The sequence below is a fragment of the Bufo gargarizans genome, chromosome 4, assembly GCF_014858855.1.
Source record: "Bufo gargarizans isolate SCDJY-AF-19 chromosome 4, ASM1485885v1, whole genome shotgun sequence".
Lineage (NCBI taxonomy): Eukaryota > Metazoa > Chordata > Amphibia > Anura > Bufonidae > Bufo > Bufo gargarizans.
Genome location: NC_058083.1, coordinates 285,729,375 through 285,975,919, shown reverse-complemented (window position 1 = coordinate 285,975,919; position 246,545 = coordinate 285,729,375). Strand labels below are relative to the sequence as shown.

The window sequence follows — 246,545 nt, the reverse complement described above, 5'->3', positions numbered from 1 at the left end:
TGAGGGGGCAAAGATATCCCAACCCCTCCCTCAAGCTTTATTGTAGTGTAATTCGACAACAGGGGGATTGTAGAGGGAAGGGTGATATTTGAATATATATATATATATATATATATATATATATACTGTATATATATAAACATGTCTATTATATATATATAAATATGTCTATTATATATATATATAAATATATATATCAGCCTAGTTTTGTTATGACGTGGGCGTGTGTGATTGCATGATGCATCTTGGGGATGCTCTCATTTATACCTTGGGCAGGAAGTCTTTTGATTCCTTTGTCTGTACAGATCCTGAGCTAGCCTCAGGTGGCCAACTGGCAGTTCAAGCATTCAGTCACACCCCCATGATGATATCATCACCCTCCTGTTGAATATCCTGTCTATATCAGTGGTGCCCAACCGTTTTTCGTCTGAGGGCCGCACTAGACTTGGTATAAATTTCGTGGGCCGGAACCAGGTAGCTTTGCCAGAAAGAAATGCAAACGCTGTGAGGGGGCACATGTGAGCATTACTACTGTGAAGAGGGCACATATCTGGCATAACTACTGTGTTATCCACAGATATCCCACTCAGTGTCATCCACAGATATCCCCCTCAGTGTCATCCACAGATATCCCCCTCAGTGTCATCCACAGATATCCCCCTCAGTGTCATCCACAGATATCCCCCTCAGTGTCATCCACAGATATCCCCCTCAGTGTCATCCACAGATATCCCCCCTCAGTGTCATCCACAGATATCCCCCCTCAGTGTCATCCACAGATATCCCCCTCAGTGTCATCCACAGATATCCCCCTCAGTGTCATCCACAGATATCCCCCTCAGTGTCAGCCACAGATATCCCCCTCAGTGTCAGCCACAGATATCCCCCTCAGTGTCAGCCACAGATATCCCCCTTCAGTGTCATCAACAGATCTCCTCCCCACCCAGAGCTGCTTCCTAGCTAATTTATTCACTGCACTTGCCTCTGTATAATTTAAAAGAAGCTCCGTAATCTCGCACAGGCACACTGGCAGAGGCCAGGAAGACAGTGCATGCGCACTTCGATGCCTCTGCCAGTGCGCCTGTGCGAGATTACGGCGCTTCTCTTCAATTTCACAGAGGCAAGTGCAGTGAATAAATTAGCTAGGAGGGGGCGCTAGGTGGGGAGATTGCGGGCACAGGCAACATCGCTTTGCTGCCTGTGCCTTTCGCAGCACGCTATGCGCTGATAAAGTCCTGTTACTGCGCAGGCCGCATGACACGGCTTCGCGGACCGCATTTGGCCCGCGGGCCGTAGGTTGGGCATCACTGGTCTATATGTATATATATTTATATCTATTGATCTATAAATAGATATAGATATAGTGTATTATTGGAATTGTATAGTTGTATTGTGTAATAAAAACTTTATTGTTCATAATATAGCGTGTAGTGTTTTTAGTAGTCGCCGCCCTAGTATAGTGATAGTAAGTCACATGTAGTGTAGTTCAGTGTAGTGCATATTCAATCAGAGGTAGTTAGCTAGTTAATTAGCTAGGGAGTATAGCTAGGTATATATATCTTAGGCATAAATAGGCGGAGTCATCACTAGACGACTCACGCCTATTTATGAATATTAATTATTGGTATTATCCAAAATATTAAGTTAATATTTCCTTTAACATAGGTATTTATTTCTATTTTAGGAATAAATAGGCAGAGTCATCACTAGACGACTCACGCCTATTTATGAATATTAATTATTGGTATTATCCAAAATATCAATAGTTAATATTTCATTTAACAGGTATTTATTTCTATTTTAGGCATAAATAGGCAGAGTCATCACTAGATGACTCACTCATATTTATGAATATTAATTATTGAGATTTGCATAAATGTCAATCATGAATATTCCCTTTAACAGGTATATAGAGGGAGGAGTGGAGGAGGGTATATAATGTATATAGAGGAAGGACTGGAGGAGGGTATATAATGTATATAGAGAGAGGACAGGAGGAGGAAATATACTGTATATACAGGGAGGACTGGAGGAGGGTATATAGTGTGTACAGTACAGACCAAAAGTTTGGACACACCTTCTCATTCAAAGAGTTTTCTTTTTTTTCATGACTATGAAAATTGTAGATTCACACTGAAGGCATCAAAACTATGAATTAACACATGTGGAATTAAATTTATAATAAAAAAAAGTGTGAAACAACTGAAAATATGTAATATTCTAGGTTCTTCAAAGTAGCCACCTTTTGCTTTGATTACTGCTTTGCACACTCTTGTTGAGCTTCAAGAGGTAGTCACCTGAAATGGTTTTCACTTAACAGGTGTGCACTGTCAGGTTTAATAAGTGGGATTTCTTGCCTTATAAATGGGGTTGGGACCATCAGTTGCGTTGTGGAGAAGTCAGGTGGATACACAGGTGATGGTCCTACTGAATACACTGTTAAAATTTGTATTATGGCAAGAAAAAAGCAGCTAAGTAAAGAAAAACGGGTGGCCATCATTACTTTAAGAAATTAAGGTCAGTCAGTCCGAAAAATTGGGAAAACTTTGAAAGTGTCCCCAAGTGCAGTCACAAAAACCATCAAGCGCTACAAAGAAACTGGCTCACATGTGGACCTCCCCAGGAAAGGAAGACCAAGAGTCACCTCTGCTGCGGCGGATAAGAGTCACCAGCCTCAGAAATCGCAGGTTAACAGCAGCTCAGATTAGAGACCAGGTCAATGCCACACAGAGTTCTAGCAGCAGACACATCTCTAGAACTGTTAAGAGGAGACTGTGTGAATCAGGTCTTCATGGTAGAATATCTGCTAGGAAACGACTGCTAAGGACAGGCAACAAGCAGAAGAGACTTGTTTGGGCTAAAGAACACAAGGAATGGACATTAGACCAGTGGAAATCTGTGCTTTGGTCTGATGAGTCCAAATTTGAGATCTTTGGTTCCAACCACCGTGTCTTTGTGTGATGCAGAAAAGGTGAACTGATGGACTCTACATGCCTGGTTCCCACCGTGAAGCATGGAGGAGGAGGTGTGATGGTGTAGGGGATTTGCTGGTGACACTGTTGGGGATTTTTTCAAAATTGAAGGCATACTGAACCAGCATGGCTACCACAGCATCTTGCAGCAGCATGCTATTCCATCCGGTTTGCGTTTAGTTGGACCATCATTTATTTTTCAACAGGACAATGACCCCAAACACACCTCCAAGCTGTGTAAGGGCTATTTGACCATGAAGAAGAGTGATGGGGTGCTGCGCCAAATGACCTGGCCTCCACAGTTACCGGACCTGAACCCAATCGAGATGGTTTGGGGTGAGCTGGACCACAGAGTGAAGGCAAAAGGGCCAACAAGTGCTAAGCATCTCTGGGAACTGCTTCAAGACTGTTGGAAGACCATTTCAGGTGACTACCTCTTGAAGCTCATCAAGAGAATGCCAAGAGTGTGCAAAGCAGTAATCAATGCAAAAGGTGGCTACTTTGAAGAACCTAGAATATGATATATTTTCAGTTGTTTCACACTTTTTTGTTATGTATATAATTCCACATGTGTTAATTCATAGTTTTGATGCCTTCAGTGTGAATCTACAATTTTCATAGTCATGAAAATAAAGAAAACTCTTTGAATGAGAAGGTGTGTCCAAACTTTTGGTCTGTACTGTATATCTACTGAGAGGGGGCATTAACCCGTTAAGAATTAGCATAATTAGCTGTATATATGTATGCACAGGTCTTCTATTGTGTAATAAAAACATATAAGTCTAACCCCTGTCCACCTTATGAAGACTGTAAAATGATGTTTTATAACCTGTTAGAATTGCTAGTCTTTCTGCCCAAGGGGCGGCGTTTCAGCTTTACTTCTGCCCAGGCAGCCGCCCCCCAACCGCCGTTTTGAAGTGCCGCCCAGCTCATCAATATTCACTTCGCTGGGCGGCTTCTGCGCTGCTGAGAAAAGTGCCCGACGCAGGCGCAGAACGCAGAGGCTGAAGCGGCCTCAAAGAAGCAGAGGGGACACAGGCACGATGTGATCCCGGCCAGTGAGGGTGCCGGGCGCATGCACCGGATCTCGGAACGTCGGGGACAGCAGAAGCCGCCCAGCAAAGTGAATATTGATGAGCTGGGCGGCGCTTCAGAACGGCGGTTGGGGGAGGCTGCCTGGGCAGAAGTAAAGCTGAAACGCCGCCCCTTGGGCAGAAAGACTAGCAATTCTAACAGGTTATAAAACATCATTTTACAGTCTTCATAAGGTGGACAGGGGTTAGACTTATATGTTTTTATTACACAATAGAAGACCTGTGCATACATATATACAGCTAATTATGCTTATTCGGCCTGTCAGTGTCCCTTTAAGGACCAGGCCATTTTTAGCAAATCTGATATTTGTCGCTTTATGTGGTTATAACTTTAAAACACTTTTACTTATCCAGGACATTCTGAGATTGTTTTCTTGTCACATATTTTACTTCATGACAGTGGTAAAACAGAGTAAAAAAAAAATTCATTTTCATTTATAAAAAAATACAAAATTTACCAAACATTTTTTAAAAAATTTCACATTTTCAAGTTTCAATTTCTCTACTTTTATAATAGATAGTAATACCTCCAAAAATAGCTATTACTTTACATTTCCCATATGTCTACTTCATGTTTGGATCATTTTGTGAATGCCATTTTATTTTTTGCTTCAGAGTGGAAGGAGCACCATATGGCTTTTGTGTCAAATCTCTTTTTTATTGATTTTAAAGAGTAGAGAAAAGTACAGAACATATAAATGAGCTAAGGGTACTTTCACACTTGCGGCAGAGGATTCCGGCAAGCAGTTCTGTCGCCGAAACTGCCTGCCGGATCCGGCAATCTGGACGCAAACTAATGCAAATAAATTGCAATACCAGATCAGTCTTTCCGGTTGTCTTCTGGAAAAATGGATCCGGTATTTTTTTTTCCCACAGATTTAATGGCCTGAGCATGCGCGGACGGAAAGAACAGATCCGTTTTGCCGAAACACTTGAGGCCAGATCCGGCATTAATGCATTTCAATGGAATTCCGCCAAGTGTTCAGGATTTTTGGCCGGAGAGAAAACTGCAGCATGCTGCAGTATTTTCTCAGCCCAAAAAATGTAAGAGGGACTGAACTGATACATCCTGAACAGAATGCTCTCCATTCAGAATGCATTAGGATAAAACTGATCAGTTTTTTTCCAGTATTGAGCCCCTAAGACGGTACTCCATACCAGAAAACAAAACTAGTGTGAAAGTACTCAAAGCATGTCATGTAACATTGTAACATTGTTTGCGATTCAAAGTTGCTAAATATCTGCTGAAGCTTCCCTACCTTCGAGGGCGCTATTTATTCAATATGCTGAAATATACATCGCCATTGATCTTCTTAAGTTGCCCAATAGTGCTTATGGCTAGTGTGAAGCATGCATGGTTCGGATAAGAGTATGGGTAAACCAATATAAACATACTTCAACGAGAAGGTTGTCGCGAAGCCAGATAAACTTAGATAAGTGGAATGTGTGGGGACAGAGCACCTGAGATTGTGTTTACATGTGTTAGAAAACTCTACTATAATAGATTAACTTTTATTCCTGATTATCAATATATGGAAGTATTTCTGGGCCTTGCGCGAAGGACTTTCATTGAGCCCAGGTAAGCTTATATTTATTGTGTTGACCATTTGCATATGACCAAAGTTACTCCAACCTCCCAATTTGACCGATCTTGGTGATCCAATGGGATATTGGAGGCGTAATCGGTTGTTTCCAATACAAAGGAATCATGGCTTTAGCCAATAGTACTAATTGATTCCAGAGTAGCTTATTATAGTTTGTCACCAATGGTGGTATGAGGTTAAGAAAGATTAACTCAGGGATCAAAATTAGCGTTTGGGCAAATTTTTGAGAGGACTTCCACTACTCCAGTCCAGAAAAGTTTGATTATGGGACATTCCCATCATAGGTGGATGTATGAAACAACATTTTTGGCACATCTCCAACTGGCTGGAATTGTAGGATTCGTGCGATTTAGCGCCACCAGAGTCTTGTACCAACGACTGACTAGTTTGTATGCCATTTCTTGTAAAAGGACGCAACTAGATGGTCCCAGGAAAAATGTATATATCTGCTTGATATCAGCCTCTGTGAGGTCGATAGATAATTCTTTCTCCCATGCTGAGATGTATGGCAGTACATAGACTCTTGAGGAGTCTCAACGCAGTCCTGCATTAACTTTTGATATAACCCTCCGGAGCTATGGGCGGGAAGCTGCCAACTTCTCCAGCCATGTTAGTTCTCTGGTATTATTTCCCATTTTGGTCAGCTTTTTAAAATTTAAATATAGATGGTTATATGTGACGTCATCTATTGTGGTTCCCGTGACCGTTGACTGAAGAGTCACCAAATTTGGGAATAAACCCTCTTGTAATATGTCCCCTATCAGGTGGCATCTCAATTTATTTTGCAACGGAAGCCATTGTGAGGCGTATGGATCCTGGAGGCCCGGCAGGTCTCCCAGACTCGCTAGCGGTGAGGGGGTAGGTTAGAATGTTTGATTCTTAGAAAGTTTATTCCAAAGGTGCAAGGAAGCTTTTGTTAGTAGATTATGGTGTGGAATGGGGTGTTGTCACGAGTTGGAGGTCCCGCGACAGACCTCCGTGTCGTCAAGCAATAAACAAACGGAAATCAGGTACAGACACACAAGAGTTTATTGTACAAACAAAAACCAGGGAAGGCAGCACAGACAAAACATGAGCTCTATGTACCGTCAGCACAGTGGGAGCAAACCCCCACTGCGCCACTGTCTAGTAATACTCCAGAGGGGCGTGACTAAGCAACTCCTGGTATTCACTAGGGTCCCAGATGGTAGGCTTAGGCTTTGCAGCAGGAAGTTGCCAGGGTCCACTCTGGAGCGTGAACTAGACAGTGTCGCAGTGGGGGTTTACTCCCATTGTGCTGACGGTACATAGAGCTCATGTTTTGTCTGTGCTGCCTTCCCTGTTTTTTGTTTGTGCAACAAACTCTTGTGTGTCTGTACCTGATTTCCGTTTGTTTATTGCTTGACGACGCGGAGGTCTGTTGTGGGACGTCCAACTCGTGACAGAATGAACAAGTAGGGAAACCCACAGAGCACAGACAGACACAGATCCCATGGGTCAGCAGCATGGGAGAGTGGGTACAAACAAGGAGCAGGACAAGACAACACACACCAGGAGAGCTGACACTGAACTGATGAAACCTCAGCCTTATATACAGGTTCCATGGGTGCAGCAGAGAGGCCACAACCATGTAGCAGACAGAGTGGATTAACTCCTAATAGGAACACACGGGAGTTAACCCATACAGAACCACAAATAACACACAGAAACGAAACTTCCGCGAGGAGCGCTGAACGAGCAAGGACGGAAGGTCACAGCCAGAGATAGTGGCTGTGACAGGTGTGTCCAGGTTGCAGTTACGATCAAGGCTTGAGTTAGAGAGAAATTATTTGCTTCTTCTTCAATGGGGACATAAAGTTTTGGGCTAGGTCTTTTGTGCCAGTCAAGAATTCTTGTGAGTTGTATGGACTCATATGTTGACAACATATCTGGTAATCCAATCCCTTCATCTTTCGTTTGATCAGGGTGCTATAAGCTACTTTGTGATAAGATGAGCCCCAGACGTATTTCATGAATAGTCTGCAAAGTTTAAGAAAGAAGGAGGGAGGAAGATAGATAGACAGAGTCTGCATCAGGTATGATATTTTAGGGGCTATTATCATTTTGAGCAGGTTGGAGCGACCCATTCATAAGATAAACAGAATCTTCCAGGAGTTGAGAATAGTTTCAATCGTTTGCAATAAGGGCACATAATTTAGAGAGTACAAACTGTCAGGAGATAGGGATATATGTAGACCCAAATAGTTTATGGATGAAGAGGACCATGGGAATGAGGTGACCTGTTTGACTGCTGAGATTGTAGAGGGCAGGCAGGTGATGTTCAATGCCTCAGATTTGGGTTGATTTTAAAATTGGACAGATGGTGGTGTAACAGATCTCCTGGCACCCCGACTGGGTACCTCCGTTCCACCCACCCTGGGCCCAAGACCAGGGTCCAACTTCCAGTGGGTAGAACCGTGTTGTAATCCCAGGGGAGTATAATACTGATAGCAATACCCAGAGTAAATATAGCTGTTCCCCCACACATGAAATATTGAAGACCAACTCAGTATATATACAGTTCAAGAAGTCTAACAACATAAATTAATCAACCATGAACAAAATGCAAACAGACATCTTCACCACCTGCCTAATGAATGAATAGGGAGAGAGGAGACACATGTGATGGGATTATCTCCTGAGTGTATCATAGGGTGATCTACTCATCTACACTGGAGTCGGCTACTCCTAGAGTCAGCTATCTTAATCCGATCACTAACACAATTTCAATGCAGAGTTAACCCTTTTGTGTTGCTGGATTCACACCCTGCACCTTTAGTGGTCAATAGGAAATATGTAGCATATAAACTCCACACATAAATCAGGGTTCATAGTTCCTTGTAACCGCAAAAGGTCTGAGGGGGTCTCCATAGTTCTGGGTCCATAGTCCGTAGGAAGGAGGCTAGCCCTCAGGCCTCTCCAGCAACCCCAGTGACGATTCAGTCCGTCACAGGTGGAATTGGTCAAAGAGACGGGACAAGGCCGGAAAGGAGGATTCTGGGTTAGAGGTGATAACTAGTAAGTCATCTGCGTAGGCTGCAGTGAAATGTTCAGTACCTCCCGCCCTGAACCCCCTTAGTTCTGGGTCTTGCTAAATCGATTGGATGAGAGTTTCCATCGTAAGCACAAAACGGAGGGGGGAGAGGGGGCAATCCTGCTTAGTGCCGTTAGTTATTTGGAAAGGGGGGGACAGGGTGCCATTTAGCCTTACCATTGCTGAGGGTCAAGAATACAATGCTGAAACGAAGTTAAGGAAGGTTTCTGGTAGACCAAATTTGCGCAATGTGGCTTGCATATAGACCCAGTCGAGCCGGTCAAATGCTTTTTCAGCATCAGTAGATAGAAATCCCAATAGTGACTGTTTCTGCCTGGCCAACTGGATCAAATGCAAGATTCTGAGGGTGTTATATTTACCCTCCCTAGTCTTCATGAAACCCTCCTGTTCAGTGTTAACCAGTGAGGGGAGCAACCGATTGAGGACTTTGGCGAATATTTTAACATCCACAATGAGCAGGGAAATCGGACTGTAGCTACCACATAGGTCTTTCCCTTTTTTGGGTAGGATCGTAATATGGGCCTCTAGAGTTTGTTGAGGAAAGACATTCCCAACAATCAAAGAGTTGAAAGTTTAGAGCATGTGGGGAAGAAGGATATCTTGGAATGATTTAGAATACATGGCCGTTAATCCATCTGGACCCGGGCTTTTACCATTGGGGGATTCCTTTAGTAATGCAGAGAGTTATTGGCGTAGCTAATTGGGCGCTTTGAGAATCATCTAGGGAAGGCAGGGACAAGCCCTGTAGGAAATCATTTATATCTTTTTGTCTCAGATAAGATTCTTCATTAGATTCTCCTGATCTCAAATTGTATAAAGCTTCATAGAATAGTTTAAAGTGTTCTGCAATGTTTTTTGTGTTTGTGGTTTGCTGTCCGTTGGAAGCCTTAATGGATTTAATAAAGGTCTGCTCCCTAGCTCTTTTGGCCATAAGAGCTATAAGTCAAAAGCCCTTATTACCATGCATGTACATCTTATGCTTAGCGTAGAGCTATGCTTTAGATGCTTTTAAGTTGAGAAGTTCCATCAATTTCTCCCTTTGGACAGTTAATTCATTTTTGTGGCGATGGCTAATGTTCTTTTATGTTGTCTTTCTAGGGCTTCTATTCTTTTCAGGGTGTTTGCCATGTCTTTGTTCTTACATTTTTTTTTAGGTAGGAGCAAAGAGAGATCAGATCTCCTCGTACCACTGTTTTATGGGCTTCCCAGATCATTGTTTGGAAAGTATTTGCGGATGTATTTTGGGCAAAAAAGTTGTTTAGCAAGGTCACAATGCGGGCTTTGTGTGACGAATCTTGAAGTATCATCTCATTGATTCGCCATGTAAAAGAATGGGCGGGAAGGGACTTTATGACTATGGACAATGAAACCGGGGCATGGCCTGAGATGGAGATGTTGTGGATTGAGGATTTAACTATCTTTGGTAAGTGTTTGAAGGAGAGGAGGATGTAATCTATTCTTTGGTAAGAATTATGGGCTTCTGAGTGGTATGTATAATCGCCAAGTATCTATAAGTCTGCAGGATGATAGGGCTATCTTTAAGGTTTTAAGTTTATGATAGGAAACACTATGATTCTGATTGAAGGAATTGAGTAGAGGGTTTAGAGTGATGCTAAGATCTCCCCCTACAATGCAAATGCCCTCTTGGAAGGATTCAAGGCGTCTAAGTGTCTCTGTCAGCCAGGGCACTTGTTGTACGTTAGGAGTGTATATGCCAGCAAACGTAACTGGTGTATTAGCTATTTGGCCCTTCAAGAACAGATATCTACCCTCACTATCCACTAGGCTAGATCTCAGAGTAAAGTGAAGTGATTTTTTAATAGCAATGGTTACACCTATGGTTTTGGAGGCAGAGTAACAGGAATGGAACCATTGTGTGAAATAGGTTTTGTGTAGAGAAGGAAGCTTACCCCATTTAAAATGGGTCTCCTGGAGTATCGTGACCTCTGTATGAAGAGATCTAAATAGTTGGAATACTCTGGATCTCTTAGACTGTGAATTTAGTCCCCACACATTTCACAATACCACATTAACAGCAGACATTTAGCCTGCTTTCCTATTGATATGGTAACAAGATAAACAGTTTGGAACACATGTTGCAATAATACAATAAGAGCAGAACAGTGCAATGAAGGAGGAAAGAGAGGATGGGGAGTAGGGTTTTTACTCTTTTCCTGATCCCTATAGTACTTCAGGAAAATATCCCGAGCCTGGAGACAGGGAAAAAAGGTGAAGTAGAACAATAACCTGAAGGAGGGAAAAGTTAGTCAGGTCAATATACGGGGTATTAGTGCCAGAGTTACTGTAGATAGAGTTTTCAGTGGGCAGGGGAAAGGGAGGGGTGGGTAAGGGACAAGGGAAAAACAGGAAGAGGGGGAAAGAAGGGAAAATCAAGAAGATATGGGATGTTGGAGATAAGGGGTTAGAAAGGAGGGTAAAGGTGTAACAGCATGAGTAGGTGAAGAAGACCTGAAAGACCTTTGAGGACAGGGGATATTGCTGATTCAATGTTCTGCTGTAGAGTTTTTTGTGATGTTGAGATAATAGGGTCTCCCTCTCAACAGTCTTCAGCACCCGAGCTCTCATGAACCGACGTCTCTGCAGCAGCAGCCATGCTCCGACCCACTGATTGACTTAATGGTTGAGGATCTGTGGGCTTTTTGTGGATAAGCTTCTCCATTTCTGACTGTGACTACTTCACTGTCTTAGGACCCATTCCCTCTGGTTTTCCTACTTTCAACATAGTGAGCGGCAAGGTAAGGAGGGGGAAAGAATTATTTGAGATGAGGGTGCTAACAGAAACTCAGAGCGCACTACCCCTAGCTTCAACCACTACACATTTGGGTGAATTTTAGTGCTCTGTGTGTAGAAAATGTAGTGAGTCTAGGAGATCTGCCAGACCGCCCCACAGAGCAGTCTATAAAAATTAGAGCTGAGCTCTTCACCTTCAGGAGTGGGGAAAGGTGGCACTGGGGTGGGGTATGTGCCCTTAGTCGGAGAGGAAAAAATTACTGACCGCTGCAGCCCGAGTTTTCTTGTGATGCTCTTGTTCTCGTTCGCCTCCTGCCGATGCGCCTTGACTTCAGGTGGGGATGGCGCAGCTAGAAGTATTGCGGCGGCTGCCACGCTACAAAGAGTGAAGGCCCAAGTGGGCGACCGGCTTGTGTGGGAGGCTGGAAGAGGTCTCCGTCTGCTGCAGGACTCAGGTATGTGGGTGATGCCCCCGGTTGTTTCGTTAGGAAGGTAGGATATACTATCGTTAGCGAAGCAGAAGCGGAGCTCATTTAACTCGTGTCCTGTTCCTTCCAGTGCCAGGCCACACTCCCCTAATCAGGTTTTGACGCTTGGCCTAAAGGGCTGTATGCATTCAGTAGCCGATCCACAGGGTCTCGTCTGTCCTCCGCTGGTACGGAGGGTTCAGAGGCAGCTCCGGTTCGCCCGTCGCTTGAGGTTGCGGCTTCACACGCGGTGTAGGCCTCAGTCTCCCTGAAGGGATCCTGTAGTTCTTTAGAGGGTGCCTAGGCTCCGGCTCTAGCTGGAGAGGATTAATATAACAATATATGCCCTATAAAAGGGCAGACAAGTATAGATGGCAGAGGATTTAGTTTTTCTACGCAGGAGCTCAGAGCTTACACGTCCGCTCTCCTCCGCGTCTAGCTCCGCCCCCACCATATGGCTTTTGAAAAGCTGATTTAGCTGGAATGGTAATTGGGAGGTATGACACATATGAAGACACCCTCAGGTGGCCCTACAGTGGAAGTGTGTAGTGAGCACTTTGACCCATCAGGTGTTTAACAGAATTAGGAAACGCTTGGCTGTGAAAATTAAAAATTACAATATTTTTCCAGAAAAAGTTGCTTTACACCCACATTTTTCACTCGCATATGAAAACCCCCCTTAGGTACCCCTAGAGTGGAAGCCCCCCAAAAGTGACCCCATTCTTGAAACTACACCCCTCAAGGAATATTTCAAGATGTGTATTAAGAACTTTGTCCTCAAAGGTGGTTCATGGAATTGGTTGTGAAAATGAAAAAGTTTATTTTTTTCCAGAAAAAGTTGCATTACACCCACATTTTTCACTTTTACAAGGGGTAACAGGACAAAATGCATCCCACATTTTGTTCCCAATTTCCCCCAGAATACGCCAACACCCCATATGTGCTCAAAAACTGATGTATGTGCGCATGGCAGGGCTCTGGAGTCAAACAGCTAAATATGGATTTTGCTGACCTGAATTGGCAGACATGTATTTTAGGTGTCATGTCGCATTATTCCTGTCTCCAAATTCCCGAGGTCCACAGAAATGAAAAACCCCAACAAGTGACCCCATTTTGGAAATAGCACCCCCGTACGAACATTTTGAGTGGTAGAAAGTGTACTTTTCAGCAAACAGGTGTCTCACAGAAGTCAGAAATACTTGGAAAGCATTTCAAAGCACATACAGTCCTGATCAAAAGTTTAAGACCACTTGAAAAATGGCAACAAATCATATTTAGCATGGCTGGATCTTAACAAGGTTCCAAGTAGAGCTTCAACATGCAACAAGAAGAAATGGGAGTGAGACAAAACATTTTTTGAGCATTCAATTTAATGAAAACAACGATTTAGGGTACTTTCACACTTGCATTGTTTGATTCCGGCAGGCAGTTCCGTTGCCTGAACTGCCTGCCTGATCAGGCAAACTGTATGCAAACGCGTGTCATTTTTTCTGACTGATCAGGATCCTGATCAGTCGTAAAAATGCCTGATCAGTCAGAAAAATGCAATTGCAATACCGGATCAGTTTTTCTGGTGTCATCAGGCAAAACGGATCAGGTATTAATTTTTTTCTCATTTTTAAAGGTCTGCACATGCGCAGACCGGAAGGACGGATCCGGCATTCCGGTATTTTGAACGCACTAATACATTCCTATGGAGAAAAATGCCGGATCTGGCATTCAGGCAAGTCTTCAGTTTTTTTCGCCGGAGATAAAACCGTAGCATGCTACGGTTTTCTCTTTTGCCTGATCCGTCAAAATGACTGAACTGAAGACATCCTGAACGGATTACTCTCCATTCAGAATGCATGGGGATATGCCTGATCAGTTCTTTTCCGGTATAGAGCACCTGTGACGGAACTCTATGCCTGAAAAGAAAAACGCTAATGTGAAGGTAGCCTAAACTGAAACAGGCTGTTTTTCAGCTGATCAAAAGTTTAGGACCACATGCCTTTAAAAGGCCAAATCTGTGCAAAGATGTGGATTCATTGTCATTTTCTGTCAGGTAGTCACACGTTGTGATGGCAAAGGCAAAAAAACTCTCCCTTTTTGAACGTGGTCGGGGTGTCGAACTGCATAAGCAGGGTCTCTCACAGTGTGCCATCGCTGCTGAGGGTTATGGAACAATGATCCTGAGGGTTATGGAACAAAAAAGTCAAGTGGAAGACCCAAAAAAAATTCATCAGCACTGAGCCGGAGGATCCAATTGGCTGTCTGTCAAGACACTGGACGATCCTCGACACAAATTAAAGTCCTTACTGGTGCTGACTGCAGCCCCATAACCATCAGACGGCATCTGAGACTGAAGGGCTTCAAAAACAAAAAACGTCTTCAAAGACCTCGTCTCCTTAAACGCCACAGAACTGCTTGTTTGGAGTTTGCAAGAGAGCACCAAACATGGGACATTCAAAGGTGGAAGAAAGTTTTATTCTCTGATGAGAAAAAATTTAACCTTGATGGTCCTGATGGTTTCCAACGTTACTGGAATGACAAGCAGATCCCACCTGAGATGTTTTCTACGCGCCACAGTGGAGCGGGCGCCATAATGGTCTGGGGTGCTTTTTCCTTCAGTGGAACAATGGAGCTTCAGGAAGTGCAGGGGCGTCAAGCGGCCGCTGGCTATGTCCAGATGTTGCAGAGAGCATTCCTCATGACTGAGGGCCATCGTCTGTGTGGTAACAACTGGGTTTTTCAACAGGACAACGCTAAGGACAATGCTACAATACTCAATGCCCGCAGGACAAGGGACTTCTTCCAGGAGAATAACATCACTCTTTTGGCCCATCCTGCGTGTTCCCCTGATCTAAATCCAATTGAGAACCTTTGGGGATGGCAAGGGAAGTTTACAAAAATAGTTCCAGACAGTAGATGGCCTTCGTGCGGCCGTCTTCACCACTTGGAGAAATGTTCCCACTCACCTCATGGAAACGCTTGCATCAAGCATGCCGAAACGAATTTTTGAAGTGATAAACAATAACGGCGGAGCTACTCATTACTGAGTTCATGTTTGGAAGTTGGATTTCTGTTTTGGGGGGGTTTATATTTTTTTTGGAGGTGTGGTCCTAAACTTTTGATCAGCTGAAAAACAGCCTGTTTCAGTTTATTCGCTGTTTTCATTAAATTGAATGCTCAAAAAAATGTTTTGTCTCACTCCCATTTCTTCTAGTTGCATGTTGAAGCTCTACTTGGAACCTTGTTAAGATCCAGCCATGCTAAATATGATTTTTTGCCATTTTTCAAGTGGTCTTAAACTTTTGATCAGGACTGTATTTGTGAAAAAAAAATATAATTACTAGCAGTCGCCAATTTTTCCCCACAAGGGGTTAAAGGAGAAAATACACCCCAGGTTGTGTTCCACATTTTCTACCCATTCAGGAAACACCACATATATGCTTGTAGCCTGCTGTATGAGCGCACAGCAGGCAAATGGCAAAATATGAATTTTGCTGACAGGCCTGAATGGGCAGACATGGATTTTAGGTGCCAGGTCGCATTAAATAAATTCCTGAGGTCCCCAGAAATGAAAAACCCCAAGAAGTGACCCTATTTCGGAAAGCGCACCCCCGTACGAACATTTTAAGATGTGAAAAGGGTACTTTTCAGCAAACAGGTGTCTCACAGAGGAAAGAAACACTAGAGAAAGCATTTCAAAGCAGATATTTGTGAAAAAAATAATTAATAGCAGACCCCAATTTTTTTCCACAAGGGGTTAAAGGAGAAAATGCACCCCAGATTGTGTTTCCCGTTTTCTCCCCATTCAGGAAACACCCCATATGTGCTTGTAGCCTGTTGTATGGGTGCACAGCAGGCAAATGGCAAAATATGATTTTTGCTGACAGGCCTGAATTGACAGACATGGATTTTAGGTGCCATGTTGAATTAAATAAATTCCTGAGGTCCCCAGAATTAAGGTGACCCCATTTCAGAAAGATCACCCCCGTACAAACATTTTTTACCCCATTTCGGTTTCGGAGCGCCCCCGTACGAACATTTTAAGTGGTGGAAAGGGTACTTTTTAGCAAACAGGTGTCTCACAGAGGACAGAAACACTAGAGAAAGCATTTCAAAGCAGATATTTGTGAAAAAAAATCATTACTAGCAGACCCCAATTTTTTTTCCACAAGGGGTTAAAGGAGAAAATGCACCCCAGGTTAAGTTTCCCATTTATCCCAATTCAGGAAACACCCCATATGTGCTTGTAGCCTGCTGTATGGGCGCACAGCAGGCAAATGGCAAAATATGATTTTTGCTGACAGGTCTGAATTGGCAGACATGGATTTTAGGTGACATGTCAAATTAAATAAATTCCTGAGGTCCCCAGAATTAAGGTGACCCCATTTCAGAAAGATCACCCCCGTACGAACATTTTAAGTGGTAGAAATTGTACTTTTTCAGCAAACAGGTGTCTCACAGAAGACAGAAATACTAGAGAAAGCATTTCAAAGCACATATTTGTGGGGAAAAAATTACTAGCAGACCTCAATTTTTTTTTTCCACAAGGTTTTAAAGGAGAAAATGCACCCCAGTATATGTTCCCCACTTTCTCCCCTTTTTGCAAACACCCCATATGTGCGTGCTTGTAGCCTGTTGTATTGGCGCATAGCAGGCAAATGGCAAAATATGAATTTTGCTGACAGGCCTAAATTGGCACAACCCAAAAACAGAACCAATAACCCCAAAGAAAAGTGGGAGACACACATATAAAATATATGTCATTTATTGAGACATAATCACATACCAAACAATATATGAAACATAAGGCACAAGTGTAAAGGAGGGGGGGGAGACCTCATGTAAGGAGGTCAGATACAACCTCTCTCCCAAACACCCAACTGGCAGGGAAAAAGATGTCACAGCCCTAGGTATACATCAGCATGAAAACTGTGAGAACTGTAGGTTCACTCAAAGTAACATGTACTGGTATGTATGTTGCATGCACAGAAAGATAAATGAAAAAATGTACAAATAGCATAAGGCAAACTAGCCCACCCAAAAACCTGGGATGGCCGCAGTGGGATGTGTGTCTCCCACTTTTCTTTGGGGTTATTGGCTCTGTTTTTGGGTTGGCTCAGTATATTATACTAGACCCCAATGTTATCTACACATTGTATGTGAGTTTTTTCTTATAGGTTGGTCTAGGCCTAAATTGGCAGACATGGATTTTAGATGCCATGTCACATTAAATACATTTCCTGAAGTCCCCAGAAATGAAAAACCCCAAGAAGTGACCCCATTTCGGAAAGAGCACCCCAATACGAAAATTTTAAGTGGTGGAAAGGGTACTTTTGACCTAACAGTTGTCTCACAGAAAAAGATATGGCGTGGTTGTTGGAAAGTGGCTATGCATGCAAGGGAGGTGGACTAAATCAGAAATATACAGGGAGCATAAAGGAGGAAATTAAATGAATACTCCATGGATGTGTGGTAGATTCTGAAACACTCCTGCATGCACAGGCCAGGTTTTTCAGGGCAGGTTTCGCAGTGGTAAATTGTGTCTTTTGGCCGCATTCACACAACCAAACCGGCCTGGATTGGTTGCTCTGACGCCGTGCGCTCCCTGCTGCTGCCGCTGTACAGTGGTACACTGCTATAGATCATACCAGTGTATTACTGCACTGCGGCGGCAGCAGGGAGCGCACGGCGTCATAGCAACCAATGACGCCGTGCGCTCCTGCACTCAGAAGAAATCCAGGCCGGTATCACACGGACCGTGTTCCACGGACGTGTGAATGCAGCCTTTTTTATCCCCCTTTTGAAACACACCCTGCATCTTTCCCTTCCTGACTGTCCGGGGGACTTGACCTGAAAAAAAGTTGCCCTGGTTCGACACAGGCACCATAACTTCCTGAAGTACTGGGACCCAGTTTGAAAAATTAAGGCCTTGATTGCCACCTCTTGGAACTGAAGGAAAGTTCCTTCTGTGGCCTGAAGATTGAAATAGCACATACGCATTGCACATTGCCATCTGTACAATGTGTACGGCCAGCTTTTTGTACCACACTTTCGTTTTTCATATGGCACTGTAGGGCTTCATAAGTTGGTCTGCAAGATCCACCCCTCCCATGTGCCTATTGTAGTCCAGGATGCAAACTGGTTTGGAGGAGCTGGCATTAGTGTAAATGGTGGTCAGTACAAGGACGTCCCTCTTGTCCTTGTACTTAACCACCAGCACGTTCTCATTGCGGAGAGCCCTACTTTCACCCATTCTCAGTGGTTGCCCTACCAGGGATCTAGGGAGGTCTCTCTGATTTATGCGCACTGTGACACAAGCCTCAATACCTCTGGCAGTTAGGGACCTGAATAGGGGTATGCTGGTATAATAGTAATCCAATAGAGGTGGTAACCCTTATCCAGCAGTGGGTGCACTAAGTCCCAGACTATCTTCCCACTAACTCCTAGGATGGGGGGCATTCTGGGGGTTCTATCCTGGAATCCTTCTCTTCATAAACGCGGAACTTGTGGATGTACCCTGAGCTACTCTCACAGAGTTTGTATATTTTTATGCCATACCTTGCCCGTTTCTTAGGCAGGTACTGGCGGAATCTAATCCTCCCTTTGAACAGTAATAGGGACTCATCTACACTGACATTTTTCTCTGGGTTGTACACCTCAGCAAACTTGGTGCTGAAGTGGTCACTGACAGGCCTAACTTTGAACAGATGGTCAAATGTTGGGTCGTTTTGGGGTGGGAACCGTGCATTATCATTGTAGTGTAGGATTTTCCTAATTGACTCAAATCGCTTCCGCGTCATGGTCTCACTGTAAATTGGAGTCTGGTACAAAATGTCCGAACTCCAATATTGCCTAACGTTTTTTTTTTTTTACTATGCCCATATGCAGCATGAGTCTCCAAATCTTCATCATCCCTGCTGCATCTACTGGGGTCCAACCTAGGGTTCTAGCGTATGGTGAAGTAGGGTTCTGGGAAATAAATTGTTGGGTGTATAAATTGGCTTGGGACACCATTAAATTTACTAAATCTTCAGACAAAAAGATTTTGAAAAAATCTAGCTCAGTGAAGCCCGCACAATCTATCTTTGGGATGGATGGGCCATTTTTATTTTATTGGGATGTAAAGTGTGAAATGTGTAAAACTTTATTTAGTGTGGGGTGTGTATATAGTGTTTTCACACATAAAGGGGCTTGTAAAAAATTTTAAATATAGAGAAAAGGAGTAGAGAAAAAAAGTTTCCCAGGGTCTGTCCACCACCAGGCGCAGCTCCCCGCCTCTCCCATTGAAGTGAATGGGAGCACACCGCGCATGCGCGGACACCGCTCCCATTAATTTATATAGGGCCGACGGAAATAGCCGAGCCAGTGCTCGGCTTTTTTCGGCGGCTCCATAGAAATGAATGGAGGGCAGCTGCGGGTAGGGAAGAAAGACTATGGTCTGGCAGCGGCACTGAAGGGGCTAAACTGCCATGTGGGGGCACTAAAGAGGCAAAAACCCCATGTGGAGGTGGCACATATGAGGCAAAAGCACAGTGTGGAGGGGGCACAGAAAAGGCAAAAGCACCGTGTGGAGGGGTCACGGAAAAGTCAAAAGCACCGTGTGGAGGGGGCACGGAAAAGGCAAAAGCACTGTGTGGAGGTGGCACAGAGAAGGCAAAAGCGCCATGTGGAGGGGGGCACAGGAGGCAAAAGCACAGTGTGGAGGGGGCACAGAGACGGAAAAAGTGTTGTATGGAGGGGGCACAAAAGAGGCAAAAGCACTGTATGCAGGGGCCACAGAGGAGGCAAAACAGCCGTGTGCAAGGGGCACAGAGGAGGCAAAACCACTGCTTGGAGAGGGCACAGAGGAGGTAAAACCACTGTGTAGAAGGGGGGCACTAAGAAGTTAAAAATACGTTGTAAGGGGATATATGGTGAGCAGTGTAACTGTAGGTGACTTTATAGGAGCTTCCAGCAGCTCTCAGACCCCTTATGTCCTCCCCTACAAACTACATAAGAATTAGCCCCCAGACCACAATAGTGCCTGCACAGTGCTCTGGGCGCAGCAATGCTGCTATCTTTATCTTTACCGTTCTTGTGCTGCCTCTGGCACAGTCTGTAAGGGGCTGGAAGAAGCAGTCACATGGTCTCATGACATCATGCCATCAAAGCAGCCAATACATTCTAGGCTTTACCGGAAATCTCGAGTTGTTACTAATTCTCCAAGCGCATGCGCGGTGAGTACAGTTCTTGTGTGACAGAAGTCGGGTGCTGTGAGTGTTCGGGGTGGTCAGGGACTGTTTTCCTTGTCTGTAGTAGTTTCTGTAGGTTGTATTTACCTCGCAAGTAATAAAATGGACTGTTCATGTTGGCTTGTCACACTCTGCGGTATATCAAGGTAGTCTGTGCTTGGGGTGCCACATGTGAAGTGAAATAACCACTATATTTCGTCTTATTGGCGGCATCATTGTAGCTTGTCTGTACGAATAACATGGCGGATACAGCTGGCTTCTATCATGTGTATCTGTCACAAGTCAGCTGTGACCTTCATAAAGCCATAGTGTGTGTGACCCGTGTGCCTTCATGGCGCCCTGAAGTCCTGTGCACACAAGGCCCGCCACCTTGTACAGCTCACATGTGAAATGAGAGGGGGGGGGGAGTATCTGTCGGCGCTGCAGAGGTAGATGTGAATACTGGGGGCTGAGAGTTCTGGGGGGGGGGGCTGCTGTGTGGGATTGTATGCTGAGCAGCCCCCCCTCTCAACATACAATCCCACACAGCAGAGCAGCCCCCCCTCTCAGCATACAATCCCACACAGCAGAGCAGCCCCCCTCTCAGCATACAATCTCACACAGCACCCCCCCCCCCTCTCAGCATACAATCTCACACAGCACCCCCTCATCAGCATACAATCCCACACAGCAGAGCAGCCCCCCTCTCAGCATACAATCTCACACAGCATCCCCCCCCCTCTCAGCATACAATCTCACACAGCACCCCCCCCTCTCAGCATACAATCCCACACAGCAGAGCAGCCCCCCTCTCAGCATACAATCCCACACAGCAGAGCAGCCCCCCCTCTCAGCATACAATCCCACACAGCAGAGCAGCCCCCCTCTCAGCATACAATCTCACACAGCATCCCCCCCCCCTCTCAGCATACAATCTCACACAGCATCCCCCCCCCCTCTCAGCATACAATCTCACACAGCACCCCCCCCCCCTCTCAGCATACAATCTCACACAGCACCCCCTCCCCCCCTCAGCATACAATCCCACACAGCAGCCCCCCCCCCTCAGCATACAATCCCACACAGCAGCCCCCCCCTCAGCATACAATCCCACACAGCAGCCCCCCTCTCAGCATACAATCTCACACAGCACCCCCTCATCAGCATACAATCCCACACAGCAGAGCAGCCCCCCTCTCAGCATACAATCTCACACAGCATCCCCCCCCCTCTCAGCATACAATCACACACAGCAGAGCAGCCCCCCTCTCAGCATACAATCACACACAGCAGAGCAGCCCCCCCTCTCAGCATACAATCCCACACAGCAGAGCAGCCCCCCTCTCAGCATACAATCCCACACAGCAGCCCCCCCTCTCAGCATACAATCCCACACAGCAGCCCCCCTCTCAGCATACAATCCCACACAGCAGCCCCCCTCTCAGCATACAATCCCACACAGCAGCACCCCCTCTCAGCATACAATCCCACACAGCAGCCCCCCCTCTCAGCATACAATCCCACACAGCAGCCCCCCCCTCTCAGCATACAATCCCACACAGCAGCCCCCCCTCTCAGCATACAATCCCACACAGCAGCCCCCCCCTCTCAGCATACAATCCCACACAGCAGCCCCCCCCCTCTCAGCATACAATCCCACACAGCAGCCCCCCCCTCTCAGCATACAATCTCACACAGCAGCCCCCCCCTCTCAGCATACAATCCCACACAGCAGCCCCCCCCCCCCCCTCAGCATACAATCCCACACAGCAGCCCCCCCCTCAGCATACAATCCCACACAGCAGCCCCCCTTCTCAGCATACAATCCCACACAGCAACCCCCCCCTCTCAGCAAACAATCTCACACAGCATCCCCCCCCCAGCATACAATCCCACACAGCATCCCCCCCCCCCTCAGCATACAATCCCACACAGCACCCCCCCTCTCAGCATACAATCCCACACAGCATCCCCCCCCCTCAGCATACAATCCCACACAGCACCCCCCCTCTCAGCATACAATCTCACACAGCAGCCCCCCCCTCAGCATATCAGCATACAATCCCACACAGCAGCCCCCCCCCCCCCCCCTCGGCATACAATCCCACACAGGCGCCCCTCCCCTCAGCATACAATCTCACACAGCAGCCCCCCCTCTCAGCATACAATCCCACACAGCAGCCCCCCCCCCTCTCAGCATACAATTCCACACAGCAGCCCCCCCCTCTCAGCATACAATCCCACACAGCAGCCCCCCCCCTCAGCATACAATCCCACACAGCAGCCCCCCTTCTCAGCATACAATCCCACACAGCAACCCCCCCCTCTCAGCAAACAATCTCACACAGCATCCCCCCCCCTCAGCATACAATCCCACACAGCACCCCCCCTCTCAGCATACAATCTCACACAGCAGCCCCCCCCTCAGCATATCAGCATACAATCCCACACAGCAGCCCCCCCCCCCCGGCATACAATCCCACACAGGCGCCCCTCCCCTCAGCATACAATCTCACACAGCAGCCCCCCCTCTCAGCATACAATCCCACACAGCAGCCCTCCCCTATCAGCATACAATCCCACACAGCAGCCCCCCCCTCTCAGCATACAATCCCACACAGCAGCCCCCCCCCCCTCAGCATACAATCCCACACAGCAGCCCCCCTTCTCAGCATACAATCCCACACAGCAGCCCCCCCTCTCAGCATACAATCCCACACAGCAGCCCCCCCCTCTCAGCATACAATCCCACACAGCAACCCCCCCCCCTCTCAGCAAACAATCTCACACAGCATCCCCCCTCTCAGCATACAATCTCACACAGCAGCCCCCCCCCCTCAGCATACAATCCCACACAGCATCCCCCCCCCTCAGCATACAATCCCACACAGCACCCCCCCTCTCAGCATACAATCCCACACAGCATCCCCCCTCTCAGCATACAATCTCACACAGCAGCCCCCCCCCCCCCTCAGCATATCAGCATACAATCCCACACAGCAGCCCCCCCCCCCCCTCGGCATACAATCCCACACAGGCGCCCCTCCCCTCAGCATACAATCTCGCACAGCAGCCCCCCCTCTCAGCATACAATCCCACACAGCAGCCCCCCCCCCTCTCAGCATACAATCCCACACAGCAGCCCCCCCTCTCAGCATACAATCCCACACAGCAGCCCCCCCTCTCAGCATACAATCCCACACAGCAGCCCCCCTCTCAGCATACAATCCCACACAGCAGCCCCCCTCTCAGCATACAATCCCACACAGCAGCCCCCCCCCCCTCAGCATATCAGCATACAATCCCACACAGCAGCCCCCCCCCCCCCATCGGCATACAATCCCACACAGGCGCCCCTCCCCTCAGCATACAATCCCACACAGCAGCCCCCCCCCCCCTCAGCATACAATCCCACACAGTAGCCCCCCCCTCAGCATACAATCCCACACAGTAGCCCCCCCTCAGCATACAATCCCACACAGTAGCCCCCCCTCAGCATACAATCCCACACAGCAGCCCCCCTCTCAGCATACAATCCCACACAGCAGCCCCCCTCTCAGCATACAATCCCACACAGCAGCCCCCTCCCCTCTCAGCATACAATCTCACACAGCAACCCCCCCCCCTCTCAGCAAACAATCTCACACAGCATCCCCCCCCCCAGCATACAATCCCACACAGCATCCCCCCCCCCTCAGCATACAATCCCACACAGCACCCCCCCTCTCAGCATACAATCCCACACAGCATCCCCCCCCCTCAGCATACAATCCCACACAGCACCCCCCCTCTCAGCATACAATCTCACACAGCAGCCCCCCCCTCAGCATATCAGCATACAATCCCACACAGCAGCCCCCCCCCCCCTCGGCATACAATCCCACACAGGCGCCCCTCCCCTCAGCATACAATCTCACACAGCAGCCCCCCCTCTCAGCATACAATCCCACACAGCAGCCCTCCCCTATCAGCATACAATCCCACACAGCAGCCCCCCCCTCTCAGCATACAATCCCACACAGCAGCCCCCCCCCCCCTCAGCATACAATCCCACACAGCAGCCCCCCTTCTCAGCATACAATCCCACACAGCAGCCCCCCCCTCTCAGCATACAATCCCACACAGCAGCCCCCCCCTCTCAGCATACAATCCCACACAGCAGCCCCCCTTCTCAGCATACAATCCCACACAGCAACCCCCCCCCCTCTCAGCAAACAATCTCACACAGCATCCCCCCCCTCAGCATACAATCCCACACAGCATCCCCCCCCTCAGCATACAATCCCACACAGCACCCCCCCTCTCAGCATACAATCCCACACAGCATCCCCCCTCTCAGCATACAATCTCACACAGCAGCCCCCCCCCCTCAGCATATCAGCATACAATCCCACACAGCAGCCCCCCCCCCCCCCCCCCCCCCCCTCGGCATACAATCCCACACAGGCGCCCCTCCCCTCAGCATACAATCTCGCACAGCAGCCCCCCCTCTCAGCATACAATCCCACACAGCAGCCCCCCCCTCTCAGCATACAATCCCACACAGCAGCCCCCCCTCTCAGCATACAATCCCACACAGCAGCCCCCCCTCTCAGCATACAATCCCACACAGCAGCCCCCCTCTCAGCATACAATCCCACACAGCAGCCCCCCTCTCAGCATACAATCCCACACAGCAGCCCCCCCCCTCTCAGCATACAATCCCACACAGCAGCCCCCCCCCCCCCCTCAGCATATCAGCATACAATCCCACACAGCAGCCCCCCCCCCCCCCCCATCGGCATACAATCCCACACAGCAGCCCCCCCCCCCCCTCAGCATACAATCCCACACAGTAGCCCCCCCCTCAGCATACAATCCCACACAGCAGCCCCCCTCTCAGCATACAATCCCACACAGCAGCCCCCCTCTCAGCATACAATCCCACACAGCAGCCCCCCCCCTCTCAGCATACAATCCCACACAGCAGCCCCCCCTCTCAGCATACAATCTCACACAGCAGCCCCCCCCCCTCTCAGCATACAATCCCACACAGCAGCCCCCCCCCCTCAGCATACAATCCCACACAGCAGCCCCCCTCTCAGCAAACAATCTCACACAGCATCCCCCCCTCAGCATACAATCCCACACAGCAGCCCCCCCCTCAGCATACAATCCCACACAGCAGCCCCCCCCTCTCAGCATGCAATCCCACACAGCAGCCCCCCCCCCCCTCAGCATAAAACTGTGTGCATTGGCGCTCAACACCCTACTAACCCGGATCAATAAATTGGAAATCACACATAAACAGTATATTCTAACACAGAGGCGTTCCCATGGTGATGGGGACGCTTCAAGTTAGAATATACTAAGAACTGTGTACATAACTGCCCCCTGCTGCCTGGCAGTACCCGATCTCTTAAAGGGGGCTGTGATCCGCACAATTAACCCCAGTGCGGCCCTCCCTCCCCAGTATTAAATTCATTGGTGGCCAGTGCGGCCCCCCCTCCCTCCCCAGTTTTAAAATCATTGGTGGCCAGTGCGGCCTCCCTTCTACCCCCCCTAATTAAAATCACCCCCCCCAATGCGCCGCACAGACCTTTCACTTACCAGTAAGAGGAGCTACCGGCCAGCCACAGACAGCGCAGGTAAGTATAAGGCTTCATGCACACGACAGTATTTTCTCACGGTCCGTAAAACGGGGTTCCGTTGGTCCATGATCCGTGACCGTTTTTTCGTCCGTGGGTCTTCCTTGATTTTTGGAGGATCCACGTACATGAAAAAAATGTCGTTTTGGTGTCCGCCTGGCCGTGTGGAGCCAAACGGATCCGTCCTGAATTACAATGCAAGTCAATGGGGACGGATACGTTTGACGTTGACACAATATGGTGCAATTGCAAACGGATCCGTCCACCACTGTCTTTCAATGTAAAGTCAGGAGTCCCTTTTATACCATCGGATCTGAGTTTTCTCCAATCCGATGGTATATTTTAACTTGAAGCGTCCCCATCACCATGGGAACGCCTCTATGTTAGAATATACCATTGGATTTGAGTTACATCGTGAAAACTCATATCCGACAGTATATTCTAACACAGAGGCGTTCCCATGGTGATCGGGACGCTTCTAGTTAGAATATACTGCAAACTGTGTACATGACTGCCCCCTGCTGCCTGGCAGCACCTGATCTCTTACAGGGGGCTGTGATCAGCACAATTAACCCCTCAGGTAATTGTGCGTATCATATCCCCCTGTAAGAGATCAGGGGCTGCCAGGCAGCAGGGGGCAGACCCCCCTTCCTCCCCAGTTTGAATATCATTGGTGGCCAGTGTGCGGCCCCCCCTCCCTCCCTCTATTGTATTTATAACATAGGTGGCCAGTGTGCGGCCCCCCCTCCCTCTATTGTATTTATATCATTGGTGGCCAGTGTGCGGCCCCTCCCTCCCTCTATTGTATTTATATTATTGGTGGCCAGTGTGAGCTCCACTGTCAGAGGGAGGTAAATCCACACCACCTGGCAGTGCTAGCTGGTTTTTATGCCTGGCAAAACCCGGCCTGGAACATGGGGAGTAGTCACCCACCCAGCACTTTGACTACTCCCAGTAAGAGCCGTCCCGGATTAGCTATGACAGCCATTCTAAATCTCAAGGTATCAATTAGCATTAGCTGCTGCTGACATATAAAATATCGGCTCTTAATTCACCGAGGTCACATACCTTCTATCCACGATGATTCCAGGTACCTTTTTACAATACACACATTAAAATGAATGGTCACGTGTGCTGTCTGAGGAGAACACTGACGTGTGAATGAGGCTTTACACTGTCACGCACACAAACTATCTGTGCAAAAGAAAACTAACAAGTGACTGCACATTCTTTATTTAGTGTAGTGTCAGCTAAAATTGGCTTTTTCTTTTTTATTAATTTGAGCAAAACCTGCATTTTATACAGCAGATAATCATCACACACCATTTTGGTGTGTATTTCAGAAAACTTACATTTCAATATTGCATTTTCTAAGGCAATTAAATTTCTTGCATTACTCTGTGTACAATCGCCATTTATCTGTATATTTAAAATAATGTACACTGGAATATTGCATGTAGTACAGGACAAAAATTTCTTCCATCACAGACTGCGATTTGTTGTGTAGTCAAAAACAGAGGCATATTTGATTAGGATATGTCTGGCAACAGAAAATGAAAGAGGACGGGATAATGGAGGACAAACTACATAACTCACCACTAATGTCAGTGACTGTAGTGATGGCGTCACTTTTTAGACGGCACCAGCCCCCCAGTCAGTATTAACCAGTGACCCCACTAGCTGTTGGGCGACTGTTATTATCGATGTGGAAAGGACAACTGAGTCATCAACATCATCTGACAATGGGATGATGGGTTACCTCTGACAGTGACGTCACCCTCATTTTTGCCTCTTCCTACTATTCTGACTTCACTTCACTGACTTGACATCTCATTGCACTGCCCCGTCTACTAGTAATGTGTCAGCTACCATCCAGGATCTGCCCCTTCTAAAGGGATGCATTTTGAACGGCCATTTAAAGAAAAGCTGCTTCTTGATTTCTGAAAAACTTGAATAGATGGAAAAGGTCCTTTTGGGGTACGGAACATAGTCACTTCTATGTAAGTAAGCTAAATCCCCGAAAAGGACCTCAGCAGGAAAAGTACCTAGTACATAATGGATGGAAAAGGTCCTTTTGGGGTATGGGAAAAAGCCACTTCAGTGTGAGTTGACTAAATCCCATCCCTGAAAGGGGCCTCAGCAGTATGAATCCTAACTAGTACATAATAGATACAAAAGGTCCTTTTTGGGGACGGGAAATAGTAATTTCAGTGTGATTCGGCTAAATCCTATCCCTGAAACTGACCTCAGCAGGAAAAGAACCTAGTACATAATAGATGGAAAAAGTCCTTTTGGGGTACATGAAATAGTCACTTCAGTGTGAGTCGGCTTAATCCCATCCCTGATAAAAAGGACCTCAGCAGTATGAATCCTCCCTAGTACATAATGGATGGAAAATGTCCTTTTGAGGCATAACGTAGGATATTTCTAATTTTTTTTTTTAAACAAATAATGTTAAAGGGGTTATCTGATATCAGAATTATCCCCCTAAATGTCTGGGACCCTTGTATGGATTATACTTGCCTGCTCACTGGATGTTTTGATCCGAGCGACGGGGAGATGCAGCAGCGGCCATGCAGGAATCCGGAGCGATGCTGGTGCCGAGGAGCAGGTAAGTATAATCCATACAAGGGGCCTGGGCATTGAAGGGGATATTTTCGATATCGGATAACCCCTTTAACTTCTAGGAAAGTACAGAGATCACGTGACCAGATGTTTCTGCGGAGCGCTTTACTATGAATATCACAGGACCAGACATTTCTGCAGAGACAAGTTCTCAGAAGTTGCATGATATTTTTATTATTGTTTATTGTAAAGATTTTCCTGAAATAAAATTAAACATAAAAGAGGCTTATTCTACAATAGTCACCTATATAACTTTATTGTATACTATAACACTGCATCCATGTAGAAGTTCAGTTCAATAACCAGATCAATGAGGCAGAAGATGTCCCTACAAATGATGGGAAATAGCCAGCTCCCATAGAGTCGGCTATTTCCTATTACTGGTAAGGACCAGATCCTTATGGAGTAAAGGATTTAGCCAACTCTCTGTGATCCGGCTATATACTATATCAGTTCAGGGCCTGACCACTAGGGGGCAAAAAGGTCCGTACCAGTGATGGGAAATAGACAGCTCACACTGAGTCGGCTATTTCCTATCACTGGGTAGGACCAGGTCCTTACCGAGTATAGTATTTAGTCACAACCGAAATTAAAGGGATTAACCTAGAATGTGATAAATATTGACTGGTAGGGGTCTGACCTCTGTGACCCCCTAGTGATCCAGAGAACAAGGGATCCCTGAGTCCCCTTGGTGGAGCATCAGTGCGCGATCCACGCTCCATTCACTTCTGTGGAACTGATGGCTGGCTGTCAATATCAGTCCCATACAAATGAATGGAATTTCCATAGTTTAATATTTATTGCCTATTCTGTGGCTAGGTGGGATAACCCCTTTAATCTATAGAAAAAGCAGTATGTCCACATGGCCGTTCTGCAAAAATATAGAGCATGTCCGGAAAATACAGATTGCACACGGCCGGTATCTGTGTTTTGCAGGTCTGCAATTTGAGGACCGCAAAACAACAGCGGTCATCTGCATGAGCCCCAAGACTGGTTACACTAGTGTTTCTACAGTCATAACATTCATTATGTATAAATCCCATTGATTTACATACTGGGTCTGTTGGAATTCCACTTTTTTTTTTACCAGCCTGAAAAAAAGAATAGAAAATTGATTGTAAAGAAATCTGTCAGATAATCTGTTGGTGTAATACAGGCCTGCAAGTCACTGTATATACTCACTGAGATATTCCCTATAGGAAAATGTGTGACCAATAAATATTTTTTTGTTAATGAGTAGACAGACCATCACCCAGTTTTCTGCAATGCCATGATTTTACAGATTCACATGAGACCAGAAGTCACCCTGGGGCGAAGTCGCGTTGAATAACTTCGGTAGTTGATTTTTAAAGTGGAAAACCACTTTAAGGCTAGGTTCACACGGGCGAAATTTCCGCACGGGTGCAATGCGTGAGGTGAACGCATTTCACCCGCACTGAATCCGGACCCATTCACTTCTATGGGGCTGTGCACATGAGCGGTGATTTTCACGCATCACTTGTGCGTTACGTGAAAATAGCAGCATGCTCTATATTGTGCGTTTATGACGCAACACAGGCCCCATAGAAGTTAATGGGGCTGCGTGAAAATCGCAAGCATCTGAAAGCAAGTGTGGATGCGGTGCGATTTTCATTCATGGTTGCTAAGATGACAGTCTATTCACTCTATTATTTTCCCTTATAAAATGGTTATAAGCGAAAATAATAGCATTCTTTAATACAGAATGCTTAGTAGAAGGTCAATTGAGGGTTAAAAAATAAACTCACCTCCTCCTCTTGATCGCGTAGTTGCCGATCTCTTCATACTTCTTTAATCATGAGCTGCCGGCTAAAGGACCTGTGGTGACATCACATCACATGGTCCATCACTGTGGTGACAGACCATGTGATTGGACCATGTGATGAGCTCAGTGACGTCACCAGAGGTCCTTTGACAGGTCCTGAAGAAAGAACAGGAGACCGCCAGCTACGCAATCAATTGGAGGAGGTGAGTTAATTTTTTATTTTATTTTTTAACCCTCAATTGACCTTGTACTAAGCATTCTGTATTAAAGAATATAATTATATCTACACAACCTTGAACCCAAACCTGAACTAAAGTGAAGAAGTTTGGGTCTGGGTACCACATTCAGTTTTTAATCACGCGCGTGCAAAACGCATTGCACCCGCGCGATAAAAACTGAACAACGGAATGCAATCGCAGTCAAAACTGACTGCAATTGGGTACCTACTCGCACGGGTTTGCTGCAATGCACCCGGGACGCATCCTGAGCCAAAACGTGACGCCCATGTGAACCCAGCCTAACAGTTAGGCCTCTTTCACATGGGCGTTGCGGGAAAATGTGTGGGTGCGTTGCGGGAACACGCGCAATTTTTCAGCGCGAGTGCAAAACGTAATGCGCAAATTGTAATGCGTTTTGCACTCGCGTGAGAAAAATCGCGCATGTTTGGTACCCAAACCCGAACTTCTTCACAGAAGTTCGGACTTGGGATCGGTGTTCTGTAGATTGTATTATTTTCCCTTATAACATGGTTATAAGAGAAAATAATAGCATTCTGAATACAGAATGCATAGTAAAATAGTGCTGAAGGGGTTAAAAAATAAATAAAAATAATTTAACTCACCTTAATCCACTTGATCGCAAAGCCGGCATCTCCTTCTGTCTTCATCTTAGCTGTGTGGAGGAACAGGACCTGTGGTGACGTCACTCCGGTCATCACATGATCCATCACATGATCTTTTACCATGGTGATGGATCATGTGATGACCGGAGTGACGTCACCACAGGTCCTGTTCCTCCACACGGCACAGAAGACAGACAGAAGAGATGCCGGGCTGCGCGATCAAGTGGATTAAGGTGAGTTAAATTATTATTATTTTTTTAACCCCTTCAACTGTATTCAGAATGCTATTATTTTCCCTTATAACCATGTTATAAGAGAAAATAATAATGATCGGGTCTCCATCCCGATCATCTCCTAGCAACCGTGCGTGAAAATCGCAAGCATCCGCACTTGCTTGCGGATGCTTGCGATTTTCACGCAACCCCATTAATTTCTATGGGGCCTGCATTACGTGAAAAACGCACAAAATAGAGCATGCTGCGATTTTCACGCAACGCACAAGTGATGCGTGAAAATCACCGCTCATGTGAACAGCCCCATAGAAATGAATGGGTCGGGATTCAGTGCAGGTGCAATGCGTTCAACTCGCGCATCGCATCCGCGCGGAATACTCGCTCGTGTGAAAGGGGCCTTAAGACCGAATTCTGCTTCGGTTACGACTAGCACCTCGGAATCGAAGGCGAGTTCAGTTTCAAGTTTTAAAGTGGTTTTCCACTTTAAAAATCAACTACTAAGGTTATTCAACGAAGTCATGCGCGACTTCGCGAATAACTTATTGCAGCTCATAGAAGCCCATATATTCTAATGCTGTACGGAGACGAATTTCCGTACATTATTAGGGCTCCTGCACACAAACATTTTTTGCGTTCTGTATACGGGCCTTTTTTTGCGTTCCCTATATATGGTCCGACTCCGTATACGAAACCATTCATTTCAATGGTTCCGCAAAAAAAAAAAAAAACTGAAAAAGCCATACAGTCGTCTGCATGAGCCCTTAATCTGAAGCTTGCTTCACTCCACATTAGTCATGATCAATGGGGGTCCTACTGGGATAGGGGATAACTTGTCACAACTGGAATACCAAAGTCCCATGTGGACAAATCCTTAAAGTTCCATTTTCCTCAGTGTTAGGGCTCATTCAGACGGCCGTATTCTGTCCACAAAAATACTGAATGCTATTCGTTTTTTTTGCGGATCCGCAAAAAAACTGATAGCATTCAGTATTTTTGCTGACCCATAGACTTCAATAGGGCCATGTCCTGATTTTCACAGACAAGTATAGGACATGTTTCATTTGTTTTGTGGAACCGTGGAATAGAAAAGGGCCCCATAAAAGTGAATAGGTCAGCATCTAATCCGCAAAAAATTGGATCCGCATTTTTGCGGATAGCATACGGCCGTCTGAATGAGCCCTTATAGTCATGTTTAATATAGTTTTACTGGTTTAGTATTTGCACAGTGGCTTCTGTTGGGATTTGGTTTTTGGGAAGTGTCATTTACAGTAGACAATCACACTTAAGCCTCATGCACACGACCGTTGTTCTGGTCCGCATCAGAGCTACATTTTTTGCGGCTTGGATGCGGACCCATTTACTTCAATGGGGCCGCAAAAGGTGTGGACAGCACTCCGTGTGCTGTCTGCATCCGTTGCTCCATATCGCAGCCCTCCTCAAAAATTTGAACATGTCCTATTCTTGTCTGTTTTGCAGACAAGAATAGGCATTTCTATCGTAGGTCAGGACGCACATGGCTTCTATACATGTTTTGCGGATCTGCAATTTGTGTGTCTCTTGCTCCGCACCACATCGCGGACAGAAAAATGCTGCTTGCAGCATTATTCAGTCCACAGTGGGGACGCAACCAAACGGAACGGAATGCATTCTTGTGCATTCTGTTTTGCTCAGTTCAGTTTTGTCCCCATTGACAATGAATGGAGACAAAACTGAAGCGTTTTCTTCCGCTATTGAGATCCTATGACAGATCTCAATAGCGGAATTGAAAACGCAGATGTGAAAGTAGCCTGAGGCTACTTTCACACCTGCGTTAGGTGTGGATCCGTCTGGTATTTTATTTTATTTTTTCTCATGATAATGCAAACGGATCAGTTTTGACTTAAAGGGAACCTGTCACCCAAAAATCGCCTATTAAGCTGTTTACAGTACCTTATAGTGCTGTATAGTCGTTTCCTGATGCACTTTTTGTTAGTTTTGCAGCATGTATGCTCAGTCAGAAATCGATGTTATATTCAGCTGCTGCCCCGTGCTTCAAGTCAGGCTTGAAGTCACGGGGGCAGCGGCCTCGGCGTCTTACATGGCCCTCTCCCCGCCCCCTGCCTCTGTGACTGACAGCCGAAATCCGATTCCGGGACCGCGCTCAACGGCCGCATGCGCAGTAAAGGGCGGCAGGAGCGCGGTCCCGGCTGCCGCGCGTACTACGCGCCGTCTTACTTTCGCCGCACTGCGCATGCGCCCGACATCCTGTATCAAACGCGCCCGCGCCCAGATGCCGGGCGCGGGCGCGTTTGATACAGGATGTCGGGCGCATGCGCAGTGCGGCGAGAGTAAGACGGCGCGTAGTACGCGCGGCAGCCGGGACCGCGCTCCTGCCGCCCTTTACTGCGCATGCGGCCGTTGAGCGCGGTCCCGGAATCGGATTTCGGCTGTCAGTCACAGAGGCAGGGGGCGGGGAGAGGGCCATGTAAGACGCCGAGGCCGCTGCCCCCGTGACTTCAAGCCTGACTTGAAGCACGGGGCAGCAGCTGAATATAACATCGATTTCTGACTGAGCATACATGCTGCAAAACTAACAAAAAGTGCATCGGGAAACGACTATACAGCACTATAAGGTACTGTAAACAGCTTAATAGGCGATTTTTGGGTGACAGGTTCCCTTTAAACTGAAAGTCAATGGGAGGCGGATCCGTTTTCAATTGCACCATATTGTGTCAGTGAAAACGGATCCGTCCCCTATGACTTACATTGTAAGTCAGGACGGATCCATTTGGCTCCGCATCGCTAGGCGGACACCAAAACGCTGCAAGCAGCGTTTTGGTGTCCGCCTCCAGAGCGGAATGGAGGCGTAACAGAGCCAAACTGATGCATTCTGAGCGGATCCTTATCCATTCAGAATGCGTTGGGGCTAAACTGATCTGTTTTGGGCCGCTTGTGAGAGCCCTGAAACGGATCTCACAAGCGGACTCCAGAAACGCCAGTGTGAAAGTAGCCTTAGATGCAACCAGAGGTGTCTGACAGCAGCTTCCTCCTCTTTCCCTATTGAAAACACATACACGCTCAGCCAAACCAAACGCGTACGTCTATGGGGGAGTCAGGAGAGATAACTATTGACCGACAGCTATTGAATGTTCTGTAGTGGTCACTTTTCAGCAGTCAGCTAATTATTATGACAGGCAAGATTACAATGAAAGATATTACATAAATAGATAACATAAAGCACTGTAGGTGATGGCCACAGCTTAGGCTACTTTCACACCAGCGTTTTTGCTGGATCCATCATGGATCAGCAAAAAACGCTTCCATCACGATAATACAACTATCTGCATCCGTTATGAACGGATCCGGTTGTAAAACAGTTTTGTTTTGTGATCGAGAAAACAGATCCGTCCCCATTGACTTACATTGTGAGTCAGGACGGATCCGTCTTGCTCCGCACCACATCGCGGACAGAAAAACACTGCTTTAAGCGTTATTCCCGTTGCAATGGGGACGCCACCAAATGGAACGGAATGCATTTTGTTCCGTTCAGTTTTTTCCCCATGGACAAAACTGAAGTGGTTTGTTTTTTTTTTTTAATCTTATGTCGGATCTTAATAGTGGAAAGGGAAAAAGCTGGTGTGAAAGTAGCCTCACCTATTCCTTTCTTGTACAATGACCTCAATAACATGGAGCATGTCTAGAAAACTCCCACAGAAGTCAGTACTCGTCTCCTGTTCATTGTGGCCTATGTCCAATGGCACCTGGAACACACACTGCTTGCTCAGGTATGATGGCGGCCCTTGTCATCATGTGCAGAATATGTATCAGAGAATAAATACGGACCATGGTTAACTATCTGATTTTACTATTGATGGACTATACTCAGAATCTGATCAGTGGGGGTCTGACACCCCACACCCCTGCTGATCAGCTGTTCTGTAGGAGCTCCAATGCCCGAGCGCCATACATTGTGCAGTCAGTGTAGCTGTTACTACAGCGCTGCTCAGATTGAAGTGAATGGGGACAGTGCAGCAGTAACCAGAACTGTTCATCTCGGGCTGTGAGGACAGCATAAAGTCATGATGGAGATCCAGATTACAGCGCTCTGTTACTTGATTCTTGCTGTACTTTTCAAAAATCATGGTTTATTAGCCGCAGGGGGGAGCGAGGCTGGAGTCCTCTTCATGCTGTGCACACAGCTCCTGAATACTAGGACTGAGCTCTTGGCTCCTGCTGCACCTGAAAAACAGTAATTTTATGAAAAGTATGGCCAGAAAGATATAATTGACCAAGCATTGGAATCACTGACTTATCCTGCCTCCAACTGGGGCAGCATAAACCTGGTGACAGGTCCACTGGAACTTTTACATCTTAGTAAAACTACAAACCCTGAGCAAAGCATTTAAGTTCAAATTATAAAAACAACAGACGCTCCAGAGAAAAAGGATGGAGGCTGAGTATTAGGCCTCATGCACACAATCGTCCGTGTGCGTTCCGCAATTTGCGGAACGATGCGGACAGCCATTAATACCATATAGCTGCCTATTATTGTCCGCAAAACGGACAAGAATAGGCCAGGTTATATTTTTTGGGCGGACCACTGAACGGAGCAATGGGTAACTAACCCAGTTCTACTTTACACCAGTTTGCTAAATTATCCCAAAGGACCCTATAGTGTCTGCAGCATTTATAATGTCCCCCAGAGTGCCCCCAGTAATAACACCCTATATTGTGCTCCAGGTAATAATGCCTGTATAGTGTCCCCCTCAATGCTCCCCATCACGTTATTTCCCCCACACTGCTCCCCATCACGTTATTTCCCCCACACTGCTCCCCATCACGTTATTTCCCCCACACTGCTCCCCATCACGTTATTTCCCCCACACTGCTCCCCATCACGTTATTTCCCCCACACTGCCCCCATCACGTGATTTCCCCCACACTGCCCCCATCACGTGATTTCCCCCACACTGCCCCCATCACGTGATTTCCCCCACACTGCCCCCATCACGTGATTTCCCCCACACTGCCCCCATCACGTGATTTCCCCCACACTGCCCCCATCACGTGATTTCCCCCACACTGCCCCCATCACGTGATTTCCCCCACACTGCCCCCATCACGTGATTTCCCCCACACTGCCCCCATCACGTGATTTCCCCCACACTGCCCCCATCACGTGATTTCCCCCACACTGCCCCATCACGTGATTTCCCCCACACTGCCCCCATCACGTGATTTCCCCCACACTGCCCCCATCACGTGATTTCCCCCACACTGCCCCCATCACGTGATTTCCCCCACACTGCCCCCATCACGTGATTTCCCCCACACTGCCCCCATCACGTGATTTCCCCCACACTGCCCCCATCACTTGATTTCCCCCACACTGCCCCCATCACGTGATTTCCCCCACCCTGCCCCATCAAGTAATTTCCCCCACACTGCCCCCATTAAGTAATTTCCCCCACACTGCCCCCATTAAGTAATTTCCCCCACACTGCCTCTAATTAAGTAATTTACCCACATGGAAACATTTGCCCTCACTGTCCCTGTAGTAATATGTCCTCCTCTGCCCCCCAAAGTTGGCACACGCACAAAAAAAAACTAACAAAAAGGCTAATACTTACCTGTGTCCGGAATGGTGAGGCAGGTGCGCGTACATCAAAGCCCTGTGCGAGCCCCTATATGTGCGATTACGTCATCATGCACGCAGTGATGCGCTTCTATTACCACATAGACCTCAGGCCTACTAGGCTTGAAGCCTATGGCGGTGATAGACAGCGGGGCAGGGAACTATGTGTTCCCGTGCTTCGCCGTAGTTTGGGTCGGCGTTGGGGCCCCCCAGCGATGTCAGGCCCTGGGCTGCCGACCCAAACGCCCCAATTATAATCCGCCACTGTTTTGGACTCTTAATTTTGCCTTACTAATCCTGGTAAAAAATACTGACCAGAATACTGCCGTGTGAAAATGTGCTAAGGCTACTTTCACACTTGCGGCAGAGAGATCCGGCAAGCAGTTCCGTCGCCGGAACTACCTGCCGGATCAGGCAAAATGTATGCTAACTGATGGCATTAGTAAGACTGATCAGGATCCTAAACAGTCTTAAAAATGCCTGATCAGTCGAAAAAATGCATTGAAATGCCGGATCTGTCTTTCCGGTGTCATCCGGCAAAATGGATCCTGCATTTATTTTTTTAACCTTTTTTTCAGTCTGCGCATGCGCAGACCGGAAGGATGGATCCGGCATTCTGAATGCCGGATCCGGCACTAATACATTCCTATGGGAAAAAATTCAGGCAAGTCTTCAGTTTTTTTCGCCGGAGATAAAACCGTAGCATGCTGCGGTTTTCTCTTTTGCCTGATCAGTCAAAATGACTGAACTGAAGACATCCTGATGCAAACTGAACAGATTACTTTCCATTCAGAATGCATGGGGATAAAACTGATCAGTTCGTTTCCGGTATAGAGCCCCTGTGACGGAACTCTAGGCCGGAAAAGAAAAACGAAAGTGTGAAAGTACCCTTATACTGGCTGCATTCATCAGCACAGTCTTGACTCATAGTAACACTATGGAGAAGTGGTAGTGGGAAAATCATGATCACATCCATTGCTATGTCTACTGCCAAGATAGCTGAATATTGACGCTAAAGTCTATGCGCTGTAAAACGCTCAGGTGTGAACCCAGCCTTAGTGTTCTGTTACACATAGTGTTTTGCATTTAGGCAAAAAAGTTCAGCTTTGGTCTCACCTGACCATAGCACCTTCTTCCACATGTTTTCTGTGTCCCCTACATGGCTTGTGGCAAACTGAAAACAGGATTTTTTATGGCTTACTTTTAAAAATGGCTTTCTTCTTGCCACTCTTTTATAAAGGACAGATTTGTGGCGTACATGACTAATAGTTGTCCTGTGGACAGATTGAGCTGTGGATCTCTGCAACTCCTCCAGAATGACCAGGGCTTCTTGGCTGCTTATCTAATTAGAGATTTTCTTGCCTTGGCTGTAAGTTTAGATGGATGGCCATGTCTTGCAGTTGTGCCATACTCCTTTTAGTTTTCAGATGATGGATTGAACAGTGCTCTGTGATATGTTCAGAGCTTGGGATATTTTTTTTATAACCTAACCCTGCTCTACACTTCTCCACAACTTTATCCCTGACCTGTCTGGTGTGTTCCTTGGTTTTAATGATGCTGTTTAATTACTAATGTTCTCTAACAAACCTCTGAGGCCTTCAAAGAACAGCTGTCATTATACTGAAAATAAATTACACACAGCTGGACTCTATTTACTAATTCGGTGTCTTCTGAAGGCAGTTGGTCACACTGGATTTTATTCAGGGGTATCATAGTACAGGGGGCTGAATACAAATGGACCCTGTGACGAACTGCGACCGCCGCGGCCACAATACGTCACGAAACCGTCACAGCGCCCCTAGTGGTCAATCCGCAAACAGGCCTCCCAGCCACTTTCAGCTCACCGACAGTCTAACTTGAGTCCGTACAGTCGATAGGCTAAAAGCGCAGGGAGTGGACCGCCGACCGACCGCAAGTAAGCCTGTGACGAACTGCGACTGGAACCACACACACAGGGTAGTTTAACTGCCACCACCTTGCAATTTATGGGAGCAAGGAACCCACTATCTAGATAACAGAACCGAGTAGCTTTCTCTTCGGAGAGGCTAGGGTAAGTTTTTGCAGTGTTTGAAAACAGGCATATGGCTAGAGAAATGACTTGGAGGTCATTTATTATATATCTATATACAATACAAATTATCACGATGCACAGTAAGTATTAACACAATAATCAAGGAAAGTATAGTCCAATAAACAAAAGGGAGAAAAGAAAGAAAATACTTAGTTTCCGCAGAAGAGATGTCCGTTGGTGAAATAGTCAGTTGCAGGGATAAAGTCCAAGAAGCCTTTGTTCAGTGTAATATGCCTACAGCCCACGGGTTCTCTGGCTGAGGCCCTCTTCAGGTGTTGTTAAAAGTGGAGAACTCCTTTAGCAGATTCTAGGTCTTTGTTATAAAGGGTCCCAGAATCAAGGCGGGGAATTGAGAGTCCGCCTGCTGGGCAGGCTGTATTCCTGAGGTGAATGTCAGTTCTGAAATATGGCATGTGCCATATCGCGGGATGTCTCCGCTGTACACAAGTAACCAGCACATATTCACATTCCCCACAAAATATGGAGTTCAGGGATACCAAATATTACTATTATAACTGGTTCTATGATGGGGTAACACCATAACTTTACCTGGGCACATCTTAGAGTTATGTTTGTCTTATGTAAACGTCCAGTGAATTCTGAGTGACACGATGATGTAATTTTTACGTCCGTAAGATGCATGGTCTCTCTTAAAAAGGTAAAAATCATATCTCAGATTCATGTTGCAATCTGGGAAACCTTGGTGCCGGCCTGTCTGCAGCAAGCTATCTTACAAACCCCTTATGGCAGAAACACCAAATGGCTCCCCCCAGGTGCAGTCTTCACACCTAGCTGTGATATCTCTGCAGAAAGGGAAGTTCTTTTGTCAACCTGAGGAAGCCAGCTGTAATTGCGTTATCTGCTGGGCATCTATTGATTGACTTGAACAAAAGGGCTATTTTGTTCTCTGGGTACACAGAAGGAGACGCTCTGAGTAATCAAATTGTAGGTTCTGGGGCCTAGGGAAATAATTACTGTTTAATAGACCTACTGATCAATAAGGTAGAGTAATATTGATAATATTGGGAGGACAGTTCAATATTCTCGCGGATCATCCGTGACAGACCCCACACTTTCCAGATTTTTATTTATAAAATTTTTTGAAAACCATTTATCATTTTCTTTTCACTTCACACATACTTGCTACTTTATGTTGATCAATCACATAAAATCCCAATAAAATATATTTGTTTGTGGGTGTAATGTGGAAAAGTTATGAATACTTTTTTTAAGGTATATATAGGCAAATAAAAGGTGTCTGGACATCTAATTGTTTATACTGTGAAGGACACTGTTGCCCAGCTGGGGGGTGGGGGTTGAGGGAGAACGATACCATGCCACCCATTCACCAGTGTAGTGGAGAAAGGTTGGAGATGGATGCCGTTTCATCCAAGCTGCCCACTGTGTCCTGTGTCCTGCACTCAGCAGTGTAGTAAGTGCTGCTCCTGCTACACTAACCTGCTGCATTCAGTACACACATGGAAGAGCTGTAAAGGGTTGGGGGGGGGGGGGGTGCTCACTGGCTTCTGTGCAAAGCGGTTACTGCTGCATTTAGCTCCCACATAAAAGTGCTGTACAGGAATGTATACTGTGATGTTGGGGGTCCATGCTTACCAGTTCCTGTGCCAAGCTGTTCCTGCTGCCCAAGGGTGAGGGGTGGAGAACGCTCACCTCTCGGATCAGTAAAGCTCTACCAGTGTCTATAAAAGTAGGCCAGTGGGGCAACATGCAAAAGAACCTTCACATTGGTTTGTCCTGGGTACTTTGTGTATTTAAAATAACTGATAACTTTGTATTACAACTATTGTTCCTAATTCCACTAAGACATTTTTGTAAGCATGGAGATTTCTGTATATAGATTGCCGTCACCCTGGAACAACAACTCTGCCCTTAAGTGGATGCATTTTCTATTACTGTCACCAATATATATATATATATATATATATATATATATATATATAGTGTGTGTACATATATAGAGAGAGATTGAGATATATATATATATATATATTCATATATCAAACAAAAAATACACAGCAGCACTAGGCCAGTAGTACGGGTGCAAAATCCGTCCCCGCTGAGTGAGTTTTTATCTTTATTAACTATAGCTATTGCTAAGACTTATACACAGGTGATGTAACACTGTTTTAATGAGTACAATTTACACAGTTTATGGTATATGTTTGTACTAATTGTGACTATTATTGATTTGCACATTGGAACACATCATGTAAATCTTATTATTGATACATTGTTCACTATATAAAGATATTGTATGTATTTTTGCACTGGTTCTTATGATTATATTATTTATTAATTGATTGTCATTTGATTTGCTGCTATGTATTTTGGGTATATATTGCCCCTGTGAGACACCATGTTTTATGCTTGATAAAGACTGCATTGAGCGGTTGAAACGTTGCAGAGAGGAATAAAGGATCCATAATTTTTTCACTTTGTCTGGAGTGCTGCCTCATCTTTTGAACGTATATCTAACTATTAGCCGTTGAGCCTGCGGCTGGGAGGATTTTGCACCCGTACCATTGGACTAGTGCTGCTGTGTATTTTTTTTGTTTGCTATATATATATATTCACAATAGAGACTGTCAGCCTTATTTGGATCATCCTTTTTCTCACGGGTCCCAGAGGGAAGGCAGCAGACCTCCACTGATATCTATACATCAACATGATATTTGCTATTTGTTGATATACTCCCTATGTTCTTCTGTCTATAAATATATTTATTTCTATATATGTATTATATGTCTTTTTTTTGTTATAGGTTTGGTGGTACAATGTCTTTGATGAAGTGTGCGATGTGGCCACTGGGGATTTGTAGACCCAGCACCAGTGTTTTCTGCACAAGAAGGGCGATCAGCCTCTTTCCTGGCTCTCCTACAACTTCACAATGGAACAAAGTTGTTTCAGATGCAGAAAAAATTGTGGGTTATCCAACATCTTTTATGAGTCTCCGTTGTCTTCTGAGTGATGAACTAAGCAACATAGCAATGCAAGTGAGAAAATTGGTGGGAACTAAGCATCCTTTACTGAATACCGCCAGGTACAGTACTGTGCTCCTACACCATGTGGGAAATCTTTTCAGTATAATATCTGAGGTGTATTATTGTTTTATATTGTTGGGTTTTCCGTAATGATGTGAGTCCCTGATAAAGGGGTTGTCTCACTTCAGCACATGGCATTTATCATGTAGAGAATTTAATACAAGACACTTACTAATGTACTGTGATTGTCCGTATTATCTCTTTTCCTGGCTACACTTATTTTTTTATCACATTATGCACTTTTCGTTTCCATGGTTACGACCAGTGGCTGTGCTTGCACACTGTAGGAAGAAATGCGTGCCTATGTGCGCTTTTATGGGCCCAGCCACCAGAAAGGCTGACTATAGCGTGCAGGCGCGACCACAACTGTTGGATTGCAGAGTGGTAATGACCATCTAAACGAGCAGTGTAAAATGCAATAAAAAAATGAATCCAGCCAGCAAAGGAAGCAATATGGATGATCACAATACATTAATAAGTGTCTTATATTAACTTTCTCTGCATGATAAATGCTATTTGCTCAAGTGAGACAGCCCCTTTAATCCTTGTTCTAGGAGCAATCTAGACAACCAAGTGTCTGTTTTGCTGCTCAATACATAAACTGTTCAATAATGTAGTGCCCTTGGTGTGGCTGAACCTGTTCCATATTGTAGATTGGTGAAGATTGTAAATTGACGGCAGCTAAAAGCAGTTTAGCTTAGCAGTTTGCCGTGCAACTATTTACAATGACGCTGCTCTCTGTCAGAGCAAAAACTTTCTTGAACTACATGTTGCTGAGGTTTTGGTCACATCCCAGACACAACTCGGCTGCAGAACCATTCACTTCAATGGATCCGCAAAAATACGGAAGGTACTCAGTATTCCGTTTCCGTATTTCCGTTCCGCAAAAAAACGTATTATTGTCTGCAGATCACAGTGCGAGGCCCCATTCAAGTCAATGGGTATGCAAAAAATGCGGAACGCACATGGAACACATCTGTATGTCATTCATATTTCATCCGTATTTTGCGGATCCATACTGTAGAAATCCTATGCCCAGCCCATATTGCTCATAAGTTACTGTTTCCGATCCTCAAAAAAATACGGAAACCATACGGATATATTTTTGTGCAATAACGTAATGGAAGAGGACTGAAATCAGAGAAAAGAAACCTCAGATACGGAACAACGGATCTGTGAAAAAAGAACCGTAAAACAACAACGGTCGTGTGCATGAGCCCTAAGGGTGCCTTGACAAATCCACCCGTAAATATGCAGGTTCATGTTTTTACCAAGGTGCAAATTATAGTTTCTGATTTTATTGTGGATTTTTATGCGCAGATTTATGTGCAGATTGCATCCCCATTGAACTGAACGGAGACATTCAGCTTCAGAAAATCCGCAACACATCATTATTTACTTTGTGAAATGTTATTCTACAGTGGGAACACAGTGCAGGGATTGATACTTTTCAGCCCCATAGGTTAACATAGAGGAAGTCTTTATGTGGTATATTTTCTGGTGAAATTCGTATGAAGTCACCCTAAAGGTTGCTGGCACGTTTCGCAGCTGTGCTGCTCTTTTGGTGCTCAAACCCAGTGAAAACCGCACATAATCTGCATAAACTACACTGCTATATGCGTATACCCTAAAGTTCCTTTTACATACTGATTTAGCAGGCAGTTAAGGGTACTTTCACATTAGCGTTTTTCTTTTATGGCATAGAGTTCTGTCCTAGGGGCTCAATACCGGAAAATAACTGATCAGTTTTATCCCCATGCATTCTGAATGGAGAGCAATCCGTTCAGGAGGCATCAGGATGTCTACAGTTCAGTCTTTTTGACTGATCAGGAAAAAGATAAACCCTCAGCATGCTACGGTTTCATCTCCGGACAAAAAAACGGAAGACTTGACTGAATGCCGGATCCGGCATTTTTTACCATAGGAATGTCCTTCCGGTCTGCGCATGCAACGGAACTGCTTGCCGGATCACTCTGCCGCAAGTTTAAAAGTAGCCTTACCGAGAATAAGCAAAACATTCCCGAAAATGACCAGATTGTCAGCAGAGATGAGGGCTGTATTTACATAGAGCAATCGCCTCCGCTGTATGGAGACAAGCGATCGCAAATCGCGTGTGCCCACAGAAAATATTTATTCCCGGCAGCAGATCCCTGTTTACACTGCTTGATCTGCACAGGTGCCGGCCGGACCTTTAGTGCTTGTGTCAGATGCCAATGAAATCGGTAAGGCTTACATTTCTGTCTATGTGCATATGCAAAAGTTACAAAATAATGTGCACAGGCACCTATCTGCAATGGTGGGTGTATCATGGGACTGCAATGCCTGTATTTACATGTAGCACAACTACTTTGTGATCTGGAGAATGATATAGTATTTTGAAACCATGTTTTATTAGGGTGAATATATTTTACTTGTTTGAGTTTGATCTAAATGGATAAGACTCCAGCTATCGCCTTTAAAACAACAACTCTTTTTTATATCCAGTAGGGAGCAGTAAATGAAAAATAGGATTGAAAATCATTTTGCATAGCGTTCCTATTATTTCCAGCAACCATGCTGTTTTTTTAAATACATATTTTTGGACTGAAATGGGTGTAAATCCGTGACCCCCTTGCCTCTTCTTTTGTGTTTGGTAATGATTGGAATTGATATCCGACAACATGTTCATGTTGTCATGGTTACAGAAGCACAGAATGGATTTGCTGTGATGAATTTGATTATGCTGTGCGTAAGTTTGTAAATGAGCTTGAATAGTTAAGCTCACTTCAGAATTGTCTTGCGCATGTTGTCCACAGTTCTTGCATTTTGAGAAACTGTCTAAAAAATGGCTGCCATTTTCTCTTTAGTTTTGTCTAAACTGTTAGTCATTTCACACAACTTTCCATAAATCAGTAATTCAAGTGAATATAAGAAACTTTGTAATATATCTTATCAGCAAAACAAAATTCTTGTAGAGTTACCTGATGGCCTTCCTTGCCCCCTTTCCTAAACTAACATTTCCTTTGAATTCTGTGATAAATCCGTCTTGTAAGACCAAAACGGGCTGATTACTAAAGGGTCGTATTACATCATCCCATAGATGTCTATGGAGAGGATAGTGGGGAAGGAGCAGTCAGGAGAGGAAAACTAGCAAATCCTTAGGCCTCTTTCACACGGGTGCAATGCGTGAAAATCGCAGCATGCTCTATTTTGTGCGTTTTTCACACAACGCAGGCCTCATAGAAGTGAATGGGGCTGCGTGAAAATCGCAAGCATCCGCAAACAAGTGGGGATGCAGTGCGATTTTCATGCATGGTTGCTAGGAGATGATCAGGATGGGGACCTGATCATTATTATTTTCCCTTATAACATGGTTATAAGGGAAAATAAGAGCATTCTTAATACAGAATGCTTAGTAAAACAGGGCTGGAGGGGTTAAAATTTGTTTTAACTCACCTTAATCCACTTGTTCGCGCAGCTCGGTTTCTATTCTTTCTTCTTCTTTGCTGTCCAGGAGGAAAAGGACCTGTGGTGACGTCACTGCGCTCATCACATGGTCCGTCACATGATCCATCACCATGGTGATGGATCATGTGACATACCATGTGATGAGCGCATTGATGTCATCAAAGGTCTTTTACCTAGGTCCAGAAGTAAGAAGAGAAGCCGGGCCGTGCGAACAAGTGGATTAAAGTGAGTTATATATTTTATTTTATTTTTTTAACCCCTCCAGCCCTATTCTACTAAGCATTCTGTATTAAGAATGCTATTATTTTCCATTGTAACCATGTTATAAGGGCAAATAATACTATCTACACAACCCCTAACCCAAACATGCAGATTTTTCTCACGCGCGTGCAAAACGCATTAAAATGTTTTGTTCTCGTGTGGAAAATTCGCGCATTTTCCCGCGACGCACCCACATCTTATTTGACCCAAATCCATGAAGCCCCGTGTTAAAGAGGCCTTAGGAGACTTGTAAGTGTTATATCTCACACCAAGTGCTTTATTCACATCTATACTGTGCAATACTTCTCTGTAATATAATTCTGAGAGAGAGTGCTAGGGATCAGAATCTCCTGACTGTATGGGGTAGATTTATCAAAAGTAATATGTAGCTTCTTTGGAAAATGAAAGGCGGAATCTAATTGGTTGCTATGGGCAACTAAGCCAGTTTTCCTTCACACCAGTTTGATAAATCTATCCATATGTATATTCTGGGCAAAAAATAATTACAGCTAGTTTGCAGTCGCCAGCTCAGGGACAGTTGAGATTTTTAGATTCAGCTTGCAGAGAAGAAAACTGTTTCAGACATAAGTCTTATAATGGTCAATTGTAGTGCTGTCACTCCATATTGCAGCTTATTCTGAAAAGTTATCTGAAATGGCAGGTACTCATTAAATCTTTCATATACTTTTGAGATTAGTATCTGTTACATTGCCATCTTTTAGAAATTACATTTATTTTTTATTACTGCTGTGACTATTCAGAACTATTTCTGTAGTAAGGCTGGGTTCACACTACGTTTAGCCCTTAAAGTGTGAAGATGTAGTTTCTGATCATTTGGATTCCATTTTGTTTCTCGCCTATAAAGCTCCTGGTTGTTTTAAGAATCCATAGTTATTCTTCGTCTGCTCAGAGTTGTTTTGAGAATATTGATTTATTCCATATCCGGAAATTGGGCATTCCAGGGTCCGAAAAAATTATGTATGAACAGGATATATATATGTGACCCTGGTACTGCGCATGTATAGGCTTCGCTCCAGTAGGATAGTACTCTATTTAAATCTATATAAAAACCGTAGCCCTTGGGGGAGGGGGTGGGAGAGTTTGAAGCTCATCCTACGGGGATGCCTACGGGGATGCCTAGTGTAGGGACGCAATGTTTTCCCGTTCGAGACTCTGACTTCCCAGCTGATGTTTTGCTGTCAGATAATGTTAAAGGGGTTGTCCGGGTTCAGAGCTGAACCCGGACATACCTCCATTATCACCCCGGCAGCTCCCCTGACTTGAGCATCCGAGCATTTCATGCTCCGATGCTCTCCTTTGGGCAAAGGCATTTTTTGGAGATCCGGTGACGTGTATACCTTTTTGAATACCCTAAAACAGTTTTCACATTAGTTGGCGTAGTCGTCAGGATACTCAGAGAAACGTAGAACTGATTTTTTTTTTTATAAAATTAAGCGAAGATGCAGTTTCAGTTGAGAAATGGCAGTCTCTCTTTAACCCCTTAAAGGGCTTCTGTCACCCCACTAAAGTGATTTTTTTTTTTTGGGCTGGTGAAATTAGTTATATTGCGATATATCACAATATAATTGTGTTACTTACTTTGATCCAGCAGTTTCTTCAAAAAACGAAGTTTTAAAATATGTAAATTCGGTCTCTAACAGCAAGTAGGGCGGCTACTTGCTGCTAGCTGCTGCAGAAATCCGCCCCCTCGTCGTGTTGATTGACAGGGCCAGCCGGGATCTCCTCCTCCGGCCAGCCCTGTCGGCATTTCAAAAATCGCGCGCCTCTGTTGATTCGGCGCAGGCGCTCTGAGATGAGGAGGCTCGTCTCCTCAGCACTCCCTCAGTGCGCCTGCGCCGATGACATCACCGAAATAGAAGACGTCATCTGGCCATTCTGAGATTGTTTTCTCGTCACATATTGTACTTCATGACAGTAGTAAAATTGAGTAAAAAAAAAAAAAAATTCAAAATTTACCCAAAATTTTGAAAAATTTGCAAATTTCAAAATTTCAATTTCTCTACTTCTATAATACATAGTAATACCTCCAAAAATAGTTATTAATTTACATTCCCTATATGTCTACTTCATGTTTGGATCATTTTGTGAAAGTCATTTTATTTTTTGGGGACATTACAAGGCTTAGAAGTTTAGAAGCAAATCTTGAAATTTTTCTGAAAGTTTCTAAAACCAACTTTTTCAGGACCAGTTCAGATCTGAAGTCACTTTGTGAGGCTTACATAATAGAAACCACCCAAAAATGACCCCATTTTACAAACTAAACCCTTTAGGTGTTCCACAAGAATTGATGGAAAATAGAGATAACATTTCACTTTTCTGTCAGATTTTCCATTTGAATCCATTTTTCCCAGTAACGAAGCAAGGGTTAACAGCCAAAAAAAGCTCAATATTTATGGCCCTGATCCTGTAGTTTACAGAAACACCCCATATGTGGTTGTAAACTGCTGTACAGGCACACGGCAGGGCGCAGAAGGAAAGGAATGCCATACGGTTTTTGGAAGGCAGATTTTGCTGGACTGTTTTTTTGACACCATGTCCCATTTGAAGCCCCCTTGTTGCACCCCTAGAGTAGAAACTCTGACCACATTTTGTAACTATGGGATAAGGTGGCAGTTTTGTTGGTACTATTTCAGGGTACATATGAATTTTGATTGCTCTATATTACACTTTTTGTGAGGCAAGGTAACAAGAAATAGCTGTTTTGGCACCGTTTCTATTTTTTTGCTATTTACAACACTCATTTGACAGGTCAGATTATGTGGTATTTTTATAGAGCAGGTTGTCACAGACGCGACAATACCAAATATGGTTGTTTTTTTCAGTTTTACATATCAAAGCATTTTTGAAAAAAAAATAAAAAAAATTAGTGTCTCCACATTCTGAAAGCCGTAGTTTTTCTTTTTTTTTTTTTGGGCGACTGTCTTGTGTAGGGGCTAATATTTTTCGGGATGAGATGACTGGCACTATTTTGTGGTGCGTATGACTTTTTGATCGCTTGCTATTACACTTTTTGTGATGTAAGGTGACAAAAAAAGTTGTTTTTTTACACTTTTTTTGTTTTTGTTTACGGTATTAGGTCATGTGATATTTTTATAGAGAAGGTTCTTCTGGACGCGGCGATACCTAATATGTCTACTTTCTTTTATTTATGTAAGTTTTACACAATGATTTCATTTTTGAAACAAAAAAAAATGTTAGTGTCTCCATAGTCTGAGAGCCATAGTTTTTTTCAGTTTTTGGGCAATTATCTTAGGTAGGGTATGATTTTTGCGGGATGAGATGACGGTTTGATTGGCACTATTTTGGGGTGCGTATGACTTTTTGATCGCTTGCTATTACACTTTTTGTGATGTAAGGTAACAAAAAATGGCTTTTTTTACACCTTTTTTTTGTTTTGTTTTTACGGTATTCACCTGAAGGGTTAGGTCATGTGATGTATTTATAGAGCAGGTTCTTACGGACGCGGAGATACCTAATATGTATACTTTTTTTTGCTTAAGTTTTACACAATAGTCTTTTTTCTTTTTGGCCGATTGTCTTAGGTAGGGGCTCATTTTTTGCGGGATGAAATGACGGTTAGATTGGTTCTATTTTGGGGGCATACGCCTTTTTGATCACTTGGTGTTGCACTTTTTGTAATGTAAGGTGACAAAAATTGCTTCTTTTTTTTTACACCGTTTTTATATTTTTTTTTAATGGTATTTATCGGACAGGGTGGATCATGTGATATATTTATAGAGCCAGTCATTACGGGCGCGGCGATACCTAATGTGTGTGTTGTTTTTTTTTTTTTTGTTTTGTTTTTTTTACTTAATTTTATTAAAAACACTTTTAAAAGAAACCAGCAGCGCGGGGACTCGATGGGTTTACCGAAACACAAACCCCTTCTATGCCGTGGTCAGCGGCATAGAAGGGGTTAATCCGCAGCGATCGCCGATACGTGGAGGTCACAGGACCCCCCTTGGCATTGTCCCGGGGTGCCTGCTGATTGATTTCGGTGATCGGAAATATACAAGGCGTACAGGTAGGCCCTGTGTCCTTAAGTACCAGGACATCAGGCGTACATGTACGCCCTATGTCCCCAAGAGATTAAAGAGTATCCGAGCCTGAAGTTTTGCCCTTATCAGCAAAACAGCCCACTGCTGAGCTTTCTGTCAGGTGTATAACCTTTTGAATACCCTAAAACAGTTTTCAGGTGTAAATGAATTCCAAAGAATGCATCCTTTGACTCTTGTTTGACCTGCTTTCTGTTCACTTCCATATTTGTAGCTGGACAGAATACCGTAGTATGCCATGGTATTCTGTTCAGCAAAAAAAGAAGATCAAACAAAGTCCAAAGATAAATCCTCTGGAATCCATTTGCCACATTGAAGTGAATGGATCCGCCATGGTATACGTTTTGAATGTTGTTTTCAGTTATTTAAATGTATACCCCTGATGGAAAGCCCCACAGAGTGCTATACACAGTGAGAACCAAGCCTTTGATTTCCCTGCTTTGATACTTGACATCTCTACTCTCCAATGTACATGTTCATTTGATTAAAATTGGGAGAGATATTGCACAATGCCCATACAAACCAAAAAATACCCAAATAATACCATGTACTAAACAATGTACTAAAGTACTAAACATTGACTATACTCTGCTCACAGAGTCTAAAAGATTTTTGGGAGTGAATTGCTCTAAATTTCTAAAATTTTTAAGACGCACACCTTAAAGGGGTTCTCCGAGAATGAGTTTTTAGCAAGTGTCTGCAGCCTCCTTCTCTATATTCCATATTTCCATATCCATATTTATCTGCTCCCTGCCGCTCCAGGCCTTCATGCTGCCTCTGCTTTGTCCTTGTAATGGTCCCTGCATTGTTGACACTCATCACATCATGGGCATTGTTATGTGCTCCGCTGCAGCCAGTGACTGGCTTCAGCTGACTTGCTGCTTGTTTCCAAGTCATTGACTGCAGCGGAGCATGTAATCCTGCTCATTCTGCGCTGGGTGTCAGCAATGCATGGAATGGAACATGGATACAGTGGAGGCAGCGTGAAGGACTGGTGTTGCGGGGGAACAGGTAAGTATGAATTCTTTTTTATAGAGACAGGCTGGAGGCATTTGCCATAAATTCATTGGCAGAGATTGGGGGCATTTTATGCTGATCGTTATAATCTCCTGCGCTGCTGAACGACGTGACTAATTTATGACGAGGCGCAGACCACCTCATGAATTACAACGTCCTCAGGCTGTCTGTGCCGCAGAATAAAGTCTATGGCAGATTGGAACTGCCGTAGATTTCTGTCTTCATTTGCCCCGAAGCACAGAAACGCCACTTGCGACAAAGTTAGCATTTTTTTTGCATCTTTCTGCCAAAAAAAGAAGTACAGGGAGATGATCTCCCCCATTATTCCTAGAGAACGACATTTTAGACTGTCCTTAAGGACTCATTCAGACGACTGTATGTGTTTTGTGGTCCCCAAAACACAGATACCGGCCGTGTGCATTCTGCCCTATGATAGAAATACCTATTCTTGTCTACAATAGGGGACAAGAATAGGACATGCTCTATCTTTTTTAAAGGGGCTGCGGAACGAAAGTACATATTTTGTGGCCCCATGGTCCCATGAATGAGCCCTAATTCACAAAAAGACAGCTGTGTTTGCTATGAGCAGGTATACATTTGTGCCAGAATTTTCACTATGTCCTGGCTATAGTATTAATAAACGTAATACATTTTGAGGTTGGTTCACATGGGCAGTGCTGCATGGTGACTGTTGTGCTGTGTCAATGGGTTGGTGGGGCCCAGGGGCAAAGGGCAGTTTAACATGAGCATGACCATGTGTGAGCATGATCCTCCGTTCTGGACACAGCTCCTTGCAGGAGGGCACGGCATTATACTGATTTATAATGCTATGTGCCTCTGCATGACAGAAAGCGGTCAGTGTGATTCTGTAGCAATAAGGTCATGCAGAGGCACACAGCATTATAAATCAGTAGAACGCCATGCGCTCCTGCAAATAGAGCAGTGTCCAGAACAGGGAATCCTGCTCACACACGGTCACGCTCGTGTGAACTAGGCCTTAGTCTGACAGCAGTGGTGTTGAGCCATGTGGTACTGTGCCAAATTAGTCAGGGACCCACTCAAAAGAGGTCACCTTGATCTGGCAAGTGGCCTATGCGTTTTGTCCAAAACATATACAACGTACCTCATGTACAGTTTATAAATTATGCTGAGAAGGAATAAATCAAACAATGGCATGCTGATGTGATATCCATTTTTCTTTCTACAGTTTGGTGAATTAATATGTGTACAAGTTTTGGGTCAAAGCATGGGCTGTGTTTCAGCTTTTGCAGAGCACAGAGTAGAAAGTGAATTATTTTGCACAGTTTGTGGCTGATTGCAAAGGCAAAAGCAGCGGCAACGCAGTTTATTAAATCCCCCCATAAATGTTCTGTACTCTTTTCTGCAGTTTTTGTTGTGAGCCTTCAGGTAGGTCCGCATGCAACAGAAACGCCCGACACAAATCTGCCTTCAGATTTAGTTGCTAATCTGTGTCAAATCCTTAGCAAAATGTAAAATTTACTGTGGATTTCACCCTTTACATTGTGTGTGAAAATCTGCAGCATGTCATTTTAAAAATGTAAAATGTAAAATTTCTGCGGTGTGTGGGTAGGATTTCTACAGATCTCATCCACTTTGCTGCTGCTTTCATTCCACTATGGAGTTTCCATCCAGATGGAAAATCTACAGCATTTCCTTCCTATGTGGACCTACCTTTTATGTGATATCTGTCACCAGTATGGACACCTAAGCTAGCATGTACAGGCACCGTTTTTTTACACATTGGACATGGCATTGATTTGAGAGCCCCAGTTATGATGGTGGTTAGCGCTGGATCAATGATCAAGAAGTGTCTCCTATAGGGATGAGCGAGCTTGTGTTTTCAAGTTCGGAATACAAGGTTCGGGTTATCTAAGGGTACTTTCACACTAGCGTTTATTTTTTTCCGGCATAGAGTTCCGTCCTAGAGGCTCAATACTGGAAAATAACTGATCAGGCATATCCCCATGTATTCTGAATGGAGAGTAATCCGTTCAGGATGCATCAGGATGTCTTCAATTCAGTCTTTTTGACTGATTAGGACAGCGATAATACCGCAGTATGCTACGGTTTTATCTCCGGCCAAAAAAACGGAACACTTGCCTGAATGCCAAAGGAATGCGCAGACCGAAAAAAAATGTGAAAAAAATAAATGCCGGATCCGTTTTTTCGGATGACACCGGAAAGACGTATCCAACATTTCAATGCATTTGTAAGACGGCTCAGGATTCTGCCGCAAGTGTGAAAGTACCCTAAGAATTCTGTTATGGAAAACTTATGGTCCGTGGTAGCGGAATCCATAAAGGAACTCTTTGATCTCCCGAACCTTGTATCCCGCTCATCCCTAGTCTCCTACTTTTCCAGCATTTTGAAAGTTCCTTGTCTTTATCAGTTCCCTGTAGATATACAAGATCTTTTTACATTTGTGTTTGCCCGGTATGACTTTCCATAATTTTTTTCCTTTTGTTCGTAGCTCACTAAGGTAGCTTCTGCCTCTCTTATTTGTGCCAATAACTGCTGTCGCTATATGCTTAGAGCTAATAAACGGGATCCTTCAAAACATTAGCACCAATGTTATTGTAGACAGATTTTTTTGGGGGTGTTTTTTCAGAAGAAACATATGTCAGGTGTTTAGCTGTCAGTCTTTGGAGATTAAATGATTAGAGAACAGATGTTGTAGATATTTTTTATCTACTGTGACTAGCAGCTTTAGATATTGTAATATTTTAGCTTGTCCCTTATATAGCAACTTACATAGAAAAACTTAGTGGAAGTATTAAGTAAAGTAGAACTTTTTAAATAAAACTCTATGGAACATGTTGGCCAGTTCACTGACAAAATAAGTAAGGCACCAAGGAGTTGTTGGAATGGAATGCTGCTTTCTATGTGTGACTGTAATGATGATACATGTACGGGATTACAATATTAGAGGGAAAGGATACGTTTATTGGGGAGAACTGTACAACTGAAAGGAGGCTTTAGTAGCCCATTAGGTCGCCTCTCGCCTGGACACAAGATGAGATACAGTTGGGTATGGAGGCATACAGGTTCTGTATGGTATCCTGCGGCACATTTGCCCACAGATGTCACAGCTGGGCCTGTAGATCCTACACACTGATAGGTTGCTGAAGCTGGTGTCCCTGATGGTCCCATAAATTCTGGATTGGTGATAAATCTGGTGCCAGGGCAGGTCAAGGAAGTGTAGTAATCTGAAGGAGATATTCCTAGGAAACCCTTGCTGTCTGTGGATGAGAAATGCCAGTTCGCAGCCCTGCCATTGAAGGCAACACATGGCCGTAGGATGTCCTGCTCATATCACTGAGCTGTTAGTGTTCCTCTTATCTCTATCCAGAAGAGGATTTAAAAACTGGTGCAAAACACTACCGTTTTGTCCCCATTAATTGTCAGTGGAGACAAAACGGAACAAACCAGATCAGGATGCACTCTGTTCCGGATGCTGCAATCTTTTTTGTGTCTGGTCTTTAACCACCTCAGCCCCCCTAGCTGAAACGCCCTTAATGACCAGGCCACTTTTTACACTTCTGCACTACACTACTTTCACCGTTTATTGCTCGGTCATGCAATTTACCACCCAAATTAATTTTACCTCCTTTTCTTCTCGCTAATAGAGCTTTCATTTGGTGGTATTTCATTGCTGCTGACATTTTTACTTTTTTTGGTATTAATCGAAATTTAACGATTTATTTGAAAAAAAACGACATCCATATATACATTTTTCTCTAAATTTATTGTTCTACATGTCTTTGATAAAAAAAATGTTTGGGTAAAAAAAAATGGTTTTGGTAAAAGTTTTATAGCGTTTACAAACTATTGTACAAAAATTTGAATTTCCGCTCAATGACAGGGGGTGATCAGGGAGTGTATATGGGGTGATCACCCCCCCCTGTCATTGATCACCCCCCTGTAAGGCTCCATTCAGACGTCCGTATGTGTTTTGCGGATCCGATCCATGTATCCGTAAAAAACATACGGACGTCTGAATGGAGTCTAAATGGGGTGATCACCCCCCTGTAAGGCTCCATTCAGACGTCTGTATGTGTTTTGCGGATCCGATCCATGTATCCGTGGATCCGTAAAAAACATACGGACGTCTGAATGGAACCTTACAGGGGGGTGATCAATGACAGGGGGGTGATCAGGGAGTCTAAATGGGGTGATCACCCCCCTGTAAGGCTCCATTCAGACGTCTGTATGTGTTTTGCGGATCCGATCCATGTATCCGTGGATCCGTAAAAAACATACGGACGTCTGAATGGAGCCTTACAGGGGGGTGATCAATGACAGGGGGGTGATCAGGGAGTCTATATGGGGTGATCACCCCCCTGTCATTGATCACCCCCCTGTAAGGCTCCATTCAGACGTCCGTATGTGTTTTGCGGATCCGATCCGTAATAAACATACGGATGTCTGAATGGAGCCTTACAAGGGGGTGATCAATGACAGGGGGTTGATCAGGGAGTCCATATAGGGTGATCAGGGGGTTAATAAGGGGTTAATAAGTGACGGGGGGGGGTGGAGTGTAGTGTGGTGCTTGGTGCTACTTATTACTGAGCTGCCTGTGTCCTCTGGTGGTCGATCCAAGCAAAAGGGACCACCAGAGGACCAGGTAGTAGGTATATTTGACGCTGTTATCAAAACAGCGTCTAATATACCTGTTAGGGGTTAAAAAAATCGCATCTCCAGCCTGCCACTCGCTTACCTTCCGATCCTGTGAACGCGCGCGCCTGTGTGCGCGCGTTCACAGGAAATATCGCATCTCGCGAGATGACGCGTATATGCGTGACTGTGCCTGGAGCTGCCGCCTCCGGAACGCGATCCTGCGTTAGGCGGTCCGGAGGCGGTTAAAAATCAACAAACCGGATCAAACCGGATGAAAATCAATGTAAGTCAGTGGTGCCAGATCAGTTTTTTTCGGTAATGAAAAAAAAGGATCCGGCACCTTTTGACTTACAATGATTTTAATGTTGGATCCGGTTTGTTCAGTTTCTATTTAATACAACCAGATTCATATGAAATGGATGCATTAAATGAAACAGAATCGTTTTATGCAGGTTTTGAGATCCTGTGCCGGATCTCAAAACCTGAATAAAAACTGCTGATGTGAAAATGGACTTAGGCTGGCCATAAATACTATATATATTTACATGCCCTGTCTGACATCGTTACACTGTCAGCAGTAAGTGCTAACTATGTCCGTGCGATTTCTATGTCCAGGGCGCTCGCTAAGTAAGGGTACTTTCACACTTGTGTTGTTTGATTCCGGCAGGCATCTGAAAAATGCCTGATCAGTCAGAAAAATGCATTGAAATACCGGATCCGTTTTTCCGGTGTCATCAGGCAAAACGGATCTGGTATTATTTATTTTCTCATTTTAAAGGTCTGCACATGACGGATCCGGCATTCCGATACTAATACATTCCTATGGAAAAAAATGCCGAATTCAGGCATTCAGGAAAAGTCTTCAGTTTTTTTTGCCGGAGATAAAACTGTAGCATGCTACGGTTTTCTCTTTTGCCTGATCAGTCAAAATGACTGAACTGAAGACATCCTGATGCATCCTGAACGGATTACTCTCCATTCAGAATGCATGGGGATATGCCTGATCAGTTCTTTTCCGGTATAGAGCCCCTGTGACAGAACGCTATGCCAGAAAAGAAAAATGCTAATGTCAAAGTAGCCTAACTAACTGCTGGAAAATGCCGAAAATCACTGCCTGCTCTCTTGCATCTCCCGGCGGCTGGTTAGTTAGCGAGTGCCCTGGGCATACAGATCACAAGGATACTGTCAGCGCTCACTGCCGATAGTGTACCAATGTCAGACAGGGCAGTATATATATGTGTGTGTGTGTGTGTGTGTATATATATATATATATATATATATAAGACAAAATGGGAGGCGGCACCGATCAAGGTTTGAGATGGCCGGGTGCACGCTCAAGGGAATTAAGTTTACCCAAAATATAATGTGCAAAAAAGAGCAGCACTCCAACGCAGGATAAAAATAAATACAAAAAGTTTATTCACCCATGGTGTAGCAGCGACGTTTCGGCTCCACAATTGAGCCTTTCTCAAGCGCTTGAGAGGCTCAATTGTGGAGCCGAAATGTTGCTGCTACACCATGGGTGAATAAACTTTTTGTATTTTTTTTTTATCCTGCGTCGGAGTGCTGCTCTTTTTTGCACTAACTATATATGTATATATAATCTATCTATCTATCTCAGTGTCCGGGACCATTATTTTAATATTGGATAACCCCTTTAAAGCTATGTAGCTTATAGAGGGTTCGACTGTGGTGATCGTTACTCACTAAGCGCTAAAGCAAGGAAATCTGTTGCCTCTACGCAATTCTGCAGATGCCCAAGTATTTCAGCAAATTTCTATCTAATGAACCGACGTTGGAAGCATTGATATCAAGTTTCTGTGTTTTTTTACCCCCTACTGTGTAGGCTAATATACAGTATATAAAACTATGCAATTCTGGGCATCAAAAACATTGGAAACCAGACTAAACAGAAGTTATAGGGGTTGTCCAGGTGTTTAATACTGTTGTATCGGTAAGTCCTATGGTCGGTGGTAGCGGAATCCATTACAGAATTCTTGCATAACCCGAACCTTGTACGCTGAACTTAAAAAAAAAAAACACAAGTTCGCTCATCCCTAATCTCAGCCTTCCTCACCACAGCAGGCACTGGTTGCAATACTGATGTATCAGTAGGTCCTCATATTCATTGAGGTCTTGGCCTTCCTCACTATTGGTTGCAATAGGAAGAGAGCTGGCAGTCAGTGGCAGGGGGAAGTCAGAGCCTGAAGCTCATGAATATTAGGACTGTGTATTGAGTGGATTCCAGTTCATCAGTCGCCCTGTTCAATATGGATTTTTAGCAAAACTACCGGGTGAGGTCAAGTGAACCAGCATTTAGTTCAGAGTATCTGTCCCTAGTTTATGCTACATAAATCTTTTCATAGGCATTTGTTTGTAGAGCTGTTGAATTATGTAGTGCATTTTTGAGAAACTAATGCATTTAGTTTGGCGTTGTCGTCACTTCAAAATAGAGTTGTTGCGATACCAAATTTTTGATTCGATTTCGATACCATAAAAAAGTATTGCAATACTCTATACCATTCGATACCACACAAAAAAAAGAAAACGCCAAAAAAGCCACATGCATCCCGCATTTAAAAAAAATAGCGACTCGCACATTTTTTTTTTCATGTTATGGCGCTCACCGCATAGATTTTTTAAAAATATTTTAATAGTTTGGACTTTTTGGATGTGGCAATATGTGCTATGTTTATTTATTTTTTGTTTATATATTTCATATGTAAAATTGTGAAAAGGGGTGATTTAGACTTAGGGTGTTTTTTTTACAGTTTATTTCATAACTATTTCCCCCTTTAGGGGCTAGAAACCTGGGATCTTTTCATCCCTTGTCCTATTCACCCTGATAGATCTCTATTAGGGTTAATAGGACTTTACACTCTCCCTGTTTCCCTGTGCATAGTACACACAGCAGGAGGGTGCTGACTATGGCAGCCAGGGCTTCAGTAGTGTCCTGGCTGCCATGGTAACCAATCGGAGCCCCAGGATTACACTGCTGGGGCTCCAATCAGCTGCCACTGCCACCAGAGAGGGGAAGGGGAGGGGACCCTGTGGCCACTGACACCAATGATTTTAATACTGGGGGGGGGTGGTTGAGGGGGGCAGGCGCACTGCGTCACCAATGATAATTAACCTTTAATACAGGAAGCGGGTACTGGCAGCAGATCAGCGGCAGTTAACCCCTCAGGTGCCGCAAAGTATCGATTGGGTATCGAAATTTCAATATCCGCAACAACCCTACTTCAGAATATTGCAGTATTTTATTCTTCTGCATCCCTATTTATTATCAGTCAGAAGGCGAGAATTGGGTATTTTATTTACAAAAGGATTGTGTAATTTAGTTTCTTTAAAAAGAGTCAGTGAATTTAGAGAGACGCTTAATGGCAGCGTAAGTAGCGCCACATTGCTTTGATGGGTAGCCAGGACTGGCTTCAATGCATTGACAGCTGTGATAAGGGACTCTTATGTGATATCAGAAGAATGGAGCAGGCTGGCTGACAAAGCACAAACTGTGGGTTTGAATGAACTTTTGCACTCTTCTGATTTCATAGCACTCTGGATATTTAAAGGGGTTGTCCAGGTTCAGAGCTGAACCCTGACATACCCATATTTTCACCCAGATAGCTCTGAACCCGGACAACCCCTTTAAGTAGCTGATCTGTTTAGGATGTTTTTTTGCTACTATTCTAAAAACATTCTCTCATCTTGACTGGTTTATTTACATGATTATTCTCGTTTCAGCATTGGGATGAAACATACATTAAGGCAATGTTTACACTGGTGCTTAGATTTCATCTGACAATTCTTTTAGTCATGGATCCTTAAAAGTGTTTTCCGAAATTTAAATAATGATGACCTATCCAGAGGATAGGTCATCAGTATCTGATTGGCGGGGGTCCCCAACGATCAGCTTTTTGTGAAGGCACTACTGCTTCTGTGAGCGCCGCGGTCTTCTCTCAGCTCCCCAAGTACAGTGCTGTACATTGTATAGCGGCTGTGCTTGGTATCTCATCTCAGCCCCATTCACTTCTGTGGTGCTGAGCTGCACCTAAGCCATGTGACCGATAAATGTGTCGTCACTCGGCCTAGGGAGAGCAGCGAAAAGGGCGTGGTGCTACTGTGAGTGCCACGGCCTTCTTGAACAGCTGATTATCAGGGGTCCTGGGTGTCAGACGCCCACCGATCAGATACTGATGACCTATCCAGAGGACTATTCTTCATGAGCACACTGAAGAATCGCAGGTGATACTTCTTCACAGCACTGTAGCATTCACCAGTTTAAGCCAAGCCATATTGCGTATTGTGCAGTGTGGCTTACCTTAAATGGTGAATACTACAGTGCACCGGTAATCGCACCACAGAGGAAAGATTCTCAGACTGTGAGTACGTGGCGAAAGTGCTGCAGACACCACTTGAACACACAGAAGGTCATTTATGAATAAATAAAATCTGGGTCTTCTTCCCCATCCACATCACGTACAGCAGTTCTAAAAAAAAAAAAGGTGCGTGGCATTGCCTGTTTTAGGCATAGAAAATTATCTAAATCTACACCAGCAAAGGAGCTGTCATAAGTTATGTAGAGGTCGGTGCCTCTGCATAACGTTGAAGCACCAAGCACTAGCGCAAGGTTGGCGTCTAAAGCTCCGATCTTAATAAATTACACCACATTTTTTTATTATTATTCTAATAGTGCCCTTGCTGGTTTTTTTAATCAACAAGTGAACATAAACATTGTCATCTATTTTATCAGAGAAAAATATCTAGAGAGTGGCAGAGATGAGGGAGATTTTCAGTTACATTGAGCAATAAGGTAAGAGTGACTGCCCATAGAAGTCTATGGAGAGGACAGAGGAAGAGGAGAGAGGTGGCTGATGAGTATAGTAACTCATAAGTACACGCTAACTACTATACTTTATAATGTTCTCCATGGTGCTACTGCTTATGAGGGAGAGGGGAGCAGGATCTCCACTTCTATATATGTGCAATGTATGGGAGACATTATAGCAGCTAGTCTCTGTCCCAAGTCTTATAATGGGCAGGTATAGTTTTATTCCTCGTGTACACAAATAGCTCTTATTCTGGAAAGTCACTTGAACTGATGGGTGCACTTTTGGTAGTAGCATTGAATATGAGATGTGTCTTTGTTCACAAATTTTTGGAGACTTCCTCATATTTTAAATAAACATTAAATTTTATTTAGATTTAGCAGACAGAAGGGACGCAGATTTCAATAAAACATGCCGTAAGTATATTAAACTACTTAACTACAAAATCAAGGACTCTTAAAACGAATACATAATATATATATATATATATATTCATAACCTGATAATAAGGCTAGCTACAGTAGGTTCAAGATATAAGCAAAAAATGTTTTTTAATTTTTTGCTTATACGGGTATCTTGAATCTACTGTAGCTAGCCTTATTTTAAGGTTATGAATATTTTTTTTCTTTATCTATATACCAATAAAGTATTAGTTTTAAGGGTCCTTGATTGTGTAGTTAAGTAGTTTAATAATCTTTTGGGACACCACTTTATCAATTCTATATTACTATATACTCTTCAATTTAGGCCGTAAGTATAGTCTAACGCAGCAGTCATACTCTCATCCACCAGCCTGCTACTTATTGTAACGTTCTTCCAGTAGGCAAGCAAATAGTAAGGAAACGGATGGAAATACATATGACTGTGGATTCAGACTACACATTATTTTGTTTGTAGTCTGCAGTTGCCATGGAAATAAATAGGTCTGCAAAGAACCCACACACAAAACAATAGAATATTTTCTAAGTTTCATGTTCTTTTTATACCTATTAATATTCTGTTACTGTCAATGGCGTACATAGAGAAGGGCCCTATAGCAAGGATCAAACCAGGCCCCCTACACAGGACAGAAGGGTTTCCGCTTAAATCCTTTTCAATGATCCTTGGGCTATTTTTCCGCTGCTTAATTTGCTGAAAGTTGTTCCTTTAGAGGGTAGAGTCCTGACCAAGTTTTCTCCCCAGTAGAAGAGGGGATGATCCCAACTGGGCCCCCTCTTGTCCTGGGCCCCATAGCAGTCGCATGGTCTGCCGCTATGGTAGTTACACCCCTGGTTACTGTACAGCTCCTAATAGAAAATTATGTAGTTGCCTTTTCATTTATTTAACCTTGTAAAAAGTGAGAGGATTGAGTGACTTGTTCTAATGAATAAAAATTTAATCAGAATCTACATTTTTACCAATTAAGCAATCCTAGACACATCAACTGGAAAGATAACTTGGCTATTGTGTTAGGATGCAGCCATGCGGCCTTTTATATCTACAATTAAAATCTGTAAGACATCAAAACAGCTAAAGGAAACATGTTTTTATATGCACAAAGCTTATAATCAAATGTAAGCAAACTAATAGCCCCACTTATCTACCAAAAGAAATACTTTTTATGCAGACAGAAAGAATCCAAGTGATGTCTAAAGGGATTATGCCATCATTGAGGTCAAAAAATGAAAATCAGACATCATATAATATATGACCATCTCCCCTTCATTTATTTCAGGTTAGCAGCTCAGGGGGCGTGTCTACTCTTAGGTGAGGTGTCCTTTCTGCTGCAGCTCTATCCCTGTAACTGCTTCAGCTTCTAACAGAAGATATGGCTGATGGCACTGGAAGATTTAAGCATGTGCGACTACTTCCCTGAGGTGAACAGAGAACTAAAGATAAGAACAAACAGCAGGTGGAGCTATACTGATACGTTTTATTGAAAAACCCAGTGGCTATACAAAATTTTAATTACATGTAATTATAAAAGTACAGGTAGAGGCAAAAGTCTGGACAGACCCTTTTAATTGCTGTAATTTGTAGAAAATTGACTTCCAATATGTAAAAGTATTAATTGGGAGGGAGTTTACATTATTTGGTGGTGGAAACGTTTTCTGCCGCCACTTTCTAATTCTCCATATTGAATTCAGTCATGTGATATATCAATTAGGGATGAGCGAATTTCATGTTATGAAATTCGTTTGCGCTTCGTTTGGTGGTAAAAGCAGCATTGCGTTATAGATTTTGTTACTACGGACCATAACGCAGTTCTATGACGGAATGCCTAATGGAATGCCTTTAAAGGCATTCCGTTATTCATTCCTTCATAATAGAAGCCTAAGGCCTGCATAACGGGACAGATCTGTTATGCAGCCCATAGACTTCAATTATGACGGAATGCCTCTAAAGGCATTCCGTCATAGAATTGCGTTATGGCCCGTGGTAACGCAATCCTGCTTTTACCACCAAACGAATTTCAAAATATGAGATTGGCTCATCTCTAATATCAATCTTGTACAAAATTGCTGGTATTCCAGTATGTGCTCTAGCTAGAGTTGGCCGTCTGATTAGCCAACTGTAATGTAGCAGAGGTATAGAAATGTAAGCTGTCTGGCACTCTCATATTTATTATATAGTTAAAAGATGGTTAAAAATGCTAATTAATAAAGGCAATTAAAGGGGTTTAGCATTAAGAAAAACTATGTTCTGAATAATAATTCTTCTTGATATTGCCTGCGGGGCCCTCACAGTAGTACTGGATAAATATATTTAAAATATATAACATTTGTGGACAATGAGACAAATGAAGATAAAAAAAAGTCTGTATATGACATAATAAATCTCTTGAATGATTACCGTATGTATGGTATAACAATCCACTTAAATAAATATATGCGGTCTTCAGTAATGTCCTTCCATATCCACACTCTTGTTAATAAAGTGACAGGGACAATCATTGGTAGTTAAGGTAGTAACTGTAGCTGGTTCAAGCTACCACCGCTTCAATAATTTTGATATGGTTAGCACAAAGTAACATAAGTTTGTGGATTAGATGTTGCTTCCTCCTCTGTGTGTTCAGGTGGTGTCTGCAGCACTTTCGCCACGTACTCGCCATCTGAGAATCTTTCCTCCGTGGTGTGATCACTGGTGCACTGTAGGATTCACCATTTTAGGTAAGCCACACTGCACAGTACGCAATATGACTGGCCTGACCTGGTGAGTCCTACAGAGCCATCAAGAAGTATCACCTGCCATTCTTCAGTGTGCTCATGAAGAATAGATAAAATGTTAAACCATGTGCATCCAGCAGAATGGTGGACACATAGAAGATTTCATATATAGTGCTTTAGGAAACCATGACCTCACTTAACGCCTAAATAGGTAAAGTTAGGTCAAAACCGACACTTCCAGTCCAGTTTCTGAGTAAATTCTAGCCAAGATTGATATATCACATGACCACCTTCCATTGGAAAAACCTGAGCTGAATTCAATATGGCAATTTTCAAAATGGTGACCAAAAAGGTTTCCACCACCAATTAATGCAGCCTCACTTCCAATTAATACTTTCACATATTGCAAGTAAATTTTCTAAAGGTGTCGTGGGTGAAGGGAAAAATGACAATTCTTACCGGTAATTGGATTTTCCAGAACCCATGACAACACCCTTCCTTATTTCCTCCCTTTGTTTCTGGGCTGTTAGTGTTCTCTTCACTAGTGTAGCATGTAAAAACTATTTGGCAGTTTGATCTCATGCTCTTTAACCCGCACTGAGGTGGGAGAAGAGCGTCTGCCTTTTTATGCTTTATGCCGCCTGTAGGCAGGTCTTCTCTCTTTTGGTGCTTTTGTGAGTTCTTTAAAATCCAATTACCGATAACAGTAATTATCAGTTTTCATGGCACAACCCCTTTAAAAAGCAAAAAAGTAGTCTTGGCATCCTAGCCATATCTTCTTAATGTTCTGTTATGGGAAGGGGGGTTACGGAGGTGGTAAGAAGTGTCAGAGTATAGCAGTCATCATCATTGTCTGGCATCTATTGGACAATATAATAGACACCACTTTGTATTTTGATCCTATACACCGTGCACATCTCTGGTTTATGGACATTATGACGATCATATCTCTCTGCACAATACTTAGAATCCAACTACTTGGACTGCGTTATTTGAAATAACGCATTTTGTGTAAATGTGATTCAATATGAAAGGACCAAAATGGAGGACATATTGGTTTATATAATCTAGAATATCGTTGCCAGTTGGGAATATCTTTCTGCTTCGGATACTTGTTTACAGCTCTAGGAGGACAAATGTTTTTATATTTTAATTGTTTTATATTTCCATATGATTACATACAATCAAATTTGTATTTATTTTTTTGTGAGCCAGCCGTCATTTGTTCTTTGTGACACTTGTAGTGGTCCAGGAAGTTGAGCTAAATTAGTTTTCTTGCAGTGGTCCTCAGCACTAGGGAGATGTCAGATGCTCCCTGGTAGAACTGTTGTGAGGATGTCATTGAGTAGTGAGAGACATATGGTAAATTGTAGTCACTGTGATCACTCCTGTATTTTCAGACCTTTAGTGAAGTTATGGTTTCATTGCCGGAAAGATACGCAATAAATGATTGTAATACAAATTCCTTCAATATGGTCAAATGTTTGCCAGAAATTAGCTTATTCTATGAACCTAAAACCAGGTACAGCAGGAGTATTTTTTGTGGGATCTTCCACGCCCCTTTTATTTTTCCACTAAGACACTGTGAAAGTTTGTCCCATTGGAAATTCAATTGGCATTGGAAACAATTTACATAATCTTTAGGTAACATATTCCAAAGTGGATTTTGCCAAATGACAGTTTTCAAAGGGGTTGTCCAGCTTTGATGACCTATTCTCAGGATAGACGATCATTGGGGTCTGACTATCTGCATCCCGGCCGATCACCTTTTCTGTGTAGCTCCATCACTGGAAGTCAGCACTAGAACTACACAGCACGGTCAACATTGTAATAGACATTGCTCATAACTGCAGCACTGCTCCCACACAGGCCATACTTAAAAAAGGCTGGGAACCCCTTTTATTTAGATATTTTTAAGAAAATGTACTTTACTTAGAAATGAGTTACAGAAATTTCCTAGAAAATTTAGAAGACTGCTAAAGTACTGTATCTGGCTTATGCTCAGCACCGTTGAGATCATAGTCTTCTTTTGGGCACTTCTCTGACTTCTCTCCATTGCTGGCACAAGGTGTCCTTTCCTCAAACTGGCAGTGTAGTGAAGGGCAACACCTTGTGGAAATTGGCTCTAAGTGAAAAAGAAAAAAAATATTATGTAGAATTCTGGTGAATTTCTGTTCAAAAGAATCACAATATAGTTATAAAAAGAGCCCAGTTTGCTAAAGGGAATTAACAAGTGCAAAATCATCATTGCAGTAAAAAACATTTATACCATGTCTGTTACTGAGGGATACAATCAGAGTACCCCTGTTTAATGGGCTCCATAAAAAGCATTGTTAACTAACCACTTCAGCATTCATCGCCTAGCTGGTTGTGGTATGCCATCTCTGTGACCCTTACCATTTTATAGAATTAGAGGGTCCTGAGCCGCTCACGGTTGCGCAGCACGACCACCACTGCTGGATTGCAAAATGGTTGTAACCATGGAAACGAGGAATGTATAATGTGATAGAAAAATGAATCCAGACAGCAAAGGAGGCAATATGGGAAATGACAATACATTAGTAAGTGGCTTGTATTAACTTTCTCTACATGATAAATGCCATTTGCTGAAGTGAGACAAACCCATTAATATAGGTGATACATTTTGATTGTGTAAATACCCCTTTAAAGAGGCTGTACAACATTTGTCACATATTCAGTAAGATTCATGAACATAAGGGTATAGGAATCATGCAGCTATGCAAGCTGTGGCATTATTCAGCTTGTTAGAAAAGGATTGCTCATTAACCCTTTCTACCCCGGGCCACATTGTACTTCATGACAGTGGTAAACTTGAGTCAATATATTTTTTTCTTTATTTATTTAAAAAAATACCCAATTTACCAATAATTTGGAAGTATTCACAATTTTCTAAATTTGAATTTCTTTACTTTTAAGACAGATAGTAATCAGTCATCATTCCCCATATGTCTACTTTATGTTGGCATAATTTTGTAAATGTCATTTGATTTATTTTTTTAGGACAGGCTTAGAAGTTTAGAAACCATTTTTCAAATTTTCAAGAAAATTTCCAAAAACATATTTTTAAGCACCAATTCCGCTATAAAGTGATTTTGAGGGGCTTACTTAATAGAAACCACCCATAAATGACCAACTATACCCCTCAAATTATTCAAAATGGATGTTACAAACTTCGTTAACCCTTTAGGTGTTCCACAAGAATTAAAGGAAAATGGAGACGAAATTTAAAAATGTAATTTTTTTTCAGATTTTTCACTTTAATCAATTTTTTTCTTGCAACACAGCAAGGGTTAACAGCAAAATAAACCTCAATATACATTACTCTGATTCTGCAGTTTACAGACATACCCCATATGTGGTGGTAAACTGCTCTATGTGCACGTGGCAGTGGTCAGAAGGAAAGGAGCTCCATTTTGAAGGGAGATTTTGCTAGAATGTTTTTTTGGGCACCATTTTGTATTTGAAGAGACCCTGACGTACCCCTACAGTGGAAACCCTCAAAAAGTTACCTCATTTTGGAAACTACACCACTCAAAATTTATTAAGGGGTGTACTGAGCACTTTGACCTTATAAGCGTTTTACAGAATTTTGAAACACTTGGCTGTGAAAATGAAAAGTTTCATTTCTCCCAATAAAATGTTGCTTTAGCACCAAATTTTTCATTTTCACCAGGGGTTACAGGTGAAAAAGCACCCCATAATTCGTTCCCCTTTTTTCATTTGAATACGGCAACACCACATATGTGGTCGTAAACTGCTGTAGGGGCACATGGCTGGACTCAGAACGGAAGGTGTGCCATATGGCTTTTGCAGCTCAGATTTTGATAAATTGGTCTACGTGCGCCATTGGTTTCTTTTTTAAGTGTTTGCCATATGTCAGGGTTCATTTTTCACAGATTGAGGTGACATTTTCATTGGAACCATTTGGGGTACATTTTGATCACTCGATATTATGCATTTTGTAAGGCGAGGTGACAAAAAATGACTGTTGTGGCACATTTTTTAGTTATTTTTGCGGTGTTCACCTGGTCATGTGATATTTTTATAGGGCAGGTTGTTTTGGACGCGGCAATACCTACCATGCCTATTTTTTTTTTTATTTTCGTTAAGTTTTACACAGTAAAAGCATTTTTGACAAGAAAAATATATTTTTTTTTGTTGCCATTTTCTGAGAGCTATTATTTGTGGGATGAGATGACGGTTTCATTGGTACCATTTTGGGAGACATATGACTTTTTGATAATGTGATATTCCATTTTTTGTGAGGCAATGTGACAAAAAATGGGGGCATCTCATGTAATATTTTTATAAAGCAGGTTGTTACGGAGGCAGAGATGCCTAAAGTGTTTATTTATTTTTTTTGTTAAGTTTTACTCAGTAAAAGCATTTTTCAGTAAAAAAAAATATCATGTTTTTGTGTTGCTGTTTTTTGAGAGCCATATTTATTTATTTATTTATTTTTTAACGATTGTCTTATGTAGGGTCTCATTTTTGAGATGACTGTTTGGTACCATTTTGGGGTACAATATGACTTTTTGATCGCTTGGCATTACACTTTGGTACATTTTTTTTATTTTTTTACAGCTTTTACCTGACGGGGTGGATCATATGATATTTTTATAGTGCCGGTCGATACGGTGTCTACTTTTCTTTTATTTCCTATTTAAAAAAAAAAATAATTATTACTTAATTATGGGAAAAGAACCCTTTTTTTTTTAACTTGAAACTTTTATTTTTGCATTAAGCAAAACTTTATTTTAACTTTTTTTTGACTTTTTTTTTCTCTCCAACTTTTGGGGGGTCTGATCCCCTCTCCAATGCATTACAATACATCTGTATTGGCTGTAAGTGTATTACTTACTGTAACACTTAGTCCCCTGGATTTGACAGGCTAAGGCCTCTTTCACACGGGCATCTTATTTTTGGCCCGGATAAGAGGCGGGTGCGTTGCGGGAAAATGCGCGAGTGCAAAACATTGTAATGCGTTTTGCACTTGTGTGAGAAAAATCACACATGTTTGGTACCCAAACCCGAACTTCTTCACAGAAGTTCGGGCTTGGGATTGATGTTCTGAAGATTGTATTATTTTCCCTTATAACATGGTTATAAGGGAAAATAATAGCATTCTGAATACAGAATGCATAGTATAATAGTGCTGGAGGGGTTAAATTTTTTTAAAAAAAAAATTACCTCACCTTCTCCTCTTGATCTCGTAGTTCCCGGTCTCTTTACTTCTTGAATGATAAGCTGTGGGCTAAATGACCTGTGGTGACGTCAGATCACATGGTCCATCACTGTGGTGATGGAGCATGTGATCTGACGTCACCACAGGTACTTTAGCCCACAGCTCATCATTAATTTCAGAATGCTATTATTTTCCCTTATAACCATGTTATAAGGGAAAATAATACAGTGAATAGACTGTCACCTAGCAACCGTGCGTGAAAATCGCACCGCATCCGCACTTGCTTGCGGATGCTATGCGATTTTCACGCACCCTATTCACTTCTATGGGGCCTGCTTCGCGTGAAAATCGCACAATATGCTGCGATTTTCACTCAACGCACAAGTGATGTTTGAAAATCACCGCTCATGTGCACAGCCCCATAGAAATGAATGGGTCAGAATTAAGTGTGGGTGCAATACGTTCACCGAACGCATCGCACCCGCACGGAAAACTCGCCCGTGTGAAAGGGGCCTAACAGTGAAGGCAGCCACGATGCCTAAGGAAGGCATCGGGCTGCCATCCCAGCCATCAGGTCCCCATCACAGCAGCGCAGTGACCCGATGGGGATGGGGAGGTAGGGAGCTCCCTCCACACACCCCGCACTTGCCGTGGTCACCAGTGAGGGTTAATGCGCCGGTATTAGTGTTTTCACCGATGACGGTGCATGCAGCAGGGGTCCGGCTAACGGCAACAGGCGGACCCCTGCAGCTGATCGGGCGGGCGCAGCTCCTGCATCCGCTCGATCAGCACGCCGTAGTACTAGGGCGCTGGTTGGGAAGTCACTTCACGCAGCGTCTTACTGTTACGGCGCTGGTCGGGAAGGGGCTATTGGTGTAGACATTAACAAAGAACACTGAATAGCTGCATAAACAATCTACTTCTGACGAAGTCTTTTTCTCACATATCCACATCACCTTTCTACAAAGCCATAGTCTCTTGTTGTAAGAGGCGTAAAAAGTGTTTTAGGGGGTCATGTATCAAAGTGGTGTAAAGTAGAACTGATTTAGTTCCCCCTAGCAACCAATCAGATTCCACCTTTCATTTTTTACATCTCCTTTGGAAAATGAAAGGATAAATCTGATGGGTTGCTATGAGCAACTGAGCCAATTCAACTTTACACCACTTTGATAAATGACCCCATTAGGTTACATCAGAAAAACAAAAAATTGTAGTTTAAGGGTTTATTAACACGGCAGTTAATAATGGACGTCAAAATATTGAACACGCTCTATCATTTGTCGTTTTCACTGACTAACAGCTGCCATAAAAATAGCTTGGGACCGTTTTTTGCATCCGTTTCTCAGAAAGGCATCAATGAAAAAAGTCAGTTAAAGGCCGAATGCACACGTCCGTGGAACACGGACATGAGCGGTCCATGGTATCCCGGCCTGGCATCCTGCTGACAGCAGGAGCGCACGGCGTCATTGGTTGCTATGACGCCATGCGCTTCATGCCACCACTGCACTAGTGTTTTACAGCCGTGTGTATTCGGCCAAAAAACGCTTATCCATTTTAATGGCCTTTTTTTCATTCGTGTGAATGTAGCCTTAATAAATGTGGTGCAAGGGAAGCTTTTCTGTGTAAATTGTTCCTGAATTCTGGAACATTTCCAATGGTAAGGCTATATGCACACGACGTATGTGTTTTGCGGCCCACAAATTGCAGCTCTGCAAAAAAAAAAAAAAAAAACGGTAGACATCCGTATGCCATCCTTTTCTTTTTTTTTTTTTTTTGCGGATCCATTGTAACAATGCCTAAAACGGACAAGAATAGGACATGTTCTATTTTTTTTTTTCAGGCCTACAGAACGGACATACGGATGTGGATAGCACACGGTGTGCTGTCTGCATTTTTTGTGGACTTATTAAAATGAATGAGTCGACATCCTATCCACAAAAAAAAAAGGAACTGACACAGAAACAAAATACGTTAGTTTGCATGAGGCCTTAATCTGCTCCAATGATCCTATAGGTTTCGACTCTGGAGCCAAATGCAGCCCTGGACTGTAGTAGTGTCATATCTCAAGATTAATACAGGATAAATAAAACATACACTTTTTAGTATGTTCTATGTAAATTGTAAAAGTGTTCACAAATGGACAAATGCTTCAAGCCTTGTATGCTTTTTATGCAAACTAAAATGTAGAAGAGAAAAACCTAGGCAATACTGCAAGCTGTGACCAAATTCATTTGTACAAAATAATTTTTGTGACCTAGGAAAGCCCCTGCGCTATGACAGGTAATTTCCTCTGACTATCGGAGCAAGAGCCATGTTTCCAAGGTGCTCTTCTGTTATGTCAATTATAGTGGTCCTTCTCAAGTCCAGGTTTTGCTTTTGGATGGACATTATGCTTCCTTGTTACCTTGAACAATTTATACTCTTAATTTTGTTTCCAGTATTTTGACAAAGCTGTGCAGAATCATACAGGGAAAATGTAAGAGAAGTATCAAAATTGAGTAGAATTATAAATGTTTGAAGCCCTGGTGCCTTCTGCTTCTTCAGAAGGTTATATTCCAAAGAATCTTTGTGGCAATATATAGTCAACAATAGTTAAAGGGGTTTTCCGGGATGAGTCCATTGCCATCCAAACTACAACTTAGTCATTTACTTACTGCCAGTGGCGTATACAGAGAAGTAAGGTCTAATCAGGCCCCCCCACACAGGACAGAAGGGTTTCTGCCTAAACCCCTTTCAATGATCCTTGGGCCATTTTTCCGCCTCATTTGCTTAAAGTTGTTCCTTTTAGAGGGTAGAGTCCTGACCAAGTTTTCACCTCCAGTAGAAGAGAAGAGGATCCCAACTAAGGCTGGCCACCTCTTGTCCTGGTCCCCATAGCAGTCGCATGGTCTGCCATTATGGTAGTTACACCCCTGCTTACTGCCCTGAAATGATCACCTTTCTGTGCTCTCTGAATCAATCACTTGACCCATGCAGTGCTTGTACAGTCTGGCAGTGCATATGTCACGTGGACAGGTCACATGCTGTACAGCCTCCTTAGCACAGCCCTGTGGATGGAATATCCAGACCTGGACGTGACACCAGGGAGGTATTTGCTGATGTGTGGAGTGCTCATGTAGAGAAGAAAAGATGGCGGGGCGTCAGTCTCCTGACTGAGACAATAGACACTCCCCATCATGTGAGCATCGGGGATGAATACAAACGGCATACACCGTGGATGCAGTTACTGGCGGCACTTTCATTTTCCACAGCATATGATGTGTTCAATATGTACAGTACAGACCAAAAGTTTGGACACACCTTCTCATTCAAAGAGTTTTCTTTATTTTCATGACTATGAAAATTGTACATTCACACTAAAGGCATCAAAACTATGAATTAACACATGTGGAATTATATACATAACAAAAAAGTGTGAAACAACTGAAAATATGTCATATTCTAGGTTCTTCAAAGTAGCCACCTTTTGCTTTGATTACTGCTTTGCACACTCTTGGCATTCTCTTGATGAGCTTCAAGAGCTAGTCACCTGAAATGGTCTTCCAACAGTCTTGAAGGAGTTCCCAGAGATGCTTAGCACTTGTTGGCCCTTTTGCCTTCACTCTGCGGTCCAGCTCACCCCAAACCATCTCGATTGGGTTTAGGTCCAGTGACTGTGGAGGCCAGGTCATCTGCGCAGCACCCCATCAGTCTCCTTCATGGTCAAATAGCCCTTACACAGCCTGGAGGTGTGTTTGGGGTCATTCTCCTGTTGAAAAATAAATGATGGTCCAACTAAACCAGACCGGATGGAATAGCATGCCGCTGCAAGATGCTGTGGTAGCCATGCTGGTTCAGTATGCCTTCAATTTTGAATAAATCCCTAACAGTGTCACCAGCAAAGCACCCCCACACCATCACACCTCCTCCTCCATGCTTCATGGTGGGAACCAGGCATGTAGAGTCCATCCGTTCACCTTTTCAGCACAGAATTTAAGATTTTTTTTCCGTCCGTTTTTTAAAGCCTTTTTCCGCAGTTTTTGCACATTTTTTGTGCGCTTTTTTTCAAGTGTATTCTTTACAACTGCATTTCAGCTCACGGATCATGCCAAAAACCTAAACTATTTTTTCCACTTCCCATTCATTTCAAAGGGTGATTCAGCGCAGATTCCATGCCAGGATAGGACATGCTGCTATTCTTTTTCTGGTGCAGTATGAATTTATACTGTGCCAGGAAAAAAAGTATGCTTCTCATTGAAATAAATGGTAGGCTGTTTAGAAGTGTTTTTTGGTGTTGATTCCAACATGGAATTCACGCCAAAATCTGCTCCAAAAAAGTCTGTGTAAATGGAATGTAAAATCACCGAAAAAAACAAGTATATCATATATCATTGCAGGACAGGAAGGAAGTACCGTATGTTTCACCCTATAAGACGCACAGGCCCATAAGACGCACCTAGGTTTTTGGGGAGGAAAATAAGAAAAAAAATATTTTTTTTAGTGGTCTGTGGATGGCACTATTACTGGGGATCTGTGGATGGCACTATTACTGGGGATCTGTGGATGGCACTATTACTGGGGATCTGTGGATGGCACTATTACTGGGGATCTGTGGATGGCTCTATTATGGGGGATCCGTGAAGGACACTGTTATGGGGGGGATCTGGGGATGGCACTGTTATGGGGGTTCTGTGGATGATGCACTGTTATGGGGGGATCTGTGGATGATGCACTGTTATGGGGGGATCTGTGGATGACGCACTGTTATGGGGGGATCTGTGGATGACGCACTGTTATGGGGGGATCTGTGGATGACGCACTGTTATGGGGGGATCTGTGAAGGATACTGTTACAGGGGGCGATCTGTGGCTGACACTGTTATGGGGGATCTGTGGATGGCACTGTTATGGGGGATCTGTGGATGGCACTGTTATGGGGGATCTGTGGATGGCACTGTTATGGGGGATCTGTGGATAGCACTGTTATGGGGGATCTGTGGATAGCACTGTTATGGGGGATCTGTGGATAGCACTGTTATGGGGGATCTGTGGATGGCTCTGTTATGGGGGATCTGTGGATGGCTCTGTTATGGGGAATCTGTGGATGGCTCTGTTATGGGGAATCTGTGGATGGCTCTGTTATGGGGGATCTCTGGATGGCTCTGTTATGGGGGATCTCTGGATGGCTCTGTTATGGGGATCTCTGGATGGCTCTGTTATGGGGATCTCTGGATGGCACTGTTATGGGGGATCTGTGGATGGCACTGTTATATATGTGCCATCCACAGACCCCCCCCCCCAGCCCATAACAGTGCCATCCACAGACCCCCCAGCCCATAACAGTGCCATCCACAGACCCCCACCCCTTAACAGTGCCATCCACAGATGTCCCCCATAAAACTGTAATCCACAGATTCCCCCACCGCTCCAGTGCTGCAGTATACAAATACAAAATGTCTCATTCAATTAAAAGTGATTAAACATGCCCCCTCACTCCTAATATTACCGTACACCCTAACAGCTTCCGTACAACGCAGGCAGGCAGACCGGACGGCCGGCGCGTCACTCACTGATGTCATGTGCCTGCGCTGCCTGCTTCATTCATAAAGTAGGCGGCCCAGGCACGTGACATCAGGGAGTGGCATGTTTAATCACTTTAAATTGAATGAGACATTTTATATTTGTATAGTGCAGCACTGGAGCGGCAGGGCCGGAGTACAAGCCCCGCCGCAATCGCCGGCCCCCAGCTCCTTCTCCCAGTCCCTCCCCGCTCGCTCATACATCGCAGCCTGCGATGTAAGAATGTCAGCATTCGCCTCACAAGACGCAGGGGCATTTTCCCCCCATTTTTGGATGGGGGAAAAGTGCGTCTTATGGGGCCAAAAATACGGTAGTCACCAAACCAGACAGGCATTATGTGAAAAAAACAAGGACACGGAATGGCTGAAGGATATTCTTGTGTCTAGTAATATTGGCTTACCAGATCGACAAGTTGTTGCAAATGATTGGACTACACCAGTGTTTTTCTGAAAGACCATGGAATGATTTGATTATTTCTGTACTTTAGTGATAAATTGGCTAGGCTTCAGCTGACGGCTTCATGTAGTGTTCCATCATAGATCATGTATAAAGAGGACTGCCTGTCTTAGGACTAGTCATACTATAATTCACCATGAAGTAATTCTGGAGCGTGTTAAGTCTCTGCTCTGTTCTTCTTCCTTTGTCTTTATAAAGTGACAAATGGCTGTTACCATTCCTCTTGTCACACAGCACTGATTGGACAGTGGCAGACTGTGTAGGGATACAGAGGAGTGGAAACGCCCAGTATTACATTTATTCATAAATTCCTAGGTGGAATAACTGAGGAATGGACAGCACAGAATTCTAAGAAAAGATGCTTCAGAATTGTTATTTCATCAGGAATACAAGTATTTACTAAAGTTGACCCGTCGGGAGTGCTCCCATGCAAGCAGGAGGTGGGTTAGCTCATCCTCTCAGTGCTTTTCAATGACTATAGTTTTAATTTGGTTAGTATAAACCAGGGGTGCACAAACTTTTCTGGTTGGGGGCCACATTGTCAGACTGAATCAATTTCAAGGGCCGAAAATAAAACTTAAAGGGGTATAACCAACTGAAATACTGTATTTATGGCATATTGAACATACTGTATATGCCGTAAATGTCTAGTTACACTTCCAGGACTCCCATCTAATAGGAGAATACATGAAAGATACATGTGAACAGACACAAGACATAGACATGCATGTCTGTTATCAGTTGGTTGGGGGCCGCACAGAATGGTATCGAGGGCCTCATTTAGCGCAGTTGTGCTCCCCTGGTATAAACAGTAACTCTTCCGTATAACGACCTTCATTATTTTCTCTCTTGTATGGGGTGCGGTTATACTATGAAATAATAGCCTTTTCTGTACATATAACAATATTGATGTGTTCTACTGTTTAACGCTAGTACAAGCATTTTGTGAAGGTGGGGAGATTTCGTTGGTTTCCTGAGGCTGAGGGTAATTGAGGTCACTCTTATCGCTTTCTTATGTAACTGGAGAATGCATTTTCTGTTGGCATACATTTTGTTAACAGGGAAATACTATTTGGTGTGAGTCAACTACTGCAGATCTTACTCTGAATAAGTTATAGTGAGTAAAATTATAATCTGTACAGAAATCTTCACAGTTTACGTCATGCTTGGATGATGGAAATTTGTAAAGCTGGGTATCCGAAGTGGCGAGAAAAGGCTACCAAATGGATATGTAGGTAATAATATTATAATTATTAATGCTATAAAGTTGTTATCTCAGTTCAGAAAATGGCATGTATTGTAGATGGTTTATACAAGGGTCTTACTAATGTATTGTGAATGTCCATATTGTCTCCTTTGCTAGCTTGATTCATCTTTCAAATAAACATTTAGAAGAATAGGTGCACTACTGTGGTGGATGCAATCAACAAAATCTGACTAAATCCTCACACTGATGTTAAAAATGAGACATAAAAAGTCTACACACCCCTGTTAAAATGTCAGGTTTCTGTGATGTGAAAAAAAATGAGACGCATATTTCAGAACTTTTTCCACCTTTAATGTGACCTATAAACTGTACAACTCAATTGAAAAACAAACTGAAAGCTTTTAGGTAGAGGGAAGAAAAATGTTTTAACTAGGGCTGCACGATATGGGAATTTTGTGCGATTGCGATTAGGGCCCTAAAAATTGCGATAACGGTATGCGATGCAATATTTTAAGGGAATTGTGCTAGAGGTCTATTTGCTTGGATTTTCAAGGCAAAAGCACACACAAATTACTGATAATGCTGAAATGTAGTTATGCTTAACACAAGAACTGAAATGCACAGTGTTTTTCAAAATAAAACATCTTTTACTAAATTAAATAACATATTTGCATTACTGCAAAAGTACAAAATACAAAACTTGCCATTTTCTTAATAGCACTGCACAGAACAGATAAATAAAATAGAATAAATAAAAGAACATTTGTTCATTAAAATAACGACTTGCCTCCCGCCCCTCCTCCCTCCCCATACTGTAACTGATGTATTGCCGGCCGCGCTGTGCAGCATAGCGGCCGGCGATACATCCGCGTCAACCACGTAAAAAGTCAAACATCGCTTTATAAGGCGCACTGCCATTTTCCCCCCACTTTTGGGGGGGAAAAAGTTTGTCTTATAAAGCGAAAAATATGGTAATATAATTGCAGCATTTTTGGGTCGGCCAATTGGCGATTGCGATATGGCGATTAATTGCGATTGCTTTGGCGATATATTGTGCAGGCCTAGTTTTAACATAAAATAATATTGTTGCATAAGTGTGCACACCCTTAAACTAATACTTTGTTGACGCACCTTTTGATTTTATTACAGCACTCTTTTTGGGTATGAGTCTATCAGCATGGCACATTTTGACTTGGCAAGATTTGCCCACTCTTCTTTGCAAAAACACTCCAAATCTGTCAGATTGTGAGGGCATCTTCTGTGCACAGCCCTCTTCACATCACCCCACATGATTCAGGTCTGGGCTCTGGCTGGACCATTCCAAAACTTTAATCTTCTTCTGGTGAAGCCATTCCTTTGTTGATTTGGATGTATGCTTTGGGTCGTCATGCTGAAAGATGAAGTTCCTCTTCATGTTCAGCTTTCTAGCAGAAGCCTGAAGGTTTTGTGCCAATATTGACTGGAATTTGGAACAGTTCATAATTCCCTCTAGCTTAACTAAGGCCCCAGTTCCAGCTGAAGAAAAACGGCCCCAAAGCATGATGCTGCCACCACCATGCTTCACTGTGGGGATGGTGTTCTTGGGTCAAACATAGCTTTTGGAATTATGCCCAAAAAGTTCAACCTTGGTTTCATCAGACCATAACCCCTTTTCCCACATGCTTCTGGGAGACTTCAGATGTGTTTTTGCTAAATGTAGCCTGGCTTGGATGTTTTTCTTTGTAGGAAAAGGCTTTCATCTTGCCACTCTACCCCATTGCCCAGACATATGAAGAATTCGGGAGATTGTTGTCACATGTACCACACAGCCAGTACTGTAGGCCTCTTGGTTGCCTTCCAGACCAGTTTTCTTCTCGTCTTTTCATCACTTTTGGAAGGACGTCCAGTTCTTGGTAATGTCACTGTTGTGCCATATTTTCTCTACTTGGTGATGACTGTCTTCACTGTGTTCCATGGTATAGCTAATGCCCTGGAAATTCTTTTGTCCGTTCTCCAGACTGATACCTTTTAACAATGAGATCCCTCTGATGCTTTGGAAGCTCTCTGTGGATCATGGCTTTTGCTGTGGGATGCGACTAAGAAAATTTCAGGAAAGACCAACTAGAGCAGCTGAACTTTATTTGGGGTTAATCAGAGGCACTTTAAATGATGGCAGGTGTATGCTGACTCCTATTTAACATGGTTTTGAATGTGATTGCTTAATTCTGAACACAGCTACATCCCCAGGTGAGCACACTTATGCAACCACATTATTTTAGATTTTTTGTCTCCTTCCCTCCACCTAAAAGATTTCCGTTTGTTTTTCAATTGAGTGGTACAGTTTATAGGCCACATTAAAGGTGGAAAAAGTTCTGAAATGATTTATCTTTGTCTCATTTTTTTACATCACAGAAACCTGACATTTTAGCAGAGGTGTGTAGACTTTTTATATCCACTGTATCCTTATATGAAGGAAATACCGGAGCCCTCGCACCACGTCAAGGTATCTCAAGTGGCACGGGACCGAAAGTTAACCTACCTGTGCCATATGGAGAGTACCAGGGGCCAGTGGGCGAATTACATAAGCGATCTAGTGTAGGATATCTATGTGGTACTTGTAAGGGGATTCTCCATTGTACGCATTTATAGATGGGGATTGCCATTAGCAACGGACCACAAGTGCAGGATTTGCTCCCCCGGTTATAAATGCACAACTGCATATGGGGTTGAGTATTTCCTGCTTTTTGAGACCACGTTATATTATGTAACTTGATTCATCTTTCCACCACATTACCTACTACTCATATCCAGGGATTACAACCACCCTGCAATCCAGCAGTCGTGGTCGTGCTTGCACAGTATAGGAATAAACTCTGGCCAGGACTGTGGGAGCACACATAGGCATGCATGCACAGCAGCTTCTGTCCCGGCCACCTCTTATCTATGCTTTTGCCGTGGCAATAACTTCTGGAAAAGAGCAGTGTATAATGTGAAGGAAAAATGGATCAGGCAGCAAAGGAAGCAATATGGACAATCACAATACATTAGTAAGTGCCTTGTATTAACGTAATCTACATGATAAAAGCCATTTGCTGAAGTGAGACAACCCCTTTAATGACTAGGCCAATTAGCATTTTAGTTTTTTCCTCCCCATCTTCCAAATTTTTCATTTACATAGCTATATGAGGGTTTATTTTTGGGAGGACAAGTTCTATTTTTAGTGGCACCATTTAATTTACTCTAGCTTATATTTAAAAACAGGAAATAATTCTATGCAGGGTGAAAAAATGCAGTTCCATCTTGTTTTTTTTTGTTTGTTTTTTTAGTGTAGTTAGGGCCATACATAAAAATCATTGGGCCCATAGCAAAAATCTGAATTGGGTCCCCATGTTTGGATGCGCTCATATGACAGAGCAGAACAGTGAAAGTCACTAGCGCAGATGTGAACAAAGCGTAATATACACAACAGCTGCTGCAGAACATCATAATAGTGACAAGAGAACTACAAGTATCATCATGACCAGTTTAGGCCTGTTTCACACTGCTGGCATTATTTCCAGCAAACTGTTCTGACACAGTATTTCCAGCAGGGTGTTCTCTGTCGTAACAGTTTGCTGGAACTACTGCCGGCAGTGTAAAACAGGTGAAAATTAATGGGCAATACATGGAGGGGTAAAAGAGGAGACAACTACAATTTCCATCATGCCCAGGCTGTTATTATAGAACACAAGTCATTCTTAAAGTTGCCATTTTTGTTTTCACATTTTACGAGCCCTTTGGTGAAGCAAGTGGGTTAATGATGTTTTTGTCACCCTACCAGGCGGATTCATATTTGCTGTGACGTGCCCTGCATAACAAGTACTATGAAAACATTTGTAGGGCCAGCAGCCAAGTTAGCCTGGTGCACAGAGTCAGCGGCAGAGAATCTCCTGAGCAAATTCTCCTTTTCCGCATTAGAAAGTGATGGCTCATTGTAGTCGTCTGGACTAGGAGTAGCTCTTGTTGCTAGTATACTTCAGTTATTCAATAAACACACGGCCATTGCAGTTTTATTGATATGCTGGCAGGGAAACTAACATGACCACTTTTTACCATCTGTTTATAATGCTATATAAAGACAGTCGTACTGGTTACCATAGGAACTAACATTTCCAAAACCACCAGTGTTTGCACAAATTCTTCAACCTTTTCATATTAATTTCTCTCCTTTTTTTTTTATTACCGCTCTATAAAGAATAGAAATGTATATTGGGTTTGCCAATCTGCACTTCTCTGTGAAAGTCGTTTAGAGATATGCCTTTCAGCTTCTATACTCCACTCAGATTTTCTTATTCAGTGAGATGGCTCGACATGTTATGGGCCCGCTTGTTTTAATAAACCCTTACACGATGAGAGTAATTCAAGTTTTTACATGTCTGGGAATACATTCAGTCATAGAAGCAGACATGCCTTTCCTAAGACTTAAAGGAATATGCACTGCATGCCAAAATACGTATATATATACTTTTTATTTATTTTTTAATGTGGCAACACAGTTCATCTCATCTCGTCACAGTAATTTCTACGCCTTTTGCCTTGTGCATTTATTTTAATTGCTCAAATGCCATTATAACAGTCTTCTATGGGCACTTTGAGTTTTTATAAACATAACACCCCTTTAACTCGCATGTGATGATTGATAATTGTTATTCACTACACATGTACAATATTGAGAGGGAGAATATGTTCTATTACAAATTGCTACTTTAATTCTTCAAAAGGCCTCCTAATGGAACCAGAAACACAGATCATGCACAAAAGATTAAAAATATATCCCAGCACTTCCTCCCATTGTTTGCTCCATCCCCTTGGGCCCTTTGTCTCTTATTAGCGTTAGAACTGAGAAATAAAGAATTCTCTCAGTGTCCCAGGAGGTTATTCGGGTCCAATCTCCTCCTCCTCATAGTCCTCTCATAAGCTGTAGGACAAGTGGTTGCAGCAGGAGCCTCCCCCCTCTGCCCTGTCTGCATTTAGACAAAAAGATAGTTAAAGGGGTAATTCTCTGGATAGGTCATCAGTATCAGATCGGCGGAGGTCCGACACGTATGACCCCCGTCGATCAGCTGTTAGAGGAGGCTGGCGATCCGTGACGTCACTGTACATCGGTCACTTGGCCAAGTTACAGCTCAGCCCCATGGAAGTAAATGGGGCTGAGCTGCAACACCAAGCACAGCCACTATACTATGTACGGCTCTGTGCTTGGGGAGCTGCTGAAAACTGGCTGCACTCACCTGTTACAGCTTATTGGTGTGGTTGCCAAGACTTGGACCCCCGCCAATGTCATACTGATGACCTATCCTGAGGATAGGTCATTATTATCTTTACCTGGATAACCCCTTTCAGCTCCTCAACCATTTTCTAAGCTTCACCACCAGTCGGTCTCCAGATGAAGATGGAGCAGATCAGCATTAAATTAACCCCTTTCTCCTTTGCAGTTTTTTTTTTACAGGATTCCCAAAAAGGAAAAAAAAATGTCCATTAAATAACATAGATGAATTATAATGATCTGACGATGCTATGGGTTTTCAAGGTTCAATGGATTGTTCCAACTACAGTTTAGTGAAGCCAAAGCATTCACAATTTATATCTATGAACAGTTGTGATATTACCCCTTCTGCCCCCTCCTTCAACTGTTTTACAACATATGGATTTTTGGTGACTTAGGAAATTTCTCACTATTTACAAAGAGTATGCAGTAGATATAGATTTATTACAACGTAAAGGGGGGAAAAAAAATTTTGGGGGGTTTTGGCAGTTATATTCCATAGGACACCTAAATATGTCTAATGAAACGGCCTGTCCCCATGCACAAAGTGAGGGTTCCAACGTTTTTCACATTTAGAATAGCTTGCAGCATAGTAAAAGGATTATGTCAGAATTTTTTAAATCCATTTGAAAATGGATCCGTTAGATACCGGTAGGTCATGGATCCCTTAAGAACGTGTGAACAGAGCGGTATTAATCATATGGTCTTCTGGTGTCTTTTCACATCCATTAACTGTATGGCTTTAGCCTTTTTTATTAGCTGTATAGGATTCCTACTGACACAGACATTATGGCTTCCAGTTTTACAGGATCAATGATCAATCCTATTGACTTACAATGCGTCCTTTAGGCCAGTATGACACAAGTATGTTTGGACATGGAAAAACGCTATGTGTGACAACCCGTTTCCTTGACCGAACACTTCTCATCTGACCAGAATAATGATTTATGATGTGGTAATTTCCTGCCCGACCACAGATCTATTGCACTGCATTCACATACTGCCATGAGTACAGTACAGCTGACCTGCAGTCGGGCAGGAACTCACAACATCACAAGACATTATGATGCTGTGAATTGGGTCGGAGGAGCAGTGCTTGGTTCAGGAAATGCGGCTGTCACACGTAGCGTGTATCCCAGTCCAAACACGCTCATGTGAAAGTGGACTTATGCAACCAAAGGGCAGTGGAAAGCTAACGAACACCAACTAACATAAGTGTGATCAGAGCCTAAGGTAGTTATATGCCTCATGTAAACGTTCTGAGACACATGTAATACTTTACTATTACTAATGAAGTAGAGTCACTGAATATAAAGCTGCTGTAAGAGTACTGCAACTATTGGATCAATGATAACATTAGTGAGAATACTACAATTATAAATGGGTAAGAAGTTTATTGGGCAAACCTGAAAAAACATGTCATGCTGTTTTGGATTTCAGCATTTCTATTTTAGATACTCATCTGTCATTTTCCGCTCTTGTTCTCTTTTGTGGCCATTATTTTGCCAAATGATCCCTGGCACGGCGCACAGTCACCTGCTGTCCAGGGTTCTCATTTGTGCCACAGTTAGATGCCTAAATGTTCTCATCTGGTTGCAGAAAGAGCTCCTGAAAATAATCCAGTTTGATGTGTTGTGCTTTTTTTTGTTCCATTTTTTTTTTTTGCTTATGTTGCGATCCTTCTCTTTCTCTCCAGGCGTCTGACTGCTGCCACATGCTCATCAAATATAATTGCTGCATCTGGGCTTTTTTTCTCCTCTTTTTTTAAAAGCTGGTTGAAGCTTGTCCCTTGGAGGGCTCACTCAGGTACATATATTCTTTGTACCCCTAAAGCAATGTCAACTGGTTGATGATGTCCTTGGTTTCTTTGGGACAGGTCTCATAGCTTCTAGTGGGTAGACTAATTATTTGGTAAAGCATTCTAAGCAATAAGCCGATATTGCTGCAGCATCAGATTTATATATAATCTTAACGTTTGATCTAATTGTTGCAATCCAAACTTCTGATCAGAGTTAGAAGTTATGTTTAACAGTAACATTATGTCAGATCATGCCCCTGGGTTAAAGCTAGAGCTCTTCTAGTGAAGCCAAAGGTGTCAGTCTCCCAGGAAGCTGTCAGTTGTGCAATGATGGCCCGCTACAAAGTGTATGACTTCTCTTACCAATAGATGTGGGGAGGTTTTCAAGGTGGTATTATCAGGGTCCGTCTCTAAGTAAAAATCCTCTGCGGTTTTACAGCAGTGAAGTTGTGACAATTGATTTAACGAATTTAGATTATCTTTGTAGTACACGCCTTGTTAAAAGATTGTATTAAACTACCTCCCTCGTGTACTAGAGTTATACTAACCTGTCATATGATCAAACACATAGGCAAAGGACAGAACTTGGAGGCCAAGAAAAATCCATTGTATCCTGTGGACTTTGGTGTATTTGCAGTTGAATCCCCTAGGATTCTGCAGCTACGGTGGCAATTAAAAAGTTAATGACAATACAGTTCTAAGCAGGGGATTAAGATCTACTCCCCAAATTACAAGCAAGTTGAATTGGATTGGGAAAAGCTCACTCCCAAATTACAATTTCTAGTGTTTTTTCCTGCATACTGTAGCTTGTGTTACATTAAATGCCCTCTTCAAAAGCAATCGTAATTTTAAACCAGGTTGGCATTTCCTGGAGGAAATAAATAGTGCTTGAAAAGAGCGGGCAGTTTGTGTGTGAGAGAGAAGAGGGGCAGGGCATGTGTGCTGTGTTTGAGAGACTGGGTGGCAGTTTTGTATTGCGGTCCGCAAAGAGTGGATCCGCAAAACACGGATACCGGCTGTGTGCGTTCCGCATTTTGCAAAACGGAAAGTCTGTCTTTCAGTAGATTAGTCCTATCCTTAAGATTAGCACATGTTCTATTTTTTAACTCGATTAAAATGAATAGGTCCACATCTGATCCGCAAAAATTGCAGCTCAGATGTGGACCCAAACAACGTTTGTGTGCACGAGGCCTTAGACTGTGACTGTAACATCATCTGTGGCAGTTAAAATTTTAATCTCTGAACATTCTGTCATTCATTTCTATGGATCGACTCTAAAAATACATAGCACACCTCTCAGCATCGAGTTAAGGGGTCCGGGCTGTATTAATCACAGAATTCTGCCATTCTTTTAGTATTTTTTATTTATTTCTTTACATAAATTTATTAAGAAACCACAAATCCCATTGACTCCAAAAATTCATAGGACACCTCTCAGCACTGAGCTTTTAAATGCAGTTTGAACGGAGTCTTTACATTAAGCAGTTTGGGTTGTATTTATCGCAGAATTCTGCCATTCATTTCTATGGAGGATTTTTTATTTTTAAATGTAAATTTATTAAAAACTAAAAATCTTTTTAACTCCAAAAAAATGTAGCACATCTCTCAGCGCCGAGAGCTTTGAAACACAATTTCACTGGAATCCATACGTTAAGCGGTTCAGGCTGTATTAACTGCAGAAAATGATACAAACAAATTGTAAGAAGATGAGGAATAACAATATAGTGCTTTTTCAAGCACTATAAAAAGTGTTTATTTAGGAGCTTCTTTTCTTAGAACTTTTTTGTAATATTCCCCAGTTTTCCTTATCAAAATAAATTGATAACTGGACGTTACCATTCCCCTTGACAATGGCGCATGTGTCATGTATTACACAGCCTGAGGTGGCAGACGATTGTCATGAAGGAAGCATTCCCTTCCAGTAATTGCCAGCTCACTGGTGGAGGAGACTGCTGCTGTTACATGCAGCAATCTCCTCCACCGCATGGGGACGAGCGATCGCTATGCCATGACTCGTCCCCATGCTGTATAGTGGTTTGCCGGTGGCAGATCTTGAGTAGACACCACGATCTGTCACCTGCAAACATTCATTTTTTTAACATGTCAAAAGATTTGGATTGCCCGATGACCAAGTGTTTGCTTGTTCATTGGGCAATCGGCAACAGCATTGCAAAAGTATGAAATCCATAGCAAACTGCATGTAAAATCTGCATGTAAAACATGGATTTTGTGGCAGATTTATCGATGGCCTAAAATTATGGCATGTGTTAATCCACCCTTGCAGTATGCAGTGTAGGGAAAATCCCTTTTTCACATGTGAAAGCATAACCCCAAAATAGCAACTTTTTCACTTATTTCCCGGAGAATTAACAGGGTAATGGCACAACACAGATTTCTAAGAAAAAATACTCTGGCTAGTTATTTTATGGAAAAATCAAGTATTTACAGAAACATACATGTCAGGAGAGGTGACAGAACCTCTGTAATCGTGAACCTGACTGATAGCACGTCTCCTTTAACATGCTAAATATTCTTACTTAACAAAATCTTGATGTTTTTGAAAATGTAAAGAGAAAGTTCCCGATAAACACTTACCAATAGTACTGGAAGTGCTGAACATATATACTTATATCCCTCCATATATACTGTACTTGAGATAACTGTGGTTTAGACTACTTTCACACTTGCGGCAGAGTGATCCGGCAAGCAGTTCCGTCGCTGCCTGCCGGATCCGGCAAAACGTATGCCAACTGATGGCATTTGTAAGACTGATCAGGATCCTGATCAGTCTGAAATATGCCTGATCAGTCACAAAAATGCATTGAAATGCCAGATCCGTCTTTCCGGTGTCATCCGGAAAAAACAGATCCAGCATTTATTTATTTTTCACCTTTTTTCACCCAAGGACAGATCCGGCATTCCGGTATTTTGAATGCCGGATACGGCACGAATACATTCCTATGGAGAAAGGCAAGTCTTCAGTTTTATTGGCCGGAGAAAAGATAAAAACGGAGCATGCTCACCATTCAGAATGCATGGGGATAAAACTGATCAGTTATTTTCCGCCACTAGGACGGAACTCTATGCCGGAAAAGAAAAACACAAGTGTGAAAGTACCCTAGATGTACGATAACTGAAAATGCTAATCACATTGCTAGGCACTTTATCTATGTTTTCTTGCAATACTTGTCCTCCTGCCAATTTCTCCCAGTTGCAGCAGTCACCACATGCTAAGTGTATAATGATAATGGTCGCTGTGGCTAATAAAGGCTGGTGTTTCAGTAAAATGTAACCAGAACTGCATTGGTCAGTGAAGGTAAAGCAATTGGAAACCTATATTTACCTCCTTGCTTTATTTTTTATTTTTTTTGTCTTTTATTCATTCTTGAAGTTTTTGTTCCCCTTGGCTACCTTACCAGAAATAGCTTATCTTTATGTCAGGAGGGTAGATGTTCTTAGGAGAAAGAAAATGAATGTAGGTAAAAGTCTTATGTGTAAGTATACAATAATTTTGATAATGTGGATCATTATTAGCTGCCTAAGGTTACAGGAATCCATCGCAGAAACGCAACAAGATTTTATGGGCTGTCGAGAGAGGACTCCTTCTGTCAGGCATTGGCACCCCACAAATCATGGGGTGCCGATGTCAGTAAACAGCAGCCCGAGGGTCCAGTGAAGGACCTTAGGTCTACCCTGTGTATATGCGCTATTAGGCTATGCCAGAGCTGCAGCCTAAGGCACTTCTCACCTGGCCTGAACTTCCAGCACTGCCGGGGTCACATAGCGTTAGTAACATAGTATATAAGGCCGAAAAAAGACATTTGTTTATCCAGTTCCGCCTGTTATCCTGCCAGAGGAAGGCAAAAACAACAACAACTGTGAGGTAGAAGCCAATTTTCCCCACTTAGTTTGACATGACCGATCTCTCATGAAGCCATGCTGATCTGGTGTTATTTGCTTATTTTCATTGAGGTACTCCAAATTAGCATCTCTTAGAAAACCTTCAAACAGTTTACCCACAACAGATGTTACACTTACCGGCCTATAGCTTCCAGGCTCTGTTTTTGGACCCTTTTTGAATCTTGGCACCACATTTGCTATGTGCCAATCCTGTGGAACACTCTCTGTCAGTATAGAGTCCTTAAATATAGAAATAAGGGTCTGGCTATGACATTACTTAATTCCCTTAGGATACGGGGGTGAATGCCATCCAGTCCTGGCGATTTGTCTATTTTAATCTTTTTAAGACGCCGCTGTACTTCTTCCTGGGTCAGAAAGGGTACTTTTAATTGGGAATTAACTTTTACATTCTGCATTTCATCTGACAGTTTATTTTCTTCAGTGAATACAGTGGAGAAAAAAATATTTAATAGCTTTGCTTTCTCCTCATCGCTCTCTGCGACTCCCCCATCATTACTCTGTAGAGGGCCGACACCTTCAGATTTATACTTTTTGCCATTTATATAATTGAAGAGCATTTTAGGGTTAGTTTTACTCTCTTTTGACAATTAATCTCTCGGTCTCTAGTTTGGCTGCTTTTATTTGATTTTTACATATTCCAAATTTTTTTTTCTTATACTTTTTCAGTGCTTCCTTGCCACCCTCCTGTTTTAGTGATTTTAAATGCTTTTTTGTCATTTATTGCTTTCTTTACAGTTCTATTTATCCACATTGGTTTCTTCTTGTTCCTTAACTTTTTTTTCCCATAAGGTATGTACTAAATTTAGCTTTTTGGAAGTTTGGTATTTTTGTTCCTCCCCGTAGAAATGCTCTTTTGAATGATAATTGGAAGGTTATTATTTTATGGTCACTATTTCCCAGGTGTCCCCCGACCTGCACGTCTGTTGTTCTATCTGTAGGTCTATTGGTTAATACTAAGTCCAGTATGGCCATCCCTCTAGTCGGGTCCAGAACCTGTTTACTTTATGAGATATACAAATTATATTGATTTATAATGCTATGTAACACTTAAAGGGCTTCTGTCAGCCCACTAAACCCTTTTTTTTTTTTCCGTTAATATTAATCCCTACACTGCAAGCTCCCTGTACATATGCTAAATATTAATTTTCGTTCAGTAGATATTGTTAAAAATCAAGTTTTATCATATGTAAATTACCTTGCTACCAGCAAGTAGGGCGGCTACTTGCTGGTAGCAGCCGCATCCTCCTCTCATCATGACGCCCCCTCCGCCGTTTGATTGACAGGGCCAGGGAACGGGTTCGTTCTCTGCTGGCCCTGTTCGAATTCAAAATATCGCGCCTGCGCCGTACCTTTCTTTAATCGGTGCAGGCGCACTGAGAGGCGGCCTCTCTCCCGGCCGCTCCATCCTCAATGCGCCTGCGCCGGGTGTGGATGTGACGTCATCGGCGCAGGCGCACTGAGAGGCGGCCTCTCTCCCGGCCGCTCCATCCTCAATGCGCCTGCGCCGATGACGTCACATCTACACCCGGCGCAGGCGCATTGAGGATGGAGCGGCCGGGAGAGAGGCCGCCTCTCAGTGCGTCTGCACCGATTAAAGAAAGGTACGGCGCAGGCGCGATATTTTGAATTCGAACAGGGCCAGCAGAGAACGAACCCGTTCCCTGGCCCTGTCAATCAAACGGCGGAGGGGGCGTCATGATGAGAGGAGGATGCGGCTGCTACCAGCAAGTAGCCGCCCTACTTGCTGGTAGCAAAGTAATTTACATATGATAAAACTTGATTTTTAACAATATCTACTGAACGAAAATTAATATTTAGCATATGTACAGGGAGCTTGCAGTGTAGGGATTAATATTAACGGAAAAAAAAAAAAAGGGTTTAGTGGGCTGACAGAAGCCCTTTAAGGCTCATTCACACTAGCGGATGCCGTGTGTGTAATCTGCTGCGTGAAAGAGTGCCAAGCTGCTCTCTGGACAGCAGAGACATGGAGTATGAACATGATTGATAATGCTCCATGCCTCTGTGACATTTTTACGACAAAATCGCAGTGAGATAAAGTTGTCACCGTGATGTTGTAGTAAAAAGATCACAGAGAGGCACGGAGCATTATCAATCATGTTAATGCTCCGTGTCTCTGCTGTCCGGAGCGGGGCTTGGCACTCTTTCACACAGCAGATTACCCGCACGGCATCCGCTCGTGTGAAAGAGCTCTTGCCGTTCTGGAATGTATTGGAAAACACTGACAGCATTATGTCAGTGTCATCTAATACATTCCAGAACTGTAAGGGTTACATAGCCTCATAAATCAATATAATGTTATGTGACCCCCTAGCAGTGCTCAGTATCGTACTGACAGCATAGTACACGGCACTACATGTTAGTGATCAAAGAATGGAAGGTCAGAGGCCCCTTGTGTGACTAATAAATGATACAAATATTAGAATTTTATTAAAAAATAATTTCAAATTTAAAACGCACACACTTTTTTCTATTGCAAGAATGATGGTAAAATAAAATAAAAATGGTAAAATAAAATAAAAATTCCCTACACAAATTTGGTATTGTCGCATCAGTAATGACTCAAACTATAAAATTTTCGCTTAATTTATCCAACACTAACTGTTATGAAAAAAAAAACAAAGAAAAACAGTGGCAGAATTTCTGCCGATCAAAACATCAAAGCAATCAAAACATCTTATGTACTCCAAAATTATACCAATGAAAACTACAAGTCATCAAGCAAAAAATAAAGCCCTCACACAGCTCCATTGAAAGAAAAATTTAAAAAAAGTTATGTCTCTTGGGATGCAATGATGCAAAAATATATTTAAAAAAAAAAAGATTTTAATTGTACAAAAACATCAAAATGATCAAAACATCTTATGTGCCCAAAATGACACCAATGTCAATGCAAAAAATAATGACCTCACACAGCTCCATAGAAATACAAATAAAATAAAAAAACTCTTGGGATGCAATGATGCAAAAACATTTAAAAGAGAAAAAAAAAATGATTTTTATTGTACAAAAGTAAAAAAAAAAAAAAATGTTTGGTATTGCTGTAATCCTATAGAACCAGAGAGTAAAGTCATGTTGTTATGTGTATCCCAAAAATGATGCCATTAAAAACTACACATTGTCCCCCAAAAAAACAAGCCATCGTACAGCTACAGCGATGGAAAAATAAAAAAGTAATAGCTCTTGAAATGTGACAATGAAGAATAGAATTGCTTGGTCACTAACGTGTAAAATGCATACAGGGAAGGGGTAAACATTAAAAAGCAATTCTCACCTCACTGATTCTCCTCTGCTGGCTGGTCCCCTATCACTTACTGCTTCTGGTCTAGGTGATTGGCTGCAGTGGTAAAAACTAGGGCTGTGGAGTTGGCGTTGGAGCTAGTTCTGGATGTAGTCTGAGTTGGTAGAAATGTACTGCGGTGCAGAGAGGCACTGATAGAAGACCACAAATCTGTGAGTGGCAGTACTGTCTGGAGCGGGAGAGGTAAGTTCATCTGAGATCCGATGGAGGTCTGATGAGCAATGGGGTTCTTATTTGGGGGACTGCTCTGAGGTCTGATGAGGAATGGCGGTCTGATGGGGATCTGATCTGAGGTCGGATGAGGAATGAAATGCCTGATATAAGGTCTGATGAGGAATGGGGTTCTGATTTGGGGGTTTGAGGTCTGATGAAGATTGGGGGTCAGATATTTGGTCTGATAAAAATATTTTTTCTCATTTTCTTCATCTAAAACCTAGGTGTGTCTTATGGTGCTGGAAACAGTAATTTTGAAAATTTCAGTAATTTTAGAAATTGTATTCTAATAAATAGCCGAGTATAAGCGCTCTGCTATTTCCAGCAGTCCCATATGTCACCACTCTACATTATTTCCTGTCTTTTCACAAAGGTTTGGTTTCTTTTATTGACCGACCCCTTCTCCATGGGATCTGCTACAGAAGCCTTTGAGGACCAGGGTATTGCACTCTTCCTTCTCTTTGCCATTTCTGATCTTGGCTGTCATACTTGACAGTGGATTCCCATTGTGAGACTATTAGGACACGAAACAAGGAACATTGCCAGGGTTTCCTTTCTTTTAATATTTTACCTGACCAATTTTGCCTTGTTGGCTTCCTCAAGGGTTTTCGACAATGTGAAACCAGTCAGGTACTGGATGGAAACTTTTACATAAAAATGAAGCTTTCAAGGCTGTATTTTGCAATAATATATTTAGTGTGATTAAAAATAAATTCAAACAGTGTGGGAAAAGCTTGGCAAAACTTCATGTGTGAATGCAAGCTAAAACTATTTTTTGTTTTATCTTTTGCTAATATAAAATTCTGAAAATGTGAAACGGGCTTGCACTCCATAGATATGATTTTGGAATTAATGTGATTGTACTGTAACTTCAATTTTCCTTATAGAAAAATAAGTTACAAGTGACCTATGCCTGTTGTTCCTTTGTGGAATGCAAAACTTAAATGGTTTGTCCCAAAATAACAACTTATCGCGTATCCACAGGACAGGTGGGGGTTCAAATGCTGGGACTCCCAACAGTGACAAGAATGCACACTAACTCCTTTCAAACCGTTGGCACTGCCAGAGATAGACTGGTGCTGTACTCGGCTACATCTGACAGCCCCATAGACTTTGAGTGGAGTTGAGTGTGCAGCCTTGACAGCTACTGCACTCAAATGGGATAAATATTCATACACAATTCTCGGGTACTTTCATGGTATATGAAAAAGGGTTGTCTTAGTGAGACAACCACATTAAACTTGATGGGATATTCCTGGTATGTGAAGTTATACTTTGTCAACAGATTGTGGGGTCCTACCACTGGGACCCCCACCAAGCACAAGAACAGGGACCCCGTAGAACCCCCCAAAATGAACAGAGCTGCCGGTTGGGCATGTGCAAGGCCGCTCTATTCATTTCTACGGGAGTTCCTGATATAGTTGAGCAGTGTTCTCGGCTATCTCTGGAACGCCCATAGAAATGAATGGAATGGCTGACCGCATGCCCGACCAGCCGCTGCGTTCATTTTAGGGGACCTCCTTGGGATCCAGTATCCCCACTGCTCTTGAGAATAAAGGGGACACAGCACAGCCGTACAGTATAGCAGAGCTCCTAACCACCGTATGCACAGGGAACTGCAGCCGTCACTTCTTCCCTTCATTGTTGGCATCCGAATATTGCACCCCCAGCAGTCATGAAGTAATGACTAATCCTAGCCATGTACGATCATTTTATGAGCCTGGTACAAACCCCTTTTATCATGACTACAAGATTGCTTCTCTGTCGCTTCACATTTACCTGCAATAATACAGCACCATGGAATTAATGATAATAAAATAATTCTAAAAAGACTCTGTAACATAAAACAAGTAATCATTTGTTTTTAATCATGTCACAATCTTACTTCTTAAAGTGTATCTAAGCTTTAGAATACATTTTATGAAAACCTATTCTCAGTGTGAGAAGTTCAGGTGCCTATTTTACAAGAAAACAAAAAAGTTTAGTTACACTTTAATAGTTCCATAATGCACAATGCTGATATGTGTCTTTTCTTTGCAGGGCCTTTGTGTACGACAGTCGCAACAATCTACAGATGAGAGGTTTGGTGGTGTTACTTATTTCCAAAGCAGCAGGGCCTAGTAAGTCAACAGATGACACTCTACATGACATGGTTAGCGGTATTTATGCAAGGTGAGAAATACAGATACAGATTTTTTTTTTTTTTTTTTTTTACTATCCACATGTTAAAAATGTAATCTGTGTAACTTGACTTTTGATTAATCTTGGTTCTTGTTTTTTTTTTTTTTGCTTTGCTGAAAAATATGCAAAACATACATGAATATGTTTATTGATATATAACATACACAGTACTTTCATACATTGTAGCTTTACGGTTACGAAAATCTGTCTTTCTAGGGTTCACTCTGCTGGTCAGGAAATAATATACTTGGGAGTGCCAGTTAGAGGGTAGATGGCCTTCAGTGGTAGTGTCTGCTAAGAACCTGCCAACTCTGCCATGAAAAAGACAACTGATGATCAGGGGATCACTGAGTCCAATACTTCTCCAGGGTATCCACTTTTCTTTGACAACCGGACATGATTGCAGGAGCAGAGGCTTTAAACCTGTGCTTTGCATGCGCAATATTATACGCCATACATTTATAGCACATGATGGTTGACTGGTTAACTTGCTTATATTGTTTTTAAAGAGGTTTTCCAGGTAAGAAAAAAATAGGCTAAAGGAAGGAAATGGCAGTAGATTGAAAAAATGAACTATTACTTATCTGATAAATCCTCCACCCATTTGGTGGTCCCCATCGTTGTTAGTTGATTTTCCTGCAGTGGAGATGTGCCATTGACCCATGTGACCACTGAAAGCCAATCATTGACCTCAGCGGTTTTGTGCCATACACGCCACCGGCACTGCTGAGGCCAATGATTGGCCATAGTGTTTGTGTGAGTATATAGCAGCATGTCAACCCCTGCAGGAAAATTAATAAAGACCTTTGGGGACCTCCAGTACTTCATGAAATGTGTTTTTCATGGACGAGCAGCTGCACACGAGCTTAAGATCACCATGTACAGTACCCCAAGCTGGAGTAGTCTAAGGTACGCTGCCACTGGACTCTTGAGCACTGGGAGTCACTTACTAAGTAATGAACCATGGTGCACTATTTGCTTTTCTGATGGACAAATCTGGGTTTGGAGGATGCCTATAGAATGATACCTGCACAGAGTGCAGAATGCCTACTCTATAATTGTAGAGGAGGACTAATATTACAGGGCTGTTTTTCAGCGTTTGGGCTAGGCTTCTTATTTCAAGTTAAGGGTAATGTAATGCAATAGCATACAAAGACATTTAATACAACTTTATGCTTCTAAATTTATGGCAACAATATAAAGAAGGCCACAAAAGAGGCTCCCAAATCCATATTCAGGGTACGGCCACATGTTCAGGTTTCCTGATGCAGTTTTGGAAGTCAAAATCAGGAGTGAACCATAAACAGAGAGAAGTATATAGGATATACACTATTTCAGTTTTTTTTTTATTCACTCCTGGTTTTGACTTCCAAAACTGCATCAGGAAACTTGGTGGCTGTACCCTAACACCCATGATTTTGGAAATAGTTGTCCAGTGAACTCATATAGCTATGATGGTCAGGTTATCCACATCCATTTAGCCATATAGTGTACTGTACTGTACATTTGATATATCCATGTGAAAAAGCAGAGAAAAACATGCCTTTCCACATATTAACAGCGAAACATATTAATTGCAGGGGATCAGCCAGATGAATATGTTGTCCTATGTAAGGGTGGCATATTACAGAGGCAGGTCTGTTCTCCTGTTAGCCAGAATGGTAAAAAACATCTTGTGCCGTTTGGCCAGTTGGCAATATCAAAAAATACAATAGATTTATAGCTATGAGCCTGCTGTTTCATGAGGGGATTGCTGACCCCACCTCTCCCTGCGGTGATTTAATGGATGCTGGGTATATACAGTAGCTTGTCAATCATCTCAGAAAAGGATGGGGGATCACTCCTATCGTGAACACAGCAGACTCATAAATGAGAATTAGATGGGTAGTCCCACAAATAAATATTTATTTACTGTATTAGATATATTTAGATTTTTTGCTATTACATACTTGTTATGGCGCCCCCTGTCGTCCTTTTGATTTGTTGTTTTGAATGTCTACCATTTGTCAGAGCTTGTGGTCACTCATGCACAGTAAGGCTGGGGCCACACAGCGACATTGCATCTAATGATTGTCAGTGGTGTTGCAGTCTGACATTCTTTGACTGCGATGAGACAATGAACGAAAATCCAATGGATTTTTTGTCACAGGTCCCAAGACGGATTAGATTTTGATATCGATCACAATGCAAAATGCAGACAAGATGCAACTTCGCTGTTTCTTTCCGACCTAACCACAGCCAATTTCAGACAAGTTACACATATTTCTGGTTATGTGAATATTCTGAGACTTGCTGTCCACGTGTACCCCCATCCTAACGCAAGCCCATTGTAGTACGCGTTTAACATAGTGACTCTTGCTGTTGTACAGGTCAGCCAATAGGGATCAGTGCACTAGGAACACCTTCTCATCGACACATAATGTGGATGTTCTGAGAGGAAATCACATGAACAGCAGGGGGTGCCATAAGTATGTAACAGGAGTATCTAGTCAGGAGCATTTCTTCTTATTTTTCCTTATTTTATAATGTATCTCATGTTTAATAAATGCAAAATTACTTCGATTTTTATTTTTTAAATACGTTGTAGCTTATAATGTTTTCTTATTGTGTTTATTAAATTACATGTTCTTTTTTTTCCTTGGAAAGCTGACTGCCAGTTTTGAATCTGATACTCAAGTTGGTAATATAAACTTAGGCATTTTTGGAAGGAAATGGAAAAGTCTTTGGGATTAAGTAGCAGAGACAAATTTTCCTTTTGTGGATTGGACAGAACATCAGGTTACAAGTAAAATTTGTTCAGCCCATCAGAACAGCATCCAATAAAATTTGGCCTTTATGTGAGAGAACTATGTAGTCCTTGGCTTCACGGTGTACACAGTATTATGGTCCCATAGTAACCAAATGGATACCCATTAATCAAACTCAAAGTAGTAAAGAGAGGTCATAAACAGTAAAAGTGGAAATATACTTCTAGTTAATTTAGAAGGAGTGCAATATATTTGTTTTTCAAATCAGTGGCACAAGTCTCAGTGCTGTTCTTTATTACCCAGTAGAGATGTTGATAAACGGTGTATTTTTATATACTCCTATTAACCCATTTTGGCTAATACAAGAATGAATCTGTATCTGTCATATGTGGCCCTCACAAAGGCATATTTAGATGACCGATCAAGCTTAACCATTTTGCTAGCATGAAAGTTTCACACTTGTGACAGACACTAAGGGGGTCATTTATTAACCAGAAATACACCTATATTAAGCGTATTTCTGGAGCAGATTGCAGTGCAAAGCTCCTTTGTTCCGCCATCTGCAACTTTTCCCTGCTCATACCAAGTCTAAAAAAGTGGGTGTGGCATGGGTGGCAAAGGGACCGGGCCTGCGGGCCCTTCTCATTTACGGTCTTACATCTAGAATTGGCGGTGTATCTGCCGAAGTTATGTAGAGGACGGCGCCTCTTCATAACTCCACCAGATCCACCGCCAAGTACTGTATACGGCTTATTAAGACCAGCATCTAAAATGCCGGTCTTAATAAATGTGCCCCAAAATCCAAATTATTATGGGCTCCTTCATAAAATTTTACATCAAAGCATAATATTTAAAATAAAACTGCATAAAACCTCACATTAGTGGCGAAAAATCTGCACCAAACAGAGCCTGACGAATCCCGATGAAGCCAAAAATAGTTCTGGATGAGTTGATACATGCCACCCTGTTTATGTCTACATGCACATATTCCTTTATAAGGCACCCTTTTTTTTCCCCCAAAAGTGGGCAGAAAATGGCAGTGCATCTTATAAAGTAAGTAATGGTGAATGCTTTTATTATGGAAGCACTCACTAGTATTTAGGGGGAACAGTGAATGTAGTGCTGCTAGCGCTGGCTGTACTGGCAACTCCACACTCTTCGCGAGTCCTGCCCTGCACTGTCCTGACTGAGTACAGCGTCGGGACATAGTGTTTGCACTTTGACCTGAGGCTGTGCGACATCAGGTCACAGTGCAGTGCGACATCCGGAGAAGACCAGGGAGCAGTGAGTGCAGGAAGACCGGAGCATTAGAGTTAAGTTAATTTATTTATTTTCGGGCTTATCTGAGGTCTGAAATAGGGGTGTGATATCGAGCTCCGATCGGAGGTCTGATGAAGATTTTTCTTCTCTAAGGCTTTGTTCACATCACCGTTCAGCCTTTCTGTTCTCCTGCTCCGTTTAGGAGCAGGAGAACTGAAAAGACAGAGAAGCCACATAACATAACTGAGCCAAAGGGAGCCCTTAGGACCCTATAGTCTATAATCAGCTCCGTTATGTGCCTTCTCCGTCCTTTCCGTTTTCCTGCTCCTAAACGGAGCAGGAGAACGGAAAGGCTGAACGGTGATGTAAACGAAGCCTAAATCCTAGGAGCGTCCTATAATCTGGTGTGTCCTTATAAAGTTAAAAATACTGTATGTAATCCTGCCTGAGATGATACTGAGATGGCTGATGAAAAGTTACCTGTACAGAAAATGAAGTTTTTACATATTTTTGAGCCTAGTGGTCAATGCAATAACTGCACAATTTTAGAAATTTATTTTAAATACATTTACAAGGAAAGTTAAAGGAAAAAATCATCAAAAATGTAAAATAAATAAATGTATAACATATAAACGTGATTTAAACAAAAGACTATTTTATTATTACACATTCTCGTTAAAATCAGGATGCATTATATACATTGTTTGTAGTAAAAGGGTTAAAAGGGTTTTCCGACATTTTAATACTGATGATCTATCCTCCGGATAGGTCATCAGTATTTGAAGGGTGGGGGTCCGACTCCTGTGAGCACCTAGGCCTTCTCGCAGCTTACCAAGCACAGTGCCGTACATTGCAGCATATAGCAGCAGTGTTTGGTAGATTAGCTCAGCCCATTTCACTTCTATGGGGTTGAGCTGCGGTTAGGCCATGTGACCAATTAACGTGTCGTTACTGGCCTAGGGAAAGCAGTGAGAAGGCAATGGCGCTCACAGGAGCGCTGGTGCCTTCTTAAAAAGCTGATCGGCAGGGGTCCCATATATCGGACCCCCACTGATCAGATAGGATAGGTCATCAGTATTAAAGTCGAGGAAAACCCCTTTAACCACCTCCGGACCGCCTAACGCAGATGTGCGGTCCGGAGGCGGCGGCCCTGCGCACAGTCACGCATATACGCGTCATCTTGCGAGGGCCGGGATTTCCTGTGAACGCGCGCACACAGGCGCGCGCGCTCACAGGAACGGAAGGTAAGCGAGTGGATCTCCAGCCTGCCAGCGGCGATCGCTCATTGGCAGGCTGGAGATCTGATTTTTTTAACCCCTAACAGGTATATTAGACGCTGTTTTGATAACAGCGTCTAATATACCTTCTACCTGGTCCTCTGGTGGTCCCTTTTGTTAGGATCGACCACCAGAGGACACAGGTAGGTCAGTAAAGTCGCACCAAACACTACACTACACTACACCCCCCCCCCCCCCGTCACTTATTAACCCTTTATGAACCCCTGATCACCCATGATCACCCCATATAAACTCCCTGATCACCCCCCTGTCATTGATCACCCCCCTGTCAGGCTCTGTTCAGACGTCCGTATGATTTTTACGGATCCACGGATACATGGATCGGATCCGCAAAACACATGCGGACGTCTGAATGGAGCCTTACAGGGGGGTGATCAATGACAGGCGGGTGATCACCCATATACACTCCCTGATCACCCCCTGTCATTGATCACCCCCCTGTCATTGATCACCCCCCTGTAAGGCTCCATTCAGACGTCCGCATGTGTTTTGCGGATCCGATCCATGTATCCATGGATTCGTAAAAATCATACGGACGTCTGAATGGAGCCTTACAGGGGGGGTGATCAGTGACAGGGGGGTGATCACCCTGATCACCCCCTGTCATTGATAACCCCCCTGTAAGGCTCCATTCAGACGTCCGCATGTGTTTTGCGGATCCGATCCATGTATCCATGGATCCGTAAAAATCATACGGACGTCTGAATGGAGCCTTACCAGGGGGGTGATCAGGGAGTGTATATGGGTGATCACCCCCCTGTCATTGATCACCCCCCCCCCCCCCCCTGTAAGGCTCCATTCAGACATTTTTTTGACCCAAGTTAGCGGAAATTTTTTGTTTGTTTTTGTTTTTGTTTTTTCTTACTAAGTCTCATATTCCACTAACTTGTGTCAAAAAATAAAATCTCACATGAACTCACCATACCCCTCACGGAATCCAAATGCGTAAACATTTTTAGACATTTATATTCCAGACTTCTTCTCACGCTTTAGGGCCCCTAAAAAGCCAGGGCAGTATAAATACCCCACATGTGACCCCATTTCGGAAAGAAGACACCCCAAGGTATTCCGTGAGGGGCATATTGAGTCCATGAAATATTGAAATTTTTGTCCTAAGTTAGCGGAAAGTGAGACTTTGTGAGAAAAAAACAAAAAAAATCAATTTCCGCTAACTTATGCAAAAAAAAAAAAAATTCTATGAACTCGCCAGGCCCCTTATTGAATACCTTGGGGTGTCTTCTTTCCAAAGTGGGGTCACATGTGGGGTATTTATACTGCCCTGGCTTTTTAGGGGCCCGAAAGTGTGAGAAGAAGTCTGGGATCCAAATGTCTAAAAATGCCCTCCTAAAAGGAATTTGGGCCACTTTGCGCATCTAGGCTGCAAAAAAGTGTCACACATCTGGTATCGCCGTACTCAGGAGAAGTTGGGCAATGTGTTTTTGGGTGTCATTTTACATATACCCATGCTGGGTGAGAAAAATATCTTGGTCAAATGCCAACTTTGTATAAAAAAATGGGAAAAGTTATCTTTTGCCAAGATATTTCTCTCACCTAGCATGGGTATATGTAAAATGACACCCCAAAACACATTTTTTACACATTTTGATTGCAAAGTTCTTCTCACACATTTGGGCCCCTAAAATGCCAGGGCAGTATAACTACCCCACAAGTGACCCCATTTTGGAAAGAAGACACCCCAAGGTATTCCGTGAGGGGCATGGCGAGTTCCTAGAATTTTTTATTTTTTGTCGCAAGTTAGTGGAATATGAGACTTTCCGAAATGGGGTCATTTGTGGGGTTTTTCTACTGTTTGGGCATTGTAGAACCTCAGGAAACATGACAGGTGCTCAGAAAGTCAGAGCTGCTTCAAAAAGCGGAAATTCACATTTTTGTACCATAGTTTGTAAACGCTATAACTTTTACCCAAACCATTTTTTTTTTTTGCCCAAACATTTCTTTTTTTTATCAAAGACATGTAGAACTATAAATTTAGCGAAAAATTTATATATGGATGTCATTTTTTTGCAAAATTTTACAGCTGAAAGTGATGTCATTTTTTTGCAAAAAAATCGTTACATTTCGATTAATAACAAAAAAAGTAAAAATGTCAGCAGCAATAGAATACCACCAAATGAAAGCTCTATTAGTGAGAACAAAAGGAGGTAAAATTCATTTGGGTGGTAAGTTGCATGACCGAGCGATAAACGGTGAAAGTAGTGTAGTGCAGAAGTGTAAAAAGTGCTCTGGTCATGAAGGGGGTTTCAGCTAGCGGGGCTGAAGTGGTTAAGCTCCCTCTAGTCATGGCTGCAGGTAGCCGGAATGCTATTCCTTTAACCTATGTCTCTGTAGGAAATCTGGAGCTCTAAATCAGAAAATGAAAGCTCAGATGCTATAAAACCTATTCAGATGGGGGGAAAAAATAAACAAAAATAAAATGGTATTCAAGGCTTGACAATTACCTGCTCAGAAACATAGTTTGTTTCTATACTTGTATAAATTGTTTTTCGTCTGTCATTGGTTTCAAACTGAAAAGAGAGGGCAGTCTGCTTAGTTTGCAAAGACTGTTCTATTCTCTGTAGGGAAGAAATGTGAAATGTAAAATTAATATTTAGTTTAGATCTCACAAAGAGAGCAATTAAGGGCAAATTATACATGTCATCTTAAAATGTGATCATTGCTCAGAATTCCTCTCTAATTACTGTCATGTAGAATACTCTCTAAAGCAAAATAGGAAACCCTTGGTGGCCTAGACAATTTGCATATTCTTATCATATACTGGGGTCATTAACACATTCAGTGCAACAAAATAAGAACTTTGAGTTTTTCTCAAACATCAAAACAAAAAGCACATCTAAAACAGTTTTTTAATGGGTTTTTAATGACATTAAAATTCTCTCCCCATCAAAAAAAGCAAAGGCCTTTGAAGTCCGTTATATTTGTAAAATGTTTTTGCTTACCTTGTTCTCTACTAATTACTGCCATGATGGCCACCAAGCTTTCCACATACAGTGAATAAAATAGACACGTCTGAATTATTATGTAATACTACATTCCTCACCCCACTGCACTGGATTGTGGTGGGATGAATATCATATAAAAAATATTGGGTTAATTGAAAACGTAGTATTCTGACTAGCTGGCAAACCTAAAAATAAGGAAATAGGGAGCATGTTATGTTAGAAGAATGATTGTAATAACGATTGTTCATCCCCATGTATCAACAATCATTGCTGCATGTAAAATACTATAAACGATCGTGCATTGACTGTGAATGAACGTCCCTCTTTCCCCATTGTTGCTGACTCTATCGATTCTTGTAAAAAAGGCCCTAATACTGTCAACCTATTCAAAATTCTTATTCTGCTGATAAAATGGCATGTATAACTTTTAATTGAATCACTAAAATTTTAAGTTAGTCAATTTACCAACCCTGGATGATGGATTGCCCAAACGCACATCAGGGTTGGCGCCATCCTGGAGGGAGAAACACCATGGGTAACCTTACATTTTTTTTCAATGTTATTATAGCCAGTATCTGCAATTGCATTTTATTCTGGTATCGTTACAATTCACTGATATATGATATTGCCCATGTGGTCCCCTTCAGTGCTGTCGCCATCTTACCTGCCCTGTTTTAAACCTAATTACCTTCATGAATTGTTCAATAAATTACTTTTGATGATAATTATGTGGACTGGCAATTTTAGGAGGTTTTTCTGTAATTTTTACATGGTCATATTGCTTTCCTGTCGGTGAAAATAGTGACACTGTCCTTCAGTGGTTCTTTGACTTAGTGTATTTGCAAATTAATATACACAATTGTTGGCGTTTTTTTTTGTTTGCTTATATAGTCAATTTACCACTTCTATGTTTTGTGTGCTTACTTCAGGTTTTTTTTGTTGTCTTTTGACCTGACTGAAGCTCCTGACATCACTGAAGCTTAGAGGAAATTTTTGTAAGGCGTGGAAAAAAGTATTAATCCAATACTTTTTTCCTAATGTATTACGGTAATAGTATTATGCAGATATCCCTGAAAAAAAAAAACTTAAAACATGACTTTTATCATCAAATGTATGAAAAAATATTGAAAACCTCCCCCCCTCAAACAATGGTTAAAATACAAACCTATAATAATAATAACCTGGCAATTCTGTGTTGAGGTAACAAGAGTCACAAGTATTTCTTGCCGCACATAGAGGGTATATATATATAAATATATATGGGACCCGGAGCATACCTAGGTCCTTCTTACTCACGGTTAGTTGATTTCAGTGAGTCTGTGAAGGTCAAAATAGGATTTGCAGTCGGGATCACCCTATTCTTTTAATGGAGTGTCCCTCCAATACCCCTGCCTACAGGTGGATCACTTGCCCGACTTGGGTGTTCTCACCTCTTGGTGGCTAAACCCTGTAAATGTCCTATTGTAGCCCTGATTCTTTAAAAACCTTGCATCCCAACACTTTTGTTTCCCCAACAAAAGGCTGGTTCATCAGGGGACAAAAAGACAGATAATGGTACCCTCCAAACTGTTAAAGTACCATGAGAGGATGTATGTGCCTATAGATGTGAGGTGCAGTTGGCACTGAAGATGACAGGTGCATGTACAGTTTAAAACAGGCATCATATAAATGCTCCCCCTCCATTCCCATTATACTCATCATTTCTAGTAGTTCCCTTTGCAATTTCTGACCATTGATGCCCCATATCTGCTCAATGAGAGACAGGTTCGGAAACGCTTCTGGCTATATTAGCACCTTTAGGCCACACCGGCTGATCACGGTAGCACAAGTAACTTGCGGCCTGCTATTGTCCTGTTGAAAAAAAGCTCTTTGGACACTTTGGAGAAATGGCCATAACACTAGTTCCACAACCACATCAATGTAAGGGCTCATGCACACGTGTGTGTGCCCCGTGCCCGTGTAGGGGACCACAAGTAGCAGTCCACAATAAATAGGTACCAGCCTAGTGCATGGCGTTGGCGGATGCAGACCCAGTCACTTGAATGGGTCTGCGATCTGCATGATACATCCCGCACCGCAAAAAAATAGAACATTTCCATGAAAGTGCTTTGTAGTGCTTCCGATCTGCACCTCCGCTCTGCACCACTCCTTATCTTGCTGGGAATTAATTTGTTACAAATCTGTGTATGTGTCCCAACTGATGGGTGTTACTCCAGTTGGCGTAGTTGGTGTATTGAAAATTTGATCATTTTCAGATCTCAGTGACACCTGCTACTTTCTCGATTTGCATAACCTTACAGCTTGTCCTTCTTGGTGTTGCAAATTCAATGTTGAAGAGTGTATAAAACAAAGTACAACTCATCAGGTCGGTAAATGGTTGGGGACAACTAGAAAAGGGGTGTGGTTTGTGAAAATGTTCCCAATAGTAGGTGGTGTAGGTCCCAGGGTGGGGCTTAAATGGCACGGAATATGTTGTCAACCATCATCATCCTGGTCCCTCACTTGAAGAATAGGAGAGAGCCATCCCATTGAAGTGAACGGAACAGCAGAGCTGTAGTTACAATGGATGCAATCGACGAATGCAAAATACGACGGCGAGCACATAAATAGAGGACAGAACACAGCACTCGTACGAGCACTGCATTCTCTTAAAACAGCTGATCGGTGGGGATGCCAGCCATTGGATATGACATTGATTACCTACCCTGAGGATCAATATAGCAAAAGCGGATAAGCCCTTTAACTGATAAAAACAAAGTATTAACATTTCTATTTTCGAAAACATTCTTACTTTGCAGCATTTTTTCCACACCTGCCTTAAACTTTTATACAGTACTGTATATCAAAAACAAAAATTACATATATATTCTGTCACTTCTAAAAAATTGCAGTGTTGGCACATCAATTTTACATACTTGAACCTTGGGAGCTGGGTCAGACCTGTTTTACTTACCTTGTTATTGAACCCTTAAGTGTTAAAACAGCAGTATATTCACTTCTAATGTTACATACACACTCATTAGAGATAATATGTTTCAGGGAAACAGTTGGCTGACTGGGCATCCATACATAGATTTGATGGTGTGTAAAGGAAACTGACACCACTTTGTAATTGAAATGTGTTACTCGTTTGCAATTTGTTTCAAAATATTCGTTGCAAATCGCATTTCACCTTGATGGGTATGCTTAACGTTCAGGTTGAGCTAGCAAGAGGAACATGACACGTTTGCATTTTCTGCCTTTTATAGGACTTGCTTGTGTCTTTCCTAAAGCCACAGCACCTGTAAATTTTAAGTGGATTAGTATTAAGCAAGCATGGCCATTTATGTTTATTTTTCTTCTCTCTATCCCTGGATTGTGAATCGGGAAAAGAGAATTAAAGATGAGCTGATCATGGAAAGGATGCATGCAGGGAAATGAAGGTGTTGTTTTCAATAGCTGAGCAGCCCCTCTAAACCCGAGAACTGCACTGTATGCACCTCTTTCCACTACTTAAGTAAGGGTGTGAACAGTGTCCCATTTTGCAGTGATTTACAATAGGGCAAGTAAAAAACAAGTAACATTTTAAATATTCAAAACAAATGAATAGAATGTTAATTTAAATGAAAAAGGCCAAGTGCATGGAGCCTCCCAATACTCCCACAATGGCAGATATGGTAGATAGCTAAAGATTGGACGTTTTGATTTGATGTAATCCAACTACTCATTCTTTCTGTTTTCTGGGGTTTCTCCTGTTTCCAAGTCAAGCATTCATGTGTATGGAAGGGGATGTGTAATGTGAATCCAAAAGATTTGAGATTGACTACATGACTGTCTACCGCATTATAACACATGACCGACGCCCCAGGGTGTACAAGAGATAGGCCAAATCAATACTTACAGCCTACCTAGGATGAAGTCCAAGTGGAGTCCCCACCTAATTGTCTTTGCAGACCACAGTTATTCTTATCAGCCCTTCCTCCAGTGTGCATCACACATGTTTCTCAGGTCACTCGGGAATGTTTGGGTAGTGGTTACTACATTACAATGAATATCCTTACACAGAATGCTAAAAGTAATATAAAAGAGACGAAATTAAAGGGGACAGAACCAATCAGCACTTAAAAATACCCTTAAAATACAGAATGTATCGGGAGGGAGGTCAAATAAGCAGACACCTACCAAATGTATATGGTCTTACTGGTGTGATGAAAGACCAGTACTTATTTATTTTAACTAATTGGTCTTTTAACCCCTTCCCGCAATTTGACGTAATAGTACGTCAGAATGATTGCGTGGGCACCGGAGGAGTGCATCGCTGTGAAAGCCGTTACCGGTGAATTAACCCCTTCTATGCCGCGGTCTGCGCTGACCGCGACATAGCAGGGGTTTGTGTCGGGTGAGTGCATTGAGTCCCCATGCTGCTGTGGTGGGGACTCGATGCATCACAACGCAGCCCGATGCCATGCAGAGGCTTCCCAATGCCTTGCACGGCATCGGGAACTGCCTTCTACGGGTGTCGAGGAGATCCAGCCTCAGGCTGGGTCTCCTAGGCAACCTGTTTGTGTGCTACTCACTGTAGTACACGATCAGGCAATGCATTACAATACAAATGTAGTGTAATGCATTGCAGAGGGGATCAGACCCTCAATAGTGAACATCATAAATAAAGTAAAGAAAAAAGTAAAAAAAAAAAAAAGTGTTTTTAACAAAGTAATAAAATTAAGTAAAAAAGGCCCCTTTCCCCTTATTTTATAATAAAAAACAGAAAATAAACCCAAAACACACACACATTAGGTATCGCCGTGTCCATAATGACTGGCTCTGTAAAAATATCACATGATCCACCCTGTCCAATAAACGCCATAAAAAAAATGCAATTTTTGTCACCTTACATCACAAAAAGTGCAACCACAAGCGATCAAAAAGGCGTATGCCCCCAAAAACAGTACCTATCAGACCGTCACCTCATCCCGCCAAAAATGTGACCCTACCTAAGAGAATAGGTCAAAAAATTATTGTGTAAAACTTAAATTAATAAGAAAAAGTAGACATATAAGGTATTGCCACGTCCCTAACGATCTGCTCTATAAAAAAGTCACATGACCTAATCCCTCAGGTAAACGCTGTAAAAATAAAAAAGGTGCCAAAACATCCATTTTTTTGTTACCTTGCCTCACAAAAAACGTAATATAGAGCAATTAAAAAATCATATGTACCCCAAAATAGTACCAATAAAACTTATCCTGTAGTTTCCAAAAGGTGTTTGAGTTTCTACTGTAGGGGGGCATCAGGGGGGCTTCAAATGGGACCTGGCATCTAAAAACCAGTTCAGCAAAATTTGCCTTCCAAAAACCATATGGCTTTCCTTTCCTACTGCGCCCTGCCGTGTGCCCGTACAGCAGTTTACAATCACATGGGTGTTTCTGTAAACCGCAGAATCAGGGTAATACATATTGAGTTTTATTTGGCTATTAACCCTTGCTTTGCTACTGGAAAAAATGTATTAAAATGTAAAATCTGCCAAAAAAGTGAAATTCTGAAATTTCATCTCCATATTCCATTAATTCTTGTGGAACACCTAAAGGGTTAACAAAGTTTGTAAAATCTGTTTTGAGTACCTTGAGGGGTGTAGTTTCTAAAATGGCGTCATTTTTGGGTGCTTTCTATTATGTAAGCCTCACAAAGTGACTTCAGACCTGAACTGGTCCTTACAAAGTGGGTTTTGGAAAATTTCAAGGTTTCAAGATAATCCAAACATGAAGTAGACATACGGGGAATGTAAATTGCGGTAATAACTATTTTTGGAGGTATTGCTATGTATTATAGAAGTAGAGAAATTGAAACATGGAAATTTGCAAACTTTTCCCAATTTTTTTGCAAATTTGGTATTTTTTTTATAAAAATATTTTTTTTTTTACTCCATTTTACCAGTGTCATGAAGTACAATATGTGACGAAAATACTGTCTCAGAATGGCCTGGATAAGTGAAACCAAAAATGACCTGGTCCTTAAGGTCAAAATGAGCCCGGTCCTTAAAGGGGTTAATATAGTTCTTAATGGCATTGGCTGTATTTTTTAGGGTTGTTGTCATAATTTAACCCCTTAATGGTCGTCTTTTTTTTACGGCAGTTATTAATGGTCTTTATTCTAAAGTGATATATTTTTGCGGCAGGGCTACACAATAGGGTAGTGCATGAAGTTCACGCAGTGCTTAAATCTCCAAGCCTGAGTAAGCTGTCAGTTTACAGCTATGAGCTTGGGGATTATTTTGGTGACCAGTTTGATTGGTTCACATAGTTGTAATAGCTTAGGTAAACCAATGACCGCAATCACAACCCCTCTATAAACAGTGGCCTCAGCAATCGTCTGTGTCCTTGCCTCTCCTTTCACTCTGCTTTTGTGACAGGAGAGATGCTTATTAATTTACGGAAACCCAGGGTACAAGAATTTGTACAGATTTTTCCCAGTTCAGTAATTTTCAAATACTTAACATCATGGGCATTGCTTCATGCAAAAACACCAGCACTTAAAAAAAAAAAAAAAAAAGTCAAAATGGACAATTTACAGTTTTTTAGTCGCTTCACCTCACAAAAAAAAATCTATAAATAGTCTTACACATCCCAGAATGGAATCAATGAAAAGTACAAATCACCCCACAAAAAATAAATAAGTTATGGGGGTCAGAATATGGCAATGCAAAGAAAAATTTAGTTTAACAAAATCTTGTGCATCTTGTCTCGCAAAAAAAACAAACCCTCATGCGGCTATGAGAATGAAAAAATATAAATGTTATGGCTTTGGGAGGACTGTGAGTGAAAAACTGAATCATCCGGTCTTGAACGGGTTAAAATGTGGGGATAAAGCAAAAATGTGGAAAAAAAGAGAACAATTAAAGAGATAATGAGATGTTATATATATTCTCCAAAAGACAAATAATGAGGCAGCACTCCAACGTAGATAAAGTGTGTCAGACCCATTTATAGCTACAGGGGAATAAACGGGTCTGACACCCTTTATCTACGTTGGAGTGCTGCCTCATTATTTGTCTTTTGGAGATTATCTATGGACTCTGTCGCCTACAGTTCATGGAGGATTGCACCCGATCTTCACAACTGCTGTGCTGCTGCATATATTTATATATATATATTGTGGGGATGTGCTCGTGGTAGGCTACGGTAGCGGCAGCAGTATTGAGGCAATCATAGACAGTCTTTGTGATACACTGTGACTTTATTCACACCAACGGCATAACAGGCAACGTGCAGACCACACAGGTGCGTATCCACATAGTGCATAGAACAAAAGTCCTTCCATAGAAAATAAACAGCAGGTTTGAGTCACCTTGTTTTGGACAGACCACAGCAGTTCTGCAGGCTTCTAGGCTATCTGCCTTTGTCTCCCTCAGGCCAGAGCCCCTTCGGCTTGTAGCACCACAGGTCCCAGGGCTATCCTTCAATGTGTGCTGCGCCCAGACTCTCCTTCACCAGCACTGACTCTGTCTGTGTAAATCTCCAGCACAGCAAGACACACCCCACCCCCATCATCAGCAGGCTGGGTTCTTTAAAGGCCCAGCTCCACCAAAAACCTGGGCTGGCCGTGGGGAACAGTAAGAACCGGCCCGGACACGCTGCGCCAGCAGCATTCGCCGCTGTAACCGCAATGATCCGGTTCTTACTCCACCGAGGCCAGGACCTCTGGTGGCACGTATCGTCTGTCCATTATTATTCCGGGGACTCTCCTACATATCCCCCCCCCTTTGTTCACCCCTGAGGGCTTGAACATACCGTTCAAGCCTGAGGGGGTGAACACACGCACAGCAGTGTACCTGGGACAGGGCATCTGCGTTCCCCTGTAAGCGGCCGGCCCTGTGCTCAACAGTGAACTTAAAGTTCTGGAGGGACAAGAACCACCTGGTAACCCGAGCGCTCCCCTCCTTAGCCCGACTCATCCACTGGAGAGGGGAGTGGTCAGTCACCAGACGGAACCTTCTCCCCAGAAGGTAATATCTGAGAGACTCGAGTGCCCAATTGATGGAGAGGCACTCTCTCTCCACAATGCTATACCGGGTTTCTGCTGGGGTAAGCTTGCGGCTTAGAAAAACCACGGGGTGCTCTTCCCCGTTGAGCTCTTGGGAAAGCACAGCCCCTAGTCCTACTCCCGAGGCATCTGTTTGAACTACAAACTCCCGCTTGAAGTCGGGCGTCACCAGAACTGGGGACCCACATAGGGCCGACTTCAAACGGGAGAACGCCTCCTCCTCCTTCTCCCCCCAGCGAACCATCACCGACTTTCTACCCTTCAAGAGGCCGGTTAACGGGGCTGCCAAGGTGGCAAAATGGGGAATGAACCTCATGTAGTACCCAATCAGGCCCAAAAATGACCGTACTTGCTTGGACGTACGAGGCCTGGGCCAATTCCGGATTGCTTCAACTTTATTCACTTGGGGCCTAATGACTCCGCGTTCAATCACATACCCCAAATAGCGAGCTTCCTCTAGTCCCACCGAGCATTTTTTTGGGTTGGCAGTTAACCCCGCCTTCCTTAGAGAATCTATCATTGCCTGAAGTTTTGACAAATGACCCTCCCAGTCTGGGCTAAACACGACTATATCATCCAGATACGCGGAGGTATACTGGTGATGGGGCTTGAGGACGACATCCATCAGACGCTGGAACGTAGCCGGAGCGCCATGCAACCCAAAAGGCAACACCCTATACTGAAAAAGCCCCTCCGGGGTGACAAAGGCCGTCTTCTCCTTTGCCGCCTCCGTCAGAGGTACCTGCCAGTAGCCCTTCGTGAGATCTAGGATCGAAAAATACCGGGCTTTTCCCAGCCGCTCTATCAACTCGTCTACCCGAGGCATGGGATAGGCGTCAAATTTTGATACCTCATTCAATTTCCTAAAATCATTACAGAACCGTAATGAACCATCCGGTTTGGGAATAAGGACAATCGGGCTAGCCCACTCGCTCTTTGACTCTTCTATGACCCCTAGACGTAGCATCGATCTTACTTCCTGCGAAATGGCCTGTCGCCGAGCCTCCGGTACTCGGTATGGTCTTAGGCGGACTTTCACCCGGGGCTCGGTGACAATGTCATGCTCGATCAAGGTGGTACGTCCAGGAAGGTCAGAGAATACGTCCCTATTCCGACTAACAAATTCTTTCACCTCTTGTGCTTGTTTGGTCGACAGTCCGTCCCCTATCGTCACCCCAGCGGCGTTCTCCGGAACACCTGGTGACCCCGGGTCACTCCCTGACGTCCCGACAGAGGGCGGGCTGTCTGCAAACAAATTCTCTCTGTCTCTCCAAGGTTTTAGTAGATTCACATGATATACCTGTTCGGGCTTCCGCCTCCCTGGCTGGTATATCCTGTAATCAACTGGGCCCACCTTCTCCTTAACTTCATAGGGTCCTTGCCACCGGGCCAAGAATTTACTCTCGACCGTGGGCACAAGTACAAGAACTCGGTCCCCCGGGTGAAATGTCCTTACCCGGGCGGTTCGGTTATATACCCGACTCTGGGCCAGTTGTGCCGCTTCAATGTGCTCACGGACGATCGGCAACACGACCCCTATTCGGTCCTGCATTTTTCCTATGTGCTCTATCACACTTTTATGAGGCGTAGGCTGTTGCTCCCATGCTTCCTTAGCGATATCCAGTAGCCCACGGGGATGTCGCCCATATAACAACTCAAAGGGCGAGAACCCCGTGGACGCCTGGGGCACCTCCCGTACCGCAAACAAAACATAGGGCAACAGTAAGTCCCAATCCCTCCCGTCCTTAGTCACGACTCTTTTTAGCATGGACTTCAGGATCTTATTAAACCGTTCTACTAACCCATCGGTTTGGGGATGGTAGACGGACGTGTGCAGGTGTTTAATATTTAATAGCTTACACAATTCCTTTGTTATTTTGGACATAAAGGGTGTCCCCTGGTCCGTCAGAATCTCCTTTGGTATCCCCACCCGGGCAAACATACTCATGAGCTCTTTAGCTATTACCTTGGCCGACGTATGGCGCAATGGGACCGCCTCCGGATAGCGAGTGGCATAGTCTAACACTACCAGGATGTGTTGGTGACCTCGGGCTGACTTAATAATGGGGCCTACCAGATCCATGGCGATCCTTTCGAAGGGCACCTCTACAATGGGCATAGGTACCAGTGGACTGCGATACTGAGGTTGGGGGCTAGTCAGCTGACACACTGGACAGGACTGACAGAACCTCCGGACTTCCTCATATATCCCAGGCCAATAGAACCGTTGAAGAATTCGCTCCAGCGTTTTCTTAACCCCCAGATGACCACCCAACACATGCGCATGCGCTAAATCCAAGACCATTCGCCGGTAAGGCTGGGGCACCACCAGTTGTTCCACCACCTCCTGCCTCACCTTGTCTACCCTATATAACAGGTCCTGGTTATAGGCCAGGTGAGGAAATACGGTATCGGCGCCGGGACGCTGGGCAACACCATTAACCACCGACACACCTTCTCTAGCCCGCAATAACGTCGAATCCTGGAGCTGTGCGGTCCCGAAGGTTTCTCGGGGTACCTCCAGATCCAGGATGGACGAACTTTCTACTGTCTCACCCGCCAATACTTCTAGGGGAAACCGGTCAGGGTTACACTCTACCTCCTCTACGGTGACCCCTACAGCTGGGGCCCCTGCCTCGGGGTCCTCGGGCTCGGGACCTGGACATTTTCCTTCCCCATAGGTAGGCAACCCGTTCCTCCACAAAGTCCAGAACAGGGGAAAGTCCCTCCCCAATATTGCGGCATAAGGGAGCCGTCTCCCCACCCCGACGACATGTGGTACCTCCTTTCCACACACTGCCAGGGTAACCTTAGTGGTGGGATACTCCCTGCGATCCCCATGTATACAGACAATGGTAAGGGTTCGCCTTTCTGGGAGTTTTTCCGTTACCAGCGACTCATGGACCAGAGTTACCAGGCTCCCAGAGTCCAGCAGGGCCTGCACGGAGTGTCCATTAACAACGACATCACACACCGGAGGGTTGTCCGCCGCCAGCAGGGGGTCAGCTATATACACCGGTTGGGCATAAAAAGAGGACCGGCGAGTGAACCCGCAGTCCATGGGTTCGGATGCCCTAGGGCAGTTGGATGCCACATGTCCCCAGTCCTGACAATGCCAACATCTGATCCTCGCAGCCTCCCTCCTCCCCAGGGTATTCCTCCCACGGACTGGAGATCCACTCCCCTCCTTATGTGGTGGGATCCCTTTTTCAGGATCCCGGGTCGGCAACGGGGGCTGACGTGACTTCGGTAGTACCGCTGAGTCCCGCCCCAAATCCTGAGTGGCCATATACCTCTCCACCAGGCTAACCAGTTGTTCCAGGTTGCCTGGATCGCCTTGTCCCACCCAGTGCTGTATGGCTCTCGGGAGGGTACGCACGAACCTGTCGACCACGACCCTTTCAACCATCTGAGAAGGGCTCAATATTTCAGGCTGAAGCCATTTTTTTACTAGGTGAAGTAAGTCATAGGCTTGTGACCGGGCGGGTCGGGACTCGGCAAACACCCACTGATACACCCTGTGCGCTCGCACATAGGTGTTTACCCCCAACCTGGCCAACACCTCAGCTTTTAGCCTCTCATAGTCCTTGGCCTCATCGCAGCTGAGGTCAAAATAGGCCTTTTGTGTGTCCCCCACCAGAAAAGGCGCCACCACCTCGGCCCACTGCTCCAACGGCAGCCTCTCTTGCTCCGCGGTTCTTTCGAATACCATCAGGAATGCCTCTATATCATCTCCCGGACCCATTTTCCTCAGGGCGGATCGGACTTTGTCCCTGGCGGTAGACACAGTCAGGGTTGTCGCAGTTGAAACTCCTTGCAGGGATGTTCGCACCGACTCTTGCATGGCTACCAGCTGCTGCATTAGGAGAGTGTTTGTTTGCTGCTGTGCACACATAGCCTCCTCATGTCTTTTTTGCTGTAGCTCATTACTTTCTCTCTGAGCCTGCAATGCCTGTTGCTGCTGTACATTACTCTGAATCAGGTGCTTAATGGCCTCCTCCATCTTGTCAGGAACCATAAAACTTGCAGGCCTGATATGACATGCAGTCCAACACAACTCTTGCCTCAGGCCTGCCTCACTGCAGGAATGCCCGCATCTTCCACCAATTGTGGGGATGTGCTTGTGGTAGGCTACGGTAGCGGCAGCAGTATTGAGGCAATCATAGACAGTCTTTGTGATACACTGTGACTTTATTCACACCAACGGCATAACAGGCAACGTGCAGACCACACAGGTGCGTATCCACATAGTGCATAGAACAAAAGTCCTTCCATAGAAAATAAACAGCAGGTTTGAGTCACCTTGTTTTGGACAGACCACAGCAGTTCTGCAGGCTTCTAGGCTATCTGCCTTTGTCTCCCTCAGGCCAGAGCCCCTTCGGCTTGTAGCACCACAGGTCCCAGGGCTATCCTTCAATGTGTGCTGCGCCCAGACTCTCCTTCACCAGCACTGACTCTGTCTGTGTAAATCTCCAGCACAGCAAGACACACCCCACCCCCATCATCAGCAGGCTGGGTTCTTTAAAGGCCCAGCTCCACCAAAAACCTGGGCTGGCCGTGGGGAACAGTAAGAACCGGCCCGGACACGCTGCGCTAGCAGCATTCGCCGCTGTAACCGCAATGATCCGGTTCTTACTCCACCGAGGCCAGGACCTCTGGTGGCACGTATCGTCTGTCCATTATTATTCCGGGGACTCTCCTACAATATATATATATATATATATATATATATATATATATATATATATGAGCCCTAGGAAACCTCAGGGTGTCATTTACCAATTTTAGGGCCAATTGTAACATATTTACATAGTAACATAGTACATAAGGCCAAAAAAAGACATTTGTCCATCCAGTTCGGCCGGTCATCCTGCAAGTTGATCCAGAGGAAGGGAAAAAAAACTGTGAGGTAGAAGCCAATTATCCTCACTTTAGGGGAATAAAAAATTCCTTCCCGACTCCAATCAGCCAATCAGGCAATATTTGATTCATGTACAATCATTTTGGACACAAATTAAATTTTTTATGAAGATTAACCAAATCGGACAAGAGACACATTTCAAGATAATCTTTGCTGCTTTTTTAGCAAAAGAAAAAAAAGAAGAATAAATATTAACATTTTACTTTATTTTCCATTTATGCCTTTATAAAATCTTGTTCCCTGGCTCATTAAAAAAAAAACATCAGTTCTCTTCTAAAATCTAATTTGTCTAGACAAGTCAAGTACTACCTTTTTATCCTAATATCTGGACATTACTATTTTATCTCCCTAACAATTGAGCTACTGTACTTGCATAAACATAAAAAATGTAAGAAAAATCTGTTGCTCTTAATGCCACTTATGTTCTCCTATTCCTGACATACATGTGCAACACTTGCATTCTTGAAGATGTTGAGAAATTAATTTATGCATATGTCACATGGTGACAACCACTTATTAAGATGTTTTTCTCAGAAGCATCTCCAAATGCTGTATGCCAGTTTTCAAAGATTGAATTTATGCTTTTTTCCATGGCTGTCACTCCTAGGAACCGATCAGCTGTTTGAAGGGCCTCTATATAGAATACCAAGCACAGCGTCCTGCATTGTATAGCAGCTGCGCCTGGTATTGCCGATCAGTCCCATTCACATTAATACGAATCAGTTGCACAAAAATATAAAATAATAATAAGAACCTGCTGAATGGGCTCTGGGCTTACCTTAGCATAGTAGGGATCGACCGATTATCGGTTTTACCGATATTATCGGCCGATATTGAGGATTTTGACTGTTATCGGTATCTGCATTTATTTTGCCGATATACCGATAACGTACTGGGAACACAGATCGCGCTGCTGACAGCGCTCTCAGTGTTCCCTCAGCAGCAGCACAGGGGAGAAGGAGCAGTGTCTCCCTCCCCCGGTGCTGCTGCTGCCGCTGCAGCCAATGGGAGGACAGGGGACAAGAGAAGGGGAGGGGCTGTGGCCACTGCACCACCAATGAAGAGAAATCTCTCATTCATTCAAATTGAACAGGAGGCGGGAGCTGCAGGATCACATAGCTGGCTCCCGACCTCTATGAGCTGTAGCTGCGATCTGCGATGGTTAACCCATCAGGTGCCGCGGATCGCAGCTACCGCTCATAGAGGTCGGGAGCCGGCTATGTCATTCTGCAACCAGCTCCCGCCTCCTGTATATGAATAAATGAGAGATTTAACTTCATTGGTGGCGCACTGCGCCCCCCCCTCCCCAAGCCCCCCAGTATATTACTTTATTGGTGGCGCTGTGCGCCCCCCCCAAGCCCCCCAGTATATTAATCATTGGTGGCGTAGTGCGCCCCCCCCCAAGCCCCCCAGTATATTAATCATTGGTGGCGCAGTGCGCCCCCCACCCCCACATTAAAAACATTGGTGGCGCAGTGCGCCCCCCCCCTGTATTAATCATTGGTGGTGTAGCGGATCCCCTCTCCCCTGATCGGATCCGATCGGTTACCATGGCAGCCAGGACGCTATTGAAGCCCTGGCTGCCTTGATAAGCTCCATGCTGCTGTGTGCACAAAGCACAGAGCAGCAGGGACAGTGAGAGCTCCTATTCACCCTGATAGAGATCTATCAGGGTGAATAGGACAAGGGTTCTAGTCCCTAAGGGGGCTAAAAGTTAGAAAAACAAAAAAAAGTTACAAAAATAAAAATAAAACACCAAAATATTAAGTATAAATGAAAAAAAGATTTACAAAAAAAAAAATACACATTAACAATAAACATTAATTTTCAGCAGATTTGTGTAGGATTTTCTTTTTTTTTCAAAAATGAAAATTCCCAGAATATCGGTATAATTTATCGGCTATCGGCCTGAAAGTTCACAAATTATCAGTATCTGCCCTAAAAAAATCAATATCGGTCGATCCCTAATGTGGAGTACCCTTCCCTCAGCACCCATAAGTAGTTGAGTAAACAGGTACCATCCATAGCCTTTCCAAGATGGCATTCTGTCTTTTCAGTTGGAGGCAGAATCACCATCTTGGAAAAGGTCTCCCCTGCATAAAGGAAACAGGACGGATCCGTTTTGCAGCCCATAGACTTCTATTATGACGGAATGAATAACTGAATGCCTCTAAAGGCATTCAGTCATAGAAATGTGTTATGGTCAGTGGTAACAGAATCCATAACGTAATTCTGCTTTTACCACCAAACGAAGCGTGAATGAATTTCAAAATATGAAATTCACCCATTTCTAGTAATCAGGTCACCACAATGTGACAGTGTACAATACTGTTGAGAATAAAGTAGACCATCACAACTTAAATTTTGTGTTTCAAATACCCAGAAAGGTTACTGTGCATTTCCAAAATTTGTAATATACAGGTACATACTTTGAGAAGTGCAGCAACTTTTACTGTGATCCCTGGCTCATCTGGGCATGCTCTCAAACCGCTCCTTTATTGGCCCAGAATTTTAAAGTCATTATATTAAAAACTAACACTTTGGGCTATTTCCAGCACATTTGTGAATAGATAAAAAAAAAAAAGTGGGCTACACAGTTTTAATGTGAGTGATAATGATGGAGCTCCTCCAACCCATAAAATGCTGTGCTCTCTTATTGCATATAACGGTCTATACATGTTTGGGTCGTTGCTTGCGTATGGCTAATAATTTATTCAGGAGGGAGTATGAAAGACTTCCAGATGAATAATTACAAGAGGAAGTTCCAACCCACCCGAACATTCACGTTAACAGCATTTATTACTGAAGGGAGATAAACCATTGAGATTAGACAGGTTATCACATACAGCTTTAGTTCATTCAGTAAAGTAATTATAGCATAGAAGACAAAAATTCCTGCCACTGCTAATTTTGACTTCTGCACAATTTTCTTTTTAAATTGTAAATTATCTTTAATTAGCATTAATTAAATGTTTTACATGTAGCTGTTGAAACCGATTAAGTTTAAAGAAGCACTCCCACAAATATGTTTATTCTCTGACCTGTTAGAAAGGTACATGAGGTAAACTGTAGTGAAGGTAATGTTCTTGCCAGTGACTATATTTGTGAGATATAACGCGTCTGATCCTCAGCTGTGTCAATGTCAGTCTCATAGGAATGAATAGAGAAGTAACTGACTTTGTGTCCTGTGTCAGTTGGAGATCCAGCGGTCCATGGTTACGACCACCCTGTAATCCAGCAGTAGTGACCGTGCTTGCACACTATAGGAAAAAGAGCTGACTGTTCTGGTAGCCAGGACCGCAGCAGTGTGCATAGGGCAGGGTTTTTTCCTATAGTGTACGAGCACGACCACCACTGCTGGATTACAGGGTGGTCGTAACCATGGAAATGAGCAGTGTATAATGTGATGGGAAAATGAATCAAGCCAGCAAAGGAGGCAATATGGACAATCACAATACATTAGTAAGTGCCTTGTATTAACTTTATCTCTATGATACATGCCTTTTTCTGAAGTGAGACAACCCCTTTAACCCAACAGGTCCTGCATGGTTTGGGGAATAAAAAAAAAAATAAAAAAAAAATAACCCTTTAAGGATATTTAACTTGTGTTATTTAATCAGGACACCTTCCTTTTCGTATGTCATACAAGGGTATATTCACACAAGGCAGATTTGTTATACAAATCTTTGCGACTGTCCCATTCTCAATGGGGCTTGCAGAATTACATGTGTCTGCCACAAAAAAAAAGCTAATTCAGATGAATGTAACTGAATTTCAGTCACAAACATTTTTGCACCAATATCTGCCACATGTGAATATTCCTTTAGGGTTCCCCTGGCGCTGATGGTCTGCCGAAGGAAATCTATGGGACTTATCGAGAATTATTAAGTCCCACCCACCCCTTTGTATTTTTAATTAATTCTTTTTTCACTCCCTCCCTTCCTAATGGAAGCTACGGTAGTACTTCTTTTTTTAAAACCACACAAGGACCCCTTAGAGTGTAGTTCCTATCGCCTTATTAAATCAAACTGGTGTGAATACCCAGAGCAAATAATCAAAGAGAAGTGTATAAAAGTATACATATCACCATTTAAAACTGGAGGAGTATACACCACAATAGGTGAACAAAAGAATCAATGTGAGCAACCGACTCAAGCAAACGTGACTACATATTGACTACATATGGACAAAGCGGCAAGCAATTAAAGAATAATATAATAAATTTAGACACCGGCATCCTAAAGAGGATTGACTAAAAAGTGCATAGATGCAAGTGAAATCCTAAACAATAGATACGACGCAAAAAGGAACCATAGTTAGCAGTACTGAAAGCTGTCCCATAAGGATAAAGCCAAAACAAAAAGTTCAGCAAAGAGAGAGACAATTTCATCAGAGGAAGCATTCCTTGTGTGAAGGCAATGAAGAGACACAGCATCTGCCCTCCTCATCCTGCAGACACAGAGCTGACAGACTGGAGGAGTTCTGCAGAGCATTGCACAAGAATAGGTAGGGGGAAGATCCTATGTATACCAACAGTGTCATTGTACAGCTGGGACATGATGCGGAGTATCCCAGCAGTCAGACATTGCACTCAGGGCAGAACTTTTATTCATTCCCTTTGCAGAGTATTTTTTGACGCCCACAAATATTCATGAGGAAAACCTCAGAGATTGTCGTTATTGCAGGTAAACAAAGGGCTAGAAGAGAACTATGAAAGTGAGGAAATAGAATTATTTTTGCGTAAAACTTGATTAGCTTATGTATATATTGCTGACCATAATATTTACATTGCTATATTTTTTTTTTTTAGAACTCTGACCCCAGATCAGTCTGGGTTTATGCCTGGCAAATCTACATCAGAAAACATTGGTCTGGTTCAAGTACTGACTCAGATAGGACTAGGTAGGGTGTGGACTGGGCCATAGCCTCCCTCGATACGGCTAAGTTGATTTTATTGAATGGACATTTTTGATGGCGTATCTGGAAACATTCGGATTTGGCCCAGTATTCCGGCTATGGATAGCTATTTTATATTCCTCCCCATTTAGTCAATTACTTATTAACGAGCCTCATTATTAGTCATTGTCCAGCCAGCAAAGGAAGCAATATGGATGATAACAATACATTAGTAAGTGGCTTGTAATAAATGCTATTCACTGAAGAGAGACAACCTCTTTAAAGGAGTTGTCCCATTACAATATCTTATCCCTATTCACAGGATAAGTTTCTAATCTGTGGGGGACTGACTGCTGGGGCCACTGCCAATCACTAGAACTGGAGACCATGTTCCCCTGTTTGAATGAACTAGAAGGGATACATGCACACTGCAGCTCCATTTAGTACTTTGGTCCTCGGGCAGTCCCATAGAGTTGAAAGGAGCAGCAGCACGCATGTATGTCACCGCTCCATTCAAACAGGAGAAACAGAGGCCCCCATTTTGCTAATCTGAGGGCCTCCTAGCGGTTGATCATGATCCTCCATCCTGTGGATAGGGGCTAATTTATTATAATGGGACATCATAAAGAAAGCTCACAGCCTGTTGCTGGGATCTCTCCCCATGTACAGCTATCAGTGACCCCATGGAGGATAAGGATGTTTTTACTGTTATCCAGTTTACCATCCATTTTTGACACTGTCATATTTATAGTGTAACTCTGTCTGTGTTTTTTTATTTATAAAGTTTTTTTTAAGTGCAGGGCTGGTGGTTATATTCAGTTTTACATGCGTCCGGACCTAATCCGTCACACTCGTGTTAAAGGGACCTAAGAGAACTCGCTTTCCTCCCATGTTGCAAGACTAACCTTCATGAAGATGAATCAGGCGTGGATCAACCATGATTTTTAGACACCGGTGCCTGATGCAACAGAATAGATCATTCTGCCAGAAATGATCATACTGTAGTGTGCTGCCACACCAGAATATTCTGCAGAATGGGCCGTTACTTCTGGCCACGTCCTGCTGCCAGCTGCCTGATGCCATCCGCCTGCTGCCATTTGTACAATGGGGCTTCTTGGCCTACTGATAAGTACATGTAAAATTTTTAAAAGGATATGCATGCTACTGGACCTTGCTGTCACATTGCTGTTGTTGAGTTCTGCCACCATCGTGTGCTGTATGCCACTGTTGTTGCCCCCCTCCCCAATCTTTCAGGGGTGTACTATTGTCCCTGTTACTGTCACTGCTCTTTTCCCACATCCCCACTCTGTTATGGGGCCACTATTATCCATATTGACATCATCGTTTGTCCATATTGACATCATCGTTTATTTTTCTGTTCTTCTGAACCTAAGGCCCCTTTCACACAAGCGAGTTTTCTGCGCAGGTGCAATGCGTGACGTAAATGCATAGCACCCACACTGAATCCTGACGCATTCATTTCAATGGGTCTGTGTACATGAGTGTGGTTTTTTTTACGCATCAGTTCTGCTTTGCAGAAAGAGTGGATCAGTTTAAAGGCATTGTCCAACTGTTTAAGACCTCAGACACACAGCCATTGCCATTTTTGATGTTTTTAAATTGCGGCTCGGCATAACACGGATTCCAGCCATGCGGAATGGAACGTCCTGCCCTCTATAGAACTGTTCTATCCTTGTCCATAAAACGGACAAGAATAAGACATGTTCCATTTGTTTTTTCAGGGCCACGTAATGGACACACGGATGTAGGCAGCACACTGTGCTGTCGCATCTTTTGTAGGTGTTAGAAGGTCTGAAAGACTTAAAGACTGCACATGAGTGTTCTGACAGCCTCTGTTGGTTTCACTTTGTCTGTGTGTTGCTGGTGTCTCCACACCTCCTGTTCAGATCTGAATCATGTGACCTTTACCTCTCCCTATTTAGTCTGACTTTACCCATCACTCCTTGCTCTGCATAGCTTAATTTGGTTTTGGAAGAACTGGAGTGTGATTATTGTTGAAGTCCTGTTCATCCATCATCTTCAGAAGTTAAGTGTTCCGCTTGTTGTGTTTTGTATTCCCCCCGGTTGTTTACTGGGCCTCACCGAGACGCTGGTTTCTCACCAGGGAAGGAACGGGTTGTCTCTGCCCTCTCATTACTTTTAGGGCATCTGAGGGTTACCAGGGTTTTCCAGGTTCCTGTGTATGGGCATCTCTACCATCCGGATAGGAGTTAGGGCCAGGAGCGGGGTTTTATAGGTGGTGACCCTTTTCCTTCCCTAGTGGTGAGGCTTAGTGTCTCTCCTCTTCCTTCTTGTTGTCTTTTGGTGTTCTCCCCTACTAAATCCGTGACACCTATTGAAGTAAATGAGTCTGCATCCGACCTGCAAAAAATGCGGATCGGTACTTTTTTTACAATCGTCTGCATGGCCCTAATTTTGATGGCCCTCCTCTTTAACTGATATATAGGCGTCTATAAAAAAAAAAAGTTATGCTGTATGGTCCGGATTCCATCAAGGATCAGATGTATACATTCAACAAATTCCACTGGGCATCCATAATACAAAAAAATATATGCGGTGTGTGTAATATACAGGTGAAACTCCAAAAATTTGAATATCGTGCAAAGTTTATTTATTTTAGTAATGCAACTTAAAAAGGTAAAACTAACATATGACATAGACTCATTACATGCAAAGCGAGATATTTGAAGCCTTTATTTGTTATAATTTGGATGATTATGGCTTACAGCTTATGAAACCCTAAAGTCACAATTTTGAGGTACCCTTGGATTAATTAGCTGACTAGAGGGTGACACTTTCAGCCTAGAATATTAAACCTTTTCACAAAATTCAAATTTTAAGCTGCATTAATGCAATTCCTTCTAATTTCCATTACTAAAATAAATGGACTTTTGCACGATATTCAAATTTTTCGAGTTTCACCTGTATATATTTCCCCAGACGTCTCCATGATAGCACATCCCGAGACTGACTTTCCTCTGATAGGATAGGAAAAACACAGTATTAAATTCCCTCGCCTTCCCTCCACCACCAGTGTTTCTCTTGTCCTGCCAGGGGAAGGAGGTTTCAAAGAGGTGCTGGGAGACTCTCTGGGTTTTCTGGCAGAACATTTATTTTTTTATTTTATTTTATATCGGTGCAACTTTACCAGGCTGGGGGTTGGATTCGGGGGCTGGCTCTCCTTCCCTCCATCAAGTAATATTGAAGACGGATCCGCTCCAAACGCAAGTGTGAAAGTAGCCTTAAATTGCTCACTATTTATACCTTTATATGCGATTTCTACACAACATTTGTTAAGTGTTAATTGTTGGTGTGTAGAGTTGAGCGGACACCTGGATGTTCGGGTTCGAGAAGTTCGGCCGAACTTCCCGGAAATGTTCGGGTTCGGGATCCGAACCCGATCCGAACTTCGTCCCGAACCCCATTGAAGTCAATGGGGACCCGAACTTTTCGGCACTAAAAAGGCTGTAAAACAGCCCAGGAAAGGGCTAGAGGGCTGCAAAAGGCAGCGACATGTAGGTAAATCCCCTGCAAACAAATGTGGATAGGGAAATGAATTAAAATAAAAATAAAATAAATAAAAATTAACCAATATCAAAATTAACCAGATTTAGCAGGATATAAATTTGAGGCCTATTATTTAGGCGCTGGGTGACAGGTATACGTTTTACGGACAGAATTAGACTGGGATATGCACAGTAGCGTGTGTGTGAAGTTATTGAGAATGACCCTATCAGCACCTTGATTCTGATATACCCTTTTAGGGATGTATTTAAAGTAGGCCTGATACAGCAGAAACCACTAAATTAGGAAATTGCTAAATTGGGAATTGTATTTCAACCCAGAACAAAAAATGTGCTTGGACGGACACTAAATAACTTGCCCAGCCACAGCAATAACCACAGATTTAGCAGGATATAAATTTGAGGCCTAGTATTTAGGCGCTGGGTGACAGGTATAGGTTTACTGACAGAATTAGACTTGGAAATGCACAGTAGCGGGTGTGTGAAGTTATTCTGAATGACCCTATGTGCACCTTGAATATTATATACCCTTTTAGGGATAGATTTCAAATAGCTCTGATACAGCAGAAACCACTAAATTATGAAATTGCTAAATTGGGAATTGTATATCAACCCAAAACAAAAACTGTGCTTGGACGGACACTAAATAACTTGCCCAGCCACAGCAATAACCACAGATTTTGCTGGATATAAATTTGAGGCCTAGTATTTAGGCGCTGGGTGACAGGTATAGGTTTACTGACAGAATTAGACTTGGAAATGCACAGTTGCGTGTGTGTGAAGTTATTCTGAATGACCCTATGTGCACCTTGAATATTATATACCCTTTTAGGGATAGATTTCAAATAGCTCTGATACAGCAGAAACCACTAAATTATGAAATTGGGAATTGTATTTCAACCCAGAACAAAAACTGTGCTTTGACGGACACTAAATAACTTGACCAGCTACAGCAGTAACGACAGATTTAGCTGGATATAACTTTGAGGCCTAGTATTTAGGCGCTGGGTGACAGGTATGGGTTTAGTGCCAGAATTAGACTTGGAAATACACAGTAGCGGGTGTGTGAAGTTATTCTGAATGACCCTATGTGCACCTTGAATATGATATACCCTTTTAGGGATAGATTTCAAATAGCTCTGATACAGCAGAAACCACTAAATTATGAAATTGCTAAATTGGGAATTGTATATCAACCCAGAACAAAAAATGTGCTTTGACGGACACTAAATTGCTTGACCAGCCACAACAGTACAGCAGTAACGACAGATTTAGCTGGATATAAATTTGAGGCCTAGTATTTAGGCGCTGGGTGACAGGTATAGGTTTACTGACAGAATTAGACTGGGATATGGCCAAAAAATAACCACACTATTGATGGTTAAATGCACTTGGTGTGACAGCTTGACCAACCACACTACTGAGGGTTAAATGCACTTGGTGACAGGCGCAGCTTGCCCCTGATGTAGTATATGGCCAAAAAATAAACAGACTATTGCTGGTTAAATGCACTTGGTGTGACAGCTTCACCCTGATGTAGGATTTAGCCAAAAAACAACCACACCATTAAGGGTTAAATGCACTTGGTCGCAGCTTGTGCTGGCACACCACAAGACACAAAATGGCTGCCGATCACCCCAGAAAAATGTGACTGACAAACGGTCTGGGCAGCCTAAAAACAGTGAGCAATTGAGTATCAGCAGCTCAATGATCCACAGCTGCAGATCGATCATTTAATCAAGTCCTTTGGAGGAGTTAATCTGCCTAATCTCGCCCTACTGTCGCAGCCGCAACCTCTCCCTATGCTGATCAGAGCAGAGTGACGGGCGGCGCTATGTGACTCCAGCTTAAATAGAGGCTGGGTCACATGGTGCTCTGGCCAATCACAGCCATGCCAATAGTAGGCATGGCTGTGATGGCCTCTTGGGGCAAGTAGTATGACGCTTGTTGATTGGCTGCTTTGCAGCCTTTCAAAAAGCGCCAAGAAAGCGACGAACACCAAACCCGAACCCGGACTTTTACGAAAATGTCCGGGTTCGGGTCCGTGTCACGGACACCCCAAAATTCGGTACGAACCCGAACTATACAGTTCGGGTTCGCTCATCCCTATTGGTGTGCAATCTTTCCATTGACTGCGCAAAACGAACCATAGGAGTTACTATTGTTGGAGGGATGGTGGTTTTATACTTGTCGCAGTACATTACACTATATGCATTTTTTTTGCTGTATTATGTATTTAATTGTCCTCCTTAAATAATAAAGATTGAGTTTATACTATATGTGTGTAATAATAATGGGTTATCTGTTTGAGTGACACACATATTCTACTATTGACATCAACGTATTGGTTGTTATAAGGTGTGCAGGTATATATTGAAGAACGCAGAGCTTGCATGTGCGCCCTGGACCCCCAACGATCTGACACTGAAGAGCTATCCTAGGTCTGTGATGGCTAACCTTCGGCACTCCAGCTGTGGTAAAACTAGATCTCCCAACATGCACACTTGCTTGACTGTTCTCAGAACTTTATAGAAATGAATGGAGCATGCCGGGAGTCGTAGTTTCACCACAGCTACAGTGCCGATGGTTAGTCATCACTATTCTAGGTCATTAAAATCTGTAGCCTGGACAACCCTTTTAATTTCCTGCCTAACAATAGTAATACATAAGTATTTCAGTCTATATGGTGTGTGTCTGTACTGTATATATTTATGGTATATTTTTCGCCTGTAATGACATGGAATTTTATCTTCACCTTGATGCCAGTGTTTTACAGCACTTCCTAAGTATTAGAATACAGCATACAGTTTTGTCTTCTGCAATAGTTTTAACTAGAGATGAGCGAATCGAAGCTGACAAAGTGGAATTTCGATCTCAATTTCAGGAAAAATTGTATTCGCAGGAAAGCTGAATTTCCTCATGCTTCATGGTAACGAATCCAATTTTTTCCTAAAATGGCTGCTGGACATATGAGGACATGTAGAAAGGAACTCTGGGAAGGCGGGATAACCCATAATACCATGCATGCAGCCAAACAGCAGCCACCCAGCCCTGAGATGTCACAGCCCTATAAATAGCGGCAGCCATCTTAGATTCTGTCATTTACCAGTGTACTTAGTGCAGGGAGAGACGTCTGCAGGTGCTGGGGACAGTGTTAGTAAAAGGTCATTGTGCTAAAAAAAAAAAACTATTAACAAGTGCAGGGAAAGATTATTCAGGGTGTAGGGAAAGGATAGGGAGGAATCATTCCACAGCATTTATGTTGAACAGGGTTCAGTAGGGTTGCTTACAGCCTGGGTAATAGGAACAATCCGATTCCACCTTGCTGCACTGATCGGGGATTCAAATTGCCATTATACAGCTCTGTAATTTCAGCAAATCGTTCTTAATAGGGTGCAAGTGCCGTTACAGCAATTAACAGGGTTTATTACAAGGAAATATTTCTAAGTCTTATTTTTCCTAGTGCGGTGCAGTTATATGTTCTAAAGCATTTTTTGGCTTGTATTAGTGGGGAAAAAAGCTTATTCGCTGTTGTGTGGTGAAGTGCCTGTTTTGTGGCGTGTATTAGTGGGGAAAAAAAGAGCTTATCAGCTGTTGTGGGGTGAAGTGAGAAAATTACAGACTTTTTTGGGGTGTTTTAATTTCCTTTTTTATTTGATCTAACAGTACGTCAGACAGAAGTGGCAGGCCCTGCACAGGGGAGTGGCAGAGGCCTAAATGTTTCTGGCGCAGGCAGAGGTCGCAGCAGAGTAAGGGGCCGTGGCAGCAGGCCTGCGCTCCCAGTGTCACCTAGCGGTCGTGTCATGACCAGCAACCCAGCGGTTCTTGAGTGGTTGACTTGATCATTGACTTTGTCGCAAGTGACATCAGACACCACCAGCCAAGAGTTAGTGGGTTCGTCAGACACAACCCTTAGTTGGCATGGCCCGGGAGCAGACCCTATGCCCTCACCTGTCCTCATCCTACCTCTGTCCTTTTCTGTTCCCAGAGCCAGAGAAGTATTGTATGCTGTTTGCTCAGCTCCACTATACAGAGAGGACGAGCTACTAGAAGACAGTCAGCAGCTACTGGCCAGCCAAGTTGTGGCAGAGACATCCGCCGCTTCCTCCACTAGGCGGGCAAGTAGTGATGAGGAGAGTGGTGTGGGAACTGGTGTTGCGAGCGGTCAGGCTCCTGACCCAGAGACGGCTGAGAAAGTACATCAGTGATGTGCGGACAGTACTCCATTAAGATGATGTAGCTGATCGCTCTTGGGAGCCGGGTGACGAAGGGGCTTCATTTATTTATTTTTCTTTATATAATAATGTAATATTATAAAATCCAGTGTCTTCATGATAAATCTGCAGCGTGGGCGCCCCGTGTGGCTTCTACACACTTTCAAAATAATCCTTCAGCGGGGCGAATAGATGCCGGATGACTGGGACGCTCCATGACCTTCCCAGGAGCTTCTGTGGGGAGCACGTCTGTATAGTGCGGGGGGGGGGGGGAATCAAAAGACCATCTCCATCTCCGTGCACCACAGGATGTACTCCTTCCCATCCATGATGACTGGAGCTCGTGATTTTTTTCCCTGACGAAGAGACCAGTAGCTGGTAGTTATGGTTTGAATCTTAATGAACTTCACGACTCTTCTGGGCTCCAAGCAATCTTGAAGCTTTGTCTTCTCATTGCCTGTAGCAACTATAGGCCTGTTTATGCCAGGCAGCTTTCCCCAGAAGTATCTGGCTCGATGAGGAGCCGATACCGCACTTGCATCAATCTTGACAGAATTTGTCTCCAGGTGGAGAGAAATTGTTTTTTGGAATGCTTTCTCCATTGCAACCACGTTCTCGAATAACCAGAAGACTGTCCGATGCTCTCCTGTCTTAGGCAACACTTTATTGAGTAATTGTGGAATATCAAAAAACTGTTCTCCACTGCCCCCCCCCCCCCCCATAAAGGTCTTACAAGGACTGCTGCCAATTATCAGATCGAATTGTCCCCTTCTTCAATTTGTTAAATTAAAAATATTAAATTGAACCAAAACTTTATTAAAATTATAAAGAACTAAACTTAAATTCGCCAATATATTATCCCAATCTTCAAGGGAAATTCCCGGATAATCAATTTGCCAAGCCTTTTGTCCCAGAGAACGTATATTAATAAATCATGTTTTAAGCAACACTTTATAAAGTTGAGAAATTTTAACCTTTTGTCCCATATTCCCTATAAATGAATAGACGAAATGGAGAGATTGAGAAAACGATTACACAGGGCATGGGGGAGGAGGGGTCAAACATGAAGGCAGAGGAGGACACGAAGCAACATATGTTCGAAACTTCAAACCTGTAACCAGGTCCCAGTCGACACGGAAGATCCAAGGAGGGGGGCGGCAGGAAGCAGCGGAGACCGAAACATCAGAAGGAGGGTGACCGCCCCATCTGCGAGCAAGGCAGCAAGCAGACAAGCGGACAAACACAGGGGATCCGGCGAGAGTCCCATCCAGCAGAATGTTAAGGGTCCGGAGGTGGGGGCGTCCCATGGTTCAGAACGATAGGCTCATGTCTTGCATGGTGTGGCAGTATAGAGTGGTTGTAGGGAGGAGCGACGTAGCAAACCTAAGTCATCACGTCTTCACCCCCTCTGACGAAGGGGCTTCATCATCAGGAGAAGAGGGTGGCAGCTTGCCTGTGAGGCAGCGGAGGACCCAGCAAGTCACTAGTGTGGCCGGGAGTCAGCAGGGTGGCAGCAGTGGGAGGTCGGTAGCTAGACGTGCTCGGGGTAGACCACCCGCTTCGCAGGAGCCTACCTGCCCTGGAAGTAGTAGTGCACTGGTTCACGGAGGCAGCGGCGGTAGCAGTCAGTCAGTGTGTAGTGTTGGGGTAAAATCGCTTACTCGGTGGTGTGGCAGTTTTTTGTTAAGCCGCCGGAGGAGGTGAACATGGTCATATGTAGAATCTGTGGAGGTGAAGCGTTGGCACCACGGCCCTGCATCAACATATGCAGCGTCACCATAAAGTGGCCTGGGAGAACTGTGGCTCCGATGTGGTGGTCCAGCCTGCCACATTAACCACTGCATCACCCCATGGGACGCAGCCAATTTCAGGCAGTCAAGGCTCCACCACCTCAGTCGAAGGGAGCTGTCTGTCCTTCCCATCATCTACTGGTCCTGATGCTCCTGCTCCTCGTCCTCCTACTCCTTGTTAGTCATTCCGTCAGCAATCAATCACCGAAGCAATTGCCAAGAGACAACAGTATGCATGCACTCATCCAACGGCACAGAAGCGGAATATGCTCCTGTCCAAATTGCTGGTGCTGTAGTTCTCTCCCTTTACAAGTGGTGGACTCTGGACTTGTCAGAGAGCTAATGGCTTGTGCCGAGCCGAGGTGGATAGTCCCAAGCCGTCATTTCTTTGCCAAAAAGGCAGTACCAGCCCTGCACACGTATGTAGAACAGAAGGTGGGCCAGTCCTTGAGCCTGTCGGTGTCTGCACGGCAGCACCGACGTGTGGAGCTGTAACTACGGTCATGGACAATACATGTCCTTTACGGCCCACTGGGGGAATGTGGTTCCTGCACAGCCACACCAGCAACTTGGCCAGGTGACGGTGCTTCCGCCTCCACATTCTCACGCCGTTGTTAATGCGACAATATCCGCCTCTGCCTCATCCTCCACCATGTCCACAGCCTCCACTGCAGGGACAATTCACAGTGCCCCTTCAGCATACCACATGTGCAGCACACGGCGGTGTCACGCTGTTCTGCACCTCGTTTGCTCCACAGACAGGATCTGTTTTTTGGGGCTTATTTGTCTGATGGATCAGAGGAAGGGCAAAATAATCAGTGACGTCAATACAAACTTACCGTATTTTTCGCCCTATAAGACGCACTGGCCCATAAGACACACCTAGGTTTTTGAGGTCGGCACCTTGTTTTGTAATGGCAGCGGGGCCCGGTGCAGTCACTGTATTCTATTACACTGGGCCCCGCTCACTGTATTAATCATATAGGCAATGTTAAACTGTAGAATTCCTCTCCAATCCAGGTTGTAGTAATTACTGCTAACCTCCATAGCAGGCAGGAGGCCGGGCGGTGGCAGCATAACGCACTACGTCATGCGCCTGCTTCATTCATAAAATGGGAGGAGCAGGCGCGCGACGTAGTGAGTTACGTTGACACCTCCCGCCCGGCCTCCTGCCTGCTACGGAAGATTGTAGTAAGTACTACAGGCTGGATTGGAGAAGAATTATACAGTTTAACATTGCCTATATGATTACTACAGTGAGCGGGGCCCGGTGTAATAGAATGAAGTGACTGCACCGGGCCCCGCTGCCATTACAAAACAAGATGCCGGCCACACTGTGCAGCAGCACGGTGGCGGTGTATCAGTGTAAATTGCAGCATACGCTCCATAAGACGCAGTGCTATTTTTCCCCCACTTTTGGGGGTGACACCATCTCCACTCTGTCAGGGGGGGGGGGGGCTCTACTTGTATAAGCATTTAATAGAACATGTTCTGTAGACACCTATGTGGAATCAGATGCCGACGGTGTAAAAGGAGTGCACTTCTTTATTTAATGCTAACATTGACCTGTAAGGCTGAGTTCATACTTGAGTTATACTGCCCAAATAAGTGAAGTGTGCAGTGATTCTTAGAGCGACGGCTGTCATCTGTATGTCATACAGACTCACAGTATTATCTCACTACCACAGCAGACTCCCTGTGCGTGTTACTACAAGGCACAGTGTTCTACACCACTATAAAGGCTCTCTGCAGCCAGGAAATAGCCGTTTTTTAACGTAATTCGCCATGAATAAATTCAGATCAAACAGAATTTTTCCCCAAAAATTAGATAAACCGAATTTCTGAAAAATTCGCTCATCTCTAGTCTTAACCTTGTACGCCAGCCAAACCTTGGGAAATCACAGCCATATATGAAACACGGAAGAAGGAAAGATCGCTAATGTTGCCTCTCTATATCTAATGAGTACTGTGTAATAAACCATAACCTCTTCAGCATTTCTGAGGAAAATGGCGTGATTATTTTGGATGGCTGGCCCTTTGTGTATGGCTCATTACCATCTGGCATAATGTGTATTGATATAACCAGTAATTGTCAACTCCTATTTGACATGCTGTCTCTAATAAATGTGATGTGCTTGGCTGGAGCCATCTAATGGCAAACTATAATTAAAGACAATATTTTTGAGTTATTAAGCATAAATCTGAAGCAACACATATATGCGCATTAGTAGAGATGTTACCGAGCCATCAATATGATTTCCGTTGTCAAATCTACAGTGGCTGGGCACAGAGAAATGAAACAAGCTCTTGACATTACTCGTTACTTTCCTTACTGCATTTCTTCACAGCTTGCTAGAACAGTTATCATAGTTATTTTTATAATAGGCAAAAAATATGCAATACTTGGCATGCTAGGAAAGATGAATTTTTTTTCTGCTGGTGCTTAACCACCTGCTTTGAGCCTGCTTCCAATCCACGAGGGACGGAGGAGTAGACATGATGCCAGGAGGGCACAGATTCAGCAAAGCTTATAAGTGTTTTTTCCTACCCAGAGAGACAAATATATTGTGGTGATTGCATCTCGCTTTTGTTCAGTCTATTTTTTTATTTTTTTTTATGGGAACAGTGGCCATGTCAATAAAATAAAAATTTTCTTGTTCTACAGAATCGTGTTTAAAGAACTGTAGCTCCCAGCATGCTCTCATTGTCTTTGTGTTTAAAACAATGAGCTTGTGTAATTCACTCTGCTGCCTTCTGCAAGCCTGTCCTACTGTTCATATCCACTGGCTACATTAAAGGTGAGCTAATGTGTGTGGTCGCAGACTGGTCAGAGTGCCCATGCTGACTCTGGTCCACCACCGAAGGTGTCTACAACAGACACATGATCATTACAACATGATCTGGTGAATCACATTTTCTTTTACATTGTGGATGGCCCATAGTGCCCCAGGATGCACTATGGAAAGAAGATAAGCCAATGTTTAGTTTTTTTTAACTTTTTTTTATTAGGTCAAACAAAGTACATTCCCCATTAAACAGAGTTATACAAAACAAGAAAAATCTTAGTAGGACAATGGGTGATAATATCCCCCCCCCCCCCCCCCCCAGACAAAGAACAAAAAGAAATTGTGAAATGTCATAGTATCCTTAAATATTAGCTTATCCTGTTATGATGTCCTGATAGGTTTTTGAGCTGCCAGGGGCAGACTGGGAACTTAAAGTGGCCCTGGAAAAAATAAAAAAATAAGTCGCCCTACAGGTCCTTCTAAAAAAATTTGCATATTGTGATAAAGTTCATTATTTTCTGTAATGTACTGATAAACATTAGACTTTCATATATTTTAGATTCATTACACACCAACTGAAGTAGTTCAAGCCTTTTATTGTTTTAATATTGACGATTTTGGCATACAGCTCATGAAAACCCAAAATTCCTATCTAAAAATATTAGCATATCATGAAAAGGTTCTCTAAACGAGCTATTAACCTAATCATCTGAATCAACTAATTAACTCTAAACATCTGCAAAAGATTCCTAAAGCTTTTAAAAACTCCAAGCCTGGTTCATTACTCAAAACCGCAATCATGGGTAAGACTGCCGACCTGACTGCTGTCCAGAAGGCCATCATTGTCACACTCAGGCAAGAGGGTAAGACACAGAAAGAAATTTCTGAACGAATAGGCTGTTCCCAGAGTGCTGTATCAAGGCACCTCAGTGGGAAGTCTGTGGGAAGGAAAAAGTGTGGCAGAAAACGCTGCACAACGAGAAGAGGTGACCGGACCCTGAGGAACATTGTGGAGAAGGACCGATTCCAGACCTTGGGGGACCTGCGGAAGCAGTGGACTGAGTCTGGAGTAGAAACATCCAGAGCCACCGTGTACAGGCGTGTGCAGGAAATGGGCTACAGGTGCCGCATTCCCCAGGTCAAGCCACTTTTGAACCAGAAACAGCGGCAGAAGCGCCTGACCTGGGCTACAGAGAAGCAGCACTGGACTGTTGCTCAGTGGTCCAAAGTACTTTTTTCGGATGAAAGCAAATTTTGCATGTCATTCGGAAATCAAGGTGCCAGAGTCTGGAGGAAGACTGGGGAGAGGGAAATGCCAAAATGCCTGAATTCCAGTGTCAAGTACCCACAGTCAGTGATGGTCTGGGGTTCCATGTCAGCTGCTGCTGTTGGTCCACTGTGTTTTATCAAGGGCAGGGTCAATGCAGCTAGCTATCAGGAGATTTTGGAGCACTTCATGCTTCCATCTGCTGAAAAGCTTTATGGAGATGAAGATTTCATTTTTCAGCACGACCTGGCACCTGCTCACAGTGCCAAAACCACTGGTAAATGGTTTACTGACCATGGTATTACTGTGCTCAATTGGCCTGCCAACTCTCCTGACCTGAACCCCATAGAGAATCTGTGGGATATTGGGAAGAGAAAGTTGAGAGACGCAAGACCCAACACTCTGGATGAGCTTAAGGCCGCTATCGAAGCATCCTGGGCCTCCATAACACCTCAGCAGTGCCACAGGCTGATTGCCTCCATGCCACGCCGCATTGAAGCAGTCATTTCTGCAAAAGGATTCCCGACCAAGTATTGAGTGCATAACTGAACATAATTATTTGAAGGTTGACTTTTTTTGTATTAAAAACACTTTTCTTTTATTGGTCGGATGAAATATGCTAATTTTTTTAGATAGGAATTTTGGGTTTTCATGAGCTGTATGCCAAAATCATCAATATTAAAACAATAAAAGGCTTGAACTACTTCAGTTGGTGTGTAATGAATCTAAAATATATGAAAGTCTAATGTTTATCAGTACATTACAGAAAATAATGAACTTTATCACAATATGCTAATTTTTTTTGAAGGACCTGTATGTTGTAGGCGAGTCCAAATTGACAGAAGGTCAGACAACAGAAGTAGGCAGGGCAAGCAATACCACTCTGCAGCACAAAATTCTGACTTTGCAGAATCAAATACCACAGTGCAGCACAATATACCGCCCTAGCAGAACCAGATACCACAGTGCAGCACTAAATACTGCCACCCGCTCCACAGTATGAGTTCAGCAATAAAATTGAATTCAGAAGGGTACCTGCAGCCACTTACAAGGTGCATAAGTGCCAGATGCTCCTATATTAATTAATACCGTGGACCCATGGTTTCAGGCCCCCATCCTGCTGTGTGATCAGCTGTGTTTCTGACCACAACACCATATGACGCTGCTATTCACCTCTATTCCTCTATTGACCCGGTCTCGGGCATAGGAGAGCTGCAGACCCCGATCAGTTCTGTTGTGTACAGTTCCCTAGTTGCAATGGAAAAATTGTCCCCCAGAGTTCTTTTAATGACCTCTTGGGGAATATATTATGTGGCAAAAATACATTAAAAAAATGAGTGATAAAAATAATAAAATGCAAATAAAAGAAAAATGAAATAAAATTGCCAACCGAAACCATTATCTCCCCATTCACAAACGAAGCAATACATAATATATATCAAAGATGACCGACATAAATTAGGAATTAATTGTAATAATTTGTTTCACATATCTGAATAATAAGAAGCTATAGTTTGGGGGAAAAAATGCCTTTTTAAAAACAATTGCACAGTTTTCACCAAATAAAGATAAAAATACTAAAAATAAAAACGTATGAGGCATTATTGGTGGTCCAACAGATAAAAAAAAGTTTCAACTGTTAATCCACCACTTGCACTTCATCACAAAAAAGTGTCTGGTCATTAAGGCTTTTTCAGGCCTTCAGTGCTTTCCCCACTAATGAGCGTTGTCACTAGTCATGAAAAATACTTGCTGGTTATGGCACTTGTCATACAGATATAGCCTTTAACTGAGGGACAGGAGGCCGTAATAACCTATGAGTGTCCTCTGCAAAGAAGAGAAGTGCTCATTTATGAATTACAGGCAGGATGGCAAAAAGGAAATGTTGCCAGCGCCTCTTAAACGACATGATTTTTCAAGCCAATTATTGGGAACAAGTGTTCATAGGAACACTCATACCTGATAAGTGGCCGGTATAAGGGCTCATGCACACGGCCTTAGGCGATCCGCAAAACACGGACACCAGCTGTGTGCCCTCCATAGAACAGTCCTATCCTTGTCCAAAAAATGGACACGAATAGGACACATTCAATTTTTGCAGGGCTGTGGAACAGACATATGGATGTGGACAGCACGCAGTGTGCGGTCCGCATCTTTTACGGCCCCTTTGAAGTGAAAGGGTCCGCGTCCGACCTGTAAAAAATGTAGAACGGAGCGGTGCCCAGGGATAATAGTAAGCACTATAGGATCCCTGCTTTATGCCCTACCTAACGTGCTACTTATCTTATAAGTCCGGACCCATGAAAGGTCCTCTTTAAAAAGAACCTGTCATCAGCAAATGGCTAAATGAGAGAGTAGCACAGTTAACCCCTTTGTTTTTGTTTTTCGCCTCCCCATCTTCTACTACTTTTCCACTCACATAGCCATATGAAGGCTTCTTTTTGTTGGACAAGTTGTATTTTTTTAATGGCATAATTTGATTCAGCATAAATTGCATTTTAAAAATCTAAGGTTAAAAAAAAAAAAAAAATCAAAAATAGTTTGTTGGGTTTCTGGTGAAACATGGTTTGTGAATTTTTATACATCATAGTTTGTTGCAAGTGGTGTTCCAATGCGCCCTCACCACTTTCTGAAAAGTGGGCAGAGCCGGCGGTTTGCCAAATTATTTTCATTTTCACCTGTTTTCTTGGGCAAATGAAGACGGAAATCTTCATTCTGGCACACGCCCTGTCGGACGACGTGCCTAGTTTATGACGAGGTGTGCGTTTCATCATAAATTTGTTGCGTCCTCCGGCAGCACATGAGGTTTCAAAGACCAAACTATAGATCTCCCCCAAATCCTTTATGAAATTAACCTTTTTAACAATTCTCATTAGTGGACTGCTCCTATAGTTTGCAGGTTGAAGAGAGGAATTGATGGTCTGCAGATGTTAGTGCAGAGCTCACCTTTACCATATTCCATGCCAGCTTAGCACTAGTGATGGAATTTTCTATCCGTTCATTAAAAGCTTATTAGGTGAAGAAATGATATAGTCACAGTTCTGCCTGAATAGCTGGGTCACAGAGGTGGAGCTGATCTCCTTGGGATATTGATGTTTCCTTCAACTGAGGAAATGAGCCGTTGCCTAAATTAGCAGCTTCTTTTAGATCTCCGCACCAGGGATTCCCATTTATATTTGTATCTGCTCCACAAATGGGGGGGGGACTAAAGCGAAGTCTATCTCATGAGCATGTAGCCTTGTCATTTGGTATTCAGAACAGGTCCTCGGCTTTGCCCAAAGCAAGACTTTTTATTGTCTATCAGCTGTCTATGTGATGTAGCAGTCTCCTACGGACATCTTCTCAAAGGGCTGACTTTCCAATGACAGCTCGTATCAGTATGTCATTTTGCTTTTACTGTTCAGTTCATTTTATTGAACATGAGGGCGACTAGGACCGAGTATTGCTAGAAAATAAATAGCAGGAGATGAACAACTGTTTGTATACAAGACCTCTTGTAATTTACCACTCGTTACGGTAATTAAATGCAGCACTACGCTTATTTGCTGAAAGATAAAGCTTTCCAGCGGTTCTATTCCTGACCGACAACAAAGCATACTTTCATCACAATGATATCCACTTAGTTCACTTGTGAATGACAAAGTAGCTGCTTCTTCTGTAGATGTAAAGCATTAAAGCTATGCTTTATGTATATTAGAGGTGACCATCTGCTTAATGATATAATGAAAATGCTTCCTGGGAAGCTTAATGGCCAAGAGAAACAGAGCCCTTTTTAAAGTGCAGGAATAATGATGTGCACTTATTAGAATATGTAGATTTCGGAGACGCACATGACAAAATATTTCTTGGGATTACCAGCCAGGCTTTAGAGAATGCTACCTGTGAACCTCAACTTGTCAACCGTATTTTTGAATGTTGCTTTAACAATGATTAATTGCAGAACTGACCACGATTCTGTGCTGGATCTCTTGTACAACTGATTCCATCCATGCCTATTGTTTGAGCATTGCTCTGTTGGCTTGAATAGTATTTTGTTCTGTAAATGTCATGGAAATGCCAAAAAGCAGCAGTGGGAGCATGATTATTATTATTTGTCTATGTTAAAGGGGACCTTTTGGTCAGCTTTTTCAGAATCCAACTGGTTAAATAGGACAGTAGGACAGTTGATGCCTTAGTTTTTGCCTCCCCAACTTCACTTTTCCGCTCACATAACCATATGAAGGCATCATTTTGATGGACTATTTGTATTTTTAATGTCATTTTTTTTTATTTAGCATCATTTGTATTAAAATAACTGAATTTTTTTGGGGTGAAGTTGTATATTTGGCACCATTTTAGTATATAATAGGGGTCATTCATTAAAGACTGATTTTTAGATATCATTTGTGCCGCCGGAGGATGCGCTCAATTTATGATGAGACGCACGCCCAATCATAAATTAGGCGCATCCTCCAGCAGTCTGTGCTCCTAGACTGAAATCTACTCCATCTCAGTAGGTTGCAGTGATCATTTATGCCGGGAAAACTGGAGTAAATGTGGCTATTACTCCCCTGACACTCCCTTTTTTCACAAAGTGGTGAGGGTGGCGTAGAAATGCCACTTGCACGTAAATTTAGGCACAAAAGTGTTTAATAAGTGGAAAATCTGGGGTTTGTGACTGTCAATTTCTGACATAAAATGGGCATAGTAAAAGACCCCCAATATATAAAAAAAGTGGAGTGAAATTGAAAGAAAAAAAAAATTCTGCCATTGTTTTTTGGCCTTTGCTTTTCCAGTGTGCACGATACTCTACTCTAAAAATTATGCCAACCTTATTTTTCAGATCCCTATGATTGCAGTTATACCAGATTTGTATAGTTTATATTAGGCTTCACTACTTTCAAAGTTTTTTTTTTGTTTGTTTTTTAAAGACCTACATTATTTTTGCATATTCGTATTGACCACCCATAACTATAGAAATATTTTGCAGGATGAGCTGTAGTTTTTATTAGTTTTATCATCATTTTGGGGTACATAATAACTTATTGATCACTTAACATTCAATTCTTTCAGAGGGCTAAGAGACAAAATAGCGTAAAAGATAAATACTTTTATATATTAATAGCATTTTTTGAAAGTGGCAATACCAATTTAGTTTATTTTTTTTAATGTAAATTGGAAAATGTAGTTGATTACATTTTTTTATACTTTCCATATTTTTAAAAACTTTTTCTTTTTTTTTTCCTTCCCTCTATGGGAGCTGAACATGTGATGTTCAATCATTTATACCACAGACTGCAATAGTTGAGTACTGCAGTCTATGGCACAGGGCCCCAGGCTCCCATAGAAACTAATTGGCACCCACTTGACCTCAGGAGGGGGACAAGCAGCCACTGAAGGACAGAGAGAGCCCCTCCCTCCATTTAACTGCTCAGATGCAGCAAGCTATTAACTGCAGCATCTAAGGGGTTACACAGCCGGGATCAGAGTTACGAGCAGCTCATGAGCTTGCACCATATGTTTTCTGTATGCAGACAACATAACTACATTGTTTTGTGTAAAGAAGTTAGGTAGCATTGCAAGCATTGCATGCCTCTTACTTTCTGTAGATTTAGCTATGATCGGAAACATAGGTTTCACACTGGCACATGATGTATGCACATGTGATACCTGGAGAGTAAACAGATTTTTGTGGGGGTGCAAGACTTTGGACTCCCACTGATCTGATCTGATATTGATGACGTATCCAGAGGATACGTGATCAGTATCACCAGGCTGGAAGCCACTTTTAAGGGTAAGACAACAGTGGATCAATAAAAATAGGGATTTTAAGAGTCAACTTTTTATTTACATAGGAATGTATTAGTGCTGGATCAGGCATTCAAAATACCGGAGTGCCGGATCCGTCCTTCCGGTCTGCGCATGCACAGACCCCAAAAAAGTGAAAATAAATAAATGCTGGATCCGTTTTTCCAGATGACACTGGAAAGATGGATCCGGCATTTCAATATGTAAGACGGATCAGGATTCTGATCAGTCTTAAAATGCCATCAGTTGGCATACGTTTTGACTGAACTGCCTTCTGGATTCCTCTGCCGCAAATGTGAAAGTAACCTTAGGCCAAATGCACACGGCTGTGTTCCGCGGCCGAGAGCGGTCCATGGTATGCCGGGCTGGATTACTATACGAGTGTATTACTGTACAGCAGCGGCGGCATGAAGCACACGGCGTCATAGCAACCAATGACGCCGTGCGCTCCTGCTCTGAACAGGAATCCAGCCCGGCATACCACGGACCGCTCTCGGCCGCGGAACACAGCCGTGTGCATTCGGCCTAAGGTTACTTTCACATTTGCGGCAGAGGAATCCAGCAGGCAGTTCAGTCAGATCGGCCTTACTCAGATGTGTCATGACCCAAACATGGGTGTAACTGACCCAAACTGGATCTATGACGCTGTGAGTTTGGTTCAGGCCACAATATATCCGAGTAATGTGGACATACAAGGGTACCTTCACATGTGACATTTGTTGCAGAAGTTTCTATGGCTAAAAATCACTTCCATTCACCTGAATGTGGTTTTGTCGGCATGCTCATGGATTTCTGCAAGTCTCATACAGGTGAATAGAACTGATTTTCAGTTTCAAACGTTTCTGTCGTGTGAAGGCGCCGTAATTTTCTCAGAATACAAAAAGCAAAACAAAACCTATTGATCATGGCATTCAGAGTATAGGTACGTCCACAACTCAGCTGCCGGATGCGACCACCGCAGGCCATACAAGCGGCAGCTGCATCCTATTCACTGCATTGTTTCTTCTGACTTAATTGTTAATGGCCACATGGTTCTGCGTGTTACCAAATGGTCATTCACAGTGAGGACAGAAGAAACAATGCAGTTCTAATTTGTTAATAGGATGCAGCCTCTGCTCATATGACCTTGCGGTTCTCGGCCACAGGCCAACGCCAGCACTACTGCTCGTGTAGCTATACCCTATGACCAATATTCAGTCCATGAAATACTCTTCGTTTGACAGAAGTATTTCCCAGACTGAACATTGCTCCTGGGACACAAACTCATGGAGCTATAATGACCTCCTTTGTACTGAATTGAACTCACACAGTGCCATCAGTACAATTCAGTACAGCCAAGGTCAGAACAACAAAAACCATTATAAATCATTATCATGCTGCGGGTTTGTGTCACAGGAGCAGTGTTCAGCCTGGGAAATACTACACAGAGCATATTTCACAGACTGAATATGCTTGCGTGAAATTGGCCTCTGAAGTAGTAATTCTTCAGAAACTTACAATGACCTCTAAAGTTTATTTTGATGGCCTATGCATTCTTCAATTAGTCATTGAAGTCAGTCTTTCATTAACTAGTTTGTACTAAGTCATTAAACTAATTAATTCATTTTGCTCTTGCAGTATTTTCTTGATGAATTGCTATACTAAATGACAGGAGTTTGTTTTAAAGTACTAATTACGTAAAAACCAAGTGCCCCTAGTTTTCAAGAAGAGAAGCATCAAGATGGTTAATGATGTAAAACCATGGTCAGTTCTTTCTAGATCTCAATTTTCTTCACTGCAGTTTATTTAGCTGCACTTATCAGGTTTAAGGTTGTTGTGTTGTTTTCATGATATATGATTGTCTTGCTTTAGACACCATTGCATTGCATACAGAATAATGATGGTACAGCCTTATGAAGTAGTCTAATTTCAAGAGCTTACTGTCAAATATACATGCACAATCTGTCCTGCGGTGAATTACCTTATCATTTTTGTTATTTTTAAGTCCAAAATTTGGTCCAAGCCTTAAAAATAAACACAAAAGATAGAAATGAATCAGAGTTGGATACAGTGGAGCTGATGTAGTGGAAGGGCCGGTGTAGATTTTGATGCAGCAAAATTGATGTAGTGGCAGGGCCCGTGTAGAAAAAATGGATGCAGTGGCAAAGCCAATGTAGTAGATTTGTATGCAGAAGAGTTGAAGTGGCCAGGCCAATGTATCGGTGCTGTAGTGGCAGAGCCAGGGTAGTAAATTTGGATGCAGCAGAATTTGCAGCAGAATTTGTGAGGTATAGCAAGGTCAGTATAGCAGGTTTAGATGTAGTATCTGAACAGACAGGGATGCTGGCAGCAGGCATGCTAACCTTTGTGAATACTTAGGTGGTGCCCTGCCAGACCTGAGTTTTAAAAACCCAGCAATGTGAAATCCTCAGCCGTAGCAACCCGATGCGCAAGAGAGGGGACAGATTTGGTCACAGACGCGGTATGGTGCAGTGTTCCGGGACAGGTCAATGGAGTTTTTAATAAATGGTCCCTGCAAGGGGAAATAGAGACTGGAAGGGGACACAAAGTGTTGGAGCACTGTAGCCAAGGTTAAGTGTTATGCTAATTAGATTCAAATTATATAATTATAAAGGAAGTTCTATTTGTAAAATAATGAGTTTGAATATCTTGTCTTGAGGCAACAAAAGATCAGACCTTTGTTGGAGCAAAAGCCAGACTGGCTGCGGACTGACCAGATTTATGGACCCTTTGACATTTGGTTATACAGCAAGGGCAGAGATCTGATTAGTTCCTTTGGGAGTTCACTGACACAAAATACAAGGTTGCTTGTTAGTAAACTTAGAGCAAGATTTATTAGTTATTAAGATAATACTTGTTATTGCTTTTCACACTCATTTTAGGTTTGCAGTGATTTAGAGTCAGGCAAAAAATGTGTTCCATTTCGTAGTCTTGCCCAAGGTCTTGTTTTTAACAATTAAAAGCAAATTGTGAATATCTGAGGCAGGAAATAAGCAAGTAGAGGCTGGAAATGTGGACGGAATAATCCTTTATCATCAACAAATATATTAGAAGCGCAGCTTTGAACTTGGATATTTCAGTCATTTTAATCTGTTCTACACTTATTTCAATAATTTTAGTTTACAAATCACATGTTATAGTAACAAGAAAACAATGTGCTGAATATTATATAGTCTGAAGGGACAACATAAAACCTTTATTTACTCAAACATTAAAATATAGTGTCAGTAGTAAATTGTCAATGAAAGGGGTTTCCTCAGAATAGGTCATCAGAATGTGATTGGTAGAGTTCCGACTCCCAGCACCTTCGCCTGCCGATCAGCTGTTCGAAGTTGCTAACAGCGCTCAGACAAGCGCTGCTGCCTCTTCAAGGTATACCAAGTACAGCAACAAACATTGTATAGTGACTGTGCTTCGTGTAATAGCTCAGTCGCATTCACTTGAATACGACTGAGCTGCAGAAAGGCCATGTAACTGATGGATATGATGTCACAGGCCAAGGAAAAGGTTGCAGTGCTTGACCAAGCTTTGTGGCACCTTCCAAAAGCTGAATGGAAGGGGTTCTGGAAGTCAGACCACCACTGATCAGATTTTCATGTCTTACACTGAGGATGGGTTATCAGTATTTAACTCCTGGAAAAACCCTTTAATGCTAAGAGTATATTGACATGCAGCAGAAATTTTATTACATATATATATATATATATATCTGGTGCAGTACAGAGGCAAAATACAAGTTCTTAACTCAAAACGTCAGTGTTTATTTAAACTTAAGGCAATTGCACAAAACCGCACACAACTTTGCAGTCTTGGTGTTAATTCACACACAATGGAAAGTTTATATAACACAAGTCACCTTACTGTCAGTTCTGCCTCCAGTAGTCCACAGCAGGCTTTAGGGGGTCTGTTTCCCCAGCATGCAGCTCTCAGCCCTCCAGCACGGCACCAAGCCTTATATCCCAAAACAAAGACATCTCTGCTGAGCCCAGCTGCCTATTGAAGGACAGCCATGTGCTGCCAAAACCCAGACCGACACCTAAACTCCGGTCCGGTATTTGACCTCATCTGGCTGGAAACCAGCCCAACCGCACATGCTGGGAGGAAAACACCTGCCTTGCCAGACAGAACCCGGGGCATGGGATACACATTGAATTTGGAAATCTCATTAAGTTTTCGAAAGTGGTTACAAAACCGCAATGTCTCGTCCGGCTTGGGTATCAATACTTTAGGACTGGCCCACTGAGCCAGCGCTAGGCTATTTTCGGCGGCCCCATAGAAATGAATAGAGGGTAGCTGCGCATGCGTAGTGCGCCCTCCGTTCATTTCCCTGCTCTGTTCTCATTGTAGCAATCCTAGCAATATGCCTGCATTGTCTGAGATGGCAAAGCCCCTTTAAGTTCCCAAACTGCCCCTGAATTTAGAGTATTGTTTTTATGAATCCCAAAATGGACAGAGGATATGGTTGGGTTTGTTAATCGCTGTTGATATTATTGCTATTGTTGTTACGATTCTTCCAGGATCCATTTACATTTTTTGAAAGACATACATATATTTTACAAATCTTTGTTAACGTAGACAGTTTTAAATTATATTAGGATCAGACTACACAGGGTTTGTTTGTGGTCTGTAACCATGAAGACATTGATTGGATCTGGAGACACATTTTAAGCAAAGCTGCTTCATTTTTTTCCAACACAATGGAGCAATAAAATTCCATGTTCATGAACTATGTGGCAAAAGCATAAGTGGTTTTGCTACAAACTTCCAAAGGTTAGCCATGCAGTTTTTTAGCAGCATGGCAATTTCATGTGAATCACATAAAAACCATGTTCTTCACCTATATTTACCCTCGTGGCAGTGCATGCAGGCTTTACCGCATGGTTCCCAACCAGATAACACAAACCACTTGTGACCTATTCATCAAAATATATCACTGTTCTTTAACAAAAATTACTGTATATCTATTAACACAACATATAGTTTAAAAGGCACGGCAAGAATGTGCAAGATTGTTCTTCTAAATTTAAAAATCTAATCTCATCCTAGGCCAATAGAGTAGAGAGCAAGCATAATGTTACCCCTTATTAACTGATGATGATTTTATTCTATTTTCACAGCCAGAGAAACTTGGCTGAAATTACAGAGCTGATCCATACAGCATTCTTAGCGCATCGTGGGATTGTAAATATTGAAGAGCTGAAGAGTTGTGATGGCCCTCTTAAGGATATGCAATTTGGAAATAAAATGGCTATTCTGAGTGGAGACTTCCTCCTGGCAAATGCTTGCACTGGGCTTGCACAACTACAAAACACAAAGGTAATGCAAAATAAGATTTTTTTCCCCCCTTGCAGCATATATTTAAATAACCATGGGAATAAGATGATCTCTAACAATAACCTACAAATGGGTACTCAATTATAAATACAAGAAAAAAACTGAACAGAACTGGTGGGTAACCTCAATTAGGACTTGACTTTTAATACATCATTAAAATACCCAAAAAGGAATCGAAAGGTCACCCGCCAGGGTGCAACAGACTTGTCACAAATCACTCAGTGGTGAATGAATACAATAAATACAATAATTCTATATTAGTGCCAAGAGAACTAGGAGGGAGTGGGGAGGGGTGGGGGATGAGAGGAGAAGGGAAAACTGGGTCTATTCCTTAGTAAACCCTCCTCTAGTAGTGCTCCACCTGGGGATCAACAAGCTGACCCTAAACAGGGTAATCCCACTGCGCATCTACTTCCTCCTAGTATATCCCTAGGTGTCCCTACGCCGTGCCATTTGACTGCCCAGCTTCATCGAGGGAGGGAGCAAGTGAGGGAACTAACACCTGGTACAATAAAGGATACACTGAGAAAAGCTACATAAAACAATTAAGCAGGTATATATAGTCCTGCCCAAGCACAAACATATAGATATGCACATGATAGCAAGCAGTATATAGCTATATTCCAGTACCACTCTGCCCGACGTGTTTCATTGGCATGAGGCCAAATCATCAGGGGACTTGAATTAATAAAATACAGCAATGAAATAACAAAAATTAAACAATAGATAGTGTAAAAAACAAGTGAAACTTACAGTAGCTTAGCAACAATGGCAGAGGCTCCATCTGATCAATCTAATGGAGTACTTTGTCCTCATGGCACAGGCCTCTACTTTCTCTGAAGCTGATAGTCATCCAGCCAGGCTTGTGGCAGCAGTGCATGTAAAGGCGTGCAAATGGGCCTTTTAACCCCTATTTCACCTTAACGACTTGGCCATTTTTTGCAAATCTGACCAGTGTCACTTTAAGTGCTGATAACTTTAAAACGCTTTGACTTATCCAGGCCATTCTGAGATAGTTTTTTCGTCACATATTGTACTTCATGACACTGGTAAAATGAAGTAAAAAAAATGTATTTATTTATAATAAAAAATACCAAATTTACCAAAAATTTGTAAAATTTTGCTAATTTCCAAGTTTCAATTTCTCTACTTCTATAATACATAGTAATACCTCCAAAAATAGTTATTACTTTACATTCCCCATATGTCTACTTCATGTTTGGATCATTTTTGGGGGATGTTACAAGGCTTAGAAGTTTAGAAGCAAATCTTGAAAGTTTTCAGAAATTTTCAAAAACCAAATTTTTAGGGACCAGTTCAGGTCTGAAGTCACTTTGCGAGGCTTACATAATAGAAACCACCCAAAAATGACCCCATTCTAGAAACTACACCCTCAAGGTATTCAAAACTGATTTCAAAAACTTTGTTAACCCTTTAGGTGTTCCACAAGAATTAATGGAAAATAGAGATACAATTTCAAAATTTCACTTTTTGGGCAGATTTTCCAGTTTAATATTTTTTTTTTTACTTTTACAATGCAAGGGTTAACAGCCCAAAAAAACTCAATATTTATGGCCCTGATTCTGTAGTTTACAGAAACACCCTATATGTAGTCGTAAACTACTGTACGGGCACACGGCAGGGCGCAGAAGGGAAGGAATGCCATACGGTTTTTGGAAGGCAGATTTTGCTGGACTGTTTTTTTTTTTTTACACCATTTCCCATTTGAAGCCCCCCTGATGCAACCCTAAAGTAGAAACTCCAAAAAAGTGGCCCATTTTAGAAACTACGGGATAGGGTGGCAGTATTGTTGGTACTAGTTTAGGGTACATATGATTTTTGGTTGCTCTATATTACACTTTTTGTGAGGCACGATAACAAGAAATAGCTGTTTTGGCACCGTTTTTATTTTTTGTTATTTACAACATTCATCTGACAGGTTAGATCATGTGATATTTTTATAGACCAGGTTGTCACGGATGCGGCGATACCTAATATGTATACTTTTTTTTTTTATTTATGTAAGTTTTACACAATAACAGCTTTTTTAAAACAAAAAAATTATGTTTTAGTGTCTCCATATGCTGAGCCATATTTTTTTTTTATTTTTTGGGCGATTGTCTCAGGTAGGGGTTCATTTTTTGCAGGATGAGGTGACTGTTAGATAGGTACTATTTTGGTGGGCAAACGCCTTTTTGATCGCTTGTTGTACTTTTTGTGATGTAAGGTGACAAAAAATTGGTTTATTTAGCAGTTTTTATTTTTTACGGTGTTCATCTGAGGGGTTAGGTCATGTGATATGTTTATAGAGCCAGTCGATACGGACGCGGCGATACCTAATATGTATACTTTTTGTTTCCCCTATTATTACCAATTTTTTTTAACTTTATTTGGGGAAAATTATGTTTTTGTTTATTTTTACTTGAAACTTCTAATTTTTTTGGGGGGGAAACTTGAACTTTTGGGGGTCTAATCCTTTACAATGCATTCCAATACTTCTGTATTGGAATGCATTGGCTGTATGAGTAATACAGTGAGTATTACTCATACAGCTTCCGGCCTGTGAGATCCAGGGGGCTGGATCTCACAGGCTCGTCACTGGAAGGCAGCGCAATGCCTTCCTTAGGCATCGCCCTTCCTTCCATGCCATCGGGTCCCCCCTCCAGCCGCATGGGGACCCGATGGCACTGCCTCACGCCGCCGCAAACCGCAGGTCTGCCGACACGGGGGGTCACGGGACCCACCCGCACATTTAGCCAAGGTGCCTGCTCATTGATTTGAGCAGGTACCGAGTTCCGATCACCGCCCGCTGGGCAGCGGTGATCGGAAATACACATGACGTACAGCCTGCACAAGAAGGTCCTGTCTCTTCCTCAGCTATACTCTCAGCTATTCCCTAGGTAAAAATATTGACCCAGTTAATTTAGAGAAAAGCTGATATACATATCTTCTCCTATTTACATGAATCAGTGATGAATAAACAGAGGTCAAAAGCTGCATAAGCAAAGAGAACACAAAATGAACAATGAATTGCTCACATCTCATAGCGTAAGATTATAGGGGACTGAACATAGTCCTGCCACTTTACAAATCACTAGTCAGACCACACATGGAGTACTGTGTACAGTTCTGGGATCCTGTGAACAAGGCAAACGTAGCAGAGCTGGAGAGGGTTCAGAGGAGGCAACTAAAGTAATAACTGGAATGGGTGGACTACAGTACCCTGGAAGATTATCAAAATTAGGGTTATTCACTTTAGAAAAAAGACGACTGAGGGGAGATCTAATAACTATGAATAAATATATCAGGGGTCAGTACAGAGATCTCTCCCATAATCTATTTATCCCCAGGACTGTGACGAGGGGACATCCTCTGCGTCTGGAGGACAGAAGGTTTGTACACAAACAGAAAAGGATTCTTTATGGTAAGAGCAGTGAGACTATGGAACTCTCTGCCTGAGGAGGTGGTGATGGTGAGTACAATAAAGGAATTCAAGAGGGGCCTGGATGTATTTCTGGAGTGTAATAATATTACAGGCTATAGCTACTAGAGAGGGGTCGTTGATCCAGGAAGTTTTTTTGATTGCCTTATTGGAGTCACAGGGTTTTAATTGCCTTTCCCTGGATCAACTTGAAGGATAACAGGCTGAACTGGATGGACAGATGTCTTTTTTCAGCCTTGTACACTATGTTACTATGTACAGGTGAAACTCGAAAAATTTGAATATCGTGCAAAGTTCATTTATTTCAGTAATGCAACTTCAAAGGTGAAACTAATATATGAGATAGACTCATTACATGCAAAATGAGATATTTCAAGCCTTTATATGTTTTAATTTGGATTATTATGGCTTACCTCTTATGAAACCCCAAAGTCTCAATTTTGAGGTACCCTTTGCTCATGGGTATGGATTAATTAGCTGACTAGAGTGTGACACTTTGAGCCTAGAATATTGAACCTTTTCGCAAAATTATAATTTTAAGCTGCATTAATGCAATTCCTTTTACTTTGCATTACTGAAATAAATTGACTTTTGCACAATATTCTAATTTTTCGAGTTTTAACTGTATAGGTATCCCGAACTTCTGTTTTCAACTTCGGCATACAAGGTTCGGGATATCTAAGAATTCTGTTATGGATTCCGCTACCGCGTACTATAATTTATGGTCTGTGGCAGCGGAATCCATAATTGAATTCTTAGATATCTGGAACCCGAACCTTGTACGCCGAACTTGAAAACAGAGTAAACACCATCCAGGGGTCAGCTTGCATACCTGGTCACCACAGCCACAGTGAGCATGTCATCATTGTTCATATCGGTGACTTCATCTTCATCTGGGTTTCTCAAGGACAAGGTCCTCACACCACCAGCTGTGACATCTGTAATGACATAACTAGTGATGAGCGAATCGAAGTACACTTCAATTTTTACACTATTTCAGGATAAATTCAATTTGCCGCAAAGCTAAATTTCCTTGTGCTTCGCAGCAGTGAATCGATTTAACCTGAAATAGTGAAAAAAAAACTAAGAAAATAATACCTGATCCATTTTCTTGTGACGGGCTGTCCGCCGCCATCTTGATTGAAGATCTCGGCCGCAGGCGTGATGACTTCATCTTGGGCCCCACGAGATTGCAAGCCAGGCCTTCAATCAAGATGGTGGCTCCTGGCCCGTCACGAGCAAATGGATCAGGTTGGTATTATTATTATTATTTTTTTATTTTAAACTTTGTAAAATCATGTATGAACGCGGCATCTGATGGGTACAATGATGGGGGGCAGCGCAATCGCCGCTCCCTGTCATTACACCTGCTACTTTCAAAGAAATGCTCCTCATGACAAAGTCATTTTTTTTCTAAAATTCGGTGAAGCAGCCAAATCGAATTTTACAGAACCATAATCAATAAACACAAATAGAACAAGAAATGGCACATGAACCAACTATGACATGAAAAAAGGGGTTAAAGGCAGCCGCATTGCACATAAGCCGCATCCCATCACGTGATCAAAGAGCCATGACATCACAGTCACATGGACCGTCACGTAATCAAACGGGGGCCAATGCAGCAGTCACAAGATCAATGTAGGGAGTGGCTGTAATATACCAGGCACTCCCCTTCAGTGACGCTACAGGAGGCGGGTAAAACAAAGGAGAGGATGTCAGTTAAGCCACAGACATCCCTGTCAGTTTCTCCAGGGCGGCGCTACATACAATCAGGCGCCAATCAAAGCAAAAACAGACCAACGCAGTATAAAATGGCTCTGCCAGGTCTGAATAAAGGCTCAATATGACAGGAGTAGTCAATATAATAGGACAAGACAGTCCCTATAGCGTGGTGAGATTAGGAGATTCCAGTAAGGCAAAGCATCATCACTGGAGGTCACCACAGAGGGAGCACCTGAAGTCAAATGAAACAGTCATAGAAAAGCTGTTCATTTAACCCCTTAGGTTGCACGGTTTTAAGCTCAAAGATCCACCAGGTCTCCCTCTGCAGTACTCTCCTCTCCCAGCCCCCATCCCTTTGTAAGGGGGGAATGGATTTAATCCCCATAAACATCACCTAAGAAAAACTACCCCATGTAGAAGTTCAACATGTTTAGCCAGAGGAGTATCCCTTTTGTGATGCATATCCCCCAGGTGCTTGCCCACTCTTCTTTGAAATTCTCGGGTAGTTTTACCCACATACTCAATTCCACAGCCGCATACCCCTCTATAGATCACTCCTTTAGATCGACAATTGATGAAACTTTTGATGGTATATTTTTTGTGTGTAACATTACTAATACAAATGCGGCCTTGGATAATGTGTGGGCAAGCTACGCAGCCACTACAGCGGTAACATCCACGGATGGGATGTAACCATCCCCCGTTATATTTGGATGTAACACTGTAGTGGCTATGGACGAGATGGTCACGTAAATTGCGTCCTCTCCTGTAAGTGATTTGTGGAGCCTCCGCTATCACATCACTCATGGCAGGATCAATTTTAAGGATACCCCAGTGTCCAGAGATGATCTTCCACACCTCATCAGCTCCCCCATCGAATGTAGCTATCAAGCAAATAGTCCTTCCACTTCTGTTCCTTCTTAGGGTGCAGGAGTTCCATGTGATCACTAGTTAAGACATTCTGATACGCCTTCCTCAAATTGTAATCCGGATAGACCATTTCACAGAATCTTACACATAAATCTGCTGCTTTATCTTTAAAATGCCTAAGTGTACAGCAATTCCTTCTCATTCTCAGGTATTGACCAACGGGGATACCCTTTTTAAGGGTTTGTGGATGATCACTGTCCCACTTAAAGAATGAGTTTGTAGATGTGGGCTTCCGGAAGGTCTTAGTTTGAATCTCCCCCCAGGACCCCTTTCTGTCAAGATATCCAGAAAGGGGAGCATGTTATATACAATTTCGGAGGTAAAACAGACTAACAGATTTCTAAACACCTTTTTTGTTCCCCGCCATGTTATCATCCAAGGCTGCATTTGAATTAGTAATGTTACACACAAAAAATATACTCTCAAAAGTTTCATCAATTGTCGATCTAAAAGAAGTGATCTATAGAGGGGTATGCGGCTGTGGAATTGAGTATGTGGGTAAACCTAACCGAGAATTTCAAAGAAGGGTGGGCGAGCACCTGGGGGATATGCGTCACAAAAGAGATACGGTACTTCTCTGGCTAAACATGTTGAACTTCTACATGGGGGGTTGTTTTTCTAAGGTGATGTTTATAGGGACTGAATCCACCCCCCCCCCCCCCCCTTACAAAGGGGTGGGGTCTGGGAGATGAGAGTACTGCAGAGGGGGACCTGGTGGATCTTTGAGCTTAAAACCGTGCAACCTAAGGGGTTAAATGAACAGCTTTTCTATGGCTGTTTCATTTAACTTCAGGTGCTCCCTCTGTGGTGACCTCCAGTGATGATGCTTTGCCTTACTGGAATCTCCTAATCTCACCACGCTATAGGGACTGTCTTGTCCTATTATATTGACTACTCCTGTCATATTGAGCTTTTATTCAGACCTGGCAGAGCCATTTTATACTGCCTTGGTTTGTTTTTGCTTTGATCGGCGCCTGATTCTATGTAGCGCCGCCCTGGAGAAACTGACAGGGATGTCTGTGGCTTAACTGACATCCTCTCCTTTGTTTTACCCGCCTCCTGCAGCGTCACTGAAGGGGAGTGCCTAGGATACTACAGCCACTCCCTACATTGATCTTGTGACTGCTGCATCGGCCCCCATTTGATCACGTGACGGTCCATGTGACTGTGATGTGACTGTGATGACTATCTGATCTTGTTTTGATCTGATCATGTGACTGTGATGTCATGGCTCTCTGATCACATGACGGGTCATGTGCCAGATGGGATGTGGCTTATTTCCAATGCAGCTGCCTTCAAAAGGCTCATTTGCACGCCTTTACATGCACTGCCGCCACAAGCCCGGCTGGATGACTATCAGCTTCACAGAAAGTAGAGGGCTGTGCCATGAGGACAAAGTACTCCATTAGATTGACCAGAAGGAGCCTATGCCATTGTTGCTAAGCTTCACTTGTTTTTTGTACTTTATCTATTGTTTATTTTTTGTTATTTCATTGCTGTATTTTATTAATTCAAGTCCCCTGATGATTTGGCCTCATGCCAATGAAACACGTCGAGCAGAGTGGTACTGGAATATAGCTATATACTGCTTGCTATCGTGTGCATATCTATATGTTTGTGCTTGGGCAGGACTATATATACCTGCTTAATTGCTTTATGTAGCTTTTTTCAGTGTATTCTTTATTGTACCAGGTGTTAGTTCTCTCGCTTGCTTCTTTCCTTGATGAAGCTGGGCAGTCAAAATGGCACGGCGTAGGGACACCTAGGGATATACTAGGAGGAAGTAGACATGCAGTGGGATTGCCCTGTTTAGGGTCAGCTTGTTGATCCCCAGGTGGAGCACTACTAGAGGAGGTTTTACTAGGAGGAATAGACCCAGTTTTCCCTTCCCCTCTCACCCACTCCCACACACCCCGCTCCCTCCTAGTTCTCTTGGCACTAATAAAGAATTATTGTATTCATTCACCACTGAGTGATTTGTAACAAGTCTGTTGCACCCTGGCGGGTGACCTTCCGCTTACTTTTTGGGTATTTTAATGATGTATTAAAAGTTAAGTCTTAATTAAAGTTACCCACCGGTTCTGTTCAGTGTTTTTTCCCCTTGCTCCTGAATTCCGTAGTTAAACTAAAAAAATGAAAATACTGACTGGTTAAAAATAGCGGGTTATCTGTTTACCGTGCTAACTTATGTAGATGAGATATTCAGATATATCCCCACATTTCATTTGACTGTTCAATTTATTTAAATGTTAAGCAATTATATACCTATTAATACCCCTAAGTTCATTTTAGCTGTTTCCTGTTGTTCCTCTTTACCTGCAAAACCTATGAGATGACATGACATCCATAAGTCATGTCACTTGACCACAGTAGCCAATCCCACCCTGCATGGTGATATTTCATCCATGATGATCGTTGCCACAGTCAGTTAGGTTGAAATCACATGAATTTCACATGATCAGGGCTCATGCACACAAATGTATTTTTGGTCCGTATTTTTTGCAGGTCAGATGCAAACTTTAGTGGGACCGTAAAAGATGCGGACAGCACACCGTGTGCTGTCCACATCCATATGTCCATTCCGCGGCCCTGCAAAAAAAATAGAATGTGTCCTATTCTTGTCTGTGTTACGGCATTGACAAGGTGAGTATGGCAGAGAGGATAATTACATTTTATTTTTAAGTGCCATTGTCTTGAAATATTGGCACTTTAAATATAGGCCTATAGAATATACATAACGTAATTCCCAGACATCTTGGGAAAATTCCCAAGAGGACTGCATTAGCAAAACCTGTCACTTTTACAGTAGCGATTAGGTACTTTAAGAGGTTCCCCAGGAGAACATTTTTTTTTCCTCTGATTTCCCGAATGTAAAAAAGTTTAGGAATTAAATCCTTAGAGAAATTCTTATTATCCAGATACCTTTTAAAATGTGATAAAATAGTTTTTACCACTGCTCTTTTTTCCCAGGTAGCACAGTTCAAAGTTAAGCTCTAGTATTAAGCAGCTACTGTGTTCTACTACAGTCTTTTATCGTGCTCGCTATGATTCACTGCTTTCAGGTCCACTCTTGGGACTAGCAATTAGTTGTGAATATCTAAGCCATAATGAAAAGCAAAGCTATTTTATTATCGTCAGTGGTAAAATTAGCAAAGTTAATTATTTTCCCCTTGGCATTTTTACTGTAGATATTAAGAGGATAAAAAATAATTGCCTTAGGTGGTACTTTGATTTTTAAATAACACATATTACACGCTTCTAATTCTTCTAATTGCGCTTTGCAATGCTAAATATTTAGTCCAAAGGTAATTAACATGTTTGTCTTTATATGTTAATGACCTATGAATAGATGTAGATTTGATAGATGCCATTTATAGACTGCGTCTTTTACTTATGCAGCTTTATTTTAGAATATAAAATTGAACTACGCATAATAACTGAGCACTTCCCCAGCTTAAAGGAAACGGCAGAGAATGATTCTGTCAGGTGCAATCCCTGCCCCACTTATAATAAGGAGGACCGTACAGTATGCTGAAAGAAACCTTTTCTGGAATCTGTCACCAGTTGTATGCTGCCCTAACTTCCAAGTCCTAACAGCTCCAGTGTATGGCTGCAGCTATCGATTATTTTAGTAATCATGTAATCTATTGATTAAACCAACGATTAATTGAGTACTTTAATAAGAAAAAACTAATAAAAAAGAACGTTTTCCTTTCTAAAATCAGACCCCCGTGCCATCAGCTCCCCCATACCATCAGCCCCCCTAAGTGCCATCAGTCCTTTGTGCCATCAGCTCCCCCAGTGCCATCAATCCTCTGTGCCATCAGCTCCCCCAGTGCCATCAGCTACCCCATGCCATCATCCCCCCCTCAGTGCCATAAGCTCCCCCCAGTGCCATCACCCCCACAGTGCCATCAATCCTCTGTGCTGTAAGCTCTATATGCCATGAGCTTCCTCCGTGCCATCAGTCCCCCAGTGCCATCACCCCCATGCCATCAATCCTCTATGCCATCAGCTCCCCCAGTGCCATCAGTCCTCTGTGCCATCAGCTCCCCCCAGTGCCATCACTCCCCATGCCATCAATCTTCTGTGCCATCAGTCCCCCAGTGCCATCAATCCTCTGTGCTATCAGCTCTATGTACCATCAGTCCTCTGTGCCGTCTGTCTCCAATGCCATGATTCCTCTGTGCCATCATCCCATCCGATGCCAGCGTGCCTTCAGCTCCCCCAGTGCCACCATCTCTGCTCCTAGTCTCCAGCAGCCCTTTAATACTTACTTCTCCTGTAGGGGCGCTGCTTTACAACTCCTCTGTCGTCTTCTCCGCATGCTGCACGCAGCGTCAGATCATAGTGCACGCATACATGGACTATGTCCTGACGATGTGTCAGGAGGACAGTGCAGCACGCGGGCCGGCGGTGACCACGGATCGGTGAGTAGTAGAAAATGCTTCACTCCCGCTCCGTGGTCACATGACACAAACTAATCCTCAATGCAAAACATTTGCATCGAGGATCTTTTTGTCGATTTACTCGATTCAATCGAGTAATCTTTTCAGTCCTACTCCAGTGCATGCAAGTGAGTTCTCATATTTATCAGCTCCCAGTGATTTGACAGTTGTTTCCCAACTAGAATCAGCAGCAGGGGGTGAAGAGAGCTGGGAGCTCATGAATATCTGGACTCATAGGCATGCATTGGAGCTGTACAGTACAGCGAAACAGATGAGACATTTACAGAAAGTGATCCAGCTTTTTGCTAAGGGGATCTGTCACTAGGACACCATAAAACTGGTGAAAAATTCCCTTCTTAACTGTTGTCTAATAGGTCTAATTATGGGAACAGGAAGGAAATAGATACCTGTAGACCCTACCCAATCTAGAATTTTCAGCTTTTGATTGAAATTCTACTTTAAAGCTTATCTGGTGCCTAAATGGGGATGGGTTCACCCTACTCTTTATTTATTTTTTTACTCACTTGTATAGCACTGACATATTCCGCAGCATTTTACAGACATTTTTATTTATTGCTGCCCATAGAGGGAGCTCACTATTCAAGTTCTCTATCAGTATGTCTTTGGAGTGTGGAAGAAAACTGGTGTAAGGCTACTTTCACACTATCGGCAGGACGGATCTGACAGGCTGTTCACCCGACGAAACAGCCTGTTGGATCCGTCCTGCCGCTAGTGAACGTGTGCCCCCGGACTACCGCTCCGGCCCCATTGACTATAATGAGGGCAGAGCAGAGTTGCGGTGGAGGCACGCAGAACACGGCGAGAAGCTGCCGGAATAAAACTACAACATATCCAAAATTTATCCCGACAGCCTCTCGCTGTGCCTCCGCCAGAACTCTGCCCTGCCCCCATTATAGTCAATGGGGCCGGAACGGTAGTCTGGGGGCACATGTTCACAAGCAGCAGGATGGATCCGACAGGCTGTTCACCCAACGGAACACAGCAGCAGAAGGGCGGGCGGCGGCGCTCTAGTTCAGCTGCCCACTGCCAGCCATGTGAGGAGTGGTGAAGAGGCCGCCGCTCAGGAGGAGCAAAATGTCCTGCAGCAGAAAGGTAGGAGCTGACCCCACCAACTGTCCCTGCCTCCTCCCTTCCCCCCACTAATACATTACTTTACTTATGGGGGAAGGCACTTATGGGGGATATCTGTGAAGGGCACCTATGGGGGAGGTAACGGATCTCCTAGCACCCCGACCGGGTACCTCCGTCGATAGATGCTCCTAGTGCTTTCCGAGGACTCCAAGCACTCCACTTGACACCGTACGCACTGCAGACCCCACGAACCGCCGAAGCTTGGTTGGGGTCTCACCGTCCTCCACCCACGCTGGCCCCAAGACCGGGCTTCAGCTTCCAGTGGGTGAACGTCTCCTACAGCCAGAGAGCAGGAACAGCTCTTACAAGAGCTAGTAGTTATGCCAGGGGAGTATAGCAAATCTTCAGCGTATAGCAATCCCCCAGTTTTGATCAGTTATCCAAACACCAGCCTCAACATGATGAAGGATAAAACAGGAACTCTTTATTGAGGGCTACTCGCCCGTATTTATGCAGGTCCCCACAATGAATCATGGTTTCCTCCTCTCTGCCCTGGCGACACCCGAGGAGCAATTCAATTATCCCTCAGGACAAAGGGAAATCACCAATACACATGTGGGGACAACAGGACAGGAATCACCACCCAAACACACAATGTCACACCCCCACAGCAAACACAGACATTTAACATATCCCCAGATAGCTCAAGTCTGAGTGCATATCATTAGGTGAATGGCACTCAGAATACACGAATACAATAATATTAGCTATCTGGGTACCCTCACATAACATACAATTTAACCGAACGCATAATAACATAAAATACAATTCCAAAGACAGATTTAAGCTATGTGGCCGGTCTGTCTTCTCCTTTAAAGTTAGTATGGGCCATAATCCTGAGGCAAGAGGCTGGCAAACAGCCCCCTCCAAAGCACCATGGCGAGGTTGGTTTCGTCACAGGGGATATCTGTGGAGGGCACATATATAGCATCTTAAGTGCGTCATCCACAGATATCCCCCATAAGTGCGTCATCCACAGATATCCCCCATAAGTGCGTCATCCACAGATATCCCCCATAAGTACGTCATCCACAGATATCCCCCATAAGTGCGTCATCCACAGATATCCCCCATAAGTACGTCATCCACAGATATCCCCCATAAGTACGTCATCCACAGATATCCCCCATAAGTGCGTCATCCACAGATATCCCCCATAAGTGCGTCATCCACAGAAATCCCCCATAAGTGCGTGCGTCATCCACAGATATCTCCCATAAGTGCGTCATCCACAGATATCCCCCATAAGTGCGTCATCCACAGATATCCCCTATAAGTGCGTCATCCACATTACATCCACATCTGCAGACAAGTTTAATAAAAGTAAAAAATGATAAAGATAAAATGAAATAATAATCAAGATTCAAATAAAAGAAAGTACATATAAAAGTATGTAAAAACACACTCTGGGCTCATGCCCACGAATGTAAGGGCGCCGTGCCTGTGCTGTGGACCGCAAATAGCGGTCCACAATGCATGGACACAGACCATGGGGCAGCTGCATGAGGATCGCGGACCCATTCACTAAATTAAATGGGGTTCGCGATCCGCATCCGACTGCCCGCACCGCAAAAAAGTAGCGCATGCTGAAGTGAATGGGTCCATGATGCGGGCTGCACACAAAAAAGTAGTGCATGCGTTACTTTTTTGCGGTGCGGAGGCACAGCCAGAAGCACCACGGAAGCACTCTGTAGCACTCGTATCCCGGATCCTGGACCCATTGAAGTGAATGGGTCCTTGATGCGGGCTGCACACGGCCAGTACCCGTGTATTGCGGACCTGCCGTATGCGGCCTTCAATATGGCAACGGCGGGCACACGGTCGTGTGCATGAGCCCTAATAGTCCTCACTGGTACTGTTGACGCAATATTTTAGGTTTTAAAAATGTGGCTCTCGAAAAAAAATTCAATCGTGGTTTTGGCGATATTTGGCTCAGTTGACGAAAAAGTTTGCCCACCACTGCTCTAGGTGTACCAATAATCCATGGGCTGCCATTAGATCCGAAGTTCGGTCAAAAAACTTTGTTTGAATGCTGTATGGAGATTTGTCTCCATACAGCATTCAACTGTATGATTTTTAAACTTTAAAACCATTTTAAAACATGGGTCCAATCTGCATCGTTACTGAGGTACCAGACGGTAAATGGTTATAAAACCCCTTCACTACTGGAGGTTTTTTCATTTTTGCATTTTCATTTTGTTCCCTATCTTCCTTGAGCCATAACTTTTTCCGTTCACATAGCTGTATGAGGGTTTAGTTTTTGCGGGACAAGTTGTACTTTCTAATTCCACCATTAAATATGGCATACAATGTAGTGGGAATCAGTAAAAAAAAATCCAAATGAGGTGGCATATGTATAGGCTTTTTATGTCTAAATAGTGTTAAAATAAATGTAAACTTAAAAAACATTTTTTTTTACATCACCATCTTTTTTCATAGTTAGATTTACTGAGCTGTGTGGGGGCTCATTTTTTGCTGGACAATCTGTAGTTTTTATTGATACCATTTTGGAGTGTGTGCCACTTTTTGATCACATTGCAATACATTTTTTGGGGTAAGAGAAGCAATGAAAAAATTGGCTTTTTGACCATTTTTTCCGTTACCCCATTCATCGTATTGGACGTATAGTACGGGTGTTTTCGTTCGCGGTGATACGCATGATGTTTATAGTTTTTGTTATTTAGGTATTTATTTTTTATTATATAGAAAGGGTGGTGATTTAAACTTAAATATTTCATTTTTTATATTTTTATTTTATTTTAATTTTTTGTAATTTTGAAGCTCATCTATGAGCCTAAAAAAATCTTTTTTAAATTTTTTAAATGACGTTATTACTCTCTCTATTGCTGATTTCTTGTGTTGGCCTGCCACTTGGTGGCCAAAATAAGAATTGCAGTTTGAATACTGTAGGTTTCTTCAGCAAGCCCCAAAGCATTCAAACCAGTTACCGGCATCCCCATTGGCCGCAGGGGATGTTGGTAGGATTACCGGAAGCACAAGCTTCTGGGTTTTGGACACTTTAGATGCCGTGATCTCACTTGATCACGGCATCTAAAGGCTTTATTTACTGCAATCGACATTATTGCTGGTCGCGGTAATTAAGCGTCAGGTCTCTGCTCTTTAAGACCTGCTGGCCATGTTTGCCTATTGCTCCAGCGCCATACATGTATGGCACTTGTAGTGAAAGGGTTAAAGTTTAAAAAACAATGGCCGAAGTTATTCACCAAAGTCTCGTGAGACTTGAGTGGGAACTCACTCTGTCTCGCCAGAGCCAATACTTTTTAATGCTGTGTGGAGACTGGTCTCCATACATCATTAAAACAAAGTTTGGAGCAAATCTACTTCAGATCTAGTATCTGAAGCTTGATTAACTCAACACTATCCGCTGTGTATTTGCATGTATACTTGCATCTTACTGGGAACCCCCTCTATGAGCCAAAGCATTGGGCCGTTAACAAGCAGCAGTTCTGCCAGACTCAGGGTTGTGCCTAGAATGTATGTGCTCCTAGGAGAAACAAACACCACCCCAAACAATCCTTAGAACAATCTTTACCGTAAACCTAGCCCTAACACACTCAAGGCCACATCTAAATGCTCCAATTCACTTCTGTGACCTCCACACATGACCTAAGCCTCTCTGGTGCCCATACACTATATAGATTTTACACACAGTCAGGACATCCACCTGTTACATGGATGATCGTTTATTTTAATGTTAAGAAACTTACCATATATATGTATATAGTTGTAAGCAAAAGCTCATAATGACTGCCTACACACTTGCATTATAAAAAATGCTTTGATATAATGAGCAAGGTAACTTTTTTCAGGATTTTGTGTCAGGCATATATATATTTGTGAAGATTAATGTTAGGGGGATTCTTTCTGTGGTGATTTATTCATTAAAGTGGTTTCCCAGGAAATATTGAGAAAATATTTATTTAAGAAAAAAAAAAAAAAAAAAACGGTCAGAATGGGTTAAAAATAATCTGCACTCACCTCACCGATCCCCTGTTGCTGCCGCTGTGGTGCTCCTCCAGTTCACATCGCTGGTCCCACGCTTGATGCAGAGAAAATGGGTTGGACTGGACTGCCTGCTCAGCCAATCACTGGGATTGGGAACAGGAAGTAGAGAGCAACGGGCACTAAATGTAAATATTCCCTGGAAAACCCCCTTTAAATTCCATTTTATCTTATTCACCACAAATATGTTCATGGACTAGTTACTCTGGGTTACACACAACTCATATTTAGCGAGCAAACCAAAGTAGAGACTCAGCCTTTAATAGTACAATTTGAGAAATATCTCACATTACGTAACTACCATATATTGCTCAGTAAGCACATGCCTATGGCAAGAAACAACCATATAAATACCTATAGAAGATTACCAGACCGCATGAAGTCAATTGTACACTTTATTTGCAAATTCCATAATAAAATTCATGTATTGAAAACAAGTGCTGGGAAATGGTGGCATCAACTAAAAGGGAGCACAATGGTAACAATTCATACTAATCCAACGAAATAAAATCCAAGTGCAAGAAATAATAATACAAGTATGCAAAGGACAGAATCAATTACCCATAGTGTGCCTCCTCCAGGATGGCGCTAACACCGACGTGCATTTTGGCGAACCTTCGTCTGGGGGTTCGCCGAAATGCAGAGTTTTGCAAATAAAGTGTACTATTGACTTCATGCGGTCTGGTAGTCTTCTATAGGTATTCATATTTAGCGGGGTTTGTGAATGAGAAACCTCTGCTGTAAATATAACAAGTATTGCTTGTCACCTCTAAACCCGAAAGAGAAGACGTCATCGGCGCAGGCGCTCTGAGGAAGTGCTGAGGAAGTGAGCGTCCTTCTCTTAGAGAGCCTGCGCCGAATGAAGACACGTAAGGAGCAGGTGCGGGATTTGAATTGCAGACAGGGCCTGCCGGAGGAGGAGAGCACTTGCTGGCCCTGTCAATCAACAGGAGGAGGGGGCGTTTTTTTTTTTTTTTGAAAGAAAGGAGGATGCGGCGGCTACCAGCAAGTAAACGCCCTACTTGCTGGTAGTGAAGTCATTTGCATATTTTAAAAGCTCGATTTTTAGTTAACCCAAGCCACAGAACAAGGTAAGAGCCCTCTATATAGGAAATAGTCGTCCAATAAGGATTTTAATATGCCCAAAAATGAAAAATGAGTTTTGGGGGGGTGACAGAAGCCCTTTAAGTAGAGATCCTTCCAAGTATCTCATTAAATAAATTTCCTGTGTTTTGGAACATGCAGTCTTCGCCTCCTGACAAGCTTTAAGGGATGTTTAAATTGATGGCAGAAATCTGGCTAATATTAAGAGGCATTATTGATAGCATTACACGCTTAATTTTCTTATTTGTTTGTCACTTCTGTCTCTGCCACTTTCTATTAGTTAGAAACAAGCTGCTGGAAATAGAAGCAGCAAAACATGTTCCACCTAATTACTCATTTCTGAATGCCTGGAAGATTTTCTTACAGAGCAAGATACTAGAGTTCTAAAGATCAGACCCGTAGACTAACAAGCCCAAGGATTGGAGAAAATAGCCATCTCATAAATATAGTCTGCGATTAGGACATTTATATTTTAAACATTTAAACAGCAAATGCTAATTATAGACTGCTTTAACCGCCTCCGGACCGCCTAACGCAGGATTGCGTTCTGGCGGCAGTCGATCTGTTCCTCCTTGACGCGCCGGCGCGTCATCTCGCGAGACGCGAGATTTCTTCTGAACCTGAACGGCAGGTAAACGTGTGGATCTACAGCCTGCCAGCGGCGATCATTCGCTGGCAGGCTGTAGATGCGATATTTTTTTTTAACCCTTGAAAGGTATATAAGACGCTGTTTTGTTAACAGCGTCTGATATACCTGCTACCTGGTCCTCTGGTGGTCCCTTTTGCTTGGATAGACCACAAGAGGACACAGGCAGCTGTGTAAAGTAGCACCAAACACCACTACACTACACCCCCCACCCCCCTGTCACTTATTAACCCCTGATCACCCCATATAGACTCCCTGATCACCCCCCTGTCATTGATCACCCCCCTGTAAGGCTCCATTCAGATGTCCGTATGTGTTTTACAGATCCGCAAAACACGGACACCACGGATCCGCAAAACACGGACATCGGCAATGTGCTTTCCGCATTTTTCGGATCCGCGCATTGCCAGAACTATATAGAAAATGCCTTTTCTTGTCCGCAATTGCGGACAAGAATAGGACATGTTCTATAGGCTCTACAAAAAACACAGTGTTCGCCCGATCAGGCCTGATCTTGTGCGCACACTTGCGTTCAGTCCGCCCCACCGCAGTGACATAATTTTTTTTCTGATCACTGCAAAAACACAGTAAAATCGCTGCGGCGCTATAAAAAGATAACTTTTTAGGGGCATGGCGAGTTCATAGAAGAATTTTTTTTTTGGGCACAAGTTAGCGGAAATTGATTTTTTTTTTTTTTTTTTTCTTACAAATTCTCATATTCCACTAACTTGTGACAAAAAATAAAATCTCACATGAACTCACCATACCCCTCACGGAATCCAAATGCGTAAATTTTTTTTGACATTTATATTCCAGACTTCTTCTCACGCTTTAGTGCACCCAAAATGCCAGGGCAGTATAAATACCCCACAAGTGACCCCATTTTGGAAAGAAGACACCCCAAGGTATTCCGTGAGGGGCATGGCGAGTTCCTAGAATATTTTTTTTTTTTGGCACAAGTTAGCGGAAAATTATATTTTTCTTATTTTTTCTCTTACAAAATTATTTTCCGGTAACTTGTGCCAAAAAAAAAATATTCTAGGAATACCTTGGGGTGTCTTCTTTCCAAAATGGGGTCACATGTGGGGTATTTATACTGCCCTGGCATTTTAGGGGCCCTAAAGCGTGAGAAGAAGTCTGGAATCCAAATGCCTAAAAATGCCCTCCTAAAAGGTACTCATTGGAATTTGGGCCCCTTTGCGCACCTAGGCTGCAAAAAAGTGTCACACATGTGCTATCGCCGTACTCAGGAGAAGTAGGGCAATGTGTTTTGGGGTGTATTTTTACAATTACCCATGCTGGGTGAGAGAAATATCTCTCTAAAAGACAACTTTTCCCATTTTTTTTATACAAAGTTGTCATTTGACAGAGATATTTCTCTCACCCAGCATGGGTATATGTAAAAATACACCCCAAAACACATTGCCCTACTTCTTCTGAGTACGGCGATACCACATGTGGGACACTTTTTTGCAGCCTAGGTGCACAAAGGGGCCCAAATTCTAAAGAGTATCTTTACGATTTCACAGGGCATTTTTTACGCATTTGGATTCCAAACTACTTCTCACGCTTTAGGTCCCCTAAAATGCCAGGGCAGTATAACTACTCCACAAGTGACCCCATTTTGGAAAGATGACACCCCAAGGTATTCCATGAGGGGTATGGTGAGTTCATCTAAAAAAAAAAATTTTGTCACAAGTTAGTGGAATATGAGACTTTGTAAGAAAAAAATAAATACATTTCCACTAACTTGTGACAAAAAATAAAAACTTCCATGAACTCACTATGCCTATCAGCGAATACCTTAAGGTGTCTACTTTCCGAAATAGGGTCTTTTGTGTGGTGTTTCTACTGTCTGGGCATTGTAGAACCTCAGGAAACATGACAGGTGCTCAGAAAGAGTTGCTTCAAAATGCGGAAATTCAAATTTTTGTACCATAGTTTGTAAACGCTATAACTTTTACCCAAACCAATAAATATACACTTATTGCATTTTTTTTTATCAAAGACATGTAGAACAATAAATTTAGAGAAAAATTGATATAGAAATGTAGTTTTATTTGAAAAATTTTACAACAGAAAGTGAAAAATGTCATTTTTTTGCAAAAATTTCGGTCAATTTCGATTAATATAAAAAGAGTAAAAATGTCAGCAGCAATGAAATACCACCAAATGAAAGCTCTATTAGTGAGAAGAAAAGGAGATAAAATTCATTTGGGTGGTAAGTTGTATGACCAAGCAATAAACCGTGAAAATAGTGTAGTGCAGAATTGTAAAAAGTGGTCTGGTCATTAAGGGGGTTTAAGCTAGGGGGGCTGAAGTGGTTAAAGAGGTTTTACAAGATCTTGATACTGATTTTTCCTGAGGATAGGTCATCAGTATCTGATCGGTTGGGACCTCCGCTGATCAGCTGTTTGAGAAGGCATCGACACTCCTGTGAGTGCAGCGGCCATCTCTCAGCTGTTCCTAGGACAGTGACGACACGTGGTCTAGGCACAGCTAAGCCCTGTGAATGGGGCTAAGCACGATACTAAGCACAGATGCTATACAATGTACAGCATTGCGGCACTCACAGGAGTGCTGGTGCCTTCTCCAACAGCTGATCGGTGGGGGTCCTGATTGTTGGACACCCACTGATCAGAAACTGATGACCTATCCTGAAGGTAGGTCATCAGTATCAAAATCTTAGAAAACCCCTTTAATCCTTTCACTGCCTGCAGGAAGTGAGTTCTTTCTCTCCATCCCTGTTAACACATGCCATTAGATCACAGAAATCTCTGAAAATCCTGGTAAAATGAAAAAATAACTAAAAGGACACCTTCGATGAGCAACAATTCCGATACTCTGGATCCTTCATCTGTGCATTGAAAATAGCTTTGTGTAAGGGGGTGTTTATTAGACATGTTACAGTTACACATGGCTTACAGTTACATAATGCTTTTCAGCTAGATAATTGAGGTTTAAGAGTTGTAGAATGGAGTTTGTGGGACCCAATACGAAACTTGTAACAGGGTTTTCTTTTTATCAGATTTATTTACTAGCATCAGTGTTGTTAGATGGGGCAGATATACCTTTTGGGCACCTTCAGGCTGAGGGACTGGTTGCAGCTGGTACCTCTGCATCCCCTCTAGCTACATACCCTGGTTGTCCCATTAATTTCCATGGAGAGTAGCGACATATTCATGGATACATTTCTAAGAACAGGAACCTATGTCCCTTTAAAAAAGGCGTTGTCCTCATGCAAGTTTGGAGGAACACCTATAATTTACTGATGTTCCCAGGCTAGGCAAACACATTATATACAGTATATGTGTTGGACAAACATTCTTTTGACTGACAGCCATCTCTCCCAACCCCTCTAAACACATGCTAGTGGGTACGTGTAACTTATCTTACGGAGGATAAAAGCTGACATGCTGCGGTATTTGTCAGGCCAAAAGTCAGCATTTATACTTGAAAGCAGCCAGATCCTATTTATAGTCATTGGGGATGAGGTAGTGTGTGGCAGTATCTGATTATGCCTGGACAGACTACCGGAGTTGGTTGCCAAAGATGTGAACCTACCCTAATGTAATAGAGAGGACTCCTGTGCGCATGCATGGCAGTCCCAACAATGCCGATAGCAGAGAAATGGTGGGGGCAGTAGGAAAACAAAAAATAGAGATCTGGGATCCTGTATTACTGCAGATAATAGGTCAAGATTGTGGTGACAGATTTCAGTTAAAATGACAATATAGGTAAATGTGAATCTGTACCCTCAGAGCAATCGACATCATGATTCAACAAAAAAGTGGATAAATTTAGGTAGTGCTCTAACTCTCAATTTACTTATATATGACTATTTAAAAGTTTTCAGTTGATTTCTTTTTAACATGGAAAGATCATTTTGTGTACCGTACCCAAGTACCTAGACTTCAATAATATAAAGGAGCTGTCTGGGTTCAGAGCTGAACCCGGACACATCCCCATTTTCAACTAGTCAGCCTCCCTGATATGAGCATCGGAGAATTTCATGCTCCATAGCTCTCCTTTTTCCTGCACTAAATAACGCTGGGCAAAGACTTTTTTTTTTGTAGATCTGGTGACGTACCAAGCTCTCCATCGGTAAAGCTAGGCGGAGGCTTCCACCATGCAGTGAACCCAGTGACGTCACCGGCACTAATGGGTGGGCTTTAGCGCTGCCTTAGCCTGTAAAACAGCTAGGGCAGTGCTAAAGCCATCCCATTTCACCGGCAACACTGCTAGGCAAAAGCCTCTGCCTAGCAGTGTAAAAAATCTAAACAAACAGCATGAGATGCTCATATCGGGGGAGCTGTCTAGGTGAAAATAGGGATATGTCAACCCCTTTAACTGCTTTATATAGCACCAAGATATTCCACAGAAAGTACAGATTGTAATTGTTTATATTAGTCTCTCACAATATAATTTCATTATCTCATACTCTGGGGACAATTTCCCTATTAGTATGTTTGTGGAGTGTGGGGAAAACATATAAACTCCATGTAGATAATAGATATATCCCCAGTCAGATTCTAAACCGCAGTGCTGAGACACAGTTGAATCAACATATTATGTAATATTTGCAAATCTGGTCGTAGGATGTCACAAAAAGCACTTGTCTCTGGACGTTAGTGCTGAGACCGTTATTGATTGTGAATAATTGATCATAATTCTTTAAATAAATGCAAATACATTGCTCGATTATTTCCTGCAGGTAGAAATGGAATTTGCTTTAGCAGCCAGATCGAGCGCTTCTATTCTGGTCTGTCATTGTTATCTGACAGTTGTTTAATGGCTTTTACAATGATACAAGTAAATGGTCTGTAAGGAATAGTCCTCTGCAAAGATCACATCCATGTCAATTTACGCTGTCCAGCTTTGACTGATTTCATTCACGGATCAATTTGCTTCCATTTAATTTACACACAGATCTGATTTAAGTACTGCACACACTGAATGCAAACACTTTCCATACTAAATTGTTTATAGTGTTGCTGGATGATTGTATCCTGTATATTTAACGTACAGCATGTACAATGCTGCCATGATGTGCTATTCCATTTGCATTCTTTGACAGTTCTAATGTATACCAGTACACCAGTGTCACCACCAAATACAAGTCACTGTTGTATAAGTTGTATAAGTTGAGACACATTATTATGATTACCACCTAATATCCATAGTAACCACCATGTGCAGCACGGACAGCAGCTAGACGGGCTGGGTATGACTCAATAAAGTCCTGGCAGGTTTTCACAGGTATCTGGAACCATGCTGGAGAGGATCCATAGAGTGAACACAACGATTCAGGTGGTCCCATGGATGCTCAATTGGATTCAAGTCTGGGGAATTCGGGGGCCAGCGTAGAATTTGGATGTCTTGGTCATGCTCCTCCAACCACTATCGGACAATGTCTTGCTGGAAGATTCCATCCATCCCAGGGGAGAAAATCAGCATGTATAGGTGTACAAGATCTGCAAGGATGGATTCATACCCAAAACGGTTGAGAGTGCTTTCCACGTGGTTGAGTGGGCCCAGAGAATGTGACAAAAACATTCCCCAGACAATACCATTGCCACCACCAGCTTGTGTTCTTCCAGCAGTGGTTGCAGGGTGCTTGCACCTTTCTTACTGGACACACCAACGTCCATCCGTTCGATTTGTCTCTTTTGGTGCCTTATACGCTGTACTGTTCACTAAACTGTTGTTTTAGACACGTCCAGTAGCTCATTTTGGTGGCAAGCTGCTCCACTGTAGCGTGTCGGTCCACCCCCGTGCAGCTTCATAGCTAATGTTCACCTCGCACATCAATGGCACGTGTTTCTCTGCAGTTTCCACATAACTTATTTGCAATGATGTGATTTGTCCGCTCACAATACACTTTCACCACAACAGCACACAAACAGTTCACAAAGTGCGCCGTTTCAGAAATACTGTCACCCATGGCCCAAAAGCCAATTATCTTCCCTTTTTGCAACTCTGATAAATCACCTCTTTTACCCATGACAGCAACAAGGGATATGTGTGCAGACAGCCTATCACACATCTTACATACCCACCAAGTTGCGCACAACACGTGACTTCCTTCATGAGCTACATGCTGCCAATGTTGAAAGTAGGAAATGGTCATAATAATGTAACTCGACTGTGTATTTTCTCAGGATTATCTCAATTTTTTACTGTCCTGTTTCTCTATATTTTTTTTACTATATTTTATTCAATACTAATAAGAGAAGTTTTAGCTGTCTAGAAGTAGTCACCTGTCAGGATGTTGAGGAAGTTGGTAAATTTCTTCTAAGGATGTATTCACATGTGCCAGTGGGTGGTGTGCTGTGTAGCAAAACTAAAGGCATTTTTCTTGTCATTTTTATCTTCCTCTACGACAGACAGCAACAAAATTATAGAAAATTTATGAAGCAAATAAACAATAAAAAAAAAAATGTAAATGGGTACACAGGGAGAATTATTAAATAGGACCTTTCACCGATTATTACACTGTGAACTAAGAATACAGACATGGAGAGCGGCGCCCGGGGATCTCACTGCACTTACTATTATCCTTGGGCGCCGCTCCGTTCTCTCGCTATGCCCTCCGGTATCTCTGCTCACTAAGTTATAGTTGGCGGAGATTTCAGTCACTAAGTTATGGTTTTACACTAGTTTTGGGACATAGAAAAGTTGCACATTTTTGCTCAACTGGGCGGCGGTGATCGGAACTAGACATGACGTACCGGTACGTCATGTGTCCTGAAGAGGTTAAAGAACAAAAAGTTGCAAATGTTTTTGCAAACCAGGGGTTGAGCAAAAATGTGCAACTTTTCTATGTCCCAAAATTTGTGTAAAACCTTTAATAATCAGGCACCTTGGCTAAACCTGCGGTTTGCGGCTTTTACCTGTGGTTGCATCGGTGATTGGAGATGCCATCAGGTCCCCATGCGGCTGTAGGGGGGACCCGATGGCATGAAAGGCAGCGCGCTGCCTTCCGGTGACGAGCCTGTGGATCTCACAGGCAGAAAGCTGTATGAGTAATAGTATTGGAATGCGTTGTAAAGGGATTAGACCCCGAAAAGTTGAAGTCCCAAAGTGGGACAAAAAAAGTGAAAAAAAAAGTTGAAAAAATAATTTCCCCCCCCCAAAAAAAATTAAAACTTTCAAGTAAAATAAAAATGTAATTTTCCCCAAATAAAGTTTTAAAAAATAGGAAAATTGGAAAAAAGTATACATATTAGGTATCGCCGCATCCGTATCGAACGGCTCTATAAACATATCACATGACCTTACCCCTCAGATGAACATAAAACTGTGCTAAATAAACAATTTTTTTTGTCATCTTACATCACAAAAAGTACAACAGCAAGCGATCAAAAAGGCGTTTTCCCACCAAAATAGTACCAATCTAACCCTCACCTCATCCCGCAAAAATGATACCCTACCCAAGGTAATCGCCCAAAAACTGAAAAAAATTTGGCTCACTATGGAAACACTAAAACATGTTTTTTTTGTTTAAAAAAAAGAAATCATTGTGTAAAACTTACATTAAAAAAAAAATGTATACATATTGGATTTCGCCGCGTCCGTGACAACCTGGTCTATAAAAATACCACATGATCTAACCTTTCAGATGAATGTTGTAAATAACAAAAAATAAAAACGGTGCCAAAACAGCTATTTCTTGTTACCTTGCCTCACAAAAAGTGTACTATAGAGCAACAAAAAATCATATGTACCCTAAACTAGTACCAACAAAGCTTCCACCCTATCCCGTAGTTTCTAAAATGGGGTCACTTTTTGGAAGTTTCCACTCTAGGGGTGCATCAGGGGGGCTTCAAATGGGACATTGTGTCAAAAAAAACAGTCCAGCAAAATCTGCCTCCCAAAAACCGTATGGCATTCCTTTCTTTCTGCGCCCTGCCGTGTGCCCGTACAGCAGTTTACGACCACATATGGGGTGTTTCTGTAAACTACAGAATCGGAGCCATAAATATTACGTTTTGTTTGGCTGTTAACCCTTGCTTTGTTACTGGAAAAAATGGATTCAAATGGAAAATTTGCTCAAAAAATTTAATTCGGAAATTTAATCTCCATTTACCAATAACTCTTGTGGAACACCTAAAGTGTTAACGACGTTTGTAAAATCAATTTTGAATACCTTTAGGGGTGTAGTTTCTTAGATGGGATCATTTTCATTTTTATGGAGTTTCTACTCTAGGGGGGCTTCAAATGGGACATGGTGTCAAAAAAAATAGTCCAGCAAAATCTGCCTTACAAAAACCATATGGCATTCCTTTCCTTCTGCGCCCTACCATGTGCCCGTACAGCAGTTTACGACCACATATGAGGTGTTTCTGTAAACTACAGAATCCTGGCAATAAATATTGAGTTTTGTTTAGCTGTTAACCCTTGCTTTGTAACTGTAAAAAAAAATATTAAAATGGAAAATCTGCCAAAAAAGTGAAATTTTGAAATTGTATCTCTATTTTCCATTAATTCTTGTGGAACACCTAAAGGGTTAATGACATTTGTAAAATCAGTTTTGAATACCTTGAGGGGTGTAGTTTATAGAATGGGGTCATTTTTGGGTGGTTTCTATTATGTAAGCCTCGCAAAGTGACTTCAGACCTGAACTGGTCCCTAAAAATTGGGTTTTTGAAAATCTCTGAAAAATTTCAAGATTTGCTTCTAAGCCTTGTAACATCCCCAAAAAATAAAGTATCATTCCCAAAATGATCCAAACATGAAGTAGTCATATGGGGAATGTAAAGTAATAACTATTTTTGTAGGTATTACTATGTATTATAGAAGTAGAGAAATTGAAACTTGGAAATTTGCAATTTTTTATTTTTTTTTTGTAAATTTGGTGTTTTTTTTAAATAAATAAAAATTCTTATTTTTTTACTTCATTTTACCAGTGTCATGAAGTACAATTTGTGACGAAAAAACAATCTCAGAATGGCCTGGATAAGTCAAAGCGTTTTAAAGTTATCACCACATAAAGTGACACTGGTCAGATTTACAAAAAATTGCCTGGTCCTTAAGGTGAAATAAGGCTGTGTCCTTAAGGGATTAAGGATTGGGCCAATTTTTAAATTTTGCATTTCATATTTTCCTCCCTACCTTCCAAGATCAATAAGTTGTATTTTTTTTTATTTGACCATTTCATTTACCATATCTTGTACTGAAAAAAGGGAAACCTTTGTGGGGTAAAATCGAAAAGAAAACCGCAATTCAACCATTTTTGGGGGGTTTCGTTTTGGCCTGGTCCTTAAGGTGAAATAAGGCTGTGTCCTAAAGGGGTTAAGTCACAATTTCCATATGAGGCCCAACATTTAATTTTACACAAGCTACACCTGAAATATTCTGACGCTCGGACCTGCTAAGGTGTGCTAAAAAGGGGTTCTCTGGGTTAAGGGCTGAACCTGGATATAAGCTGTTATTTATTCCCTGACTACATATGAGTGGAGAATTTCCTTGCTCTGATGCTCCTCCTTGCCACGCTGCATTTGGTGCCAGTGAGAAAACTGCAGGATTTTTGAGGGTTTTTTTAAAAATAGAAATTACCATGGGAAAATAAAGATACGGTAACATCACCAAAAATTCTTCAAACATTTAACAAAAAAGCATGTTTTAACCTCTTCAGGTTGCATCCATTGTTCACCTTCCTGACCAGAGCCTATTTTTGCAAATCTGACATGTCACTTTATGTGGTAATAACTTTGTAATGCTTTCACTTATCCAAGTGATTGAGATTGTTTTCTTGTGACACAATGTACTTTATGTTAAAGGTAATTTAGAGTCAATATGTTTTACCTTAATTAATAATAATATCCAAAATTTACTGAAAATTTGGAAAAATTCTAATTTAAATTAAAATTTCTCTGCTTTTAAGATGGATAGTGGTAAAGTAGTTATTAATGAATCACCATCTATCTACTTTGTCACCATCTGTCTATTTTTTAGGACGTCAGAAGGCTTTGATTTTTAGAAGCAAATTTTTAAGGAAATTTCTAAAATCCACTTTTTTAAGGACCAGTTGAGTTTTTAAGTCAATTTGTGGGGCTTACGTAATAGAAACTACACATTTTAGAAAGTACACCCCTCAAGTTATTCAAAACTGATCTCACGAACATGATTAACCCTTTATGTTCCACAAGATTTAAAGGAAAATGGAGGTAAAATTTCACATTTTGATAAAAAAAATTCATGTGCAGCTTTCTTGCTGCACATGAAAAAAATTTGATTAAAATGAGAAATTTTATCTCCATTTTCCTTTAAATCTTGTGAAACATAAAGGGTTAATCATGTTCGTGAGATCAGTTTTGAATAACTTGAGGGGTGTACGTTCAACCCTCAACATTTATTACCCTGATTCTGCAGTTTACAGAAACACCCCTTGTGTGGTTGCAAACTGCTCTATGGGCACATGGCAGGGCTCAGGAGGAGAGGAATGACGCATGGTTTTTAAAGGGCAGATTTTGCTGGAATGGTTTTTGGGATGCCATGTTACGTTTGAAGACACACTAGGGTATCCCAGAGTAGAATCCCCCAAAAAGTTACCCCATTTTAGAAACTACACCCCTCAAGGAATTTATTTCGGGGTGTACTGACCAATTTGACCCCACAGGCTTTTAATGAAATTTGGAAACACTTGGGTGTGAAAATTAAAATTAAAATTTCTTCCAATAACATGCTGCCTAAGCTCCCCATTTGTTATTTTCACAAATGGTAACAGGTAAAATTTTGTTAAGTATTTTCTCCTGGACTCGGCAATACCCCGTATGCATTTATAAATTGCTTTTTGGGTACACAGCAGGAATCAGAAAAGGGGGAGCGCCATATGGTTTTTGGAGGGCAGATTTCGGTGGAATGATTTATGGGCGCCATGTTGCTATTTTTCAGCCACTGAACACCAGTACAGCCATTTTCCGACAACCATACATTTTTTTTTTTCTCTCAACTGAGCTTTTTCATTGGTTCTATTATGGGGTATATCCAACTTTTTGATCGCTTTTTATTTAGCTTTATGAGAAGCAGGATAAAGATAAGGCGGCAACTGTGCCATGGCTTTTTGGGATGTGTTATTGGGACGAACACCGTGCAGGAAAAATAACACATTATCTTTATTCTGCTGGTCAGTACAATTACAGAGGTAGCCATATTTATTTTTATTTCTCTGCCTATCATCTTGTGTGGAGGCTCATTTTTTGTGGGATGAGTTGATGTTTTCATTGGTACCATTTTTGGGTACATAGTACTTTTTGACCGCTCGCTTTTGAGCTTTGTTTTGACATAGTTTTAAATTTTAAGGGTCTGATCCCCTCTACAATGCATTACAATAAATGTGTGTCAGTGTAATACAGTATTGTACTGCATTGAAACAGAGATCAGACCCTGAAATGTTGAAGTCCCCCCCCCCAAAAAATTGTGTTAAAAAAAAAAATTGTTGCAAGTAAAAAAAAAACTCCCTTTCTTATAATCAAGCCATGTACAATAAAAATAAAAAATATAGGTATTGCTACATCCATAACAACTGGCTCTATAAAAATATCACATGATCTAGCCTGTCAGATGAACGGTGTAAAAAATAAAAACTGTGACAATTTTTTTTTGGTCACATTGCCTTACAAAAGTGTAATAGCGAGTGATCAAAAAGTACTATGTACCCAAAAATGGTACCAATGAAATCATCAACTCATCCCCCGCACAAGATGATCGTCAGAAAAATTAAACAAAAATGCCAACACAAAAACTGAATTTTTTAAAATGCTTTTGTTGTGTAATATTGCAAAAAAAAAGGACATTGGGTATTGTCGCGTTTGTAACAGGCGCTTTCAAAATAGCACATGATCTACCTCGTCAGATGAATGCCATAAAAAAAAACTGTCAAAGTAGCCATTTGTTTGTCACATTGCCTTATATAAAGTGTTTTATAGCGTGTGATCAAAAAGTAGTATGTACCCCAAACTGGTACCCATGAAAACATCAACTCATCCTGCAAAAAACGAGCCCCCATACAAGACGATCGGCACAAAAATACGGCTCTAAGAAAATGGCAACACAAAAACAAGATTTTTTTCCCCCAACAAATACAACAAAGACATTTTGGGAATTGCTGCATCCATAACAACCAGCTCTATCAAAATCGCATGTGATCTACCCTGTCGACACCCATTTTTGTCACCTTGCCTTACAAAAAACATTATAGCAAGTGATCAAAAAGTACTATGTACCCCAAAATGGTACCAATAAAAACATCAACTCGTCCTGCAAAAAATGAGCCCCCACACAAGACGATCGTACAAGAAATAACAAATATGGCTCTCAAAAACAGGATTTCTTCTTCTTTGAGGACCTGCAAAAAGACCTTTGATGACATTCTATCTTTATTCAGCAGGACCTGCGCTGACGTCACCGCGCTCACCACGTGGTGAGCATGATTACGTCATCAAAAGGTCCTTTTGCAGGTCCTCAAAGAAGAAGAAAGAAGACTATGCCAGCTGCGCGATCAAGTGGATGAGGTGAGTTCATATTATTTTTTTTTAACCCCTCAAGCAACATTTTAGTAAGCATTCTGTATTAAGAATGCTATTATTTTCCTTTATAACCATGTTATAATGAAAGATAATACAGTAAATTGACTTTAATCAATTTACTAACATCATCTCCTAGCAACCAAAGGTGAAACATTGACTCAAATTTACCACTAGCATGAAGTACAATGTGTCATGAGAAAAGAATCTCAGAGAATAGCTTGGATAAGTAAAAGCGTTCCAGAGTTATTACCACATAAAGTGACACATGTCAGATTAGCAAAATTTGGCTTGATCCTCAAGGTGAAAATTGGTTGAGTCCTTAAGGGGTTAAACATAATAGTCGCTGCATCAGAAATTTGAAAATATCACATTATTTACACGTGGAGAGTACAATAAACAAAAAAATACTCTGTTCCAGAATTGCTGTTTTTTTGTCACCTCGCCTCCCAGAATCTTTTTGATATTTATTTATTTTATTTGTATTTTTTATTTAAAACCACAGTACACAAATGATCAGTAGAAACCTCATCTTACCCCACAAAAAAATGAGCCCTCAAAGAGCTTGGTCAGTAGAAAAGTGAAATATTTATGGTTACACCAGAATACAAAGCACCTTTTATTTTTAGAATAGGATTTTTATTTTTTATAGTAGTAAAACATAAATATATATATATATATATATATATATATACACAGTACAGACCAAAAGTTTGGACACACCTTCTCATTCAAAGAGTTTTCTTTATTTTCATGACTATGAAAATTGTAGATTCACACTGAAGGCATCAAAACTATGAATTAAAGGGGTTGTCCAGGTTCAGAGCTGAACCTGGACAGCCCTCCATTTTCACCCCGGCAGCCCCCCTGACATGAGCATCGGAGCAGTTCATGCTCCGATGCTCTACTTTGTTCTGCGCTAAATTACACAGGGCAAAGGCATTTTTCAGAGTTCCGGTGACGTACCGGGGCTCTCCATGGGGCTGACAGGAACCCCGGTGACGTCACCGGCACTGATGGGCGGGATTTGGCTCTGCCCTAGCCAGTAAAATGGCTAGGGCAGAGCTAATACCCGCCCCTCAGAGCCGGTGACGTCACCGAACACACCGCTGGGCGGAAGTTACCGCCCGGCAGTGTGTTATTGAAAACAAAAGAGCCCGTGCCCTGCGCGATCTAGCGCAGGGCACTGGAGCGCATCGAAGCATGAGATGCTCCGATGCTAGGCTCAGGGGGGCTGCCGGGGTAAAAATAAGGGTATGTACGGGTTCAGCTCTGAACCCGGACAACCCCTTTAACACATGTGGAATTATATACATAACAAAAAAGTGTGAAACAACTGAAAATATATCATATTCTAGGTTCTTCAAAGTAGCCACCTTTTGCTTTGATTACTGCTTTGCACACTCTTGGCATTCTCTTGATGAGCTTCAAGGGGTAGTCACCTGAAATGGTTTTCACTTCACAGGTGTGCCCTGTCAGGTTTAATAAGTGGGATTTCTTGCCTTATAAATGGGGTTGGGACCATCAGTTGCGTTGTGGAGAAGTCAGGTGGATACACAGCTGATAGTCCTACTGAATAGACTGTTAGAATTTGTATTATGGCAAGAAAAAAAGCAGCTAAGTAAAGAAAAACGAGTGGCCATCATTACTTTAAGAAATGAAGGTCAGTCAGTCCGAAAAATTGGGAAAACTTTGAAAGTGTCCCCAAGTGCAGTCACAAAAACCATCAAGCGCTACAAAGAAACTGGCTCACATGTGGACCGCCCCAGGAAAGGAAGACCAAGAGTCACCTCTGCTGCGGAGGATAAGTTCATCTGAGTCACCAGCCTCAGAAATCGCAGGTTAACAGCAGCTCAGATTAGAGACCAGGTCAATGCCACACAGAGTTCTAGCAGCAGACACATCTCTAGAACAACTGTTAAGAGGAGACTGTGTGAATCAGGTCTTCATGGTAGAATATCTGCTAGGAAACCACTGCTAAGGACAGGCAACAAGCAGAAGAGACTTGTTTGGGCTAAAGAACACAAGGAATGGACATTAGACCAGTGGAAATCTGTGCTTTGGTCTGATGAGTCCAAATTTGAGATCTTTGGTTCCAACCACCGTGTCTTTGTGCGACGCAGAAAAGGTGAACGGATGGACTCTACATGCCTGGTTCCCACCGTGAAGCATGGAGGAGGAGGTGTGATGGTGTGGGGGTGCTTTGCTGGTGACACTGTTGGGGATTTATTAAAAATTGAAGGCATACTGAACCAGCATGGCTACCACAGCATCTTGCAGCGGCATGCTATTCCATCCGATTTGCGTTTAGTTGGACCATCATTTATTTTTCAACAGGACAATGACCCCAAACACGCCGCCAGGTGTGGTAAGGGCTATTTGACCATGAAGGAGAGTGATGGGGTGCTGCGCCAGATGACCTGGCCTCCACAGTCACCGGACCCAATCTAGATGGTTTGGTGTGAGCTGGACCGCAGAGTGAAGGCAAAAGGGCCAACAAGTGCTAAGCATCTCTGGGAACTCCTTCAAGACTGTTGGAAGACCTCTTGAAGCTCATCAAGAGAATGCCAAGAGTGTGCAAAGCAGTAATCAAAGCAAAAGGTGGCTACTTTGAAGAACCTAGAATATGACATATTTCAGTTGTTTCACACTTTTTGTTATGTATATAATTCCACATGTGTTAATTCATAGTTTTGATGCCTTCAGTGTGAATCTACAATTTTCATAGTCATGAAAATAAAGAAAACTCTTTGAATGAGAAGGTGTGTCCAAACTTTTGGTCTGTACTGTGTATGCATATATATATATATATATATATATATATATATATGTAGCGAGCAGCACTCCAGACTTGTGGTGAAAAATGTGGAACTTTATTCACCCATGTGACAAACGTTGCCTTGTCACATGGGTGAATAAAGTTCCACATTTTTCACCACAAGTATGGAGTGCTGCCTGCTTTTTTGTCTCTAAACATTCCGTAAGCTTATTCCCATTGGGCTTTGCACCCGAGTTTCTTTCATTTTGGTTTCCCGCTGCTGCAATTTTTTCTATTTTTATATATATATAAATCTTTGGTATTGCAATAATAATACCTCCCCGCCAAATAAAGTTAACATTTTATTGTCATTGCACCGTGAACACCATAAAAACAAAACCCCAAAAACACACTTCATTTTTTTACAGTTTAAATGGGCAATAAGTTCTATTGTAAAAATAAATTATGTGTGGCATATATTCACTAAGAAGGGATTGCCATCATTGGCTAAGTGAAGGTGATACAGAGGAGGGCGCTATAACTGCAGCCATGGACTTTGCCTTTACAGTGAATGGTATTTCATTTCACTTTTTCTAAGAAATCTGTGATTGACATTTTTTGAATCTCTTAGTAAAACTTTAGAGTGGAGAGGATTCTGATTATATTTTGAGACTGCACAGAATGTATATAACCTTGTGGTGGTGGGTAGTTTGTTTGAAGTGGAAAGATAATCTGTGCAGTGTCTCAGGTTTCAGCAGCGGGAGGAAGAAGGCTGGATCTCCACTGCTAGATGCATTGTTAAAAGTTCATTCTATCACTTTGACATTTAGAGCAGGACTCCGTGTCTTTGTACATTCCTCTTCATATTACCAGTACCAGCTTCATAACTGAGACCACTTTACTAACTAAGATTTTCTCCTCGCTGATTGACCTGCACGACGTCCAAGCCGTCAGAATGATCTGGGGATTCTTCCTGCATATACTGTAATCTAATATGAGGAGTGACTTTTAAGTTCAGCTTGTTGCAGACCTATAGGCGTAATCCAATACTTTACAATTTGGGAGCCAGGTCTTATCTGATATCATCTGGGAAACGATGAGGGCGGAAGGCACCTCATTTTACTCTGCTCCCCAGTTAAATAACTAAGCACATCTGGTAACACTGTAGATACATTGTCCTTTTAGTTTCTTCAGGGCTTCGGTTACAGCAATATTTCCAATAGATCTTATTACAAGTCTTTGGGGCAGGCGAGCATAGCGTAGGCTACATGACAGATCATCCTGATTAACGGAAGACTACTGTATTGCTTTATTTGTAACTTTATACCTTATGATAAATCCAGCCATTCACACCCCATTGTATGCTAATGGTTTATTTTTGGTTAAAAAAATATATATATCATTTTCCGCGTGGCTTCTTGTGGGTTCCATCAGTAAGGAAAGTGTTAACCAGGGGGCAAGGAAAGAATAACTGAAACACAATAGGTCTTTAGGAAGTTTTATTATCAAATAAAGACAGACTGTGATACTGAGAGGTATAGGGTTATTTAGGGCTACATCCTTCAGCTTGATGTCTTCAATTACAAGAATGATAAAGACTGAAACAAAATCCCTTAATTCAATCAGACCTAGGCAGAGTTATAGGAAGGATCAGATGTCCCCAGAAGTGCATGCATACGAAATTAAACATTCAAGAAGCGAAAAGTTTGAGAGCAGCTGTAGGGGTAGCCTCAAGCTATACTTGTTTGAAATTGGTGCATTAAGTTTACAGTTCTGTTTTGAATCATTATTTTTAGGTATCGCAGTGCGGATTGTCACCACCTACAGATTTATTGAGCTGCTTGTTATGATTAATGTCAAATTATAAACGCTATAAACCCTTAGTGACCATCCTGTTCTGGGCCTTAAAAGGGTTATTCAAGACTAATAAAGACCCCAGAGTGGCTGACCGATGGTAGTGATTATACTTACCTGGTCTCTGCCACTCCTGGGTTGACTCTTCCTTTCCTTGCAGTGCTGAAAACAACATCTGTCAACGGGGGGACATGTGAGTGCTGTAGCCAGTCTCAGGCCGCAGTGGGGACCTGTGATTGGCTGCGGCAGTTTCCCTCTGTTGACAGATGTTTTCAGCGCTGTAGGGAGAGGAAGAGCCGGCCCAGGAGCAACAGAGATTGAACCCATTGTCAGGGACCAGGTAAGTATGATCACCTTTTTATTAGTCTTGGATAAACCCTTTAATGACCAAACAATTTTTTACTTTTTCATCGTTGCATTCCAAGAGCTATAACTTTTTTTTTTTTTTTTTCTGTCGATGCAGCCGTATAAGGGCTTGTTTTTTGCAGGACAAGTTTTAGTTTTTAATGGCACCATTTTGAGGTACACATAGCATACTGATTAACTTTTATTAACACTTTCTGTGAGGATAGGTAAAAACAGCAATACTGGGACTAACTTTTTACATTATGAATTTTGCGGCATTCATTTTTCAGACAAATAACATGATTACTTTATTCTCTGGGTCAGTATGATTACAATTATACCAAAACAAATAGGTTTTTTTTTTTACATTTCACTACTTTTGCACAATAAAACCTCTTAAGAAAAAAAAAAAAGGGGGAGGGAATTTTATTTTTGAACTTTTTTTTCCATTTGAAAGACTTTTTTTTAAATAAAAACAAATTTTTACTTGGAATAATATTTTTTTTTTTTACTTTTTTTTTATCCATTTAACAGTCCCACAAGGTGACTTTAATTGACAATCTTTTGATGACTTCTATAATTCTCTTGTACTGCTAAGGCTACTTTCACACTTGCGTTCGGAGCGGATCCGTCTGGTATTTGTACAGATGGATCCGCTCCTATAATGCAAACAATGGTATCCGGTATTATTCTGCATTATATTTTACTAAAAAAGTCTAAGTACAATTTGTATTCAGACGGATCCGTCCAGACTTTACATTGAAAGTCAATGGGGGGCGGATCCGTTTGAAAAATGCACCATATTGTGTCACCTTCGAATGGATCCACCCCCATTGACTTCCATTGTAACTCTGGACGGATCCGTTTGCCTCCGCACGGCCAGGCGGACCGTTCGGGTGTCCGCCTGCTGAGCGGAGCGGAGGACAGACGGTGCCAGACTGATGCATTCTGAGCGGATCCACTCAGAATGCATTAGGGCTGGACGGATCTGTTCGGGCCGCTTGTGAGAGCCTTCAAACGGAACTCACAAGCGGAGCCCCGAACGCTAGTGTGAAAGTAGCCTTATGGAGTACAAGAGAATTATACTGTCAGTGCTATACTGACAGTCACCAGCAGTCTATGCCCTAGAGATGCGACCTGCTAGAATGCAGCCTGCTGTGCACAGACATTGGCATCCCATGATATGATTCGCAGGATGCCGATGGGAGACAAAGGGAGTCCATGCTCTCTGTATGCCACTTAGATGCTGCAGTTGCTATTGACTGTGCGATCTAAGGGGCCCAGGTAGGTGCTTCTGCTGGTCCAGGTGGTTAGAGCAGGTGGCCAGTTCTCATATGAGAGCTGAGCAACCGCTCTTTGCTGCACAGAAGATCCATACAGCTCTTAGACTGGGTCGGCCCAGCCTAAGGCCCTTAGTGACGACCATAAAAATGTGTAAGGGTGGTCACTAAGGGGATAAGGGGCTTTTCAGCATGACTGAGTCTATAGGCAGTGACTTTTACTTCAGTTTGAATGCAAATGACAAATATACTTTATAGCGATATAACAAGTGTGCAATCCATACCAAGAATGAAGATGTTGCTTCTTTTTCCTGCAAAGCAGATTGTCAATTAACACATGTGGAAGGAAGATTGAGAGCAGACTTAATCCTAGGCATGTGAAGGTATCTTTAGATTTTCAAAGCAGTACACCACCTACTCTGGGTTCAGACTCTGTGTTTGGCCTATGTGCTCCCATAAATTTCTATAGGGAAAATAGGTTTGAAAAAAATCTTTAAAAAAATTGACCTTTTGCCATGCACTTGACTATATGGTTATATCACTTTTTATTTATTTATTTTTGCACTCTATGAAAAAAATATGTATACCTTAAAGGGGTTTACTTTATCATAAATATATTCCCAAATACGTGCCATTAGTTATAATGGCTCGTTTTGTCTGGGGAGCAATCATCAGGGGAAATAAAATAGCCGCCATCCTATTAGCGCACACAAAAGCTGTCCTAATCACACACCAGGACAAGTTACTTCACAACACTGAGCTAAAGAGCTGCCTCAGTCTCCTCTCCTTCTTGTCAGGGATTATGATCCTGAATACAGTTTAATATGATCCTCAGCTGAATCTCTGTAGGAATAGAGTTCATTAGGACACATGAAGTACGGCAAAGAGGGTGGGGGATGTAGTAATGAGCAGCAGCTCTTGTATACAGTCTTCATTACCACAGCCCCACCTGTCCCTCCTCTCTGTTCTTCATGTCTCCTCATGAACTCCATGAAATTAAAAACAAAGAACGCTACCAGTAGCCCACACCACCATTCCAGATAGGGTGGAATTGGGAAAAACCACCAATTTATGGGTTTCATTTTTGCGGCATTCCCTATGCGGTAAAATTGACCTGTTCTTTTCATTCTTCTGGTCAGTACAATTAGTATGAAAGTTTTTCTTTCTTTACACAACCATTTTCTGACCCACATAACTTTTTTTTATATTTATGTCTATGACTGTGCAGGGGTTAAGTTTTTGCAGGGTGATCTGTAGTTTTTATTGGTATCATTTTTGGGTGTGCATGACTTTTTAATCACTTTTTATTCTTTTTTTTTTTTTTTGCATTACGCCGTTATATTTTAAATGGGCATTTTGGGATGTAGCAATACTAATGAGTGGTGTTGAGCGAAGCAAAGCATCTGAAGTGGAATTCAATTTGAGGTTTAGGAAAAATTCGATTCACAACTAATCTGAATTTCTTTGTACTTCAGGAGAATTTTTTTTTTTTCCTGAAATGGAGGCTACACATGTTACGAAGTGAAAGTAAGGAACGCAAGATCACCATGCAGACAGCCAATCCGCAGCTAGTGTCACAACCCTTTAAAAGCCTCATCCCACATAGTCTCCACCATTTCACTATGATCAGAGCATAGGGAGACACATAACAAGTGCTAGGGTCATGAAAAGTGCTAGCTTTTAATTGTAGAATATTGACTAGGGAGAGCAGGGATAGTGTACGGAGAGTTTTCAGACACTGTACAGAGAGCATAGGGAGACTGCAGGGATAGTGCAGGGACTGTAATGTGAAGCTCAAGGGATCCATAGGAGACAGCACAGTTTAGATCAATCCCTGTGTAGGGTATAGAGCTATGTAATTGAACGGTGTCTACCTTGTTTAATAGAGAAGCAATTCCATTGATTCAAAAATTGGGGTGAATAACATGTCTATTTTAACAGTTTTTGGGGTGTTTACCTTGTTTAATGGATCAGTAATTATATTAGGCCTTGAGATTGGGGTGAATAACCTGTATAATTCTACTGTTATTGGGTCTTCACTACTTTATTGGCACTGCCTCCATGTCCTTCTTTTGTTCCACTAAATAGTCTTTGGGATACAGCTCCTGCAGGGGCGCACAGTGTTTTTTTTTTTTTTTTTTTTTCCCTTTTATTAAAATCTGCTATATGCTTTTATTTTGGTTTAGCTAGGGATTATCTACTGTAGGACTGTTGATGGCCTGCACGATAATGTGCACGCCCATATACTGTATGAGACCTCCCTGTCATACTGACATATAGTAAATGTTTCACTACCAGAGAAGACTAGCTATGCATGTTGCTGCAATGCACAGTGATGTACACCGAGATACACTCTCCCTGCAGGCCGGGATATATCCGATTTAACGTACGTCATGATGAATTAATTTGGAACTAAGTGAATTTCTTGGAGAAATTCAGCAAAGCGTCCTCTCTATCAGTGAGCTTTATTTTTTATATGGAAAAAGGGGGTGATTAGAATTTTTATATCTTTTTATTTATTTTTACTTTTTTTCACTTTTTTTTTTACTCTCACTTCAAGTCCCCTTAATGGACTTTAACATTCCCAGACTGCAGTGGTTCAACTTTGCAGCCCACGGGAGATTCACTGTGTTCCCATGGAGCACTGCCACAGGCAGGGCTCCATAGTAACATGTCTGTGGCAGGCCTCAAATAGTTCAGAGAGCCCGAGGCTGTCATAGCAACTGAATGGCTCCCTCTGTTTCCTTGCAGGGGAGCCGTGTGAGATCAGCGCTCCTGGAAAATAACAGCTCAGATGTGGTCGCAATTAACCACGGCATCTGAGGGGTTTAAAGTCCATGAGCAGTGTTATCGCCAATCACGGACAATCGCTGAGCTTCTGAGCGGGGGCAGTCTTTAAAGATCCAACATGCACAGTAAATTTACAGTGGGTGATTGGCAAGTGGTTAAACAATGATGACTGATAAATATTTAAGACTTCAGATTGCATAGATTTATTTCTAGTCTGAAGTTGGGTGAACATATATATGAATAATATAATATTCCACCTGTATAGACATAGTCCATATGCACTTAAATTTATGAACATACAGCCCACTTTCAGTTGTAGGTTTTGTATTAGTCCTCGGTACACTATGGTACAACTTTCTGTGTTGCAGTGTAATCTGCCTTTCCTGATAGGCATTGGTTATACGTGGATTAGGTTAGTCAGTGCTATAGTACAGACGTTGGATATGCTGTCCTACTACTGAGGGAGATGGCAGAAGGTAGCAAATGAGCTTCAGATGGCAGCTTCACCCGGCAGCAAACACTGCCTCTTGTCTCCATATTAGAGCAGATGGAGGTGCCTGAAGGCATTTTTATTATTGCATTCAGCACTTACTTATACTGCCCTTCTTATCCCACATAAACACAAATAATTATGTTTTTAACACTTCTATGTATTTTATTAGGGGTGGGTTGTCAAACATTTGAAGTATGCTGTGAAGTAAACATTACATACATTTTCACATTGCAATGAAGAGACTAAAGGCCTCTGTAGGCATGAATGATCAATGGTGTGGAAAATAGTGGTTGAGGATCTGACAGAGCTTTCTATCTTTACTGCTGGCAGGGAACAATTACTGTTACTGATTACCAATAGCAACGGTTTTTATTGTGACACAAATGTTCAAAATCAAAAATAAACATTTTTATCTTTTATCACTGATCTTTTAGTTGCATATAATGGAATGTATCATTTAAACAAATTATCTTGTAACACCTAGGGGGAGATTTATCATCTCTTTTGCTCCAGCAAACTGGCATTAAAAAGTTGCAAGATATTTGTTTGCGATTTTTCAATGCAACTTTTTGAAAGAAAAAAGTTGCAAATGCCTCTTTTTATGCCGTCCTGGCCACTTTAACAAAAGGAGGCATGGTAGAGGCTGGAAAAGGGTGTGGCCAACAGCTAAGACAGATTTACCTTCCGTTAAACCAGTTTTCTGATGCAAATTAAGCCAGAACGGTAGCTCTGAGCTATTGTAGATATCTGTTTAGGTGCACAAACTGCCAGAGGATGCACCTAATTTATGATGAGGCCTGTGCCGACACTGCAGGGGATATCAAGACCGACGCAGAAAGCACTGGTCTTGATAAATCTCCCCCTTAATGTTGTAAGTGCAAACTAAAGGTGGAGTGTAAAACTTTGTTTAAATGGAACCTGTCCTGTTGAAAATGCAGGCCTTTCTACAGGCAGAATGGTATAGACCAGGATGAGTGGAGCAGACTGATAGTTTGTGAGAAAAGTTTCAGTATAACTTATGTCATTCACTTAAATTCCTGCTCATTCTAGACTTTGGAGTAATGGAGGCGATTCTATCAGTGATTGACATCTGTCATAGAGGGAAGGCTGTCAAATCACTGATAGGACAGCCTCCTTGATGTCATAGTCTGAAATGATCAGGAATGAAATACAACTAATAGTGAATCTTTTCCCACAAAACTATATCTCAATCTGCTCAGCTCCTCCACTTCAGGCCGCATGTTCCCGTTAATGATAACCAAGAAGCATTCCAGAATGTTTCAGTCCTGATTATGTCCAAAAACATAATAAACCAAGAAAATGCTAAGGCCTCTTTCACACGGGCGTCATGGATTTGGGTCGGATAAGATGCGGGTGCGTCACGGGAAAATGCACGATTTTTCTGCGCGAGTACAAAACCTTTTAATTCGCTTTGCCCGCGCGTGAGAAAAATCGGCATGTTTGGTACCCAAACCCGAACTTCTTCACAGAAGTTTGGGTTAGGTGTTGTGTAGATTTTATTATGTTCCCTTATAACATGGTTATAAGGGAAAATAATAGCATTCTTAATACAGAATGCTTAGTAAAATAGGGCTGAGGGGTTAAAAAAAAAACAAAAAAACATTTTTAACTCACCTTAATCCACTTGTTCGCGCAGCCAGGCTTTTCTTCTTTCTTCAGGACCTGGGTAAAGGACCTTTGATGACATCACTGCACTCATCACATGGTCCATCACATGATCCATCATCATGGTGATGTTTCATGTGACGGACCATGTGACGGACCATGTTTCCTCCACCACAGCAAAGAAGAAGAAAGAAAAGAAGCCGGGCTGCGCGTACAAGTGGATTAAGGTGAGTTAAATTATTTTTAATTTTTTTTAACCCCTCCAGCCCTATTTTACTAAGCATTCTGTATTAAGAATGCTATTATTTTCCCTTATAACCATGTTATAAGGGAAAATAATAATGATCGGGTCCCCATCCCGACCATCTCCTAGCAACCATGCGTGAAAATCGCACCGCATCCACACTTCCTTGCGGATGCTTGCGATTTTCACACAGCCCCATTCACTTCTATGGGGCCTGCGTTGAAAAACGCACAAAATAGAGCATGCTGATATTTTCACACAACACACAAGCGATGCGTGAAAATCACCGCTCATGTGCACAGCCCCATATAAATGAATGGGTCCGGATACAGTGCGGGTGCAGTGCGTTCACCTCACGCATTGCACTCGCGCGGAAATCTCGCCCATGTGAAAGAGGCCTAAGACTTTATCACTTTCTAAGGAGATTAAACTCTTACGTTTTTTGTATCTACTGTAGCTAAAAATTGTATCACCTTTATGTCATAAAAGCAATGTTCTTGAAGAGTAACAAATCCCAGAATATTGGGGTTGATCTCAGATGGCTGCATATCTGAACATTTTATTACAATATTTACTGGAATATCCATATTCTTTAGAAGATAACTTTGGTGTGAATAAATAAAACAGGTTCATCTCATTAAAGATATGGTAGTGTGTGAATGATGTCATCAAACAGTAAGGTCTAAAGCCTTAAAGGGATTTTCCAGGTCCCCAAAACATTTTGTTGAAGGGCAGTAATGGTCTAAAATATTAAAATAAAATAAAAAGATATAAGACTTACATGTGCAATCCCCTGTTGTTCTATTAATCTTAGTGGTCTTTGGTGCACTGCAGCAATGAAGTCACTGACTACTCCACTTGATCGTTGCAGCTGAACCCTGCCCTCAGCAATTACACAAGCTAGTTGGGTACGTCAACAGAATAATGACGTGCTGCAGCAATGACCTGCCTGCCTATTCTATGACCAAGGCTTATTTTTTATTTTAGATTTTCCAGGCTCTTATCAAAATATGTAGGGGTCCCAGAAAAGCTTTAACGTGGTCATACACATTAGATCAAGGTTGGTTGAACCAGCAGAATAGGCCAACCATCTAAGCTAATAGGTATTCGATTTTAAGCCAGCATTCGTTTAGCAGATGTCTGGATCTAAGCTTTCACTATACGTTAGGTTCAAACTAGAAGCAATAACATTTCTTGAAAATGTGTTAGTAATGTGTTGTGTTCTGATATCTGCTGAAATAATTATATCAATGTCGTTGCAGGTTGTAGAGTTAGTATCTGGTGCCATTGGTGATCTGGTGCAGGGAATATACTATGAAAATTCATATTTGCCAGAGGTGAGTATCATATTTTACAATTAAGATACAATTTGCATTAGTAACGTCCATTAAATCTTAATCTTAAATTTGTTAGGCGGGGCAGGGGTAAAATAAACTTAAAAACAAAAACCCTATTCACGTGTTAAAGGTACTGAACCTCCATTCTGATCCCTCTTCCTCCAATCCTCCAGGGGGTGTGCAGCATTCATGTACCATTTATAACCGCTGCAGCCGATCACTAGCCTCAGTGGTCACGTGTGCATAAATAGCACTTGACCGTTTAGGCCCATGATTGGCTGCAGCAGTCATATGAATGGCACATGACCGCTGCAGGGATATCCAATACTCTCAGCCAGTCATTGGCTGCACCGACTCAGGTGACCATATCTATGACCCAGCCCCAAGAAAAATGTTGTGGACTTAAAGGTGATGGGAGCGATGGAGAGCAGGTAATTATGAAACGTGTAGTGGGAGATGCAGGATTGGGGCCTTTAGTTAATAGTTAATTATTTCCAGAAAATCCCTTTAAGTGTTGTGAGTATTTTGCACTATAAAATTGAATAAATAAAATAAAGGAGTTTTTTCTTTCCAGTATTTCCTCAAAACATGTGCTGGATTTGGAAGCCATGACAGAGCATATTGCATTCAGTTTTTATTTTTATTACCTATGGTATATTACCTATATCTTTTACGTTGCCTGAGTTTTGTACAGGGTGAAATTGCTGCAAATCCATAGAAAACTGCAAGGCAAAATCCAAACGCAACGTATGCAGATTTTGTTGCAGATTCAAGAGCAAAATCCTATAATTTTCTTTCCAGCCGTCAACAAATTATGACAATGTCAGCACTGCTTAGATATGCAAATGAGTTTTTAAAAAAAGTGAGAGAACTGGCTTAACTGAGCGAGAGGCCTTTGTCAGCGTCCAAGGAATACTGTTTCTCCTTGTGGAGAGCCCCTAGTAGATGTAAGGAGTCTTATAGGTTATGCAGTGTTTTTCTGAGAAAAAAAGGTACATAACTGATCTGTAGTTTCCAGCTTCTTCTTCTCTGCTACCCTTCTTGTGGATTGGTACAACGTTGGTCTAGGGTTGTTGCGGGTATCGAATTTTCGATACCCAATCGATACTTTTGTCCCGGTATCGATACGATACCGGGATTTCCGTTTTTTCGATACTGGGCTGCGCTTCTGCGCAGCCTAGTATCTCTGAACATGAGCGCGCTGCTATCGGCGCGCTCATGTTCTCTCAGCAGCACGGGGAGAAGGAAGCTGTCCTCCCTCCCCCCTGTGCTGCTGCCGCTGCCACCAATGAGAAGAGAGGGGCGGCAATGAGAAGAGAGGGGCGGAGGAGGGGCGGCAATGAGAAGAGAGGGGCGGAGGAGGGGCGGCAATGAGAAGAGAGGGGCGGAGGAGGGGCGGCAATGAAAAGAGAGGGGCGGCAATGAGAAGAGAGGGGCGGAGGAGGGGCGGCACCACGGAGGAAAGGCGGCAATGAGAAGAGAGGGGCGGAGGAGGGGCGGGCGCACTGCGCCACCAATGATAGGTTTATTTCCACACAGAGCGGCGCCCAGCGATGTCTCTGCACTCACCATTAGTCCTGGGCGCCGCTCCGTTCGCCCGCAGTGCCCCATTACTGTCTCCTCTCCTGCTCCACATGCTGCTGATTACTATCGGAGCGATGGGAGGAGACATCAGCTTCACTAGTGGGCGTTCCTTTTCCCTGCGCTGCGATTGGACAGCGCTACAGCCAGGGAGAAGGAACGCCCACTAGTGAAGCTGATGTCTCCTCCCATCGCTCCGATAGTAATCAGCAGCATGTGGAGCAGGAGAGGAGACAGTAATGGAGCACTGCAGGCGAACGGAGCGGCGCCCAGGACTAATGGTGAGTGCTGAGACATCGCTGGGCGCCGCTCTGTGTGGCCTGATAGTGAAAGTCTGGAGTCCCATATAGTAGTCAGTCTTTAACACATACAGGAGGCGGGTGCTGGCAGCAGAATCGCATTGCCGGCACCCTGCCCCTGACAGGGAGCTGCGATCAGCGGCAGTTAACTGCCGCTGATCTGCCAGTACCCGCCTCCTGTATAAAGGGGTAATTATCATTGGTGGTGCAGTGTGCCCCCCAACCCATTAAAATCATTGGTGGCACAGTGCGCCGGCCCATCTCAACCCCCCAGTATTAAAATCAGGGACCTCTCCCCTCCCCTCATTGGTGGTGCAGTGGCAGCTTCTGATCGGAGCCCCAGCAGTGTAATGCTGGGGCTCCGATCGGTTACCATGGCAGCCAGGACGCTACAGAAGCCCTGGTTGCCATGGTAACATCCCTGATGCTGTGTGCACAAAGCACAGAGCAGCAGGGACAGTGTGAAGTCCTATTCACCCTGATAGAGATCTATCAGGCTGAATAGGAAAAGGGATGAAAGATCCCAGGTTCTAGCCCCTAAGGGGGGGAAATAGTTATTAAATAAAAAGTGTAAAAAAAAAAAAAAAAACACTAAAATATGAAGTATAAATCACCCCCTTTTCCCAATTTCACATATAAAATATATAAATAATAAACATATTACGTCGCCACGTCAGAAAAGTCCAAACTATTAAAATATAAAAAAAAATCTAGGTGGTGAATGCCGGAACAGAAAAAATAAAATAAAAACTGCGTGATTCGCCATTTTTAAAAATGAGGAATGCACGTGGCTTTTTTTGTTTATTTTTTTTGCGTGGTATCGAATGGTATCGAGTATCGCAATACTTTTTCATGGTATCGAAACCGAATCAAAAATTTGGTATCGCAACAACTCTACGTTGGTCATTCTCCAGTCTTTAGGAACATCGCCTGTCTGGAAAGACTGGTTAAACAGATGCTTTCAGAACAGCAGATGCTTCTCTACTGAGTAGCTGTCCTATCTCTGCTCTGCACTGATAAAGGGCTGTCACCCGAAACAACTCTTTTCCCTTTTTATTTTCAAGTATTTTTTACTGATGACCAATCCTCTGGATAAGTCATCATTATTTGATCAGTGGTGGTCCGACACCCAGGACCCCCGCAGATCAACTGTTTGAGAAGGCAGCAGTGCTCACAGTAGCTTTCCTAGGCCATGTGAAGTGAATGCTGCTGGGCTGTGATAGAAAGCACAGCTGCTATACAATGTACACTGCGGTGCTTGGTAAGCAGAGAGAAGGCAGCGGCGCTCTTGCGAGCACCGATGCCTTCTCAAACAGCTGATCGGCGTGGGTCCCGGGTGTTGGACCCCCATTGAGCAGATACTGATGACCTATCCAGAGGATAGGTCATCAGTAAAAAAAAAACACTTGGAAAACCTATTTAATAACATGGAAAATGCTTTAGCTTCTCTGGACAAATGGTCCAAATGATAGTAACAGCAGTTCAATGTGTACAAATGTGAAATAATGAACTTGGGGAGAAAGAACCTTGGCAGTTCTGTATTAGCCAGGACTTCAGAAAAGAAGGATGTAGGGGTCCTGAGATAAGACAGCTTCAGTAGGAGTGCCCAGGGTGGGCATGCAACTGGGAAAGCAAGCTAGATGCTTGGCTGTATAGCTAGAGGTATTTTATTTATTATTTATTTTTTGAACTCCCTTATATAGTGCTGACATTCTGAAGGGCTTTTCCTGCTGGTATAAACAGTAGGAAGAGAGAGATCATGATCCCACAATAGAGAGGTAGTGAGACCACATCTGGAATACTGTGTCCAATTTTAGAGACCCCACCTACAAAAAGATAAACTGTATTTTTGGACTATAAGACACACTGGACTATAAGATGCACCTTGGATTTGGATTAGAAAAAAAAGCTGAAAAAAAATTCCATCAGACCTCAGAGCAGACCCTTCTTCTTAATTAGACCTTAGATCAGACCCCCTAACCTCCATCAGCCTTAGATCAGACACACGAGCCTCCATTAACCTCAGATCAGACCCCATCAGACTCAGATCAGACCCCCATTCAGCTTCAGATCAGGACCCCCAGCCTCCATCAGCCACATATAAGACCCCCATCAGACCTCAGATCAGGCGGTAAAAAAAATAAAAAATAAACTTACCTTGCCTGCTCCTGATGGCACTGCATATCCAGGACTCACCACACCGCTTCTTACGGCCCACGCTGCACAGAGACCCGACGTCGCACAGCATCAGGTCATAGTGTGCACCTACGTCAGGACACAGTGCACAGAGGGACCCAGAAGAAGACCAGGGAGGGTAAGCACTGCTCAGCGCTTCACTGCCCTCACCTCCCCACGCCTCTCGTATAACGATGAGCGCTTCCTTAACATAAATGGTCATTAGCATTCGGACTGTAAGACACGCTGACCCTTTTCTCTACTTTTGTGGGGAATAAAAGTGTGTCTTATAGTCTGACAGATATCGTAGATAAAATGGAATGGGTGCAAAAGTGGGCTAAAAAATGGAGGAGGGTCTGAAGCATGAAACATATCAAGAGAGACTTAACCCCTTCCCAACATGTGATGTACTATTCCGCGACCGGTGGTAATGCCGTTCGCAGACAATTAACCCTTCAGATGACGTGGTAAAGCCTGACCACAGCATCTGAGCACGCTAAAAACCGAAAATGTCCGCTTCCGGTTATGCTCCAGCTCCCCGTGCGGCGATCGGAGGAGCCGGAGCTTGTGTGCAGCAGGCCCTGTCTTTGTGAATGACAGGAGGCTGCTGCATAGTATTTCCTATGACGCCCTTGCCTGTAATAGGGCTCCATAGGAAAGTAGTAAAAATCATCATAGACTCCAATGCAAGTTTACTGGAGTCTATGATCAAATGATTGATTGTTATAGTTCCCTTTGGGAACTAAAAAAAAGTGTAAAAAAAAATAGTAAAAGTTTTTGCAAATAAAAAAAATATAAAAGTTCATTTTACCCCCCCTTTCCCCAAAATAAATACCATGTGTATCGTCACATGCGTAAATGCCCTTACTATCAAAATACAAGAGTATTAATTCCATGGAAAAAGACTAAACAAAAAAAGGGTCAAAATGGCAGATTTTTCATTTTTTGGTCACTTCTCTTCCCACAAAAATTTAATAAAATGTGATCACAAAGCCGTACACACCCCAGAATGGTATCAATGAAAAGTATAGATCGCCCCGCAAAAAATGAGCCCTCATACAGCTCTGCACACATAACTACAAAAAAGTAGTTATAGGGGTCAGAATATGGCAGCAAACTTTTTTTTTTTTTAAATGTAAGTTAATTTTTTTTCAACATCAAAACGCAAGTAAAAGTATACATATGTGGTATCGCTGATTTTGTACTGACCTAGAGAATGAAGATCACAAGTGAGTTTTACTGCCTAATAAACGCCGTACAAACCCCCCCCCCCCCCCCCCCCATAAAACTGTGGCAAAATTGCGTTTCTTTCCAATTCCACCACCTTTAGAATTTTTTTCCCACTGCATTCTATGCAATATTAAATGGTGGTGTTGGAAAGTACAACTTGGCCCACAAAAGATGAGCTCTCGACTATGTGGATGGAAAAATAAAAAAGGTATGGCTCTGGGAAGGTGGTGAGCAAAAACGCAAAGTCAAAAAAGCCTCCAGGGTAGAAAGGGTTAAAGAACTTATGGGGTCATTTATTAAACTGGTGTAAAGTAGAACTGGCTTAGTTGCCGTTAGCATCCAATCAGATTCCACCTAAGCCAGTTCTACTTCACACCAGTTTGATAAATGACCGCTTAAAGGCCTCATGCACACGACAGTATTTTTTTGCGGTCCGCAAAAGGGGATTCCGTTGTTCCGTGATCCGTGTCCGTTTTTGTTTCCGTGTGTCTTCCTTTATTTTTGGAGGATCACCAGACATGAAGGAAAGTAAAAAAAAAATCTAAGTCAAGTTTGCCATGCAAATTATAGTAAAAAAAACGGACACGGACGCGGATGACAATCTTGTGTGCTCCGCATTTTTTTACGGACCCATTGACTTGAATGGGTCCGCGAACTGTTTTCCGTGAAAAAAATAGGACAGGTTATATTTTTCTGACGGACTGAAATCACGGACGCGGATGACAAACGGTGCATTAGCCGAGTTTTCAACGGACCAATTGAAAGTCAATGGGTCCGCAGAAAATCACGAAAAACGGAACAACGGACACGGAATGAAACAACGGTCGTGTGCATGAGGCCTAATCTGTATAACCTTGAGAAAAGAAGGAAAGGGAGGACATGATCGAAACCTTTAAGCGTGTTAAAGGCATAAAATGTTTTAGGAATGAAGTGTTTTAATGAAAAAAAATAATACAACAACACAAGAACAAGAGGACACAACCTAAAATAAGTTGGGGGGGGGGGGGGGTCACATTAGAGCAAGGTGTCAAACTTGAGATCACATACCAAGGTAGCCATAATAAAAAAAAAAGGTTCAAAATGTATGGATTCAACTGAGTTAGGGCTCATGCACACAAACGTAACTGTTCTTGCAGTCCACAAAACACAGATAGCGGCCTTGTGCATTTCACATTTTGCGGAACGGAATATCCAGCCCATAATGGAACAGTCCTATCCTTGTCTGTAATGCAGAGTGCTTCTTTACAGCCATTTCTCTGCCCAAGCCTGTGGCTTGAGGATGTTACATTAATAGCCCTCCATTCTTTTCTATTACTGATCCAGTTATTAACCTAATTACGCACATTTTCCCCTAGACCCAGCATTCTCAATTCATGTGCCAAACTAGAAGCTGACCAGATTCGTTTCACTGGACAGACCCCTGGTGCACCCAATACTGATATGGAGTTGTACGTTTATTTCCATTGAGATACTCCAAGATAGCAACTTTAGCTAGAAAACATTTTACCGAGAATAGAGGTTAATCTTACAAACTTATACACCTTTCTGAATATTGGCACCACTTTTGCTATACCCCAGTTCTGCAGAGTGAGAACCAATGGTTGAACGGAATTTTAACTCCTCAAATCTTTCTATGTACTGAGTTATCTCCCAGGTACAGTACATTGAAAATGGATAAATTGATTGGTATAACAATTTTATTTTTGTCGATTAACAGAAAACCAGGTCCTACCTACAGTATGGCTTTAATGTGCTGTTATTTCATCCAATCCTCTATGAAGTTCTGAACTGTCATTATATTACCTTCTTACCATTGCTGAATTAATAGTCTGTCTGTGCATGGTGAATTTTGATATGACGCTTTCTTGCTACAAAAGATATTGTTTCTTTTCAAATCAGTCTCTAATTTTGTGATCCCTCCTCTCCGTGTAACATTGCACCTCTTGGCACGTGCTCAAGTTAGTAAGATTAGAGTCTGCAGCAGGAATTTGATTTAGTCTCTGGTTTTGATTTCTAGAAAGATGATACCTTATAAGAGTGAGATGGGTTTGAATTTCATTCTTTTCTAGGCATATCAAGTGTTGCACTTTCTACAATAGGCAACAGTTCAAATTTTTTTTGCACAGAATAATGAGACTATTAGCATACAGCCTGTTTATTATTAACATGACATATAATGTAAGCTGTAAGTGACTGTCCTTTGCACTTTTAAAGGGAACCTGTCACCGGGATTTTGTGTATAGAGCTGAGGACATGGGTTGCTAGATGGCCGCTAGCAGATCCGCAATATTCAGTCCCCATAGCTCTGTGTGCTTTTATTGTGTAAAAAAAAACCTATTTGATAGATATGCAAATTAACCTGAGATGAGTCCTGTCCCTGAGATGAGCCCACTGTGAAGGAACCCAGCACCGCCCCGCATCCTCAGAATCTCCTCCTTGCTCCTCGACAACAGAAAGCTAGAGCACCGTGATCTCGCGATGCACGAGTTAGAGCACGCACAGTGTCGTCATAGTGTTCCTTCCCTGTGCTGGCATCAGCCTTAGGGAAAGAACTGCACATGCGCTAGCTTGCGCATTGCAAGATTACGGCGCTCTAGCTTTCTGACGTCTGGGAGCAAGGAGGAGATTCTGAGGATGCGGGGCGGTGCTGGACTCATCTCAGGGACAGGACTCATCTAAGGTTAATTTGCATATGTATCTAATCGTTTTCTTTACACAATAAAAGCACACAGAGCTATGGGGACTGGATATTGTGGATATTCTAGCAGCCATCTAGCAACCCATGTCCTCAGCTCTATACCCAAAATCCCGGTGACAGGTTCCCTTTAAATTGTATTCATATAATTGGGAAGGTGGCTATTTCCTAGTCTCTAAACAATGACATAAATTACAGTTCTTCAGAAATTTGACCTAAAATATGATTGTGATGCATTGTGCAGTGAAAAAGTTTAAATTTTTTGCTAAAAAATGTATAGCTTTTTTTCTGCAGCTTGTGTTACTCTTCAAAAATGTGGGGTAGAAATAGGGTAGAAAAGTGGTGTAAATAAAAGCTGAATTTGCCAAATTTATTAAGAATCATGTTCTTAATAGATTTGAGACATCTTACGCCAGCAGGGTCTTGGGACCGTAAGTATAATTTTTTTATTATTATTATGACAACCCCATCAAGCCACAGGATAGGGAATAACTGATCAGTGGGATCCTGCTGCTGGAAACACTATTGATCACAAAAACTGGGCCCTCGTACACCGCAGGGCACTCCAAAATGAATGGAGCAGCAGGTCAAGCTTGCACGCTGCAGATTCATTTACTCTATGGGCCCTGCCGGAGATAGTGGGGAGCTTTGCTCAGCTATCTCCACCAGTCTCATAGAAATTTATTAAGCAGCAGTACTCGTGCCCAACCTGTTCATTTCGGGGGGCTCTGCAGGGTATTTCTGTTAATCGGTGGACATTCCATCCTGTGGAATGGGAATAATTTGAAATTTCCTGAATAACCCTTTAAGTCAGGATGATTCTTATATTAATTCTTATATATTCTTATATTTTCATCAGGGATGATCACAATTAGCTTGATGACATCAGTGGTAGATTAGGATGACATTTATATATGAATCGTATTAATAAAGCTTTTAAAGCTTTATTCATCATCATGTTTGGAGTATTAACCTAACTTCTTTTCTGCATCTAGTGATGAATGGGCACCATGGGAATTTGAAAATGATTTTTATGAGTTGCACTTCTAAATTTGCATTAGAGAAAGACATTCTGGAAATGTGAATAGGGGGAGATTATTAAAAATAGAGTAAAGGAGCTCCTTTGGAAAATGAAAGATGGAATCTGATTGATTACTATGGACAACTAAGGCCTCTTTCACACTGGCGTTGCGGGAAAAGGTGCGTGTGCGTTGCGGGAACATGCACGATTTTTCCGCCTGAGTGCAAAACATTGTAATGCGTTTTGCACTCGCGAGAGAAAAATCGTACATGTTTGGTACCCAAACCTGAACTTCACAGAAGTTCGGGCTTGGGATCGGTGTTCTGTAGATTGTATTATTTTCCCTTATAACATGGTTATAAGGGAAAATAATAGCATTCTGAATACAGAATGCATAGTAAAATAGGGCTGGAGGGGTTAAAAAAAGTAATAATAATTTTACTCACCTTAGTCCACTTGTTCGCACAGCCCGGCTTCTCTTCTGTCTCCTTCTTTGCTGATTGCAGGAACAGGACCTGTGGTGACGTCACTCCGGTCATCACATGATCCATCACCATGGTAAAAGATCATGTGATGACCGGAGTGACGTCACCACAGGTCCTGTTCCTGCAATCAGCAAAGAAGGAGACAGGGTCTCCATCTTGATCATCTCCTAGCAACCGTGCGTGAAAATCGATTTTCACGCAACCCCATTCATTTCTATAGGGCCTGCGTTACGTGAAAAATGCACCAAATAGAGCATGCTGCGATTTTCACGCAACGCACAAGTGATGCGTGAAAATCACCGCTCATGTGAACAGCCCCATAGAAATGAATGGGTCGGGATTCAGTGTGGGTGCAATGCGCTCAACTCACGCATCGCATCCGTGCGGAATACTCGCCCGTGTGAAAGGGGCCTAAGACAGTTTTCCTTTACATCAGTCTTGATAAAACTCCCCCATAGTGTAGCAATATAAAATGCTATAGCATGTATATTGTATGTTGAAAACAGCAGTAGGCATGTAGTTTCATATTTTCTTACCCATGTTTATTTTAGAAAAATGCCTTCACTGATGACATTGGAATAACAAACTGGATGGAACACATTTTTCTGTCTCATGGTGCACTGTTGGCTAAAAGCTGTCAAGCAGCTATGGAACTAGCAAAGCATGATCCAGAGGTCCAGTCTATGGCTTTTCAGTATGGCAAGCATATGTCTTTAAGCTATAAGGTAAGATATATTGTCAGAGTCCTGTCACTATTAGTTTTCCAGTTTAGAGATATGTTATTTTACATACTAATGGTGGAGAGGATCAGCTGGATTTTGGGTGTTTAATTATATTCACAGAAAAAGAAAACCTTTTCCACTACTGTTTTTCATTATACAGGGTGGCCCACGAAAAAGTAGCCAGTCTCCAATATCTCCAAATCAAACTGCCTAATAGTAAATCTCTCAGCTTTCAGTCCCTACAGGCCTCTGAAAAAATGAAAGCTGAGCTCTAATTGGTTGCTATAGACAACGTAGAAAGATTTACTATTAGGCAGTTTGATTTGGAGATTTTGGAGGTGGGCTACTTGTTCGTGGGACACCTTGTATTATATGAATACACGTCATGATCGGTATGGTGGGGGGCCTTTTCCTTCTACACCATTTAGAATTCTGGAAGACTCTTGTGAAATAAACTTCCAAACAGGGGCGTAGCTAGAAATGACTGGGCCCCATAGCAAAAAAAATGTATGCTTCCCCCCCCCCCCCCCCCCCCCCCTCTTTAAATAATGCAGCTGTGCCTGCCAGGCTTGAGCAGGTATATGTGTGAATATGGATTAGGGAAGATGCTGAGATCCGGAACAGCCGGATCTCAGCATCTTCCCTATTCACACATATACCTGCTCAAGCCTGGCAGGCGCAGCTGCATTAATTAATAGTGTGGTGTGGTAATGGTTAATGGCATTTTGGCGAAGAAACAGCCACCTAGGCTACTTTCACATTTTCGGCAGTGTGATCCGGCAGGCAGTTCCGTCATTGGAACTGCCCGCCGGATCCACTGATTTTGATGTGACTGAAAGCATTTGTGAGACGGATCCAGATGAGGATCCGTCTTACAAATGTATTGCAAGAACGGATCCGTCTCTCCGCTTGTCATGCGGACAGACGGATCCGTCTTGTATTTATTTTCACATTTTTACCGGTCTGCGCATGCGCAGGCCGGAAAGACAGATCCGGCACTAATACATTCCTATAGGGAAAAATGCCAGATCCGTCCTTGTGGGCCCTTAGGCGATAAAGTCTCAGTGGGCCCCCTTACATAGTGATAACTCTCTGAGTATAGATAATGTAGTAGATATCACCTGCAGTTCTTTGTAACAACACAGATAACACAGTACTGGCTATCTGAGTACAGAAAATGTAGTAGTGTTACCTGCAGTCCTATGTAAAACTACAGATAACACTAGAGCTGATAATGTGGTAGTGTTACCTGCAGTCCTACGTAAAAACCACAGATAACGCTAGAGCTGATAATGTGGTAGTGTTACCTGCAGTCCTATGTAAAAACCACAGATAACGCTAGAGCTGATAATGTGGTAGTGTTACCTGCAGTCCTATGTAAAAACCACAGATAACGCTAGAGCTGATAATGTGGTAGTGTTACCTGCAGTCCTATGTAAAAACCACAGATAACGCTAGAGCTGATAATGTGGTAGTGTTACCTGCAGTCCTATGTAAAACCACAGATAACACTAGTGTAGATCATGTGGTAGTGTTACCTACGTCCTTAATGTGCCTCCCTGTGCCTCTCCCATGGGACTCCATGCTGGCGGTGCTGCCTCCTCTTCCATCTTCTTCTTGCCCCGCACAGAACGCCTGATGCAGCTGCGTCAAGACAAAGGGAACACTGTGGGCATGGTGATGGTGACACACACAGGGAGAGACACACAGACTCAGGTGACAGACAGACACACACACAGGGACAGACACATATATATGGACAGACACTTATACGATGGTGAGATCGTCACAGCACCTGCTGTGTATGGGGCAGGCTCACCGCCGCAATCCGCTCCATCCATTGTCTCAGCACCGCATAGTGAGTGGAGCACTACACTGCCTGCATGGTCCGGGTTATCATAAGCTGGGCCATGCAGGCAGCCGCCTGAGACAGAGGTGAAAACCCAGTGACAGCTCAGGCTTCTGTCACATCACCGTTCAGCCTTTCCGTTCTCCTGCTCCATTTAGGAGCAGGAGAATGGAAAGGACGGATTCGGCACATAACGGAGCCGAACTAATCCTACGGACCCCATAGACTATAATGGGGTCTGTTAGGTGTTCGCTCAGAAGAAGATTCTTGAAGCGGAGACAAAAGTCTTGCATGCACTACTTTTGTTTCTGCTCCAAAATCATCTTCTGAGCGGAAACCAAACAGACTTTATTATAGTCTATGGGGTCCGTAGGCTCCGTTTGTCTCCGTTATGTTCCGAATCTGTCCTTTCCATTCTCCTGCTCCTAAACTGAGCAGGAGAACGGAATGGCTGAACGGTGATGTGAGAGAAGACTCATACTGATCCTTTCTATACAGGCCCCCTTCTTCTCTCTCTGTACAGGGAACACTGACAACTGTTGCGGTCCGCATCTTTTGCAGCCCGATTGAAATGAATGGGTCCGCACACATTACGCAAAATTGTGGCACGGAGGCGGACCCAGAATTATGGTTGTGTGACTGGACCCTAAAGGTGGGTCATCAGCGAAACTTGGTGGTGACAGCAGCGCTGAGTGACAGTAACTACTGACAACACCTACTAAGGACGAACTCTAAAGATTTAGCATGGACAAGTACTACTTCTCCATGCTAAATCTTACAGCGTGTCCTAATTATAAGTAAATGGGACATCATGGGAGGGTAGTGGTGCTGGCTGAGACTCACTATTTGGCTAATGGAAAAAGCTCAGTCACTGTGACATGGCTGAGCCTCAAGGGGTTAAAATTAAACAACTGGACAAAAGAAGAAAAAAAAAAGCAGCTTACTAGTTTGAAGACAGGCCAGCAGCAAGCAGGACAGGAAGCAACTCTGCAGTGTCATGGTAGAAAGGCAGGAGCAGCCACACTGGTCACCTACTGGTGATCACAGAAGAACGTGGGGCATGTCAGGAGGACTGCAGAAGGAGGAGGCAATGATAGGGTTATTTTCCTGGGACCCGGCCCCTCCTTCTGCAAGTGTCTCTCTCAAGGCTCCCGAGCTCTTTTCCCTGGCTGTGTGAGGAGGCGGAGCCAAGGAGGCAGCATCGCACAGTGAGTGAGAGGCAGGACACTGCCTGCATGGCCGGGCTTATCATAAGCCGGGACATGCGGGCAGCCGCCCGCGACATTTGGGACCTATCATATGCAGCTGCAGGAGTGAGCTGGCACAGCGGGCCCCCCCAGGAGCAGTGGGCCCCGGGCCCCGGCACTTGACCCACACACTCCAGCAGCTCACCTCGCACGCAGCTTCCTATTCTTGAAAGTGCCGCTCCAAGTCTGCGACTCCGCCTCCTCCACTTCCAGCCAACCACCTCCCAGACTGCCTCTCTACCTCCGCCCTCCGGCTCCGAGTCCGACCGATCCCCTATCACAGCACCATGCCCGGCCCGCTGGCCACATGAATTTTTATTTTTATTTTTTAATCCTCAGTCGGCGGCGGGCCCCCAGTGGCGTAGGGCCCCATAGCCATTGCTATGGCGATCCCTACGCCACTGCGTCCTATTCTTGCCGCACTTTGCGGACAAGAATAGGCATTTATATTAAAGGCTGTCCGTGCCATTCTGCAAATTGCGGAATGCACACGGACGCCATCCGTGTTTTGCGGATCCGCAATTTTCGGACCGCAAAACACACCACGGTCGTGTTAATGAGGCCTAAATTATACATACCCCAAATGTATTAAGAAAAAATACATCTCTTCTCGCAAAAACAAGCTATTAGACAGCTACATCTACAGAAAAATAAAGTTATGGCGAGAAAATAAATTTCAGCCCAGTGTATTATTTCATATTCCTTGCTAAAAATACTCCTCAACATAAAAAATTTTGTGGCCTCTGCTCAGCTACATTATTGAGCACCTAATAAACATTTAGTCTTCTAAATAGCCTAATAAGCAAAATGCTAAAGAAATCAATGTATATTATTGAGTATGAAATGGCTAGCTTTGTAAGTTGTGTACTTTAAACCCTTAACGCCCTGCGCCGTACATGTACGGCGTACTGATCGGGTGGGTCCAGAAGCTGACTGAACCCTGCTGTATGCGCCGGCATCGGTGAGATCACTGATGCCGACGCATTAACTCCTATGCATTACATCACTAAGAGTGCAACACCAAGCGATCAAAAAGGCATATGTACCAATTTAACCCCCAAAATAGTACCAATTTAACCGTCACCTCATCCTGTAAAAAATGAGCCCCTACCCAAGACAATCTCCCAAAAAATAAAAAACACTATGGCTCTCAGACTATGGAGACACTAAAACACGATTTTTTTTGTTTCAAAAATGCTTTTTATTGTGTTAAATGTAAAAAAAAAATGGCACATTGGGTATCGCCGCGTTCGTAACAACCTGCTCTATAAAAATACCTCATTACCGGTAGGAAAAAAGCCATTTTTTGTCACCTTACATCGCATAGTATAATAGCAAGCAATCAAAAAGTCATATGCACCCCAAAATAGTGCCAATCAAACAGTCATCTTATCCCGCAAAAATGATACCCTACCTAAGACAATCACCCAAAAAATAAAAATAAACTATGGCTTGTTTCAAGATATCAGTGTATTGTCGCCTCCGAAACAGCCTGCTCTATAAAAATACCACATGATCTAACCTGTCAGATGATTAACAAAAAATAACCGTGCCAAAAGTTATTTTTTGTTACCTTGCCTCACAAAAAGTGAAATATAGAGCAACAAAATATCATATGTACCCTAAAATAGTAATAACAAAACTGCCACCTTATCCCGTAGCTTCCAAAATGGGGTCACTTTTTTTGAGTTTCTACTCTAGGGGTGCATCAGGGGGGCTTAAAATGGGACATGGTGTCAAAAAAAACAGTCCAGCAAAATCTGCCTTCCAAAAACCACATGGTGTTCCTTTCCTTCTGCGCATGTGCCCATACAGCAGTTTATGACCACATATGGGGTGTTTCTGTAAACTACAGAATCAGGGCAATAAATATTAAGTTTTGTTTGACTGTTAACCCTTGCTTTGTTACTGGAAAAAAATTATTAAAATGGGAAATCTGCCAAAAAGTGAAATTCTGAAGTTTCATCTCCATTTTCCATTAATTCTTGTGGAACACCTAAAGGGTTAACAAAGTTTGTAAAATCAGTTTTGAATACCTTTAGGGGTGTAGTTTCTAAAATGGGGTCACTTTTGTGTGGTTTCTATTATGTAAGCCTCACAAAGTGACTTCATACCTGAACTGGTCCTTAAAAAGTGTGTTTTGGAAATTTTCAGAAAATTTGCTTCTAAACTTCTAAGCCTTCTAACGTTTCTAACGTTTTACAAAATGATCCAAACATGAAGTAGACATATGGGGAATGTAAAGTAATTACTATTTTTGGAGGTATTACTATCTATTATAAAAGTAGAGAAATTGAAACTTGGAAATTTGCTAATTTTTTCAGATTTTTGGTAAATTTAGTCTTTTTTTTATAAATAAAAATTAATTTTTGGGACTCAATTTTACCACTGTCATGAAGTACAATACGTGGCGAGAAAACAGTCTTGGAATGGCCTGGATAAGTAAAAGCGTTTTAAAGTTATCACCACATAAAGTGACGCATGTCAGATTGGCAAAAAAATGGCCCGGGCAGAAAGGTGAAAAATTGCTTGGTCCTGAAAGGGTTAAGTTGAAGTAAATGTTTTTCTGCTTTTTGTCGTTATGTGAAACAACAGATTTTGTATTCATAATTTAATAGTATTTTCCATGTACACTGCACTCTAGTGATGTATTCCCTGAAGTTCAGCCTGTGCCCAGGAGCATCATAGCCTCCTCTGGGTGACTGCAATGACTTTTTCTTGTTATACTGTAAAGTACTGCTTACTCTTGGGAATATAAGCAGAATGTAGACAAATATAAAACAGATAATGTATGGCAGTTGGACAGTTGGAGTAACACTGCAGTCTGATTTCTTACAGAAGTCATGAGACACGCGGTAGTCATTAGACCATTGGTATCAGCAGATAGATGTGCAAAACGACGCATCACTTCTAGCATGTCATTCTGGGACCACCCCTTTAATAAATGGCATCAACAAGGGCTGAATGAGTTTGGATGCTGCCTAGTGACAGACTTTCTTCTAGAGGTGTTGGATTGAGACACCTTGTATTGCAAAAGTAAAGCAAAGCTTGAAGTCCCTCAGAAATAATACCTGCGCAGACCACCTATAACTAAATATGTGGTTGCATTTGTTGTCACCACTCAGTATGGGACAGCGCTAGACAAAACCTAGTTGTCGTGATGACTAAATGATCAGATTCATGATAAACTGGCTCCTAGACCTGGATTAGATTTGCCTAGGCCTGGTATCGCATCAACATACACAATAAAAATGTATGTTACATCTAGCACATCACTATGCACTTGGCATGATACTTCTTTGTGCAACAGGCGCCTCCACCTAGGGCCCTCTATAATGCGCCCTAGGTTTGGTAGGAATGCCGAGTGGTATAGTGCAGCCTAAAATGTCTCTGTGTGTCACGGTGCTCCTACCTGGATATGGCTGGACCCCGGTCTTTTCTCCGAAGCAATAAATAGGGGGAATAATTGAGGGATTTAAACGAAAGATTGAGTCCAGACCTTGTATATAGTTGAACAGCAGCTTTACCTAAATAAACGTTCATCAGAAACAATTTTCAAGCTTTGTCTTGGTCCCAGCAGGCTTTAGCATTAAAACTGGCAGGCAAACTCGACTCTGCTACATCTGTTTCTCTCTGGCTCTGCTGTACTGACAGGCTGACTGTATGACTTAGATTCTTCTGTCTGCTGCACCTTCTCTCTGCAGTCTGACTCTGAGGTTATGCCAGGGAATTATGTTCCTGGCTCCTGAGGCTTTAAGCTTTGGCCTCCATGGCCAGCAGAACTGAGGGTATCTCTGCTGTGTTTGTTGCCACCTACTGGTGAACCAGGAACATTACATATAAACAGTTGCAAAAATTAGAAATGCACAGTGTGGTGAACCTGGAATAAAATGCACAAGATGACATGAGGTTAGACCATAAAAGATAGAAGCAAGGTGCAGAACTGGTAACAACACTGGGGTGTTATATTTGTATCTTCATTTCATTTGCTTATTAATGTTATATATGACAGAGATGTTTGCAGTCCCAGGTGCAATTAAACCCTCTATTGGTACACAAGTGGTGGTAAATCTAGCCAGTTTCTAGCCAGGAAACACTCTCTGTGTGATGGCTGCATTTCCTGGACTGAACACTGCTGCTCTGACTCTACTCACATTATCATAATGATTTGATGCTGTAAATTCCTGTCTGACTGTGGGTCTACTGTACTGTCGCCATATAATGCTGTGATTACACTAGACCCCAATCGGGCAGGAATTAGTAGCCTCATAAATCATGATGCTGTGAGTTCAGTGAAATGGAGCAGTGTTCAGTCTGGGAAATGCAGCCATTGCGCGGAGATTGTTTCCTGTTTTTGGAAGTCCCATAGAATGGGAAGTGCACTGCTCTGTCGGGCTGGCAGCCAGCACTCGGCTATTTTTGCTACTCCCATTGAAATGAATGCAGAACGACCGCGCATGCGTGGTCCTCTCTCCTTCGCTTTGTGGGTTCCGTTCTAGAGATAAGTGGGACTGGCACCTTTTAGACATTGGGGGCATAGCCTAGCAATATGTCCCCAATGTATCAGATGGACCAACCCCTTAAAATGGACAGATTCTTTACAAGTATACCATAAATCACATGAGCTTGGCAATAATAACTGCATGGAGAGTGTAGAAAACAAAGCAAGTCTGCAGCGGCCCTCCAGCTGTTGCAAAACTATAGCATGCCCGAACAGCCTACAGCTATCAGCCTTTAGCAGGGCAGGATGGGAGTTGTAGTTTTACAACAGCTGGAGGGCCGCAGGTTGAGCATCTCCGCTTTACATAGTCAATTTACAGTCTATCACTCTTTCATCATTGCCATTTAGTTCATTACAATAGTATTTTTCAAGAGTTTAATCATGGCTTTGTCCCATGCAGCATTTTCCATACTTCAACTAGATATGTAGCTTATTGCTCCATGAAAATACAGTAAATGCTCTTTAAAAATAAGTGTGTAGCTCACTTTAAAATATGCCCTTTAGAATACAAGTTTCTTTAAGATTGAAGGGTCCATTTAGCTGTTCATTTATGAGCGGAGAATACAGTAAAACCATTACACTGCTGCCTAATATTCAGACAGAGCACATACTATTTTATTCCAGATTCTGATACTTAAGATGCTGAACACTATTTGCTTATTGTATTTCAGCTGAACTCAGACCTGCAGCCGTTCATGAATGGGAAGTCCAGTGGCACATCTTTCAGTTTGAACTGTGCCCCTGTTGTTCTTCATCAGGAGTTTATAGGAAGAGAGGCGTGGATGGAGCAGGTCAAACAGGTAAAAACGCGGTTCCTGGCTGTGTGATGGCTCTATTTAAATATGTGGCGTTTACCTATTCATGTCTTACATAAATAAATGAATGAATTTATCATGTCTGTTGTATTATTCATCATCATGAATGATTCATATAGTGCACACATTTCTATTGCTTTTAACTGAGTTGTAATTACATAAAAGGTAGTAACAAAGGCATAGAAAAACGCTTAAAGGGGTTCTCTCATCTCGCCATTACTAAGGCGAGATGAGATACACTCCCGACCACCTTCCGGCCGGGAAACAGCAGATCGCTCCAGCGATCACTGTTTCAGTAGCTCCCATTGCCATTCATGAGAGCTACTGAAACGGCGTAGCACAGCAAACTATACTGTTTCCCTACCTCAGAAGCAGCATTTCTTGTTGTGCTACACTGTTTCCATAGTTCTCATGCACAGCGATGGGAGCTACTGAAACGGCAAGCTCCGAAGCGCTCTCCTGTGTACCGGCCGGAAGGTGGCCGGGACCTTAGTAACGACGAGATAAGACAACCCCTTTAAAGGCGATGTACAGCTTCACATCGCATCTAAAATGAAAAATAAAGCAACTTAGCAAATACTGTAAGACTTAAAGGGGTTTTCTGGAATTTTTATATTCATGGCATATCCTCAGGATAGGTCATTAGTATCAAACCTGTGGGGGTCCAACTTCCAGCACCTCCACAGATCAGCTCATGATAGAGGCAGCGGGACTGTTCGGAAGCACTTCCTAGGCCAGTGGCATCACTGTATATCAAAGAATTTTTCATCCAGAAGAGCATTTGTGAGTTCAATGATGTTGGATGACAGGGCCTGGCTCACAATTTCCATTCTAGTTAATCCCAAACGTGTTCAGTGCAGTTGAGGTCAGGGACCTGCTCAGGCCAATCAAGTTCTTCCACCTCAGACTCACCCAGCTATTCCTTTATAGACCTTGCTTCGTGCACTGGGACACAGTCATGCTGGAACAGAAAAGAGCCTTCCCCAAACTGTTCCTACAAAGTTAGAAATTGTCCAAAATATTTTGGCGTGCTGACGCATTAAGGTTTCCCTTCAATGCAACTAAGGAGTCTAGGTCAACCCCTGAAAAACAACTCCATAGCATTATCCCTCCTCCACCAAACCTTACAGTTGGCCCAAAGCATTCAGGCGGGTAACATTCTCCTGGCATTCACTAAATCCAGGCTCATCCATCAGACTGCCGGATAGAGAAACATGATTTGTCACACCACAGGACACGTTTCCACTGCTTCAAAGTCCAGTGACGGCATATTTTTATACCACTCCACCCAACGCTTGGCATTGTACTTGATAATGATAGATAGATATCATCGGCTACAAGCTTTTTGAGTGTAAACTTACTGCCAGAATTGTGCTTCACAAAGAACCTTGCATAGGTCGAAACATAGTGATTATGTGTTGGAGGTGTCAGTAAAGGTGAGCTGTTTCACCTGTATGGATGCTGTCATCACTAGTCTTTTCTAGTTTTATTATTGATGTCTCTTATTGATGTTGTATAACGAAAACTCCTACACCTATATTGTTTGTCAATTACATGCTTTTTACTCAGCCTAAAGCAAGCCAGATTGGCCCATCAGAATACCAAAGGTTCCTCTAAATGGCCCAGACTCTGAAACTATTACAATAGAGCCTTAAAGGGGTTATCCGGTAACTAATATTGATGACCTCGGGATAGGTCATCAATATCAGACCGGCAGGAGCCGACCCCCGGGACCCCCAACGATCAGCTGTTAGAGTCTGGCGCTCTTTTCCTAGGCCATGTGATGTCACTGTATATCAGTCACATGGCCTAGTTGCAGCTCAGCCCAATTGAAGTGAATGTGGCTGAACTACAATACCAAGCACAGCTGCTATGCTTGAAGAGCGTAACAGCTCCACAAAACAGCTGATCGTGGGGGGACTGGGACCCCCGCTGAGGATAGGTCATCATTATCCATTCCTGGATAACTCCTTTAATGGAGTTGTCCCCAATTTTTTAAAATTCCCCATCCAGAGGACCTGTGAAGTGAGGTATACTTGCCTATTCCCTGACGCTCGGTTCCAGCTATGTGGGTCCCAGAGGGTCTTCACTGCACTTCCGGTCCACAGATGTAAACTTCCTTGATAGGCAGGGTCACATGCACCACTGCAGCCAATGACTGGCCTCTAAGGTGATCAGTCACCAAGCAGTACATCATTGCTGTGTCACATTCCTATTGGGGACATGTCACTTTTGAGGCTAGTCATTGGCTACAGTGGTGTACTTGACCCAGTCTCTGCAGGAAGTCTACATGCGGGGATCAGAAGTGCAGGGAAGACAGCCCAGGACCCACAGAGCCAGAGCCGAGTATCAGGGAGCAGGTAACTAGTTTCCTTTACAGTTCCAATTGAGTGGGTTGGGGGGGGGGGGGGGGTTAAAAATAAAAATAAAATGGTAAGCAAACATGGACTTTGAAGTCAATCACTTGCCTCCAGGGTTATTCACAAATAACTTTATTAGCTGATTCACAAATAACATGCACATGTTCTGCACAGATAGATAATTTCCTCTGGTGAATCCAAAGAACTCCAGCCCAACACATATCCACTTCCACATTAGTAGTTTGAACATAGTAGGCCTAAGTGTACATTTGGCCTATGCGTTGGGAAAGCCCTCCATACGTACGCCAGATGTATGCCTATAGGCCCTGATTCACAAGTGCTTTTTTTCTATCTATTGGGCTGCTACACAGTACTAAAGCTGAGCGAATTTCATGTTCTGAAATTCGTTCACGCTTCGTTTGGTGGTAAAAGCAGAATTGCGTTATGGATTTCGTTACTCCCCTGCATAACAGAAACGGAACAGATTCGTTTTGCAGCCCATAGACTTCTATTATGACGGAATGAATAACGGAATGGTCCGTGGTAACGGAATCCATTACGCAATTCACCTTTTACCAGTAAACCAAGCGTGAACGAATTTCAAAATATGAAATTCGCTCATCTCTACACAGTACATTGGTATACCAATGGACTGTGTAATAAGACTGCTCTCTTACTTCCAGAGGCATCCAACATAAAGATATGTATCACATATTATTACTGTATTCTTATTCAGTGGCATGTGTCAGAGGGATATATCTGAAAATCCTAACAATGTATACCTCTCACCAAAGGCTCAAACACAATGTGAACAGGGTCTTAAAATGTTGTTCTGTAAAAGCTACATACATTTTTGAAACATCTTGCCTTCTTTTCTAGGCTCAGCTGAAAGGAAACTTGATAGACTTAGCAAAGGTCAGTATATGCACAAATACCATTTACTAAACTACATTTTTGTAATTTGCTTCACACATCTACATGTAAAAACATGTTGAGAAGCAAATATAAAAATTACCTCTCTCCTCATGTTGTATTCTGACAGCTGTTTGTGTTAGGCCTAGTTCACACTTAAAGGGATTCTGTCATCAGATTTTACCCCTATAACCTAAAGATATCCTCATGTCCGGACTAAGAAGAAGAATCCTAAGCTGGCCTTATTAAAAGTCACTGAGGCTCTATTTGTCCAAAAAACAGGTTTTTATAACCTGCCAATTACTTACTTAAGGTGCCCAAGGGGAGGTCTGTTAATACAGGATGCCCGTCCGCACCCCTTGCTGTCCGGTGCCCAGCGCCGCCTTCTACAGCTCAGCGCCGCCCCTGCAATCCTCCCGTCCCTTTGCCAGATCCCGCACCTGCGCACTAGGCTCGGCAAATCTGCAGGTCATATTAGGGTTGAGCGAAGTGCGCATCACGCCGGCGCATGCGCACTTCGCTCAATGAAGCCGCTGCCAGGAGTCCGCACGGGCGCATCAGGCCGAGCCTAGTGCGCAGGCGCGGGATCTGGCAAAGGGACGGGAGGATTGCAGGGGCGGCGCTGAGCTGTAGAAAGCAGCGATGAAGACGGAAGGCAGCGCTGGGCACCTGACGGCGAGGGGTGCGGACGGGCACCCTGTATTAACGGACCTCCCCTTGGGCACCTTAAGTAAGTGATTGGCAGGTTATAAAAACCTGTTTTTTGGACAAATAGAGCCTCAGTGACTTTTAATAAGGCCAGCTTAGGATTCTTCTTAGTCCGGACATGAGGATATCTTTAGGTTATAGGGGTAAAATCTGATGACAGAATCCCTTTAAAAATGATTTGGTCAGTGATTGTGAGCCAACTGGACCTACTCAGAGATAAGGTATAATCGAAAGATTTGCTTCCATTCTGTGTTTACACCCGCATCTGGTCTTGGCTCACAGTCGCTGATGAAAATCACTGATCAAACACTGACCAAATCACTGTGTGAATTAGGCTTTATACTAGCAATGAGGACTAAGGTCTGTGTAATGAAACCAAAATCTAATCAAACTCTGCTTATGGCACAGATTGAACAAGAAGATTGGGAAGAATAGATTATATGCACTTGTAATGTTACTAAAAGTAATTTTTAGGTTTATGTGTAGTTATTATTTAGGGTCTTTTTACATAGTCAGATATATTGCCCAGAATAAGCACCAGTCAAATATATGGCAAGTCAATTCCTATTCATTTACTTGCATTTATATTATACAATAATCATTTTTTTGATTATGTTGGTTCATTCAGTTGTTTATTCCCCCCTCCCCATATAATGTCCATTACAAGTGACAGTTAGATGCTTATTTACACATGGGGATGTCCTGATGACAAGTGAGAATTATTTTCTGCATAAACAATGCAATTAACAAAAATGAGCGCATTAACATTAGTCCTTCAGTCGCTGGGCATTTTTAAACATCTCTCCCATGTAAAGGGCCATTTGAGATTACTTTGTTTTTTAGCTGAAAATATTGTGCTATATTATCTGACCAGTCCCTATATGGTTCCCAAAGAGCCATTCACATAAAAATGCTAGTGACGTTAAAGGACTTGTGCCATTTGGGACTTTGATGGCATATTGCTAGCATATTAGCGAATGGAGCAGTGGCCGCACTTGCACGGAGTGCTCTCCATTCCTTTCTATCCGAGAGATAGTTGCCTGTCTCGGTGGTGGGACCAACACCCATCCCTAAAACAGGCCCCCCAATAGTGAAGGAGAGCGCACTGTGCATGCCTTCCATTTATTTCTATGGGAGTTCAGAAAGGGTGCTTCGCTATTTTCTGACTTTGTATAGAAATTAATGGAGATCGCACCGTGCAAGCACAACGACCCCTCCATTAACTAATATGGAACTGCCAGAATTAGCCAAACCAGCTCTCCACTAGTTTCAGAACTCTCATAGAAATGAATAGAGAGCAGCCACGCATGTGTGGCTGCTCTCCACTCACTTTGAGGTCCCATTGTGGAGATAGGTGCTTATCCTTGCAATATGCCACTAATGTCTCAGATGAGACAACCCAAGGCCTCATGCACACAACCGTGCAGTTTTTTTCGGTCCGCAAAGCGCCGATCCACAAAAAACGGAAGGCGCTCGTGTTGCCTTCCGCAATTTGCGGAACAGAACGGGCGCCGGCAATATAAATGCCTATTCTTGTCCTGCAAATCGCGGACAAGAATAGGACATGTTATATTTTTTTTGCAATGAATGGGTCTGCATCCGAGCCGCCAGAACGGCGGCTCGGATGCGGACCGAAACAACGGTCGTGTGCATGAGGCCTAACATTGTAGTAAACCTACAAAGAATCAGTTCACAGAGTTCTGTCATTAAACCAACATGGGAACAGCCTGGTGACTTAGGCCACTTTCAGACCTCTGGTGTGAATCTCCGGCATGCCCTTTCCAGCAGACAAGTGGAGGATTTGCCGGACACAAACCGCAGCATGCTGCAGTTTGTGTCCAGCTAGTTCTCCGCTTGCCTTTCAAATTGCATACGGATCTCCACCACAATTCAAACCGGAGATGTGAAAATAGCCTTAAATGTCCGATCTACTGATCGCTGCCTTGACCATGATCTACTATTGAGCCACTATTTCCTTGCTATATTGTAACTTATAATTGGTATGGAAGTGTAGCTCTCTAAAATATTCTTCAGAACGACTTTATTTGTGGAGCTTCTCTTTTCAGGACTGTTGTGCAGTAGTTTGCAGAATTTCTATTTGTTCTTCAGTTGATAGATATTGGAGTTTTATTACTTTAGGGGTAGTATTATAAATCCTCCACCAGCCTGTAGTTCTCACTTTCTGTTTATGATTTAAATCACAGGTTTTTATTGGAAAATAGAAGCAGATAACAGTTGTAGACAGAGCAATGAAACACTGCTGTGCTCAATGCCAGAATCACACATTGTATGATTTCTATTTCCAGAGGAGTTTATATTCTGCTGTCTTAACCCCTTAGGCCTCTTTCACACGAGATTTCCGTGTGGGTGCAATGCGTGAGGTGAACGCATTGCACCCGCACTGAATCCGGACCCATTTATTTCTATGGGGCTGTGCACTTGAGCAGTGATTTTCACGCATAATTTGTGCATTGCGTGAAAATCACAGCATGCTGTATTTTGTGTGTTTTTCACGAAACGCAGGCCCCATAGAAGTGAATGGGGCTGCGTGAAAATCAAAAGCATCCGCAAGCAAGTGCAGATGCGGTGCGATTTTCATGCATGGTTGCTCGGAGATGATCGGGATGGGGACCCGATCATTATTATTTTCCCTTATAACATGGTTATAAGAGAAAATGATAGCATTCTTGATGCAGGATGCTTAGTAAAATAGGGGTTAATAAAAACTCACCTTAATTTAACTCACCTCATCTACTTGGTCGTGCAGCCCGGCTTCTATTCTGTCTTCTTCTTTGATGATCTGTGAGGAAAAGGACCTGTGGTGATGTCACTGAGCTAATCACATGGTCCATCACCATGGTGATGGATCATGTGATGGACCATGTGATGAGTGCAGTGACGTCACCACAGGTCCTTTTCCTCCTGGGCATCAAAGAAGAAGACAGAAGAGAAGCCGGGCTGCGCGAACAGGTGAGTTAAATTATTTTTTCTTTTTTTTTTACCCCTCCATAAATATTTTACTAAGCATTCTGTATTAAGAATACTATTAAAATAATAAAATCTACACAACACCGAACCCAAACCTGAACTTCTGTGAAGAAGTCCAGGTTCGGGTCTGGGTACCAAACATGCCGATTTTTCTCACGCGCCTGCAAAACGCATTAAAATGCTTTGCGCTTGTGCAGAAAAATCGTGCATTTTCCCGCAACGCACCCGCATCCTATCCGGGCCAAATCTGTGATGCCCGTGTGAAAGAGGCCTTAATGACCAAGCCAGATTTTGGAAATCTGACATTTGTCACTTTTAGCAGAGAATAACTTTGTAAAGGTTTTGCACATCAAAGTTTTCTTGTCACATATTGTACTTTACTCAGGTGGTAAAATTCTATGAAAATTTGTCAAAATTGCCATATTTTCCTATTTTCAACTGCAATATTTCACATACACAAATAGATACTATTCAATATTTTTATCTGAAATATATTTCCACATCTTTACTTTATTTTGGCTGCACTTACAAAAATTTTTACCATTTTTTATTTTATTTAGGAGACTTAAGCCTCATGCACACGTCCGTTATACACGGACCGTGTTATACCGGCCTGGATTTCTTCTGAGTGCAGGAGCGCACGGCGTCATTGGTTGCTATGATGCCGTGCGCTTCCTGCTGCCGACGCAGTACAGTAATACACTGGTATGAGGCTTTACTATTTTAACATTAATTTAAAATTTTTTGAAGTACAGATTTTTTTCCTGCAACAAGCCAAGTTTGCAGAGGCTTATAAGTGTTAGAAAAATATAACCCCCAAGTGACCCCATTTTGAAAACTAGACCACTTGACGTATTCATCAATGGGTGTAATGAGTTTTTTAATACCCTAGTTTTTTAAAGAAATTAATGCTAAGAAGGTGAAAAAAAATAACATTTTCATTTTTTACACAAGTGTCAATTTAGAGACAGTTTTTTTTCCACAAAGCATATTAAAATGAAGTACACCCCAAAATGTATCACCCCATTTGTCCTGTCTTCAGAAATATGGCCCTAATCTTATGTCTTGACACACGGCAGGGCCCAAACATAAAGGAGCACCTAATGGCTTTCAGAACGCAAAATTTGCTTGAAAATGTTTTAGGCCCCATTGCACACTTGTAATGGCGTTGAGCTGCCAAAACAATAGAAAACCCCCATAAATGACCCCATTTTGAAAACTAGACCCCTTAAGGTATTCATCTAGGGGTGTAGTGAGCTTTTAGACCCCCTAGTTTTTAGTAGAAAGTAATACTAAGCAGGCAAAAAAAATATAATGTTTTCATTTTTTGCACAAAAGTGTACCTTTTTTTTGTACAGAGCTTGAAAATGAAGTACATTTTGGGATGTATCACCCAATTTCTCCGTCTTCAGAAATATCCCCATTGTGGCCCTAATCTTATGTCTTGACACATGGCAGGGCCCAAACATAAAGAAGCACCTGGGGCCTTTCAGATAATAAACTGAAAATGGTTCAGGCCCCATTGCACACATGTTATGGCGATGAACTGCAAAATGATAGAAAACCCTTATAAATGACCCTATTTTGAAAACTAGATGCCGTAAAGCAGGCATCTAAGTGGTGTAGTGAGCATGATGAGTGCCAAATTTTTATAAGATGAAATAATGAGTATATATGCTTTTATTCAAATTATTAATAACATTTTCACAGGAAATTGGAGATTTTTTTTTTTTTTGATTGGTAACCCTGTTACGGTTTTAGAAATATGCCACGTTCTTATCTTTGTGGCGCATACAGATGAGAAGTGAAGCTGTGCACTTATAAGGGAGGCAGATTTCTAAAAAGGCATTTGCCTGTACATATGACTATGTCTCGCCAATAAAGCAGTTGTCCCGCATTTCTGTCATTCTGATGCTGTTGTGAGCAGCGTTCTGGTCTGACATTTAATTACTTATTGCAGAAAGAAAAAACTGAACTGTAGTGAAAAGCAACATGTCCAAGAAAACAGAGAAAAATATCTCCAACCATGTTGCAAATTCCAGTTTGTTAACAAGATACAAGAACACCAATAGGGCTGTAATGACAAGCTGGTATTCAAGGACAGTGACTGGTCGTACAACATCTCTTTAGCCCCATCAATCCCTATATGAGAGACGAACGTGCTAAGTGACGCAGTGCACCATAACAGGCCCCTGCCCGACAAGGTAGAATCCGCTATGCACACAATCAACCAGTCACCTACAGAGTATATAAAAGGACAGTGTCCAGAACCATCTGTAAGAACAGTAATGGATCACTAATTCCCAAAATTATGTCAGGATTTCTAGACTTGTTGTGGGGTGTAAGAGGTCCACAAAAAAAATCTTTATAAAGCCCTTACTGTACTTGTGAGGAACAACTCAATCATTAGAGATCCTCCAAATAAAAAAATATCATGCCAATATCATGATACAGTAATGTGAATGGAATTAACAGCTTTGTGTGGCAGGACATAGTCATAAAAAATGAAATAATAAAATTTAAGAAATCAAATCAGAAAAGGTAAAATTTGTTCCAATGTCTGAAAAAAAAAAAAAAATTGCTCCACAACTCATCCCAAAAGGATCCCTCCCTCCCTAGAAAGCCCACAAACCCACAAACTAAACAGAAAATGAGAATTAATTGACTTCCTGAAAGACCTCCCACCCACCCTTTTTGGTATTAAATAAAATTAATAATTAGCAACCGTATGGTATGCCTCAAAACAGGGGTAATTGCAGAGGCCTGGTTGTGATGGGCAACGGGCAGTAAAAATGGGTGTCCCTCCTCCTTCCATGTTTGCTTCACACCCAGCATTGTTTCTGAGGATATGTCTTGCTGGTGGTGGCAGGGTCGGGGTGAGGGAAGTGGCGTTCTGAAAGCCTTCGAACATCCTCAGATTCAAAGGCTTGCTCAGGTGCGGGAGACTCAAACAGGAGACTCTCAACCTCCTCCAGGAACTCGAGGAAGTTGAGGGTTCCTTGGGCCTTTTTAAATTAAACAAAACTACTATAGGTAGCAATCTGAATGAGGTAGATTGCTACCTTTTTATACCAAACCAGGTAGGGTCTAAGCGCTTAGTCCGAGAGGTCTACACCTCCCATAAATTTATTATGCTACTGTGGTGTCTGCGTGCATGGTGGTCAGCCTGTAGACATCCTTCCACTTCACTGCAAGCAGCTGGTCACTTGCAAGGGCGAAGGATGTTCCTCTCTCCAAACGCTTTGACACTAGCAGTTGTGGGTATCCCACTCTATTTTTACGCACTGTCCCACAAGCCCCTGTGTTTTCAGCATGGAGGGATTTAAAAAGGGGTATGCTGGTATAAAAATTATCAGTGTACACGTGGTACTCTTTGTGCAGAAATGGCGCCAATAGCTCCCACACAATTTTTCCCGATGTTTAGGGGCCATATTGCTCTGCTGCCGGCATTTTTGGTGATCGCTTGTCACGGTCTCTGATCACTGCTCCCAGCCGTCAGCTGCCTCTGGTAGCTGTGGGCAGGGAGCTCCTGCACTTTTTTTTTATAGCTCTAGCTTGGGCTGAAGTGCCGCCGTAAAAAGACGGCAGTCCAGCCCAAGGCCCCTTAGTGACCGCCGTAAAAACACCTATGGGTGGTCACTAAGGGGTTAATGGAGGGTGGTGCATTATTTTACATGATGATGATGACCTGTAGAGATGTAAAGTATTCATAATGGGAAGGATATTCACTTGCCGCTCACATTCTCAGCCTGCTTGTTAAGGTGTCTGAACACGGTGCGACGCTTCTTTGTTGATATGAAACTCGCTGTCACTGGGAAAGAAAAGCATCTTAGAAAGGTAGCGATTTTAACTTTTCAGCTACCAGACTGAGAAGGCCATAATGTCCCCCGTCACTTAACCAAACAAAAAAAGCTGTCTCATGTTCGTTCAGCATGATGTGATCTTATTATGCAGCCATCTTCACAGGATTGTGTTATAGCGGGGGCGGCATTTCTCTTTGTTAAGAACAATTGGGGTGAGGTTCTTCTTATTCATCACGTCATAATAAAAATATTCTGTGCCATGTGGCAGTGTGACTTGCATTTCATGTGTGCCTGTGCTTTCTCACAGTTGCAAGAGGCAATCAAGGCTGGCAAAGGTGTGACTGCAGCTATTGACCTGTGCCGTTACCATGGAAACAAAGCTCTGGAGAACCTACATTGCTTCCCTCCCTCAAAGGCCAGATCTGCCTTGGAGAACATTGTATATGCTGTGACCAGATTGCCATGACACTGTCAGCAGACGATTCCTGCTGCTTATTTTTATTGCCTATTTTTATTTTATTTTTCACTTCTTTTATTTTGTATTTATATAAATCCAATAATTCAGCAAAAACCTGGGGTGGTCACTGGTGGACTTGTTTTCCTTCTGATTCTCATTCATCACATTGAGCAATGGATGTACAGCCTATTTTTTTTTAATCTTGTTTGATTGCTACTGATAAAAATAGAATAAGAGGAAAAAAAAGGTCAAATCATTTTCTCTTGTCATGCCAGAAGCACACTTGAGGCTGAACTAGTAGAAATAATTAATGAGGTTTGCTGCTGTGACCTCAGCAAATGGCCAGGAAATAAGGTGTTATTGATTGGACATAGCCAGGGATGGCGCCAGCGTGGTGGCCTGTGGTTTTCCTGCTCCTGGGAGGACAGAAAGAGTGGGATTCTGCAGGTGTCAATAGGAAATCTCTTCTCTAAACAGTGTTCCCAAATACCATGCAGTGTGTGCCTACATCAAGGACACTCCTCATTAGCATGAAATGAAGCTGCAGCATCCGAAATCTGCCCTGAACTTTTTACAACATTGGGAATTGCTGTACCAATATTCTGCCCTTTCCAGTTTACATCTTATAGTATTTCAGCTGCTGTTATTGTACAGCTCATCAACGTAGTGTTTACTAGAACGCCTGAAATGGAAATAGTATTTTTTTTGTATTTCTTTTATTTATTTGAACGGTAAAAAGGCAAATCAATCAAAAATAAGTGTACATTGTAAATGTATGTCTAAAGCAATGAATGGCATCATGTTTACTCTTTGTTTTCTAATTTCACCCATAAGTGCCAGTGTGAACACCAGAAGGAAATGTAACTTTTATACAATAAATTGATCTTTGTTTTTAGTTTGTATTTATTTATTTCTAACCTTTTCAAATTGATTAATTTTGATCTAAAAAATATATATAACAGTATGCTCTGCTTATGAACGCAATGCATGTAAAGATTAGCAGCTGGAGCTGAGTTTGTATATAGTGAATGGATTTCCTCGGCTTTGTGCGCTCATCCTGTATCTGAATGGGTTTCTTTCCTAACCTTAGTTTGTCAGATGAAACAACTCTGAAAACTTCAGTGACAGAATATAAGGTAATCACAAGCCTGGAACTTGAGCCTGTCTCTGCTTTGCTCATTGGAGATGATTTTTGTGGTTTGCATGCATGCAACGTGAGACCATCGTTGACAAGAAGGCTGAGTTTACACAAATGATCTAGATTGAGACTCAGCTACCTTTCTTCCTTCTGTGGTGTAATTACAGCCCAATCCGGAGACAGCTAGCACAGCAAACAGATTTCATTACATCGCTCACTTAGACACTTGAAGTAAAGTTATTTCAGTTAAGTTATCCTTTAGCCATCATCTCACCTAGCTGGAAAATATGTCAGAAAGTTATCTCAGAGGAGCTTGTTGCATTATTCTGTGTAGTAAAAGGGATTTTGTTTTCCGCTGTTTGAGGTTTTTAGACAACTGTGTCACTCCCCCTCTAAGGATACTGATTTTCAGTCCATTCACTCAACACAAAAAAGTTTTTTGTTTTTTTTCAACATTCGTTCTAGTTATCTATTTAGGATTCTTGGAGTTTCATAGCATTTTTCACACATGGCAGAAATTGCTACCACTGCAGATCCGATCCATTGCGCTGAATGTTTTTTTTTGCCAGTAGCTACCACATAGATTCCTGCAACCCCCATTCAGATGAATAGGAGAGTTACTGAAATATCTAGCAGATTTGATTTGTGTGACTATACTCTTTTTTCTCATTTTTATTGGGCACGTTGGACTTTTTATTGTGCCAGACAAAACTCAGTGAAATGAATTTTCTAAGTGTCATCAAGAAGAAAAAAAAATCTGTAATAAAAATAATTTTTATTTTTAATTGTTTAATAGTAAGACACAGAGTGTTAAACAGGTCCAGATTTATCACAGTGCCTGATGCTGGCTGGTAAATCTGATGCACCTATAGACTGTCTAATCCAACTGTACCACACCTATTTGTTGGCTTATTTTGCTCCAAAAATGCCAAACAAAATTGGGCGCGAAGGGCCTTTTTTCCCATTAAGTCATGACTGTTTTGGCTAAAACACACCCTCTTGTTGGTGATCTAGCAGTGTAATACTGCCACCAATTACCCAATGAACGTTCATTGGGCAATCTGCAGCCAGCAAACAATGATTTAGTATGGGGACCGGCGATGGCATTAGTCATTTGTTCCTCCCCATACCATGGAGATGATCGCTGCATGTAATAGCAGCATTCCCCTCCAGTAACGAGCTGGCGATTGCCGGGAAGGAACACTTTTAATGTAATACAGCCTCTAGATCTAAATGTGACCTAATAACTTTTATCAATAACTGTCCAGCATGTTGACAGTTGGTTTGAGGTTGCTACACCGACATGACCATATCATAATCAGATTATTATTTGACATAATAAATGCGATTGTAAAATGACTTGCTGTTTACATTATACTGTAGTTCCCTATTCTGAAATGTAAAGTGTCTTCAAAGTAGACCATACTGCTGCAATGAATAATAAAAAAACAAACTCTGAGGCTTGATGAATTGGAGCATGTCAGGTATAAACTGTCATCATGAGTAATAACAGCAGGAGCTCAGACAGTACAGTCAGACAGGTTATAGGGTTAATTGCAGCTGGACATTTATTCACTGGAAATGCTATATATGTCCGGTAGGTGCGAGTCCCACCTCTGGGAGCTGTGGAATTCAGCTTGAGAATGGGCCCCATTTTAAACTTTCTATTCACAGAGCGCGCTCTCTCCATTGACTTGAGGGTTTTCCAAAAATAGAGCTATTTTTGGAATTCCAATATAAGTGACTGTAGAGAGTCACACGTGGCATATAATTTTCAGTCCTGACTAGACATTTGTTTAAGTCTGCATCATATACATCATTGATCATAAAACAGAAGCAAGACATAACTCCCCAACAGATTATTATTACAATTAGCCAACTACCAGTATACTAATGTACTATAGCATCCTTGTTCCGGGGCAACAACTCCAAAATGTGTTACTTCCCACTACTGCAATTTGGGACATCAGTCTCTTTTGTTACCTTGTTTATGGCAGACAACCCCCTCCCCAGAGATGTAATTACACTGTAGCAGCCCTATAGTGCTATGGGGCACACAGTGTTAAAGGGCCCTATCTGGCACACAATTAAAAGATTGGAGGATGTTTAACATTACACCGTGTATGAACCACATCCTTCACAGTCCTCTTTTTCCAAAGCTGCCTCGAACTGTTAGGTCAAAGAGGGCTACTCTTTAAAACTCCTTTAACAGATTAATGTCTCAGGCACACAATAGTGTGTGTTTTGGCATGTTAATGCTGGATAGAGAGGAGCCTGTTTAAAAGTAGCCTCTTCTAGTTACGCCCCTGCCCACTCTTAATCTCTCTGCCTCTCCTTTCCGCTTCAGGTGCCTTTTTTGGAATACACCACATGTTACCTCAAGTGTTAAAAGTACTCTTGCACAATATCCAGGGCTTTCTATTACAATAAATCATTTCATGCTGATATAATTTGTATACAGTTCACACATAAAACCCTCTCAGTGTGTTCAAGGTAATTAGACAATTGTATAAAAATGCCCAAAAGGCAATACACCTTATCTGCTTACCACTGGTTACATTGTTGAATTTTTTTTCTAATTTTAAGTTGAACAAATAAAATAAATAGTTGTAAATGAGTTCAGTGGAAATTCGCTCCTCTTTTATACACTCCTCAACATTGAAACTGCAATATCAAGAAGGACAATCTGTAAAGTTATGCAACTCGAGAAAGTAGCGTCACTAACGTTGTATAGGATGATTGTGAGATGCCTTCTATTTGTCGACGTGCCAGTTATCCCCACTTGTTGCAAACTAAGAGGGACAGATTCCTTGAACTGAGAGACCTTGGTTTATCATTTCAGCAGTTTCATGCCTAGGCCAAGATGTCAGCAGTATTCATCGTTGCATTTTCTGGTAGTTGGGTGAACAACGTTACACTGGAATGACAGCAAGAGGTGCACAAAGAGGAACCTCTGCATGGATGGATAGTCTTATTAGAAGAATGGCACGTAGTGATCCAATCTGGGCTGCAGGTAAAAATGGAAATCACCTCCTAAGTCTAAGGTGGCAAAAAGTGTCTACACAGAACATAAGACACATGACACTGGGCTGCAAGCCAGACATCCAGCTACACATGTAACATTGATCTCTCATCACCTATCAAAGACTGTCATGGTGCACATCAAGATGCCAATGGAGGATGGAATAGAGGTATACCTCTTCAGCTATGCAATCTGATTTTATCTCGGATGATTTTGTCTCTGGAGACAAAGTGGGCAATGACTTTAACCCCTTGAGGGCCGGGCTCATTTTCACCTTAAGGACCAGGCGATTTTTTGCAAATCTGACATGTGGTGATAACTTTAAAACGCTTTTACTTATCCAGGCCATTCTTAGATTGTTTTCTCGTCACATATTGTACTTCATGACAGTGGTAAAATTGAGTCAAAAAAAGAAATGTTTATTTATAAAAAAAAATCCAACTTTACCAAAAATTAGCTAATTTCCAAATTTGTATTTCTCTACTTTTATAATAGATAGTAATACCACCAAAAATAGTTATTACTTTACATTCCTCATATGTCTACTTCATGTTTGAATCATTTTGTGAATGCCATTTTATTTTTTGGGGACGTTACAAGGCTTAGAAGTTTAGAAGCAAATCTTGAAATTTGTCTGAAAATTTCTAAAACCCACTTTTTCAGGACCAGTTCAGGTCTGAAGTCACTTTGTGAAGCTTACATAATAGAAACCACCCAAAAATGATCCCATTTTACAAACTACACCCCTAAAGGTATTCAAAACTGATTTTTACAAACTTTGTTAACCCTTTATGAACATGTGGAGTCACTGTGGGTAGAAATACATGGAGCTAAAAACAATAATAAATTACTAATAGGAGTTTACTATAAACCACCTAATATACCAGAGTCCACAGAAAATCTACTACTAAACGAGATAGACAAGGCGGCAAATCATAATGAGGTGGTTATTATGGGGGACTTCAACTACCCAGATATAGACTGGGAAACTGAAACTTGTATATCTCATAAAGAAAACAGGTTCTTGGCAATAACCAAAGACAATTACCTCTCCCAACTGGTTAAGGACCCGAGTAGAGGGACGGCCATACTGGACTTAGTATTAACCAATAGGCCTGACAGAACAACAGACGTGCAGGTTGGGGGACACCTGGGAAATAGTGACCATAAAGTAATAACCTTCCAATTATCATTCAAAAGAGCGTTTCTACAGGGAGGAACAAAAATACCAAACTTCAAAAAAGCTAAATTTAGCCAACTAAGGGTACTTTCACACTTGCGGCAGGACGCATCTGACAGGCTGTTCACCCTGTTGGATCCGTCCTTCCGCTATTTTGCGGACCGCCGCTCCGTCCCCATTGACTATAATGGGGACAGGGCTGACCTCCGGCGCAGTTCGTGGCGCCGGTCTAAAAATTCGGACATGTAGGACTAATAGTCCGGCGGCCTTTTGCCGTGCTGCGCCGGAGCTCTGCCCCGTCCCCATTATAGTCAATGGGGACGGAGCGGCGGTCCGTCGGCACAGCGAAATAGCGGAAGGACGGATCCGACAGGGTGAACAGCCTGTCGGATCCGTCCTGCCGCAAGTGTGAAAGTAGCCTAAGAGAGGCCATAGGCCTAACTAACTGGGACAAAGTCCTCAAAAATAAAAATACAGCCACAAAATGGGATATCTTTAAAAGCATCCTAAAATCTCATTGTGAGAGGTACATACCGTATGGGAATAAAAGGTTAAGGAACAAAAAGAAACCAATGTGGATAAATAGAACTGTAAAGAAAGCAATAAATGACAAAAAGAAAGCATATAAATCACTAAAACAGGAGGGTAGTGAGGAAGCACTGAAAAACTATGAGGAAAAAAATAGAACATGTAAAAAAACTAATAAAAGCGGCCAAACTAGAGACCAAGAGATTAATTGCCAAAGAGAGTAAAACTAACCCTAAAATGTTCTTCCCCTTTCCCTTCGTGGGACGCTAGGGCTCCGCCCCCCCGCCTCTCCTGTACGCTGGCCGCTCGTACCACCGCCCGGAATGCCTGACCGCCGCAGCCCACGCTAGCTTGTCGTCCATCACAGCCATGTACCGAGGCTGTGGCCGCCCTGACCGCCTCCCTGATCACCCCAGAGTTTGATGCCGGTGTCCGACTTCTGTCCCTGAAAATCCGAGCCGTCGGGTGGTGAGCAGTGAGCTATTGCAGCTCTAGTTGTGTGAAGAGAAAAAAAAAAAAAAGCACTGGCGGGACGAAGGTTGCTGGGGTCGGAACATAGGGCACTAACCATTTGTGCTAAAGGGGAGCCCTGGTCGGCACGTGCCTGCTGGTGAAGTGGTGGGGTCCTGGCACTGGTGGAGATGATGTATGGGGGGTGCCTGGTCCCTGAGATCCTGCCCTATTGTTTTGACTTATACTGAATCAGGAATCCTGAATTCCCTGAATTATACTAACCCCTATTGACTCTCACTGACATTTGCTGGCCTTGGAGCGGTGAGGTCAACTCCGCTTGTAGTGTTTGAAAGGGGGGCCACTTTAGTTGTCTGAAAGTGGAGGACTGACCACAGGCTCTTGTGGTGATGCTGGGAGCCCCTGTTGCGTACCCATGGGACTTCAGCTGACAGAGTGTTAATTTTGTTACTGTGGCCGTGGCTGTAACTATGGGGGTGCAGATTGAAGTTGCCGTGGAGTGACAGAAGTAAATCCTGCACTGAGAGATCTGCAGACGGCTATTGAGAGTGGACTGCGCCGGTGTGATCGGAATCGAATTTAAAAAGGAAAAAAAAAAAAAAAAGAGAGAGCGGGGGAGGGGGTTCGGGATGTGCCGTGCTACATTCAACAATTCCAATAATCTGGATTGAATCTGGATTGAAATCCCTATACCCCCCTCAAGATATTTAACTGTATCACAGTCCTCCGAACTAATCTGCCATCGGATTATATCGCCTATACGTTTGGAGTCTAGATCTCGACCCTCAAACCCCTTAAGAAGCCTCTCCTCTTTCGGCTGGATTCTGTTGATACTATGGACTTCTTTTCTTTCTTTTCGTTCTCTCTGAACTAGTTTGCGTATCTAAATATGGAAGCAATTTATTGATTGATTGTATTTGGAAGAGGGAAGGAAAAGGGGTGGGAGGGAGAGGGGGTAGGGGAAAAAAAAAAAAAGGGGGGGGGAAGAAAGGAATAGGGGGGGGGGGGGGGAAGGGAAAAAAAAAAAATAAAAGGAGGGAGGAAGGGAAGGGAGCCAGAAAGAATAGGAAGGGAAAGGGGAAGAAGGGGAGAATAAAAGAAAAAGAAAGGGTGAAAGAGGATTAAGAAAAGAGGGAAGGGATCTTAGAATGCCGTCGAAAAGAAGGGAGGAGCAGCGTGGCCCCATGGGGGGTACTACTAGGCGATCAGCAGGAGGGGTTGAAAGTGGGCCCAAACAAGCGGGTCTCAATAAGTACCTGGTCCCGAGTTCACCTGGGCTTAGATCCCCACAAAAAGAAAAAATGGCGGACGCCAGAGTACAGGAGTTGACACAGGAGACGCCAGTGGAGGGGGGGGAGGGGGATAGGGGAACACCAGTGACATATACAGAAACGGACGTAAAAATGGTGCAGGATATACTCTGCACTGTCTCAAGGATGGAAAATTTAATGGGTAATTTAGTAACCCAGCTTGGGGCAGTGCAGACGGACGTTATGGTTATTAGAGCCGAGATGGAAAAAGTAAGACAGCGCCTACAAGAAATGGAAAAAAGGATTCCCACCCTAGAGGAATCTGTACAGAAATTAGAGAAGGAGGTGGTTCATTTAAAACAAACAAACGCTAAGATGGAACAAAAATTGGTAGACCAGGAGGATAGATCAAGAAGAGCTAACATAAGATGCGTGGGGATCCCAGAGCGAGCGGAAGGAGGAAATTGTACTGAATTTATGGAAAAGTGGTTCAGGGAAAACAGTAAAGAAGGTACCCTTTCTCCCCTGTTTTCTGTTGAAAGAGCACACAGGGTCCCCACAAAAAATAGGGCGCCAGGGGATTATCCCAGATCCATACTGGTGAAATTCTTATTATCTAAAGATCGAGATGAAATACTATCTGATGCAAGAACCTCGGAAAAATATTATATACAAGGGGTAAAGATCAAACTTTTTCCAGATTACTCATTTAGCACTAATGCGCAAAGAAGAGAGTACATGTCGGTCAAAAAAAGATTAAGGGAGGCAGGCATAAAGTATAGCCTACTTTTTCCGGCGAAATTAAGGGTGGAATATAAAGGCAAGACCTCATTTTTTCAGACTCCGGAGGAAGTTAGTGAATGGGCGGATGGAGAGGGTCTTTGAGGCTGGTGGTGGGGGGCGGGGGGTGATAGGAGTCACGTTAAGTTATGGAGTCGCCCAGACTGCTGGCCAGCAGAAGGGGGGACTATATTGAGGGGAGGGCATATATGGGGCGGTGGGGACGTGGAGAATTTTTTTTTTTTTTATTTATTTTTTTTTTGCTCCTCCCCCTCTGTTAGATGGTTAGGATCCTTTCGCTGAATGTGAGGGGGCTCCGCGAGAAGGTTAAAAGATGTGCTATCCTTGAGTGGATGAAGAGGTTTCTGCCAGCCATCATCTGCCTCCAGGAGACACATTTGGATAAGGAATCAGTAAGATGGTTAGAGAGGGGATGGGTAGTGGCGGCATATCATTCTGTATATACCACTTATTCTAGAGGGGTCTCTATTTTGGTACATAATAAGATTAAGTTTGAACTTTTGGCACGTGAGGCCGACGACTATGGCAGATATCTCTTTTTATATTGTTATTTAGAAGGGATTAAAACTGTAATTGCAAATATATATATTCCACCACCATATAAACCAGATGTTCTGTATCAACTGTATAGATTTATGTTAAACAAACAGGAATGCATATTGATGGCGGTGGGCGATTACAATGCGGTTATGGATCCACTCAGGGATAGGACATCTAACAGGGGTGGAGGAGTACAAAATGTAGACTTATGTAAGGTAGCCAATGAATTCAATTGGGTAGATGTTTGGAGGGTTCAGCACCCGGATGAAATTAGATATTCTTGCTATTCAAAAACACACCAAACTTGGTCGAGAATAGATATGACCTTTGGAAATAAAAATTTAATGTCCCAAAATAGGATTACGATAAAATATATACCCATGGCTCTGTCAGACCATAATGCAATGGTGGTTGAGCTGGATTTGAACAAAGATAATACTCTGTCAGTGTTTAAATTCAACGCTCATTGGCTGCCATTGATTTCAGATACAGAGAGTATAATTGAGGAACTAAAAAAATTTTTTATGGAAAATAACGGTTCTGCTGGTAGACTTGTGGTTTGGGACACTTTCAAGGCTTTTTTGAGGGGAGTTTTGTTCAAGAGGGTAAATTACTGGAAAAAAAGAACTAGAGAGAATGGGAAGGCATTGGAGAAAAAATTGCAAGAGGCAGGGATGGCAAGTATGAGAAATCCTACTGCACTAAATAAGAGAGTCTGGGAGGAAGAACAGGAAAAGATGAAGATTTATCAATTAGAGAAAAGTAGGAATGAATTGCTCTTTCAAGGCATCCAACTAGCCTCGGAGGGTGAAAAGGTTGGCAAAATATTAGCAAATATAGTGAGAAATCAAAAAGGGAAATCATGGATAGATGCAATCAAAGATAAAACGGGTAAACTAATCACCACACCTGAAGGTATTAAAAAAGTGTTTTGGGAGCACTTCTTAGAGTTATATAAGTCCAGGGTACAATACTCAAAACAAGAGTTAGATTTTTACTTGGATGAGATTGCCCTCAGTAGGATATCTAAATCCCAAAAAGAATATTTGGAAAAAGAAATAACGGTGGCAGAAATAAATCTAGCTCTAGGGAAGGTTAAATCCGAGAAAGCACCGGGTGGGGACGGGCTCCCCTTTGAAATATATAAAACCTTTTCCCAGGTTTTGGTACAAGAATTAAAGATAACACTGGATGAAGCTCAAAAACTGGGTGACCTACCGAATTCCATGAAGGAAGCAATTATCACACTAATCCCAAAAAAAGGAAAAGAACCAACAGACCCCGGCTCATACAGGCCAATATCCCTGTTGAACACGGATGTTAAAATTCTTGCAAAAGTCCTAGCTGACAGGCTTTCAAGGGTCATTAAAGGAATAATAAATAAAGATCAGACAGGATTTATACCGGGTAGAACAATATACTCCAATATAAGAAGGCTATTCCTCAATATTGAAGCCAACAGACTGGATGCAGGGGATAAAGCGATACTCTCACTGGATGCTCAAAAGGCATTTGACTGTATTGAATGGGAGTATTTATGGGCAGTATTAAGGCGAATTGGTATAGGGGAAGGATTTATAGGGTGGATTCAGTTAATATATCTAAATCCCAGGGCTAGAGTAGTGGTGGACGGGAGCTTGTCCCTGCCTTTTGCCCTATTTCGGGGCACCAGGCAGGGATGCCCTCTCTCCCCACTGCTATTTGCCATTGCAATTGAACCCTTGGCAACCATAATAAGAAATGACAAGGAGATTAAAAGTTTTCAATACGCGGGTGGAGAAGAAAAATTGTTAATGTACGCGGACGATATATTACTTTTTTTGCAAAACACTGGGGACCAGTTTAACAGAGTGATAGAGATAATAGACAAGTTTGGGTTCTTTTCTGGTTTAAAGATAAATTGGGGGAAATCACATATGTTATTATTAGGAGATAGACAATTACAGGGAGATACACGGGTGCATATTCTCAAAAAACACGAAAATTTTAAATATCTCAGTATACAAATCTCCGGAAACATAGAAGAATATGAAAAGCTAAATGTCCTCCCCTTAGTAAAAGAATTAAGAACGAAAATACACATATGGAAAAGACTGCCAATGTCAATCCAAGGTAGGGTAAATTTAATAAAAATGGTCTTTCTCCCAAAGATACTGTATGTGCTTCAAAATGCCCCAGTTAGAGTACCGCAGACTACCTTCAAACTATTTGATAGACTAATGGGGGACTTTATTTGGAAGGGTGCGATCCCTCGAATAAAGAAGGAAGTCCTTCAGCTTCCAGTGCAGGAGGGAGGATTAGCGGTCCCCAATTTGTTTCTGTACTATTTAATAACTCAATATGGGAATATAAAGGATAGTTTAGATAGTCAAGTGGGTAGGCAAGAATTAAATAGATGGGGATGGAAAGAGGGAGGAAATCACTTAGAGGTGTTGGAGTCCGGTTTTTTGGGAAAAAAAAATTCTGACAATAGGATATTAAATCTAATAGAACACGTATGGGGGGAAATTAAAAAGATATTGGAGATTAAAGGGTTTCTGAAATATACACCAATATGGAAAAAATTTTATTTAAAAGAATTAGAAACAATAAGGGACTATATAGACTGGGGGAAAAAAGGAATGATATATTTAGACCAGATCTTCGAGGAAGATAAGCTGAAGGACTTTAATACAATGGTGCTGGAATTTGGGATCCCCCATACTGACACCTATAAATATCTTCAACTCAGGAATGCATTGCGGACACTGGTACAGGAGGATAGGTACAGGAGGGAAAAATCAGACAGGTTGGATAAGTTTACTGCAGTAGGGGAAGGAGGAGGAACAACTGCAAGGAGGTATAGACTTTTGATGGAAGGTAAGAGAAAAACGATTACAATGCTTGCTGTAGGAAAATGGGAAAAGGATCTAGACTCCCTTACAGAAGATAATTGGAAAGATGCTCTCAAAAATTATGCGACAATCTCGGATAGGGGCTCACATAAAATCTCACAATTCTTTATAGTACACAGATTGCACCGATCTCCATGGATGTTGAAAAGAATGGGGGTGAAAGCAACAGATAAGTGTCCAAAATGTTGGGAGGAGAGAGCTGACTTAATACATTGCTTTTGGAGATGTCCCAAGCTCCATAGATATTGGACAGAAATAATGGAAACCGTATCTTTGCTTTTGAAGGTTCGACTGCCCAGGGATCCAATAATTTGTATCCTAGGGGCAACTGAACATTTGAACACGACTGGTTCTGAATAAAGTATTATTCCAGGCCAGATTACTTATACTAAGGAAATGGATAAAAGCAGACTTACCTACAGCGGGACAATGGAGAAAAATGATAGATAATTTAATTAAAGAAGAACGAGTGATGAAGAATCACAAAAAAAGGTCATTAAATCTCGACCAGGTATGGAAAAATTGGCTGCTTTAGTGTTGGAGGTGTGTAATTTATTTATTTATTTTTTTCTCGCGTCCCCACGTGGAGGGTGGGGGGGGGGAGGAGGGAGGGGAAGGGAAAAGAAAAGGAAAAAGAATTGTAATTACCATGTTTAGAGTTAGAGTAATGTGCTATCTCCATTTTTATGGATCTGCTTTGTATTTGAAATTTAAATAAAAAATTATTAAATAAAAAAAAAAAAACCCTAAAATGTTCTTCAATTATATAAATGTTAAAAAGTATAAATCAAAAGGTGTCGGCCCTTTAAAGAGTAATGATGGGGGAGTCGCAGAGCGCGATGAGGAGAAAGCAAAGCTGTTAAATATTTTTTCTCTCCAATGTATTCACTGAGGAAAATAAACTGTCACATGAAATGCTGAATGTAAAAATAAATTCCCCATTAAAAGTGTCCTGTCTGACCCAAGAAGAAGTACAACAGCGACTTAAAAAGATTAAAATAGTTGATGAGGGGGATACTAACTTGGGGATACTAACTTATCTATATGTATGCAGAGAATGCTATTCCAGGCCCGAATAGTAATAGCTAAACACTGGCCCAATCATGACCCGCCCACCTCTCGGGAATACCTTAATAGAATGAACACCATCCTAAGGGCTGTTTCACACGAGCGGATGCCGTGCGTGACATCCGCTCCGTGACAGAGTGCCAAGACCCGATGCAGACTGCAGAGGCACGGAGCATTAACATGACTGATAATGCTCCGTGCCTCTCTGTGATCTCTTTACTACGAAATCACAGTTGTCGGGTTTTATTATGATATGTGTATGCCCTGGATACATTGTGATTAATGTGTACTCCTTGGAAATAATAAGCTGACACAACAACATTATATTTATATTTAAAAAAGGGCACAAATTTATTTTATTATACTTGCCATTGTATGTTGAATTATACAGTATGTGTATATGTCGTACACTGTGTTTTACTCTTTCAATAAAAACTATCTTGATTAAAAAAAAAAAAAAAGATTAAAATAGACAAATCGCCAGGACCGGATGGCATACAACCCCGTATCCTAAGGGAATTAAGTAATGTCATAGCCAGACCCTTATTTCTGATATTTGCAGACTCTATACTGACAGGGAATGTCCCACAGGATTGGTGCATAGTAACAGAGTAACATAGTACATAAGGCCGAAAAAAGACATTTGTCCATCCAGTTCGGCCTGTCATCCTGCAAGTTGATCCAGAGGAAGGCAAAAAACCCCTTTGAGGTAGAAGCCAATTTTCCTCACTTTTGGGGAATAAAAATTCCTTCTCGACTCCAATCAGGCAATCAGAATAACTCCCTGGATCAACGATCTCTCTCTAGTAGCTATAGCCTGTAATATTATTACGCTCCAGAAATACATCCAGGCCCCTCTTGAATTCCTTTATTGTACTCACCATCACCACCTCCTCAGGCAGAGAGTTCCATAGTCTCACTGCTCTTACAGTAAGAATCCTCTTCTAAATATTGGCACCACATTTGCTATCATCTATTCATTCCCAGGACGGTGACTGTGACGAGGGGACATCCTCTGCGTCTGGAGGAAAGAAGGTTTGTACACAAACATAGAAGATGATTCTTTACGGTAAGAGCAGTGAGACTATGGAACTCTCTGCCTGAGGAGGTGGTGATGGTGAGTACAATAAAGGAATTCAAGAGGGGCCTGGATGTATTTCTGGAGTGTAATAATATTACAGGCTATAGCTACTAGAGAGGGGTCGTTGATCCAGGGAGTTATTCTGATTGCCTGATTGGAGTCAGGAAGGAAAATTGGCTTCTACCTCAGAGTTTTTTTTTTTTGCCTTCCTCTGGATCAACTTGCAGGATGACAGGCCGAACTGGATGGACAAATGTCTTTTTTCGGCCTTAAGTACTATGTTACTATGTTTAGGTGTTCCACAAGAATTAATGGAAAATAGAGATAAAATTTCACTTCTTTGGCAGATTTTCCATTTGAATCCATTTTTTCCAGTTATAAAGCAAGGGATAACAGCCAAACAAAACTCAATATTTATGGCCCTGATTCTGTAGTTTACAAAAACACCCCATATGTGAATGTAAACTGCTGTACGGGCACACGGCAGGGCGCAGAAGGAAAGGAATGCCATACGGTTTTTGGAAGGCAGATTTTGCTGGACAGTTTTTTTGACACCATGTCCCATTTGAAGCCCCCCTGATGCACCCTAGAGTAGAAACTCCAAAAAAGTTACCCCATTTTAGAAACTACAGGATAGGGTGGCAGTTTTGTTGGTACTATTTTAGGGTACATATGATTTTTGGTTGCTCTATATTACACTTTTTGTGAGGCAAGGTAACAAGAAATAGGTGTTTTGGCACCGTTTTTATTTTTAGTTATTTACAACATTCATTTGACAGGTTAGATCATGTGGTATTTTTATAGAGCAGGTTGTCACAGGCGCGACAATACCACTAAAAGATTCTTTAGGCTGGTTTCACACCTAAGCGTTTCGCAAACGCGTGTTTTTATGTGCGATTTTGTCGCGCGTTTATATGCGCGTTTTTTGTAATAGTAAACGCGCGTTTGACGCGCGTTTGGGTGATTGACAGCAGTGTTGCCCAAAGAGTCTATGGCCCAAACGCGCGTCAAACGCGCCAAAAAAAGCTCCTGTACTTGTTTGAGCGTCGGGCGTTTTACAGCGCGATCGTACGCGCTGTAAAACGCCCAGGTGTGAACCATTCCCATAGGGAATCATTGGTTCTTGCCTGTTGTGCGTTTTACAGCGCGTAGGAACGAGCTGTAAAACGCTCAGGTGTGAACCCAGCCTTAGTGTCTCCACATTCTGAAAGCCATAGTTTTATTTATTTTTCGGGCAACTGTCTTATGTAGGGGCTCATTTTTTTTCGGGATGATCACTTGCTATTACACTTTTTGTGATGTAAGGAAACCAAAAATAGATTTTTTTGCACTGTTTTTATTTTTTACGGTATTCACCTGAGGGGATGGGTCATGTGATATTTTTATAGAGCAGGTTATAACGGACGTGGTGATACCTAATATGTATACTTTTTTTATTTATGTAAGTTTTACACAATAATATCATTTTTGAAAAAATAAATCATGTTTTAGTGTTTCCATGTTCTGAGAGCCATTATTTTTTTCAGTTTTCTGCGATTATAATAGGTAGGGTCTAATTTTTTGCGGGCTGAGATGACTGTTTGATTGGCACTATTTTGGGGTGCATATGACTTTTTGATTGCTTGCTATTACACTTTTTGTGATGCAAGGTGACCAAAAATGGCATTTTTTACACCATTTTTATTTTTTAGGGGTTAGTTCATGTGATAATTTAATAGAGCAGGTTCTTACGGATGCGGCGATACCGAATATGTATTTATTTTTTATTTACTTAAGTTTTACACAATAACAGCTTTTTTTAAACAAAAAATTATGTTTCTAGTGTCTCCATATTTTGAGCCATAGTTTTTTATTTTTGGGGAAATTGTCTTAGGTAGGAGCTCATTTTTTGGGGGATGAGGTGACGGTTTTGGTATGGATACGCCTTTTTGATCGCTTGCTGTTGTACTTTTAGTGATGTAAGGTGACACAAATGGTTTATTTAGCACAGTTTTTTCTCTCCTCCACACTTTCACTTTATTTACACTTATTTCTATTTAACCCCTTCTGACACTGCCATTTTCAGCTTTCTGACTCTGCTTAATTTTCCAATATGTCTCTTTGTGGTAATAATTTTAGGATGCTTCTACCTATCCAAGTAAGGCCTCATGCACACAGCCGTTGTTTTGGTCCGCATCCGAGCCACCATTTTGGATGCGGACCCATTCACGTCATTGGGGCTGCAAAAGATGCGGACAGTTGCTCCGTTCCGTGTCCGCGCAAAAAAAAAAATATAACATGTCCTATTCTTGTCCGCGCTTTGCGGACAAGAATAGGCATTTATATTAAAGGCTGTCTGTGCCGTTCCGCAAATTGCGGAATGCGCACGGACGCCATCCGTGTTTTGAGGATCTGTGATTTGTGGACCGCAAAACACACCACGGTCGTGTGCATGTTGCCTAATTCTGAGATAGTTTTGTACAGCTAGTTTCAAAATAGAGGAACAGCCTGCTGGAGTTCATTGTAAGCAACCGCAAACAGTTGTTTTTGTCCGGAAACAGGCCAGATCTCCATCAGGTCCCATTATAGTCAATAGGCTCCAGCAGGGAATGGTAGTATACAGCTGCCGGAATAGTTTACCGCTAGTGTGAAACTAGCTTAAGTGGTGAATTTGAGTTTTTTTTAACCTTTTATTTTAAAAAAAATCCCAAATTTAAAAAATCGCTATTTTGAATTTCTCTTCTTTTAAGACAGTGATATCATATAAAAATAATTACTAATTAACATTTACCATATGTCAATGTTGGCATCATTTTGGAAATGTCATTTTATTTATTTTTTTGAAATTTAGAAGCAAATCTTTAAATTTTCAAGAAAATTTCAAAAAACAACTTTTTTACAGGATCAATTCAGTTATAAAGTTACTTTCAGGGGCTTACATAATAGAAACCACCCACAATGAACTCCATTTTACAAACTACACCCCACAAACTATTCAAAGCGGATTTTACAAACTGTTAACCCTTTAGATGTTCCAAAAGAATTAAGAAAGTGGTGGTGAAATTACAAATTTAAACTTTTTTTTGCAGATTTTCCATTTCAATACATTTTTCATTTAACACAGCAAGGGTTAACAGCAAAAAAAACCTCAATATTGATAACTCTGATTTTGCCGTTTAAAGAAGCACCTCATATGTCATTGTAAATTGATGTATGGGTACACCACAAGGAAGGGAAGGAGCGCCATATGGTTTTTGAAGGGTAGATTTTGCTGGAATGGTTTTTGGGTGCCATGTCACATTTGAAAAGACCCTAAGGTACTCCCTACCATGGAAACCCCAAAAATGTGACCCCATTTTGGAAACGACACCCCTCAAGAAATTTTTCAGATGGGTATATTAAGTGCCTTGACCTCATGGGTGTTTCACAGAATTTAGAAACACTTGACTGTGAAAATGAAAAATGACACATTAATGTTATTCTGCTGGTCACTACAATTACAGGGATACTAATTTTGTATTTTTTTTATGTTTTAACACTTTTACACAAAGAAGTGTTGAAAAAAAATCTACATTGCTGTTTTTTAAGAGCCATATTTTTACAATTTTTCCGGCGACGGTCTTGTTTGAGGGCTTGTTTTTTGCACTTCTTGATATTGTGACTTTTGGGAGGCAAGGTGACAAAAAATTAGCCATTCTAGCAGTTTTAGTTTTTTACAGCATTCAAATGATGGCGTAGATCATGGTATCTTTTTATAGAGCAGTTCATTATAGGCATAGTGATACTAAAAATGTTTTTATTTTTGTTCAGTTTTACACAATAAAAGCATGGTTTTGTATCGGCATTTTTGGAGATCCATAATCTTTTTTTTGTGGCGATGGTCTTGTGTGGGGGCTCATTTTTTGCAGGTTGAGGTGACATTTTCATTGGTACCATTTTGGAGTACATGCAACTTTTTGATCACTCAATGTTATTCTTTTTGTGAAGTGAAATAACCATAAAATTGCTGTTCTGCCACTGTTTTTTTTTTTTTGTTTTTTTTTTTAACAGTGTTCACCTCACTGGATAGTTCATATGATATTTTTATAGTGCAGGTCATTATGGATGCAATGATACCTTATATTTCAAATGCTTTAGTTTTTTCAGTTTTACACAATAAAAGCATTGCGACCAGTTTCTGAGAGCTGTAGTTTATACAATTTTCTGGGTATGGTCTTGTGTAAGGGTTCATTTTTCATGTTACTTTTTGATCACTCGATATTAGGGCTCATGAACATATTTTTTGGCAGTGTCCATTCCATTTTTTTTGCGGACCGTATGTGGAACCATTCATTTTAAAGGGTCTGCAAAAAAAAATTGAATTACTGGAAGTGTGCATTCCGTATCCATATTTCCGTTATGCGAAAAAATAGAACATGTCCTATTCTTGTCCATTTGTAGACAAGGACAGGCATGGTTACAATGGATCAGCAAAAAAAAAAGGATGTAACATGAACGTCTCTTGATTTTGTTGCGGATCAGTGTTCTGCGGACCGCAGAAGTCCTTGGGCTGCCTTAGCAGCCAATGCACCCCACCATTGCAGTCACTTCCCGCTGCGCTGTACATGTATATCAAGGGTCAGGAATGGACTAACATGCAATCATCTGATCGATTTATTCATAAACTTCAGTGATTTACCAATGCAGTCTATAGGAAAATCAGAGTTCCTATTAAGCTCTGCCTGTGGGTTGGCTTTGGCTGAATATGGCAGGCCTTAAAGCATTCAAAAGGTCCAAGGTTGCCATAGCAACCAAATGGCTCCTCCGATCTGAGGAGTTAAAAGTCCATGATTAGCGTTATCACCGATCATAGATTCTGCTGCCGGGTGTCTGCTATGTAAAACAGCAGGCAGTCGGCAGCTATGGCACCCACTCAGCTTTTGAGTGGGCACCATCTTTAAAGACTGAGCATCCACCACACATGTACAGCGGATTTCGGGAATATGCTAAGGAGAACCTGTCAACATGAAATCCAGTGCTATCTGCAGGCAGCATGTTATGAAGGTACTGAAAAGTGTTAGGCCTCTTTCACACAAACGATACGGATTAGGTCCGGATGCCTTCAAGGTGCGTTCAGGGAAAGTCGCACCATTTCACAAGCAAGTTCAGTCAGTTTTGTTTGCGATTGCGTTCAGTTTTTATTGCGCGGGTGAAATGCGCATTGGTGCGCTTTTCACGCACGTGATAGAAAACTGAATGTTTACAAACAACATCTCTTAGCAACCATCAGTGAAAAACGCATCGCATTCGCACTTGCTCGTGGATGCGATGCCTTTTACACGCAGCCCCAGTCACTTTAATGGGGCCAGCGTTGCGTGAAAAGCGCTGAATATAGAACATGCTGCGATTTTCATGCAACGCACAAGTGATGTGTGAAAAAGCACAAGTGATGCGTGAAAAAAAAAAATCATGTACACAGACTCATTGAAATTAATGGGTCCGGATTCAGTGCGGGCACAATGCTTTCGCATCACGCATTGCACCCCTGCGGAAAAATCGCTCGTCTGAAAGGGGCCTTACTGTTTTTGTTTTGTGCAGATAAACTGCTTTCTGGGAACAGAAGTTCGGGTGAATTTTGAATTTGTACGTACCATATATGAGTAGCCAATAGCCAAAGTGTCACTGTACTTTCACACAATTTCATTTAGTAGAGAATGGTGTAACTTACAAATTTCCAAATCATTTCATTTAAAAAAGTATGCCTGCATCCATCTGGAAAAAAAAACCTGCAAAGCCATGGCCACTGGGGGTCTCACTTTCATCAAAATTGCAGTCCACTGCCTGTTGTCAGGCAAGATCCATCCCTGATAACAGAGACTCAGAAGACTGAGAGGAAGTGGGGAGGTGTCAGAGTTAGCCGAGATTGTGAGCGTGATAAAACAATTGCTCTTGAGAAGCCTCCTGCTTTTTGTTTGATTTATCCCTCCTTATCTGTTTTATGAGCTCCAAAGCTGAAATCATAGTGGGAAGTGAGCTCACTGCATACAATACTGGCAGAAGGAAGACAGTCACTGCTTCTGGGAGAAATGCATCTAGCTGTGTAGCTGAAACAGAGAATAATATGGCTGAAAGAGACTTTAGGGAAGCAAAAAAAAAAATGCAGTCCCTACACAGTTATGATTGTACAAAGAAGCACAACCATTATGCATACTGGTGGTGCAAAGGTTGTTCTTATAAGTGTTGTAGTCTTGTGACCCCTATCTGGCTGGTTGAAGAATGGTTCTGTCTACAGCAGTGAAGGCTATGAAGAGGTGGAATGATTGTTTCAATACTGATTAAAGGTTATGTACACCTTCGGAGGCAATTCTTTTTTTTATGATTGAATTTTACTCATTTTGGGCTAAAAATCATTTTTTTGAATTGGTCTTTATCAAAAATAGAGCCATTATGTCACAAAGGGTTAACCATTTGTATAGCAGTGTGAATGTACTTTTTACTTTCACTTTGTGCTGGACATCTAATAAACCTTATCTCTAATTTACTAAGAGGTCATAAACACTTATTTAAGCCACATTCTTATCAGTAAGATAAGAATGTGCTATAATGAGTGTGAAGGTCATAGATCAGAGATAAGGAGCCCGTCATAATGTGGCTGATGGAGCAAAGAGAAAGTTCAGATCCTGCTACTAGAGTATATCAGCCCTGTACAGAAAAAGGGCTCTATATTTTTAATATAGACATTTTAAAAATGTTGTATTCTCCCACATGGTAAGCTAATTTTAGCATTGGTATAGAAGGGGGGGGGGGGGGCTGAGTTTTTCTCCGTGGGAGTCTCCTTCTCCCAGGCTGTAGTGCTGTCCAATCGCAGCAGAGAGCGTCACAGCCAGGGAGAAAAAAAAACTTACCTTTTCCCTGGCTTTGATGCTCTCTGCCGCGATTGGACAGCGCTAAAGCCAGGGAGAAGGAGACGCTAACGGAGAAAGACTCAGTCTCCTCCTCATTGTTCCGATGCTAAAATTAGCATACCAGGCAGGATAATACAACGGGGGCCACAGCGGGCGAACGGAGCGGCGCCCAGAAAAAATAGTAAGTGCCGTTAGATCCCTGCACTATGCCCTACGTATCCTGATACTTAGTTTATAATGTCTGGACCCATGAAAGGTCCTCTTTAAGTCTGACAAATTAGTTCATTTTGAATAGTTTTTTCCTTCCTTTAGTATGAACAAGGTTTACATGGACCGATGTTGTAGGCCACTATCTGAAATTAACCAAACATTCCCAATAATTACCTAAACACAGGGCTAGACTGGGATTACAAAGCAGCCCTGGCACACAAACCCCCCAGCTCACATGATATTGTGTAAAAATAGTGATGCACAATGAATGCTGCTGTAAATTTTGCTTAACTTGGTCACGACTCTACGTAAACCATCAATGCAAAAAAATAAAATAAAACTGCAAGACAGACATGCCTAACTGCATGGTCAGGTACATACATGACCCTTTCTAAAAGCAACACATACCATGACAAAGCTCAAATACCTCCTTAGCAGAATCCAATACCACATTGCAGCGCAAAATATCTCCTTAACACCAAATAAATGCCACCGTGCAGCACAAAATACCTCCCAAGCACCACTTTCACACTGGAATCAGCATTTTCCCTAGTTAACCCCTTCCTGATGCAGCAGGTTTTTAATTTTTTCACTTTTGTTTAGTTTTTTTTACTCCCTGCCAGTGGCGTACCTCCATCCACTGCTGCACCGCGACGCGACTCGCCGGCTTCTGTGGAAGGATTATTGCGGCGGCGCGCAACATGACGTCACGACGCTGACGCCACGCCGCCTTCACGGATCTTTTAAAGAAGCGGAAGGATCCATTACCAGCGGTCGGACGGAGCCTGAGGCATCATCAAAATGTGAGTAAATAATTGTGTAATTAAGGGGTGTGCGTAATTAAGTGGGGGTTTGTAATTAAGGGGGGGGGTGTAATTAAGGGATGTGTGTGTGTAATTAAGGGAGGGGTAAGGTGGGGAGGGAGGGGGTGTAATTAAGGGGGGGAGTGTGTAATTAAGGGGGGGTGTAATTAAGGGAGGGGGTGTAATTAATGTGGGGAGGGAGGGGGTGTAATTAAGGGGGAGTGTAATTAAGGGAGGAGGTGTAATTAAGGGGAGAAGAGAGGGGGTGTAATTAAGGGGGTGTGTGTGTAATTAAGGGGGGGTGTAATTAAGGTGGGGAGGGAGGGGGTGTAATTAAGGGGGGGAGGGAGGGGGTGTAATTTGTAATAAATATTATTGAAAACATTGAAAAAAGTTTGTGCATGTTTTCTTAACTTTCTTGGGGGGGGGGGGGCGCCAAACAAAGGGTTCGCCCCGGTTGCCAAATGCTCTAGGTACGCCCCTGCTCCCTGCATTCCCAGAGTAATAACACTTTAATTTTTTGGTTCACATGGCTGTATAAGGGCTTGCTTTTGTGGAACAAGTTGTACTTTGGGATGGTATTGATTAATATTGCATACATGATTTTTGGGGGAGGTGAATAAGCCATTATTTTTTCTGTTAAGGCATTCACCATTCAGGATAAATATGTTTATAATTTTAATAGTTTAGGAGTTTTGGGACACAGCAATACAATTTTTTTTTTTTTTTTTTTATGGAAAAAGAGGATGATTTGAAATTTTAGACCTTTTTGGCTTTTTATATGACACACCTCGAAACTTTCAGTAGGCCCCAAGCTGCCATAGCAACCCAATGGCTCCTGTGATCTCATAGTGGGAGACACATTTGGTCACCGGGAGTGCAGTGCTCCTAGAAAATAACTGCTCATGTACCATGGTTGCAATTGACCAAGGCATCTGAGGCTGAGACTCTGCCACCGAGTGTCTGCTCGGGCGCCATCTTTAAAAGATCTGACATATGTCGTACATGTATGGGAGATGTCAGGGATTTCTCACCTCTTTTCAAGAGTGACAGTATAGGAGCAGTGAGGCTGGAGGGAGATGCTTCTCCTGCAGTTTCCCTTAATACTTTCAGTGGGTGAAGGTGATGATGTCATCACAGTCAGGTCCTGTACCTGATAATGTCATCTCAGGTACTTAAGATGTCATATACTCTGAACTGCACTCATGCTGGAGGATTTTCATGGTGACTACAATTAATATTTATTCATGTCAGGCAGCCCCCTGACAGACCAGCCTACTGGGGATCTGCCTTATTATCAACAGAGATGAAGTTACATTTATATGCAGCAATCACCTCTGCAATATGGGGACAAGCAATTGCTAAGTTGATCACTTTACCCCATAGAAAATTGTTTACCCGCACAATCTGCTGCACAGAAATAACGGGGAGATTTATAAAACTGGTGTAAAGTAGAACTGGCTTTGTTGCTCATCGCAACCAATCAGATTCTACCTTTAATTTTTGACAGCTCCTTTGGAAAATGAAAGGTGGAATCTGATTGGTTGCTATGGGCAACTAAGCCAGTTCTACTTTACACCAGTTTTATAAATCTCCCCCAGCTGAAAGGCATGATCACCCAATGAATGTGTCATGTGACCACCGGTACCTTTTACACAGGCCAATTACTGGGAATGAGTGTTTCTACAAATATAAAATACATATATCATCATCTTCGTCACAAGCCATATAATAAAGGTATCCTGTTTTAAACTACTCCATGAACAATGTAAAAAAATAAACTGAATGAGAGCGGAGCTGCAGTAACCTGACATGACCCCCTACACTGAAAATGGAGCTATGCTTCCAACTCCATTCAAAGTGGCAGTTTAGGCAACTGCAATGAACAGCTGGGGATACTGGGTGTTGGCCCCCACAATCTCATACTTAAGACCTATCCTGAAGACCAGAAAATCCTTTTAAGTAGCATCCGGAAAATTATTCCTTGTCTGTTGTCATTGCAATTAGTGCATTATTTTTTTAGACCTGCAGAATGGCTAGCAGTTGGATTTACCCTATTTTTTATATTTTTTTATAGTATAGAGCATTTGCACCACAATAAAATAGGACTGGACAAAACATTTCCCTTACTATTGGCTGCTTTTCAGCTCCATTAAGGCCATTTTTTCATTATGAGCACAGCTCAACGGCATTGGTCTACATTTAGCTATGTGAGTGCAACCAGATTTTGATGTAAACTGCGGCAAAATGTTATGCAACTTGGTGCATCTAGGTTTACAGAAATTCTGTTCCTAGTCTAACAAGGGGGTAAGGCTTCATGATTAGGGTTGAGCGAACCCGAACTGTAAAGTTTGGGTTCGTACCGAACTTTAGGATTTTTGGACCCCGGACCCTAATCGGCGCTTTCTTGGCGCTTTTTGAAAGGATGCAGAGCAGCCAATCAACAAGCGGTTAACTGTCTGACCTTAGAAGCCATTACAGCCATGCCTACGAATGGCATGGCTGTGATTGGCCAGTATAGCATGTGACCCAGCTTCTATATAAGCTGGAGAAAAGGAGAGACTCTTTGCTCAAAATCTGAATCTAACTCGGCGATCTACATACATTGTGTTTTGTGGGTGCAGGGCACAATTTTTTTTATCCTGCCCTGAGCCAAGTCACCGAAAAAAATAAACTTTAATAAATCAGTTAGGTGGGCGGCAGCGGCGGCCATTTTATGCAAGATCAGTGCACCAGCACTGCATCTGAGCTTTTGGGACATTGAAAATCCCAATTTTTTTGGCAATATACAACATCTGGATTAGTCAGTGTGCAATTTAAGCTAGAAATACAGCCATCATTTTCTATGGTTTTAAAAACACACTTTTTTGCTAAAAAACACTATTTTCCAGATCTGCAAGTGTTAAATTCAAGTTTAATATATACAGCTTTCATATTCTGTTACAAAAAAAACACATTTTTGGGAATATACAACATCTGGATTAGTCAGTGTGCAATTTAAGCTAGAAATACACCCATCATTTTCTGGGGTTTTAAAAACACACTTTTTTGACAAAAAACACTATTTGGTGCACCAATCTTTAATTCAGGCCTACTGTGTGTCAGGCCGTGTGAGATACACCCTGTATATACAGGGCTTATATTCTTTCATTAATAAAACACCCTTTTGGGTCAAAAAACACAATATTTCATGCCTTGCAGCACAAGCACGTTTGAAATTCCTGGGTTATATACTGCTGCCATATTGAGTTATTAAACAAACACCCGTTTGGGGGAAAAAAGTTTATTTGGCAGCCTTTGCTGCTCATGTCATTGTGAGATACACCCTTAATACATTTGGGTTAGATTCAGAGATTTGAAATACCGCCATTTGGTGCACCAATATTTAATTCAGGCCTACAGTGGTTCAGGCCGTGTGAGATACACCCTATACATACAGGGGTTTTATTCAGGCTTTTAAAATACAGCCTTTTTGGGCAAAGAAATCTTTAATTGATGCCTACAGTGGTTCAGGCCGTGTGAGATACACCCTTTACATACAGGGGTTTGATTCAGGCATTTGAAATACTGGCATTTTGGGCAAAAAAATCTTTAATTGAGGCCTAGTCTGGTTCAGGCTGTGTGAGATACACCCTTTACATACTGTCGTTCTATTCTACTATTAATTAAACACCCATATAGGGCAAGATGCTAAATTCGAAAAACATGAGGAAAGCGTCAAATAAGGGACGTGGCCCAGGTCGTGGTGCTGCTGGTGGAGCTCCTGTTGCAGGGAGAGGAAGTGGTTGATCTGTGCCAGCTACACGCACAAGTGAAACCCCTTCCTCAGGTGCGAGTAGGCGACAGAACCTGCAGCAGTATTTGGTCTGGCCTAATGCGGCTCCACGAATGGTCAGGCCTGAACAAGTACAGGCGATAGTAGATTGGGTTGTTGACAGTGGATCCAGTTCCTTCACATTGTCTCCCACCCAGTCTGCTGCTGAAAGACCACCGTTGGCACCTGCAGCCGATGTCCATCAGTCTTTCACCTCCCCCCTTGCAAATCAGCCAGTCTGAGCCCCAAGTCATGCAGCAGTGTCTTCTGCTTTTTGATGACTCTGTTAGCAGGGTTTCCCAGGGCCATCCACCTAGCCCTGCCCCAGAAGTGGAAGAGATTGAGTGCACCGATGCCCAACCACTTATTTTTCAAGATGAGTACATGGGAGGACCATCTCAGCACGTCTCGGATGATGACGAAACACAGGTGCCAACTGCTGGGGCTTTTGAAAGTGTGCAGACCGACAAGGAAGGCAGGGGTGAAGACTGGGTGGAAGATGTTGTGGAGGACAATGAGGTCAAGGTCATGTGAGTGACCTATGTAGTTCAGAGGAAGAGGCGGTGGTCGCACAGAGCCACCAGCACAGCAGGAGAGGAGGCAGGGTGCAAAAGCGGAGCGGCCGTCCTCTAGACAGTACGCCTGCTACTGCCCACCGCAGCAAGGGACCGAGCACACCAAAGCCAGCTCCAAGGAGTTCCCTGGCATGGCAGTTCTTCAGACAATGTGCTGACGACAAGACACGAGTGGTTTGCACGCTGTACAATCAGAGCCTAAAGCGAGGCATAAACGTTCTCAACCTGAGCACAACCTGCATGACCAGGCATTTAAGTGCAAAGCACGAGCTGCAGTGGAGTAGACACCTCAAAAACCAAGAAAGGTCTCTGGCTCGTCCTGCTTCCTCTTCTGCAGCAGTCTCGGCCTCTTCATCCACCTCTGGAGTGACAGTGCCACCTGCCACCCCGCAAACAGAGGATCTGCCAGCAACACCAACACCTGGGTCACCAAGCATCTCCACAATGTCCCACGGAAGCGTTCAGCTCTCCATCTCCCAAATGCTGGAGATGAAGAGGAAGTACCCCCCTACCCACCCGCGATTCCTAGCCCTGAATGCCAGCATTTATAAATTACTGGCCTTTGAAATGCTGTCATTTCATCTGGTGGAGACGGATAGTTTTAAAGGCCTTATGGCGGTGGTTGTCCCACAGTACGTCGTGCCCAGCTGCCACTAATTTTCCAGGCGAGCCATCCCTTCCCTGCACAACCAAGTAGGGGACAAAATACGGTGTGCACTGTGCAACGCCATCTGTGGCAAGGTGCACCTCACTAGGGATACGTGGACCAGTAAGCACGGTCAGGGACATTATATCTCCATAACAGCACACTGGGTAAATGCAGTGGCGGCTGGGCCTGAGGCGGATAGCAGTTTGGCGCATGTCCTTCCACCACCGAGGATTGCAGGGCGCTTCAGTTTGCCTCCTGTTGCTTCCTCCTCCTACTCTGCTTCCTCATCCTCTACCAGCTCCTCATCCGGTCAGCGCAACACCTTCACCACCAACTTTAGCACAGCCAGGGGTAAAACGACAGCAGGCATTTTTAAAACTTATCTGTTTGGGGGACAAACCCCACACCGCGCAGGAGCTGTGGACGGGCCTTGAACAACAGACCGATGAGTGGTTTGTGCCAGTCAGCCTCAAGCCCGGCCTGGTGGTGTGCGATAATGGGCGAAATCTCGTAGCAGCTCTGGGACTAGCCGGTTTGACACAAATTCCTTGCCTGGCGCATGTGCCGAATTTGGTGGTGCAGAGATTCCTTAAAAATTATCCAGACATGTCAGAGCTGCTGCATAAAGTGCGGGCCGTCTGTGCGCACTTTTGGCGTTCTCACCCTGCTGCTGCTCGCCTGTCAGCAAAGCAGCGTAACTTCGGCCCTCCCGCTCACTGCCTCATATGTGACGTGCCCACAAGGTGGAACTCCACCTTGCACATGCTGGCCAGACTGTGCGAGCAGCAGCAGGCGATAGTGGAGTTTCAGCTGCAGCACACACACGGGTGAGTCGCTCGGCGGAAAAGCACCACTTCACCACCAATGACTGGGCCTCCATGCGAGACCTGTGTTCCTTGTTGCGCTGTTTCGAGTACTCCACCAACATGGCCAGTGCCAATAACGCCGTTCTCAGCGTTACTATCCCGCTTCTATGCCTCCTTGAAAAAATGCTCCTGGCGATGATGGAGTATGTGGCACAGGAGGAGGAAGAGGGATCATTTCGTAGGGTTTCCGGCCAGTCATTCCCAAGTGGCTCCGAGGGTGGGTTCCTGCACCCACAAACCCAAGGTACACAATTGTCCAGCCAGGGCACAGTTCTGGAGAATGACTAGGTGGAGGATGAGATGGAGGAACCACGTTCACAGCAGGGTGGCACCCAGACCAGCTCATGGCCATCACTGGTGCATGGATGGGGGGATACAGAGGACACAGATGATACACCTCCCACAGAGGACAGCTTTTCGTTGCCTCTGGGCAGCCTGGCACACATGAGCGATTACATGCTGCAGTGTCTCCGCAACGACCGCCAAGTTGCCCACATTCTAACTTGTGCTGATTACTAGGTGGCCACGCTGCTGGATCCCCGTTACAAGGACAATGTACCATCTTTTATTCCTTCACTGGAGCGTGATCGTAAGATGCGCAAGTACAAGCGCACGCAGGTAGACGCGCTGCTGGTGGCATTCCCATCTGACAGCGGGGGCATAGTTGAAGCACAAGGCGAAGGCAGAGGAAGAGGTCGCCAATGCAGCTGGGGCACCGCCAGCACCTCAGAAGGCAGGGTTAGCATGGCCGAAATGTGGAAAAGCTTTGTCAGCACGCCACAACAACCAGCACCACCAGCTGATATGGAACGTCTTAGCAGGAGGCAGCATTTCCCCAACATGGTGGAGCAGTATGTGTGCACACGCCTACACGTACTGAATAACGGGTCTGCCCCCTTCAACTTCTGTGTCTCCAAATTGGGCACATGGCCTGAGCTTGCACTTTACGCCTTGGAGGTGCTGGCCTGCCCTGCAGCCCAGTGTATTATCTGAACGTGTGTTTAGCACGGCAGGGGACGTCATCACAGACAAGCGCAGCCACCTGTCCACAGCCAATGTGGACAATCTCACGTTCATTAAAATGAACCAGGCATAGATCCCTCAGGACTTGTCCGTACCTTGTGCAGAATAGACATGTATACCGGCACTAATCAGCGATTGTTATACTGCAGCGCAATTGCTCATTCTTGTATTTTTGGAAATTTCACACTCTTTTAGAGTGTACCCTAATTAAAAAAATATATATTTAAACCAAAAACCTGTGTTGGCTACCTCGTCCTCCTCCACCACCGCTTCCACCTACACTGCTATGTCCAACGCCTCCTCAAACTCCTACTCCATATGGAACTCCACCTCATAAATCAATTTATTTTATTTTATTTGTACGTATTTTATTTTATATCATTTCACTACTTTGTCAGTTACATTTTCTAATGTAATTCAGCAATTTTTGGGTGTATAGGACCACTGCTATACTAAGTACACAGGTGTACAAAAAAAAACGTCATTCACTTTTTTAGGTGAAATTCACAAATTTTTGGGTGTGATGTACCACTGCTATACCTAGTAGACAGCTTAAATAAAAAATATTTGTCAGTTACATTTTCTGGAGAAATTCATCCATTTTTGGGTGTGATGTACCACTGCTATACGGAGTAGACAGCTAAAAAAAATGTCTGTTACATTTTTGGGTGAAATTCACAAATTTTGAGGTGTAATATACCGCTTCTCTAACCAAGTAGACAGGTTAATACATTTCTGTAATTTTTCTGTTATATTCTTGGGTTGACATTATACAATTTTAGACGTGAATAAACCCCTGCTCTGCATAGGTGACAGAGAATAAAATTTCTGAAATGCTTCTTTAATTGATGCGCGCCACCTCCTTTGATTCAATGCTTAAACTTAAACAAGTTGTTCCACATTTGTACTTCAATAATTTGTCCCACATTTCCGCTATACTCTTTTGGCCAACATTTGTGCCTCAATAGCTTTTCCCTATCCACATTTGTTTGCAGAGCACTTGCAATGCTCTTAACCACATTTTGACGACAGCCCTCTAGCCCTTTCCATGACATTTTTACAGCCATTTTAGTGCTCAAAAGTTCGGGTCCCCATTGATTTCAATGGGGTTCGGGTCCCGAACTCGAACTTTTTTCTGCCGAACCTGTCCAACCCGAACATCCAGGTGTCCGCTCAACTCTAGACGTGATCTACTATGCATCATTTTGTAACAAAATTGCATGACAATTCTGGCATAAAACTAAAGCCAATAGTTGGCATAAAAGGAGACACAAATGTCTACCCATGCACCAAATGTATCATCCAGCATGAGATATTCTGATACATCTGGTGCATGTCAAGACTACAGGGTCCTTTACACGGACAGAGAATCTTCAAGCTTTCATAGGAATGCTTGTTAGCAATTATCTGATGGTGTAAATGTATCGCCAATTACCTGATGAACGAGCGAGATCATCGGGTAATCCAATCGTCCGTGTGTACACAAAAATCGTTGTTTGCTGGCAGCAGATTGCGCTGTGTAATCACAATCTGTGAGCCAGTACGGGGAAGAGTGATAACATTAGCGATCACTCCTCCCCATAGTGTGCAGGAGATCACTGCCTGGAAATGCATGGGTCTCCTCCACCTGCAAGCAGCAGATTGTCGGGAAGGACCACTTCTCCTTCCTGATAATCTGTTGCTCTGTTGTCCAATGTAAAGGGACCTTAACCACCTCAGCTCCCCTAGCTTAAACACCCTTAATGACCAGACCACTTTTTACAATTCTGCACTACACTACTTTCACAGTTTATTGCTCGGT

The 246,545-nt window shown here is 42.6% G+C and overlaps 1 protein-coding gene across 2 annotated transcripts; it reads left to right on the top strand.

Moving 5' to 3' along the window:
• Positions 1-20,113: 20,113 nt before the first annotated feature.
• PDSS2 (decaprenyl diphosphate synthase subunit 2) lies at positions 20,114-216,863 on the top strand. Of its 2 annotated transcripts, none has more exons than XM_044289937.1 (9): positions 20,114-20,168; positions 41,739-42,017; positions 92,432-92,563; positions 143,180-143,378; positions 186,046-186,120; positions 196,158-196,331; positions 204,597-204,725; positions 207,980-208,015; positions 215,819-216,863. In XM_044289937.1, the coding sequence occupies exons 2-9, from the start codon at positions 41,752-41,754 to the stop codon at positions 215,975-215,977; spliced, it is 1,170 nt and encodes a 389-aa protein (XP_044145872.1). In that variant the 5' UTR covers positions 20,114-20,168; positions 41,739-41,751; the 3' UTR covers positions 215,978-216,863. The 2 variants fall into 2 exon arrangements, with proteins under 2 accessions (XP_044145872.1, XP_044145873.1); XM_044289938.1 differs by lacking the exon at positions 20,114-20,168 and adding an exon at positions 20,184-20,204.
• The last annotated feature ends 29,682 nt before the right edge of the window (positions 216,864-246,545 follow it).

What these genes read in the sequence shown, in the direction of transcription:
- PDSS2 (XM_044289937.1), top strand. Translation starts at nt 41,752, where the DNA reads ATGTCTTTGATGAAGTGTGCGATGTGGCCACTGGGGATTTGTAGACCC. An exon ending in CCTTTACTGAATACCGCCAG is followed by an intron (nt 42,018 to 92,431) that starts GTACAGTACTGT and finishes TTTTCTTTGCAG; the next exon opens with GGCCTTTGTGTACGACAGTC. An exon ending in AAAATTCATATTTGCCAGAG is followed by an intron (nt 186,121 to 196,157) that starts GTGAGTATCATA and finishes TGTTTATTTTAG; the next exon opens with AAAAATGCCTTCACTGATGA.